This window comes from Scyliorhinus torazame, chromosome 13 (genome assembly GCF_047496885.1).
Source record: "Scyliorhinus torazame isolate Kashiwa2021f chromosome 13, sScyTor2.1, whole genome shotgun sequence".
Lineage (NCBI taxonomy): Eukaryota > Metazoa > Chordata > Chondrichthyes > Carcharhiniformes > Scyliorhinidae > Scyliorhinus > Scyliorhinus torazame.
Genome location: NC_092719.1, coordinates 87,288,061 through 87,576,418, shown reverse-complemented (window position 1 = coordinate 87,576,418; position 288,358 = coordinate 87,288,061). Strand labels below are relative to the sequence as shown.

The following is a 288,358-nucleotide window of genomic DNA, read 5'->3' as shown; positions in this document are numbered from 1 at the left end:
TGGTTCCCGCCACTCCATCACGCCGGAACCCTCCGCCCCGCTGGGTAGCGGAGAATCCTGCCCATGAGTTCGACCTCATCTACACACCTGGGCGGGATTCTCCCCTACCTGGCGGGGCGGGGGGTCCCAGCGAGATGGAGTGCAGGACACCACTAGATCCCACTATAAGTATCAGCTCCCAGAAGATCTTGGTCTCTTTCAACCCTGGAGTGACTAGAAGCAGTAGTGTATGATCAATCGATCACAGCATAGTTAGCACATGTAGTTTTGAATCAGTTAATACATTAATATTTAATTACTTGATTACTAGTGATAGTTCTGTCGAGTGTCGAACTCAAATATAATTGATCGTCACTTAATAAATTTATTTGCTTTAAGCTGAAGACTCGTGGTTCCTTCAGGATCACACCATCAGAACGTCTTGAAATACAGCAACTAGTAACGATACATATTACTGAACTAAGTAATATAACAAGTATGGCCTTGTCTGAGCATTCCCCACTGAGGCCCCGTATCTACCCAAATGGGAGTTCAATAGCGTGGTGTTTCTCAGCGCTCCGAGTGCCGGGAAGCACCAGGCTGAAAGTGCCCACTAAGCCCAATATATCCAAAATTTCTACATTGATCATATTAGTCATGCAGCAAGGAGAAGGCAGGGGTCAGAGTCTGACAGTGACTTCCTTTTACTTCATTTGGACAATGAGAATGTACTGAAAATTTCAAACCAGTCATTAAGTCATCTCCCAGGTAAGAGCCAGAGTGAACTGACAGAGTTACTGCTGTCCTATAAATATATTGGCAGCAACGACCAATGTAAAACGGGGTGAGCAATGCATGCCATTGATGTGGGGGGCACCGTTCCAATCAAATAACATGCATATAGGTTAAGTCCAGCTAATTTGTTGCAGGTACAGATGGAAATTGAGTATCTGCTCAAGATTGACCTTATTGAATTGAGTTCCAGTGATTGGAGCTCCCCTTTCATCATGGTGCCCGAAGCAGATGGAACCCAGAGGCTGTGCGTGGACTACAGGCAGGAGGAATGCTGTAGCCCAGAGGGACACGTTTCATGTTCCCTGTTTGGAAGAAGGCATCGAAAGTGTTGGACAATTGCAATTCATCACCCACATCCCCTTGCTAAAGGGTTATGGACAAGTACCTCTGACTAGGAGGGCCAACAAAATCGTCGTTTGTTTGACACCCCAGCGACTTTATTAATCCAAAGTTAAGGTGTTTCGATGAAGACCGCTCCGCAACTGTTCAAAGGCTGCCGAACAGAGCGATTTAAGATGGAGTCACTGCTCCATATACAGTAATAACTTAGTGGTGTTCAGCCAGAATAGGGAAGAGCACATACACCACAGAAAGGATCTATTTACTGTGATGATCAATTTCTTGTGATGATATAATAATTATATTATGTTATTATTATTACTGGCGTTACAACATTTCGAGATTTATGTTGCCAGCAACCCAGCAAAGGCAATCATATATACGGGACAACAAGCGTTTGAACATTTCTGGAGACATTTCATTTAGTTATTCTGATGGGGTTTGCAACCATGTAACTTGAAAATCTTTCATGTGGCTGGGAGAGAAAACCGAATTGGAGACGCTTGATTTCAAGAACAAAACAGACTTTGGGGAACAATGGTAAATTTTCTGGGGTATTTTTCTCTGTTAATGCATGATCATGAATTTTGTAATATTTAATAAGATAGAACTAATAACACAAGGGGTTGAGAAATGGAATGTCTTTCAAATTAAGGCATTTCATTTTTTTTAAACAGAATAAACAGCCCAGTTGTTGTGTAACAATTATTCAAGACTATTGATTAAAATAAAGATAAATACTCGCAAACAGATTACAAACAGACTCTTATGCAATTAAGATGCACGAATTACTGAACACGCACAGTTTATGTAGAACCTACCCCTTATTCCAAAATATATTTAAGGTACCTGAACTCCGTAAGACTTTCCTGCTTCCCCAAACAACATCCAAATTAAATAGCCAACTATAGTTACCACACAATATAGGGATGATACTCAAGTCTGGGAAATGTGCATTCCTGGTCAGCAAAGATATTTAAAACTACTGTTACAAAGGTTTTTTGTACTGCCTTGACGCTGAAAATTAGCAGCTTGTTTCATGTAAACTTGACCTCTAGGTTGTTAGCTGAAAAACCTTGGCCTTCAGACTTGGTATCTGGAAACTGGCCTGACTGCTTTCTGAGACTGCTAGACGTTAACTGCCTCTTTGGCTCCTGATTGATGCGCCAATTATACCTTTGTTCCTCTTTTACTATGCTTTCTGTGTATTCAGCTGTCTGCCCCAATTAGCTTCCTTGACTATACATTAACATATGTATACCTTTGTGACCTTCCCAATTGTCTATAAGCTATTTCTCCTCATACGTTATTCACAGCCAATTCTTATCTAAACAGCCTTCTATCTCGTTATTGGGAGAGACGCATATCAATGGGATATTTTGAATACTGTACTGCTATCTCTAGGCAGATTTCTACCTGTTGCTGGACATCTTGCATCCTATTATGTTTTGTTAAATTCAGTAACTGATGTTGCTATGCGGATTCATGACAGATGGGATACGCCAGGAAGGGATTTGAAACGAAGGGTGAGAGTTTTACAATGACAATGTAAGGGACAACATTCAGACAAATAGAAAACTGAAAATTCACTTTATGCTTCACAAATTTATACTTGGGGTTAATAGACGCGGAGAATTTTGAAATTAAATTGCACTCATTGCAAGTCTCTTGGTAGGATGCAGTGGAAATGTCATGCCTCTCACGAGGCGAGCACCGCTTCGCTGACTGATGGGTTCCAGAAAATATTGCCAGAGAGTGCTGTGGGGGAGGGGGAGGTACAAATGATGCCAATCATCCAGGCTTGGGGAACGGGGTGGACTTGGGCTCCATGTTTTAAATGGAGTTTCTCACCATCCACACCGAGCAGCCAGAAATGCAGACCAGCTTAAAAAAAGATAGATTTGTTAGGCTGCAATTTTGATTATTTTCAAAGCCAGCTTGTCAGTGTCTGCGTCAATTTCACTGATTTGCCACACTTCATCCGATATTCAGCCCACTTCATAGTTCCAATTAATTTTTGAGAAACTCACTAGAAAACCACAAAGCTGCGTGAAGGTCAGCTGCTGCAGAAACTGAGCATGCTATTGGTTGATAGAAGGTCAGCCAAACCCTGGTCATTTTAGAAACACTTGAATGCTGTGTGTGTCTGTGTGCGTCTGTGTCATTGTCTGTGTGTGTCTATCTGTCTTTGTCTGTTTGTGTTTGTCATTGTCTGTGTGAGGCTGTCTCTGTGTGTCTATGTCTCTGTGTGTGTCTGCATGTCAGTGTTTGTCTGTGTGTGTGTGTGTGTCTATCTGTCTTTGTCTGTGTGTGTCTGTTTTTCATTGTCTGTGTGTGGCTGCCTCTGTGTGTCTGTCTCTGTTTGTGTGTGTCTACCCGTCTGTCGGTTTGTGTGTGTGTCTGCCGGTCTGTATTTGCTTGTGTGTCTGTGTGTGTCTATCAGTCTTTGTCTGTTTGTGTGTGTCTGTGTTTGTCATTGTCTGTGTGTGGTTGTCTCTGTGTGCCTTTGTCTCTGTTTCTGTGTGTCTGCCCGTCTGTCTGTGTGTATGTCTGTGTGTGTATCTGTGTGTGTCTGCCTGTCTGTGTCTGTGCGTCTGTCTGTGTCTGTTTGTGTGTGCCTGTGTGTGGGAAAGGGGGATTAGAGGGAAGGTTTGGTGGGATTTTGAGGGGAGGTTAGAAAGGCGTTTGGAGAGAATATCAGGGGGTTGGTAGGAGGTTAGAGAAGGTTTGGAGAGACCGCTGAGGGGAAGTTGGAGCGGAGTTGGGGGGAAGGTTGTGGAGAGGTTGGATGAGGGTTGGGAGGGAGGTTTGCTGCAGAGTTCAGTTGTTTTGTAAATGTTGTGATTTATTTGAGGCCATTTTCCTAACACCAGTTGATTAATTCTCCTGAGAGAATCAGCATGGAACCTTCAATTTCACCCCCGCTACAGTCACTCTGCTTACTGCATGCAGATATAATGAAAGAAAGACAAATCTTAAATTTATACAGAACCTTTCATAATGTGCCAAATCGTCTGTGTCGGTGTGTGTGTGTGTCTGTGTCTGTGTGTGTATGTGTGTGTATTTGTGTGTATGTATGTGTATGTTCATGTCCATGTGTGTGTGTTTCTGTCCATGTGTATCTGTGTATGTGTGTCCATGTGCATGCGTGTCTGTGCCTGTTTGACTATGTCTATTTGTCTGTGTGAGCCTGTATCTGTTTGAGTCTGTGAGTGTGTGTGTGTCTTTGTGTGTGTGTGTCTGTGTGAGTATGTGTGTCTGTGTATCTGTTTCTGTGTGTATGTCAGGGTGTGTGTGTCTGTGTATGTATGTGTTTCTGTGTGTGTGTCGGGGTGTGTGTGTCTGTGTATGTATGTGTTTCTGTGTGTATGTGTGTGTGTGTCTGTATGTGTGTATGTCTGTGCATTTGTGCCGGTGTGTGCGTGTCTGTGTGTCTATTTGTGTGTCTATGTGTGTGTGTCTGTCTGTGTGTGCATGTGTCCATGTGTGTGTCTATGTGTGTGCCTGAGTGTGTGTATGTGTCTGTGTATGTGTGTGTGTCTGAGTGTGTGTCTGAGTGTGTGTATGTGTCTGTGTATGTTTGTGTCTGAGTGTGTGTCTGAGTGTGTGTATGTGTCTGTGTATGTGTGTGTCTGAGTGTGTGTCTGAGTGTGTGTAGGTGTCTGTGTATGTGTGTGTCTGTGTGTGTGTCTGTCTCTGTGTATGTATGTGTTTGTGTGTCGGTGTGTCTGTTTGCATGTTTGTGTGTATCTGTGTGTGGTGTGTGTGTCTGTGTGTGTGGCGTGAGCCTGGGTCCTCAACGCCATGAGGCAGCAGTGCTAACCACTGCGCTACTGTGCCGCCCCGCTCCTCACTCATCTTGATCTTTCGTGGTTTAGTGCTACATCTAGGTGTGTCCCCAGGCTGCGCATCAGAGGTGGAGGCAGCCTGCTGCTTTCCGTGTCCTGTGGCCTTTTTATGCCCTTGGTGGTCGTCCTCTGGAAGGGCTGGAGCTGGAGGGCCCCAGCTGACTTATTGGTGTCACAGACGACACCATGCCACCCTGTTCTGCCCACTGCCCTTGAGATGCACTGCTGTCAGGGGAGGGGAATTGGGAAGAACTGGAGACTGTCATCGTCTGCTGGCTGGCCCCAGGTTGGACTCCAGTGCTTCCTCCTCCCTGAGGGTGCCCTTAGGGCCCTGGGGGACTTCATGGGATGGAGGGACAGCTGGAGTGAGCTGTAGAAGCCTCTGAGTCATCTGGCTCTGCCAGTGCTGGAGGCTCCCGATTGTCTGCACCATAATGTCGACGCCCTGTGCCATGTTTTAGAGCGCCTCACAATGTCCACCTGCACCTGGGACATTTTCCGCATCGACTGGGATATGATGTTGAGGCCCAAAGCCATGGTTGTCACAAACCGAGCCATTCCTTGAGCACCACTACTCAATGTGCGGGACGTCGTGCTCCAGGTTTTCCACTGCGGGCGCCACCCTAACATTTTGGCCTGGGTGTCAGGCATTGTCGGCACCATCTCCTGCTTTGGGACTCCCCCAATCGGCCTTTCAGTTGCTGGAATTTTGCTGACATTCCCTCCTGAATGTCATACCTCTGGCCTATCACCTGCAACAACTCTGGGCGAACTTTGTTCAGAGGCTCATCATCTGACTGGGACTTAGCTGTGTCCAGGGATCCAGCAGATCTCTGACTGCTGTCTCCCTTGGATGTTGCTGTCTCTACCTGATGGGCATCAGCAGCTGTGTGGTGCTCACCAGAATGTGCCCAGGTGCCTGTCCATTAATATCGTCCACCGAGGTATGTGTCTCTGCGTTGGTGGAGGGTGGGGGTTGCAGCTGTGACGCCTCGATGGTAGCCTCCTCAGAGCTCTTGTCTTGGGTAGCAGGGGGCTATCTTCTCCTGTGTGGACAAAAAGAGGGCATTGTGAGCTGCACGCTTGATGGGTCAGGGGGATCTATAGCAGGTGGCACGTGTGGACACTGTACCTGGACATGAAGTGGATGTGCTGGAGGGTGCAAGGGGGTTCTGAGGAATAAGCTTGAAGATCGGATGTTGGTGGGGTGCGCGGTGTCAGCCAGTGGATTGGGGGAGGGGAGGCTTGAGGATTTGAGGGGTGGCAGGCGAAAGTGATGCTAGGAGAGAGATGATAATTTTCATTACCCATACTGCTTAGACACCGTTAAGCAGTCTTGTAAAACTTACCAAGAAGTCTTTAATAACATTACTGAGCTATGTACAGATTTATAGTATAGGATAAGGGAATGGAGAGGACTCCATACCATTCCGTTACATGTTGATACCTAGCTCAACACCTCTCACCTAAACTCTTAGGTCAGGTGCCTCCTTACATCAGCGGTGGGCATTACTGTACTTAATCTCAGGTTCACCCTTAATGTACTGGATCCTTCTACTGTATCTCTCCCACAAGACTTTATCCCCTGTATATAGGCTGACAGTAGTTACTTGCAGTTTAATTCAAAGCTTGTGTTGTCGTAAGGCTTTTCTACTTAACTTTAATGTTGCAACTACAACTGCTCTAACTCAAATCTATTTCATGATTAACATTACTGTGATGTCCTTGGATTTCTTAATGAGGATGGCTTCGAAGTGTGGTGTCTCACAAAGAACATCATGCTATGTTTTGAACAAAGTTAATTTATTTACATTACAAAATAGATAGATTTGTCTTGCTTACTAAGATATAAAAGATTACAGATTGACTAAAACTATGATACTAACTACAGAGCTCCTGATAACTGACTATTCACTACCTCGCCTAACAACCTACTCCCCAAATCAAGAGTATCACAGGATCCACGTGTATGCACTTGATCACCATCTAGTTTTAGTAAATTGTTAACCCTTCATTATTCTTGCAATACACATATTGTCACATCCCCCTTCCTTTGAAGTTGTTTGGATATGCATTCAAACATTTACAGTACATGATTTTTGTTGAGCCTATACATGGTTTCACAATATTAAGTCTGTCTGTTTTTTTCCTGAGATGTGTAGATCTCAATGTAATCTTGTCTTGCAGTTGTGTTTAGTTATTCACCATTGCACCTCCATGGTGTTGTTCCAATGCTGCTGTTGTTGTTATGTTTGTTACTGGAATGGTGTCTTCCTGACATACTGTTGGAGTTGCTTTGAGTAGCTCTGTATCTATGTGATGTTTGAAAATGTGGGTTTAGTCATCTTTACCTTAAGAAGTGCTCTGCGGTTTTTCCTCACGATAGAACCCTCTTGCATTCATGCTCCATCGGAATATGGAGCAGCCTGGCGTATGACATGTGCCATGCTCGACCATCCATTTGGAAGTTGTCCTCTGACAGTATCACCTTGTTCTAGCGGTGGTAGATTTTTTTGCTGGTCTATCATACTTTTGTTGTTTCCTTTTGCTTTGTCTGATTTTATTTGATTGCGTCTTTGTTTTCAGGATTTGTTTTTGTAAGACTCGGTAACGTGGTACGTATCTTCCTGTTCATCGGCAACTGTGCTGGTGAGTATCCTGTCACAAGTGGTGTCGCTCTGTAGCTTAACAAAGCTACGTTTGGGTTGCTGTTTGAATCCCAAGCTTTCTTTAGTAACTTCTTGGCCATATGCACTCCCTTCTCAGCTTTTCCATTGGACTGTGGATAAAGCAGGCTAGAGGTTATATGATTGAAGTCATACTGTTTGTAAAACTCAGTCCATTCGATGCTAACAAAACGTGGTCCATTGTCACTCATTATGATGAATGGGATGCCATGCCTAGCGAATATTTCTTTTGTAGCCTTGATGACTGTCTTTGAACTTGAGTTGGCTAGCTTGATTACCTCAGGATAATTTGAAAAATAGTCAATGACTATCAAGTATTCTTTTCCTGGAAAGAAAAACAAGTCAATGCCTACTTTCAACCATGGAGTTGTGACGATTTTGTGCATAGTCATTGCTTCCTTTTGCTGATGGGACTGGTTCTTCTGACATATTTCACATTGTTCAACTAGGTTGCTAATGTCGTTGTTGATTCAAGGCCAGTACATGGACTCACGAGCTCTCCTTTTACACTTCTCCATCCCAGATGGCCTTCATGCACCTTCCTGAGGATCATTTGTCGTAAAGTAGTCGGTATTACAATATGATTTTGCCTGAGCAAAAACCCATTGGCACTGCTTTAGGGCAGCACGGTAGCATTGTGGATGGCACAATTGCTTCTCAGCTCCAGGGTCCCAGGTTCAATTCCGGCTTGGGTCACTGTCTGTGCGGAGTCTGCACATCCTCCCCGTGTGTGCGTGGGTTTCCTCCGGGTGCTCCGGTTTCCTCCCACAGTCCAAAGATGTGCAGGGTAGGTGGATTGGCCGTGATAAATTGCCCTTAGTGTCCAAAATTGCCCTTAGTGTTGGGGGGGGTTGCTGGGTTATGGGGATGGGGTGGAGGTGTTGACCTTGGGTGGGGTGCTCTTTCCAAGAGCCGGTGCGGACTTGATGGGCTGAATGGCCTCCTTCTGCACTGTAAATTCTATGATCTATGCTTAGTTCCGTTTATATGTTTTGGTAGTTGGAACAAGTTCCTTTGGGCCACCATCCCGCAAGTATTTTAACGCCCATTGGATAATTTTGTCCTTACTTGTTTCCTCTTTGATTAATTTTGACTTGTCATCAGACACAGGTAGCTTCTCTTCAATGAAAGTTACTTGAGCTTAAATGATCTGTACAATGTCTGTCATCCCTGGATCTTCGGTTGCTCATGATAGTGCATCAGCTACAGCTATCTCCTTTTCTGGCGTGTACACTACTGGGGCTGGGGCTGTACTGGGGCTGGTTTGGCACAGTGTGCTAAATAGCTGGCTTGTAAAGCAGAACAAGGCCAGCAGCGTGGGTTCAATTCCCGTACCGGTCTCCCCGAACAGGCGCCGGAATGTGGCGACTAGGGGCTTTTCACAGTAACTTCATTGAAGTCTACTTGTGACAATAAGTGATTATTATTATTATTATTACTAACTCAAAATTGTACCTCTGAAGTTTCATGACCATTCTCTGTAGTCGTGGAGACATGTCGTTTAAATTTTTCTTTATAATTGAGACGAGAGGATGATGATCGGTGTGATGATGTGAATGTGGGGTCACCCAAACACATTCCCGTGGGTAACCCAAACACTCCTTTTCAATTTGCGGCTAGTGTTGCTTGGTTGGTGTCATCGCTCTCAAGGTATATGCCATAGCCCTTTGCTTGTCTGTTGTAACAGCACGGTGCCTATGTCATCTTTGCTGACATCTGTCGAGATCTTTGTACTGCTTTTTGGATCGAAGAAATGAAATGAAATGAAAATCACTTATTGTCACAAGTAGGCTTCAAATGAAGTTACTGTGAAAAGCCCCTAGTCGCCACATTCCGGCGCCTGTTCGGGGAGGCTGTTACGGGAATTGAACCGTGCTGCTGGCCTGCCTTGGTCTGCTTTCAAAGCCAGCGATTTAGCCCTGTGCTAAACACGACAGAACAGGTGCTGTAGTGAGTCCTCTTTTCAGATCAGAACACTTTCTGTTGTGTTCATCAGACCAATTGAACGTCACATTTTTTCGGATAAGCTGTCTTAGTGCCGTGGTGCATGATGCCAAGTTTGGTATGAATTTTCCCCCAAAATTACAACATCTAGCATCCTTAGGACTGCCTTCTTGTCTGTTGGACATGGCATTCTGGTAATGGGTGCTATCTTTTAACTGTCTGGCTGGTCTCCTGGAGCTGATAGTTGATCACCCAAGAAATTTAGTTTGGAGATGCCAAATTGGCTTTTTCCTCTTCAGTTTGAGACCAAACTTTTCAATAACCTTCATGACTTGCAGAAGTCGTGCATTACGTTCCTCTTCATTTGATGACCAAATGATAATGTCATCCATATACACTCGTACGCCTAATACCTTCGACCACCTGAAAATTTCGGAAGCCGAAATATTCCCAAAATGTATTCTATTGAAACAGTATCTCATGTATGGTGTGTTAAATGTGCAGATTTTTTTAAACTTGCATCATCTAATTTTAGTTGCCAGAAACCCCTTGACGCGTCTAGTTTGGTAAGATCTTGGCACCTGACATTTCACTCGTAATTTCCTCCATTTTAGGAATTGGGTAGTGTTGCCACTTAATATTCTGATTCAGATCCTTGGGATTGATACGGATTCTCAGCTCACTGGTGGCTTTCTTCACACAAACCATTGAACTGACCCAGTCAGTTGGTTCTTCCACTTTGGTGATTATCCCCAACCGCTGCATACGCTCAAGTTCCACTTTCAAAAGTTCCCTCAAAGGAGCTGGTACCCTGCTAGGTGGATGAATTACTGGTTTGGAATTTGCTTTTCACCGGATTTTATATTCAAATAGTCGTGTTCCCATTCCACGAAAGACGTGAGGAAATTTCTGAATAATCACCTCAATCTGGTCATTGCAATTGGATGAAATCCTGTCCGAGTTGTAAATGCGTTTCACGAGCTGCAGAATCTCACATGCCTGAGCACCAAGTAACGATGATCTATTCAGTACAACAATCTCAAATTTAATTGGAATTTTTTCTTCTTTATCTTCGATATTTAAATAGCAAGTACCCATTGTGGTTATCAAGTTGCCATTATAATCTTGCAGTTGACAATCATTCTTGGCATCACTGGTTTTATTCTTAATCTGCTATATCTGCTTGATTGATAAAGTTGGCTCTTGCTCCGGTACCTAATTTTACATTGATGTTGGTTCCATTTATCATCAAAGGAATCGTCCATTCATCTGTATTCTGAACGATGGAAATTTGTCTCAACGTTTCCGAATTGGTAATTTTTTTGATGTGCTTTTTCTATGCTGATGCGCAATCAATTACACTCAAGACGAAGTGATTCCATAACTGAAGGCGTTAATCTGCTAGAACTCTTCCCCAGCAGCTTCGATACAGAAAGTGAAGGCTGCTGGGATGGCACCGGTTCTTATACTCCGCCTCTCAGGGCGGAGCTATGTACAACAGCCAATGGTAGACTCCTGGGTCTAACCAATGGTCATCCACCTCTTAGGTACCGCAATACCTGGTATTACCACACTCATCCTTTGTTAAAAAGAGCCCGGCGGGGGTGGTGGCCAGCGTTAATAGTCGCCTTTCGCATGGTATGACCAGGTATGGAGGTACCGTGATGTCGAGGGTATTTACAAAGTGTTCATAGTGCAGCAATCAGTCGATTGGGTGGCCTGGTCGTCCTTCTGGAGCGTCTGGGCCTCGGCGGTGATTCTGATGGGGGTCCCGGCGGTTGCGACTCCGGGAGCGTGATGTCGTCCTCCCTGGCAGCTTCGTCACCCCTAGGCGGCGCTGTTGGGGCAAAAGGGGGGCAAAAGGTTGACAGGGGGACTGTATCCTGCCGGCTGTCAGGGAACGCTACATAGGCATACTGGGGGTTGGCGTGCAGCATGTGGACCCTCTCGACCAACGGGTCCGACCTGTGCGCCGTCACATGTTTCCGCAGCAGGACGGGTCCGGGTGTCGCTAGCCAGGTTGGGAGCGGGGTCCCGGAGGAGGACTTCCTGGGGAAAACAAGGAGACGTTTGTGAGGTGTCTGGTTTGTGGTAGTACAGAGCAGCGACCAGATGGAGTGAAGGGCCACTGGGAGGACTTCTTGCCATCGGGAGACTGGGAGATTCCTGGACCGAAGGGCCAGCAGGACGGTCTTCCAGACCGTTCCGTTCTCCCTTTCTACCTGCCCGTTTCCCCGGGGGTTGTAACTGGTCGTCCTGCTGGAGGCGATGCCTTTGCTGAGCAGGAATTGACGCAGTTCGGTGCCCATAAAGGAGGACCCCCTATCACTGTGAATGTATGCGGGGAAACCGAACAGTGTAAAAATACTCTGGAGGGCCTTGATGACGGTGGTCATGATCATGTCCGGGCAGGGGATGGCGAATGGGAACCGGAAGTATTCGCCAATCACGTTCAGGAAGTACGTGTTGCGGTCGGTGGAGGGGAGGGGCCCCTTGAAATCCATGCTGAGGCGTTCAAACGGACGGGAAGCCTTTATCAGATGCGCTCTCTCTGGCCGGTAGAAGTGCGGTTTGCACTCCGCGCAGATTCGGCAGTCCCTGGTGACTGTCCTGACTTCGATGGAGTAGGGCAGGTTGTGGGTCTTAATGAAATGAAAGAAACGAGTGACCCCTGGGTGGCAGAGGTCCTCGTGGAGGGCTCGGAGGCGGTCCACTTGCGCGGTGGCACAAGTGCCACGGGACAGGGCATCAGGAGGCTCGGTCAGCTTCCCGGGACGGTACAAGATCTCGTAATTGTAGGTGGAGAGTTCTATCCTCCACCGCAAGATCTTGTCATTCTTAATCTTGCCCCGCTGCGCATTATCGAACATGAAGGCCACCAACCGTTGGTCCGTGAGGAGAGTGAATCTCCTGCCGGCCAGGTAATGCCTCCAGTGTCGCACAGCTTCTACTATGGCCTGGGCCTCTTTTTCGACCGAGGCGTGGCGAATTTCGGAAGCATGGAGAGTGCGGGAGAAGAAAGCAATGGGTCTGCCCGCTTGGTAGAGGGTGGCCGCCAGAGCTACGTCGGACGCGTCGCTCTCGACCTGGAAGGGGAGGGACTCATCGATGGCGCGCATCGTGGCTTTTGCGATGTCCACTTTGATGCGGCAGAAGGCCTGGCGGGCCTCCGTCGACAGGGGGAAGGTTGTGGACTGGATCAGGGGTCGAGCCTTCTTGGCGTAATTAGGGACCCATTGTGCATAATTGCTAAAGAAGCCGAGGCAGCGCTTTAGGGCCTTGGGGCAGTGAGGGAGGGGGAACTCTATGAGGGGGCGCATGCATTCAGGGTCGGGGCCTATGACTCCATTTCGCACTACGTAGCCTAGGATGGCTAGACGGTCGGTGCTAAACACGCATTTATCCTTATTGTAGGTCAGATTAAGGATATTCGCGGTCTGGAGAAATGTTCGGAGGTTGGTGTCGTGGTCCTGCTGATCATGGCCGCAGATGGTGACGTTATCAATATACGGGATCGTTGCGCGTAAGCCGTACCGGTCAATCATTCGGTCCATCTCACGTTGGACACCGAAGGGAACCCTTAAAAAGTGATAGAGCCGCCCATCTGCTTCGAAGGCAGGGTACTGGCGGTCACCATGACGGAGGGGTAGCTGGTGGTAGGCAGACTTGAGATCCACCGTGGAGAAAACCTTGTATTGCGCAATCCTGTTTACCAGGTCGGCTATACGGGGGAGAGGGTACGCATCCAGCTGCGTAAACCTGTTGATGGTCTGACTGTAGTCGATGACCATCCTATGTTTCTCCCCGGTCTTTACCACCACTATTTGAGCCCTCCAGGGGCTGTTGCTTGCTTCGATGACCCCTTCCTTTAGTCGCCTTTGGACCTCGGACCTGATGTAGGTCCGGTCCTGGGCACTGTACCATCTGCTCCTGATGGCGATGGGTTTGCAATCCGGGGTGAGGTTCGCAAACAGGGAAGGCAGGTCGACCTTAAGGGTCGCGAGGCCGCAGACAGTAAGGGGGGGTATAGGGCCGCCAAATTTAAAGGTCAGGCTTTGTAGGTGGCACTGGAAATCCAGTCCCAGAAGGGTGGCTGCGCAGAGGTGCGGCAGCACGTACAGGTGGAAATTGCGGAATTCCCTGCCTTGGACAGTGAGGTTCGCTAGGCAGAACCCCTTTACATAGAACATAGAACATAGAACAATACAGCGCAGTACAGGCCCTTCGGCCCACGATGTTGCACCGAAACAAAAGCCATCTAACCTACACTATGCCATTATCATCCATATGTTTATCCAATAAACTTTTAAATGCCCTCAATGTTGGCGAATTCACTACTGTAGCAGGTAGGGCATTCCACGGCCTCACTACTCTTTGCGTAAAGAACCTACCTCAAACCTCTGTCCTATATCTATTACCCCTCAGTTTAAAGTTATGTCCCCTCGTGCCAGCCATATCCATCCGCGGGAGAAGGCTCTCACTGTCCACCCTATCCAACCCCCTGATCATTTTGTATGCCTCTATTAAGTCTCCTCTTAACCTTCTTCTCTCCAACGAAAACAACCTCAAGTCCATCAGCCTTTCCTCATAAGATTTTCCCTCCATACCAGGCAACATCCTGGTAAATCTCCTCTGCACCCGCTCCAAAGCCTCCACGTCCTTCCTATAATGCGGTGACCAGAACTGTACGCAATACTCCAAATGCGGCCGTACCAGAGTTCTGTACAGCTGCAACATGACCTCCCGACTCCGGAACTCAATCCCTCTACCAATAAAGGCCAACACTCCATAGGCCTTCTTCACAACCCTATCAACCTGGGTGGCAACTTTCAGGGATCTATGTACATGGACACCTCAATCCCCAGCCTCCGTATTTTTGCAATAGCCTACCGTGGGGAACATTATCAAACGCTTTGCTGAAATCCATATACACCACATCAACTGCTCTACCCTCATCTACCTGTTCAGTCACCTTCTCAAAGAACTCAATAAGGTTTGTGAGGCATGACCTACCCTTCACAAAGCCATGCTGACTATCCCTGATCATATTATTCCTATCTAGATGATTATAAATCTTGTCTCTTATAATCCCCTCCAAGACTTTACCCACTACAGACGTGAGGCTCACCGGTCTATAGTTGCCGGGGTTGTCTCTGCTCCCCTTTTTGAACAAAGGGACCACATTTGCTGTCCTCCAGTCCTCTGGCACTATTCCTGTAGCCAATGATGACATAAAAATCAAAGCCAAAGGTCCAGCAATCTCTTCCCTGGCCTCCCAGAGAATCCTAGGATAAATCCCATCAGGTCCCGGGGACTTATCTATTTTCAGCCTGTCCAGAATTGCCAACACCTCTTCCCTACGTACCTCAATGCCATCTATTCTATTAGCCTGGGGCTCAGCATTCTCCTCCACAACATTATCTTTTTCCTGAGTGAATACTGACGAAAAATATTCATTTAGTATCTCGCCTATCTCTTCAGACTCCACACACAATTTCCCATCCCTGTCCTTGACTGGTCCTACTCTTTCCCTAGTCATTCGCTTATTCCTGACATACCTATAGAAAGCTTTTGGGTTTTCCTTGATCCTTCCTGCCAAATACTTCTCATGTCCCCTCCTTGCTCGTCTTAGCTCTCTCTTTAGATCCTTCCTCGCTACCTTGTAACTATCCATCGCCCCAACCGAAACTTCACACTTCATCTTCACATAGGCCTCCTTCTTCCTCTTAACAAGAGATTCCACTTCCTTGGTAAACCATCTTCACTGCGTGTGACCCAGAGGCCAGGGAGATCCGTTGGTTTACGGGTTGGGTGACAAGAGAACAGCGCCTTACCGTGTCGGGGTGGACAAAGCTGTCCGTGCTCCCGGAGTCGATCAGGCACGGCGTCACGTGGCCGTTGATGGCGATCGTTGTGGTGGCTTTCGCTAGCGTCCGGGCCGACTCTGGTCCAGGGTAATGGAGGCCAGCTGCAGCAAGGGGGAGTTCTGGTATGGCAGTGTGTAGTCGGCTGTGCTGGGGGCTTGAGGCCCCATCCAAGATGGCGTCAGCCACGGGTCGCACATAGAATCCGGGGATGCCGAAGATGGCGGCGGCGAGGGACAAAATGGCGGAGCCCACCCATCCAGCGTGGTGGCCGGGGGGAAAAATGGCCACGGCCGTGGGTCGCACGTTGCCTAGGGATAGAAGGGCGGCGGTGGGCCTTGGACGGCCGGGACCTGAAAGAAAGGCTGCCGATAGTCGCTGGAGACCGCTGCCACGGCACGGGCCTGGCAGACCGCGACATAGTGGCCTTTCTTGCCGCACCCTTTGCAGGTGGCGGTGCGGTCCGGGCAGCACACGCGGGGATGATTCGCCTGGCCGCAGAAGAAGCAGCGTTGGCTGGCGGTGATAGCAGGCCGTCTTGCCGCGCAGGCCTGCGGGGTTAGCGGGAAAGTCTGGGGGGTTGCCGTGACGGGGTGCCACGCAGCCCAGGGGGGCGCCGTGCATCCGGGAGCAAAAGCCAGTGCGTTTTTGTACGCAACGTCCATGGACCCTGCCAGGGCCCGTGCCTCAGTGAGGCCCAGTGTGTCCATTTCAAGGAGCCTTCGGCGGATGTCGGGGGAAGTCATACCTGCCACGAAAGCATCCCAAATTAAAAGTTCCGTGTGCTCGTTCCCCGTAACTGCTGGGCAGCCACAGTTTCGGCCCAGCACTAGCAGTGCCTGATAGAAGTCTTCCAGTGTTTCTTCTGGGCTCTGCCTTCTAGTTGCCAGCAGGTGACGGGCGTAGACCTGGTTCAGAGGACGGATGTAATGTCCTTCTAGCAGCTCCATAGCTGCAGCATAGTTCGCCGCCTCTTCGATCAGAGGGTAGATCGCAGTGCTGACCCGCGAGCGTAGAAGGTGCATTTTCTGCCTTTCCGTGGGGGTGTCGGGGGCCGTGTCGATGTAGCCCTTAAAACACGCCAGCCAATGCTTGAAAATAGCAGCGGAGTTGTCTGTATGGGGGCTGAGCTGAAGGCTCTCCGGCTTGATGCGGAGATCCATCCTTTCAGAAGTTCTCGCTCATTAAATTGATGCACAATCAATTACTCTCGAGACAAGGTGAGTCATAACTAATAGGCTTTAATCAGCTAGAACTGTACCCAGCAGCTTTGATACAGAAAGTGAAGGCTGCTGGGAAGGCATTGGTTCTTATACCCCGCCTCTCAGGGCGGAGCTATGTACGTTAGCCAATGGTAGACTCCTAGGTCTAGCCAATGGTCATCCACCTCAGGTACTGCAATACCTGGTATTAACACAGCCCATACCAGTGAAACTGAGTTAAGGGACTACCGCTGGGGGATAGGTAACTGCATAGCCATTCTCAGGAACGACTCGGATACGAAGTTACCCAGGCCCACTCCCAAGTAAGGGATAATTAGGTTCAGACAGATGGCAGCCCCTGCAGCCTTTCGCCCAGCAAAAAATTTGTAGTTGTTGCCAGAGACGGATCCAGAGACAAGAAATAGAAGCCCAAAACCAACATCTTGGAGAAGGGCGCATAGGCCGGGGTACAGGAGAATGCATACCCGAGAAGCCCCACCTACCTCTGACAAGGAACAACTAAATTGTGTAATGATGGTTAAATCAAAACCCATTAAATTAACCATAAGGTTGAATGGACGTCCCACACTGATGGAAGTCGACACTGGAGCAGCCGTATCAGTGATAGGGGAAACAGTATTCAATAAAATTCGCACTGGACTCCAACCCTTATCCCTAACCAGGACCTCGGCAAAACTGAGGACATACAGGGGAACCACTGAGAGTGTTGGGTACAACACAAATACCTGTGGCTTATGGAGAGCAACTGGTTAGACTGCCTTTAATGGTAATGAAAAGTGCGGGACCAAGCTTATTGGGACGAAACTGGCTAAAAGTGATCCAGCTGGATTGGGTAAATATTTTCCAGTAGGAAAATGGTCGCCTGAGCGAACTCCTGTGCAAATACCCAGAGGTTTTCTGAGAAGGGCTAGGAACAATAAAGGGAGCAAAGGCGACATTGCATGTAGATCCAGAGACAGTCCCAAAATTCTACACGGCCCGACCAGTACCCTTCGCATTAAGGCAGAAAGTCAATACGGAAATCAAAAGATTGGATCAGGTCGCTACGAAAGCTAGTGATTCGAAACAAGCCTGTTGGACTTTAACCTGGTGTTGTAAGACTTCTTACTGTGCTCACCCCAGTCCAACGCCAATATCTCCACATCATGGCTGTAAATTATTGTTCACGTTACATTTGGTATTCTTGTGAATTGTCCTGATGAGTGCACAATGAAAAGCTTTGACAACATGAGAGTTTTTTCTCTCTAATACAACTACTCTAATAAAATTGTCCTTTTTATAGGACCATATTGGCTCTGCTTGAATATATTGGGCGGGATTCTCCACCAGTAGCGCACCCACACTCCATGGGTCTCCTGGCGGCGTGAGTTGACCACAATGGGAAATCCCATTGTCAGGTGGCTAGAACGGAGTATCCCGTGGATGGTGAGAATACGCCACCAGGGAACACATGGCTGGCGGACCGGAGAATCCCGCAGATTATGTTTTTCTAAATATGCTGCTGGTCTCTCCTTCATAATGGATTCTAGCATTTTTCCCATGACAGGTATGGGATTAACCGGCCTGTAATTTCCTATTTTCTGCCTCCCTCCTTTCTTGAAAAAGATGTTCAGCTGGATTCTCCCGTTCCTGAGACTAAGTATTGATGCCGGGGCAGGACTCATGGACTTCCACGACAGCAAAACTGTTGCCGCACCTGGACCGATTCAGTGATTGTTAAGGGGCTAGCACCAGTGCCAGGTGGAATACAATTAATCCAATGGGAAACAGTGCCGCATTTGCCGGATTCGCAATTGATACTCAGGAGGCCGACAAGCTGCAGCCATATATACACACTTTACCCCCACACACACCATCCCAGCCAACAATATGGCATTGGTTGTGTTGGAGCATGCCCATACAGCAGATGAGTCGGCTGGGGTTAGAGGGCACCTAGGGGGGTGGCCTGGGGGGACATCCATGCGACCCGTGGCCCTAAGTTCACAATGGGCAGTCAGCGGCGTGGGCAGCTACATGGCTGCCTTGCAGACTGCATCAATGGTGTTTTGTGCCCATCCACCACGGCCCCACAGCCCACCTCCTGGCCCTCCCGCCTCCCTCCACTACTCCCCCGGCCCTGGCAGAAGCCCCCCTACCGGCCAGCAGCACAACTGTCAGAAAACTGTGGCAATATTGGATACTTTCTGTCACCCTCTCTCCCTCAGCAGCCATGGCAGCTGTTTCACGATTTTTCAAAGCACAAGTGAACTTCGCCATCGGGATCTCAGACCATTGGAGGTGGAGAATCACGGAGGCCCAGGAGAATACCAGGGCGGGCCCGCTAATAATATACCAAAGGTGTTTAATGTATGTGCGTTCCAGGACTGTATTGACGCTGCTGTTGAGGTGACGGAGAAGTGCAATTTGGCATGAAATCGGCGCCCGCCACGATTTCAGCATCGGTACCCATTCTCCGCCCAATCGCGTTTTCCGAATCCGCCGTTGGCCGACAGAGAATCCCGCTCATTACATTAGCAGTTTCCCAATCTGCTGCAGCCTTTCCAGAATTTAGGAAATTTTGGAAGATTGCATCCAATGCACCCACTATATCTGCAGTCACTTAGTAAAGAATGCAGGCCATCTGCTCCAGGGAACTTGTCAGCCTTTAGCCCCAATAATTTTCCTAGTACCTTTTTCTAGTGACGGTGATTGTTTTAAGTTTTCCCCTCCCTTTTGCCTCTTGATTTCCGACTATATTTGTGATGATTGTTGTATCTTTCACTGTGAAGACAGATAAAAATACATGTTCAAAGTTTCTGCTGGTCTCACTGGTCTCACAGGGTAAGGGACTGTTTTTATAGCTACTCCCTTCCTTTTATATACACTAGTAAAAGCTCTTACTGTTTGTTTTCGTATTTCTTGCTTGCTTTCCCTCAAACTCTAATTTCTCCCGATATTATTTTTAGTCAACCTTTCGTGGCTTCCACAATTTTCCCAATCTTCGGCCTATCATTGACCTCCACAGCACCTTTTTAACCTTGTGCCAGGCTTAACTTATTTACACAGCCGTCAACGGTGTATTCTTCTCATAGTGATTTTGTTTCTCAATGGAATAAAGCTTTGTTGAGAGTTTTAAAATATATTCGCAAATATCCTCTGTTGCTTCTCTAAATTTCTACCTTTTAACCTGGGGGACTGTGATCTGGGGGTATGTCTGATCTCAGCATATTTGATCTACACCTCGGGGGGGGGGGGGGTTCAGTTTAGAGGATGTGCCTGACCTCGAGGGGGACACAACAGTATGAGAGGCTGAATGGTCCTGCTGGTCTTTTCCTAGCACTTTGATATATTTGGATGGATATTGGATCTGCATCGTGTCCAATGTGTGCACTCAGTATTGTGACACATATTGCAATTTGCTCCAATGTGAGGCTAAATCTTAAGTAACACTTTGTGATTTCTCCAAATAAAACTGAACATCATGACACAAACATACACCCTCTTTTTTTCAAGTAGAGAGTGGAATGATCGATTTCCTGGGAATAATTTCCGTACACCAGGGAAGCCTCAGATGTCTTTATTAGTCAAGGGCCCACTCAAAACAGACCTTATACCCCATCCACATTAATTAGGGGCCTAATGTCTGTTTCTGGACCCACGCCTAAATTGGTCAGCTCTGAACCAGCCTGTGTCCTACAAAGAACAAAGAACAGCACAGAAACAGGCCCTTCAGCCCTCCAAGCCTGCGCCGACCATGCTACCCGTCTAAACTAAAATCTTCTACACTTCCTGGTCCGTATCCCTCTATTCCCATCCTATTCATGTATTTGTCAAGATGCCCCTTAAATGTCACTATCGTCCCTGCTTCCACCACCTTCTCCAGCAGCGAGTTCCAGGCACCCGCTACCCTCTGTGTAAAAAACTTACCTTGTACATCTCCTCTAAACCTTGCCCCTCGCACCTTACACCTGTGCCCCCTAGTAATTGACCCCTCTACCCTGGGAAAAAGTCTCTGACTATCCACTCTGTATATGCCCCTCATACATTTGTAGACCTCTATCAGGTCGCCCCTCAACCCCCTTCGTTCCAGCTGTGGCCTAACCAGCTGCTGCCAATATATATGGGGTGGGGGGGTTATACTTGCACACCTGTGGCACAAGGAGGTGCTGAAATGCTTTTTCTGCCTCCAAACCACTTGGGGTGGGTTATCATCAACCCCCCCCCCCCGATTCCTCTCCTCTCTCCCCAGACTTAGCCCAGATATAATAGAAGATTGGATAACCTAAGAGACGGGTGTGTGAAAGGAACAGGTTTTATTTGTCGCATATGAATTTAAACACCAGATAGGGTTTTCTCTCAGTACTCATATCTATGCACAATGTAAGAGTGTCAACTTCCACAGGTTAAGCCATGTTCTCTATAAATTGAAGGACAGAGTAACTGAGATCGTGATGAATCCTTTCCAATTGAGGTAGCTGACAGGTTGTTCATCACCTTTCTCCTCTTGGAATCAACAGGAAACAAATTATACAGTCTTAATTTATAAACTGTAATGCAGGTTTATTAAGTATCATGGAGAGGCAAGAGCAAATTACATTGGAGAGATAATATTTCATTCAAGTATAACATCAGTTCCAAAATAAAAGCATATTTTCGACCCCTTCACAGTTCACTCCCGTTATCACTGGTGAGTCAATAACTGGGATGTTACAACACAGAAGCAGGTCACTCAGCCTAACCGGTCACGTATGTCTTTATTTTTCTTTATTCGTGGGATGTGGTTATTGTTGTTTTGGGCCTGCATTTATTGCCCAAACAATCTTCCAAAGGAGTTTCTTTCTAGGCTTTTTGAAAGGGCATTTCAGAGTCAACTACATTGCTGTGAGCCTGGAGCCACATGTAGGTCAGACCAGGTAAGGACGGCAGATTTCCTTCCCTAAAGAACATTAATGAACAAGATGGGTTTTTACGACAATGGTTTCATGGTGATATTTGACTTTTAATTCCAGATAGTTTTATTGGTTTCAAATTTCACTATCTGCCATAGTGGGATTGAAACCCAGATCCTTAGAGCATTACCCTGAGTCTCTGAATTCCTCGCCCTGCGATAATACCACTACGCCTCCCCTTTATTATCCACACTAGCAGTAGCCTAATTCCACATGTCTAATTCTATCTAACTTTCATGTTGGCATAGCGGGGATTATCAGCTTTACTTCACGGGAAGTAAGATGGGAAACCTGTTGTCCATCCATTGTGGAACCAGCCTTATAAATGTTCCCTGGAAATCAGTGGAATGAAAATTGGGAAAGTTCTATTATGAGTGGGCAATCCATTCCATTCAAGCCCACCAGGTGAAACTGAAACCTATCCTCCCATGCCTAACCATAAATTCATTTCCCACATAGACTCGGACTGTTTTCATTAGAATGACTGGAGGATAGCAAATGTTGTCCCCTTGTTCAAGAAGGGGAGTAGAGACAACCCCGGTAACTAGAGACCAGTGAGCCTTACTTCTGTTGTGGGCAAAGTCTTGGAAAGGTTGATAAGAGATTGGATGTATAATCATCTGCAAAGGAATAATTTGATTAGAGATAGTCAACACGGTTTTGTGAAGGGTAGGTCGTGCCTCACAAACCTTATTGAGTTCTTTGAGAAGGTGACCAAACAGGTGGATGGGGGTAAAGCAGTTGATGTGGTGTGTATGGATTTCACTAAAGGGTTTGATAAGGTTCCCCACGGTAGGCTAACGCAGAAAATACAGAGGCATGGGATTCAGGGTGGTTTAACAGTTTGGATCAGAAATTGGCTAGCTGGAAGAAGACAAAGGGTGGTGGTTGATGGGAAGTGTTCAGGCTGGAGTCCAGTTACTAGTGGTGTACCACAAGGATCTGTTTTGGGGCCACTGCTGTTTGCCATTTTTATAAATGACCTGGAGGAGGGCGTAGAAGGATGGGTGAGTAAATTTGCAGATGACACTAAAGTCGGTGGAGTTGTGGACAGTGCGGAAGGATGTTACAAGTTACAGCTGTAGTGCTGGGCTGAGAGGTGGCAAATGGAGTTTAATGCAGAAAAGTGTGAGGTGATTCATTTTGGAAGGAATAATAGGAGAACAGAGTACTGGGCTAATGGTAAGATTCTTGGCAGTGTGGATGAGCAGAGAGATCTCGGTGTCCATGTACATAGATCCCTGAAAGTTGCCACTCAGGTTGAGAGGGTTGTTAAGAAAGCATATGGTGTGTTAGCTTTTATTGGTAGAGGGATTGAGTTTCGGAGCCATGAGGTTATGTTGCAGCTGTACAAAACTCTGGTGCGGCCGCATTTGGAGTATTGCGTGCAATTCTGGTCGCCGCATTATAGGAAGGATGTGGAAGCATTGGAAAGGGTGCAGAGGAGATTCACCAGAATGTTGCCTGGTATGGAGGGGAGATCTTATGAGGAAAGGCTGAGGGACTTAAGGCTGTTTTCGTGAGAGAGAAGAAGGTTAAGAGGTGACTTAATTGAGGCATACAAGATGATCAGAGGATTGGATAGGGTGGACAGTGAGAGCCTTTTTCCTCGGATGGTGATGTCTAGCACAAGGGGACATAGCTTTAAATTGAGGGGAGATAGATATAAGACAGATGTCAGAGGTAGGTTCTTTAAGAGAGTAGTAAGGGCGTGGAATGCCCTGCCTGCAATAGTAGTGGACTCGCCAACACTAAGGGCATTCAAATGGTCATTGGATAGACATATGGACGATAAGGGAATAGTGTAGATGGGCTTTAGAGTGGTTTCACAGGTCGGTGCAACATCGAGGGCCGAAGGGCCTGTACTGCGCTGTAATGTTCTATGTTCTATGTTCTCTGACGGAGGTTGAAAGGTGATCTGATAGAGTTCGACAAGATTATGAGAGGCATGCATAGAGTGGACGGGCGGGCACTTTTTCCCACTGTGGAGGGGTCAGTCACTAGGGAGCATATGTTTAAGGTCCGTGGGGAAAGTTTAGAGGAGATGTGCGAGGCAGATTTTCTACACAGAGGGTGGTGAGTGCCTGGAACACGTTGCCAGGGGCGGTTGTGGGAGCAGATACATTAACAACATGCAAAAGGCATCACAATAAATACATGACTACGATGGGTGGAGAGGGATACGGCATGAGGAAGTGCTGAGGGTATTGGCCAAGGGTGGCATCATGGCCGGTATAAGCTTGGAGGGCCGGAGAGCCTGTTCCTGTGCTGTATAGTTCTTTGTTCTTTGTATCCCCACAAACTCACAATGGGGAATAAATCTGTTTGTTCTCTGCCCAAAATCTCTTCAGCATAATCCATGACCCCTCACTCCCAACATGTTCATAAGTGGACACAGTCTGTTCCCATCTCCTCCATCCCATCACTTAATAACTTTAAACACTTCTCATCCAATCACTTCATAATGACATGAACATTATTTGACAAATGAAACTCAACACTTGATTTTTAGATGTCTGTCTTCGGAATATACCTTTCAGGTTGGAAATTAAATTGTTAAATACAAATGGAAAACCTAATTAAGAATGTAGGAAACAACCTGAAGTAAATGAAAATCAAACAAGCCTGTGTTGACTACATTTAAAAAATACTTTGTGTTTATCTTACAAGGTCAGAGTTAGAAATACAAACACTGAACAATGGATGATCAAATTCTGGAGTACACTTGTCAAAGTACTCTGTCAATTATTCTTTTGTCTACTATGCACGTACTGTACATTCCCTTGGACGCAGAAAAATACTTTTCACTATACTTCGGTATATGTGACAATAAATATCAATATATATATATATCGCCAGGTAGAACAGGGGTTATCTCAATAAGAGCAGCTAACGGCAAACCATTCTGTGAAAGAGAGTCATAAAATTCCATTAGAGATATAGATTTTTCATATGTGTCACAGAATACATGGGTGTTCTGGAGGTAAAAATAATGAATTCATATTTCTTCTGTTTGGAACATCCCACTTGTGTCACATTGTCATGGAGATGAACTATGGGGATTAGCAGCTACCTTTGTTTAACTCACCTGAGTGTTTCTCAGAAAAGACAGTTGAAGTTTTGGTCTTGTGCAGGTGGCTCACTGAGTCAGGGGATCAAATGGAAATAAATATCAGTTAGGCCTGCACCTTAAGTGGAGAAAATACTTATCACTTACCATGCACAATGCAGGTGGGGGTTCGAGCTCAGTTTGGAAACTTGGGAAGAGAGAGAGAGAAACCTGTTGGCAGGTTCAGCTTGGAAGGCAGTTGTATGTCTGCTGGCAGCCAGAACATGGAGCATCGAGGTCATTAGGAACCAAGGGTGTTCCTAATCTGGAGTCATTAAATGGGAATGTAAAGTTCAAATCCACAAAGAATTAGAATTGTCAGATCTGCCTGGTGAAGCTAGTGGGGACGGGATTGGCAGTGGAAATCTTGCAGAGAGAAAGAGCTCTGGAATCAAAATGAATTCTGGACGGCTGTGGCATCCATTTGGGTTGGACTCAGTAAATGAACCTCCAAGATTTTTGTTCCATATAAGAGAACACAATGGGAGCAGATAAAATGTAGAACTGAATTTAAATTGTGAGCTTTTATAAATAATATTGTTAAACTGATGGGTTGGGAATCTCCGTCCCGCCGCACCTGTTTTCTGGAGTGGCGCTCATGCCGGCAGTGGGTTCCTCCATCCCGGCAACCGGCCAATGGAGTTTTCCATTGTGGGCGCTTCCACGCCGTTGTGAAATCCGCGGGTGTGAGTGCGCTGCCGGTGAAGCGGAGGATCCCGCTGACGGAGAATCCAGCCCATGGTGCTTGCTTTGTTTCATTTCTTTCTATATGTAGAAACGCTTGATTTTATTTTAAAATATGCAATCTTGTGGTGTAGTTGTTGCAGTTAATCATTGGCTATTTGCATTTCTCTGTAAACATGTAACAACTTCTTACAGAATTGTAACAACATGGACAGTAACATGGGAAAACAGATTGGTTACTTACTGCTCTCAATCCATTTTCACAGTCCCCAATTGTACAAGGGGAGATAAAAAGGCTGACTTCACGTTGATGTGGACTGCCAAACAAAAGTACATTTCAGAAGGATCGAGACAATCTGTCCAGTGCTGGGATATCAATCCAAACCAGCAACAAAGATTTCTATACAGCAAAGTCAACAGAATTGATTATCATCCAAACCCTCATTCAGAACCTGCACATCAAATGAAAACCTTGATGAATCATGATGAGATACATTCTCAGTTTTTATTTATGCCTCAGAGGTTGTTGTGTGAGCTTTGGAACATAGCATCTGTCCTGCCTACCGCACAGAGTGTGAGTTCATCTTGGAACTAATCCAGCTTCAAAAGCTCTGGTTATCCACATCTCACAAATTCCTTTCATATCATTTGGTAATCAGAGAAATAAACATTGCCCCTCAGAAACTCCACTATTTGAACAGTTATGAGTCAAAAGTTGCCGGAGATCCCATGAGCGGCAGGAGCAGATTGTCGCACGTTACTGGGTGGTAACAGGGGTGCAGAGTCACTCTTCAAACCCAAATTCGGAAGCACATGCCCAGGGCGGTTGGAGGATATCCCTGAGTCAGGCAACGTATTTCAATAAAAACAGTAAATGCTGGAAAAACCCAGCAGGTCTGGCAGCTTCTGTGACAAGAGAAACTGAGTTAACGTTTTGAGTTTGTATAACTCTCGACAAACTCAACATTTACTCTGTTCCTCTCTCCACAGACGCTGCCTGCCCTGCTGAGTTTTTTCCAGCACTTTCTGTTTTTCATTTCAGATTTCCAGAATCCTGCTTTATTATAGTGTCGTTGACTATGCAGATCCTGTGTACGATGCTGCCAGTTGAGTCATCTCTGTGTTCGCTCTGTACAGGGTTAGCTGGCAGTCCAGCGAAGGAGGGACTCAGTCCTCGTCTGGGCTGCCCAAAACCACCCTGGCTCACTGTCACTCTGGGTCATCTTCCCCCTCCCCCCCCCCCGCTGCATTCTCTTACCATTTAGATAATAAGCTTCCATTTTTGATTTATCCTGGAAAAATGTCACATTTTCCTACGCTATGCGCCATTTGCCAGGTTTTTGCCCATTCACTTTGTAGCCTCTTCATGTCCTCTTCAATTTACTTTCTACCTATATTTGCGTCATCAGCAAGTTTAGCAACTAGACCTTCAGTCTGGGGCTGGTTTAGCACCGTGGCCTAAACAGCTGGCTTGTAATGCAGAACAAGGTCAGCAGTGTGGGTTCAATTCCTGTACCGGCCTCCCCGAACAGGCGCTGGAATGTGGCGACATGGGGCTTTCCACAGTAACTTCATTGAAGCCTACTTGTGACAATAAGCGATTATTATTATTAATCCAGATCATTTATCTAAATTGTAAAAGGTTGAGACTCCAGCACTGATCCCTGTGACACACCACTTGTTACATCTTGTCCACTGGAAAAAAAACATTTCTGCCAACTCTCTGTGTTCTGTTAGCCAACCTTTCGACCATCCATGCAAATATGTTATCCCCATACCATGAGCTTTTATTTTTTAAATAACCTTTGATTTGACACCTTACAAAATGCCTTCTGGAAATCTAAGTACAGGATATCCAGTGGTTCCCCATTATCCATTAGTGTTTATTGCAAAAGGGCTGGAGTATAAAAGTAGAGAAGTGTTCTTGCAATTGAAAAGGATGTTGGTGAGACTACATCTGGAGTATTGCTTCAGTTTTGGTCTCCTTATTTGAGGAAGGATGTGTGGCATTGGAGGAGGTTCACCAGATTGATTCCGGGGATGAAAGAGTTGATGTATGAGGAGAGATTAAACAGTTTGGGTTTATACTCGCTGGAGTTTAGAAGAATAAGAGAGGATGTGATTGAGGTATATAGAATACTAAAAGGGATTGATAACGTAGACCAAATGCTCCCTCTTGTGGGGCAATCTAGAATGAGAGGTCACAGATATAGGTTGAGAGGCGATCGATTTGGAACTGAGATGAGGAGGAACTACTTCTCACAGAGGGTGGTGAATTTGTGGAACTCACTGCCCCATAGTGCGGTGGAGTCTGAGTCATTAAATGGTTTGAAGAAGGAGATAGATATATTGCTGATTTTAAAAACAGGTTAAAGGGATTTGAGAAACAGGTGGGGAGGTGGATTTCAGACCAGGAAGAGATCAGCCATGATCTGATTGAATGGCGGGGTAGGCTCAAAGGGCTAAATTGCCTACTTCTGCTCCTAATTCCTATATTCCTATGTATCTACAGCAAATGTTACTACTTCAAAGAACTCTAGAAATAGGTTTGGTTAAACACGAGAGTAAATTCTCCGCCAGCGGATATCTCCATTCCGCTGGTAGCTCACCTCCGCCCATGTGTTTCCCGATGGCGTGGGGTGGCCAAAATGGGAAATGCCATTGACTGGCGGCAGGAACGGAGAATCACACTGCAGGAAACGGCACGCCGCCAAGAAACACGCAGCTCGGGAGGCGGAGAACGCACCCCCACAACACCATGTTGACTCTGCCTGATTACCCTGCATTTATCTAAATGCCATGCTATAATGTCTTTAATATTGGCTTCTAACATTTTTACTATGACAAATGTTCAGCTAACGTGCCTGCCGTTTCCTGCCTTTGGTCTCTCTTCCTTTTTGAATAAATGAGTTACATTTGCTATTTTCCAATCTAATGGAACCTTCCCTAAATCTAGGGAATTATGGAAAATTAAGTCAACACATCAACTATGGCACTAGTCATTTATTTTAAGACCCTGGGATGAAGTCCATCAGGACCCAGGGATCTGTCAACCCGCAGCTGCAATAATTTGCTCTTGGCCACTTCCCTGGCGATTGGAATTTTCCTGAGTTTCTCCCTCCCTTCCATTTCATGAATTGCAGCCATTTCTGGAATGTTACTTGTATTCTCTGTAGTAAAGATTGATGCAAAATATATGTTCAATTAATTTGCCTTCTCCTTATTTTCCATTGTCAATTCCCCAGACTGACTTTTTATTCACCTAGTGTTCACTTTAAAGAACAATACAGCACAAAAATAGGCCCTTCAGTCCCCCAAGCCTGTACCGGTCATGATACCACCCTTGGCCAAAACCCTCACTGTGCCGTATCCCTCTATACCCATCCTAACCATGTATTTGTCAAGATGCCTTTTGAACGGCGTTAATGTATCTGCTTCCACAACCTCCCCTGGAAATGCATTTCAGGTACTCACCACCCTCTGTGTACAAACTTTGCCTCGCACATCTCTTCTAAACTTTGCCCCACAGATCTTCAATCTATGACCCCTGGTGAGTGCCTGCCCATCCACTCTATCCATGCTCTATCCGGTATAAGGTGGGTGAACTTGCGGCATGGGTTGGTACCTGGGACTTCGATGTTGTGGCCATTTCAGAGACATGGATAGAGCAGGGACAGGAATGGTTGTTGCAGGTGCCGGGGCTTAGATATTTCAGTAAACTCAGGGAAGGTGGTAAAAGAGGGGGAGGGGTGGCATTGTTAGTCAAGGACAGTATTATGGTGGCAGAAAGGACGTTTGATGAGGACCTGTCTACTGAGGTAGTATGGGCTGAGGTTAGAAACAGGAAAGGAGAGGTCACCCTCTTAGGGGTTTTCATTAGGCCTCCGAAAAGCTCCAGAGATGTAGAGGAAAGGATTGCGACTTCCGGGTGCGGCTATGCAGAGCCAGGTCGCATTTTCGGTAGCTCACGCTTGGAACGGACTTTTGGGCTCTTTTACAGGGCCCCCACAGCATTTGTTTGACATTTCCCGGTGTGGGAAGAAGACTGCAGCATTCCCCTGACAGTGTCCCCCAGGAATGTTATGTCTTTTGGCTACCAGACCTGGCAGAAACAGTAAAGGATTTGGCTGCAACAGGATAAACAGGGCCTCTTCCAGCATGCAGGCGGGGGAAGGGCAAGCTTAAAGCTGCAATCTGACTTGACTCTATCAAAGGTGAATTCTAGCAGCAGAGGGAACAACTGTGAAAAGATCTACCAAGGCCATTGAAGAAGCAGGGACGAGGCTTCCGGTGGCGGCCATGGAGGAGTAGGTCGCGCATTCGGCAGCTCCCGTCTGGAACGGACTCCCAGACCTTTTTCAGGAGTTTCCATAGACTTTTTGGGGCAGACTGGTGAAGCGAATACTGCCAAAAGGATTCCCTCTCGACTTCCGGTTGCGGCTATGCGGAGCTAAGCCACACGATTCGGCAGCTCCCGCTACCACGGACTTTCGGGCTCGTTAGAGGAGCCCCAACGGAACTTTTTTTTTTTTTTTGACGCAGCCCGTGGGGAAGGGAAGAGAGAGGTCCCCCTCCAACGTCTATGAAACGGACCAGAATTGTAACGGCCAAAGGAGCGGCACTGGAGCAACGGGAGAAGCGAGGGGAAGAAAACAAAATGGCGGCGGCCAGGGCCAAAGGGGAGCTGCAGGAGTTCATCAAGCGCTGCTTCGAGGAGCAGTGCGAGGAGATGCGCAAGGAGATGTTGGCGCCGATGCTTTCGGCAATTGAAGGACTCGGGATCACGCAGAAGGCCCACGAAGTTAAGATCCAGGAGGTACAGAAAAGAGTCAGTCAGAACGAGGACGAGCTCGTGGGCCTGGCGGTGAGAGTGGAGCAGAACGAGGCGCTATACAAGAGGTGGGCGGGAAGACTCGAAGACCTGGAGAACAGGTCGAGGAGAAGTCGGTCCTGAGATGGGACAAGAAGGAGCGGAGCAGTAAGTGGGACAATGCAGAGATCCAAATATACCCGGACTGGAGCACGGAGGTTGCAAAGCGGAGAGCCGGTTTCAACCGGGCCAAAGCGGCGTTGTACCGGAAAGGAGTGAAATTCGGAATGCTGCAGCCAGCGCGACTGTGGGTCACATACAAGGGCCAACACTATTACTTCGAAACACCTGAAGAGGCGTGGACCTTTGTACAAGCCGAAAAGTTGGACTCTAACTGAGGGTTTGTGAGGGTGGGGGGGATGTTTTGGGGTTTGATGTGTGATGGTTGTTGTATATAGGGGGTCAATCACGCGCAGGAAATGTTACATGGGCTGGGGGAGAGAGACAAGGCCGCGACAGGAGCTGCGCCAGAGGGCGCGGAGCGGGCTTTGGAAAGGCGGGAAGGGGAACGAAGGAATGCATAGGGATTGGGAGACTCCCACGCGGGGAGGTCAATGGGACGGCGGGGGAAGCCGGGGTCAGCAGGCATCAGCTGACTTACGGGAGTGACATGGGGGGAGCAAAAAAGCTAGACAGGGGTCTAGCGGGGGGGAGGGGAGGGGGGGAAGGGGGGGGCGAAAGGGATGCTGCTGCACTGTCCGAAAGGGAATGGGACACAGAAGAGGTGGTCGGGACGGGGATCCCCCCTCTGGGGGACTGGAGGGTGAGGGAGGCGTGGACAAGGGACTGGCCCAGAAAAGGAGATGGCTAGTTGGCGGGGCATGGGGGGGGGGGGTGAGAGCCCCTCCAATCCGACTGATAACGTGGAATGTGAGGGGCCTGAATGGGCCGGTGAAAAGGGCCGAGTGTTCGCGCACTTAAAGGTACTGAAGGCGGACGTGGCCATGCTCCAGGAGACACACGTGAAGGTGGCTAAGAAAGGGATGGGTAGGACAGGTATTCCACTCGGGACTGGACGTGAAGAATAGAGGGGTGGCAATATTGGTGGGAAAGCGGGTGTCATTTGAGGCCAAGACTATTGTAGCGGACAATGGAGGGCGATATGTAATGGTGAGCGGTAGGCTGCAAGGGACGTGGGTGGTGTTGGTAAACGTATACGCCCCGAACTGGGATGATGCAGGATTCATGAAGCGCATGTTGGGGCGCATTCCGGACCTGGAGATAGGAGGCCTGATAATGGGAGGGGACTTCAATACAGTGTTGGATCCAGCACTGGGGCGCTCCAAATCAAGGACTTGAAAGAGGCCGGCGGTGGCCAAGGTACTTAGGGGGTTTATGAATCAGATGGGGGGAGTGGACCCATGGCGGTTTGCAAGGCCGCAGGCCAGGGAATTTTCTTTCTTCTCCCATGTACACAAAGCCTACTCCCAGATAGATTTCTTTGTTCTGGGTAGGGCGCTCATCCCGAGGGTGGAGGGGATGGAGTATTCGGCTATAGCCGTTTCGGACCATGCCCCGCACTGGGTGGAACTAGAGCTCATAGGGAGAAGACAGAGGGTATGGAAAGGGAGAGGTTAGTGGGGAGATTTTGAGAGTGGACAGGAGATACGCAGAGGCCCCGGAGGAAAGATTACTTGGGGAAAGACGACGGCTCCAGACGGAGTTTGACCTGTTGACCACAGGGAAGGCGGAGGCACAGTGGAGGAAAGCGCAGGGGGCGACCTACGAGTATGGGGAAAAGGCTAGTCGGATTCCTAGATCAGCTGAGATTCCCGAGGGTGGAGGAGCAAGAGGTGGCTGGTTTGGGGGCACCAATTGGGTTGGAGGAGCTGAGTAAGGGTTTGGGGAGCATGCAGGCGGGGAAGGCCCCGGGACCGGATGGATTCCCGGTGGAGTTCTACAGGAAGTACGCAGACCTGTTGGCCCCGCTACTGGTGAGGACCTTTAATGAGGCAAGAGAGGAGGGGACCCTGCCCCGACAATGTCGGAAGCAACAATTTCTTTGATCCTAAAGCGGGACAAGGACCCATTGCAATGTGGATCGTACAGGCCGATCTCGCTCCTCAATGTGGATGCAAAGTTGCTGGCAAAAGTGCTGGCCACGAGGATCGGGGACTGTGTCCCGGGGGTAATCCACGAGGACCAGACGGGATTTGTAAAGGGCAGGCAACTAAACACCAATGTACGGCGGCTCTTAAACGTGTTAATGATGCCATCGGAGGAGGGAGAGGCGGAGATAGTGGCAGCTATAGACGCGGAGGAGGCCTTTGACCGAGTAGAGTGGGAGTACCTCTGGGAGGTGCTGCATAGGTTTGGGTTCGGGGTAGGGTTTATCAATTGGGTTAAGCTCCTTTACAGAGCCCCGATGGCGAGTGTAGTGACGAACCGGCAGAGGTCGGAGTACTTTCGACTGTACCGAGGGACGAGGCAGGGGTGCCCCCTGTCCCCCCTGGTGTTCGCATTGGCGATCGAACCATTGGCCATGTCATTGAGGGAGTCTAATAAATGGAGGGGTGTGATCCAAGGGGGAGAAGAGCATCGGGTGTCGCTATATGCGGATGACCTGTTGCTGTACATGGCGGATCCAATGGAGGGGGTGGTGGAGGTCATGCAGACTCTAAGGGAGTTTGGGGAGTTTTCGGGCTATAAGCTCAATGTAGGGAAGAGTGAGCTCTTTGTATTACAGGCGGGGGACCAAGAAAGAGGGATAGGAGGATTTCAAAAGATGGGACATGTTACCGCTCTCGCTGGCTGGTAGAGTTCAGTCGGTCAAAATGGTGGTCCTTCCGAGGTTTCTGTTTGTGTTTCAGTGCCTTCCCATCGTGATCACTAAGGCCTTTTTTAAGAGAGTAGGCAGGAGTATTATGGGGTTTGTGTGGGCGAATAAGACCCCGAGAGTCAGGAGAGGGTTCCTGGAATGCAGTAGGGACCGAGGAAGGTTGGCACTGCCAAACCTGGGGAGCTACTACTGGGCAGCAAATGTGGCGATGATCTGCAAGTGGGTTATGGAGGGAGAGGGGGCGGCATGGAAGAGGATGGAGATGGCGTCCTGTAAAGGAACGAGCCTGGGGGCGTTGGTGACGGCACCGCTGCCGCTCTCGCCGACAAAGTATACCACGAGCCCGGTGGTGGCGGCAACGCTAAGGATCTGGGGCCAGTGGAGACGGCACCGGGGGGCAATGGGAGCATCGGTGTGGTCCCCGATCAGGGGTAACCACCGGTTTGTCCCGGGGAAGATGGACGGGGGGTTCCAGAGCTGGCATCGGGCGGGGATTGGAAGAATGGGGGACCTGTTCATCGACGGGACGTTTGCGAGCCTAGGGGCACTGGAGGAGAAGTTCGAGTTACCCCCGGGAAATGCCTTTAGATATATGCACATGAGGGCTTGTGTGACGCGACAGGTGAGGGAATTCCCGTTGCTCCCGGCACAAGAAGTTCAAGATAGGGTGATCTCGGGTGTATGGGTCGGGGAGGGCAAGGTGTCGGAAATACACCAGGAGTTGAAAGAAGAGGAGGAAGTGCTAATAGAAGAGTTGAAGGGTAAATGGGAGGAGGAGCTGGGGGAGGAGATCGAGGAAGGTCTGTGGGCTGATGCCCTAGGTAGGGTTAATTCCTCCTCCTCGTGTGCCAGGCTCAGCCTGATACAATTTAAGGTGGTCCACAGAGTGCACTTGACGGGGGCGAGGTTGAGTAGGTTCTTTGGGGTAGAGGACAGATGTGGAAGGTGCTCAGGGAGCCCAGCGAACCATGTCCATATGTTTTGGTCATGCCCGGCACTGGAGGGGTTCTGGAGAGGAGTGGCGGGAGCAATATCTCAGGTGGTGAAAGTCCGGGTCAAGCCAAGCTGGGGGCTAGTAATATTTGGAGTAGCGGACGAACCGGGAGTGTAGGAGGCGAAAGAGGCCGGCATTCTGGCCTTTGCGTCCCTAGTAGCCCGGCGAAGGATCTTGCTAATGTGGAAGGAGGCGAAGCCCCCCAGCCTGGAGGCCTGGATAAACAATATGGCTGGGTTCATAAAGTTGGAGAGGATTAAGTTTGCCTTGAGATGGTCTGCGCAGGGGTTCTACAGGCGGTGGCAACCGTTCCTGGACTATCTCGCGGAGCGTTAGATGAAGGTCGGTCAGCAGCAGCAACCTTGGGAGGGGGGGCGGGGGGCGTCCTGGGAGGAGGGGGGAGGGGGGGGAAAGGGGGGACTGCCTGGGAGGGTGGGTGAGCAAGAGATAACATGAAGGGTTGGGTAAACTGGCACGTACGGGTGAGGGCCAGTGTACAAAGCTGTGTAAATATATCATTTTGCCATGTATATATCTTGCTCTGCGCGATTTGTCTTTTTTTTTTGTTACGAGGGGGGGCGTTATTGTTTGTAAGGGAGAAAAATTGTGTTAAAAAACTTTAATAAATATATTTTTTTTAAAAAGGAAAGGATTGCAAAGATGATTCTGGATAGGAGCGAAAGCAACAGGGTAGTTGATATGGGGGACTTTAACTTTCCAAATATTGACTGGAAACGCTATAGTTCGAGTACTTTAGATGGGTCCGTTTTTGTCCAATGTGTGCAGGAGGGTTTCCTGACACAGTATGTAGATAGGTCAACGAGAGGCGAGGCCATATTGGATTTGGTACTGGGTAATGAACCAGGACAGATGTTAGATTTGGAGGTAGGTGAGCACTTTGATTATAGTGACCACAATTCAATTATGTTTACTTTAGTGATCGAAAGGGATAGGTATATACTGCAGGGCAAGAGTTATATCTGGGGGAAAGGCAATTATGATGCGATGAGGCAAGACGTAGGATGCATCGGATGGAGAGGAAAACTGCAGGGGATGGGCACAGTGAAAATGTGGAGCTTGTTCAAGGAACAGCTACTGCGTGTCCTTGATAAGTATGTAACTGTCAGGCAGGGGGGAAGTGGTCGAGCAAGGGAACCGTGGTTTACTAAAACAGTCGAAACACTTGTTAAGAGGAAGAAGGAGGCTTATGTAAAGATGAGACATGAAGGTTCAGTTAGGGTGCTTGAGAGTTACAAGTTAGCTAGGAAGGACCTAAAGAGAGAGCTAAAAAGAGCCAGGAGGGGACATGAGAAATCTTTGGCAGGTAGGATCAAGGATAACCCTAAAGCTTTCTATAGATAAGTCAGGAATAAAAGAATGACTAGGGTAAGAGTAGGGCCAGTCAAGGACAGTAGTGGGAAGTTGTGCTTGGAGTCCGAGGAGATAGGAGAGGTGTTAAATGAATATTTTTCGTCAGTATTCACACAGGAAAAAGACAATGTTGTCGAGGAGAATATTGAGATTCAGGCTACTAGATTAGAAGGGCTTGAGGTTCATAAGGAGAAAGTGTTAGCAATTCTGGAAAGTGTGAAAATAGATAAGTCCCCTGCGCCAGATGGATTTATCCTAGGATTCTCTGGGAAGCTAGGGAGGAGATTGCTGAGCCTTTGGCTTTGATCTTTAAGTCATCTTTGTCTACAGGAATAGTGCCAGAAGACTGGAGGATAGCAAATGTTGTCCCCTTGTTCAAGAAGGGGAGTAGAGACAGCTCCGGTAACTATAGACCAGTGAGCCTTACTACTGTTGTGGGCAAAATCTTGGAAAGGTTTATAAGAGATATGGTGTATAATCATCTGGAAAGGAATAATTTGATTAGAGATAGTCAACACGGTTTTGTGAAGGGCAGATCATGCCTCACAAACCTTATTGAGTTCTTTGAGGAGGTGACCAAACAGGTGGATGAGGGTAAAGCAGTTGATGTGATGTATATGGATTTCAGTAAAGCGTTTGATAAGGTTCCCCACGGTAGGCTACTGCAGAAAATATGGAGGCATGGGATTCAGAGAGATTTAGCAGTTTGGATCAGAAATTGGCTAGCTGGAAGAAGACAAAGGGTGGTGGTTGATGGGAAGTGTTCAGACTGGAGTCCAGTTACTAGTGGTGTACCACAAGGATCTGTTTTGGGGCCACTGCTGTTTGTCATTTTTATAAATGACCTGGAGGAGGGCGTAGAAGGATGGGTGAGTAAATTTGCAGATGACACTAAAGTCGGTGGAGTTGTGGACAGTGCGGAAGGATGTTGCAAGTTACAGAGGAACATAGATAAGCTGCAGCGCTGGGCTGAGAGGTGGCAAATGGAGTTTAATGCAGAAAAGTGTGAGGTGATTCATTTTGGAAGGAATAACAGGAAGACAGAGTACTGGGCTAATGGTAAGATTCTTGGCAGTGTGGATGAGCAGAGAGATCTCGGTGTCCATGTACATAGATCCCTGAAAGTTGTCACCCAGGTTGAGAGAGTTGTTAAGAAGGCGTACGGTGTGTTAGCTTTTATTGGTAGAGGGATTGAGTCTCGGAGCCATGAGGTCATGTTGCAGCTGTACAAAACTCTGGTGCGGCCGCATTTGGAGTATTGCGTGCAATTCTGGTCGCCGCATTATAGGAAGGATGTGGAAGCATTGGAAAGGGTGCAGAGGAGATTTACCAGAATGTTGCCTGGTATGGAGGGAAGATCTTATGAGGAAAGGCTGAGGGACTTGAGGCTGTATTCGTTAGAGAGAAGAAGGTTAAGAGGTGACTTAATTGAGGCGTACAAGATGATCAGAGGATTGGACAGGGTGGACAGTGAGAGCCTTTTTCCTCGGATGGTGATGTCTAGCACGAGGGGACATAGCTTTAAATTGAGGGGAGATAGATATAAGACAGATGTCAGAGGTAGGTTCTTTACTCAGAGAGTAGTAAGGGCGTGGAATGCCCTGCCTGCAACATTAGTGAACTCGCCAACACTAAGGGCATTCAAATGGTCATTGGATAGACATATGGACGATAAGGGAATAGTGTAGATGGGCTTTAGAGTGGTTTCACAGGTTGGCGCAACATCGAAGGCCGAAGGGCCTGTACTGCGCTGTAATGTTCTATGTTCTATGCCCCTCATAATCTTGTAGACGTCTATCAGGTCACCCCTCAACCTCCATCGTTCTAATGAAAATAGTCTGAGACTATTCAGCCTCTCCACATCGCTAACATCCTCCAGATCAGGCAACATCCTGGTAAACCTCTTCTGCACCCTCTCCAAGGCCTCCACAACCTTCTGGTAGTGTGGCAACCAGAATTGCGCGCAATATTCCAAGTTCGGCCTTACCAAGGTTTTTTACAACTATAGCATGACTTGCCAGTTTTTGTACTCGATGCCCTGTCCAATGAAGGCAAGCATTCCATATGCTTTCTTGACTACCACTTGTGTCGCAACCTTCAAAGATCTGTGGACATGCACACCCAGATCTCTCTGAGTTCTATATTCCTAAGAGTTTTGGCATTTATGGTATATTTCCGCTCCATGTTAGATCTACCAAAATGCATTACCTCACATTTGTCGGGATTAAACTCCATTTGCCATTTCTCTGCCCAAGTCTCCAACCTATCTATGTCCTGCTGTATCCTCTGACAATCCTCAACACTATCTGCCACTCCACTAACCTTGGTGTCACCCGCAAACTTATTAATCAGAACAACTACATTTTCTTCCAAATAGTTTATGTATATTACAAACAACAGAGGCACTAGTACAGATCCATGTCTGTACTCGTACTAGTCACAACCTTCCATTCAGAAAAACTCTTTTACTTTGTTAATATCTGTCGAAACTTTTCCTCTCTGTTTTTAGCTTTCTATTGTACTACAATTTTTCCCTTTTTATTAAACTTTTAGCCTTTCTTCAAAATTCTTCTTTCTTGTTGGAATGCATCTATCCTGTAATTTCTGAAATATCACTTTAAATGTCTGCCACTGTGTCTCTATTGCCATATCCTTTAGCCTAATTTGCCAGTTCACTTTAGCTAGTTGTGCTTTCATGCCCTCATCATTAACCTTATTTAAGCTTAAAATACTCGTCTTGGTCACACTCCACTCTCCCTCAAACTGAATGTAATACACAATCCTATTTTAATCACCACTACTGAGAAGCACTGTTATAGAACCCCAATTTATCACCTTCACAATGAGGTCATTAATCAATCCTACCTCATTGCACAATACCAGGTTTAGTATAGCCTACCATGGTTGGTGTGGTGATATGCACATATGAAAATCTGTATATAACTACATAATTAATGAATATAATCAATGAATATAACTGTATATAATTGTACCAAAGTATAAAGCTGTCATCAATACATGGAGAACATACAACATACAGTGCAGAAGGAGGCCATTCGGCCCATCGAGTCTGCACCGACCCACTTAAGCCCTCACTTCCACCCTATCCCTGTAACCCAATAACCCCTCCTAACCTTTTTGGTCACTAAGGGCAATTTATCATGGCCAATCCACCTAACCTACACGTCTTTGGACTGTGGGAGGAAACCGGAGCTCCCAGAAGAAACCCACACAGACACGGGGAGAACATGCAGACTCCACACAGACAGTGACCCAGCGGGGAATCGAACCTGGGACCCTGGCACTGTGAAGCCACAGTACTATCCACGTGTTCTACCGTGCTGCCCAGTTATGTCGTGACAGTTATGACCTCTTGCCAGTAGGTGGAGCCAGACACACACATGGAACCAATTATACATCAGGTGACTGACGAGATGCGGCAGCAGGACAGACTACAGGACAGTCGCAGCTCGCCATAGTTCCCCAGTAACTTAGATCGAATTATCTGCACATGGGTTTATTAGTTACCTGTCCGCGTGATTGATAATGAATTGTTAGAGCTAAACACCCATGTTCTATGCGTGTCTGGCCCCCCACTCACTGTTGGATGGCCAGCAACGAGGGAGTACTGAGGGATAAATATTTGCCAGGACAACTGGGAGACCTCACTTGCTCCCATCAAAATTAGTGCAATGGAATAGTTTACACCCACTAAAATAGGCAGATGGGATCTCAGCTTATCGTCTCATATCGACCCACTCCGTTGGTCTGTGCTGCGGTGTCAAATCCTTGGAATGGAGCTAGGAGGCAATCTCGAATATCTGGTTCAGAGTTCAGAGTTCAGAATGCTGGCAACTTTTAATGGGAAGCTGAAATGTTACCAAAGTGACTGTGAACAGCAGTAATGACTAACTGGTCGGAGATAGCCATCTTTCTTTATGCCTGTGTCTGTACAAAGTTTGTTTAGATTATTTTTTTCTCATTAAAGAGCTTGACTGTTTTCACCTGATGCTTGACAAGATTTGATAGCTCTAATAAAGTCCGAGATTCTTCTTCTGTGTGACTTTGTGAAGAAACCATACCCTCAGACCGTGCGGCACTCCTCGGCACTGAACCCCCGACCGTGCGACGCTGCCTCAGCGTGGACCCTCCGACTGTGCGGCGTCAACCCTCCGCCCGTGCTATGCCGATCCTCTGACCGCGCAGGATCGACCCGTTGGCATGGACAAGTTGACTTTATGACTCTATGACCGTGTAGTGCTGACCCTCTGACCGTGCGGCGCACTCTGGGCACCTGCCCTACAACCAGGCGGTGCTCCCTCAGGACGACACTGGGGTTTTTCTTAAGTGTCTGGAGTAAAATTTGAACCGTGACCTTCTGATGAGTAATGGAAAATAACATGCAATGTCATTAGTAAATTGCTAGAACATAGAGCAGTAAACCGGTGCCCCATATCACTGTCATCATCATGTTACTCTTCCTGAAGTGGGTTCCAGCAGTGGGCAGTAATATAGAGGGCTGATTTTATTGTGACCATTGGTTATTAATGATTAACCTAAAATAAAAATGCCATTGCATCAACTCAGCATTTATAAGCAACATGTTCAGGAAGGTTAACATGGCCCACTAAGCAGAAACAGTTTTGTTTTGAAATGATTACAACTTACCATAACAAATGGAGAAACGAGCAGTGAAAGATTGCAGTGTGTAAACCTTTAGATTCAGAAGTTTCTTTCAGAATCAATAAGCAAAATAACTTTCCCAGGGCAAGATTCCCCAAACTCCAGTTGTTCCGGGGACTGAACTAAATCTCTCCGTTATTAAACAATGCCCATCTCTTCCAGAATTTGGGACAATCTCCGTATTCTGTATCAAACCCTTTTGAAAAAGACAAGTTGAGGATTTCCCTGAGGCTCCTCATGTTGTGATCTTCGTGGTTCTCCCAGGCTTCCACTTGAAGGTGCTTCCCAGTGCTGACCACACCGAGTTATAACCACCATGAGAGCCACGGGGAAACCATTGTCGATCTGCCCTTGGGACTTGTGGAGGTTCCCAGATAGAGGACGGAGGCCATCCAGCTGGAGCTCGTCAAAGACTACACATAAAAGCCAGCCCATGTCAGCTCTGGTGTGGTTAGTTCTCCCAACAAGGACTGGATTGGGGCGAGTTACTGTTGTTAGCAGATTACTGTATGTAGTTCAATAAATCTTTGTTCCACCGCGGGGTCACCAGGAAAAATGGAGGCTGGAGCACCAGGGAAGGCCGCACTGCTTACGGCTGAAGAAATAACCAAGGTGATGGCTGCGGAATTTGAAAAGCAGTTGGCGCAGATTGCGAAATGCATGGAGACGGTGAGGAAGGAGATGAGGGAGGCTTTGAGTGTGCTGGTGGAGGAGGCGGTTTCCCCGGTGAGGACGGAGGTGGCGAGCGCAGTGGCGGAGGTGCGAGAGCATGGGGAGGCGCTGAAGGAAGTGGAGGAGACGTTATTGCAGCACGGTGATCAACTTGCCTCGATGGGGAAAGAGATGCGGAAGGTGATAGATACTAACAAGGATCTGCGAGGAAAAATGGAAGACCTGGAAAATAGATCCAGGCGACAGAACTTGAGGATTGTGGGGCTGCCAGAAGGAGTTGAAGGACCGAAGCCGACTGAGTATTTTGCCGCGATGCTGGCAAAACTAATGGGGGAGGGGGAGGACCCCTCCCGATATGAACTGGATCGGGCTCATCGGTCGTGGAGGCCTGTACCAAAGGCGAGTGAGCCGCCAAGGGCAGTGACTCTGTGCTTCCGTAGGTACAGGGTGAAGGAGAAGGTCCTGAGCTGGGCCAAGCAGAAGCGGGTGGTGCAGTGGGCTGGAGCTGGTATACGTGTATACTAGGACTTTACGGTGGAGCTGGCAAGGAGGCAGGCTGCCTTCAACCGGGTGAAGAGGGCACTGTACATTAGCAAGGTGCAGTGCGGCATTGTATATCCAGCGAAGCTGAGGGTGACTTACAAGCTCAGGGACTTTTTTTTTGGAACGGCGGAAGCAGCGGAGGAGTTTGCGAAAGCAGAAGGACTGTGGCGAACTGACAAACTGAGGAATGGCCATGTGCCGATGTAACCTCATGACAGTATTTTCTTCTTTTTTGTATCACTGCGCGCGGGTGTCGAGATTAAAGTAGCCAAGGTGGTATATATTTGGACGAGGGAAGAGACGGGACTTTCACTCGAAATGAGAGTTCTTTGGGGTGTAGGTGGATAGGCGGGGTTTGTGTGCTAAAAGGGGATCTTTGGGCTTTCCTGGGGCCGGGCAAGTGGGAAAGGGACCCGGGCGGGGGCCTCCACGCTGGCCGGTGTGTGCCGGCCAGTGAACGGGAGTGAGGTGGGGGCAGGGGCTGCGGCCATTGGAGCCTGGCAGAACAGGGTCCGAGTGGTCTAGCCGGGGTGGAAAGTTGGGGGGGAAGGAACCGAGGGTAGGGGGAGGAGTTTTACAAGAGGCAGTGGACGGGAGGAGCTGGAGGCCTGGGGTGGGGGGGTGGGAGCTGTGTAAGATTAAGGGTGACTACGGGTAATCCCTGATTTATTTTTGTCATTTGTTTATGTAAACATGCGGGTTGAGGTTTGGGGGTTGGTGGGTAGATGGGATCGTTGTTGTTATTATGGGGACTGACATATCTTGCCGATTATTGTTTATTGTTGATGGATGTAAATGTGGGAGAAAATGTGAAAATGGAGGAGAATTTAAAAAAAAAAATTTTTTAAATAAAAAAATCTTTGTTCCACTACCAATGGCTTCCTCAAGCTACTAGCCTGGCGATGAGGACAAAAGGAAATCCAGGTTCACTTGCGGAACCACCTAAACACTTGGTCGATTACTATCCCGGAACGTGTGGACATAAGGGTTCAAGATGCCACTGTTTGGTAAATTGGAAGCCTTTGATGTAGGCCTGGAAGGCGGGAGCCAGTATACTGAACGCATGAGAAACTTCTTCCAGGCTAACGGTATTTCAGGGGATGGCCATCAGAAAGTAATTATCCTGCCCATCTGCAGGACCCTGACTTTTGGAATCATAAAACTTCTAACTTACCTGGCCGCACCATACACCAAATCATTTGACGAGCTGGTTGCGTTGGTAACTGAACATTCTGACCCTATATCTTGTGTGATTATACAGCAAGTTTAATACGGCATTGCGATCTCCAGGTAAATTGGTCACTGACTTCTTGGCCCGAGGCAACAAGCAGAGCATTGCGAATTCGGGCCGTCCCTCTCTGAAATGTTGAGGGGTAGGCTAGTGTGTGTCATGAACAACACAGCCACTCAGAGGAAGCTGTTGGCGGAGCCCACCTTGGATTTAAAATGTACCATCGAGCACGCAGAGAAAGGGGTGCAGGAACTGTAAAATTCCATGGGCTATGGTGTCTATAGTTTGGCCCCCCCTCCATTTAAACCTCCACTGCATCATGAGGCACTGCCGGTCAGGCCAGATCACCTCCAAAAGGGCAATCGCAGGGACAATTCTGTGGCCGGGCCAGGCTCTCGGGAGCTACAGCTAACCGGCGGGATATCGCCCCCAAGGGTGAAGTGGCGAGCCGGCCACAATACCAAATGTGTGCTCAGAGGAAACGTAATGGCCAGAGCTGCCAAGTTTGGTGCAAAGAATGCCATCCACGGCAGCTGCCGAGATCAGCGCGAACCAGAGCTTGCACGTCGGCCCCCAGGATGAGGAGGAGTGCTTGAGGCAGCTGACCTGACCTCACACCGACCTGGGCCACATTACAAGTGAATGGTCACCCTGTGATGATGGAAATGGACACTGGGGCTGCCGTCTCCAACATCAGACAGTTCAAAGACTTCAAGCAGGGATCCTGCCGCCAACACTGCGCGCCACCAAGGCAAGGTTGGCGACCTATGCCGGTGAGCCACTGAGCATCGTGGGGACCACCGTAACTCCAGTAACACACGGGCAACAGTCGGTCCATCTTCCCTGGGTTATGGTACACGGACCAGGGGCCCAATATGCTGGGGCGTGACTGGTTGAGAGTCCTCCGTTTCAGCTCGCAACAGGTTTTTCAGATGGACACATGAATCTGTATGACATAATGGGCATATTCCCCAAAGTGTTCCAGGAGGATCTGGGCAGGATAAAAGGTGCTGAGACCTGCATCAACGTGGATCCTGATGCTCAGCCCCAATATTTTAGGGTGAGTCCTGTCCCCTATGCATTATTTGCAAAAGTAGACGTGGAAGTTTGGTGCCTGAGAATCTGGGGGTCAATCACCCTGTACAGTTTATGGAATGGGCCACACCAGTGATGCCGGTCATGAAGCCTGACAAATCTTCTAATTTTGCAGAGATTTTAAGTTCACAGCAAACAGAGCTTAATGCCTGGACCGGTACCTGATGCCGAGAGTGGAAGATTTGTATGCAATGCTGGCTGGAGGGTGTTCTTTTCCGAAGCTTGATGTGAACAACATCTATTTACAGGTGGAGCTAGATCCAGCGTCCAGTAAGTTTGCAACCATCAACACACATAGCGGGTTATTAGAATAGCCGCCTCCCGTTTGATTTTCAGCATGTAATGGAGATTATCTTGCTGGGTCTGCCAAAGTGGCCTTCTATCTAAACGACATGCATATCACGGACGCCACGGAGAAGGAGATGAGAATAACCTGCAAGAAGTACTCCGGTGGTTTTCCCAAGTGGATGCCCAGCTAAAGAGGAGCATGTGTGTGTTCTGCGCTAGAGCTTACTCAGGATACAGGGTGGATAAGAATGGTCTACACCCTGTGGAAGATAAGGTTTGGGCCATAAAAGGGGTCCTGACCCCTAAGAACACCACTGAATTCTGGTCATTCCTAGGTCTGGTAAATTATTATGCAAAGTTCACAGCAAACCTAACCACTTTATTGGCTCCCCTCCACATATCGTTGAAGAAGGACCAGGAGTGGTTCTGGGGTGTCTCACAAGACAAAGCATTCGCCGGTGTAGAAGAGCATCTGTCATCCACACAGCTCCTCACTCACTACGATCCAGCTTGACTGCTAATCCTAACGTGCAATGCCTCCCAGTATGGCATTGGGGTGGTGCCGGCTCACAGATGGGACGACGGCACCTAGAGGACCCTGATGGACACTGAATGACGACATGCTCAAATCGAGAAGGAGGGTTTGGCGGTAATATTTGGAGTCAAAGCATCCACCAATATGTTTATGGGAGGCACTTCTCTATTGTGACTGGTCACAAGCCCTGCTCGGTCTTTTTAGGAAGGATAAGGGGATTCCACCCATCGCATGGGCTGGAATTCAGAGCTGGGCGCTTCTATTCACTGCATATGAATGTTCATTTCAACACTGCCTGGGTACACAGATTGCCCATGACGACACTCTCAGTTGTCTAGCATTGCCCATAGGTTCCCCATTCCCTCCAGTGGTGGATTAGGTGGTTACAACTCTTAATTTTATGGACCCCTTGCCAGTGATGGCTACTCGAGTGCGAGCATGGACACAGCGGAATCCGAGACTAGCGAAACTATGCCACATGATTTTGTGCAGCAGAATGTAGGGTACTCCTCCTGTAGCCCGACAGCCTTTTACCCAGAGGATCTCGGAGCTCAGCGTGGTCAGGAGACCCTGCTGAAGGACCTACACAGTGATCACCCGGGTGCCTCTTAAGATGAAGATGCTGGCCGTAATAATGTCTGGTGTCCCGATATTAATGGGGACATAGAGAGGGTCGTAAGCAGCTACCAGTGTGCCAGGAGCATCAGAAGCTCCCATCGGCGACCTCTCTTTATGCATGGGAATGGCCATGGGTTCGACTACATGTGGATTTCGCAGGACCTTTCATGGGGAGCATGTTCCTTGTCATTGTGGATGACCACTTGGAGTGGCTCGATGTGTACAAGATGACCTCGACAATGTCCAGAGCCACTGTAGAAAGGCTGTGGTGCTCATTCAGCACCCATGGGTTCCCTGGGCTCCTGGTAACGGACAATGGGATGCCCTTTACGAATGAGGAGTTTGCCACGCGTACAAAACGGAAAGACATCCGGCGCATCAGAACCACCCCGTACCATCCCTCATCTAACGGTCTGCCGTAAAAGGTGAGCCAGACTTTCAAAAGGGGCACAAAACAACAAACCACGGGCTCCAGGGGCATGCGACTACCGCACAATGCCCCACGTGATGATGGAGGTAGCCCCTGTAGCGTTGCTGATGGGCCAGAGGCTTTGAACCTGCTTGAGCCTCACCTTTCCAAACCTCGGCAGGAAAGTGGAGGTGTACCAGGAAGTGTAGAAGCGACACCATGACCGGAGAACGCCAGAGTGACAGTTTCACTCAGGGGATGTGGTCTATGCTGTATCTTTGGAGACGGAGTACGTTGGCTCCCGGTTGTCATACTGGAGAGAATGGGACTGTTCTCCTACAAAGTTAAAATTCAGGGGCGAGATCAGAGGAAGCATTTGGACCACCTCAAGAAGCAGGAGCCCGCATTACACGGCGCCCAAACGGTAGCATTGACGTCTGCTCCGTGCCAGGAACCATCCCACAGCCAGGGGACCCAACCATCTATATCCAAGCACCCGGTCCAGCAGGAGAAGGATGACTCCGGCTCGGAAAAGGGTACAGAAGTATCCGTGCACACGGACAATGCCGTGTCCGAGACCGAGGCCTTCGGTGGGTGGCCAGAAAAAGGCAGTCGATGAACTGATATGCACCACCTGACCCAGAGCCACTGCAAGCTGAAGCACAGCCTCAGGTGAAGCAGTGCAGAAGGCCCCCACCATTGGCAGCTGAAGGGGAACTTTCGGACTGGGGTTATAACCCCCATGAGGACCACAGGGAAACTATTGTTTATCTCCCCCGTGGGACTATTGGAGTACGGGCTTCCCAGGTGGAGCTCATTAAAGGCTACACAAGTAGGGCCTGCTGTGGTTAGTTCTCTCAGCCAGGACTGGATTGGGAGCAAATTGCTGTTGTGAGCAGAATATTGTATATAGTTCAATAAATCTTTCTTCCATGACCAATGGCTTCCTCAAGTTACTAAACAACCCTAACCAGAGTTTGAGGAGATCTACAATTCTACAATTCTGTATTCTGCAATTTGTCTACGATGATCAGCCATGATCATAATGAATAGTAGAGCAGGTTTGAAGGGCCGAATGGCCTACACCTGCTTCAATTTTCTATGTATGTTTCTATGTATGTCTGTACAACATCCCACCAACATTTCCTTGCATTTATACAGTGCCTTTACTGTTGGAATATCCCCCAAGATGCTTCACTGAGGCCTAATCAGATAAAGTAGCCAACAAATCAAGGAAATGAATGTTAGGACACGTGACAGAAGATCGGCCAAAGGGAAGGTATACAGAGCACCTCTGGGGAGGTGGAAAAGCAGAGCTGCTTCGGGAAGGATAACCAGAGCCTAGGCATTCTATAAGGCAAATGGGAAGCAGCCGGAAATGGAAAAGACTCCACTCGTATGGGTGTCCACCATTTCTCAAAGGGTTTTGTCGATTATTGCAGTGGAATGCTTGAAGAATGTCAAACCTGATAACACAAGTGAATTTGTTCTTTTACAATATTAATAAAATGGCAGATAGGTAGTTCTGAGTCTCATGCAGCATTTCTCTGGGGAGCATGGATTTTAACATTGTCTAATCCAGGATGTTGTGAATCTGTGTAGTGAACACTGGGCAGATTATTGAATCTGTAACCACCCTCTGAACATCCTGTTCTCCTATCCTGTTTTCCATATCGTTTTAATGTTATATTTATCAACCATTTGTCTATTTAACACCCCCCCCCCCCCTCCTCCCCCACCCCCGCCCTCCTGGTTAGGCAGTGCCACGGCTGAAATGAGCCAACTTGTTTGATGGTTATGAGGCTTCTCAAACTACCAAAATGGCGTCTGTGATGTGAATGCATTTCCAACAGGAGATGCACCCAATGCTATTATGGTATTATCAGGTATTGCGGTACCTAAGAGGTTGATGACCATTAGTTACACCTAGGCGTTTACCATTGGCTATTGATACGTAGCTCCGCCCTGACAGGCGGAGTATAAGAACCGGTGCCGTCCCAGCAGCCTTCACTTTCTGTACCGAATCTGCTGGGGAACAAGTTCTAGTTGATTAACGCCTTCAGTTATGAAATCACTTCATCTTGAGTGTAATTGATCGTGCATCAGCTATATTTGTAAAAGGATTTGTGGACACTTGCCTAACAGATCAGGCAATCAGTGTGTGACATTGATTTAGCAGCACCCCTGCTGTTGTCCATCGCCACACACCAGAATACAACACCGGGGTGAGGTGGCAAAACGCAGTAAGATTCTCAGATATCCTTTGACTTTGGTAGAACGGGCTGAAAACCCCACCGGTGAGAGGGACCAGAAAACTACCCCACCCCCCCCCTGCTTTAACCTCCGACAGCTAAGTAGCATGAAGGATACCAGAAACACCTCCAACACCAACGTTACTTACAGAGGTAATCAAAACGTTATTGAATTCATTCAGATTGGAAATATCTACACAGTTTGCGTGCTTCTCATTGTCTTTAGGAACAGTGTAAGAACCTTCACGAGACCCACAGGGACGACCCAATTAATCTCCCTGTGAGGCTCATGGAATATGAGTTCCTCAGTGAGGTCCAGCCTGTTGAAAATGAGTTGTATTCAGCAAAAGGCAGTGTTCTGTTGGAACTCCAGAGCTCTCCAACATATTGCCATGGGATCTTTATATTTACACAAGAGATCAGAACAGGACTTAATTTAATGCCCAGAAAGTCATTACAGTCAAGGAGGAGGCCATTCAGCTCACCAAGACCATTGAAGGTCTCTGAGGAACAATCCAGTAATTCCCAGTTCCCCACTCTATCCCTGTAAGCTAATTTTTCTCAAGTGCTCATCCATCTGAAAGGTGGTACCTCGGATGTTGCACTGGTGAAGGAATAACATTCAGTTCTGCTGTTTCAAACTTTAATAAAGGGAACGTGGTGGTGGAGACTATAATAAGTTTAAATCTTAGGCCTCAAACTTGTGCTGGCAATTTGTTTCATTTGTTTTCAGGATTTCGGGATGTTTGTTGACAAGGCCATTATTTATTGCCCATCACTAATTGTCTTTGAGAAGCTGCATTCTTGATCCAATTGGGTGGTTTGCTCATCCATATCAGAGGGCAGTTAAGAGTCAGCAACATTGCTGTGGGTCTGGAGTCACCCACAGGTAAAACCGCCGGATTTCCTTCCCTAAAGAGCATTATTGTACATGATGGGCTTTTACAAAAATCGCCAATCGTTTCATGATCATCATTACTGAAATTGGCTTTTAATTTCTGATGTATTTAATGAACTGAATTTAAATTTCCACAGTTGTCGTGGGATTTGAACTCATGTTGGAGATCATTAGTCCAGGCATCTGGGTGACTGATGCAGTAACAATCCCGTGAGGCATTTAGATAAATGGATATTACAGCTGCAAGTCGTAAACGTGAAAATAGTTTCACCTTCTTACCACCTCACGTACAAAAAGAGAGCATTGAGGAGAAAATGTGATTTCACACAGAGCTGATCTCTGTCCTTGTTTCAGAATGAAGCATTTTGATGCAGTGTTGTGCTTTACAGCGGGGATGATTCTGTGCATGAATGTTCCATAGTATTTGCAATAGCTCGCCCCACTTCCACAGCTGCTGAGGTTTGCTTTGCACTGAGCTATGTAATTTAGAAACCAATTAATGATATCAGTCACCAACCTGCTGCAGTGTTATCCTCATTATTTGTGAATGAATACCCTCACCAGGTTCGCACAGGGTCACTTGTGTGCACAGCAAGAGGAAGATTTATATTTAAAAAAGAGCAATGGGTATTGAATTTGACGAGTGCTGTGGGAGCTGCAATTTTGAGTTTTGATTGCATAAGGGAATAAAAATGTGAAATTGAATGGAAAGAAAATTTCAGCCAGCGACGAGTCCATTGAAGTGATAACAACGTTCACTGAAGAATCTAGCTATTACCAATAAAGTGATATGTGACCATCACATACTGAAATAATTTATTCTGCGGAGAATATTCATTCAAACTTCACTTTTGCAATCTTCCCCTCCCACAAAGGCATCAGGGTGTCCCAGCTTCATGTACTAGGCTCATGGCGGCATGGTAGCACAGTGGTTAGCACAGTTGCTTCACCGCTCCAGGGTCCCAGGTTCGATTCCGGCTTGGGTCACTGCCTGTGCGGAGTCTGCACGTTCTCCCCGTGTGTGCGTGGGTTTCCTCCGGGTGCTCCGGTTTCCTCCCACAGTCCAAAGATGTGTGGGTTAGGTGGATTGGCCATGCTAAATTGCCCATGGTGTCCAAAGGTTAGCTGGGGTTACTGGGTTACGAGGACAAGGTGGAGGTGGACATAAGTAGGGTACTCTTTCAAGGGCCGGTGTAGACCCAATGGGCCGAATGGCCTCCTCCTGCATTGTAAATTCTACGATTCTATCATTCTGCCTGGACTGAACACAGAACAATTTTTTTCATTGAACCTCGTGACAATAAATCAAATCAATCAATCTGATTGTTATCCAAAAAAATTTGTCACTGAGGCCAGGAAAGAGATATGGGGGTAAACATCTGTTTGACTGGTTGTCAGAATTGATTGGATTATGTTTATGGTACTAACTACATACCAGACCTGTGAACACACTGAGCACTCGCTCACAAATTTTAATCACAGTCAAAATTTGATCTCTTGAACTTCATATATATTTTACACTGCAACAAATTGAAATGGTTTGTGTCAAAGCACAACTTTTCTCTCACAGAAATACAAGTTAAAAATTCGGCCTTCCAAAACATTTAACGTTATGTGGACTTGCTGTATTTATTCAATGGGTCTATGGAAGCAAAGTGTAGGAGGGATACTATTTTTATTTTTAAGGGTTACATCACAGAAGGAGGCCAATGGACCCATTGTGTTCATGCTGCCTCTCGGTAAGAACAACTCAGCTGGTCTCACTCTCTGCTTCTGCAAATGATTTCTCCCCGTGTTTACCTGAATAGGGCTAATGGAATTTGTCTGTAGGAAGAACGTTCCCTGGGGGTTTAGATAATTGAGAAGTAGTGGTTAACCTTAGTAGATGGTCATAACCCAGTTAGTGGGATAGAGATGATGTAATTAATGGGAGGAGACAGGTCTGGGAGTTTGCAGCTGAACAGCAGCTTTTGCATAAGGCTGTCAAGGTAAGCAGTAGCCTGACACAGACACAAGAAAATTGCAGGCTATTTTCTGACAGGATCACCCTCTCTCTTCAAGCAGTCTTTCCAGGAAAAGTCTAATCAAGTGTACAGCAAATAGCCTTGTGTTTACTAACTTTATTTACAAGTGGCTTTTGACCTGTGATGGGTTTTGCTTGATTGGAGATTTAGAAGTTAATGTGTTTCCTTTTATTGTTAAGAATTGTTTTAACTATTAACTGTCAGCTATTTTCTGCAATGTCAATATAGTTTAACCCTGTGTTAATAATAAAGTTTGTTTTAATATGACATATTCTTATTGTCAGTGGAATCACTCCTGGGTGAATTATCCTTTCCTCACAGTTCTACAATTTTTTTTTAAAAAGTGTTTGCGGTTATTGTCCGGCATTCTAAAAGAAGTTTAGTTCTGATCCGGGGTCTTAACATTCCCCAAATATTGATTGGAATAATGTTATAGTAAAGGGTGAGGAGGGGAAAGAGCATCGCAAATGTGTTCAGGAGAACTTCCATGATCAGTATGTTCTTGACCCAATTAGAAGGTTGCATTGCTGGATCTGGTGCTAGGAAACGAGGTGGGTTAAGTGGACCAAGTGTCTGTGGCGGAACATTTCTGTATCATGAGGATTAGATTAGAAATGGAGAAATGCAAGGCTGAACATAAAGTGGAACATCTGAATTGGAAGAGGCCTAACTTCAATGGGATGAAAGGTTAAAATGGAACCACAGACTAACAGGAAGAAATGTACCAGAACAATGGGTGATCTTTAAAGAGAAAATGTTTGAGGCACAAGCTAGGTACATCCCAACAAGGGCAAAAGGTAGAGGACAGTGCTTTTCAGATGATGAGGGAAGTAGCTTAAATAGAGGCCATCAATTGTCACCCAGAAATCCAATTGGAAATTCAGAAGAAATTTATTCACCAGGAGAGTGGTGAGAATGTGGAACTCGCTCCCACAAAGAGCGGTTGAAATGAATAGTATGGTTACGTTTAAGGGGAAGCTTGACAAGTCGATGAGAGGGAGAAGGGAACAGAGGGTTACGGTAGTGGGTTTGGATGAGAAAAGTTGGGAGGAGGTTCAAGCAGAGCTTTAAAACCAGCATGGACTGGTTGGGCCGAAGGACCTGCTTCTATACTGTACATTCCGTGTCATCCTAGTGAAGTCAATCATTTATATAAAATCTGTTATGACAACCACGAAGGCCATGGTTGATAGATCTCCCCATTTGTGGAATATGAGTTCCCCTATAGAGCGGGCAGAGGCCAGAGTTGAAAACCTGCAGCCCAGACCCAGACCAGCATTCTCGGTGGTCCCTGGGCTGGGCTGTAAGCATTGCACATCACGGCTGCAGCTCTTTTCGTTATCCAAATAAATGAGAGTTTGTTTGAAACCTGGCCTTGGCCGAGTTTTACAAAACCGCAATGGAAAATTTGAAAAATAATAAAATCAGTACCGACTACCCTACATTGATCTAGCTACCGGAAATGACAAAGGTCTAATTGACACTGCAAAAACCTCCTCACTAACACCTGGGGATTTGTGCCAAAATTGGGAGCGTTGTCCCACAGACAAGACAAGCAACAGTCTGACGTCGGACTTGTACCACACAGGGACCATGGTCACCATTCCCGGGTATGTCCTGTTCCTCTGGCCAGTGCATCCATTTTCTCAGCAGCCATTTCCTTTCAGACCCGAGGCTGCAGGACATCGGTCCAGAGGGCCTGTCAGCTTTTAGTCCCATTGGTTTTCCGAGTACCTTTTCTCTAGCAATCATGCATCCACTCTCCCTTTTGCCTCTTGATTTTCTACTATTCTTGGGATGTCTTTTGTGTCTTCCCTGTGAAGACAGATACAAAAAACTTGTTCAAAGTTCCTTGTTTTCCATTATTAATTCCCCAGTCTCATCCTCTGCGGGATCAACTCTCACTGTAGCTATTCTTTTCCTTTCATATACTTGCAGAAGTTTTTTGCCGTCAATATTCATATCTCTTGCTAGTTTTCTTTCAAACTCCAATTTCCTCCTCTTTATTGTTTTTTTAAAAGTCATCCTTTGCTGGTTTGCAGAATGATCCTAACCCTTTGGCCTACCAGGATTCACGGAGACCCTACTCGATGCAGTGGAGGAGAGGTGGGCCACCCTGTACCCGGGGTGGGGAGGTGGTTGTCACACGCTGCTGTGCACTGAGTCCAGGCACAGGTGGGAGAGGTCATGGGTGACACCACCTGTGCCAGCCAGCAGTGTCCTCCTCAGGGCGACCAGGGTGAGTAGGCAACGCTGTGCCCCGGCACTAACCCTCGACCAAAGCCCCACCTCTCTCCCCACCCACCCTGAGGGTGACTGAGCCCTGCACCACCTGCCACCACCCATACCGGTTTCCATGGCCGGGTGCCCTAGCCACGAAGACCACCAGCTATCCATCCCTTGTGCTGCACGCATCTGACTGTTGGTAAACCTGGAGGCGATTAGAACGCCCCCTGCTGGTTGGCCCTGATGTACACATTGTGCAGGCACCCATGCCTGCCCAGGCCCCATGTCCTGCCCATGCTAGCCTTCCTCCACATCTTTCTTGTCGGATGAGGCCTCGCATTCATCCTCCTCCTCCAGCACATTGCCCCTCTGCTGAGCTATGTTGTGGAGGACGCAGCAGGCCACCATAATTCATAAATACATAAAATTTATAGTGCAGAAGGAGGCAAATCTGCACCGGCCCTTGGAAAGAGCGCCCTACTTAAGGCCACACCTCCACCCAATCCCAGTAACCCCACCTAACCGCTTTGGACATTAAGGGCAATTTAGAACGACCAATCCACCTAACCGGCACACCTTTGGATTGCTTGAGGAAATGGAGCACCCGGAGGAAACCCACGCAGACACTGGGAAAACGTGCAGACTCCGCACAGTGACCCACGCCGGGAATTGAACATACGCCCCTGGCATTGTGAAGCCACAGTGCTAACCACTGTGCTACCATGCCACCACACAATGTGGGAGACTCTCCTATCACTATACTGGAAACCCTCCAGAGCGGTCCAGTAACCTGAACCCCATCTTCAGGATGCCAAAGCACCGCTCGATCACACCCCTTCTCGCTGCATGGGCTTCATTGTAGTAGGTCTCCGCATTGGTCTGTGGCCTCCAGATAGGCGTCATCAGCCACAGCGGATATCCCCCATGGCCCAAGAGCCAATCCCTCAGCCAGGGGCGCGTCTCAAAGAGGTCACGAACCATCGGGTGTGCCAGGATGAAGGCCTCGAGCACGCTGCCCGGGTATCGAGCACAGATGTGCATGACGTACATCTCATGGTGACACACCAGCTGCACGTTCATCGAGTGGAATTACTTTCAATTTGTGAAGACCGGCCTGTCATGGACCGGTGCTCGTAGGACAACATGCATTCCGTCAATGACCCACTGGACCCGGGGCAACTCAGCAATGATGTCGAACCCTACTGCCAGGGCTTCTTGGTGGGTTCAGTCCACATTGAATTTGATATATTGTGCTAACTGGGCATATAGGGCCTCCATGACGCCCCTGCCCCCGCTTGTCCCCCTCCCCCCCCCATCCCCATACCCATCCGTTCCCCCCGGCACCTTGGGGACCTCTGGCCATGACGCACATTCCTACTGCCAGGGGTGCCGGTGATTGGCGCTACCCATGCCAGCGGTGTGCACCATGGCCCCCATCCGGCGCACTCCTGCAGGGGCTACTGTGGGCATTGCCCTTGGGTGGGCCGGATGCTGCCTCGCCGGTGGGTGGTGACCCGTTGGGGGGGTGCTGACTTGGTGGGGTGGAAGGTGAGAGATGGGTGCTGGGTTGCAGGTATGCGGGGGAGGTAGAGTGGGGTGTGGGTGCCCATGCGGCCGGTGTCACTCCACCCAGCCAGCGGTCACGATCTGCAGTCAGTGGGGTGTGCAGCAAGCGGCTGCCTTGCAAGTGCGGCAATGGCATTCTGTGCCTGAGCGCCCTGATCCTTGGAGGGCCACCCCGACCTCTTGGCTCATCCCCTAGTCACCTCCCTGTTGCCCCTGCCCACCGGGCCTGGCAGGCGCCCCCTCCCCCCGCCAGCCAGCCCCGCCAGTGACAGGGCCGACAGCCCAAGGTCATGCCTCTACATGTCTTACCTCCTCTCTCTCCCTCATCAGCCATGCTGCCTGATTTTTAAAACTACAGGTGAAACTCACCGTCGGTAATTCCCCCGGCGGAGGTGGAGCTTCGCGGAGGCCTCGGAGAATACCAGGTCAGGCCGGCTAATGATATGTGAACAGTTTTTATGTGCGGAGTAGAATGCATTTCCGTCGCTGTCGAGGCACTGGAGCATGGAATCCTGGCGTGCGCCCGGTGCTCGCCACGATTATGGTGCCATGACTGATTCTCCGCCCAATCACGTTTTGATGGAGAATCTCACCCCTTTTCTTTCAATTTGATACTGGGCAAGATTCTCTGGCCTGCCCGTGGCATTTCCCAGTGGCAGGAAGAAGCCCGCCATTGGCAGGTGGCAGGATCTTCTGGCACGCCACTGTCAATGCGATTTGCCATTGAGTCCATCCCACGTCGCCGGGAAACCCACAGCAGATTCCGCTGGTGTGGACAGGCGGAAGACAGGCCCGCCATTCCCAACTTCCTGAGACAGCCACAGACATTGTTAACTTTCTTTCTGAATGGAATATATCTTTGTTGAGGATAATAAAATATGTCCTGAAGACAGAATTTTCCCTGTCCAGTTGTGCTGCTCGAATCTGGAATACAATATACTGTCTGAGCGGATGCTGGAAGCAGATTCAATTGTGGCTTACAAAAGCGAAACACGGGGAGAAATCATTTGCAGAAGCAGAGAGTGAGACCAGCTGAGTTGTTCTTACCGAGAGGCAGCATGAACACAATGGGTCCATTGGCCTCCTTCTGTGATGTAACCCTTAAAAATAAAAATAGTATCGCTCCTACACTTTGCTTCCATAGACCCATTGAATAAATACAGCAAGTCCACATAACGTTAAATGTTTTGGAAGGCCGAATATTTAACTTGTATTTCTGTGAGAGAAAAGTTGTGCTTTGACACAAATCATTTCAATTTGTTGCAGTGTAAAATATATATGAAGTTCAAGAGATCAAATTTTGACTGTGATTAAAATTTGTGAGCGAGTGCTCAGTGTGTTCACAGGTCTGGTATGTAGTTAGTACCATAAACATAATCCAATCAATTCTGACAACCAGTCAAACAGGGCACAATGATTAGTGTCTTCAAATGTCTTTGCTCAATCTCCCATCTCTTCCTCCTGGGTACTCCATGACTGGTGGCATTGTTTTTCATCTTTACTTTCAGTGCATTACTGAGGGGTGCTTCACTGTCAAAGGTGATGTCTGTCAGGTAAAGCATTAAATTGAGGTCCTATCTTCCCTCACAGGAAAACATGAAAATAATTGATCAGAAACTGAACTTGACCAGCCATATTAATACTGTGGCTACCAGAGCAGGTCAAAGGCTGGGAATCCTACGGCGAATAACTCACTTCCTGACCCCTCAAAGCGTGTCCACCACCTACAAGGCACAAGTCAGGAGTGTAACGGAATACTCTCCACTTGCGTGGATGAGTACAGCTCCAACAACACTCAAGAAGCTCGACACCATCCAAGACAAGCAGCTCACTTGATTGCTTCCCCTCCCACAAACATTCAAACCCTCCACCACCAAAGAACAGTGGCAGTAACTCACCAAGGTTCCTCAGACAGCACCTTCCAAATCCATGACCACTACCATCTAGAAGGCCAAGAGCAGCAGATACCTGGGAACCCCACCACCTGGAGGACCAATGGACATTCACGATACACAAGGAGGTGACACAACCACAGGGGGGCATTACACCAACCCATACATAAAGGACACCACACACATGATCAGCCCTTTTGGCCAGTGGAGACAGTCAGTGAGGAGAGGCACAGGGTTGATTCAAGATTACACCCACCACGTGGAAGACAGCAGCTGGTTAGTCAGTTAGGTAGCTACAATAGGATTAGCAGTAGTGTCGAACTCAAGTTATAAAAGTGTACATAGTGTAAATAAATGAGTTGAAGTTATTTACACGTCTCGACATTCCTTGACAAATGCAACACAAGGAAGCCGCTTATGTTACAAAGGAAACATAACAAAACATGGTACCAGTAGTGAACTGCTTAAATCCAGATAGCCATACCTCAGCGTACAGTGACAACCAGCAATACCCAGGCAAGATGTACGGGCTCCCGTTTCCACAGTCGCTGCGGTGCCACGGCGATCTCCGCGAAAACTGGCAGCGATTCCGGCAAACGTTTGAATTCTACCTGGTGGCAGCCGAACTTAAAGACCATAAGACCATAAGACATAGGAGTGGAAGTAAGGCCATTCGGCCCATCGAGTCCACTCCACCATTCAATCATGGCTGATTTCAACTCCATTTACCCGCTCTCTCCATAGCCCTTAATTCCTCGAGAAATCAAGAATTTATCAACTTCTGTCTTAAAGACACTCAACGTCCCGGCCTCCACCGCCCTCTGTGGCAATGAATTCCACAGACCCACCACTCTCTGGCTGAAGACATTTCTCCTCATCTCTGTTCTAAAGTGACTCCCTTTTATTCTAAGGCTGTGCCCCCGGGTCCTAGTCTCCCCTGCTAATGGAAACAACTTCCCTACATCCACCCTATCTAAGCCATTCATTATCTTGTAAGTTTCTATTAGATCTCCCCTCAACCTCCTAAACTCCAATGAATATAATCCCAGGATCCTCAGACGTTCATCGTATGTTAGGCCTGCCATTCCTGGGATCATCTGTGTGAATCTCTGCTGGACCCGCTCCAGTGCCAGTATGTCCTTCCTGAGGTGTGGGGCCCAAAATTGCTCCCAGTATTCTAAATGGGGCCTAACTAATGCTTTATAAAGCTTCAGAAGTACATTCCTGCTCTTATATTCCAAGCCTCTTGAGATGAATGACAACATTGCATTTGCTTTCTTAATTACGGACTCAACCTGCAAGTTTACCTTTACAGAATCCTGGACTAGGACTCCCAAGTCCCTTTGCACTTCAGCATTATGAATTTTGTCACCGTTTAGAAAATAGTCCACGCCTCTATTCTTTTTTCCAAAGTGCAAGACCTCGCACTTGCCCACGTTAAATTTCATCAGCCATTTCTTGGACCACTCTCCTAAACTGTCTAAATCTTTCTGAAGCCTCCCCACCTCCTCCATACTACCTGCCCCTCCACCTATCTTCATATAATCGGCAAACTTAGCCAGAATGCCCTCAGTCCCGTTATCTAGATCGTTAATATATAAAGAGAACAGCTGTGGTCCCAACACTGAACCCTGTGGGACACCACTCATCACCGGTTGCCATTCCGAAAAAGAACCTTTTATCCCAACTCTCTGCCTTCTGCCTGACAGCCAATCATCAATCCATGTTAGTACCTGGCCGATAAGGAAAAAATAGAGTTTCTCCTCACCATCGCTGGTGCAAAAGTAGAGGAAATCTTTTAAAAGTTCAAGTTCTCCAAGGGGCAAAACAGGTACGACTTCCAGGCAGTCCTGGACAAATTTGACAAATACTGTGAGGAAAACACACTCCAATCGGCAAGGAAAGGTAGGAGAAGCGCCAGTATTCACCTCGAGGCTGAAATCCCGGACCAGAGAGCGATTTGGGTCGAGTTCGGCGGCCATCTTGCTCAAGGGACTACACTAGCGCAGTTACGCGAGAAGTGTGCAGAACCAGAAGGTTCGTTTGCGCATGCGCGAGACGCAGTGCATGCGCAATCAAGAAAACGGCCATCGGTAAAGGAACAGCGATCTGCGCATGCGCAATTGCTTCCTACGTGCTACGTCACGCGCGTCATGACGTCAGAGGCCCCAGACCGCACCAATTTAAAGGGGAAACGTCCCAAATCCAATTTAAAGGGGAAACGTCCCAAATCAAAGAAAAAAACTTTTAAAGCTGTAAAACAACCTTCCTTCACCTGGAATGACAGCACAATGCCTCAAATTGAACCAGGAAATGAACTTAACCTCCAAAGAACCCTGCAACAAGCAGTTACCTACGCACAAACCGATGATTCCGACCCCGAATACTTCGATACCGATCTTTACATTTTCTCTGGACCTCGCGAGCCCAATGACAGCTCCATGGTCCTAGACGACTACGACTCGGACGAACCTTTCGTGTGCACATTGGCGACGCCCGCATTGAATCCGACGCAGATGCGGATTCATTTTTCGGATTTGAGGATCTTCAACCCAGCAGATATGACGTCCCAACTCATCAGTGCAGGATGATGCTGCAGCCTGAAATTAAGAAACAGAAAGCGGTACAAGCCCACAGAGAGCGGCCTGCTGCCACAGAGAGCGTGGTCCACGCCCCGCTCAGGGTTCCCGACTCTACGAAAGAAGACATGCAAGACTCCACACCGCAGTCCTTGCAGGAACAAGACGTGACTCCAGTGTCACAAGACTCCGCAGCAAGCTCATGGACAGACTCCACAATGGCAGAAACGCATGACTACGATGCGCAATCCTTGCAGGAACAAGACCATGAGGGTCTAACAACCTCCTCTGACCAACTAGCGGCAGACGATGCAAGTCTGCCATGCTCACGTAAACAGCAAGAAGGCTATAACAGTCTACCACGCTCCACTGCACAGCAGGACGACCATGACGGTCTATCATGCTACAAAGAAGGGCACAGCGCTGATGACTGTTCAAGCCCAAATGAAGACAAGCCAAAGGAATCGCCTCTTCCAAGCCCAAAGAAAAAAGGATTATGCGCTGACCTTCAGGATCATTCTAGCCAAAGAGATATTAATAATGCTGCACAGTCACAGAAGGATGCTGAGGATTTGCTAAAGAAATTGCTTGTATGTCTAACTTGCAAGGAGCAGACTGAAAATTGCCATTGCTTTAGTACGGATCGAAAAAATGGACAAGACATTGATCCTCATTTAATGGAAATAACACAACCTGAATCATATCTACAGCAGGGACAACTGTCTCCCTTCAACACAAAACCGCAAAGTCCCAACTACAGAGACCAGCAGTTAGTCAGTAATGACTCTTCAACCCCTGATGGGAATATTAATCGCATTGAACCTCTGCACACTCCACTGATAAATGAGCAGAACATTGGAGCAAGAATCCTGAGGACATCGACATCGAGTAGCCAGATAAAGCACTTAAAACCCGCAGCAGTTTCAAGTGAACCAATTGTGCTTTTCAGTGATGGTGAAGATGCAGATAAGGTCGACCCGATTATCCATTGTACCACGTTAACTCCAGAGATTAAGCATTTATGTCTGGAGAGTAGAATGTGGGCAATTGAGAACAGTAAAAGAGAGACTGTGACTGTGCCAGTCCCAGCAAAATCAGAGCCAGAGACTATGAAGGCATGTACATGAGAAAAGGATGCATATGAAGTAACTGAGAATAAAATTGAAACGAACTGTTCTTTGGAAACTAGGACAATGACGAAAGAAACATTGGATCTAACATTTGATGCCCTACATATGGGAGAAATTGAGGGAAATGAACAAGGTTCTGTAATGTCTGGGGGAAGATTTAAAATTCCAAAGAAGAAAAGCCCAAATGAAGGACAGCAGCAAGATAATGACAGTCCACCCACATTGTTTGCACCACCAGATGAAAACTTTGACAATTTACCCAACCCTAGTGAACAGCAAGCAGCTACTGAGGATCTACCCACGGTATGTGCAACGAGTGACGACAGCATCCCACTTCCCATGCAAAAGGTGCAAAGTGACAGACCTCAGCTAGTGTGTACAGAGGCACTCGCCGATCACGGTGAGACAACTGGTGACTCCGGTGACACCACACTACTTCCACCCTCAATTGCTCGAACCTCTCCACAAGTCAATGCATTCCTGCATGTTGCGACTCCAGACGTGCAGCTTCAAGAAATCTCAGCTGACTCCAATGAACCTGCTAAGACTCCGGACGGGGAGCATCAACAAAAAACAGACCAGACTCCAGATGGGGAGCAACCAAACGCCGACTCTGATTCACGTAAGCCGGACTTTACTCCAGACAGGCAGTGTCGCAACCTCAGTGATGGCACGCTCAGGGTGACAGCAGATGCCACAACGACAGGAGATGGATCACGTGACAATCACACTGGGTCAACAATAACAAGCAGCAGCTACAGTCCAAGAGGAATACACCAATTTTCACCACAGCTATGTCCACACATTTGTTCCACACCGACAGTGTGGCCAATGACAGCTCATGCTGGACAAACCCAGTATTCAAGCCTGCAGCAGCCAGCAGTCTATGCAGCATATTCTCAAACAGCCCAGCACTACGGATTGCCCACTAATGGAATCAAGACCGAAGGAGGACTACCGCCAGCGCAATCTGCACTACAGACTGGATGCCTTAGTTACTGCCCAGGATTTGCTGCACCACAGCCTGGCCAGACAGCTTATTCCGATCAGATGCAAAGTTCTAGTTTCACACCATCACCAGACATTGATGCGAGCAGCAATTCTGTCTCCAAATCGACATGCTTCAACGCTTCTCAGCAGAATCACCCTTCCAGCACAGCATGTGGCCAGAACCAGTATGCACAGCCTCATCCGACTTCAACATCTGGCACATTCATGACCTCGAATGATACTGTTGATGGTACCTCTTCAACGTCAACGACCTATCAGCTACAAGATGCCATCCGACAGCACTACCACAAACATTTTTAAAAAAGAAAGAAAAAGACTCCAAAGCAGACAGCGCAGTGATTCGACCACTTCTTGGTTCCTGTTGATGGCGTTCATACCCAAGAGAGACATTTGACCATGATGATTGATGGTTTATGGACTCACATGAATGATTTGGACTTCTTGTTTAATCACCGTTCCCATGACTTGTATATACCTTACCTTCTCTACTTGTTCTTTGTTCAGTTTTTCTTAAAGTGTACAGAAAATATGAACATATAAAAAGGGGAGGATGTGGTGATGTGCATCACTGTAAATACATGTAAGCTAGACAGACACTAGAGGGAGCACCAGAAACATCACACACACACACACTCAACCAATAGATAAGTTAGATGGGAGGCCACCAATGGACATTCACAATACACAAGGAGGTGACACGACCATAGGGGGGCATTACACCAACCCATACATAAAGGACACCACACACATGATCAGCCCTTTTGGCCAGTGGAGACAGTCAGTGAGCAGAGGCACAGGGTTGATTCAAGATTACACCCACCACGTGGAAGACAGCAGCTGGTTAGTCAGTTAGGTAGCTGCAATAGGATTAGCAGTAGTGTCGAACTCAAGTTATAAAAGTGTACATAGTGTAAATAAATGAGTTGAAGTTATTTACACGTCTCGACCTTCCTTGACAAATGCAACACAAGGAAGCCGCTTATGTTACACAAGAAACATAACAAAACACAGGGCAGCACAATGGTTAGCACTGCTGCCTCACCGTGCCAGGCACCCGGGTTCAATTCTGGCCTTGGGTGACTGGCTGTGTGGAGTTTGCACTTTCTCCCAGTGTCTGCGTGGGTTTCCTCCCTCAGTCCAAAGATGTACAGCTTAGGTGGATTGGCCGTGCTAAATTGCCTCTTCGGGTCCAAAGATGTACATCTTAGGTGGATTGGCTATGCTAAATTGCCCCTTAGGGTCCAAAGATGTGCAGGATAGGTAGATGGGGATAAGGTGAGGTTGGAGACAACGTGGGGTTGGAGACTTTGGGAAGGTGCTCTTTCAGGGGACATGATACTGTCCTTAGTGAATGAGAAGTTAGAAGAATGTGACATTTCTTTCAGAACCACAATGTATTTAGCAATTCCAATGTAGTTGACAAATTGTTCTCAAATTTGTGATCAAATGTTGGACTTCTTGTTCCTTTAAATAATCCTTTGCCATTGAGACCAAGCATTAGATAACTGACATTTCGATTATAATGGCTGTGAGTTGTACAAGCACACTTGTACTGTGTAATGTCACCGAGTGTCAACGGCTGCCTACACCCATGTACAGATGGCCAATAGCTCATTGCAGTAACATCCAAGGCAATTGATCAGGTGATGTCACCACTTGTTTTACACTGGTGTAAAAGCCCTGCCTGGAGGAGTGAGTTTCAGATCATTCCATATTTCAGCACCTCCTAGAGGTACAGTCAATCAAACCTGATCACGTCTCCTCATCTTGTGAGATGGACCAACAGCATTCCTTGACAGGGTCCAACACTGGCTGTAGCTTAGCATTTGCCAAATAATTACTTTTTAAAATATTTATATACTCACCTCCAATCTTAGCCAATCAAACATTAAATTCCCCAGCTGCCATAATTCTGGAATGCCAGATGGAAATGCATTTAAATTGAGTTATTAATATCAATTTGGCAGTTCAAACATGCCTGTTGCTACACTGAAGAAAATGGATTTGTTTTTTTGGACAGGGGTATTACATTTTACTGTGAGGCTGATGATATTGTCGAAATGAAATCAGTGAGGTCTTTAACACTTCTAGAAAATTATTAGCAAGGCAGCTCTGTTTAACTAATGTTAGACAGATCGCAAATGCAAGTGGAATGAACCCAGGGAAATGAGGGGAGAAAAATATATTTTGTTATGGTGCATTGTGCTGTAGGATACACAGAGAACCAGCTCCCAAAATCAAACAAATGACCAAATCTTCGGCACTGGTGATGTTGGTGGAGGAGTAAATTCGGGGATCACCAAACAGAACTCCTCTCAAAATCTTCAAATGTGGCTGTGGGATTTCTTTTACATCCCCTTGAACAAATATAAAACCCTCAAATGGGGCTTGAAACTCAGAATCTACTGAGATTCAGCACCCTAAACTAAAAGCCCCTCTTCACACTAATCATTTGATTGGGTTTAATATTCTCTTTGCTGTAATACCCTTTGTCCCGATTGATAAAACCAACTTATTGATTAAAGCTGTCTTAACTTTCTTTTCCGCTGTGAAAGATTAGTGGAGTGCGTAAATCTTTTTGCATCTCTTACTCCCTTTAAAACATTACCATTTCGTGATTTTGCACTTTCCTTATTTTTCTTCATTTATCTCTCATTTATCTGCATTACATTTTATCTGATTTTGATCTGTCCAGTCCACTAACTTGCCTAACTTATTGATGGTGTTCTTCATGGTTAACTGCGCACTTTAATTATAATATCAGTAAACATTGGTATTGAGTCTCCTGTATCCAACTCCAGCACTTTCAAATATTTTACCAAAAGCCCCAACACTGACCCCTGGTGGACATAACTGTTTTCATCAAGTCCAAAAAAAAGCATCAATTCATGACTATTTTATTAACCCACTCCTTATTGGAACTGCTCCGGTTAATGGCAGGCCATTCAGGAATGAAATCAGGTACTCTTTCACATAAGGGGCAGTACAAATGTGGGATTCTCTTCTGCTACAAGATTATGGATTTTGGTTTGATTGAAGTTTCCAAGATTGAGATTTTTAAAATTGTTCCGTGGGGTCAGATTGTCGCTGGCTAGGGATTTCTCATCTTTAATTAGCTTTGAGACGATGGTGCCAAGCTGCTTCTTGAACAGAACCGCTGCAGTGCCTGATCTGTAGGTACACCCACAGTGCTGTTAGGGAGGGAGTTCCAGGGTTTTGACCCAGCGACAGTGAAGGAACAGCCAAGATATTTCCAAGTCAGGGTGGTGAGTGACTTGGAGGCGAGCTTTCAGGTGGTGGGTACCTGCTGCCTTTGTCCTTCTGGGTGGAAGTGGACATGTGTTAGGAAGGTGCTGTCGCAGGAGCCCAGGTGAGCTCCTTCAGTGTCCAGTTCAGCTTTTAGTCAGTGGTAATCCCCCAGGATATTGATGGTGGGGAATGCAGCGATGGTAATGCTATTGAATGGATAGGGACGAAAGTTGGATTATCTCTTGTTGGAGAAAGTTGGCACTTGTGTGACTTGAATATTACTTCCCACCTATCAGCCCAAACCTGATATTGTTGCATCTGGACATGAATTGGTTCAATATCCGAGGAAAGGGATCTCATGCTTAACCAATTTATTAGAGTTGTTTGAAGGAGTCGCATGTGCTGTGGATGAAGGGGAACTGGTGGATGTACTATACTCAGATTTCCAGAAAGCACATGAAAGATTATTGCGGAAACCAAAGCTCATGGGCGGAATTCTCCATGGTCGACACCGGAATCGGGAAACACAATTGGGCGGAGAATCATGTCCCACACCAAAATCGCAGCGGGCACCAATTTCACACCAAATCGCAATTCTCCATTGCCTTGACAGTGCCGGCAATTTGTTTAAGAATACACATACAGTAAATGCCGTTGGCATATCATTAGCGGGCCCGACCCGGTGATTCTCCAGGGCCTCCGCCATTCTCCGCCTCCACTGGGCCGAATTCCCGACGGCGAGGTTCACTTGTGCTTTTAAAAATTGGGGGAAAGGCAGCGTGGCTGCTGAGGGAGAGAGAGGGGTTACAGAAAGTGTCCAACATCGCCATCGTTTGCTGACAGTTGTGCCACTGGCCGGGTAGCATCTGCCAGGGCCAGGGGCAGTAACTGCGGGTGGCCAGGAGGTGGGCTGCGGGGTCGGGGTGAATGGACCCGGAACACCATTTCCGCAGCCATGCAGCTGCGCACGCTGCTGACTGCCCACTGTGAACTCAGAGCCACAGGTCGTATAGGTGTCTGCCGAGGTCACCCCCAACCAATCCATCAGCAGGATGGCCATCAGGATGGCCATGCTCCAGCAGAACAAGTGCTATCTTGTTGGCTGGGGTCAGTGTGTGTGGGGAGTGAAGTGTGTATATGTGGCTACAGCTTGTCAACCTCCCGAGTGTTAATCACGGATCTGGCCAATCCTGCATCGTTTCTCACTGGAATCGATTGTGTTCCACGTGGCGCCGATGTTAGCCCCTCCACAGTCGCTGAATTGGTCCAGGTTCGGTACCCGTTTTGCTGTCGTAGAAGACCACGAATCCTACCCAGGCATCAGAACTTAGTCTCAGGATCGGAGAATCCAGCCGCACCCCATCCGTGGGTTTCCCGGCAGCCGGAGTGGAGGATCCTGCTGCCAGCAATCAGCAGACTGCCAAGAAACACGCGGCTGGGGGAACGGAGAACCTCTCTCAATGTGTTTAACACTTAATTGCCGCCGAAATGGCCTGGCAAGCACTCAGTTGAATGAAAGTTAAGGACGGTCAGCAACAAACCTTACCAGCATCACCCACACCCATGGAAGAAGAAAAAGGCTCCACTATCTCCTCTTGTATCCTTTCATCCTGTGAAACACAAGGTAAAGTATTATCCCAGTCATTTCCCCATACTGGGTGCCCCATTTCTGATATTACAAGATGACTTCACTGGCTGTAAAGCATTTTGGGATGTCCTGTTCTCAAGAAAGGCTCTATATAAATGCAATTTCTTTAGTTCTTCTTCTCCTTTATTGTCTCGAGATTTGTCAAACGCCTCGTTTTAAAGGTTAATTTTAATTTCTTTATTCCTCCGAGGAATCCCAGCTTTTGCTGTGGCTCCTTTATTTCTGGAATTTGTCCAGTCCTCTTGTCACTGTTCCACATGGTTTCTCCCTCCACTGTCTTATTTGCCAATTTATCTTGTCGGTTGATTTGGTTAGTTCTATTTCACTGCATTGAAATTGACTTTTTTCTGAGCCAAGTACTTCTATCTTTGTTTGTTTTCACTCCTTTATCAATTTAAACTCAACGATCTAATGGATGCAGTATCTTGGATTTTCTCCTTTACCCTCACATTACTATTTTGGTCATGACCTCGCGCTGGATACCAGCACTATCTCTTTGTTGGAGTAAAAATATACTGATGAAGAAAGCAACCTGGATTGACAGTGGAAGCCGTTCCTCTTCAAAGACCACTTACATTATCTTTAGATAATTAAAGTCATTCATTATACTCACTTTGTTACATAGAACCTAGACAAGATGGCGCCGGAGCGTGGCGACTCTCTGCGAGCGAGCTCCCACAGATCGTATTCCTACATCTCTTATAACTGTACTAACCTTTTAAAATTTAATTCTAACACTAACACTATCTCTGACCTTTCTCTTTTCACCCGATACCTGTGCGTATGTATTTACATTGTGTATTTATGTATGTCCTATGTTTTTTTCATGTATGTAATGATCTGTCTGGACTGTGTGCAGAATACTTTTCACTGTACATCAGTACACCTGACAATAAATCAAATCAAATCCAATCCAATTTGGCCCATCTGGCCCATGTTAGTGTTTGTATTCCACATAAGTCTTTTCCATTCTAACTACCTCTTCCCACTCTGCCTGTGTATCCGGCTATTCTCACTCAGAGCTACTAGTTTTTTTAAATCTAGTTTTTTTCAATATCAACATGTGCTTTCCACCTGGACCTGGGGTTTTGACCTTCTTGGAATTGACTAGATTGTCTCAAGGCTCCTTCCTTTCTATCTTGAGTTGTTATATCCTCTCCAGTTCCTTTGCTGTTCTCATTTCCTCGTTAGTGGGAACTGAAGCACAGGACCCCGGATCCAATCAACAGCCTTAAGTCCATAGATTCCCTGCAGTGCAGAAGGAGGCCATTCGGCCTATTGAGTTTGTACTGACCCCACCTATGCCCAATCCCCAGCCCTATACCTGTAACCCCACATCTTTGAACACTGAAGGACAATTTAGCATGGCCAATCCACCTAACCTGCACATCTTTGGCCTGTGGGGGGTAACCAGATCACCCGAAGGAAACCCACGCAGATACGGGAGGCCAAAATTGAACCCCAGTCACTGGCTCTATGAGGCAGAAGTGCTAACCACTGTGCCACCATGCTGCCCACTCTCTCACTCTTCACAATATGATTCCCCGTCTGCTATTTATGTTTCTATTTACATTCTCATATCTTTTTATATTCTTTGATATCTTCATTTGCACTTTCCCTTGTGAGTTTTGGTTTAGCTGCTTTCCTAAGATATGCATCATTGTTTTTGTTATCCTCTCCTTTATTGATTTTATACTTTGTATGTGTTTTTCTTTAGATTTAATTTTATCTTTACCCTCAGTGATCTAGGCTATCTCCCGATTGCTGTCGCCACAATTTTCTCTAATCTGAATACTTATCACTTCCTCTATTTCCTTTCCACTTTCAGCTGTCTCTGATGCACTCCCAGCAGTATAACAATTCCAATCCTGTCTGTCAGTCAAGCAACGTTATCCAGCTCTTGCAGCATCCGTGAATTTTTCGCTGTCTAGGCCAGCATTTATTGCCCATCCCTAATTGCCCCTTGAGAAGATGGTGGTGAGCTGCATTCTTGAACCGCTGCAGTCCATAGAAACATGGAAAATAGGAGCAGGAGGAGGCTATTCAGCCCTCCGCGCCTGCTCCGCCATTCATTATAATCATGGCTGATCATCTAACTTAATAGCCTAACCCCGCTTTCCCCCCATATCCTTTGAACCCCTTCACCCCAAGTCCCCTTCATCCTAAGTGTTATATCTAACTGCTTCTTGAAAAGATATAGGGTAGGATTCTCTGCAGGCGGGTTTCTCCGTTCCACCGGCAGCACACCTACGCCTACAGGTTTCCCGGCGGCATGGGGTGACTACAATGGGAAAGCCCATTAACAATGGAGAATCCCACTGCCAGCAAGGGCGCACCGCCAAGGAACACATGGCTGGCAGACCAGAGAATCCTGCCCACAATATTTTGGCCTCAACTACTTCCTGTGGTAACGAATTCTTCAGGCTTTCCACTCTTCGGGTGGAAATTTCCCATCATCTCTGTCCTAAATGTTCAATCCCGTATCCTCAGATTGTGACCCCTGGTGCTGGACACACACACCATCCGAAACATCCTTCCTGCATCTGCTCCTGTCAGAATTTTATAGGTTTCTATTAGATTCCCCCCTCATTCTTCTGAACTCCAGTGAATATAACCCTAACTGAAATGAAATGAAAATGAAATGAAAATCGCTTATTGTCACAAGTAGGCTTCAAATGAAGTTACTGTGGAAAGCCCCTAGTCGCCACATTCCGGCGCCTGTTCGGGGAGGCTGGTGCTGATTCAATCTCTCCTCATACATCAGTCCTGCCATTCCTGGAATCAGTGTGGTAAACCTTCGCTGTGCTCCCTCTATAGCAACAACATCCTTCCTCAGGTAAGGAGACCAAAACTGCATACAATATTCCAGGGTGGCCTCACCAAAGCCCTGTAAAACTGCAGCAACAATCCCTGCTCCTGGACTCTAATCCTCTCGCCATGAAGGCCAGCAAACCATTTGCCTTATTTACCACCTGCTGCACCTTTATGCTTACCTTCAGTGACAGATGTACAAGGACACCCAACTCTTGGTGCACATTTCCCCTCTCCTAATTTATGCCGATTCAGATAATAATTTACGCCAATCCAGATAAAAATTTGTTTTTGCCAAAGTGAATAACGTTGCATTTCTCCAAATTATGTTGCAGCTGCTATTCATTTGTCCACTCACTCAACTTGTCCAAATCACACTGAAGGATCTCTGCATCCTCCCCACAGCTCACCCTCCCACCCAACTTGGTGTCATCTGCAAATTTGGAGATATTACATTTTGTTCCCTCAGCTAAATCATTGATATATATTGTGAATATCTGGGGTCATAGCACCGATCCCTGCGGTACCCCACTAGTCATCATAGATTATCGTGGAATTTACAGTGCAGAAGGAGGCCATTCGGCCCATCGAGTCTGCACCGGCTCTTGGAAAGAGCACCCTACCCAAGGTCAACACCTCCACCCTATCCCCATAACCCAGTAAACCCACCCAACACTAAGGGCAATTTTGGACACTAAGGGCAATTTATCATGGCCAATCCACCTAACCTGCACATCTTTGGACTGTGGGAGGAAACCGGAGCACCCGGAGGAAACCCACACGCACACGGGGAGGATGTGCAGACTCCGCACAGACAGTGACACAAGCCAGAATCGAACCTGGGACCCTGGAGATGTGAAGCAATTGTGCTAACCACCATGCTACCGTCATTGCCTGCAAATTTCAAAAAGACCTGTTAATTCCTCCTTCTCTTTGTTTCCTGTCTGCCAACCAGTTTTCTATCCATCTCAATACATTACCTTTAATCCCATGTGCTTTAATTTTACACACTAATCTCTTATGCGGGACTTTGTCAAAAGCCTTCTGAAAGTCCAAATACTCCCCCTTGTCAACTCTATTAGTTACATCCTCGAAGAATTCCAGTAAATTTGTCAAACATGATTTCCCCTTCATAAATCCATGCTGATTCTGTCCGAACCTGCCACTATTTTCTGATGCTTTGCTATAAAATCTTCTCCCCCTATGTAATCTTTTTGGACACGGAGGTGCAATTTATCATGGCCAATCCACCTAATCTGTACATTTTTGGACTGTGGGAGGAAACCGGAGTACCCGGAGGAAACCCAGCAGACACGGGGAGAAAGTGTAAACTCCACACAGGCAGTCACCTGAGGCTGGAATTTAACCCGGGTCCCTAGATCTATGAGGCAGCAGTGCTAACCACTGTGTCGCCTGTTAATTCCCTTTCTCAATTAAACCTTTGGTCCTTCTTTGCTGAATTCTAAACTGCACCCAGTCCTCAGACCCGTTGTTTTTCTTGGCCAATTAGTATGCTCCTTTCTTGGATCGAATACTATCTCTAATTTCCCTTGAAAACAATGGATTGGCCAACTTTCCCGTTTTACTTTTGTGCTAGACAGGAATAAACAATAATTGCAGTTCCCCCATGTGCTCCTTGAACGTTTCCCATTGCCTTTCCACTGTCATCCTTTTAATTAACATTCCTCAATCGATTAAAGCCAACTCACGCCTCATATCTTCATAGTTTCCTTTATTAAGATTCAACACCCTAACTCTCAGAATCAACTACTTCACTCTCCATCTTGATGAAAAAAATCATGGACACTCAGTTCTCATCCCTGGTCACCTTGAGTCATGTCTCCATAATCCTGATTATATCATACCCGTTTACGTCTATTTGCGCAATTAGTTCATCCGCTTTATTGCGAATGCTCCGCATGTTAAAGCACAAAGCCTTTAAGTTTGTCTTTTTGACATTATTTATCTCACTCCCAATATTTTTCACTATGGCCCTGTTTTAATCTGGCTCTTTGTTTCCCTGCCCATCACTTTTCTTATTCCCCTTTTGTTTTTGTCCTTGTTTCCCCCTCTTCTGACTCCTTGCATAGGTTCCCATCCTCCTGCCATTTTAGTTTAAACCCTCCTCAACCCCAAAGCAAATACTCCTCCTAGGGCATCAGTCCCAGTCCTCCCAGATGTAACCCGTCCAGTTTGTACTGGTCCCACCTCCCCCAGAACAGGTCCCAATGCCCCAGGAATCTAAAAACCCTCCCCCTCACACCATCTCTTCAGCCACGTATTCACCTGATATATCCTGTCATTTCTACTGATTAGCACCTGCCACTGGTAGTAATCCTCTTTCCAAGGGCGGGTGCAGATTCGATGGGCCAAATGGCCTCCTTTTGCACCGTAGGGATAAGTAGAATTGAGGAAGCAAGGGGGCTGCAGAAGGATTTGGACAGGCTAGGAGAGTGGGCAGTGAAGTGGCAAATGAAATACAATGTGGAAAAGTGTGAGGTTATGCACTTTGGAAGGAAGAATCTAGGCATAGACTATTTTCTAAATGGGGAAATGCTTAGGAAATCAGAAGCACAAAGGGACTTGGGAGTCCTTGTTCATGATTCTCTTAAGGTTAAGGTGCAGGTTCAGTCAGCAGTTAAGAAAGCAAATGGAATGTTAGCATTCATGTCAAGAGGGCCAGAATACAAGAGCAGGGATATACTTCTGAGGCTGTATAAAGCTCTGGTCAGACCCCATTTGGAGTATTGTGAACAGTTTTGGGCCCCGTATCTAAGGGAGGATGTGCTGGCCTTGGAAAGGATCCAGAGGAGATTCACAAGAAAGATCCCTGGAATGAAGAACTTGTCGTATGAGGAACGGTTGCGGACCCTGGGTCTGTACTCGTTGGCGTTTAGAAGGATGAGGGGGGACCTTATCGAAACTTACAGGATACTGCGAGGCCTGGATAGAGTGGACGTGGAGAGGATGTATCCACTAGTAGAAAAAACTAGAAGCAGAGGACACCATTTCAGACTAAAGGGATGATCCTTTAAAACAGAGATGAGGAGGAATTTCTTCAGCCAGAGGGTGGTGAATCTGTGGAACTCTTTGCCGCAGAAGGCTATGGAGGCCACATCACTGAGTGTCTTTAAGACAGAGATAGATAGGTTCTTGATTAATAAGGGGATCAGGGGTTATGGGGGAAAGGCAGGAGAATGGATATGAGAAAATATCAGTCATGATTGAATGGCGGAGCAGACTTGATGGGCCGAATGGCCTATATCTGCTCCTATGCCTGTTGGTCTTCTGACTACCTTTGAGATCCAACTTCTCAACTTTCTTCCTAACTCCCTATATTCTGCTTTTAGAACAAAAACATAGAACATTACAGCGCAGTACAGGCCCTTCGGCCCTCGATGTTGCGCCGACCTGTGAAACCACTCTAAAGCCCATCTACACTATTCCCTTATCGTCCATATGTCTATCCAATGAACATTTGAATGTCCTTAGTGTTGGCGAGTCCACTACTGTTGCAGGCAGGGCATTCCACGCCCTTACTACTCTCTGAGTAAAGAACCTACCTCTGACATCTTTCTTATATCTATCTCCCCTCAATTTAAAGCTATGTCCCCTCGTGCTAGACATCACCAACCGAGGAAAAAGGCTCTCACTGTCCACCCTATCCAATCCTCTGATCATCTTGTATGCCTCAATTAAGTCACCTCTTAATCTTCTTCGCTCTAACGAAAACAGCCTCAAGTCCCTCAGCCTTTCCTCATAAGATCTTCCCTCCATACCAGGCAACATTCTGGTAAATCTCCTCTGCACCCTTTCCAATGCTTCCACATCCTTCCTATAATGCGGCGACCAAAATTGCACGCAATACTCCAAATGCGGCCGCACCAGAGTGTTGTATAGCTGCAACATGACCTCATGGCTCCTAAACTCAATCCCTCTACCAATAAAAGCTAACACACCATACGCCTTCTTAACAACACTCTCAACCTGGGTGGCAACTTTCAGGGATCTATGTACATGGACACCGAGATCTCTCTGCTCATCCACACTGTCAAGAATCTTACCATTAGCCCAGTACTCAGTCTTCCTGTTATTCCTTCCAAAATGAATCACCTCACACTTTTCTGCATTAAACTCCATTTGCCACCTCTCAGCCCAGCGCTGCAGCTTATCTGTGTCCCTCTGTAACTTGTAACATCCTTCCGCACTGTCCACAACTCCACCGACTTTAGTGTCATCCGCAAATTTACTCACCCATCCTTCTACGCCCTCCTCCAGGTCATTTATAAAAATGACAGACAGCAGTGGCCCAAAACAGATCCTTGTGGTACACCACTAGTAACTGGACTCCAGTCTGAACATTTCCCATCAACCACCACCCTTTGTCTTCTTCCAGCTAGCCAATTTCTGATCCAAACTGTTAAATCACCCTGAATCCCATGCCTCTGTATTTTCTGCAGTAGCCTACCATGGGAACCTTATCAAACGCTTTACTGAAATCCATATACACCACATCAACTGCTTTACCCTCATCCATTTGTTTGGTCACCTTCTCAAAGAACTCAATAAGGTTTGTGAGGCACGACCTACCCTTCACAAAACCGTGTTGACTATCTCTAATCAAATTATTCCTTTCCAGATGATTATACATCCTATCTCTTATAAACCTTTCCAAGATTTTTCCCCCAACAGAAGTAAGGCTCACTGGTCTATAGTTACCGGGGTTATCTCTACTCCCCTTCTTGAACAAGGGGACAACATTTGCTACCCTCCAGTCTTCTGGCACTATTCCTGTCGACAAAGATGACTTAAAGATCAAGGCCAAAGGCTCAGCAATCTCCTCCCTAGCTTCCCAGAGAATCCTAGAATAAATCCCATCCGGCCCAGGGGACATATCTATTTTCACACTTTCCAGAATTGCTAACACCTCCTCCTTATGAACCTCAACCCCTTCTAGTCTAGTAGCCTGAATCCCAGTATTCTCCTCGACAACATTGTCTTTTTCCTGTGTGAATACTGATGAAAAATATTCATTTAGCACCTCTCCTATCTCCTCGGACTCCAAGCACAACTTCCCACTACTGTCCTTGACTGGCCCTACTCTTACTCTAGTCATTCTTTTATTCCTGACATATCTATAGAAAGCTTTAGGGTTATCCTTGATCTTACCTGCCAAAGACTTCTCATGTCCCCTTCTGGCTCTTCTTAGCTCTCTCTTTAGGTCCTTCCTAGCTAACTTGTAACTCTCGAATGCCCTAACTGAACCTTCATGTCTCATCTTTACATAAGTCTCCTTTTTCGTCTTGACAAGTGTTTCGACTGCTTTAGTAAACCACGGTTCCCTTACTCGACCACTTCCTCCCTGCCTGACAGGTACATACTTATCAAGGATGCGCAGTAGCTGTTCCTTGAACAAGCTCCACATTTCCATTGTGCCCATCTTCTGCAGTTTTCCTCTCCATACGATGTATCCTAATTCTTGCCTCATCGCATCATAATTGCCTTTCCCCCAGATATAACTCTTGCCCTGCGGTATATACCTATCCCTTTTCATCACTAAAGTAAACGTAATCGAATTGTGGTCACTATCACCAAAGTGCTCACCTACCTCCAAATCTAACACCTGTCCTGGTTCATTACCCAGTACCAAATCCAATATGGCCTCGCCTCTCGTTGGCCTATCTACATACTGTGTCTGGAAACCCTCCTGCATACATTGGACAAAAACGGACCCATCTAATGTACTCGAACTATAGCATTTCCAGTCAATATTTGGAAAGTTAAAGTCCCCCATAACAACTACCCTTAGGCTTTCGCTCCTATCCAGAATCACTTTTCCGGTCCTCTCCTCTACATCTCTGGAACTTTTCGGAGGCCTATAGAAAACCCCTAACAGGGTGACCTCTCCTTTCCTGTTTCTAACCTCAGCCCATACTACCTCAGTAGACAAGTCCTCATCAAACGTCCTTTCTGCCACCGTAATACTGTCCTTGACTAACAATGCCACCCCTCCCCCTCCCCCTCTTTTACCACCTTCCCTGAGCTTACTGAAATATCTAAATCCCGGCACCTGCAACAACCATTCCTGTCCCTGCTCTATCCATGTCTCCAAAATGGCCACAACATCGAAGTCCCAGGTACCAACCCATGCCGCAGGTTCACCCACCTTATTCCGGATGCTCCTGGCATTGAAGAAGACACATTTTAAACCACCTTCCTGCCTGCCGGTACACTCCTGCAACTTTGAAACCCTACTCATGACCTCACTACTCTCAACCTCCTGTATACTGGAGCTACAATTCAGGTTCCCAAGCCCCTGCTGAACTAGTTTAAAACCTCCCGAAGAGCATTAGCAAATTTCCCCCCCAGAATATTGGTACCCCTCTGGTCCAGGTGCAGACCATCCCGTTTGTAGAGGTCCCACCGACCCCAGAATGAGCCCCAATTATCCAGAAATCTGAAACACTCCCTCCTGCACCATTCCTGTAGCCATGTGTTCAACTCCTCTCTCTCCCTATTCCTCGTCTCGCTATCACGTGGCACGGGTAACAACCCAGAGATAATAACACTGTTTGTCCTAGATCTAAGTTTCCACCCTAGCTCCCTGAATTTCTGCCTTACATTCCCATCCCTTTTCCTACCTATGTCGTTGGTACCTAGGTGGACCACAACTCGGGGCTGCTCCCCCTCCCCCTTAAGGATCCCGAAAACACGATCCGAGACATCACGCACCCTGGCACCTGGGAGGCAACACACCAACCATGAGTCTCTCTCGTTCCCACAGAATCTCCTATCTATCCCCCTAACTATGGAGTCTCCAATGACTAATGCTCTACTCCTCTCCCCCCTTCCCTTCTGAGCAACAGGGACAGAGTCTGTGCCAGAGACCTGTACCCCATGGCTTAACCCTGGTAAGCCCCCCCCCCCCCCCAACAGTATCCAAAGCGGTATACTTGTTCCTCAGGGGAATGGCCACAGGGGATCCCTGTACTGACTGCTTCCTCCCAGCCCCTCTCACCATCACCCATCTATCTTTATTCTTCGGAGTAACTACATCCCTGAAGCTTCTATCTATGACCAACTCTGCCTCCCGAATGATCCGAAGTTCATCCAACTCCAGCTCCAGTTCCCTAACGCGGTTTCTGAGGAGCTGGAGATGGGTGCACTTCCCACATATGAAATCAGCAGGGACACTGACGGCGTCCCTCACCTCAAACATTCTGCAGAAGGAATATTGCACTGCCTTCCCTGTCATCCCCTCTAGATAAAAGAAAGAAAGAAAGAACTTACCTGTTAGTCACTCCCCTTCTCAGCAAGCACTCACTCAGCAACCTCTGCACCCCGCACGATAACACCTGAGGGAAAATAAATAAAAACTACTTACCAGTCACCAGCCAATCCCTTACCTGCAGGCTGTGACGTCACGGTTCAACTTTCCACTTCTACCTGCCCTCGAGCCTTCCTCTTGAGCCTTACAGCGGTTGTTTTTTTTTTGGTTAGAGGAGGGGGTAGGGAGGGAAACACTGAAGAAGTGTTTCGGGTTTAAGTGTCACTTGACAAGAGCTCCTCCACAAACCACCTCCAAGTTAGGGTGAGCACACGGACGTATGCAAATTTCCCCTGCAACGGCCAATCAGCATCTCCGCTCTACTGCCCTCTGCTGGATGCTTGTCTTCACTTGAACAGCTTGGGTCTCTTGTTCAGGTACGCCTCCAAGTTAGGGTGAGCACACGGACGTATGCAATTTTCCCCTGCAACGGCCAATCAGCAGCTCCACTGATCTTATCCCTTCTTTTACCAATCACATTAGTACTGATGTGTCCCACAATCACTGACTGTTCACCCACCCCCTCCAGAATGTCCTGCAAACTCTCTGAGAGAACTTTGACCCTAGCACCAGGGAACCAACATACCATCCTGGAGTCTCATTTGTGGCTCAGAAACAATCTATTCCCCTTACAACTGAATCCTCTTTAACTATTACATTCCCACACTTTATACTCCTTCCCACTGCAGCAGAAGCAACCATGGTACAACGAGTTTGGTTGTTGCTGCTTTCCCATGACAGGTCATTCCCCTCAACAGTATCCAAAGCGGTATATCTGTTTTGCATGGGAATGGACACAGGAGATTCCTGTACTGCCTGCCTAGCTCTCTTGCTCTCCCTGGTGGTAACGCATTTCCTTCCTGCCTGCAGAGTCTGGTGTGACCACCTCTCTCTACACGTGCTATCCATGATACTCTCCGCCTCGTGGATGTTCCACAGCTTCAGCTCCAAGACCTGGGCTTCCAGGAACTCTAGCTGGAGACACTTCCTGCACACATGCTGATCCCGGGTACTGGAAATGTTCCCGGCTTCCCACATGGAGCAAAAGGAACAAACCGAGGCTTTGAGCTCTCCAGCCATGACTTACCCCTTTAAATTAAACCTTTGGAAGGTGCTTGATATTAGATTAAATCCAATTCTCTATGGCCGTCCTTTCCTTGTCCTTGTTACTACCAATTAAAGCCCTTACAGTTTATAAACCACAAATTTTCAAGTACAAGGAATAAAAGTTGTAAAGACTGACCAACCTTACCCACTGTAGCGCACAAAGACTCCGAGAGACGAATAGAGTGAAGCCGATGAGGCTTTATTAAGCGTGACTGTTCCCCCGCAGTTCAGTAGTAGACTGGCCTGCGGGGGAGGACTCCTGGTTCTTATACTCCACCTTCAGGGCGGAGCCAGAGGTCAACGGCCAACCAGGACCCGGGATCTGTCAGCCAATGACATCACGGCTTCACAGTCCCACATGACCCCTAATGCATACTACCACATTCACCCCTTGTTAAAAATGAACCCGGCGGGGTGATGCTTCGCATGGTGGTAAGGGTTTACAAGGCTGGTCCTGGGAGGAAAACTTTCGCATGTTATTACGGTATGTACAAGGTTTTTTTTGTTTCGAACTATTTACAGTAATCATCAGGAGAAAAAGACAAAATGTTCTCGTTAAAAGTCCACATATTGTAGTGTTAGATCGACGCCACGAGTCGGTCGGGCGGTCTGGTCGTCCGTGTCGATCACCTCGGCCCTGGTGGTGGTGGTGGTGCTTGTTCCGGTGTTGTCGTCTCCGGGAGCCTTACGGTTTCAGCTTGGGCTTCACTCCTGGTCGGGCCTGGGAGGAGGACCGATCCTCCTGGGAAGGGGGCGGTCGCGGGGTGCGGCAGTGGCAGGGAGGGGGTGATTGGTGTCGGGGGGGTGTGTGTGTTGCCGGCGGGCGCCAGATCTCGCAGGGAGACCGTGTCCTGTCGGCCGTCGGGGTACTCCACGTAAGCGTACTGCGGGTTCGCGTGAAGGAGGTGAACCCTTTCGACCAACGGGTCCGACTTGTGCGCCCGCACATGTTTTCGGAGCAAGATTGGTCCTGGGGCTGCCAGCCAGGTCGGCAGCGACGTTCCAGAGGAGGACTTCCTGGGGAAGACAAGGAGGCGCCCATGAGGCGTTTGGTTAGTGCTAGTACACAGTAGTGACCGGATGGAGTGGAGGGCGTCCGGGAGGACCTCCTGCCACCGTGAAACTGGGAGGTCCCTGGACCGTAGGGCCAGTAGGACGGTCTTCCAGACCGTGCCGTTCTCCCTCTCTACTTGCCCGTTCCCCCGGGGGTTGTAGCTGGTCGTCCTGCTCGAGGCTATACCGTTGCTGAGCAGGAACTGGCGCAGCTCGTCACTCATGAAGAAGGACCCCCTGTCGCTGTGGACGTATGCGGGGCAACCGAACAGTGTGAATATGGTGTTCAGGGCTTTAATGACTGTGGCCGCGGTCATGTCAGGGCAGGGGATGGCGAATGGGAAGCGGGAGTACTCGTCCACCACATTAAGGAAGTATGTGTTGCGGTCGGTGGAGGGGAGGGGTCCTTTGAAATCCAGACTAAGGCGTTCAAAGGGGCGGGAAGCCTTAATCAGGTGCGCACCATCCGGCCTGAAAAAATGCGGTTTGCACTCTGCGCAGATGTGGCAGTTCCTTGTGACTGTACGGACCTCCTCCAAAGAGTATGGGAGGTTGCGGGACTTAATAAAGTGGTAGAACCGAGTGACCCCCGGGTGGCAGAGGTCCTCGTGGAGGGTTTGGAGGCGGTTAATTTGTGCGTTGGCACATGTGCCGCGGGATAGGGCATCGGACGGCTCGTTCAGCTTTCCGGGACGATACAAGATCTCGTAGTTGAAGGTGGAGAGCTCGATCCTCCACCTTAAGATCTTGTCGTTTTTGATTTTGCCCCGCTGTGCATTATCCAACATGAAGGCTACCGACCGTTGGTCCGTGAGGAGAGTGAATCTCCTGCCGGCCAGGTAATGCCTCCAATGTCGCACCGCTTCCACTATGGCTTGGGCTTCCTTTTCCACTGAGGAGTGGCGGATTTCTGAAGCGTGGAGGGTTCGGGAGAAAAAGGCCACGGGTCTGCCCGCTTGGTTAAGGGTGGCCGCTAGAGCTACGTCGGAGGCGTCGCTCTCGACCTGGACGGGGAGGGACTCGTCGATGGCGCGCATCGTGGCCTTTGCGATATCCGCTTTGATGCGGCTGAAGGCCTGGCAAGCCTCTGTCGACAGAGGGAAGGTCGTGGTCTGTATTAGGCGGCGGGCCTTGTCTGCATACTGGGGGACCCACTGGGCGTAGTATGAAAAGAACCCCAGGCAGCGTTTTAGGGCTTTTGAGCAGTGCGGGAGGGGAAATTCCATGAGGGGGCGGGGTCGGGGCCTATTATCCCATTGCGCACTACGCAGCCCAGGATGGCTAGCCGGTTGGTGCTAAAAACGCACTTGTCCTCGTTGTACGTGAGGTTCAAGGCTTTAGCGGTCTGGAGGAATTTTTGGAGGTTGGCGTCGTGGTCCTGCTGATCGTGGCCGCAGATGGTTACATTGTCGAGATACAGGAACGTGGCCCGCAACCCGTGTTGATCAACCATTCGGTCCATCTCTCGTTGGAAGACCGAGACCCCGTTTGTGACGCCAAATGGGACCCTTAGGAAGTGGTATAATCGCCCGTCTGCCTCGAAGGCTGTGTACTTGCGGTCACTTGGGCGGATGGGGAGCTGATGGTAGGCGGACTTGAGGTCCACGGTGGAGAAGACTTTATATTGGGCAATCCGATTGACCATGTCGGATATGCGGGGGAGAGGGTACGCGTCTAGTTGTGTGTACCTGTTGATGGTCTGGCTATAGTCTATGACCATCCTTTGCTTCTCCCCTGTCTTTACTACTACCACCTGTGCTCTCTCGGGACTATTGCTGGCCTGGATTATGCCTTCCTTCAGTAGCCGCTGGACTTCGGACCGAATGAAGGTCCGGTCCCGGGCGCTATACCGTCTGCTCCTAGTGGCGACGGGTTTGCAATCCGGGGTGAGGTTTGCAAACAAGGATGGGGGTTGAACCTTGAGGGTTGCGAGGCCGCAGATAGTGAGTGGGGGTATTGGGCCGCCGAATTTGAAGGTTAGGCTCTGTAGATTGCACTGGAAGTCTAATCCCAGTAATGTGGGGGCGCAGAGTTGGGGAAGGACGTAGAGCCTGTAGTTTTTGAACTCCCTCCCTTGCACCGTTAGGGTAACTATGCAGAAACCTTTGATCTGTACGGAGTGGGATCCTGCAGCTAGGGAAATCTTTTGTGCGCTGGGACGGATGGTCAAAGAACAGCGTCTTACCGTGTCGGGGTGGATAAAGCTCTCCGTGCTCCCGGAGTCGACCAGGCATGGTGTCTCGTGCCCGTTTATCAGCACCGTTGTCGTCGTCGTCTGGAGCGTCCGGGGCCGTGCTTGGTCCAGCGTCATTGAAGCCAGACGTGGTCGTAATGGTTGAGCGTCTTCTTCGAACCCCGTGGAGCCATCGACACTGGGGTCCGTTGTTGCCGTCCAAGATGGCGTCGGGGGTGAACAAGATGGCTGCCCCCATGCATCGCACATGGCTGGGGGGTCACAAGATGGCGGCGGAGGTGGACAAAATGGCCGCCCCCATGCGTCGCACAGGTCTGGGGTGGTCCAAGATGGCGGCGCCCCTCCTCCCCTCGTGGTGGCCGGGACCCAAAATGGCGGCGCCTGCGGGTCGCACATGGGGCGCTGGGGGGGGTTGGGGAGCGTTAGGAACACGCAGGACTCCCTCTTCTCTGGGGACAGCGGTGGCCGGGACCCAAAGTGGTAGCGCCGGCGGGTCATACATGGGGCGCGGGGTGGGGGGTTGGGGAGCGTTAGAGACGCGCAGAACTCCCTCTTCTCCGGGGAGAGCGGTGGTCGGGACCCAAAGTGGTTGCGCCTGCGGGTCGTACATGGGGCGCTGGGGGGGTTGGGGAGCGTAAAAGGCGTGCAGGGCTCCCTGTTCTCCTGGGACAGCGGCGACCTCCCGGGACCGGCACACAGCCGCGAAATGGCCCTTTTTCCTGCAGCTCTTACAGATCGCTGCGCGGGCCGGGCAGCGCTGCCGGGGGTGTTTCGCCTAGCCGCAGAAATAGCAGCGGGCTCCCCCGGTGCGACTTGGCGTTTGAACCGAGCAAGCCTGTGGGGTGTCCGGGGGTGGGTGGGTTTGTCGCGACGGGTGGGTACGGAGCCCAATGGGCTGCCGCGCGGTTGGGGCCGTAGGCGCGGGCGTTTCGCACGGCCACGTCCAGGGAGGCTGCTAGGGCCCGTGCCTCTGAGAGTCCTAGCGACTCTTTTTCTAAAAGTCTTTGGCGGATTTGGGAGGAGTTCATACCTGCCACAAAAGCATCGCGCATTAACATGTCCGTGTGTTCATTTGCGTTCACCGGCGGGCAGCTGCAGGCCCGTCCCAAAATTAGTAGCGCGGCGTAGAATTCATCTATCGATTCTCCGGGACTTTGCCGTCTCGTTGCGAGTTGATAGCGAGCGTAGATCTGGTTTACTGGGCGAACATAGAGACTTTTTAGTGCTGCGAACGCCGTCTGGAAATCCTCTGCGTCTTCGATGAGAGAGAAAATCTCCGTGCTTAACCTCGAGTGCAGGAGGGGGCCGTTCTGAGGTAGGCCTTGAAACAAGTCTGCCAGTGCTTGAAAGCTGCTGCTGCGTTCACTGCGTGGGGGCTGATCCTCAGGCATTCCGGGATGATCCTGAGCTCCATCGTCCTTTAGTCACGCTTAATAAATTGTAGCGCACAAAGACTCCGAGAGACGAATAGAGTGAAGTCGATGAGGCTTTATTAGGCGTGACTGTTCCCCCGCAGTTCAGTAGTAGACTGGCCTGCGGGCAGGACTCCTGGTTCTTATACTCCGCCTTCAGGGCGGAGCTAGAGGTCAACGGCCAACCAGGACCCGGGATCTGTCAGCCAATGACATCACGGCTTCACAGTCCCACATGACCCCTAATGCATACTACCAGACCCACTACTTACCAATCAGCTCTCTCCCTTGTAGCCTCAGCTGCAGCAGGGCAAGAACACTCACTGAAGACTTAAAAGTTACAAAGCAAGGAGAAAAAAGAAAGAGCACCTCTTCCTGCTCTGCCCCGAATCCCCACTCTGCTTCACATCCCCAAGTTTAAGGCTCACTCTGCCTGTGGCCTCATTCCGGATGTGGCCTCTCCCACTGCTCGTGCGCTAAGCTCACTGTGAGAGCGCTTTGAAGCCCTTTTCTTAAATAGAACCGAGATGGTATGAGATTATTCAGATGACTCACACACCAGTTAAGCTTCAAAAGTAATCAACACCTCGTGATTCCTAATCAGGCTTCAGGTGATGGGCAGATAACTGCCACCCAGCTATCTGGGCGGGGCTGTTCCTTATTAACCTTTTAACTGGACTACTAACTTGTAAAAAAGAAAAGATAGAATGACTTATCAATTCAATTCCCACTGTGTTCCCATGTGTTTGCTGCTCTTTCCCTTCATCGTGGGTTTGGAAGCTGCTGCCTAAGGTGGCTTGGTGAGTTCCTGCAGTCAATCAGATGTTACACACGTTTTCCACTGTGTGTCAGCGGTAGAGGGTTTGATTGTTTGTGGAAGGGATGGCAATCAGGCGGTGTGCTTTCTCCTGGATGGTGTTGAGCTTCTTGAGTGTTGTTGGAGCGACACCCATCCAGGCAAGTGAGGAGTATTCCATTATACTCCTGACCTGGTCCTTAGAGATAGTGAACAGGCTTTGGGGAGTCAGGAGGTGAGTTACTTGCTGCAGGATTCCTAGCCTCTTGACAACTTTCATCATAGAATTCATAAAATTCATAGAGTGCAGAAAGAGGCAATTTGGCTCATTGAGTCTGCACTGACCCTTTGAAAGAGCCATGATGTGGAGATGCCGGCGTTGGACTGGGGTGAGCACAGTAAAAAGTCTTACAACACCAGGTTAAAGTCCAACAGGGTTGTTTCAAACACTAGCTTTCGGAGCACTGCTCCTTTCACCTGAGGAAGGAGCAGTGCTCCAAAAGCTAGTGTTTGAAACAAACCTGTTGGACTTTAACCTGGTGTTGTAAGACTACTTACTGTCCTTTGAAAGAGTACCTTGCAATTCCACAGATAATAATGTGTCTGCATGCAGCAAGACCTGGACAATATCCAGGCTTAGGGTAACAAGTAACAAGTAACATTCATGCCATACAAGTGTCAGGCAATGACCATATCCAACAAGAGAGAATCTAACCACCTTGACATTCAATGGCATTAACATAGTTGAATCCCTGCCGAGGGACACTCCCTGTGCTATTCCTGTAACCCCACTGAACCTGCACATCCCTGAACACTAAGAACCAATTTTAGCATGGCAAATACACCAAATCTGCACATCTTTGGACTATGAGAGGAAACTGGAGCACCCAGAGGATACCCACGCAGACATAAGGAGAACGTGCAAACTCCACACAGTCACTCAGGGCCAGAATTGAACCCAGGACTCTGGCGCTGTGAGGCAGCAGTACTAACCACTGTGCCACTTGTAGCCACAGTATTTATATGGCTTGTCCAGTTCAGTTTCTGGTCAATGGCAACCCCCAGGAAGTTGAAAGTGGGGAATTCGGCCATTGAATGTCAAGATGGTTAGATTTCTCATGTTGGAGATGGTCATTGCCTGACATGTGTGTGGCATGAATCTGACTTGCTACTTGTTAGACCAAGCTTGGATATTGTCCAGGTCTTGCCGCATGCAGGCACATTATTATCTGTGGAGTTGCAAGTGCTACAGAACATTGTACAATCATCAGTTATACCCCCAGTTCTGGATTTCCGATGGAGTGAACACTCTGTGGAATTGCTGCAGTGATATCCTGCTGCAGAAATGATTGTCATTCAACAATTCTAACTATCTTTCATTGTGCTGGGTATAATTTGAGCTGCTGGAGATCTCCCCGGCCTGCCCACCAAACCCAACACCTGATTCCCGCTGACTTCAATCTTTCTGGGACTCATGGGCAGTCACTCTCACATCACCTTTTGAATTCAGCTGTCTTGTCCATAGTTGGAGCAAGACTGTAATGAGACTATTGGTCATTAAGTGCCTCCTGATTGTACTGCCCATTAGCCCATTGATCCCAGCCTTGGTCATGGGCAGGGACTAGCACTGTTGCCTCACAGCGCCAGGGACCGGGGTCGATTCATGCCTTGGGTGACTGTTTAAGTGGAGTTTGCACATTCACCCCGTGTGTGCATGGGTTTCCTCCGGTTGCTCCGGTTTCCTCTCACCATCCAACGATGTGCAGATTAGGTGGATTGGCCATGTTAAATTGCCCCTTGCTGTCCAAAGATGTGCAGGTTAGGTGGGGTTACGAGGTTAGAGCGGGGGAATGGACCTAGGTAGGGGGTTCTTTCAGAGAATCGGTGCTGACTCGATGGGCCGAATGGCCTCCTTCTGCACTATAGGGATTCTATGTGAACTTCATCCTTTATGCACAGGCAGCTACTCCTCCTCTTCAACTAGTCCCAGTATTTCAAGAATCTAACCTCTTCCTGTACCAAATCACCAGCATTTAAGTCTCTTATCTACACTGACCGATACATCACTCTGTGAGTAACCCTAAGATACAATTTCACTGGCCTGCATCCTCGTGAACTCAGTTACTATCATCCTCATAGTTTACTGCATGTACAAATAATGTATCATTAAAAAACTTTGAAATGATACCCTGTATATTCAAATCCAGGTCACTAATATATATATATTTATATATAAATAAAATTGAGGGAGATATTCAAAATATTCATACCTTTGTGGATATTCATTACATTTACTTTCTATTGCTAATTTAATATATGAATGGAAAATGGATTATGTCTGAGAATATCTACATCAGAGAGTTGGCAAATGTGTTGGTTATGACACCCGAGAGATTAAGTGCGGAGAGCTGAAATAGGACATGATTTCCTCTGAAACTCATGAGTGGAACTGAAGGAGATTTGTGAAAGAAGCAATACTCTCTACCAGAAGATGAATGAAGATTTTAGCAGGAGATGGTGAGAACAGTTGCAACATAGAAAATAGAAGCAGGTGGAGGCCATTCAGCCCTTCTAGCCTGCTCCGTCATTCATTATGATCATGGCTGATCATCAAGTCTTCCCGCCTTCCCTCCCATATCCCTTTAGTTCCTCAGCCATTTATTTGTTCTCTGTTGTGAATTCCCTCATTTCTGACTGTAAGGGGCCTAGGGGATTTTCACAGTAACTTCATTACAGTGTTAATGTAAGCCTAGTTGTGACAATAAAGATTATTATTACATTTGTTTTATATATCTTTTTCTCTTTAAATAACTATGGAAACATTTATAGTCAGTTTTTGTGTTCCCACTAGCTTACTTTCATATTGTATTTTTCCCATCTTAATCAATCCTTTTATTCGCCTTTGCTAACTTTTAAACTGTTCCCAATACTCAGGCCTATTGCTTTTTCTTGCTAATTTGTATGCCTCTTACTTGAATCGAATACTATCTCTAATTTCCCTTGTAAGCCATGGTTTGGCCACAGTTTCCTTTCGACTGCTGGTCTGATTAGCAAGTTTGTGGATGATACGAAGATTGCAGGAGTAGTGGATAGTGATGAAGATTGTCAGAGAATACAGCAGGCTGCATAATTGGGAGGAAAAATGGCAGATGGAATTTAACCCGGACAAATGCGAGGTCATGCATTTTGGTAGATCCAATTCAGGTGGGAGCTACAAAATAAATGGCAGAACCATCAGGAGCATAGAGACACAGAGAGAGATCTGGGTGTTCAGGTCCACAGATCCTTAAAAGTGGCAGCACAGGTGGAAATGGTGGTAAAGAAAGCATATGGCATGCTTGCCTTCATAGGATAGGGTATCGAGTATAAAAGCTCTTAAATTATGTTACAGTTATATAGAGAGTTGGTTAGGCCACATTTGGAATACTGTGTCCAATTCTGGTCACCGCACTACCAGAAGGACGTGGCGGCTTTGGAGAGAGTACAGAAAAGGTTTACCAGGATGTTGTCTGGTATGGAGGGTATTAGCTATGAGGAGAGATTGAATAAACTGGGATTGTTCGCCCTGGAAAGACGGAGGCTGAGGGGCGACCTGATAGAGTTTAATAAAATTATGAGGGGTATAGACAGGGTGAACAGTTAGAGGCTTTTTCCCAAGGCGGAAATGACAATTACAAGAAGGCACAAGTTCAAGGTGATAGGATATAGGTTCAGTGGAGATGTGCGTGGAAGATATTTTACACAGATACTGGTGGTGACCTGGAATGCATTGCCAAGTGAGGTGGGTTGAGGCAGATATTTTGGCGACCTTTAAGACTTATCTGGATAGACCCATGAACAGATGGGGTATAGAAGGGTATAGGCGTTTGGTCTAGATAGGACACGTGATCGGCACAGGCTTAGAGGGAAAAAGGGCCTGTTCCTGTGTTCTTTGTTTGACTCTTGCGGCAAATAGGAATAAACAACTTTTGCAGTTCACCCATTCGTTCTTTGAATGCCTGCCAATGCCTATCCACTGTCTATCCTTTCCCGTCTGTCATAGCCAACCCATGCCTCATACCATCATAGTTACCTTTATTGAGGTTCAGGACCTGGTCTCAGAATCAACTTCCTCACTATCCACCATGATAAAGAATTCTATCACATTATGGTCACTCATATTATAGGGGCTGGTTTAGCACAGAGCTAAATCGCTGGCTTTAAAAGCAGACCAAGGCAGGCCAGCAGCATGGTTCAATTCCCGTACCAGCCTCCCTGAACAGGTGCTGGAATGTAGCGACTAGGGGCTTTTCACAGTAACTTCATTTGAAGCCTACTTGTGATAATAAGCGATTTTAATTCATTTCATTTTCATTCATCCCCAAGGGTTCTTTCACAACTAGATTACCAACTAATTCTTTCTCATTGCACATCACCCAGTCCCAGGTGGTTTGTTCTCTTGTTGGCTCCTCAACATATTGGTCCAGAAAACCATCCCGTCTGCACTCCAGAAATTCCTCCTGTATTGTACTGTGACTGAATTGACTCCCCAGTCTATATGCAAATTCAAGTCACCCGTAATCACAGATGTTCTTTTATGACATGCATCTCTGATTTCCTGTCCAATGCTATTCCCAACATTACCGAGAAGAGTCATACGGACTCTTTGTCATAAGAACAAAGAAACGTACAGCACAGAAACAGGCCCTTCGGCCCTCCAAGCCTGCACTGACCATGGTGCCCATCTAACCTAAAACCTTCTATACTTCTGAGGTCCATATCCCACTATTCCCATTCTATACATGTATTTGTCAAGGTGCCTCTTAAACGTCACTATCTTCCCTGCTTCCATCACCTCCTCCGGCCCTGAGTTCTAGGCACCCTTTGTGTAAAAAACGTCCCTCGCACATCTCCTCTAAACTTTGCCCCTCAGACCTTAAACCTATGTCCCCTAGTAATTGACTCTTCTACCTTGTGAAAAATGCTTCTGACTATCCACTCTATCGATGCCCCTCATAATTTTGTAGACTTCAATCAGGTCCCCCCTCAACCTCCGTCGTTCCAGTGAGAACAAACCGAGTTTATCCAACTTCTCCTCATAGCTAATGCCTTCCATACCAGACAACAAACCTCTTTTGTTACCTCTCCAAAGCCTCCACATCCTTCTAGTACGGTGGTGAAAACTAATAAAAAGCTTCACATTGAAAGTGGGAGGACTTTCTCCAACCGTTTCTTACTTCAAGTTCGCCTGAGAGCCAACCTCCTCGAAATTCGCCTTGTAGCGTATTGAGAATCGTCTGCTTACAAGACCATCACTTCAGCTAAAAATATCAACTCATCTATGAGACTACAGGCCTGTCACAAAAGAGAGACTTGTACTGTTTTTCCTTTCTTCACTGGTATCTAATCTTTGTGTGATTGATATCATGGTAGTGTCCGGCGAGTTGAGGTGTAACATTTTTCAAACTCCAGGGAAAGCGTATGATGATAAATAATCTTTTTTTTAAACTCAGAAAAAAGCATGCTGCTAGAGTTATTTAAATTGGGATGATCATTCTGAGGGTAAGATAATACACACACCTGAAATACAAAATTCATTGATCAAGGGCAATAAGAAAGCTGTTGGGATACCGGATTAGACCCCAAGGTTTTTTATCTTTGTAAAATTGTGAGGAAAGGATACTTCACCCCAGGAGTGATTACTCTGACCAATAGGGATCCGCTATGTTGAAACAAACTTTAATTTAAACACAGAACTAAACATCAAAGAAATAGCTTTACAATTTTCAATTAAACAGTTCTTGAACACAAGGAAAATCTTAAACTTACTATCTACATAAGAACATAAGAACTAAGAGCAGGAGTAGGCCACCTGGCCCCTCGAGCCTGCTCCGCCATTCAATGAGATCATGGCTGATCTTTTGTGGACTCAGCTCCACTTTCCGGCCCGAACATCATAACGCTTAATCCCTTTATTCTTCAAAAAACGATCTATCTTTATCTTAAAAACATTTATTGAAGGAGCCTCTACTGCTTCACTGGGCAAGGAATTCCATAGATTCACAACCCTTTGGGTGAAGAAGTTCCTCCTAAACTCAGTCCTAAATCTACTTCCCCTTATTTTGAGGCTATGCCCCCTAGTTCTGCTTTCACCCACCAGTGGAAACAACCTGCCCGCATCTATCCTATCTATTCCCTTCATAATTTTATATGTTTCTATAAGATCCCTCCTCATTCTTCTAAATTCCAACGAGTACAGTCCCAGTCTATTCAACCTCTCCTTGTAATCCAACCCCTTCAGCTCTGGGATTAACCTAGTGAATCTCCTCTGCACACCCTCCAGCGCCAGTACGTCTTTTCTCAGGTAAGGAGACCAAAACTGAATACAATACTCCAGCTGTGGTCTCACTAACACCTTATACAATTGCAGCATAACCTCCCTAGTCTTGCAATCCCGCTAGCAATGAAGGACAAAATTGCATTTGCCTTCTTAATCACCTGTTGCACCTGTAAACCAACTTTTTGTGACTCATGCACTAGTACACCCAGGTCTCTCTGCACAGCAGCATGTTTTAATATTTTATCATTTAAATATTAATCCCTTTTGCTGTTATTCCTACCAAAATGGATAACCTCACATTTGTCAACATTGTATTCCATCTGCCAGACCCTAGCCCATTCACTTAACCTATCCAAATCCCTCTACAGACTTCCAGTATCTTCTGCACTATTTGCTTTACCACTCATCTTAGTGTCGTCTGCAAACTTGGACACATTGCCCTTGGTCCCCAACTCCAAATCATCTGTGTAAATTGTGAACAATTGTGGGCCCAACACTGATCCCTGAGGGACACCACTAGCTACTGATTGCCAACCAGAGAAACACCCATTAATCCCCACTCTTTGCTTTCTATTAATTAACCAATCCTCTATCCATGCTACTACTTTACCCTTAATGCCATGCATCTTTAGCTTATACAGCAACCTTTTGTGTGGCACCTTGTCAAAGGCTCTCTGGAAATCCAGATATACCACATCCATTGGCTCCCTGTTAACTACCGCACAGGTAATGTCCTCAAAAAATTCCACTAAATTGGTTAGGCACGACCTGCCCTTTATGAACCCATGCTGCGTCTGCCCAATGGGACAATTTCCATCCAGATGCCTCACTATTTCTTCCTTGATGATAGATTCCAGCATCTTCCCTACTACCGAAGTTAAGCTAACTGGCCTATAATTACCCGCTTTCTGCCTACCTCCTTTTTTAAACAGTGGTGTCACGTTTGCTAATTTCCAATCCGCCGGGACCACCCCAGAGTCTAGTGAATTTTGGTAAATTATCACTAGTGTATTTGCAATTTCCCTAGCCATCTCTTTTAGCACTCTGGGATGCATTCCATCAGGGCCAGGAGACTTGTCTACCTTAGTCCCGTTAGCTTGCCCATCACTACCTCCTTAGTGATAACAATCCTCTCAAGGTCCTCACCTGTCATTGCCTCATTTCCATCAGTCACTGGCAAGTTATATGTGTCTTCCACTATGAAGACCGATCCAAAAAACCTGTTCAGTTCCTCAGCCATTTCCTCATCTCCCATTATTAAATCTCCCTTCTCATCCTTTAAAGGACCAATATTTACCGTAGCCACTCTTTTCTTGTTTTATATATTTGTAGAAACTTTTACTGTCTGTTTTTATATTCTGAGCAAGTTTACTCTCATAATCTATCTTACTCTTCTTTATAGCATTTTTAGTAGCTTTCTATTGCCCCCTAAAGATTTCCCAGTCCTCTAGTCTCCCACTAATCTTTGCTACTTTGTATGCTTTTTCCTTTAATTTGATACTCTCCCTTATTTCCTTAGATATCCATGGTCGATTTTCCCTCTTTCTACCGTTCTTCCTTTTTGTTGGTATAAACCTTTGCTGAGCATTGTGAAAAATCGCTTGGAAGGTTCTCCACTGTTCCTCAACTGTTTCACCATAAAGTCTTTGCTCCCAGTCTACCTTAGCTAGCTTTTCTCTCATCACATTGTAATTCCCTTTGTTTAAGCACAAAACACTAGTGTTTGATTTTACCTTCTCACCCTCCATCTGTATTTTAAATTCCACCATATTGGGATCGCTCCTTCCGAGAGGATCCCTAATTATGAGATCATTCATCAATCCTGTCTCATTACACAGGACCAGATCTAGAACCGCTTGTTCCCTCGTAGATCCCATTACATACTGTTCTAGGAGACTATCGCGGATACATTCTATAAACTCCTCCTCAAGGCTGCCTTGACTGACCTGGTTAAACCAATCGACATGTAGATTAAAATCCCCCATGATAACTGCTGTACCATTTCTACATGCATCCATTATTTCTTTGTTTATTGCCTGCCCCACCATAATGTTACTATTTGGTGGCCTATAGACTACTCCTATCAGTGATTTGTTTCGCCTTACTAGTCCTAATTTCCACCCAAATCGATTCAACCTTATCCTCCATAGCACCGATGTCATCCCTTACCCTTGCCCAGATATCATCCTTAAATAAGAGAGCTACACCACCTCCCTTACCATCCACTCTGTCCTTCCATATAGTTTGATACCCTTGGATATTTAACTCCCAGTCGTGACCATCCTTTAACCATGTTTCAGTAATGGCCATTAAATTGTAGTCATTCATGATAATTTGCACCATCAACTCATTTACCTTATTCCGAATACTACGAGCATTCAGGTAAAGTACACTCATGTTGGCTTTTATACCTCTGTTTTGAATCTTAACACCTTGATCAGTAACCTCTCCTAAGTTATTTTTCCTCTTAATGTTTCTCCTAATTTTCCTTGTCGTTGAACCCATCTGCTACATACATCTGCTACTAACTCCAATTAAGCAACTCAGTACAGTACAATTCAAATGCCACTTATAAATAAAGTTAGCAAACAGATTACTTACCTAGACCTTTGGAGAGAATTCTTTTCAAGAGCAGAATCAGCACACATCTGCTCAAACTAGCAGCATTTGGCAAAACTGCTGTTCAACTTAAAATCCTTCTGCCTTGTCGGACTGAAATTCCATGGTGTGGTAATCGGTATTAAAGGTATTACAGTACCCTGTAATGCTGTAAGACCATTGGTGTAGGAGGTACTGTTTCCATTGGTTAAGCCTGCCTGCTGGTTCCGCCCAGTAAGGCGGAGTATAAGAGCCCGTGTCTCCCCAGCAGCTGCCTTCTGTATGCTGCTGGGGGAAACATTGTGTAATAAAGCCTTCAATTGTCTTGAATCTCGCTTCTGGAGTTATTGATCGAGCATCAATTTATCACACTAGATTTTAAAGAATGGAGCTCCGAATCAAACCGGAGTGTCTGCAACTCAGCCCCCACGTGGCAAACTCAGCGGCAACCTTCAAGCACTGGCTGACGTGTTTCAATGGATATCTCAGGACGGCCACAATTACACCCACGGAAGACCAGAAAATGCAAGTTCTGCACTCGAGCGTGAGCCCAGGGATCTACACTCTCATCAAGGACGTGGACGATTTTGAGGCTGCAATGAATCTGCTGAAAGGACACTATATTCGCCCTGTAAACCAGGTCTACGCCCGACATCTACTAGCGACGAGGCGACAAATCCCTGGGGAATTGCTGGAGGAGTTCTACCGTGCGCTCCTGGTGTTGGGGAGGAACTGTAACTGCCCGCAAGTTTTGGCCAGCGACCACACAGAACTTTTGATCCGGGACGCATTTGTTGCAGGTATGCTGTCCTCCCAAATCCACCAGTGATTGCTGGAGAAAGAGACACTAGGCCTCAAGGAGGCACAGGCCCTTGCTAGCTCCCTGGATGTGGCCTCCCGAAACGCCCGCGCTTACGTCCCTGACTGCGCGGCAGCCCCTTGGGCAGCGTGGAACCCCCCTGCGACCGACTCCGATGCATCCCCCATCACCCCACAAGCTTGTGCTGCGAGACTGCCAGGCAATACCCGGGGGGCCCCGCTGCTATTTTTGCGGGCAAGCCAAGCACCCCCGACAGCGCTGTCCGGTCCACTCATCCCTCTGCAAAGGATGCGGCAAAAAGGGCCACTTCGTGGCGGTATGCCAGGCCCAGGTGGTCGCTGCAGTCTCCGGAGGCAAATCGGGACCGCCACCACAACCCTCTCCATGGGCCACGTGCGGCCAGTGGGCGTCGCCATCTTCCTCCTTCAGGGTCATGTGTGGCCTCCGGGCGCCGCCAACTTGTCTCTCGGACACCACGTGTGATGGATGGGCGCCGCCATCTTGTGCACCCCCAGCCATGAGCGACCTGTGGGTGCCGCCATCTTGGCTGGACTCTCAGGATCCCGACTCGGATGACCACACACCGCCCAAGGAGAACATCCAACTTCTGCCACGGCTAGCCTCGGTGCCCCTGTCCCAGTGTCGGCCCAGAACACTCTCGACTGCAACGACGACCGTGCTCATTAATGGGCATGAAACATCCTGTCTGATCGACTTTGGGAGCACGGAGAGCTTCATACACCCCAACACGGTAAGGAGCTGTTCTCTCCCCGTTCACCCCGTTAACCAAAAAATCTCCCTGGCCTCCGGGTCTCATTCAGTGGCGATCAGCATAGCGAACCTCACGGTCCAGGGAAGGGAGTTTAAAAATTACCGCCTCTACGTCCTTCCCCACCTTTGTGCTGCCACACTCCTAGGGTTAGATTTTCAATGCAACCTCCAAAGCATAACCTTTAAATTCGGCGACCCTATACCACCCCTCACTGTCTGCGGCCTCGCGACCCTCAAGGTCGATCCGCCTTCCCTGTTTGCGAACTTCACCCCGGATTGCAAACCCATCGCCACCAGGAGTAGATGGTACAGTGCCCAGGACCGGATCTTTAATAGGTCGGAGGTCCAACGGCTACTGAGGGAAGGGGTCATTGAAGCTAGCAACAGTCCCTGGAGAGCTCAAGTAGTGGTGGTAAAAACTGGGAAATGAAATGAACGAAATGAAATGAAAATCGCTTATTGTCACGAGTAGGCTTCAATGAAGTTACTGTGAAACGCCCCTAGTCGTCACATTCCGGTGCCTGTTCGGGGAGGCTGGTACGTAATAGGATGGTCATCGACTACAGTCAGACCATCAACAGGTTTACGCAGTTGGACGCCCTCTCCCCTGCATATCCGATCTGGTCAACAGGATCGTACAATACAAGGTCTATTCTAGGGTGGATCTAAAGTCCGCCTATCACCAGCTCCCCATCCGCGCTAGCGACTGCAAATACACTGCTTTCAAAGCAGATGGGCGGCTCTATCACTTCCTAAGTGTTCCCTTCGGTGTCACTAATGGAGTCTCGGTCTTCCAACGAGAGATGGACCGAATGCTTGACCGGTACGGTTTGCAGGCCACGCTTCCGTACTTCGATAATGTCACCATCTGCGGCCACGACCAGCAGGACCACGACACAAACCTCCGAAAATTCCTCCATACCGCAAAAATCCTTCATCTCACATATAACAAGCATAAATGCATGTCCAGCACCGTCTAGCCATCCTCGGCTACGTAGTGCATGATGGAGTTAGAGGCCCAGACCCTGAATGCATGCACCCCCTCATGGAGTTCCCCCTCCCTCACTGCTCCAAGGCCCTGAAACGCTGCCTGGAATTTTTCTCTTATTATGCCCAGTGGGTCCCCAACTATGCGGACAAGGCCCGCCCACTAATTCAATCCTCAGTCTTCCCCCTGTTGGCAGAGGCCCGCCAGGCTTTCAGCCGCATCAAAGCGGACATTGCAAAGGCCACGATGCGCACCATCGATGAGTCCCTCCACTTCCTGGTCGAGAGCGACGCGTCCGACGTAGCTCTGGCGGCAACCCTAAACCAAGTGGGCAGACCCGTAGCCTTCTTCTCTCATACCCTCCACATTTCAGAAATACGCCATTCCTCAGTTGAAAAGGAGGGCCAGGCCATAGTGGAAGCTGTGCAGCATTGGAGGCATTACCTGGCCGGCAGTAGATTCATTCTCCTCACTGACCAACTGTCGGTGGCCTTCATGTTCGATATTGCACAGCGGGGCAAGATAAAGAACGACAAGATCTTACGGTGGAGGATCGAAATCTCCACCTACAACTATGAGATCTTATATCGTCCCGGGAAGCTAAACGAGCCTCCTGATGCCCTGCCCCGTGGCCTATGTGCCAACGCAAAAATGGACTGCCTCCGAGCCCTCTAAGAGGACATCTGCCACCCGGGGGTCACTCGATTCTTCCATTTCATTAAAATCCGCAACCTGCCCTACTCCATCGAGGAGGTCAGGACAGCCACCAGGAACTGCCAAATCAGCGCGGAGTGCAAGCCGCACTTCTACAGGCCAGAGAAAGCGCACCTGATAAAGGCTTCCCGTCCCTTTGAACACCTCAGTATGGACTTCAAAGGGCACTTCCCCTCCACCTACCGCAACACGTACTTCCTGAACGTGATTGACGAGTACTCCCGGTTCCCATTTGCTATCCCCTGCCCCAACATGACTGCAGCCACCGTCATTAAAGCCCTCCACAGTATCTTTACGCTGTTCGGTTTCCCCGCCTACATACACAGCGATAAGGGGTCCTCCTTTATGAGCGACGAACTGCGTCAGCAAGGGCATCGCCTCGAGCAGGACGACCAGTTACAACCCCCGGGGAAACAGACAGGTAGAGAGGGAGAACGGAACGGTCTGGAAGACCGTCCTACTGGCCCTACGGTCCAGGAATCTCCCAGTCTCCCGCTGGCAGGAGGTGCTCCCTGATGCCGTCCACTCCATCCGGTCACTGCTGTGTACCACGACCAACCAAACACCTCACGAACGTCTCCTTGTCTTCCCTAGGAAGTCCTCCTCCAGGACCTCGCTCCCAACCTGGCTGGCAGCTCCTGGACCCATCCTGCTCCGCAAACACGTGCCGCCGCACAAGTCGGACCCATTGGTCGAGAGGGTCCATCTTTTCCACGGTAACCCTCAGTACGCCTACGTGGCGTACCCCGACGGCTGACAGGATACGGTCTCCCTACGGGACCTGGCGCCCGCTGGATTCCCACACACACCCCCACCACCAATACCACCCTCCCTCCCACCGGCACACCCCACAGCCGCCCCCTTCCCAGATGGATCAGTCCTCCCACCGGTCCCGTCTCGGGGTGATGAAGCTGCCGAAGAAGCCGAAGCCATGCTCCCGGAGCCACAGACGCCCGAGACGGCGCCTGCATCACCGCCGAAGCTACGACGATCGTAGAGGACGACCAGGGCCCCTGATCAACTAATTGCTTCATTCTGAACTGTAAACAAATTTTGTAAATAGTTGCGATGTAACGAGGCAAAACCACTGTACTGATATATACCGGGTACCTTCATAACCGTAACCTCTACCACTGTGTAATGCGAGGCCAGTAAGTCTTACTCCAGCGATCGCTACCAGATAGGTGTTCCAGACTATCGACCCGTACCAGCCTTTTTGAATCCCACAGGCCAGACCCAATTCGATATACCATTCGTTTCCCTGACCTGGTGGGCCATCACCAAAGTTAAGTATTGGCCTTTAGTGGTAGGTAATAGTCTAGCAGTAGGATTATTGTATAAGTATTTACGCTGTATATAATAAATGATCGTTGATTTAACATTTACTAATCGGTGTGCTGTGTTATTAATCATTACTTGAGCTTGAACCACGTGGCGGTATCAGAAAGATACCTGGCGACTCGTGAGCAAAGGTGACAGAATTACAGCTAATAAAACTAAGGCTAATAAGAGCAACATTTTGGCGACTCCGCCGGGACCCGATCGAGAAGTGGAAACCCACTCCGGGAGAACCCAAGAAATTTTGAAATAGAATCCAATTGGAAACAAAAAAACCACAAGTGTTCAAGCGGTTCTGATTAATAATTCATAATTCGGAAGTGTGTGTATGCATGCGAAACTAACAGGGCGAGAAGGTAAAACTGATAGATTTTTGTTGCGTCAAAACTGTCGTAAGTCTGTATTTGCGGAAATTAGCACAAGCCGTACCCGCATCTACGACACCACCTTAGCCCCCTGTTCCAAATTTAACCGAAGCAAGCAGATAGGAGAGATGGCCATGCAGGCAATGCAACGCCTCATGAACCCCGAGGAATTTGCGGTCGCAGCGACCAGCAGCAGTAGAGTGGGACAGTTCCCCACTTAGAACATAGAACATAGAACGATACAGCGCAGTACAGGCCCTTCGGCCCACGATGTTGCACCGAAACAAAAGCCATCTAACCTACACTATGCCATTATCATCCATATGCTTGTCCAATAAACTTTTAAATGCCCTCAATGTTGCCGAGTTCACTACTGTTGCAGGTAGGGCATTCCACGGCCTCACCACTCTTTGCGTAATGAACCTACCTCTGACCTCTGTCCTATATCTATTACCCCTCAGTTTAAAGCTATGTCCCCTCGTGCCAGCCATTTCCATCCGCGGGAGAAGGCTCTCACTGTCCACCCTATCTAACCCCCTGATCATTTTGTATGCCTCTATTAAGTCTCCTCTTAACCTTCTTCTCTCCAACGAAAACAACCTCAAGTCCATCAGCCTTTCAACAAAGAACAAAGAACAAAGAAATGTACAGCACAGGAACAGGCCCTTCGGCCCTCCAAGCCCGTGCCGACCATGCTGCCCGACTAAACTACAATCTTCTACACTTCCTGGGTCCGTATCCTTCTATTCCCATCCTATTCATATATTTGTCAAGATGCCCCTTAAATGTCCCTATCGTCCCTGCTTCCACTACCTCCTCCGGTAGCGAGTTCCAGGCACCCACTACCCTCTGCGTAAAAAACTTGCCTCGTACATCTACTCTAAACCTTGCCCCTCTCACCTTAAACCTATGCCCCCTAGTAATTGACCCCTCTACCCTGGGGAAAAGCCTCTGACTATCCACTCTGTCTATGCCCCTCATAATTTTGTCTACCTCTATCAGGTCTCCCCTCAACCTCCTTCGTTCCAGTGAGAACAAACCGAGTTTATTCAACCACTCCTCATAGCTAATGCCCTCCATACCAGGCAACATTCTGGTAAATCTCTTCTGCACCCTCTGTAAAGCCTCCACATCCTTCTGGTAGTGTGGCGACCAGAATTGAACACTATACTCCAAGTGTGGCCTAACTAAGGTTCTATACAGCTGCAACATGACTTGCCAATTCTTATACTCAATGCCCCGGCCAATGAAGGCAAGCATGCCGTATGCCTTCTTGACTACCTTCTCCACCTGTGTTGCCCCTTTCAATGACCTGTGGACCTGTACTCCTAGATCTCTTTGACTTTCAATACTCTTGAGGGTTCTACCATTCACTGTATATTCCCTACCTGCATTAGACCTTCCAAAATGCATTACCTCACATTTGTCCGGATTAAACTCCATCTGCCATCTCTCCGCCCAAGCCTCCAGACAATCTAAATCCTGCTGTATCCTCCGACAGTCCTCATCGCTATCCGCAATTCCACCAACCTTTGTGTCGTCTGCAAACTTACTAATCAGACCAGTTACATTTTCCTCCAAATCATTTATATATACTACAAAGAGCAAAGGTCCCAGCACTGATCCCTGTGGAACACCACTGGTCACAGCCCTCCAATTAGAAAAGCATCCCTCCATTGCTACTCTCTGCCTTCTATGGCCTAACCAGTTCTGTATCCACCTTGCCAGCTCACCCCTGATCCCGTGTGACTTCACCTTTTGTACTAGTCTACCATGAGGGACCTTGTCAAAGGCCTTACTGAAGTCCATATAGACGACATCTACTGCCCTACCTGCATCAATCATCTTAGTGACCTCCTCGAAAAACTCTATCAAGTTAGTGAGACACGACCTCCCCTTCACAAAACCGTGCTGCCTCTCACTAATACGTCCATTTGCTTCCAAATGGGAGTAGATCCTGTCTCGAAGAATTCTCTCCAGTAATTTCCCTACCATTGAAGTAAGGCTCACCGGCCTGTAGTTCCCGGGATTATCCTTGCTACCCTTCTTAAACAGAGGAACAACATTGGCTATTCTCCAGTCCTCCGGGACATCCCCTGAAGACAGCGAGGATCCAAAGATTTCTGTCAAGGCCTCAGCAATTTCCTCTCCAGCCTCCTTCAGTATTCTGGGGTAGATCCCATCAGGCCCAGGGGACTTATCTACCTTAATATTTTTTAAGACACCCAACACCTCGTCTTTTTGGATCACAATGTGACCAATGCTAGGAATGCGAGCATTAGCAGAGATGGGGTAACCCCATCAGCCTCTGATCTCCGGGTAAGCGTTCTCCAAGGCGGCCTTCAGGACCCGCGACAACGCAGAATCGCCGAGCAGAAACTTATAGCCAAGTTCCGCACACATGAGTGCGGCCTCAACCGGGACCTGGGATTCATGTCGCATTACATTCATCCCCCACCATCTGGCCTGCAAAATCCTACCAACTGTCCTGGCTTGATATAATTCACACCTCTTTAACCTGGGGTTACCCCATCTCTGGATCTGTAAAGATTTAATCACCTGCTAATGCTCGCATTCCTAGCATTGTTTGGCATCTTTGAATTTGTCTATATATGTGTTTCTGGAACAGACCTCTGCTTTCACCTGAGGAAGGAGCAGCGCTCCGAAAGCTCGTGACATCGAAACAAACCTGTTGGACTTTAACCTGGTGTTGTAAGACTTCGTACTGTAATCTATTCTAATAGCCTGGGTCTCAGCATTCTCCTTCACAACATTATCTTTTTCCTGAGTGAATACTGACGAAAAATATTCATTTAGTATCTCGCCTATCTCTTCAGACTCCACACACAACTTCCCATCCCTGTCCTTGACTGGTCCTACTCTTACCCTCGTCATTCGCTTATTCCTGACATACCTATAGAAAGCTTTTGGGTTTTCCTTGATCCTACCTGCCAAATACTTCTCATGTCCCCTCCTTGCTCGTCTTAGCTCTCTCCTCGCTACCTTGTAACTATCCATCGCCCCAACTGAAACTTCACACCTCATCTTCACATAGGCCTCCTTCTTCCTCTTAACAAGAGATTCCACTTCTTTGGTAAACCACGGTTCCCTCGCTCTACGCCTTCCTCCCTGCCTGACCGGTACATACTTATCAAGAACACGGAGTAGCTGGTCCTGGAACAAGCTCCACTTATCCAGTGTGCCCAACACTTGCAGCCTACTTCTCCAACCTATCCCCCCCAAGTCACGTCTAATGGTATCATAATTGCCCTTCCCCCAGCTATAAATCTTGCCCTGCGGTGTATACTTATCCCTTTCCATCATTAACGTAAACGTCACCGAATTGTGGTCACTGTCCCCAAAGTGCTCTCCTACCTCCAAATCCAACACCTGGCCTGGTTCATTACCCAAAACCAAATCCAACGTGGCCTCGCCTCTTGTTGGCCTGTCAACATATTGTGTCAGGAAACCCTCCTGCACACACTGTACAAAAAACGACCCATCTAATGTACTCGAACTATATCTTTTCCAGTCAATATTTGGAAAGTTAAAGTCTCCCATAATAACTACCCTGTTACTTTCGCTCTTATCCAGGATCATCCTCGCCATCCTTTCCGCTACATCCCTAGAACTATTTGGAGGCCTATAGAAAACTCCCAACAGCGTGACCTCTCCTTTCCTGTTTCTAACCTCAGCCCATACTACCTCGGAAGATGAGTCCCCATCTAGCATCCTCTCCGCCACCGTAATACTGCTCTTGACGAGCAGCGCCACACCTCCCCCTCTTCTGCCTCCTTCTCTGAGCTTACTAAAACACCTAAACCCCGGAACCTGCAACATCCATTCCTGTCCCTGCTCTATCCATGTCTCCGAAATGGCCACAACATCGAAGTCCCAGGTACCAACCCATGCTTGGTACCCATCCTTGGGAAGAGGAAATTCAGAAATACCTCAAGGGCAAAGGATGGCCCATGTGGAATGATTTCTGTAATAATGACGACTCAGGTCCCGGAAGTATAGGGCATACTTGGTGGGAGAACATGAGTGAGATCCATAAAAAGAACTTAACAAAAGCTCGCAAGCCGATGGCAATTGTGTCCTGTCTGGCACAATTGCGAGGGACAGAGGAGGTCGTCAGGACGCTCCGCAAAGAAGTACAGGGCATACATCGCATGAGTAAAGTCGATGTATGCGAGGTGGAGAAAGAGAATCTGGAATTAAGGCGAAAAATAGCAGCAAAGGACGAAGAGGTGGCTGACGCCAAACGGGGTCACCAGTCTTGTCTGCCGCATTTGAGTAGTTTCCAGTCCCAGTACGAAAAGGCTTATCAGGACACGCAGCATGCAGTCCTGGTAAAGAAAGAGACAGAGAAGCAGGTGGAGACGCTACAGAAGCAATGTAGTGATCTCAAGGCAGCCTTGAGAGCGATCCACGCTACAACCATGGAACAAAGGCAGAGCACCATAGACCATGCAATGTGCCGGAAGCAAATTGCAGACCTGCAATCACTGCTTTCTGTCCAAAAGGGAATTCAAGAAACCTTTGGGGAAAGTTTAGACCGGAAGATGGCCCTGATTGGGAAGAATTACAGGAAACAGCACAGAGATATGTTCAGGGAACATGTGCGCAGGGAAAGCCCCAAAGGAGGAAAGCACCCCCACCCCCCACACAGCAGGTAGTTCAGGCTCCGATGAACCCTGTAACAACCCACCGCACAGCCACATCGGACGAGGCGGAATTCCTATATTCCACCCCCCTCACAGTGACCCAATTACGGGACGCGTGTGCAAAAATCACACCGTTCCTCCCCGCTTCAGACCCACACCAATTCTTTGCCACCGTCAAACATCAGGCAACCATGTATGGCCTGGATGAGAGAAAGCATGTAAAGCTCATGGTTCTAAGTTTAGATCCATCGGTAGCAGCAGCCCTTCCCGACCCACAGAACGTAGGAGGAGGCACCCTTGCAGAAGTGCATACCACGATCCTAGATGCGATCGGGTATAACCGGGGCGACCCTGTAGATGGCCTCAATAAGTGTAGGCAGAAGAAGTCTGAGCACCCCACAGCGTTCGCAGGACGCCTGTGGATTCACTTTGAAGCCGTGTTTGGAGATGTAGACCGTGCCCATTTGTCCCCAGACAATATGGCCAAATGGACCCGCACCCTTATCTCCCATGCCACCGAGGCAGTACAGAATGCCTGTAGTAGTTATGATCCCTCGGAGGAGGCTCATAACGAGAAGTGGGTGGTTAAAAGATTGTCCCGCGTTTGGGAGCAGTCTGTTCACAATCGACCCGCCGCTAAAACCACCGAGGAAAAGCAAGCCGCCGCAGACATGCAGGCAGTAAAACCCACACCTCACAACCCCGCCTGGGTAAATGAGGGAAAGAACAGCCCTCCAACAAAACCGCAAGAATGTTACAACTGCGGACAGTTGGGACATTGTGCCAAAGAGTGCAATGCCCCCAAAAAGCAACCAAGAGCCCAACAGACAGGCACTCTGAGTAAGAAAAGGGCAGAGCCCATCCATAGCGTTAGCGCCCGTTCGGATCAGACGGACTTGACCGGAATGGACTGACGGTGTACAGGTTCCCCCAGTTGGGTCTGCGATACCCTTTGGGATAGGTCAGGACGACCAGTAGTTGCAGCAAAAATTTGGGGACAACCGATCGAGTTTCTTTGGGACACAGGAGGGTCCCGCACCATCATAAATTCCTCCACCCTTTGTCAGGACACGTGGCCCACTACAGCCACTATCACCCTCAGCGGCTTCACAGGCCACTCACAGCAGGGACACATCACAACCCCTGTACCCATCCAAATAGGAACCATTACCACAAAACACCCCAAAGGTTTAGTAGACCTGCCCCACACAGCAGAACACATTCTGGGAATCGACTTTATGAATTCCCACCACCTATCCTTCGATCCAGTCAACCAGTGTGTCTGGAAGATGGCAAAATCCGCAAGAGCCCCCGCAATGCTCAACATAGGGGACTATATGAACAAAATTAGCGCAGTAGGCGGGTTTTGGTTCAACCCCACCACACTCAGCACGGACCGACAGGTTAGGGCAGTCCTGCAAAAAAACAGGGCAGCATTCGCGACCCACAAGCACAACTGTGGACGGATGACTGGCTCCGTACAAGTAACAGGACCGGACCCTAGACCCCCAAAACAGTACGGATTTCCCCAAGAAGCAGAGGGAGAAATCCTAAAAGTTATAGAGAGCTTATTAGAGCAGGGCATACTAAGACCGGTAGCCTCTACTAATAATGCCCCGATTTGGCCAGTGAGAAAGCCCGATGGATCATGACGCTTGACCATTGATTATCGGGAACTCAATAAAGTCACCCCCGTAGCAGCCCCCACCGTAGCAACAAGTCCCGAGACCATGCTCAAGCAGGGACTCAAATCCCGATATATCACGGTTTTGGACGTCAGGAATGGATTCTGGTCCATTCCATTGGCAAAGGCGTGCCAGTACAAATTTGCCTTCACTGTCAGAGCGTAGCAGTAAACGTGGACATGCCTGCCACAAGGCTTCCACCACTCCCCCTCCATTTTCCACCGACAGCTGGCAAATGGACTAACAAATTTTTCTCGCCCCGAATGTCTGGTACAGTATGTAGACGACCTACTACTGCAGAAAGACACAAAGGAAGAGCACATTGAGCTTCTGTCCGAACTCCTGGAATTATTACATTCCATTGGCTGTAAAGTAAACCCCAAAAAGGCCCAGATTTTGGAAGAAAAAGTGGTATATTTGGGTACAATTATCACACCCGGCAAACGCGAGATCGAGCATAAAAGAATTGACTCGATCGCTAAATTGTCCCTTCCCCAGAACGTTTCAGCCCTCCGGTCGTTTTTAAGACTGGTTGGCTACTTCCGAAACCACATTGACGGTTTCGCCAGCAAGGCAGCACCCCTCTCAGACCTCCTCAAGAAGGGAGCCCCCTGGGAGTGGCTTCCGCAGCATACGGATGCTGTGGAATCATTAAAACAGGCGCTCATAGCCGCCCCCGCATTACAAGTTCCAGACCCGCTTTCCCCTTACGGCATAGAGGTAGCGACCACAGACCGCACCTTTTCAGCCGTGCTCCTGCAGGAACGGCATGACCAGTTAAGACCCGTGGCTTATGCATCTCGAATTTTAGATGCTGTGGAGCAGGGATTTTCAGCCTGTGAGAGGCACCTGCTCGCAGTTTTCTGGGCAGTCCAGTACTTTTCCTATATTACCAGACTGAACCGCATCACCATTCTGACCGAGCACACCCCCGCCCAACTTTTACTGGATGGACGACTTAAGGATGGTACCGTCAGCCAAATACGCGCTGCTAGGTGGACCCTTCTCTTGCAAGGATGGGACATCACAGTCAAACGGACAAAGGCTCACACGTACTTAGCGGACAATTTACAGTACCCCGGAACACCCCATGAGTGTGAGATCATCTCTCCCCACCACAACACAGGCCCCTTTATAGCTAAAACACCCCCCAGAAAATTAGCAAACCCATCTCAGAGCCCTCCTCACCCGGACACGTGGGACCCCATTAAGATTTATGTGGATGGATCTTCCACAGTCTTAAGATGGGCAACGCATAACAGGTTGCGGGATTTATGTTGAGGACGCGCAGGGACGCGCCCTCGAGGAGATAGCATTAAAACTCCCCGGACACTTAGGCGCGCAGGCAGCAGAGCTTACGGCCATCGCTTACATTGTAGAGCACCCAGATTCCTTCCCCAGGCCCAGCAGACATATACTCAGACAGCCTATATATCTGCAACAGCCTTACAGAATTTCTGCCCCTGTGGGAAACAAGAGGATTTGTTTCCGCGGATGGGAAACCCCTCCCCTCAGCCCCATTACTCCGCCATATTCTACAAAAAGCCCAGAACAGGACTTTTGGCATCATAAAAGTCCGCAGCCACCATCATTCTTCCCCCCTTGGAAATGTAAAAGCCGACGCACTGGCTAAGGCAGGATCCAGGCATGGGTACTTTTGGGACCACCCCGAAAGTGCGCCAGTGAGTGCAGTTCAGGTCACGCAGACTAGGATCGATCTTTACAAGATGGGGACTCCCCCGCAGTATTGAATCGGACCAAGGTTCTCACTTTACGGGACGGGTCATGCAGAACATCCTCACGATATTTGGCATAACCTAAAAATTCCACATTGCGTACCACCCACAGTCGAGTGGTATCGTAGAGCGCATGAATCGGACCCTAAAAACCACCCTCAGAAAAATGGTCCAGCAGAACAACACCACTTGGGACTCAGTCCTCCCTTTTGCGCTGATGTTTTTGCGTAAAAATGTTTCCACCTCCACAGGTTACACCCCACACACTCTCATGACCGGATGCCCCATGAAAGGGACAGAATACTTGTTAGGTTTAGACCTGACCAGCCCTGAAGTTACGGCCCTAACCCAGAGAAAGCCGTGGAGCAATTAGTTGCTAATGTAAAAACGGCTCAGTGAGCAGCCGCAGTTAAATTGGGCACCAAAAAGAAACAGAGCAAGGCCTGTTTTGATAAGGCAGTGCATGCAACGGAGTATGATATAGGACAGCAAGTGATGTTGTCTGTATATAACCCCAGCACATTCCTGTCTCCGAAATACTCCCTCCACCCCGTCAGTGACCCCCTCCCTCCACCCCGTCAGTGACCCCCTCCCTCCACCCCGTCAATGACACCCCTCCCTCCAGCCCGTCAGTGACCCCCCTCCCTCCACCCCGTCAGTGCTCCCCTCCCACCACCCCGTCAGTGACCCCCCTCCCTCCACCCCGTCAGTGCCCCCCTCCCACCACACCGTCAGAGGCCCCCCTCCCTCCACCCCGTCAGTGACCCCCTTTCTCCACCCCATCAGTGACCCCCTCCCTCCACCCCGTCAGTGACCCGCTCCCTCCACCCCGTCAGTGACCCCTCTCCCACACCCCGTCAGTGACCCCCCTCCCTCCACCCCGTCAGTGACCCCCCTCTCCCCCACCCCGTCAGTGACCCCCCTCCCTCCACCCCGTCCGTGTCCCCCTCCCTCCACCCCGTCAGTGACCCCCATCCCACCACACCGTCAGTGGCCCCCCTCCCTCCACCCCGTCAGTGTCCCCCCTCCCTCCACCCCGTCAGTGACACCCTCCCTCCACCCCGTCAGTGACCCCCCTCCCTCCACCCCGTCAGTGTCCCCCACCCTCCACCTCGTCAGTGTCCCCCCCTCCCTCCACCCCGTCAGTGACACCCTCCCTCCACCCCATCAGTGACCCCTCCCTCCACCCCGTCAGTGACCCCCTCCCTCCACCCCGTCTGTGACCCCCATCCCTCCAACCCGTCAGTGACCCCCTTCCCTCCACCCCGTCAGTGACCGCCTTCCCTCCACCCTGTCAGTGACCCCCTTCCTCCACCCCGTCAGTGACGCCCTCCCTCCACCCCATCAGTGACCCCCTCCCCCACCCCGTCAGTGACCCACGCCCTCCACCCCGTCAGTGACCCACTCCCTCCACCTTGCAGTGACCCCCTCCCTCCACCCCGTCAGTGACCCCCTCCCTCCACCCCATCAGTGACCCCCCTCCACCCCATCAGTGACCCCCCTCCCTCCAGCTCGCACTGAGCCCCCTCCCTCCACCTCGCAGTGACCCCCTCCCTCCACCCCGTCAGTGAGCCCCCTCCCTCCACGCCGTCAGTGACCCCACTCCCTCCACCCCGTCAGTGACCCCCACCCTCCACCTCACACTGAGCCCCGTCCCTCCACCCCGTCAGTGACCCCCCCCTCCCTCCACCTCGCAGTGACCCCCTCCCTCCACCCTGTCAGGACTGCGGCGGTCACAGCGGAAAGTCAAAGCCATCGCCAGACTTGATATATAATTCAACCCGTCCACTTCACCCCCGCCGAACTCCTTTTTTTTAAAACAGGGGGTGAATGTGGTATTGTATTATACCTGCTGTATGTAACATGCCTGGGCTTGCCCCTGCTGGCTCCGCCTGTGGCTCCTCCCCTCGGGTGTAAAAGTGGCCTACCTCCGGCCCTGCCTTCAGTCTGGGGCCGGCTGCCAGCTGGTATCTTTAAGCTAATTAAAGCCACAGTTTCACTCTCAACTTGTCCTCTGTCGTTATTGCTGGTACATCAGGAAGGGGGGGACTTGAAGGGGGGATTTAAATGGGGGTTGGATTTGAAGGGGGCGGATTTGAATGGGGGGAATTTGAAGGGGGTGGATTTGAATGGGGGGATATGATGAGGGATTTGATGGGGGGGATTTGAAGGGGGTGGATTTGAATGGGGGGATATGATAGAGGGATTTGATGGGGGGGATTTGAAGGGGGGAATTTGAAGGAGGTGGGGTTGATTGGGAAGGATTTGAAAGGGGCATTTGAATGGGGGGATTTGAAGTGGAGATTTGAAGGGCAGGATTTAAAAGGGGGGTTTGAATGAGAGGGATTTTATGGGGGAGGGTTTGAATGGGGGGAGAGTTTGAATGAGGGTTGGATTTGAAGGGGAGATTTGAATGGGGGGATTTGAAGGGGGTGTGTTTAAATGGGGGAATTGAAGAGGGGATTTGAAGGGGGGATTTGAAGGGGAGGATTTGAAGGGGGGATTTGAAGGGGGAGGGTTTGAATGGGAGGGATTTGATGTGGAGGGTTTGAATGGGGATTTGATTTGAAGGGGGTTTTGAATGGGAGGTTTTGAAGGGGAGGATTTGAAGGTGGGATTTGAAGGGGGTGGGTTTGAATGGGGAGGATTTGATGTGGAGGGTTTGAATGGGGATTTGATTTGAATGGGGGTTTGATTTGAAGGGGGGAATTTGACGGGGGTGGGTTTGAATGGGAGGGATTTGAATGGGGGTTTTGAAAGGGGGTTGGATTTGAAGAGGGGGATTTGAAGGAGGGGATTCGATGGGGGGGGGATTCGATGGAGGAGATTCGAAGGGGGGGTTCGAAGAGGGGTTGGACTTGAAGGAGGGGGTTATCAAAGGTGGCGGCGGGGGGGGGGGGGGGGGGGGGGGGGGGAATGTTTGTGGTGCTTCCTCTGACTGTGAGCTGGCTCCTCCCAGGATCAGCAGCTCCCAATGTTCCAGCTGCATTGCATCTGCTCCCTCCATAAACACTCCCAGATTATGAAATATGATTTAAAATGACCATAAATGGATCAATATTATAAAAAGAAATGGGGACGTGTGCTCGAAGGTCGATCTTGATTTGAATAGAATGGATTTCTGTTGAAGTTTCTCCCAGTGTTTTTCACACTTGATGTTGCCGCACAGAAATGAGATCACTTCATTCACCGGCAGCATCTGATTTGGAGAGAGACAAGCGGCAGATTAAAGGTGAAATGAATAAGTGTCAAAAAACAAAGCCCCACCTCCCCATTCCCCTGAATAGCCCCCAAAACAAAAAGAATCAATAGAGCAGCACAGAACCCTCAGAAAGATCAAATACACACAAACACTCGATTAAATATTTATCATGTCTAATAATCTCAACATCAGTGTATTGGGGTTCCAATGAAATAGAATTTAGATTCTTACTCTCCAATTTCTAATGTATAGAATGATCTGACTCCTCAATCAGCAGGGCTACAGAACAATCTCATTAATGAATTTACAACCATCACTGTGATCTCAGCTTTGTCATCACCTTTGGTGTTTTAACTTTGACTTACAGGGTGGGCAATGTCCCTGTCCCTAAAACAAAAACTCCGGGTTCAAAAACCCTCCCCCATGATTTCATAGTGTGGCCAAACAGGATCAACGCACAAATCCTTCCAACACACACACTGTGCTGGGAAGGATGTCCAATCCATGGAAAACGAACACGTTGCCACAGTAACATGGACTCTCCAGCAAGCAGACGACAGCAAGGCAAAACTGGTGCAATATCGTCAAGCTTACAGCAATCATAGAATTTACAGTGCAGAAGGAGGCCATTCGGCCCATCGAGTCTGCACCGGCTCTTGGAAAGAGCACCCTACCCAAGGTCAACACATCCACCCTATCCCCATAACCCAGTAACCCCACCCAACACTAAGGGCAATTTTGGACACTAAGGGCAATTTATCCACCTAACCTGCACATCTTTGGACTGTGGGAGGAAACCGGAGCACCCGGAGGAAACCCACGCAGACACACGGGGAGGATGTGCAGACTCCGCACAGACAGTGACCCAAGCCGGAATCGAACCGGTGAAGCAATTGTGCTATCCACAAGGCTACTGTGCTGCCCCACGGTAAAAATGGCTTGCCCCACCGTGCAAGCCATTTTTAATCAATTCAGAACTCTATCATTACCCTGACTCAGACAGCCCTGAAACAAGAACTGACTCTACCTCCACGGACACAGCCAGACCTGCTCGCTTTCTCCAGTATTTCCTATTTTTATTTATCATCACCCCATGTACTGCTCTCCTCCCCCACATACACACCAGCCTCACACACTCATATTTGGACTTCCGCATATCCACAAATCCATTGTGCCCAAAGTGTTTGGAGACAGATTGGAGGATGGAGTGAGGATACGTCACTGTCTCGAAATACAGCACACAGGGAAGGAGGGAGGGAGGACAAAGGGCGAGGAAGGAGGAGAAAATGGGGAGGAGAGTAGAGTGAAAGAGATTGGAGGAGGGAGGAGGGAAGGAGGGGGAAAGAAGGAGGGGGAATGGAGGAGAGGGAAGGGGAATGGAGGAGGGCGGGAGATGGAATAAAGGAGGGAGGGATGGAGAAGAGTGGGGAAATGGAGAAGGCAGTGAGGGGAAAGGAGGAGGAAGAGGAGGAGGAAGGATGGTGGAATGGAGGATGGAGGAAGAGGATTTGAAGAGGAAGGAGGAAGAATGGAGGAGGGAGGAGGGGAAGTTCAGGAAAGCCCCAAAAAGAGATGTCTAACTGGGAACAGACATCAGGTTCAGTGTGTGGAAACGTGCTGTTGCCCAGAGAGCCATGAGATCAGAGACCGTCAGTGTGATTCTTTGGACCCCCAGCCATATGTTTTTTTCACCGTACACCATTTGCTGGCTGCAGGATTCTACCTTCCCACCGCTTGTCAGTGAAATTTCCCATTGTAACCACCCCACACTGCCGGGAAGCCAGCGGGCGCGCTGCCAGGAAACCAGCGGGCGCACTGCCGGGAAACCAGCGGGCGCACTGCCGGGAAACCAGCGGGCGCGCTGCCGGGAAGCCAGCGGGCGCGCTGCCAGGAAACCAGCGGGCGCACTGCCGGGAAGCCAGCGGGCGCGCTGCCAGGAAACCAGCGGGCGCACTGCCGGGAAACCAGCGGGCGCGCTGCCAGGAAACCAGCGGGCGCACTGCCGGGAAACCAGCGAGTGCACTGCCGGGAAGCCAGCGGGCGTGCTGCCAGGAAACCAGCGGGCGCACTGCCGGGAAACCAGCGAGTGCACTGCCGGGAAGCCAGCGGGCGTGCTGCCAGGAAACCAGCGGGCGCGCTGCCGGGAAGCCAGCGGGTGTGCTGCCGGGAAACCAGCGGGTGCACTGCCAGGAAACCAGCGGGTGCACTGCCAGGAAACCAGCGGGCGCGCTGCCGGGAAGCCAGCGGGCGCGCTGCCGGGAAACCAGCGGGCGCGCTGCCGGGAAACCAGCGGGCGCGCTGCCGGGAAACCAGCGGGCACACTGCCGGGAAACCAGCGGGCGCGCTGCCGGGAAACCAGTGGGCGCGCTGCCGGGAAACCAGTGGGCGCGCTGCCGGGAAGCCAGCGGGCGCGCTGCCGGGAAACCAGCGGGCGCGCTGCCGGGAAACCAGCGGGTGTGCTGCCGGGAAACCAGCAGGCGCGTTGCCGGGAAACCAGCGGGCGTGCTGCCGGGAAACCAGCGGGCGCACTGCCGGGAAACCAGCGGGTGTGCTGCCGGGAAACCAGCAGGCGCGTTGCCGGGAAACCAGCGGCGCACTGCCGGGAACCAGTGGGCGCACTGCTGGGAAACCAGCGGGCGAACGTGCACCGCCGGGAAACCAGCGGGCGCACTGCCGGGAACCAGCGGGCGAGCGTGCACTGCCGGGAAACCAGCGGGCGCACTGCCGGGAAACCAGCGGGCGCACTGCCGGGAACCAGCGGGCACGGGCACGCTGCCGGGAACTAGTGGGCACGGGCGCGCTGCCAGGAACCAGCGGGCGCAGGTGCGGCGCCGGGAAAACAGCGGGCGTGGGTGTGCTGCCGGGAAACCAGCGGCCGCACTGCCGGGAAGCCAACGGGCGCACTGCTGGGAAACCAGCGGGTGCACTGCCGGGAAACCAGCCGGTGTGCTGCCGGGAAACCAGCGGCGGCACTGCTGGGATACCAGCAGCCGCACTGCCAGGAAGCCAGCGGCCGCCCTGCCGGGAAGCCAATGGGCGCACTGGCGGGAAACCAGCGGGCGTGCTGCCGGGAAACCAGCGGCGGCACTGCCGGGAAGCCAACGGGTGTGCTGCCGGGAAACCAGCGGCCGTACTGCCGGGAAACCAGCGGGTGTGCTGCCGGGAAACCAGCGGCCGTACTGCCGGGAAACCAGCGGGTGTGCTGCCGGGAAACCAGCGGCGGCACTGCTGGGATACCAGCAGCCGCACTGCCAGGAAGCCAGCGGCTGCCCTGCCGGGAAGCCAGCGGCCGCACTGGCGGGAAACCAGCGGGCGTGCTGCCGGGAAACCAGCGGCGGCACTGCCGGGAAGCCAACGGGTGTGCGGCCGGGAAACCAGCGGCCGTACTGCCGGGAAGCCAGCGGCCGCACTGCCGGGAAACCAGCGGGCGTGCTGCTGGGAAACCAGCGGGCGCACTGCCGGGGAAACCAGCGGGCGTGCTGCCGGGAAACCAGCGGCGGCACTGCTGGGATACCAGCAGCCGCACTGCCGGGAAACCAGCGGCCGCACTGCCAGGAAACCAGCGGCGGCACTGCCGGGAAACCAGCGGCCGCACTGCCTGGAAGCCAGCAGCTGCACTGCCAGGAAGCCAGCGGCCGCACTGCCGGGAAACCAGCGGCGGCACTGCTGGGAAACCAGCAGCCGCACTGCCAGGAAGCCAGCGGCCGCACTGCCAGGAAACCAGCGGCCGCCCTGCCGGGAAACCAGCGGCGGCACTGCTGGGAAACCAGCAGCCGCACTGCCAGGAAGCCAGCAGCCGCACTGCTGGGATACCAGCAGCCGCCCTGCCGGAAACCAGCGGCCGCACTGCCAGGAAACCAGCGGCCGCACTGCCAGGAAACCAGCGGCCGCACTGCCAGGAAGCCAGCAGCCGCACTGCCAGGAAGCCAGCAGCCGCACTGCTGGGATACCAGCAGCCGCCCTGCCGGAAACCAGCGGCCGCACTGCCAGGAAGCCAGCAGCCGCACTGCCAGGAAGCCAGCAGCCGCACTGCTGGGATACCAGCAGCCGCACTGCCGGGAAACCAGCAGCCGCACTGCCGGGAAACCAGCGGCCGCACTGCTGGGAAACCAGCAGCCGCACTGCCGGAAACCAGCGGCCGCACTGCCTGGAAGCCAGCAGCCGCACTGCCTGGAAGCCAGCAGCCGCACTGCCGGGAAACCAGCGGCCGCACTGCCAGGAAGCCAGCAGCCGCACTGCTGGGATACCAGCAGCCGCACTGCCGGAAACCAGCAGCCGCACTGCCTGGAAGCCAGCAGCCGCACTGCCGGGAAACCAGCGGCCGCACTGCCGGGAAGCCAGCACCGCACTGCCGGGAAACCAGCGGCCGCACTGCCAGGAAGCCAGCAGCCGCACTGCCTGGAAGCCAGCTGCCGCACTGCCAGGAAGCCAGCTGCCGCACTGCTGGGAAACCAGCGGCCGCACTGCCAGGAAGCCAGCGGCCGCACTGCCAGGAAGCCAGCTGCCGCACTGCCAGGAAGCCAGCTGCCGCACTGCTGGGAAACCAGCGGCCGCACTGCCAGGAAACCAGCGGCCGCACTGCCAGGAAGCCAGCTGCCGCACTGCCAGGAAGCCAGCTGCCGCACTGCCAGGAAACCAGCGGCCGCACTGCCAGGAAACCAGCGGCCGCACTGCCGGCAGGAAAAGTGGACCACCACAACCAGAGATTTTCTGTCCATCTGTTTGGGATAGTGAATTGATGCACGTTCAATTACACAAAGATGAGAGTTGAATGCAATTGAGGCTTTATTACACTAAGATGTGTGGCCTCCTACAGCAGCTGGCGAAATGGCTGCTGTACGAGGAGCACACATATTTATACTCTGCCTACTGGGCGGAACCAGCAGGCAGGGAACTACCCCCATACTTGTAGTACAGGGCCTTACCACAAATCACCTAATATATATATCAGTGGTGACTACCACATTCACCCCCTGTTAAAATTGAGTCCGGCGAGGGTGGTGGAGAACTATATACAAGTAGATGTTTTAAAGCACAGAAAAAAAATTGAGTCCAGCGGGAGTGGAGGAGAGTTAAACAGAAGGATGATGTTTTTTTTTATATAAGAGTCCCGATCAAGTTACAGGTTCAGTCGGTCCGGACCCTTGATCTGCCGTTGGGAGCGCCGCAGTGATGACGGCGATTCCGGTGTCAGTCTGGTCTTCGGTGACTCCGGGAGCGTGCTGAAATTCTCTTCATCCTCAGGCATGGGCAGGGGGAGGGCGGATTGTCCTGGGGTGGGGGTTGCGTCTGGGTGCGCCGGGGGGAGGGGAGGGTGCCGCCGGGCCAGAGGGGTGTGTGTGTGTGATGCCAGGTCCCTGAGGGAGACGGTATCTTGGCGGCCGTCGGGGTACGCTACGTAGGCGTACTGTGGGTTGCCGTGGAGTAGCTGTACCCTCTCAACCAACGGGTCCGCCTTGTGAAGTCGTACGTGCTTACAGAGGAGTACGGGTTCTGGAGCTGCGGGCCAAGTCGGGAGCGACACCCCGGAGGTGGACTTCCTGGGGAAGGCAAAGAGACGTTCATGGGGTGTGTCATTAGTCGCCGTGCATAGGAGCGGCCGAATGGAGCGCAGTGCTTCGGGGGGGACCTCCTGCCAGCGGGAGGCCGGGAGATTTCTGGACCGTAGGGCCAGCTGGACGACCCTCCAGACCATCCCATTCTCCCTCTCCACCTGCCTATTTCCCCGGGGGTTATAGCTGGTTGTCCTGCTCGAGGCGATACCCTTGTTGAGCAGGAACTGACGCAACTCATCGCTCATGAATGAGGATCCCCTGTCGCTGTGGACATAGGGGGGAAGCCGAACAGAGCGAAGATGGTGTTGAGGGCTTTGATGACGGTGGCAGACGTCATGTCGTGGCATAGGATGGCGAAGGGGAATCTGGAATATTCATCGACCACACTGAGGAAGTACGTGTTACGGTCGGTGGAGGGGAGGGGCCCTTTGAAGTCCACGCTGAGGCGTTCAAAGGGGCGGGAGGCCTTCAACAGGCGCGCACGGCCTGGCTGGTAGAAGTGCGGTTTGCACTCCACGCAGACCTGGCAGTCTCTGGTGATTGCCCTGTCTTCCTCGACGGAGTAGGGCAGATTGCGGGCCTTGATGAAGTGGTACAAACGTGTGACGGTCCACCTGTGCGCTGGCACATGTACTTCGGGATAGGGCATCGGGGGGCTCGTTGAGCTTACCGGGGCGATACAAAATCTCGTACTTGTAGGTGGAGAGCTCGATCCTCCACCTCAAGATTTTATTGTTCTTGATCTTGCCCCGCTGTGTGTTGTTAAACATGAAGGCTACCGACCGTTGGTCAGTGAGGAGAGTGAATCTTCTGCCGGCCAGGTCATGCCTCCAATACCGCACAGCTTCAACGATGGCTTGGGCCTCTTTTTCGACGGAGGAATGCCGAATTTCGGAGGCATGAAGGGTTTGTGAAAAGAATGCCACGGGCCTGCCTGCCTGGTTGAGGGTGGCGGCCAGAGCGACGTTTGATGCGTCGCTCTCGACTTGAAATGGTAACGTCTCATCGACTGCGTGCATCGCGGCCTTGGCGATGTCAGCCTTAATACGGTTGAAGGCCTGGTGAGCCTCGGTCGTTCGGGGAAAAAGAGTGGATTGAATGAATGGGCGGGCCTTGTCCGCATAATTTGGGGCCCACTGGGCATAGTAAGAAAAGAACCCCAGGCAATGTTTGAGGGCCTTGGGGCAGTGGGGGAGGGGGAGTTCCATGAGGGGGCGCATGGGGTCAGGATCGGGCCCCAGAACTCCGTTCTGGACCACATAGCCGAGGATGGCTAAGCGGTTTGTGCTGAACACACATTTCTCCTTGTTGTAGGTTAGGTTGAAGAGAGTGGCGGTGTGGAGAAATTTGGCACGGTTGGCGTCATGGTCCTGCTGATCGTGGCCGCAGATGGTGACGTTGTCCAGGTACGGGAAAGTGGCCCGCAGCCCGTACCGGTCAACCATTCGATCCATTTCCCGTTCGAAAACCGAGACCCCGTTGGTGACGCCAAAGGGAACCCTAAGAAAGTGGTAAAGGCGGCCATCTGCCTCGAAGGCAGTGTATGGGCGGTCCGCCTTACGGATGGGGAGCTGGTGGTAGGCGGATTTTACGTCGACAGTTGAGAAGACTGTGCAATCTGATTGACCATATCAGATATGCGTGGGAGGGGGTACGAGTCGAGCTGCGTGTACCGATTGATGGTCTGGCTGTAGTCCACAACCATTCTGTGTTTCTCCACAGTTTTCACAACTACCACTTGGGCTCTCCAGGGGCTGTTGCTGGCCTCGATGATGCCTTCTCGAAGCACTCGCTGGACCTCGGACCTGATGAAGGTCCTGTTCTGGGTGCTGTACCGTCTGCTCCTGGTGGCGACGGGTTTTCAATCTGGGGTTAAGTTTGCAAATAGGGAAGATGGGTCGACTTTAGGGTCGTGAGGCCGCACACAGTAAGGGGTGGTAGGGGCCCGCCAAATTTCAGGGTTAGGCTCTGGAGGTTGCACTGGAAGTCCAGGCCAAGTAGCAGGGCAGAGCAGAGGTTTGAGAGGACCTAGAGGCGGAAGCCACTGAACTTCACCCCTGGACAGTGAGAGTGGCTATGCAGTACCCCCAGATTGCCACGGAGTGGGACCCGGAGGCTAGGGAGATTCTCTGGTTGGTGGGGTGTACCGCGAGGGAGCAGCACCTTACCGTATCGGGATGGATGAAGCTCTCAGTGCTCCTGGAGTCCAGCAGGGAGGAGATTTCATGCCCATCGATTTTCACGTTGGTAGAGGCCGTTGCTAGGTTCCGTGGGCAGGACTGGTCAATCGTGACCGAGGCGAGACGCGGCTGGTCATCGATGGTGGCAGATGATGGGGTGCCCAGAGGCATGGGTCCTGGTACGATGGCGGCGCCCACGGACCGCACATGTCGTGGGGGAAACAAGATGGCGGCGCCTGATGATCCTGGGGAGGGCAAGATGGCGGTGCCATTGGGCCGCACGTGGTGGGGGTCGAACAAGATGGCGGCGCCCACGGGCCGTACGTAGGGGGGTCGGAACAGTAGCGGCACGGGCCTGGCACACCGAAACGAAGTGTCCCTTCTTGCCGCAGGCCTTGCAAAGGGCGCTCTGAGCCGGGCAGCGTTGTCAGGGGTGTTTTGGCTGCCCACAGAAGTAACATTTGGGGCCCCCGGTGTTGGTTGGCTGCCGCGCGGCACAGGCGTGGGGTTGGCTGAATGGGGTCCCCGATGTGGCGGCCGTCTGCGGAGTCCATGATACGTAGGAGGGGTGGGCCGCGCAGCCGAGCCCTAGCTTTTTGGTTGCCGCGAGGTCGAGCGTGGCCCCTTCTAAGAGGCGCTGGCGGATGTAATCCGACCCTATCCCCATAACAAAAGTGTCTCTCATGAGCAAGTTTGAGTGTTCTGTGGCCATGACGGCCTGACAGTCACAGTCTCTGACTAGGGGAATTAGAGCACGCCAGAAATCTTCCACTGACTCACCAGGAAGTTGACTACGAATGGCGAGGATGTGTCTGGCATAGAGCATGTTAGTCCGCTGAGCGTAGTTTTCCTTCAGTAGCGCCATGACATCTTCGTAGTTCGGCGCGTCCTGGATAAGTGGAAAGATATTGGAGCTCAGCCGCGTGTAGAGGATCTGAATCTTCTGAGCTTCCAGAATTGGGTCTGGCGCAGACCCGATGTATGCTTCGAAACAGGCTAGCCAATGTTCAAAGTCCTTTTTGGCGTTGCCTGATTGCGGATCCAGCTGCAGGCGATCCGACTTGATGCGGAGGTCCGTCTTCTGAAAACTTAGTGTAATGAATTGATGCACGATCAATTACACAAAGACGAGAGTTGGATGCAGTCGAGGTTTTATTACACGAAGATGTGTGGCCTCCTACAGCAGCTGGCGAAATGGCTGCTGTACGAGGAGCACACATATTTATACTCCGCCTACTGGGCGGAGCCAGCAGGCAGGGAACTACCCCCGTACCTGTAGTACAGGGCCTTACCGTAAAGCACCTAATATATACATCAGTGGTGACTAGCACATGAATAAAATTCAAAGCACTAATGTATCAATTACTTAAAATTTAAAAACCCTATTCACTTAAATAGTCTGCTTGATCAGGCTGGTTGAGAGCAGGGAGTGTTCTGACAACAGTTTACCCCAGAACCTCCCTCGATTGGTGCGGACTGAGTGGTCACGTTGCGACTTGACGACCTGAGCACAAAAGGGGTCAGACGGGTGGAGAGTACGGGAATTCTCCTCGGGAACATGGGAATGAAGGAGATGCTCAGCTGGTAAATAAACTAATGTTTGTTATAAATCCTTCTCTTCAGTGTTTTGGGAACACAGCACATTTACAATTGGAGAAGGTGAAGTCCAATTCAACCTTTGGGATTGGGAATTAGCCTTTTGAAACTGAAACTGTCCAGTTTTGTTTTTCCTTCCTTGTTCTCGGACATTAAGGCCCCGCATTTCCAGTTGTTCCGCCGGTGGGGTCGTCCAGTTCCGCTCATGACAACATCCCCCACCCCCCTGTGTGTCCTCTGGTAGCAGAGGATATGAACAGGTGGAACTGGAGGACCCCACCCTGGCCACTAGCAGCCCTCCAGCAACACAACCCCCACCGTGGGGGGAAGCAGGGGGTAGCAAATCCCACCCTTAGACTGTAGGTGAAGAGGTGAATGTGCTCTAGTATTGGCATAAATGCATGCAAAGAAATTGAACATTTCCAGTGAAGAGGGAGAGTGATGGAGGGTGAAATCGAAGGTAGTTTGAACAGTATTTATTTCAGTCATTGCCTTAATTGCAATTTACAGCTCGTAGTTTTTAGTTGACTCTCGACAGGGGTCGAGCTGAGTGAGATGCTAATTTAGTCTCTGTGTGATCGTGCTCTCGCCTCTCCAAAGACCGAAATGTAATCTCGGCCGACACTGTTGGAGGCACTATCTTTCCCAAGTGAAATCCCAGACCTACAGATTACTGGGCACTATTTGAAGAGTAAGGGAGTCTTCAATATTGGCAAGGAATATTTTGATTCCTCACAGATGTTGCATTTGACACAAGAAATATGAATGCAAGCTTTCAAGTGCATAAACTCATAAATCTGAGTGTTTCAATAACTTTATGCAAACCATTGAAACAGAATATGAAGATTTAGAAGAAAGATGGCCACAATATATTTCTTATGATAACAAAATCACTACACATACTGCAAGGACAGTATAGATCTCGCTAGGACATGACAACAGTGCCCTCTGCTGAGAATCTGTGGGGAAGCATCTACTCACCATCAGTAGAAAGTTCTGAACTTTCCACAATAAAAGCAGAAAGTGCTGGAAATACTCAGCAACCCTGGCAGCATCTGTGGAGAGAGAAACATTTGGAGTCCAATGTGATTCCTCTCCAATTTTCTATTATTTCTTCAACTTGGTATTTACAGGAAAAGTCTTTTCAACAAATAAATTAATCCTCCCCTCCCTGCTATATAAAGCACAAAAGGTGTCGCTGGCTCAACTGAATGATTTCTACTCTGAGGTTCCATTAGACAGCATGGTTTCATTCCACATCATGGTCCTTCTTCCACTCCAGTTAAGGTTTCAATCTAAATCCAAATTTTACTGTCAGCTAAAATAAGCAATGCCTGACTAACAAAGTTACACAGACTAAATTGAATACCGAGCACCTCCAAGTAGTACCAAGTCAGATGCAGTAATGATGAAACAATAAACGAAAGATGAATCAACATCTTTCCGCGAGGATGTTGAACTTCTTTTGGAGCACACATGCAGGACTTTGCCGAATGGTAAATAAGCCCCGTGTTTGTCCATTAATCATTGAATAGTACTTCACCAAAGTTGAACAGAAAGGGTCAGTAGGACTCAGGATATCCAACTTCTTTGAAGTTGGATTATATCAAAGCATTTGTTGACATCTGAAGACAATGATACTTTCAAAAACATGCTAATTACTCCATGTAGCTTCCCTGTGGAGAGCAATGAGAGAAATTGCCTCACAGACAATGTCCCAAACACCACATTCGCCATTCCTGGGTATGCCCTGTGTGGTGTGCTTTGTTTAAGAAAGTGATCAGGAAGGGATCACTGGAGTCGAACGCGGAGTCGCTGGGTATGGGTCTAGGATAGTAGGGAGGCGTGCTGTGGCTGTCGTCAGAGTCACAGTCGCTGTCTCTGCTGCTGCAGTCTGTGGGCGTTCCGGGGCGGAGTGTAGCGTTTGTGGGTGGAGTCGGGGGCGAGTCCGTGTCTGGGCTGGACATGGAGGGGGTTGGTGTGGTCACGTTGGCTGTGGGCGGGGTTTGGTCTGCTGCGTCAAGCATGACGTGGTGGGCGTGGTTTGACTGTGCCTTTCGCTGGTTTCTGTGAAACCACGCAGTCTTACCATTTTGGTATTTGATTTTGTATACCGATGGGCTTACTTTATCCGTAATGGAGTACGGACCCGAGTATTTCGGAGACAGAAATGTGCTGGGGTTATACACAGACAACATCACTTGTTGTCCTATATCATACTCCGTTGCATGTACTGCCTTATCAAAACAGGCCTTGCTCGGTTTCTTTTTAATGCCCAATTTAACAGCGGCTGCTAACTGAGCCGTTTTTACATTTACAAGTAATTGTTCAACGGCTTTCTCGTGGGTGACGGCCGTAACTTCAGGGCTGGTCAGGTCTAAACCCAACAAGTACTCTGTCCCTTTCATGGGGCGTCCGGTCATGAGGGTGTGTGGGGTGTAACCTGTAGAGGTGGAAACAGTGTTACGCAAAAACATCAGCGCAAACGGGAGGACAGAATCCCAAGTGGTGTTGTTCTGCTGGACCATTTTTCAGAGGGTGGTTTTTAGGGTCCGATTCATGCGCTCCACTATACCACTCGACTGTGGGTGGTACGCAATGTGAAATTTTTGGGTTATGCCAAATATCGTGAGGACGTTCTGCATGGCCCCTCCCGTAAAGTGAGAACCTTGGTCCAATTCAATACTGCGGAGGAGTCCCCATCTTGTAAAGATGTGGTGGGTTAGGATTTTGGCTGTGGTTTTCGCGGTGTTGGTGCGGGCTGGAAATGCTTCCACCCACTTTGTGAAAGTGTCTATGACCACAAGTACATATTTATAGCCATTCCTGCAAGGGGGTAATGGACCTATAAAATCGATCTGGAGGTTAGTCCAGGGGCCGTTAACGGGTCGGGTGTGGCTGAGGTGTGCCTTTTTGGCATATCTATCTGGGTTGTTCTGTGCGCAGATGAGGCAATTCTCAATGTAATGGGATACATCCTCTTTGAGATTTGGCCACCAACAAAGCTGTTTGAGGTGGGCTGCGGTGGGATCGATTCCCTGGTGTCCATGACCATCATGGAATAAACAGATTATTTGGTTCCTCTCCTGCTCAGGAACTACATAAAGGGTGTCCTTTAGCACCACACCGTCATGTGTGGTTATTGTATTTCTGTACCTCTTGTATGAGGATGGAAACTTCCCTTTCACGATTTCAGTGAGACCGCTATCCTGCTTCTGGGCCTCTACTAGATCTTCGATCCTAGTCTGCGTGACCTGAACTGCACTCACTGGCGCACTCACTGGGGCGCTCTCGGGGGGCTTCCAAAAATACCCATGCCTGGATCCTGCTTTTGCCAGCGCGTCGGCTTTTACATTTCCAGGGGGGGAGGAACGATGGTGGCTGCGGACTTTTATAATGTCAAAGGTCCTGTTCTTGGCTTTTTCCAGAATATGGCGGAGTAATGGGGCTGAGGGGAGGGGTTTCTCATCCGCAGAAACAAATCCTCTTGTTTCCCAGAGGGGTAGAAATTCGGTGAGGCTGTTGCAAACGTATAGACTGTCTGAATATATGTCTGCTTGGCTGGGGAAGGAATCTGGGTGCTCTATAAGGTAAGCGATGGCCGCAAGCTCTGCTGCCTGCGCGCCTAAGTGTCCGGGTAATTTTAATGCGATTTCCTCGAGGGCGCATCCCTGCGCGTCCTCCACATAAATCCCACAACCTGTTAAGCGTTGCCCATCCAGGACTGTGGAAGATCCATCCACATAAATCCTAATGGGATCACACGTGGCCGGGTGAGGGGGGCTTTGAGATGGAGTGGCTAGTTTTCTGGGGGGTGTTTTCGCGATAAAGGGGCCTGTATTATGATGGGGTGAGATGATTTCGCACTCATGGGGGGTTCCGGGGTACTGTAGATTGTCCGCTAAGTAGGTGTGTGTTTTGGTCCGTTTGACTGTGATGTCCCATCCTCGTAAGAGAAGGGTCCACCTAGCAGCGCGGATTTGGCTGACGGTACCGTCTTTAAGTCGTCCGTCTAGTAAAAGTTGGGTGGGGGTGTGCTCGGTCAAAATGGTGATGGGGTTCAGTCCGGTAATGTATGAAAAGTACTGGACTGCCCAGAAAACTGCGAGCAGATGCCTCTCACAGGCTGAAAATCCCTGCTCCACAGCATCTAAAATTCGGGATGCATAAGCCACGGGTCTTAGCTGGTCATGCCGTTCCTGCAGGAGCACGGCTGAAAGGGTGCGGTCTGTGGTCGCTACCTCTATTGCGTAAGGGGAAAGCTGGTTGGGAACTTGTAGTGCGGGGGCGGCTATGAGCGCCTGTTTTAATGATTCCACAGCATCCGTATGCTGCGGAAGCCACTCCCAGGGGGCTCCCTTCTTGAGGAGGTCTGAGAGGGGCGCTGCCTTGCTGGCGAAACCGTCAATGTGGTTTCGGCAATAGCCAACCAGTCCTAAAAACGACCGGAGGGCTGAGACGTTTTGGGGAAGGGGCAATTTAGCGATCGAGTCAATTCTTTTGTGCTCGATCTCGCGTTTGCCGTGAGTGATGATAGTACCCAAATATATCACCTTTTCTTCCAATATCTGGGCCTTTTTGGGGTTGACGTTACAGCCAATGGAATGTAGTAATTCCAGGAGTTCGGACAGAAGCTCTTCCAATGTGCTCTTCCTTTGTGTCTGTCTGCAGTAGTAGATCGTCTACATACTGTACCAGACATTCGGGGCGAGAAAATTTCGCTAGTCCATTTGCCAGCTGTCGGTGGAAAATGGAGGGGGAGTTCTGGAAGCCTTGTGGCAGGCATGTCCACGTGTACTGCTGCGCTCTGACAGTGAAGGCAAATTTGTACTGGCACGCCTTTGCCAATGGAATGCACCAGAATCCATTACTGACGTCCAAAACCGTGAATTATCGGGCATTGAGTCCGTTTGAGCATGGTCTCGGGACTTGTTGCAACGGTGGGGGCTGCTACGGGGGTGACTTTATTGAGTTCCCGATAATCAATGGTCAAGCACCATGATCCGTCAGGCTTCCTTACTGGCCAAATCGGGGCATTATTAGTTGAGGCTACCGATCTTAGGACGCCCTGCTCTAATAAACTTTCTATAACCTTTAGGATTTCTCCCTCTGCTTCTAGGGGGAATCTGTACTGCTTTTGGGGTCTAGGGTCCGGCCCTGTTATTTGTACGGAACCGGTCATCCGTCCACAGTCGTGTTTGTGGGTCGCGAATGCGGCCCTGTTTTTTTGCAGGACTGCCCTAACCTGTCGGTCCGTGCTGAGTGTGGTGGGGTTGAACCAAAACTCGCGTACTGCGCTAATTTTGTTCATATAGTCCCCTATATTGAGCGTTGCGGGGGCTCTAGCGGATTTCGCCATCTTCCAGACACACTGGTTGACTGGATCGAAAGTGAGGTGATGAGAATTCATGAAGTCGATCCCCAAAATGTGCTCTGCTGTTGGGGGCAGGTCGACTAACACTACGGGGTGTTTTGTATTAATGATTCCGATTTGGATGGGTACAGGGGTTGTGATGTGTCCCTGCTGTGAGTGGCCTGTGAAGCCGCTGAGGGTGATAGTGGCTGTGGTGGGCCACGTGTCCTTACCAAAGGTGGAGGAATTTAAGGTTGTGCGGGACCCTCCTGTGTCCCAGAGAAGCTTGATCGACTGTCCCCTAACCTTTGCTGCGACTACCGGTCGTCCTGACCTATCCCAAAGGGTATCGCAGACCCAACTGGGGGAACCTGTACACCGTCAGTCCATTCTGGTCAAGTCTGTTGATTCGGACTGGGCGCCAACGCTATGTATGGGCTCTGCCTTTTTCTTATTGAGAGTGCCTGTCTGTTGGGCTCTCTGTGGTTTTTTAGGGGCCTTGCATTCTTTGGCAAAATGACCCAATTGTCCGCAATTGTAGCATTCTTGCGGTTTTGCTGGGGGGCTGCTCTTTCCCTCGTTTACCCAGGCGGGGTTGTGAAGAGTGGTTCTTACTGCCTGCACGTCTGCGGCGGCTTGTTTTTCCTCGGGGGTTCTAGCTGCGGGTTTACTGTAGGCCGCTTGTTCCCAAACGCGGGACAATCTTTTGACCACCCGCTTCTCATTATGAGCCTCTTCCGAGGGGTCATAATTACTACAGGCATTCTGTCCTGCTTCCGTGGCATGGGAGATAAGGGTGCGGGTCCATTTGGTCATATTGTCTGGGGACAAATGGGCACGGTCTACGTTTCCGAAAACGGCTTCAAAGTGAATCCACAAGCGTCCTGCGAACGCTGTGGGGTGTTCAGACATTTTCTGTCTGCACTTATATAGGCCATCTACGGGGTCGCCCCGGTTATACCCGATCGCATCCAGGATTGCGGTATGCATTTCTGCAAGGGTGCCTCCTCCTACATTCTGTGGGTCAGGATGGGCTGCTGCGACCGATGGGTCTAAGCTGAGGACCGTGAGCTTTACATGCTCTTTCTCATCCAGGCCGTACAAGGTCGCCTGGTGTTTGACGGTGGTGAAGAAATGGTGTGGGTCTGAAGCGGGGAGGAACGGTGTGATTTTAGCACACGCGTCCCATAATTGGGTCACTGTGAGGGGGGTGGCATATAAGATTTCCGCCTCGTCTGCTGTGGCGGTGCGGTGGGTTGTTACAGGGTTCATGGGAGCCTGAACTACCTGCTGTGTGGGGGGTGGGGGTGCTTTCCTCCTTTGGGGCTTTCCCTGCGCACATGTTCCCTGAACATATCTCTGCGCTGTCTCTTGCAGTTCTTCCCAATCAGGGCCGTCTTCCTGTTCTAAACTTTCCCCAAAGGTATCTTGGAATCCCTTTTGGACAGAAAGCATTGATTGCAGGTCCACAATTTGCTTTCGGCACTTCGCATGGTCTAGGGTACTCTGCCTTTGCTCCATGGTTGCAGCGTGGAGCGCTCTCAAGGCTGCCTTGAGATCACTACATTGCTTCTGTAGCGTCTCCACCTGCTTCTCTGTCTCTTTCTTAACGAGGACTGCACGCTGCGTGTCCTGATAAGCCTTCTCATATTGGGATTGAAAACTGCTTAAATGCGCCAGACAAAACTGGTGACCCCGTTTGGCATCAGCCACCTCTTCGTCCTTGGCTTCTAACTGCCTTTTCAATTCCAGGTTCTCTTTTTTCATCTCGCATACATCGATTTTACTCATTCGATGTATGCCTTCTATTTCTTTTCGGAGCGTCCTGACGACCTCCTCTGTGCCTCGCAATTGTGCTATGCAGGACACGATTGCCATCGGCCTGCGCGCTTTTGCTGAGCTTTTCTTATGAATTTCACTCATGTTCTCCCACCAAGTATGCCCTATACTTCCGGGACCAGAGTCGTCATTATTACAGAAACCGCTCCACATGGGCCATCCTTTGCCCTGTAGAAATTTCCGAATTTCTGCTTCCCAAAGGGGACACTGTCCCACTTTAATGCTGCTGATCGGTGCGACTGCAAATTCTTCGAGGTTCATGAGGCGTTGCATTGCCTGCATGGCCATCTCTCTTATCTGCTTGCTACGTTCAAATTTGGAACAGGGGGCTAAGGTGGTGTCGTAGATGCGGGAAGGGCTGCGCTAATTTCCGAAAATACAGACTTCCGACAGTTTTGACGCAACAAAAATCTATCAGTTTTACCTTATAACCCTGTTAGTTATGCATGCATACACACACTTCCGAATTGTGAATTGTTAACCAGAACCGCTTGAACACGTGTGTTTTTTTTATTTTTGTTTCCGATTGGATTCTATTCAAATTCCTGGGGTTCTCCCGGAGTGGTTTTCCTCTTCTATGTCGGGTCCCATCTGGGTCGCCAATTATGTTGCTCTTTTTAGCCTTAGTTTATTCGCTCTGATTATGTCACCTTTGCTCACGAGTCGCCAGGTATCTTTCTGATACCGCCACGTGGTTCAAGCCGAGTTATGATTAATATGTCAGCACACCGCTTAGTAAGATTGAAATCAACGGTCATTTATTATGTACAGAAATCAATACTTACACAATAATCCTACTATCTACATCAAAACCTACCACTACTGGCCAATACTTAACTTTAGGAGATGGCCCACCAGGTCAGGGAAACAAAAGGTTTGTTGAATTGGATCTGGCCCACGGGATTCAAAAGGCTGATACGGGTCGATGGCTAGGAATCTCTATCGGGTAGCGATCGCTGGAGTCAAACTTACAGTTTCTGATCGAAGAAGGGAGAGAGAGCGAGATCTGAACTTGGCCCCTCACTTTATAGGGCCCAGTAGCTTCCCGCCTCTCGGGGCGGCCCTTGACCCTGAGTCCCAAGTGATTGGACTTGTTCCCAATCACTGGGTTCGATATGCTCCAATAATGGGGCGATTCCTCGATCGGGGGGTAGTCGTTCACCTGTTTTTCTTTCGGCCACTGCAGGCGCCGACAGGTCTGGCCTTGCATTCAATTGCTAATATGTTGCAATTGTTCCCGGGGATAGCCGATTAAACTGCAGATGTCTGTGTTGATGTGCTGCTAATAGTCTTGGGTATCGATCTGGGCCGACTTCCCCAGATCCGAATACGCTATTCTGTCTGCAGCTGTCCGTTTGTGTCCTGTTGGCTGCTTTTCCCATCAGCCTTTTTGGTTATCCATTTTAAATCAGGTTTTGGCCAAATTAATAGGGAATCGGCCATTTTAGGTGGCTACACCCCCCCCCCCTGCCATACTGGTTTAAACCCTCTCGTGTGACACTAGCAAACCTCGCGGCCAGGATATTGATGCCTCTCCAGTTTAGATGCAACCCGGCCTTCTTATATAGGTCACACCTGCCCCGGAAGAGCTCCCAGTGGTCCAGATAGTGGTAGAAACTCACCAAGACTCCTTTGTCAGCGAAATGCATTGATCTTTACCATCTAGAAGGACAAGAGCAGCAGATGCCTGGGAACACAACCACCTGGGGTTTCCCCTTCAAGCCACTCACTGTTCTGACTTGGAAATATATCGGCTGTTCCTTCACTGTCGCTGGGTTAAAATCCTGGAACTCCCTCCCTAACAGCACAGTGGATGTACCTACACTGCATGGACTGCAGCTGTTCAAGAACACAGCTCACCACCACCTTCTCAAGAGCAACTAGGGATCGGCAATAAATGCTGGCCTGGCCAATGATTCCCACACCCTGTGAATGATCTTTTTTTAAACTGAGCATACAAGAATATGTAGAATTTAACACTTCCCCCTTAACTGCTCAAAAGAAAATGATGCACGGAGATTTACTCCAAAATCCAATTCAACAGTCTGTTTGTGGCCTTCAACTTATTTCATTTCAATAAGAAACGGTATCTTGGAAATAAATGTACTTACCTTTATCTAGAAAATTGAAGCTCAGTACAATACCAAAATGATAGTTCCTTTCACTGGCAAACAATTCGATAAATACAGGATGCTGGGCGCGGGCAGCATGGTTTCAGTAGTAATAGGGAGATAAATAATTAATTCTGGCAAATAATCACAATGTCTCTCAGAAACTCACACTGTTCCTGTCTCGGAATCAGCAAATTGTGTATACAATGATTGATACACTTATAAACTGTAGCTATTTGAATTCTTCCCGTCTTGCCTCAGCTAAATGTTTTGAATGTATAATAGCCCAGGAATTTGCTACAACAGGGCACTCACAGTCAGGGCTGATTGGAATAGTTTATTTAACCCTCATCTCCATTCTTGTTATACCTGGCAGTGTGAAATGGTAACGGTGAGATCTTTCCATCAAGTGCAGTACTTATTCTGTGACTTTGACACAGAGTTAAAACATCACAGATACCCATAGCTATCACACATTGCTTCTGTTGTCACATTGATATTTTAAAATTCAGTTTAATGGGGGTGCGATCCCCCATAATTTTTGGTGCAATGTAGCATTCAGTTCAAATTATATCTTTCAGTGTCCACTGAAAAGTTACTTCCTGTGGTAGACTGGCCCCTTTAAGATGAGATCTTTTGTGGGCCGCATGACCCGCGCGGGGCCTATTGTGTGGGAGCATGCGAAGGGCCTGTTCTGTGCTGTATTTTCTATGTTCTATGTTCTATGTTCAAGCTCCTGACTTCTCTTTCGCTCTACAACTGGGACAGACAAGCCATCCAAAAATTCTGTTATGGGCAACCTATCCGCCTTATAGATTATCACCACCCCACCCCCAGGACTGCCCTCAGAACATCCCGCAACATGGAAGGCAATATAGTCTCACTTCTATTAAAGTCAATGTACTTCCCAATGGTGGAGGATATCCTCTCACAGAAACCCTTGTCCACCAGCAACATCATATCCAGCCTCCACCAGGGGTGGGGGGTGGTGAGCCAGGCCTGGCCCCAACACCAAGTTCACAAAATGTGGAGCATGAACCCAAATAACTTGTCGAATACCCCGCCCCCACCACCACAGGGAGGGGAGACTTACCCACTACAAAAAAGTCAATTCAAGACTAGACCTGATGCACCCGGGAGAAAAAAAAAAGGCTAGTAGTGCCTTTGCGGCCCTCGAAGGATTCAAAGACTTTGGTCTTGATCTGTCCATCCAAAGATGCGTGCGGACCCCTGCATTACGCACCTCCCTCCCCCCCCCCCCCGGCCCCCCCCGCCCCCCCGACCCCAGAATCAGTTGGTGCAAGTCCAGATCAGGAATGGAAGCCATCTTGATGAAAGCTGTATCATTTCAGTTTGGTGCATACAAATTAACTAGAACCACCGGAGTGCCCACCAACAAACCCACTAGCAAAAGCGTACTCTGTTGCTAATTGTGTTTCTCTTTATTTGGCTCTGAATATGGCGGCCAATATGGTCGCCTTCCTTAGTTCTAATTACGTTCTGCTCTAGTCGCCAGGTATCTTTCGATACCGCCACAAGGTTCAAACCGAATACTGATCAAAGACTCGATACACCAGTTAGTTAGTTAATTCAAAGACAAATGTTTATTTATTTACACACACAGTTAAATATAATCGTGCACAAATACTACAGACTAAACTATCACTACTGCTAAAGCCTATACTTAGCTTCGGGCGCCCACTCAGTCATATGAACAATGGCCGTTGTTCGGTTCTGAGGCTGCTGGGGTGGAACAGGTACGGGATAACAGCTAAGGTCGTCTGTCTGGTAGCGTGCGTTGACCTTGGACTTACTTGTTCTGGTGCAGCTTTGGGGCAGGCCACTCCTCGGTGAGAGCCGGAGCCAAGAGAACAATTCTCTCTTGGGGGATCCTTCTTATATCCAAAAGGGGCTTTGTGAGCTTTTGGGTGGGCCTTGAACTTGGCCCCAATTAATTGGGCTGTTTCTCAATCGTTCCTATCGATTTCCTCCAATAAAGGGGTGGGCTGGCCGTTGGACTGCTTTGTCCTGGTCTCCTCTGGCGCCGGGGTGTCTGCCTTGGTATCGTTTACTTAAATGTTACTCTTTTGTCCCCGGAGATGGCTCATTAGTATAGTAATGGCTTTGCAGTTTCGATCTGGTCTGGGAGCTGCGGCTCCAATTAACAGACAAACCCTGTACTTGCTTGCTTTCTCAATATTGTCTATTTTCCCTGCAATCTTTGCAAAGTGTCCATTTTGTAATCGGGAAGTGGCCATCCCAGATGGCTACACTCCCTCCTTGAGATCCTCAATGCGAAGCGTGAAGGATCACATTACTGCGTCGTCTTCGTTCTCTGACCAAGCGGGACACCCATAAGCATTTCACAGGCTCTACGCTGCCCTATCCTATGAAACACAATTTTTACCTAAAATCATTTTACGTACATACATCAGTATAAACCTCTACAGCTATAACATTCAGGCATGCATTACAAAATAAAAAACTGGAACCTCTAACTATCCTCAATAAACTATCCTCACGCAAACAATCAACAATAATTCTACAACATTTTAAATGTACAAATAGCAGCAATACAAGTTTCTCTGGCTTGGCAGTCAAGCACAGAGGTTTACATTTCTTTATTGAACAAAACACACAAAGAAAAACGGATGCACTTTAATTCACTCGAGGGGTTGGGGGGTTTGGTGAAGTCTGAAGATAGGGGACCTAAACGTGTATACCGGGCTGTGAGAGCGGTAGGCTCTCCTTCGCGATTTTCTGAGTCTAAGTGTCTGCACGACATTGCAGAGTATCGCCGTACTAAGAGTGATTCTACTATGTACGATAGTGAATACCAGGTTATGAATTTGTCACACCAGGTCGGGGTGTCGGTAACTGTCTCGCGGTTAACTATCTCAGGATACAGTGTATGGTAGGGGTGGGAATCATTCACGCCCTGTGTGGTAGGGGTCAGGGGGGTAGCGTCCGCGCGCAACTGAAGGGATCCCGCTAAGATCCAGGTGAACATGAAGGTTGTCTTCATCTTTCCGTCTTTCTGTCTTCTTCTTTCTCTTCCTCTGGGGTTCCTGAGGTTCCGGTGTTCTATGGACACGAGCATAATATGTTATTATCTTGCTTAAGACCTCGTATGCCTGTCTGTCTGTCCTTTGTTGCCAATTACCCATTATGATTGGTCACCATCTGTGACTCCCTCATTTCTTTCTTTTTAAACCAAATATTTGGGACAAGACATCCGAGAAAAATACTGACATAGTGCGAGCTGTCTCGCAGCCTGTGCGATCTACCATCCTCGTGTTTGAGGATGTAAATAGCATACGGAAGCAACCTAAGGGTCGCCAAAATCAAACAAAAGAATTTTGAACGTAACGAGCCAAAATGGGGTGCGTATGGGCCGCGGCGGAATGAAATGGGTGGAATCCCCAGGTAGGACTGTGATCAGTGCCGTATGTGCTCTACCCAAGCGTAGCTGACCAGAGGGGGGTCCTCAGGCAGGGTGGGGACCAGTGCTGTTTCTCCACCGCCTGAGCGACCGGCAAGAACGAGTAAGAATGTGGTCGTCGTGGGGCTGCCTCTCGTGATCGAATCAGGAGAGTAGCTATGAGTGGTGTCTGTCGACAAACTAGTTCCTCTGAACGATTGTCTGTGGACAAACATGTTCCATTAACAGCCATTGGGCGTCAAAAGGGTGGTGGCATGGGGCCATAAAAACTTTCAAATTCACAAACAACAAACATGTACATTAAACGAACAAACATACAACAAACATGGTGAAGGTTCCATCAGAAAGGACACCGTATCTCTCCATCGGTTCCTTTTTTTCCATCATGTGGACACCTCAGTAGCGAACAGGGTCGCAAAGGGATTCGTTTGGTGGGAGTCAGATTCTATGTCATCATCTTCTCCTGGCTGTCATACTCGTGACTGGAGTAGTTTGGCTAAAGCTGCTTGGGGCGAATTGGGGTCCATCTCATCATTCCGGATGGGCCTGAACGAATTGTCTCGGTGCCAGAATTGTGTGTCGAGGTTGGAGTTACGAGGTTTTAATCCGTAATCGTCGGGCGCTGGGTCTGGGTCAGGGGCTTTGATGTACGTAATTTCGAAGGGGTCACTGGAATCATGCTTGGATTCGCTGGGAGTGGGGCCTGGTGCAGGGGTATAATCATAACGTGGTGTGCTGTGGCTGTCATCATTGCTATCGCTGTCGCTGCTGGTTGAAGGAAGGGAGAGGCGGAGTCGTGCCTCTGGGGGTGGAGTTGAAGATGTGTTTGAGGACGGGCTGGACTGGCTGGGGGAGGGTAGGAATACGTCATCTGTGGGCGGGGCGTGCTCGTCTGCTGCTGCGAGCGAGATGTGGTGTGAATGGTTGTTCTGCGAGCCATAAGCCTTGAGCTGTTTTATGTGAAACCAGGCAGACTTGCCATTGGGATATGTGACCCTGGAAACAGAGGGGCTTACTTTGTCTGAAATGGAGTACGGTCCGGAAAATCTGGGGGCAAGAAATGAACTGGGGTTGTATAGGGAAAGCATCACTTGCTGCCCTACTACAAACTCAGTGGCGTGTACCTTTTTGTCAAAACAAGGTTTGCTTTGTTTCCTCCTGGTCCCACGTCTCACAGCTGCTGCGAGTTGGGCTGCCTTTATGTTCCCAATTAACTGCTGTACAGCATTTTCATGCGTGAGGGCAGTGACTGCGGGGCTGGCCAAATTCATTCCTAATAAATACTCTGTCCCTTTCATGGGGTGTCCGGTCATGAGGGTGTGGGGGGTATATCCTGTGGCCGTGGATACCGTGTTTCGTAAGAACATGAAAGCAAATGGGATAACTGAATCCCAGGTGCTGTTGTTCTGTTGTACCATTTTCCTAAGAGTGGCTTTTAGAGTTCTGTTCATCCTCTCTACAATGCCGCTTGACTGGGGGTGGTAGGCTATGTGAAACTTTTGCCTAATTCCGAAAATTGTGAGGACATTTTTCATTACTCGTCCTGTAAAATGGGAGCCTTGATCGTACTCTATACTGCGTGGGAGGCCCCATCTTGTAAAGATGTGCTGTGTTAGTATTTTAGCTGCTGTTTTGGCCGTATTCGTTCTCGATGGAAAAGCTTCCACCCATTTTGTGAAGGTGTCGATGACCACCAACACATACTTATAACTATTTCTTCAGGGGGGTAGGGGTCCTATGTAATCTATCTGCAAATTCGTCCAGGGGCCATTAATGGGGCGGGTGTGACTAAGCTGAGCCTTTCTTGCATATCTATCCGGATTGTTCTGGGAACAGATCAAGCAATTTTCAATGTAGTGAGTAACATCGGCTTTTAAATCAGGCCACCAGCAGAGAGGTCAGAGGTGGGTTAGGGTGGGTTCAATGCCTTGGTGTCCATGATTGTCATGGAATTGACAAATAATCTGGTTCCTGTCCTGGCTGGGAACGACATAAATGCCTTCTTTCAAAATCACACCGTCATGTGTGGTAATTGCGTTCTTAAACTTATCGTACGGGGCTGGGAAGGTTCCCTTTAAAACTTCCCGGAGTTTTTCATCTTCCTTCAGGGCCTTTGCTAGATCCTGAATTTTGGTCTGGGAGACCAAACCGTGTGTACTGGGGTGCTCTTGGGGGGGGTTTCCAAAAGTAACCATGCCTGGAACCTGCCTTCGCTGGGGCGTCTGCTTTAACGTTACCGGGGGTGGGTGGGTGGGGGGGGGGGGGGGGGAAGAACGGTGATGACTGCGAACCTTAATTCTGCCACATTTCCTATTTTTAGCTGTCTCTAGGATATGACGGAGTAATGGGGCTGAGGGTAGGGGGTTTCCATCTGCAGAAACAAATCCTCCAGTTTCCCACAGGGGTAGGAATTCCGTTAAACTATTACAGACATATAAGTTGTCCGAATAGATGTCTGCTGGGGTCGGAAACGAGTCAGGGTTGAGGTGTTCGGTGCTCTGGATCCATGGAACACATACAGGCCACCAACACTTAAAATAGTGCAACACTATTTTATTAAGTTAGAAACTGTTGAACATACTTTCACTGTGGGTTAACACGATGTTAGATTAAACTAAAGACCTATGCCTGTCCCAACCAGTCTACGCACTCAGCACATGGTGAGGACCTGTGCTGTAAGCTCTGTCCTTGTAGGAGGCTGCATCCCGAATGAGCGGGAACTCAGATGTCCCCTGTCTTTATAGTGAGTGTGCTCTGACTGGTGATTGGCTGCGGTATTGTGTGTGTTGATTGGTCTTGCTGTGTGTCCATCAGTGTGTGTGTGTATCTGCAGCATGATATACTGGTGTATATTATGACATCCCCCCTTTTATAAAAGAATGTATGTGTGTGGCAATAAATAATGTATGGTGAGAATGTTCCTAACTACGTGTGGGGTGCGAAGACATATTTACAGCACTACGTACATAAGAACCAAGCTATTTACATGGGCAGGTGCCTGGTGTAGAGATGCAGTATGCAACAAGAATAACGAGATTAACACTATGTACAAACCAGAGAAACGATCAAACAAAGCAACAAAATAATTTAGAGAGTCTATAAGTCCGCAAAGTTCAGAAATTATGTTTCTGAGGTGGGCGACGAATTCTGGTTGACCGCCTCAAGGGTGGGTCGAGAGCCGCCGGTTCAGGAACAGGCTGGACTGCGTCAGAGTCAGGGGGAGGCAGAGTGACAGGGAGCTCTGCATAGTCCATGGCAGGGTCAGCAGGAGGGCGAGGCGACAGTGGAGGATCACGTGGCGAGCGTGGAACGAGACGAAGGGCGTGTCGATTGCGGCGCAGAATACAGCCATCCGGTAGACGAACCAGGAACGAGCGGGGGGCCACCTGCCGAAGGACAACAGCGGTCGCAGACCAGCCCCCATCCGGAAGATGGATGTGGACGTTGTCGTCTGGAGCAGGGAGATCAGCTGCACGGGAGTCATGAGACGCCTTGTGCTGTGCACGAGACAGCTGCATCCGGCGAAGGACCGGAACGTGGTCGAGGTCTGGGACATGGATGGACGGCACCGTCGTCCTCAGGGTACGACCCATGAGTAACTGGGCTGGCGACAGACCAGTGGACAGCTGGGCGGAGGGATAGGCCAGCAAGGCAAGGTGGAAATCGGACCCAGCATCAGCAGCCTTGCATAGGAGCCATTTGACTATATGCACTCCCTTCTCCGCTTTGCCGTTGGATTGGGGATACAGGGGACTGGATGTCACATGGGCAAAATTGTACCGCCTGGCAAAGTTGGACCATTCCTGGCTGGCGAAGCAGGGGCCATTGTCCGACATAACCGTGAGCGGGATGCCATGTCGAGCAAATGTTTCTTTACCTGCACGAATGACAGCAGGCGAGGTGATGTCGTGCAACCGTATCATCTCCGGGTAATTCGAAAAGTAGTCGACGATGAGGACATAGTCTCTACCCAGCGCGTGGAACAGGTCGATGCTCACCTTGGTCCATGGTGATGTGACCAACTCATGGGGTTGCAGGGTCTCACGTGGTTGGGCCGGCTGGAAGCGCTGACAAGTGGGGCAGTTGAGCACTGTATTGGCTATGTCCTCATTAATGCCGGGCCAGTACACTGCCTCTCGGGCCCGTCGGCGGCACTTTTCCACGCCAAGGTGGCCCTCGTGTAGTTGTTCCAGGACAAGTTGGCGCATACTATGCGGGATGACAATGCGGTCCAGTTTTAGAAAAACCCCGTCTACTACCGCCAGATCATCTCTGATATTATAGAACTGAGAGCATTGGCGCTTGAGCCACCCGTCCGTTAGGTGGCGCATGACACGCTGTAGCAAGGAGTCAGCCGCCATCTCGCGGCGAATTTGGACGAGGCATTCATCTATGGCAGGTAGATTGGAGGCCGCGAATGCCACATGGGTGTCAACCTGGCAGACAAATCCCGCTGGGTCACATGGAGTGTTGACTGCCCTGGAGAGAGCGTCAGCAATGATGAGGTCTTTGCCTGGGGTGTATATCAGCTGGAAGTCATATCGCCGGAGCTTGAGAAGAATACGCTGGAGGCGAGGGGTCATCTCGTTCAAGTCTTTCTGTATTATATTGACCAGTGGGCGATGGTCGGTCTCGACGGTGAATTGAGGAAGTCCGTAGACATAATCGTGAAACTTAACCACACCAGTCAGAAGTCCCAGGCACTCCATTTCTATCTGCGTAGTAGCGCTGCTCCGTGGGGGTCATCGCACGTGACGCATATGCAACGGGGGCCCATGATGAGGCCTCAACACGTTGATGGAGCACTGCCCCATTGCCGGATTGACTGGCATCGATCAAAATTTTGGACTCCTTTGCTGGATCAAAGAAAGCTAAGACCGGGGCCGTGGTCAGTTTTGTTTTGAGTTCTCTCCATTCGCGCTCGTGGGCAGGGAGCCATTGGAAGTCTGTCGTCTTCCTGACCAGGTTCCTGAGAGGCGTGGTACGAGAGGCGAGGTTCGGGATAAATTTCCCTAAAAAATTGACCATGCCCAGAAATCGGAGGACCGCCTTCTTGTCCTCTGGTGTTTTCATAGCTGTGATGGCAGCTACCTTGTCCGCATCCGGCTGCACACACAATTGGGAGATGTGGTCCCTGAAGAACTTGAGTTCCGTCTGACCAAAAGAGCATTTGGCCCTGTTGAGGCGGAGGCCATGCTCATGTATACGTCTGAATATGCGCTGGAGGCGACTAACATGCTCCTGCGGGGTGGTGGACCAAATGATTATGTCATCGACATAGACGCGAACACCTTCAATGCCTTCCATCAATTGTTCCATAATCCTATGGAACACTTCTGATGTAGATATGATCCCGAATGGCATCCTGTTGTAACAATATCTGCCAAAGGAGGTATTAAATGTGCAAAGTTTCCTGCTGGATTTATCGAGCTGGATTTGCCAGAATCCTTTTGAGGTGTTGAGTTTGGTAAAGAGCTTGGCGCGAGCCATCTCACATGTAAGCTCTTCGCGCTTGGGAATTGGATAATGCTCCCGCATGATATTGCGATTTAGATCCTTGGGATCAATGCAAATTCTCAATTCGCCGGAAGGCTTTTTTACACATACCATGGAACTGACCCAGTCGGTCGGTTTCCTGACTTTGGAAATCACTCCTTGGTTCTGGAAGTCCTGCAGCTGCTGCTTGAGGCAGTCCTTAAGGGGTGCTGGGACCCTGCGAGGTGCGTGCACCACAGGCGTGGCATTCGGTTTTAATAAAATCTTGTAGGCATACGGGAGCGTGCCTATGCCCTCGAATACGTCGTGGTACTGGTTGATAATGGCGTCGAGCTGCGCCCTGAAGTGGGTGTCCTGAAAGGCAGATGCGTCAGCAGGAGAGAGAGAGTGAACTCTCTGAACTAGGTTCAACAGCTTGCATGCCTGCGTGCCAAGCAGGAAGGCTTTCGAGGAGCCCACAATTTCAAAGGGAAGGATGGCTTTGCGTCACTTCGAGCTGACATGAGCCGCTGGCAGCAATGGCATTGCCGTTGTAATCTAATAGCTGGCAGGCTGATGGGAGGATGGCTGGTTTGACACGAAGGCTTTGGAGGTCAGACCGCGCTATGAGATTGACGGAGGCACCAGTGTCCAGGCGGAATCGTATTTGGGACCGGTTGACCGTAAGGGTGGCACATCACTTATCGTCTGGATCGATGCTGTATACCGATAGAGGCTGGATTCTTTGCTTCGGGGACACCGTTTTTTGTAACAGTACCGATTCGAAAAGGTGTCTTCGGGTCCTCGGTGTCAATATCGGGTAATAGGTCCGCATTGGACTCGGTGGCCGTGGGTGCTGATCTGCATAAAGCAGCATAGTGTCCATGTTTGCCACATCTCAGGGCATTGCCGCTTTAAGTGGGCAGAGCCACAGTTGCCGCACGTTGTAGCGTCAGTATCTTCGCTGCGCCACCGCGCATGCACGGTGCGGCCGTACGTGATGCGCGCGTGCCCAGTACGTTTGTCGACATCGCCGTCCCCTCGTTCGGTGCGCACAAGCGCAGGAGTCCGTGACAAGCGCGCAAAATGGCCGTCCTCATCCAGGCTGAGGCCCTGGAATTGCTTGATTGCTTGGACCCGCTCTGCCTCATGGGGACCTTGCCGCGCCGTTTCAGCCACTTGGATGTGGGAATACCGACTAGTGGCGTGTTCGTGAAGCACGCAGGTCTCGATGGCAATCGTTAGGGTGAGCTGCTTTACCTTGAGGAGCTGCTGGCGTAGGGGGTCCGACTGAACACCGAAAACGATCTGGTCGCCTATCATGGAGTCAGAGGTGGTCCCGTAATTACAGGACTGCGCAAGGATGCGGAGGTGGGCGAGGAAGGACTGGAAAGGTTCATCCTTACCCTGTAAACGTGTTGGAATACATAGCGCTCAAAACTTTCATTCACCTCGATGTTGCAGTGAGTGTCAAACTTGAGGAGGACCGTCTTGAATTTTGATTCATCTTCATCATCAGCAAAGATGAAAGAATTGAAAATGTGGATGGCATGTTCCCCGGCCGTGGATAGGAAGAGAGCGATCTCCCTGGTGTCTGAGGCATCTTCCCGGTCTGTGGCTTCAAGGTAGAGCTGGAAGCGTTGTTTGAATATCTTCCAGTTGGCCCCGAGGTTACCGGTGATGCGGAGCGGCGGCGGCGGACAGACGCTGTTCATTTTGCAGGATGGCTGTATGCTGGTGGAAGGCAGATCACTTACAGGTAGGTCTAAGAAGTTCTAATATCCCACAACTCCTGGTATCATGATGTGTTGGGTGCTCTGGATCCGTGGAACACAGACAGGCCACCAACACTTAAAATAGTGCAACACTATTTTATTAAGTTAGAAACCGTTGAACATACTTTCACTGTGGGTTAACACGATGTTAGATTAAACTAAAGACCTATGCCTGTCTGAACCAGTCTATGCACTCAGCGCATGGTGTGGACCTGTGCTGTAAGCTGTAAGCTCTGTCCTTCGAGGAGGCTGCATCCCGAATCCGCGGGAACTCTGGATGCCCCCTGTCTTTATAGTGCGTGTGCTCTAACTGGTGATTGGCTGCGGTGTTGTGTGTGTTGATTGGTCTTGCTGTGTGTCCATCAGTGTGTGTGTATCTGCACCATGATATACTGGTGTATCTCATGACAAGGGTGGTCTACAATGTAAGCTATGGCTGCCAGTTATGCTGCCTGTGAGCCTAGATGTCCTGGCGACTTTAGTGAAATCAGATCCAGGGCGCATCCCTGCGCGTCCTCTGCATAAATGCTGCAACCGGTAATTCTCTTTCCGTTCAAAACTGTGGAGGAGTTATGTGGATAGCATATCCACATAAATTTTCAGGGGTGCGCACGTGTCTGTGGGCTGGGGTCTCTGGGGTGCATTACCTGCTTTTCTGGGAGCTGACTTAGGAAAAAATGGGTCCGTGTTGTTTTTGTGGTGATGATCTCACACTCATGTGGGGTACCTGCATATTGCAAATTATCGGCTCGGAAAGTGTGGGTCTTGGTTCTTTCAACTGCAATGTCCCGTCCCTGTAAAAGAAAGGTCCAACGGGCTGCGCGGATTTGGCACACTGTACCATCTTTAAGTCGACCGTCTAATAATAGCTGTGTTGGGGCGCGTTCAGTGAGAATGGTGATGGGGTTGAGTCCTGTAATGTAGGCGAAGTACTGTACTGCCCAAAAAACTGCGAGCAGGTGCCTTTCACAGGCAGAAAATCCTTGCTCGACAGGATCTAACACGCGCGAGGCGAATGCCACGGGGTGTAATTGGTCATGGCATTCCTGGAGGGGTACGGCCGAAAGGGTTCGGTCGGTGCTTGCAACTTCGATTGCATACGGGGAAAGTGGATCTGGGACCTGTAATGCAGGGGCTGTGCTGAGGGCTCTTTTTAAAGCATCCACGGCATCTGTATGCCGTGGAAACCATTCCCAAGGTGCCTGCTTCTTGAGAAGTTCGGAAAGGGGCGCTTCTTTAGTGGCAAAACCGTCAATATGGTTTCGGCAGTAGCCAACCAGGCCTAAAAATGACGGAAGGGCTGAGACATTGTGGGGAAGGGGCAATTTGACGATTGAGTCAATTCTCTTTTGCTCGATCTTGCGTTTACCATGTGTGATTACTGTACCCAAGTAGATCACCTTTTCCTGCAAAATCTGGGCCTTCTTGGTGTTGACTTTACATCCAAATTCTTTTAGAAGTGCTAGGAGTTTGGCGAGAAGTGAAATGTGCTCTCCCTTTGTGTCTGTCTGTAGTAGCAAGTCATCCACATACTGGACCAGACAATCGGGTCAGGAAAATTTTGCTCGTCCATTTGCCAGCTGTCGGTGGAAAATGGAGCGGAGGTTGTGGAAGCCTTGTGGAAGGCACGTGCACGTATATTGTTGTTCCTGGAATGTAAAGGCGAATTTGTACTGGCACGCTTTATCCAATGGAATGGACCAAAAGCTGTTGCTAATGTCCAAAACCAAAAATTTTTTTGACTGGAGTCCCTGTTTGAGCATGGTCTCGGGACTCGTGGCTACGGTGGGGGCTGCTACTGCGGTTACTTTGTTCAGTTCCCGGTAATTAATGGTCAGTCGCCATGATCCATCGGGTTTCCTGACGGGCTAAATTGGTGCGTTATTTGTGGAGGCTACTGATCGGAGTACGCCTTGATCAATCAGACTCTCTATTACTGTGGAGATTTCTCCCTCTGCCTCTTGGGGAAAACCGTACTGTTTTTGGGGTCTGGGGTCGGGACCTGTAATATTTACCAAGCCAGCTATTTTGCCATAGTCGTGCTTGTGCTGTGCAAATGCTGCTTTGTGTTGCTGCAGGACTTCCCTAACCTGTCTGTCCTGACTAATGGCTTGAGGGTCGAACCAAAAGTCTCCTACTGAGCTAATCCTGTTTTCATAGTCTCCACTTATGAGCGTGGCGGGGGCTAGTGCTGCCTTTGCCATTTTCCATCCACATTTATTAACTGGATCAAAAGAGGGGTTGTGGGAGCTCATAAAATCGATTCCGAGGATGTGTTCAGCTGTCTGGGGTAGATCGACCAAAACTACAGTGTGTTTTGTTGTAATGTTCCCTATTTGTATCGCTACAGGGGCTGTGATGTGTCCCTTTTGTAAATGACCTGTAAAGCCGCTGAGTGTGATGGTGTCTGTTGTGGGCCACGTGTCTCGCTGGAACATCGTGGAGGAATTGAGTGTGGTGCGGGACGCTCCTGTGTCCCAAAGAAATTCTACGGGGTGTCCCCGGACTTTGCCTGCTACGACCGGTCTACCGGACTTGTCCCAAAGGGTGTTGCAGACCCAAGTTGGGGAGCCCGAACACCGTCAGTCGGTGCCGTTCATGCCTATGTTCTCTGAATGGGCGCTGACGCTATGGATTGGCTTTGCCCCATTCTTATTTAGGTTGCCTGTCTGTTGGTTTCTCTGCTGCTTCTGGGGGGCTTGACACTCTCGTGCAAAGTGTTCTAATTGTCCACAGTTGTAACATTCCTGGGATTTAGGCTGCGGTGGGCTGTTCCTGCCCTCATTTACCCATGCGGGGTTCTGGTGCGCTTTAACTGGATTCATGTCTGCCTGCTCTTCCTCGGGTTTTGCAAATGCGGTTTTGCCTTGGACAGATTGTTCCCAAGCGCGGGACAAACTTTTCAAAACCCATTTCTCGTTGTCGACCTCGTCTGCCTTTGTTCCGTCGTGGAAGTGTGGAGCGCTCGTAGGGCTGCTTTTAAATAATTGCACTGTTCTGCAATTTCTCTACCTGTTGCTCGGTTTCTTGTCTTACCAAGACCGCACGTTGCGTGTCCTGGTAGGCCTTATCATATTGCGTCTGAAAACTACTCAAATGGGCGAGACAAGACTGGTGTCACCTCTTGGCATCATCCACCTCTCTGTCCCTTGCTGCTAACTGTTCTCTCAAATCTTTATTCTCCTTCTCAAACTCGCTCACATCTCCCTCACTATTTCTGTCTCAATCCTCAATCTCTCTACGGAGCGTCCTAACGACCTCCTCTGTGCCTCGCAATTGTGCCAAGCAGGACACGATTGTCATTGGCATGCGAGCTTTCCCTAAGCTCTTCTTGTGGATCTCTGACAAGTTCTCCCACGAAATATGTCCTATATTCCTGGGACCTGTTTCGTCATTCGTGCAGAATTCGCTCCAAAGGGGCCTTTCCCTTTGAGGTTCTTTCTGATTTTGTCTTCCCATACGGGACACTGTCCTACTCTACTGGTCGCTGCAACCTCAAATTCTTGGGCGTTCACAAGGCGTTCCATTGCCTTCATTGCCATTTTCTCTCTCTGGGTTCTCTACTGAATTTGGAACAGGGGGTGATAAAGTGGAGATGTAAACACGGGTACGGCTTATGCTATTTTCCGGCCTACAAAACTCCCGACAGATTTATGCAACAAAATCTCTCGGGTTTACCTTATATCCCTGTTAGTAAGCATGCATTATCACACAGTATTGTTCTTACACTTGGTTTTTCTGTTTCCAATTGGATTCAAATTTGGGTTCTCTTGGAGTGACTAGGCCACTTCTAAGTCGAGTCCCGTCAGGAGTTGCCAGTAAATGTTGCTAATTTGTGTTTCTCTTCATTTGGCTCTGAATATGGCGGTCAATATGGTCGCCTTCCTCAATTCTAGAGTCGCCAGGTATCTTTCGATACCGCCACAAGGTTCAAACTGAATACTGATCAAAGACTTGACACACCAGTTAGTTAGTTCACAGTCAAATGCTTATTTATTTACACACACAGTTAAATATACTCATGCACAAATACTACAGACTAAACTATCATTACTGCTAAAGCCTACACTTAGCTTTGGGCGCCCACTCAGTCAGAGGAACAATGGCCGTTGTTCGGTTCTGAGGCTGCTGGGGTGGAACTGGTATGGGATAACAGCTAAGGTAGTCTGTCTGGTAGCGTGCGTTGACCTTGGACTTACTTGTTCTGGTGCAGCTTTTGGGCAGGTCTCTCCTCGGTGAGAGCCAGAGACAAGAAAACAATTCTCTTGGAGGGTCCTTCTTATACCAAAAGGGGCTTCGCGCGCTTTTGGGCGGGGCCTTGAACATGGCCCCAATTAATTGGGCCGTTTCTCAATCGTTCCTATCGATTTCCTCCAATAAAGGGGTGGGTGCCCCGATGGCTGGGCGTGTCCTAGGTGGCCTGCTTTGTTCTGGTCTCCTCTGGCGCCGGGGTGTCTCTCTTAGCATCGTTTACTTAAATGTTACTCTTTTGTCCCCGGAGATGGCCCATTAGTCTGCTAATGGTTTTGCAGTTTTGGTCTTGTCTGGGAGCTGTGGCTCCAATCAACAGACAAACCCTGAACCTGCTTGTTTTCTCAGTATTGTCCATTTTCCTTGCAATCTTTGCAGTGTCCATTTTGTAACTGGGAAATGGCCATCCCAGATAGCTACAGTTCATGGAATAAACATTGTTTTGTGTTAAAAACCACGTGTCCATAATTGTAATACTACATCTGGGAAACACGCCATGTGCTTCAAAAGCTAACAATCCATTAAAGGGGGTGGTTGGTTGAACTCGATGATACATTTTGGGGTTCTGAAAACACCTCTCCCATAACAATTGGGGGCTCGAGGGGGATAAAAGTCTAATTGGATTGGCTTTTGTGAACTTAAAGACTGAAGGATTGTGGCTTTTCCGGTGTGGTATTTTAGTTTAAGTGTGGAGAGTGTTGTGAACAATGGCTCTTTCGGAGGCTCAGAAGTTTTTGGGGGTGGACACGGTGACACGTGATACCTTACGGACAGAGAGTAAAAACAGACTGTTAGGTTTGGCAAAAGCATTGCAGTTAACACTGCCTAGCAAAATACGAAAAGATGAGGTACTTAACGCGGTATCTGTGCATTTACGTTTGCCTGTGATACATTCTGACTCATTAGATATGGCAAATCTCCAGTTGCAGATTAAGCAATTTGAACATGAAAAAGAATTAAAGCAACTTGAACATGAAAAAAAATTAAAGCGGCTTGAATGTGCAATGAAAGAAAGAGATACAGATTGAGAGGAAAAATAAAAGGAGAGAGAAGAAAGAAACAGAGAGGAAAGGTAAAAAGAGAGAGCTTGAACTTCGGAAAATGGCTCTGAAACATGAAAATCAGTTAAAATTGGCAGGCGCAAAGGGACACGTATAGTTAGAGGAGATGGATGAGGATAATGAGACAGAGCATCATAGTTGAAGACATTTAAATATGTCCAAACATTGCCAAGGTTTGACGAGAAGGAGGTAGACACCTTTTTCATTTCATTTGAGAAGGTAGCCAAACAAATGTAATGGCCACAGGACATGTGGGTATTACTGATTCAAACAAAGCTGGTAGTTAGGGCTAGTGAAGTATTTGCATCACTATCTGGAACGTATGAGGTGGTGAAGAAATCCATCTTAGGTGCACATGAGCTAGTGCCTGAAGCTTACAGACAAAGGTTTAGAAATTTAAGGAAAGAATTTGGTCAAACATACATGGAGTTTGAAAGGCTCCAACAGAGTAATTTTGATAGGTGGATAAGGGCTTTGAAAATAGACCAAACGTATGAAGCTCTCAGAGAAATTATACTTTTCGAGGAGTTTAAAAATTCAATTCCTGATGTAATGAGAACTCATGTGGAAGAACAGAGGGTTAAAACTGTGAGATTAGCAGCAGAAATGGAAGATGATTATGAATTAGTTCATAAATCAAAGATTGGTTTCCGACATCAGTTTCAGCCAGTGAGGGATAGAAACTGGGGACATGAGAAATACTCAAGTGGTAAAGGTAAAGGTGATCTGATGGGAGACAATAAAGAGAGTGTACCTCAGATTTTTTTTTTTTTTTTTTTTTAAACCCAGGAGGGTGGAAAAGAGATGAAAAGTTTCAAATGTTTTTACTAATAAACTAGGCCATGTAAAGTCACACTGTTGGTGGTTGAAGAAAAGCACTGGAAAGGCTGATGTGGTAAAACAGGATAAAACAGTGGGATTTGTTAGAGTGGTAAAGGAAAGCCCAAGGGAAGCGAAGGAGATGCAAACGATTGTACAGCCTGTTCAAGAAGTAATTGTTAAGAAGGTGCCAGATGTCTTTAAAGAATTTACTTGTGTGGGTAAAGTTTACTCATGTATATCAGGAGGAGCAGGTAAAGTAGTCACAATTTTAACAGATACAGGGGCTAGTCAATCTTTAATGGTAAGAGATGAGGAATTATGTAGTTTGGGACGAATGTTGCCAGAAAAGATGGTGATATGTGGAATCCAGGGTGAGAGGACTAGCATTCCATTATATAAGGTAAGGTTGGAAAGTCCAGTGAAGAGTGGTGAAGTGGTAGTAGGAGTAATAGAGAAACTATCTTGTCCAGGCATACAGTTTAACTTGGGTAATGATATAGCTGGATCGCAGGTGGGAGTGATGACTACTGTCGTTGATAAGCCAGTGGAAAATCAGACAACTGAAGGGTTGAAGGACGAATATCCTGGGATTTTTCCGGATTGTGTAGTAACAAGGTCGCAAATTCACAGGTTAAGACAAGAGGAGAAATCAAAGAGCGAAGATGAAGTTGAAGTGCAATTATCAGAAACGATTTTTGATCAGATGGTTCAAAAAGAACAAGAACAGGTGAAGGATGAGGCAGATATTTTTAGTTCAGGAAAATTGGCGGAGTTACAACAGAAAGATATAGAAATAAAACGGATATATCAGAAAGCATATACGGAAGAGGAATCTGAGAGTATACCAGAGTGTTATTACCGTAAAAATGATGTTTCGATGAGAAAATGGAGACCTGTACATATGCTAGCGGATGAAAAGTGGGCAGAAGTTCATCAAGTGGTATTGCCGGTAGGGTATAGAAAGGAGGTGTTGCGAGTTGCACATGAGGTACCAGTGAGAGGTCATTTGGGAATAAGGAAAACTCAAGCTAAAATCCAGAAACACTTTTATTGGCCTGGACTACATAAATATGTAGTTAAATATTGTCAATCATGTCACACATGAAGTGATAGGGAAACCTCAAGCAATGATAAAACCGGCACCCTTAATACCCATTCCAGCATTTGAGGAGCCTTTTACGATCGTCCTAATTGATTGTGTAGGACCGCTTCCTAAAACAAAAAGTGGGAATCAATATATTTTGAATATAATGGATGTGTATACTAGGTTTCCAGAGGCTATTCCAGTACGTAATATTACAGCTAAAAAGATTGTGGAGGAGTTACTTAAATTCTTTACTAGATATGGACTACAACAGAAATTCAATCGGATCAAGGATCAAATTTTACTTCAATGTTATTCAAAGAAGTTATGGATAGCTTAGGAATAAAACAATTTAAATCAACTGCGTACCATCCAGAATGCAGGGAGCGTTAGTAAGGTGGCATCAGACATTAAAGACAATGTTGAGGGCGTATTGCCAAGATTATCCAGAGGATTGGGATAAAGGAATCCCATTCCTATTGTTTGCAATTAGGGATGCACCTAATGAGTCTACCAAATTTAGTCCTTTTGAACTAATTTTTGGTCATGAGGTAAGAGGACCACTTAAATTGATTAAGGAAAAATTGGTGGGTAAGAAATCGGAAATTACACTATCGGATTACGTGTCAAATTTTAGGGAAATGAAAATTGAAATGAAATTAAGTGAGATGAACTATGTGGTAAAAACACCAGATAGAAGGAAGACTCACCAAGTGTGTCATGTGAATATGCTTAAAAGGTGCTTTGAAAGGGAAGGAGAGAAAAAGGTTTTAATGATTCTAACTCAAAGTGACGAACCAAATCCAGATGACTGAATTTGACATACCTCAAATTAAATTTGAAAATGAGGATGTTCTTAAAAATTGGGAAGAATTGTTAAGTTACCTTCCAGAAGAAAAACGAACTGACCTGAAAGAGTTATTGATATCACATGGGCAAGTTTGTAGAGATAAATTGGGAAGTACTCAAATGGCTATACATGATGTAGATGTGGGAAATGCTGTTCCTATCAAACAACATCCATATAGACTTAACCCTTTAAAATTGGCACAGGTTAACAAAGAGATTGAGAGTATGCTTAAAAATGGCATAATTGAAGTGGGTTGCAGCCAATGGAGCTCAACTATAGTGATGGTACCTAAACCAGACGGTACCCAATGGTTGTGTGTGGACTATAGAAAGGTGAATGCAATTACAAGAACGGACTCTTATCCAATCCCACGTTTGGAGGATTGCATTGAGAAAGTGGGACAATCCGCTTTTATTTCCAAATTGGATTTACTGAAAGGTTACTGGCAAGTACCTTTATCTGAAAGGGCAAAGGAAATTTCAGCTTTTGTGAGAGTACCTTTAAGAAATGGATGTTTAAGCACTGTACCTTTAATGAATGGAGCTGATCATATTACTGAAGTGATGTCAGAGGTTGGGGGGAGCTGAGCTCACTTCTGCTTTTGGTTTCAGTTTGAGAGAGCAACTTGGGTGTGTGCGTGTGTGTCCAATGAGCTGCAAGAAGAAAACACAGAACTGGTCTGTTGATGTCTGCAAATCCAAAGACTAGAAGCATATTGAATGTAACCTCATGTCTGTTGTTAAAGGGGAAGTCTTTTGGATGTTTGAAGAAACATTTTGAGGGAGTATTTAGTGTTGCAGTATTTTCGGGGTTATCTTTGAAGTAAGGGGTGTTAAGGGATCCAATGTGTATTTAAAAGGTTAAGTTGAGTTAATGGAATAAACATTGTTTTGTTTAAAAACCACGTGTCCATAATTGTAATATCACATCTGGGAAACACGCAGTGTGCTTTAAAAGCTAACAATCCATTAAAGGGGGAGGTTGGTTGAACTCCATGATACATTTTGGGGTTCTGAAAACACCTCTCCCATAACAATTCAAAAACTGGCGAAAAAGGCCAGAATCAAAGTACTCTGGAGGGAGCCTCCGTCAAGTAACTGCTCTCTACACGCCACCACCAAGTCAGAAATGTTTTTCTGGCTCAGCTAGCCTTTCAGGCAGTGAGTTCCAGACTCCTACCACTCAGGGTGAAAATGTTTCTCCTCAACTCCCCTTAGCGTTCTATCTCTCACCTTAAATCCCCTGATTCCCCCCCCCCCCCGCTAATGGAAAAAGTGCCTTCCTATCATCCCTATCTATGCCCCTCATTATTTTATCAAGTCCCCTCTAAACCTTTGTTGCTCAAAGGAAAACAGACCAAGCCTATCCAATGTGTCCTCATAGCTCAGACTCTCCAGCTCAGGCAGCATTCTGGTAAATAATCTCTGCGCCTTCTCCAGTGCAAACACATTCTTCCTTATAATGTAGTGACCAGAACTGCATGCAGTACTCGATCTGTGGCCTAATTAGTGTTTCATACAGTTCCAACGTGACCTCTCTGCTCTTGGTTCAATGCCTCGGCTAATAAAGGCAGATATCCCATTATGCCTTCTTAGCCACCTTATTTACTTGCCCTGCTACCTTCAGGAACTGTGGATATGCATTATAAGGTCCCTCTAACCATCTGTACATTCCAGGGTTCTACCATTCACTGTGTAATCCTTTACCTTGTTAGCCCCCCCCTCCCCCCGCAGTGCATTATCTCACACTTTTCAGGGTTGAATTTCATTTGTCACTGCTCTGCCCACATGACCAGTCCATTGAGATCCTCCTGCAGTCTATGGCTACCCTCCTCACTGTTTATCATCCTACCAATTTTTGGGTCATCCACAAACTTCTTGATCATACCCCCTACGTTTAAGTCACATCATTAATGTACACCACAATTAGCAAGGCCCCAGCACCTTTGAAACCCGAGACCTTTGAAACCCGAGTGGAAATGGGCTTCCAGTCACAGAAACATCCCACAACCATTACCTCTTGCTTCCTGCCCCACAGCCAATTTTGGATCCAATGTGCCACTTTGCCTTGGATTCCATGGGCCCTCGCTTTCTTGACCAGTTTGCCACGAGGGATCTTATCAAAATCTTTGCTAAAGTCCATCCAGACCACATAAAATCCATTGGCATCACCACATTCATGGTTACATATCAAAATAATTGATTAAATTTGTCAAATACGACCTTCCCTTGCTTGTTAACGAGGGCAAAAATAATCACATGGCTTTAACTGAAGAATAGCAGGGCAGTTCTTTCGCGAATCCTGGCCAATATTTATTCCTCAACCAAAATGGTAGCATTGTGGATAGCACAATTGCTTCACAGCTCCAGAGTCCCAGGTTCGATTCCCGGCTTGGGTCACGGTCTGTGCGGAGTCTGCACATCCTCCCAGTGTGTGCGTGGGTTTCCGCCGGGTGCTCCGGTTTCCTCCCACAGTCCAAAGATGTGCGGGTTAGGTGGATTGCCCATGATAAATTGCCCTCAAGTGTCCAAAATTGCCCTTAGTGGGGTTACTGGGTTATGGGGATAGGGTGGAGCTGTTGACCTTGGGTAGGGTGCTCTTTCCAAGAGCCGGTGCAGACTCGATGGGCCGAATGGCCTCCTTCTGCAGTGTAAATTCTATGATCTATGTTCTAAAACCAATGGTCTGGTTCTTTATTTGAAGTTTACTGACAAGAATTAGGAGGAATTGATCATACAGCCCTCAAACTTTCTTTGCCATTTGATATGATCATGATTGATTGTGGCCTCAACTCCACTTTCCTGACTGGCTGCTATAACCCTCGACTCCCTCGTCAATCAAGAATCTACCTAACAGCCTTGGAAACATTCAATGGCTCTGCCTGCACTCTCTCTGAAGAAGAGGCTTCCAAACTATCAACCCTCAGAGAAAAATATTATCCTTATCTCAGTGTGATGAATGCAGGGATTTCAGATGTATTGTATTATAGGTATTTGGTGCAATCAGAGTTAAAACCTGGGTTATTGTGTGCATGACAGCTGCAGTCATGTTTTAAAGGAAATCCTAGTTTGAAAGGTTGGGAGCCAGGGGTGCGATTAAAGCATTGTAAAAAGCTTCGGCTATTGGAACTTTGTTTTGATTAAGGGGATTCCCTGTGGAGTTAATTAGATTTCAGCTTTGTAAGGTGATGCTGTTACTGGATTGAGCTAAGGTATCAGGCATTTTGTAAGAAAAGATCAGTGCAGTTCTGGATAAAGCTGTGACCACAAGTCTGGTTTTGCTTTCTGCAGTTCAGTTAAAAGAGATTAACAAAATTTAAAGCAGTGCAGACTTGTCTGAGAGCAATGGGGAAGACGAAACAAGCTGAGAAACAGCTTCTGAAGACATACAGCCAGACTTTCTGCATGAGTCTGACAGGAGTCAGATCTGGGGCGTCATTCTCCGACCCCCCGCCGGGTCGGAGAATGGCCGTTGGCCGCTGTGAATCCCGCCCCCGCCGAAGTCTCCGCTCCCGGAGATTGGGCGGGGGCGGGAATCCGGCCGCGCCGGTTGGCGGGACCCCCCGCTGGATTCTCCGGCCCGGATGGGCCGAAGTCCCGCCCAGGAATTGCCTGTCCCGCCGACGCAAATCAAACCTGGTATTTACCGACGGGACCAAGCGGCGTGGGCGGGCTCCGGGGTCCTGGGGGGGGCGATCTGACCCCGGGGGTGCCCCCACGGTGGCCTGGCCCGCGATCGGGGCCCACCGATTCACGGGCGGGCCTGTGCCGTGGGGGCACTCTTTCCCTTCCGCCTCCGCTACGGCCTCCACCATGGCGGAGGCGGAAGAGACTCTCCCCACTGCGCATGCGCGGGAAACTGACAGCGGCCGCTGACGCTCCCGCGCATGCGCTGGGAAACTGACAGCGGCCGCTGACGCTCCCGCGCATGCGCCGCATTTCCGCGCCAGCTGGCGGGGCAACAAACGCCATTTCCGCCAGCTGGCGGGGCGGAAATCCCTCCGGCGTCGGCCTCGCCCCTCAATGTTGGGGCTAGGCCGCCAAAGATGCGGAGACTTCCGCACCTTTGGGCCGGCGCGATGCCCGTCTGATTGGCGCCGGCTTTGGCGCCAGTCGGCGGGCATCCCGCCGTTGGGGGAGAATTTCGCCCCTGGTCTTTAAAGCGGTGTCAAGAGATCTCTCTTTCTCAAAGAACATCCCCGAGTGTCAGTGGTTTTAAAAAATGGATTAAGAGCTGAAATGTTTTTTCCCTTGTGGGAATAAAGATAGCAGTTAAGGGTATCGTATTCACTGTATTGTGTAGTAATTGGGTAAATGTAAGTAATTTTCTGGTGTGATATTGAAAATTTAACTACTGTGTTAGTAATAAAGTTTGTTTTAATATACCATACCCCTATTTCTTCCTGCAATTACTCCTGGAGCGAGGTACCCTTTCCTCACAGTCTTACAAAATTAAAAATATTAGGTTTTCTGTCCAGTATCCTAGCCACTGTTGGGGTCTGGTCTTGTAATATCGGTCGTAAACGGGTGACCCCTAATTCTTAAACTATGCCCCTAGCTCTAGACAAGTGGAACTTTCTCAGCATCTGGAGTAAAATGCAGAAAGGTTTCTGAAGCTCTACAAAGAATTTTGATTCTTGCTTCATTAGTTTTAACTTCTGCCAATGTCACGTTGAGAACTGAACTCATTCTGAGCTGCCAGGATACAAATCACCATAAATTAAAAATACGGCAACTCATTTCAGAGGACACAACTAATGTCCAAATTTTCCATCTCCTTAAAAATATTAACCTGTCCAATTCTAAGAATTTTAAGCACCTTTAGACATGTTTAAACACACGTTTTTAAAAAAGGGAGTGCAATAGCTTTAATTAGCCTTTATCAAACCATCCAAAAAGTAATAAACTCAATTTCCCTCTGCAATTACCTACAATGCAGTAAATCATATCAAAAGCATAATATATTCACCGTGTGGCAGCTTTCAACTCTTCCAAGATGCATACGACTATTAAATCCAAGTTTTCTTTCGTCAAAATCTCTTAACGATCGATCATTGTGGGATGATTATCCTTGATGGAAAATCTTTAACAGCACTCGAGTATTTAAAAATACACAAAAAGCCTCTCGATATATTTATTACATAACATGTTTAATATAGTATATTTTCCATCAAAAATATACTGCAATATAGTCGTTAATTCAAAAACCAAATCCAGACAGGAATTATTTTATAAAATAGAAGTGCTACAACAGTGTGTAAGGTTTCATATAAACATTTACTTAATTCTGGACAACTGTTGACTATCAGGTCAAGCAAGGACAGTGTACCGGAATCACTGGATTACTATTGACTGATCAACCGTAGTCCAGAAACCCACTAGATCTAAAAAAAAAAAAAAGGCACTTGATCATTCCCTCAGCAATGATGCAGTATTTTTAAATTTAGTTTCACTTCTCCAGAATCCTGAAAATACTGCTTGTAACAGAAACAGATACAAAAAATACTGCTGTTATCTTGTTTTTTTAAAATACTTGAAAGACTCAAAGATACCTCTGACAAGCAGTCACAATTTAAGGATCTGAACAGTTATTGTTCTTGCATGACAAAAACATAAAATCATAAAAGTAGGATCCAGAGTCGACAACACTCCACTTAACCGCCCTTTTCCTGGACTGATAAGTTTAATATGTTAATTTAGTTTGAGAAATCCGAGTACAGCAGGATTTGGGTAAATGCATATCTAATCTAATCTTTATTCTGATTCACATACTGAATTTCAATGGTGTCCCTTATTCAGCTGCATTGTGTAGTAGTCTTGATGAAAGCACGTTCCTTGGGAGATGAGCTAGAAAGCCACTCGAATTCAGCTGTTTCGCTTCTGAAAATTCAGCTCATTACAGACCTCCAATGCATTTATTCCAACCATTTTTAGTAGAATGGCAATCGTTCTTCTTTAGAACAAAGGCTGACTGACATGAGGAACTTTCCTGTTTTTGAAAATAATTGTTTTGAAACAGGTCGAAATCAGTGTCCGCCATCTGAGCCTTCCTTGATGCAAATTAAGTTATTGCTTTGTCTCATCAACATGGAACACTCTTGCTACAGTGAGTGTTCAGAAGTGTATCGTTAAAATGTAGCGCGCAGCCTTTTATTCTCTTCTCGTAATCTCTCATTTTCTGCCACCAAAGCTTCATTAACAGAATACTTTTCAAGTAAACCATGGATTTCATTCTGAAAGGAGAGTGCAATATTTCTTGAGTCAATTGACGAGTTTACATCAGAAAACCTCTGTTTGAAAAAAAGGGAATTAAATACCGGCTAAGATAAACTATGTGGGTATAGAGTGAAGAATAGTGTAAACAACAAAGATTCCTTTGAAAATGAAAGGATGCCATTTTCCTTCGTGCCATTCCTTTCAGTTTGCAGGCTTCTTCCTATTTCCTCTATGTTCTCCTAATATTATGTGATTGCTCCCTTCTTCATTTCTTGCCAGTCTCATTTGCCCTAAAGTTCATTTAGAGAAGGCTGAACTTCACACTCCACAAGTGGATGAAGGCAATGCTTGGGGACCGATCCATCATGCAATTTTTGTCGCCAATACATAGCCAGTAGCAGACCAAGGCTTCCTTTATCAATCCCAAATTTAGAAAAATACTCCCTATTGCACCAATCATTATTTCTCTCCACTTCCTAAGGCATTAATTCCTTTATAGTGTGTAGTTACACAGTGACTGAGATACTCTAGTGCATTACCAACTAGGTGGTTAACTGACCATAGGGTGGGCGTCAAAGCCACATGCAATCCTGCATTCATCAGGCACGCAGGGGGGTTAGTCATCACAACCTGGAACCGTGCTTGATCTTTTCCCTTACTTAACCCAAAGATACTGAGGGCAATTGTACGATGACCTCTCCAAAACTACAGCACAACTCTTTGGTAAAAGGATTATTCTGAACATTAGTTTTGAAGAGAAGATGGTTTACGTCTTATTTATTTGTTTTGATTTTACTCTCTTTGGCTTTCCGGCTGCGAGACTGCAATTTCAGTCTTCTTTAGGTAAAGTGAAATGCAACATGGGTCATATTTTGCTCAACTTTAAACACTTACGCAAATTACATTTTTCAGAATCACACAATACTGCAGTGCAGAAGAGGCCCTTTGGCCCATCGAGTCTGCACCGACGCTTGAAAGGCCCTGACCTGCCCACCTAACCCCACTTGCCAGCACTTGGCCCATACCCTTGAATGTTATGACGTGCCAAGTACTCATCCAGGTACTTTTTAAAGGATATGATGCAACCCACCTCTACCACCCTCCCAAGCAATGCGTTCCAGCTTTAATTCGGAAAAAGACAATTTGTGGGTTTCAGATAGATTCAATTTATTAAAATAGTGTAAATAGCACGGAGCAAAAAATAAATCTGATTAATGTGGGATGCAAACATTCTTTAGGAAAACCTTCCTCTCATTGCACAGGAGAGATAAAATAATTGAGATCCGATGATGGAGAAGGATTGCTGACAGCAAGGATTGGATGGAAAAAATAAGAGTGTGATGGTCCCTTGCGGAAATTCAAAATAAAAACTAATTATACTTCTTTGGCACTTAACACGGTCATTCCACATATTTACTTGTAACGCCAAATTTAATCTTACGAAACTAAAATAGTCTAGACTCATTAATTGAATTCAGCACATTAAATAGAGAAAATGTTGCAAATATTCAGCAGCTCATCTGCGCAAAAAGAAACCACGTTTTAGATCACTGACTTTCCAACAGAACTGGAAGTTGTTAAGAGATGTAACAGGTTTTAATCAAATATCAATACTGAAAAGGAGAAAAGAACAAAAGGAAAACAGGAGGACAGTGGACATGACAAAAGGATGGATGGTCCAGAAGCTGCTTTCAGTGACGTTGAATTGCCAAGGAGTCGAAGAGTGATATTTTAGAAACTGGAGTGTTGCCCTGCAGCACTGTGGATTAAGAATTTCTGCAAGAGGCTCAAAGCTTTTGGGCCACACACAATTAGAATTCAAAAATTTAAACAGGTTGTTATTCAAATATTAAGACAGACTAGACATTAAAAAAAAAATGCATAACGCAAATATTAAGAAAGGCATGGGTCAAAATTAACCAAGCTAATGTAGTCAAGAAGGCATACTGCATCATGCTTGCCTTCATTGGTCGGGGCATTGAGTATAAAAATTGGCAAGTCATGCTGTAGCTGTAAAAAAACTTTGTCAGGCCACATTTGGAATACTGCATACAATTCTGGTTGGTACACTACCAGAGGATGTGGATGCTTTGGAAAGGGTACAGAAGAGGTTTACCAGGATGTTATTAGCTTTGAGGAGAGGCTGGATAAACTCTTGATTGTTTTCACTGGAACGAAGGAGGTTGAGGGGCGACTTGATAGACGTTTACCAAATTATGAGTGGTATGGACAGAGTGGATAGTCAGATGCTTTTTCCCAGGTGGAAAATTCAATTACATGGGGACATAGGTTTAAGGTGCAAGTGGAAAAGTTCAGAGGAGATGTGCAAGGCAAGTTTTTTTTTTAAAAAGAGGGTGGGTGAGTGCCTGGAACGTGTTGCCAGGGGAGGTGGTGGAAGCAGATACAATAGCAGCATTTAGGAGGGATCTTGACAAATACATGAATAGGAAGGGAATAGAGGGGTACAGTCCCCAGTGTGTAGAAGATTTTAGTTTAGACAGGCATCATGATCGGCGCAGGCTTGGAGGGCCGAAGGGCCTGTTCCTGTGCCGAACTGTTCTTTGTTGTTAATCTGGACCATTTCAGAAGCTGATCTTCACCAAGGTTCTACACACAGGTATGCTGAAATCACCTGCATTCTTCAGTAGTTTCGTGCAGCTCTGGAAATATTTTTTCATTTTTTTTACTAATAGGCCAATTCTCAGCAATCACGGAGGTGAAGTTCAGTTACTAATTTAATTATCCCCAACTACATCTTGTTCTACTGGTGAACATGCTATACCACTAGAAATAAAGAACACAACAGTTCAATTATTGTCAAGTACCTGTTGGATTTGGAATTGCTTGATCATCTCCAGCTGCAAGTTTACAATGTCTCGATGCCACGCATCTCTGGGTTAAATAAAGAAACATTTTAGGATTTCAGTCACAATTTGACAGGAGTGAGAAAAGAGTTTAAAACAGTTCTGGACCAAAACAGGGAAAGGTGAAAAATAATGAAAAATAACTAAAATTACCAGCTTCTTTATCACTTTTCTTATTAAAACACAGAATGTCAACAATGAAAAGAGCTACTTCTGGTATCAACATTGAAAAACAGAAGAAAATAGCCTGGTTTTCTAAAAATAATCTTTTGCAAGTTTATTTAGTCTCAACATTCCTTACTTGTAATCCTCCAAAGTTTCTTGTATAATGGTCCTGACTAACTGAATTTGAACAGATGTTAATTGTTGCCCAATGCCATCATTTCCAAAAGTCTCCACAATTTTGTCAGACACCTTCGGAACTCCTGCTGATGTAGGCATCATCACCGTGGCACCTGCAAAATGAGTGCACACACAAACTTTTGTAACATTCTTTACAAGTGGCAGAAATTGCACTTTTTATTGATACATTAAAACTCTGATGTACGGAATATAGTTCTGTCCAACTTGTGGATATTTTCTAAAACAAAATGCATTAAAGGTTTTGGTCCTCACTTCATCAAACTTAAAATATTTCTCAATTAGCAAAATACTGCGGATGCTGGAATCTGAAACAAGAACAGAGGATTTTCAGAAAACACAGCCGGTCTGCAAATATCCTTCAGGAGAGAAACAAAGTTAACATTTATGGTCTTTTGGCTTTGTGTCAGAACTGAAAGGAGGGAGAATGTAGAAACAGCAGCAATAAGTAGCAACTGTAAGCATAACAGACAGATGGTCTGGTGAGAGAGGGGGAGGGAGATGTTTCGCATTGAGGCAATGCATGAATGGGACATTAAAAGAAAGGGGTTGGGTTAAGATGGAAGACAAAGGTCTAAATCTAAAGTTGCCGAACTCAATGTTGACTTCCGAGGGCTGCAATGTGCCCAACCGGAACTCATGCACCTTGTTCTCATTTCTGGGCCTGCTGCAGTGCTACAGTGAAGTCCTAATGTTTTCGGTCTCTCTCCTGATAGATGCTGCCAGACCTGATGAGTTTCTCCAGCGTCCTTTGTTCCTGATTTATATTTTTCAGTTTGGGTAACTTTCCAAACTATTGGTTGAATTTGGGTTATTTGATGAATTAACAGACAGGGTTAATGAGGGTGGTGCACTTGACATGTTGATAGATATTCAAACAGCATTTGAAAGAATAGCACATAGATTGGTTAGCAAAATTAAAGCCCATGCAATTGGAGGAGTGGCAGCATGGACACATTAGATAAGGGACTGAAAGCAGAGGCTGGCTTTCCAGGCTGCAGGTGTCCTTCACGGATATGTATAAAGACCATTTGCATCTTTTTGTTATATATTAATGATCTGGTTTTGGAGATATAAAGCATTGTTTAGTTCTAAGTTTGCAGATCACACAAGACTCAAATGCAGTAAATGGTGAGGAGGAAAGTAACAGATTTCAGGACACGGATATTGGTGAAATGGGCAGACACATCTATTAAGTGCGACATGATACATTTTGGAAGAATAAGGAAAGGCAGTATAAATCAAATGGTACAATTTTAAAGCAGGAACAGAAGACACCTGGGGGTATATCTTTACATAGTTCTGTAGGTGTCAGGACAAACCAAGAAGGCCGTGAAGAAATATGGGATCCTTGGTTTTAGAAATAGAGGCTTATGTTCAAAAACAAGGAAGTTATGTTGTACTTCTGTAAAGCATTGGTTAGGCCGCAGCTGGAGGAGTGTTCAATTCTGGGTGCCACACTGAATGCCTTACAGGGAGCGGGCGGGGGGCAGATTTACAATGAAACACACTCGCACGGAGGCCTCCCAAATACAGGCTCTCTGTATTTCATATTTCTCACAGCCAATCAGGTACAGACATGCATTGCAAACTTGCTGACAACCAAAAAGTCAATCACCAGTGCCAGCCAAGCACAGATGAGAGGGCGAGATTTATCGAATCCGCTGCAGCACTCAGTTCTGTGGAGGCGCAGTGGAGACATTCAGCTCTTCGGAATTACCATGCGGCCAAGCATCTGTGCATAGAGTACGGAATCGGGGAAGACCTTCCCGTGGTGCCTGATGTTTTGCATTGAGGCAATGCATGTATGGGAAATGTTTGCGCCCAGCATTTGAGACCTCCAATCTGCGAAAGAGAGCAGGATCAGCTGTCACATGGGCGGGGCTGGAATTGGCGGCGCCGCACCTGTGAATCCCAGCCCCAGGTGGTGGGAACCAGGATTGCAGTAATTAACCTCCTCCATTCCCTCTCCTCCACCACCCCCCCCCCCCTTTGTTCATACCCATGCACCCTCCTTCACAGGGGATGATGGCTTCATTGTTAATCCACCTCTAGATTAGGGACTTGGGTTCAATTCCAGCCTCAGGTGTATGTATGGAGTTTGCACTTTCTCCCAGAGTCTAATGGGTTTCTTCCGGGTGCTCCAGTTTCCTCCCTAACCTAAAGATGTGCAGGTTAGGTGGATTGGCCATGATAAATTGCCCATTTGTGTCCAGGGATGTGTAGATTAGGTTATAGGAATAGGGCAGGCAATGGGTTTGGGTGGAATACTCTTTCAGAGGGTCGGTGCAGACTCGATGGGCCGAATGGCCTCCTTCTGCACTGTAGGGATTCTAGGATATGATTCTACATAATCTTAATGTTATTTTCATTTTTTTAAAAATAATGACTATGCCAATAGTCAGGGTCACTGTGAATCAAACGTGCAGAAAGTTAATAAAGCCAACTTGTAAATTAACCTCCCCTTGAAAGTGAGTATTGTTTTTGCAGGGAGGTCACACAAAGATTGAGGGCACCACATTTTTGCTGACAATGTGATATTTTCTGTAGTTGGACAGGAATTCTATTGTCACATGTTGAACACACAAAAAAATGGAAACTGAGCTACACCAGATGCTGTGAAAGCTGTGCCTTGACACCCGCAACTTCATCGAATATTGAGCTGACGGAATGGTTCCAGGGAGTGCAGGTCTCGAGCAGCTGTCTGAGGCTGACAAGGACAGTTATGGAGAGAGCTGTGGCCTTGCTGTGCCAATAGAAACTGCAGGGAAGAAGCTAAACTTCTGTCTGAAGAGGAATTCAACAGTAAAGATAATTAGATTACGACCAATTGAAAAGGGTAACCTCAGACTGGAGATGATTTGTGGCTTGGAGAGGTGTAGGGGCAAGAGAGGGAAGGAAATTAGGGCAGAAAATGAAAGTACAACTGAGCATGATGCATTTTATGGACATGCTCAGCATTTGGCTTTGCATGAGAGCAGCTCCGTCAGAAAACGTGACAACCTGTATGTGAAGCACGAGCTTCTATTTGCACTTTTATTTCTTACTCATTGGTTTGTCCTATTTGAATTTTGTGGGACTAATGGATTCAAGTTTTATTTGGAACTTGCAGCTACCCTGCCCTTTATGCTGTTTGTGCTCTTATTGGGTGAGAGGCTGAGTGAGTGGGGCATGCAAGGCTTGGCCTCATGTTGTTGAGCATAGCGGAGGAACACTGGAGCGCACTGGAAGTTCCACTCCTGGCCGCTTCCTTAAGTGTGGCCCTGCCCTCCTGCAGCAGCTTAGATACTCACTGCAGTTAAAACATTACACACGTTTGCACTTGGGAAGTCTGCCTTGCCTTGTGTTCAGTAATTGGAATGCTCTGCAATTTACAGACACAATTTACAGATGTTTTTGGGCAGTTAGACAGAGCCCAGTTAAAGCAGCAGAACCAGGATAAGTGCATCCGAGCACTAGTCTCATATGCCACTGAAGGGAGTTGGAAGGCATGCAAGAATTTTGACCCAACTGACAGCATGCATAATGAGGCATGGGTGACCCGGAGGATGATCTGCGCCTGGGAGTTGGTACAGGAGCTAGGCAAGCCCAAACCCATGAAGGCGGAAAAAGGAATCCCATTCGAACAAACTTGAACACTGGCCCCTGGCGGGCCCGATGTGGCGGGACGGGGGACGGGGGCTTTAGAATTCAGATTGGGAGACGTGGGGTGTATTACCGAGCAATTTTGGTCAACCTCCACCCCGAAGCAGAACATACCCTGGGTTCAGATTTCATGGGGAAATGTAATCTCTCCTTTGACGCGGTGAACTGCTGTACAAGAATGATGGCACCAACAGAAGTAGTCACGGGAAGCTCTGCAGATAGAATTTCCACTATCGGGAAGCTATGGATAAAACCCACAGACGTGATGGATGACGTGGGGGCACAAGGAATCATTGAGAAGCACACCTAAGCATTCGCAAGCCATAAACATGACTGTGGCCGGATGACAGGGGAAGTCATTATAGAAGGTCCCTATCCAAAACCCCAAAGGCAGTAAGTATGGCTTCCCCAAGCAAGCAGAAGGGGAGGTGTCAAAGTCATCAACAATTTATTACAGCAGAGTTCCACCAATAATTCCCTATTTGGCCAGTAAGGAAACCAGACGGGTCATGGAGACTGATGATCGATTAGCGGGAACTGAACAGAACTGCCCTATCACAGCCCCCACGGTAGCGACTTGCCCCAAAGTCATGATGAGGCAGGTCCCACGGGCCAAGTATTTCACGGTGCTGGAGATCAGGAACAGCTCCTAGTCGATTCCCCTTGGCCGTCAGTATAAGTTTGCATTCAGCTTTCAGGGGCAGCAAGATACTTGGACATGCCTGCCACTGGGCTTTCATAACTCACCCTCCATATTCTACCAGAGACTCACAAAGGGTCTGTAAGGGTTTCAAAAACCGAATGTTTGGTGCAGTACGCGGACAATGTCTTCCTACCAAAACCGGGGGGGTGGGGGGAAAACTGTTGAAGGAATTCCTGAACCACCTCACTATGCCATGCCTAAAAAACAATCCCAAGAAAGCCCAGGTTATGAGACTGCAGGACTCATATGTGAGGACAGTCGTGGCCGAGGGGAAGTATGAAATAGAAAGGAAGCGTTCCCATCAGAGGACGCGAGCTCGTTGCATTCCTTTCTCGGTCTGGTTGGTTCCCCATACGACCACAACGACAGTGGTCATACGGGAAGCCATACTTACTGACTTTGGGGTTTTGGGTCGGGGTCGTCTGTAACGACTTCCCCGGTCATCCGGCCACAGGCTCAGAGGATTGGATCCACAGCTCGATCAAGTTCATCGGCACAGAACAAAGATCAAAGAAAAATTACAGCACAGGAACTGGCCCTCGGCCCTCCAACGTCGCCTATTTTCTAAGGATCTGTATCCTTCTGCTCCCTGCCCATTCATGTATCGGAGGAAGGGAGCAGAGGGATAACAGGTGATTTGAGAATCTTGGGCAGATAAAATTTGGGACCATTTGGGACAACAACTGTTTTATTGTGCTTGTGAATAAATTTGGGTTGGATTGTGAACTTGCGTTTGCCCTTTGTTCATCGCACAAATAAGAGCACCCGGGTAAAACATTTTACTAATGAACTGCTCGAAGTGCTTGACAATTGATAAGACATCAAATCTGTAAACAGTATTTAAAATTAACCTGGAAATCTTTGACGTGGTTAGGGATTGGGAGAGAATAAAACCTTGCAACTAGTAAAAACGAGTAAGACCCTACGCACACATTCTCTGCAGTGTTATCATTTTCTGGTTGAGGATTTTTTATTCAAGGTGTTTTATAGTCTCATATGACTTCAATGTTGCTGTATGGAATTTCATGTAATGATGAACATTTTACCTACATCTTGCCGGGTTTATTAAATCAGAAAATACTTAGCATCTAAGGTGAGAGAAACAGTTAACAGGCGGTCTTTAATAGAGGTGACAGGGGTCTTCTCTGCCAGCTGGAGATCCAGCGAGACCCCTGCCTTGCCTCTTTTAAGGAGGCCTGACTTTCATGTTTGCTCGTCGCGCCTCACAATATCCAGCATTCAGACAAAAGATAAGCTTAGATTTCAACAAGGCAATTATTCAAACAGGAATGTTTTTACTAGTGAAGAAGCACTGACCAATTTGTGCATTTTCTTGGTTTTGGCCTTAGGAGGAGGTCTGAAAACGATGAGCACAGGGCTCCACCAAATGTAAATCCGTCACTGGCGCAGAGATTTATTAGAATGGTACCACGGAGAGACGAGAGAATCTGGGAAAAACTAGAGGTCTCCACACAGTGAATTATTATATCAATTGCACCACCTGAAAGGGTCTTGGAACTAGATTCAACAGTAATTCTCAAAATGGAATTATATAGATACTTGAAAGGAAGAGATCTATGCAGAAAGTAGTATAGGGGAATTAGACTAACTGGATAGTTCTACCAAACTGAATAGACTGAATAGCCTTTTTAATGCTGTATCATTCGATTATGAATACTTCTATTTTGGGTTTCCTGTTTCTGAATTATCAGCCTGTTTCTCATAGCTGCTTCTGGTAAATCTCACCAAGAGTTTTATATTACCTATCATGTAGGCTGCAAAGTCTAACTGTACTAATTAAACACTGGGATTCTTCGAGGCTACTGAGGAGACAGCTGCTGCTGAACTCAAACAGATACTAATGAAGAGACTGTAGAATTCTGGCTCCTGCTTTTATTACATGTTCCAGCACTAGCTGTTTGAAATGAAATACAAGTCAAGCAAAACAGAGTGAGAAACGAATTGTGGACTGACACTCTGGTCTAATTGACAGTCAGCCCTTTGTTAAGCTTTCTGCTCACTCAGAAGAAGCTACTTTCTTTCTAGTGAAAGCTGCCATGTCTGATTGGCAAATTAAATTCTTTCAAGTTAGAAAACTAGTGCCCTTCTTGATTCTGGGCATTTCACATCTAAAACTGGGGGGGGGGGTGGGAGATCCCTAGTTGCATTTCTTAATACAGAGTAATGCAATCAATGGCATTTTGTTATTGCAATAACTTTAAATTTCCCTACACACAGGAACACATTCAATAAGGTTAGTTTATCTGTGCACAATCCTTGCCTATGCGTCTTGCAGGATAGCCCAGCGATCTGGTTTTATACCCACAACAATGTCTTTGGCTTGGTCTCACAACATGCCTCCTCTTGTTCGCATTTCAATTTCTCCATCCTCCCCAAAATATGACAGGGAATTTGTATTTGCTTGAACCTTCCTTCAGCTGTTCCATCAATGACCTTCCCTCCATCATAAGTTCAGAAGTGGGAATGTTCGCTCAAGATTGCACAATGTTTCCGTGTGGAGTTTGTACATTCTCCCCGTGTCTGCGTGGGGCTCACCCGCACAACCCAAAATTGTGCAGGGTAGGTGGAATGGCTACGCTAAATTGCCCCTTAATTGGAAACAAAATAATTGGGTACCCTTAATTATTATTTTTTTTTTTTAAAAAAGGAAGATTGTACAATGTTCAGCACCATTCGCGATTCTTCAGATAATGAAGCTGTCCATATCCAAATACAGCAAGATCTGGACAATATCCAGGCTTTGGCTAACGTGTACCAAGTTACATTTGTGCCACACAAGTGCCAGGCAATGACCATCTCCAACAAGAGAGAATCTAATCATCGCCCCATGACATTCAATGGCATTACCATCACTTAATCCCCCACTAACACCACCGTGGGGGTGATCATTAACCAGAAACTGAACTGGACTAGTCATATAAATACTCTGGCAGGTCAGAGGCTGAGAATCCTACAGTGAGTAATTGATCTCCTGGCTCCCCAAAGTCTGTCCACCACATACAAAGCATACATCAAAAGTGCAACGGAATATTCTCCCTCGCCTGGGTGAGTGCAGCCCCAACAACACTAACGAATCTCAACACCAACCAGCACAAAGTAGCCCACTTCACTTTTCACCACCTTCAACAGCGGCAGCCGTGTGTACCATCTATAAGATGTACTGCAGGAACTCAGCAAGATTCCTTAGGCAGCACCTTGCAATCCCACAATTGCTACCATCTAGAAGGACAAAGGCAGCAGATGAATGGGAACATCATCACCTGGAAGTTTCCCTCCAAGCCACACACCATCCTGTCTTGGAACTATATCGCTGTTCCTTCACTGTTGCTGGGCCAAAATATAAGAATCCCCTTCCTGACAGCACTCTAGGTGTTCCTACAACATTTGGACAGCGGATTTTCAAGAAGGCAGCTTACCTTCTCAAGGGCAATTAGGGATGGGAAATGGATACTGCATGGACAGTGACACCTACATCCCATGAGAAAATATAAGTAAAAACTTCAGAATCGAAGAACTCTGCTGCATGTCTCCAGTGTACAAATTTCCTTGTACCTGCAACTGTTTTTGTCAAGGGGCAACATAAAAATGAGGAAGAGGGAGGGACTGAGGAGAGAAGGAATGAGCTCCAGACATGACAAGGCTGGGCCAAGTAAGGAGTTAATTGCTGAAGATATTCTGGTTATGATCAGTGTGTAACTTTAGGACCAACCAACCAACATCAATCCCAATGATCCGGAGAGCAGAGGAGACGCTCTCGAGGCGAGTTAACCAGACAAAGGCAGCAAATGGGGTGAGAAACCAGTCACACAGCCTATTATTGGATTGTTCCAGTGCTGAATCTTTCAGATTCAAAGTGAGCTGCAGGAAATATCAGCATGTATTTAGGTGACTATAACACACTCACTGACCTCAGATAAGGTTGAAGTAAGGGTTGAAATTTGCACAGGCAGAAAGGGAGTTTTGAAAGGGTAAGTCGATGAGAAGGAAATGGCTTAACCAGGGACCTCTCCTGCCTAAAGGAATCCCCTCGACAGACTCCCCACTCCCTCCCCTCCCCAGAAAAGAGGCTGGGGAGCATTCCAGATAGCGGCGTTGGGAAACAGAAGACGGTAATATTTTCCTTGCAGTTTCAGGTGTCCATTCCGTGAAGGTGGAGCAGCTGTGCCTGCCTCTGGTTCCCAGATTCATTGTGTACAATTCATTCATGTCTTTCAAGTAGTGGTTTGTGATTGACAGCTCGTAAAAACTATCTAGCACTTTGATCCATTCATATCCCTTCACCCTTCAGTGACCTAAGTGGTGAAACCCCACGTTGTGTAAACATAGCACTTGCTTCTCTTTGATGTGGGTAACAAAATCACACGCTTGAGTGATTGGAATGCACTTAGTGCAACTTGCATATCTTTCATGTTGGCAATGTTTGGGGGGGGGGGGGGCGGCACAGCTGCTCGCCTTCAGGAATGGACAGTTGGAGCTGCAAGGTAAGTATAATGCTTCCCACAGCCCCTGTCTGGACTGCTCTCTAGCTTCCAGACAGGGGTCTCTTATGTGGTGGTGGGGGGGGGGGGGGGAGGGGTACTTTAGGCAGAGGGTCTCTGGGGAGAATTCCCCCTATTACAGGGGACCCTGAAAGGGTCAGGGGGGGGGGGGGAGAGGGGGAGGAGGAGGGGCAGGACACCCCCATACTTGCGGGTGGGGCACCCAGGCATTCTGAGGATGGGGGCTGTTGTGCGGGGGCAGGGCCAGGGTTGATCTGCTGTACGGGGATGGGGGGGGGGGGGGGGGGGAAACGGCCTTGGATGGTCTCTACAATCGTGGCCTGGCACGGTGGGCCAAGGGGGCAGTGGTTGCGATTGCAGAGACCACAAGTAAACCTTGCCCACTTGATTCCCAGCTGCAGGGACCAGAGAATCACGGAAGGGCAGGGAATAGGGCACCCGGCCACTAAAATAGATCTAAATGGATCATTGCTCCTTTGCATTTATTTCCCTGCTCCAGCTGCCATGTGGTGTGGAATTTGTTCATGCTGCCAGTGAGGGGTCGGAGCATAGCATTTGGGCTGCCGCCAGGCGCCGACCCTGATTTTGCCCCACATCTGATTCTCCATCTTGTCGGGGAATGCATTCTGGGCGTCCCTGGGATGGAGAATCCTGCCTGATGTCTTTGAATTTCAAAACAATGTGAAACACATGTTGAAGGAGAGACTTTGGTTGAGCTTCAGGTTGAGCATTTCCCATATCTTGGCAGCCCCTCTTTTAAAAGGTCACTATTGATTAGGAGATCCAACATCAGATCAGCTGCTCCAGCTCAGCTTAAATTTTCACTTAAATGCTAGCATGGCCAATCCGCCTAAACCTGTACATCTTTGGACTGAGAGAGGAAACCAGAGTATTCGGAAGAAACCCATGCAAACATAGTTTCTTGGGAATGTCACTTGAAGAAATGTTGGTCTGCTCAAGTGGCTGCAGTGATGTCAGAGTGTGGGTGGAGCTGAGCTCTGGCTCTGCTTTTTAGTTTCGCTTTGAGGAAAAGCTTGGGTGTGTCTGTGTTTTTTGTTTTTGTGTTGGAGCTGAAGCCAGCCAAAGAAGGTATAATTTTGATCTCTCGGCCATCGAAAGACTATCTCTAGATCGTTTGGTGAATTCAGAGTGATAACTGCTCTCTGTAGAGAATTTAAACCTGAAGTGCTTCTGTTAAAAGGTTTTTTGTCTTATGGATGTCAAAAGGAAAATTTAAAGATTAATTAGGGTGCTATATTCTTTGGGGGTTGTATTTGAATTGATGGTTGCTAAGATGTTCACTGCATGTTTTAAAAAGGTTAACTTGAGTTCATAAAATAAACATTGTTTTGCTTTAAAAATTACCTTTAAATTTCAGCTGCACCACACCTGTAGAGTGGGCCGTGTGCTCCTTATACCACAATTGAGTAAACATCGTGGGTCAGGTGAACTCCATGATACACTTTGGAGTTCTCTAAACCCTGGCCCATAACAAATTGGGGGCTCAATGGGGATAAAAGTCTATCTATTGGATTGGCTTAGTGAACTTATAGACAGTGAGAGGTGAGCATACTGTGGTTGCTTTTCAGGTGTGGTATTTCGGTTTAAGTAGGGAGTGTGTTGTGGACAATGGCTCTTTCAGAGGCTCTGAAGCTTTTGGAGGTGGAGAGGATCACACGCAATACCTTATAGACAGAGACTAAAAACAGGCTTTTAGAGTCGGCAAAAAAATTGCAGTTAACATTAGTGTCAAAATGCGAAAAGATGAGGTAATTATGGCGGTGGCTAAGCATTTAAAATTGCCTGAAATACAGTTTGACGCATTGGAAATAGCAGAAAATTCAGTTACAAATTAAACAAGTGGAACATGAGAAAGAATTAAAGCAGCTTGAATACGAAAGAGAGCGAGAGAAAGGAAAAGAGATAGAGAGGAAAAAGAAAAAGAGAGAGAAGAAAGGAAAACAGAAAGAATAGCCCTAGCAGAACAAAAAGGAGAAAGGGAGCTACAGATCAGGGAAAAAAGTAATGAGAGACAGTTTGAACTTCAGAAAATGGCCATCAAACATGACAGTCAGTTAAAATTGGCGACGTAAGGGAAACGTACAGTTGGAGGACAATGATGAGGATAGTGAGAAAGAGCGTCATAGTCGAAGGCTTGGTGGGGATCTATTTAAATATGTCCACACAGTGCCAAGGTTTGATGAGAAGGAGGTAGAAGCCTTTTTCATTTGAGAAGGTAGCTAAACAAATGAAATGGCCACAGGACATGTGGGTATTACTGATTCAAACAAAGCTAGTAGGTAGGGCTAGTGAAGTGTTTGCATCACTATCGGAGGAGGTATCTTGAGACATATGAGGTGAAAAAATCCATCTTGGGTGCATATGAACTAGTGCTTGAAGCCTACAGACATAGGTTTAGACATTTAAGGAAAGAATTTTGTCAAACATACATGGAGTTTGACAGGATCAAACAGAGTAATTTTGATAGGTGGAAAAGGGCTTTGAAAATAGAGCAAACGTACGAAGCTCTCAGAGAAATTATACTTTTGGAGGAGTTTAAAAATTCAATTCCTGATGCAGTGAGAACCCGTGTGGAAGAGCAGAGGGTTAAAACTGCGAGGTAAACAGCAGAAATGGCAGATGATTATGAATTAGTTCATAAATCAAAGCTTGGTTTCCGACATCAGTTTCAGCCTGTGACGGATAGAAACTGGGGACATGAGAAATACTCAAGTGGTAAAGGTGATCTGATGGGAGATAATAAGGAGAGTGTAACTCAGATTAAAAAGGAAATCCAGGAAGGTGGAAGAGACATGAAAAGTGTAGAATGTTTTCACTGTAATGAACTAGGCCATGTAAAGTCACAGTGTTGGTGATGGAAGAAAAGCACTGGGAAGACTGATGTGGTAAAACAGGATAAGACAGTAGGGTTTGTTAATGTGATAAAGGAAAGAAGTGAAGCGAAGGAAGTGCAAAAGATTGTACAGCCTGATCAAGAGGTGATTGATAAGAAGGTGCCAGATCTCTTTAAAGAATTTACTTGTGTGGGTAAAGTTTACTCATGTGCATCAGGAGGAGCAGGTAAAGCAGTCACAATTTTAAGAGATAGGGCAGCTAGTCAATCTTTAATGGTAAGAGATGAGGAGTTATGTAGTTTGGGTGGAATATTGCCAGAAAAGGTGGTACTATGTGGAATTCAGGGTAAGAGCAGTGTTCCATTATATAAGGCAAGGTTGGAAAGTCCAGTGAAGAGTGGTGAAGTGGTAGTAGGAGTAAAAGAGAAACTATCTCGTCCAGGCATACAGTTTATCTTGGGTAATGATATAGCTGGGTCGCAGGTGGGAGTGGGAGTGATGCCTACTGTGCTTGATAAGCCAGTGGAAAATCAGACAACTGAATTGTTGAAGGACGAGTATCCGGAGATTTTTCCGGATTGTGTAATAACAAGGTCGCAAAGTCACAGGTTAAGACAAGAGGAGAAATCAAAGAGTGAAGATGACGTTGAAGTGCAATTATCAGAAATGATTTTTGATCAGATGGTTGAAAAAGAACAGGTGGAGGATGAGGCGGATAGTTTTAGTTCAGGAAAATTGGCGGCGTTACAACAGAAAGATTTGAAATAAACCAGATGCATCAGAAAGCAGACATGGAAGAGGAATCTGAGAGTGTATACCAGAGTGTTAAAACCATAAAAGTGATGTCTTGATGAGAATATGGAGACTTTTCCATATGCAGGCAGATGAAAAATGGGCAGAAGCTCATCAAGTAGTATTGCCAGTAGGGTATAGAAAGGAGGTGTTGTGAGTAGCACATGAGGTACCAGTGGGAGGTCATTTGGGAGGAAGGAAAAACTCAAACTAAAATCCAAAAACATTTTTATTAGCCTGGACTACATAAAGATGTAGTTAAATTTTGTCGATCATTTGTGGTGGGGAAGGCTTTGCTGGCTGGAGTCAAGGGGTCGAAATACTCTACAATTGCAGTGTCAGATCACACTCCACATTGGGTGGATATGGTGCTAGAGAAGGGGGCAGCGCAGAGACCGGGGTGGAAACTGGATGTGGGGCTTTTGGGAAACCAAGTATTCTGTGAGAAAATTGAAAAGGTAATTAAGGAATATGTAGGTTTCAATTGTACGGGTGAGGTGTCGAAGGCAGTCGTCTGGGAGGCTCTAAAGGCGGTGGTGAGAGGTGAGGTAATTTTGTTTAAGGCCAGGGTGGATAAGGAGGAGAGGTTGGAGCGGCAGAGGGTAATAGATGAGATGTTGGAGGTAGATAGGAGGTATGCAGAGGATGGGGACCCGGCGAAGCTGGAAAAGAGGAAGGAACTACAGGCGAGCTTCGCCCGACTGTCCACCAGGAAGGCGGTGCGCCAACTGAGACGAGCAAGGGGTGCAGTTTATGAACATGGAGATAAGGCGTATGTTAGCAGGTCAGCCCCGGAGGGAGGCAGCGGCAAGGGAAATTCTTCAGGTGAAGGATAGGGCAGGGATGTTGGTGGTGGCCCCAGTGCTGATTAACAAGGTTTTTGAGGAGTTTTATGAGAGGTTGTACAAGTCAGAGCCACTCGGAGGAGACCATGAGATGCAGGAATTTCTCGATGGGTTGGAGTACCCGAGGCTAGGGGAGGGGGACAGGGCTACATTAGAAGGAGCGATAGTGGAGCAGGAGATAAAGGATGCGATTGGGAGGATGCAGTCGGGGAAGGTGGCAGGGCCGGATGGGCTTCCAGTGGAATATTATAAAAAATTTAAGGATAGGTTGGCACCCCTGATGGTGGGGATGTTTGAGGAGGCGATAGGGAAGGGGGTGTTGCCGCAAACCTTGGGGCAGGCATCGATTTCCCTGTTACTAAAAAAAGATAAGGATCCGACCGAGTGTGGGTCGTATCGGCCCATATCACTTCTGAATGTGGACGTAAAAGTGTTGGCGAAGGTACTGGCGGGTAGGCTGGAGGAGTGCCTCCCGAAGGTAATAGGGGAGGATCAGACGGGGTTCGTGAAAGGGAGGCAGCTGTTTTCGAACGTTAGGAGGGTTTTGAACTTTGTTATGGCACCGGCGGAAAGAAAGGAAACAGAGGTAGTTGTGGCATTGGACGCCGAGAAGGCGTTTGATCGGGTAGAATGGGGGTACCTGATGGCAGTGCTGGAGCGGTTTGGGATTGATCAAAGGTTTGTGAACTGGGTAAAGCTATTATATAAGGAACCGAAGGCGAGTGTCCGCACAAATAATATCAGTTCGAGATATTTCTCTCTCCACCGTGGGATGAGACAGGGATGTCCTATGTCCCCCCTGCTGTTTGCACTTGCGATTGAGCCGTCGGCCATCGCATTGAGAAGTTTGGGATCATGGAAAGGAATAGTGCGGGGGGGGGGGGGAATAGAGCATAGGGTGTCCTTATATGCCGACGACTTGCTGCTGTATGTGTCGGAGCCGAGCGCGTCGATAGGAGGAATATTGGAGCTACTGCGGGTATTTGGGTCTTTCTCGGGGTACAAGTTGAACCTGGACAAAAGTGAGTACTTTGTGTTGTCTCGGCCGGGGGTGGGGGCAGGGGTGGGGGGGGCTGCCATTCCGTAGAGCAGGGACTCATTTTAGGTATCTGGGGGTGCAGGTTGCCCGGGAGTGGGGGAGGCTTCGCAGGTACAACATCACTAGTTTGGTGGGGAGAGTGAAAGCTGATCTGGCAAGGTGGGACGGCCTTCCTCTGTCACTGGCAGGTCGGGTACAGGCGGTTAAAATGAATGTGTTGCCGCGATTCCTGTTTATTTTTCAATGCCTACCGAATTTCCTGCCAAAGTCTTTTTTCAGGGAGATTGAGGGAAGGATTACCTCATTCATATGGGGAGGGGCAGCACGGTAGCCTTGTGGATAGCACAATTGCTTCACAGCTCCAGGGTCCCAGGTTCGATTCTGGCTTGGGTCACTGTCTGTGCGGAGTCTGCACATCCTCCCCGTGTGTGTGTGGGTTTCCTCCGGGTCCTCCGGTTTCCTCCCACAGTCCAAAGATGTGCGGGTTAGGTGGATTGGCCATGATAAATTGCCCTTAGTGTCCAAAATTGCCCTTAGTGTTGGGTGGGGTTACTGGGTTATGGGGATAGGGTGGCGGTGTTGACCTTGGGTAGGGTGCTCTTTCCAAGAGCCGGTGCAGACTCGATGGGCCGAATGGCCTCCTTCTGCTCTGTAAATTCTATATATATATATATATTAAAAAAAAAAGAAGGTGGCCAGAGTGAGAAAGGTGCTGCTACAGAGGGGAAGGCAGGCAGGGGGTTTGGGTCTCCCGAACTTGTTGTACTACTACTGGGCGGCGAATGCGGAGAAAGTTCGGAGCTGGGTCAGAGGGGTGGATTCTCAGTGGGTCAGAATGGAGGAGAGTTTGTGCAGGGTTTCGGGGCTGAAGGCACTTGCAACAGCGCCGCTCCCGATACCTCCGGGGAAATATTCAGGGAATCCGGTAATAATAGCTTCATTGAAAATCTGGAGGCAGTTTCGCCAACACGTCGGGTTGATTTAGGGCCAAGGGAAATGCCGATTCGGGGGAACCACAGATTTGAGCCAGGGAGGTGGGATGGAAGTTTTTGGAAATGGGAAGAGAAGGGGATTAAGACGCTAAAAGATTTGTTTCTTTGGGGTCGGTTTGCAGGATTGAGGGAGCTGGAAGCGAAGTAAGGGCTGGAGCAGGGAGAAGGGTTTAGGTACATGCAGGTTCGGGATTTTGCCAGGAAGGAGATACACAGCTTCCCAGAGGAACCGGCCTCCACATTGCTGGAGGAGGTGTTGACGACAAGGGGACTGGAGAAGGGGGCAGTGTCAGCGGTGTACGGAGCTATTCTGGAAGAGGATAAGGCACCACTGGAAGGGATCAAAGCAAAATGGGAGGAAGAGTTGGGAGAGGTTATAGAGGAGGGGGTCTGGTGTGAGGTGCTCTGGAGAGTGAATGCCTCCACCTCATGTGAGAGGTTGGGGCTGATACAGCTGAAGGTGGTATATAGAGCGCACCTCACGAGGGCGAGAATGAGCCGATTTTTTGAAGGAGTAGAGGATGTGTGTGAGCCTTGCGGGGGGGGGGGGGGGGGGGGGGGGGGGGGGGGGGGAGGGCCCGCGAATCACGTTCATATGTTTTGGTCCTGTCCAAAGCTAGGGACTACTGGAAGGAGGTGTTTAGGTAATTTCCAAGGTGGTGCGTGTGAAACTGGACCCGGGTCCCCAGGAGGCCATGTTCGGGGTGTCGGACCAGCCAGGGTTGGAAACGGGAGAGGAGGCAGATATCATAGCCTTCGCCTCGTTGATCGCCCGAAGGCGGATCCTGCTGGGATAGAGAGCAGCCTCTCCACCCAGTGCCCTGGCGTGGCGGAGGGACCTGTTGGGATACTTGACCCGTGAGAAGGTTAAGTTCGAACTGAGGGGAAGCTCGGAGGGGTTCTACAAGTCATGGGCACTATTTATTATGCACTTTCAAGAACTGGATAACATCGAACATTAGTTGGGGGGGGGGGGGGGGTGCTGTGTAGATTAAGGGTGACTATGGGAAATCCCTGATTCCTTTTTGTCATTTGTTTATGTAAATATGTGGGCTGAGGTTTGGGGGTTGGTGGGCGGATGGGATGGTTGTTATTATGGGGATTGACATATCTTCCTGACTATTGTTTATTGTTGATGGGTATAAATGTGGGAGAAAATGTGAAAAAGGAGAAAAAAAAATTTGGGAAATCTCAAGCAGTGATAAAACCAACGTCCTTAATAACCATTCCAGTATTTGAGGAACCTTTTACAAGGGTCTTAATTGATTACGTAGGACCGCTTCCTAAAACGAAAAGTGGGAATCAATATCTTTTGACTATAGTGGATGTGTCAACTAGGTTTCCAGAGGCCATTCCAGTATGTAATATTAGAACTAAAAAGATGGTGGAGGATTACTTAAATTCTTTACTAGATATGGACTACCCACAGAAATGCAATCGGATCAAGGATCAAATTTTATCTCAAGGTTATTCAAAGAAGTTATGGATAGCTTAGGAATAAAACAATTTAAATCAATTGTGTCCCGTCCAGAATTGCAGGGAGCATTAGAAAGGTGGATCAGACATTAAAGAAAATGTTGAGGGCTTATTGCCAAGATTATCCAGAGGATTGGGATAAAGGAATTCCATTCGTACTGTTTGCAATTAGGGATGCACCTAATGAGTCAACCAAATTCAGTCCTTTTGAACTAATATTTGGTCATGAGGTAAGAGGACCGCTTAAATTGATTAAGGAAAAATTGGTGAGTGAGAAATCAGAACATAAATTATTGGATTACGTGTCAAATTTTAGGGAATGATTAAATAGAGCAGGGGAATTGGCTAGACAACATTTAAAAGTTGCACAACATGTGATGAAACGGTTAGCGGACAAGAAATCCAAAGTTCGTAGTTTTGCCTGTGGAGATAAATTTTTAGTATTGTTACCAGTGATAGGTGAACCTTTAAAAACAAGGTTTTGTGGACCATATCAGATTGAAAGGAAATTGAGTGAGGTGAATTATGTGGAAGAACGCCTGATAGAAGGTAAACCTATGTTTACATAAGAAGGTATGGTGATAAACCTAGCCAAATGTGAATTTGGAAAAGCCCAAGTCACTTTCCTTGGCCATACAATCGGACAGGGTCGAATGGTCCCACTGGATGTGAAAACATAAGTTATCGGGGAGTTTCCAATTCCCTCGACACAATGGGAAATAATGCTTAAAAGGTACTTTGAAAGGGAAGGAGAAAAAGGAGGTTTTAATGATTCTAACTCAAACTGACGAACCAAATCCAGATAACTGAGAATTTGACATACCTCAAATTAAATTGGAAAACGAGGAAAGTTCTTAAAAATTGGGGTAAATTGTTGAGTTACCTTCCAGAGGAAAAACGGACTGACCGGAAAGAGTTATTGATATCACATGGGCAAGTTTGTGGCGATAAATTGGGAAGTACTAAAATGGTTATACATGATGCAGATGTGGGAAATGCGGTTCCAATCAAACATCATCCATATAGACTTAACCCTTTAAAATTGGCACAGATTCGCTAAGAGATTGAAAGTATGCTTAAAAATGGCATAATTGAAGTAGGTTGCAGCCAATGGAGCTCACCCATAGTGATGGTACCAAAACCGGACGGTACCCAACGGTTGTGTGTGGACTATTGAAAGGTGAATGCAGTTACAAGAACAGACTCTTATCCTATCCCACGTTTGGAGGATTGCATTGAGAAAGTGGGACAATCAGCTTGTACTTCCAAATTGGATTTACTCAAAGGTTACTGGCAAGTACCTTTATCCGACAGGGTGAAGGAGATTTCAGCTTTTGTGACTCCAGATGGTATATACCAATTCAAAGTTATGCCATTTGGCATGAAAAACACCCCAGCCACATTTCAACAGTTAACTAACAAAGTTTGTTTCAGGATTACTCAATTTTGCGGTATACATCGACGATCTGGTAATTTTAGCCAGGCATGGACAGAACATTTGATGCATTTGATGGAGTTATTCGATCGACTTCAGGAGACGGGTATGGTGATAAACCTAGCCAAATGTGAATTTGGAAAAGCCCAAGTCACTTTCCTTGGCCATACAATCGGACAGGGTCGAATGGTCTCATGGGATGTGAAAACATAAGTTATTGGGGAGTTTCCAATTCCCTCGCCACAACGGGAAATAGTGCGATTTCAGGGTATGAGTGGATTTTACTGGAAAGTTGTACCGAATATTAGCAGCCCGCTCCACTGACGGACTTGCTGAAGAAGCGTAACAAATTCCACTGGACAACGGAGTGTCTACAGGCATTTGACTGCCTGAAGGCTATGTTAGCCACTGCTCCTGTGTTAGTCATCCCAAATTACGCAAAACCATTCAAAGTGGCTGTTGATGCGAGTGATGTGGGCATAGGTGCGGTGCTTCTACAAGACGACAACGAAGGGCTAGAGCAGCCTATTGGTTATTTTTCCAAAAAAATTGAATTCTCACCAGAAGAAGTATTCCACGCTTGAGAAGGAGACTTTGAGCTTGGTGCTGGCTTTGCAACATTTTCAAATTGATGTGACCAGCAATCCGTCTGACACAATTATCTATACTGATCATAATCCACTGACGTTTTTGGCGCGATTCCGGAATAACAATGCCAGACTGTTTCGATGGAGTTTGTTGTTACAGCCATTTCATTTAAAAATAATACATGTGGCAGGACGAGAAAACATGATAGCCAATGCTTCGTCAAGAACGTGATGACGAGTTACAGGACGAAGAACTGAAATGGACTGTTATTATGCCTGTTTTCGTGTGTTGTTTTTTTAAACAAAAAAGTCTTATCTGCTGTCTGCATTTCTTAAAGGAAAGTGAAAAGGTGAAAAATAAAACCATCTTGAAGTTGGTGGTTTATTTAATTTTTCTTGGGGAGAGGTGTCATGGGAATGTCACTTTAAGAAATGTTTGTCTGCTCAAGTGGCTACAGTGATGTCAGAGTGTGGGTGGAGTGGAGCTCTGGCTCTGCTTTTCAGTTTTGCTGTGAGGAAAAGCTTGGGTGTGTCTGTGTTTGTTGGTTATGTTTTACTGTTGGAGCTGAAGCCAGCCAAAGGTGGTGTAATTTCGATCTCTCTGCCATCTAAAGCCTGTCTCTAGATCATTTGGTGAATTCAGAGTGATAACTGCTCTCATTGGAGAATTTAAACCTGATGTGCTTCAGTTAAAAGGTTTTTTGTCTTATGGATGTTAAAAGGAAAGTTTAAGGATTAATTAAGAGTGTTGTATTCTTTGGGGGTTGTATTTGAATTGATGGTTGCCAAGATGTTCACTGTATGTTTTAAAAAGGTTAACTGAGTTCATAGAATAAACATTGTTTTGCTTAAAAAATTATTTTTGAATTTCTGCTGCACCACACCTGTAGACTGGGCCGTGTGCTCCCCATACCACAATCTAGTAAAAGTCGTGGGTCAGGTGAACTCCATGATACACTTTGGGGTTCTCTAAACCCTGGCCCATAACAATAGGGAGAACGTGCAGACTTCACACAGTCACCCAAGGCCGGAATTGAACCAGCGTCACTGGTGTTGTGAGGCAGCAGTGCTAACCATTGTGCTGTAAGTTAGACGGTTGTCAGAAAAATGGTGGGTTCGGGAGCGGGATATGCTGATCAAAAATTGTGCTGATCAGGTCATGCAGCCCTACGATAGACCAGGGCAGAACAACACTAAATCAAATCTTGTGCTGCCAAACGAGAATATAAGCCAATTTTAACAGACTGGTGTTAAAGTGAAACCATCAAACAGCGGTGAAAATCCACACAGCAGCACGAGTGGTTAAGTTGCAAATTTGGTCCATTATGATTTGGATTAAGGCAAGATTTTTGAAACACAAGTTCTATCAAGATATATGAGGAGGGAACCACATAAAACTCACCATTTTCATGCAGGTCACACTTAAGAATGAAATAAGATCTTACGTAAAGTACACTGAAATCTTCTCATTAAACTAAAATAGTTCTGTTTTTTTAAAATTGGTTTAAAAAAATCAATATAGCTATATTTCAATCTCCTTAGTATTCCTCCATGCTCTGTGACTGTTGAATTCCTAGAATATATCGCACAGGCACCGGTCATTCGATTCGTCCAGTAATGTCTTTCGGAATAGGTTACAAATGAAAATCAGTGACTGCTCACCAGATGTAGTGGTCCCGTGCTCCAGGCATCCCTGAGGAAACTGAATTTCTCTTCCTTTTCTTTCACATACATCAGGTGTTTTCACCATGGAAGATGTTAGAGGTGTCCCCAAGGTCCCACACTCAGCAACAGAAGAGTTTAACTTTGTAAACATATTGAAACCATTAACAAATTAATATCTTAAAAGAGAAACATTTAATGCCTTAGAGGACTGAAGCAAGATTTCAAAAATAGAAACAGAAAGATGTTTCATTATATTCATCATATGCATTACTAGCATTCATGGCATGGTTTATTTTTCTTTGTGCAAGATACATGGTCGGCTGTATAGAGTTTCTAAACAAAATTATACACAACAGGTCTGGTTGTGTTATGGGCTAAAGATTTGTATTCATTTCAGTCCGAACAGCTTTTTAAAAAACTTTTGCTTTAAAGTTTATCTATTAGGATTTTCAAATTTTACAAAGAAATTGCAACAGCATACAAATAAGAGCAGACAGATTGCTATAGGTGTACAACAGATACAACACAAAACAACAATCATTACATAATTGGGATCAAATAAGACAGGATGATTCAGACACAAAAGCCTCAACATGTTCCTTCCACAGATAAATAACCCACCTGCACCCAGACAGGATACAGGCTTCATCACCGACATCTCACCCATAGTTCCAACATGGCAGAAGGAGAAAACAATACACCAAAGGGTATACAGGGAATCGATTAACTCTTACAGCGCGGATTAAACTCTTCTCCAGATCCAGAGCAGAACAGGCAACCATCCTAGATCATCGAGATAGCAAAATGACAAAAACAAGGACAGAGAGGACTGGGCACAACCAAACCTCAATACTCAGTCTAAGGTCGCCCATAGCAGAAGTAAAAATAATAATAATCACTTTATGTTACAAGTAGGTTTCAATGAAGTTACTGTGAAAAGCCCGTAGTCGTCACATTCCAGCACCTGTTCAGGGAGGCCAGTACAGGAATTGAGCCCACGCTGTTGGCATTGTTCTGCATTACAAGCCAGCTGTTTAGCCCACTGTGCTAAACCAGCCCCTGGCAAGAACAAAGGCAAGGACAAGAGCCAAACGTAAGAATCCAAACTTCCACAATCACCTCTCCCATTCCAAAGGACAACACAGATCACTGGACCAACAGCACCAGTACCGTCCTCAATAAGACAATATGGTATCTCAAGGCCAAGAATATAAAGTGGTCCCAATCGTGAAAGTGGGGAAACCCACTCCAGAACAGGAGGGTCGTCAGAGCAACCCCCAAACCAGGGTGCGCCCTGAGAGGGAGGGCCGACCTCCATCCTTTCCAGAACCACGAGACCCCCTCCCACCATAATAATAATCTTTATCAGTGTCACAAGTAGACTTACATTAACACTGCAATGAAGTTACTGCGAAAAGCCCCTAGTCGCCACATTCCGGTGCCTGTTCGGGTACACGGAGGGAGAATTCAGAACGTCCAATTCACCTAACAAGGACGTCTTTTCGGGACCAGAGCACCCGGAGGAAACCCCTGCAGTCACGGGGAGAATGTGCAGACTCCACACAGACAGTGATGACCCAAGCCGGGAATCGAACCTGGGTCCCTGGCGCTGTGAAGCAATAGTGCTAACCACTGTGCTACCGTGCCGCCCAATCCAGACGACTCAAAAGGAGGATTAGGTAACACAAAGGCAAACATAGATCTGAAACAGAACGTCCATGACACCAAGGCATCCAATAGCACATGGCCATCCTTCAGAGGCACCAAAACAAAGATAAGTAGAAGCAACACCTCCAAAACCTCTCAAAGTCAGAGGAAGAGTGAACTGTCAGGGCTAACCCCTGGGACCCACAAACCACTCCCGAAGATATAACTACTAGACAAGAACCAGCCAATCAACCGCCATGTGGGCCCTATTCAACCCCCCGGATGAATAAGGATAATTACTGGACATAGCCTTCGGACCCTTCACCTCTCCAGATGTGGGCCTGCCACTTGGAGGAAGTGTTGAGGGTGGCAAGGGCGCAGAATGTACTCTGTTTGGGGACTTCAAAGTCCATCATCAAGAGTGACTCAATAGTGCCACCATAGCCTGAGCTGGCTCAGTCCTAAAAGGTATAGCTGCTACACTGGGACTGCGCAGGTGAGGGAACCAAGAGAGAAAAAACATACTTGATCTCATCCTCACTAATCTGCCTGCCACAGATGCATCTGTCCGTACAGTATCGGTAGGAGTGACCAGTGCACAGTCCATATGGAGACGAAGTTCCATCTTCACATTGAGGACACCCTCAATGTTGTGTGGCACGACCACCATGCAAAATGGGACAGATTCAGAACAGATCGAGCAACTCAAAACTAATTCTACGCAATCTGTAGCCTCATGGCATGGAATATCCCCCCTCCATCATTACTTTCAAGCCAAGGGATCAACTCTGGTTTAAGTAGTGCAGGAGAGCATGCCAGCAGCAGCAGTCATACTTAAAAATGAGATGTTAAGTGGTGAAGCTACAACACAGGGCTACTTGCATGCCAAGCAGCACAAGCAGCAAGTGATAGACGGAACAAAGCGATCCTGTCAAATCCAGCCGTGAATGTGGTGGACAATTAAACAACTCACTTTTTTTCAAAATTTAGAGTACTCAATTCATTTTTTCCAATTAAGGAGCAATTTAGCATGGCCAATCCACCTAGCCTGCAGATCTTTGGGGTTGTGGAGGCGAAATACACGCAAACATGGGGAGAATGTGCAACTCCACACGGACAGTGACCCAGAGCCAGGATTGAACCTGGGACCTCGGCGCCGTGAGGCAGCAGTGCTAAACACTGCACCACTGGGCTCCCCTTTAAACAACTAACTTGAGGAGGCTCCACAAATACCCCCATCCTCAACAATGGAGGAGCCCAGCACAACTGCGCTCCTCCATTGATAAGGCTGAAGCATTCGCAACAACCTTCAGCCAGAAATGCCAAGTGGATGATCCATCATGGCCTCCTCCAGAGGTCTCCAGCATCACAGATGCAAGTCTTCAGCCACACTCCGCATGATATCAAGAAATGGCTGAAGGCGCCGGATATCGCAAAAGGTTTTGGGCCCTGACAATATTCTGGCAACAGTCCTGCAGACCTCTACTCCAGAACCTAGGGTTCTAGGTAGGGTGCTCTTTCAGAGGGTCGATGCAGAGTCAATGGGCCAAATAGCCTCCTTCTGCATTGCAGTGATTCTTTGAATTCTATTACCATTGCTGAATTCCCCACGATCAACATCCCAGGGGTTAACATTGACCAGAAACTGAACTGGACTAACTATATAAATACTGTGACAACCAAAGCATGTCAAAATTAAGCAATCCTCCAGTAAATAACTCACTTCCTGACTCCCCAAAGCGTGGCCACCATTTACAAGGCACAAGTCAGGAGCGTAATGGAATAGACTCCACTTGCCTGGATGAGTGCAGCTCCAACAACACTCAAGAAGCTCAACACCATCCAGGACAAAAAAGCCCGACGAACAGTGGCAGCCATGTGTACCATCTACAAGGTACACTGCAGTAACTCACCAAGGTTCTTTAGGCAGCACCTTCCAAACCCACGACCACTACCATCTAGAAGCACCAGGGCTGCAGATGCCGGAGAACACCAGCACCTGGGTGTTCCCCTCCAGGTCGCTCACCATTGTGACTTGGAACCATATCGCCATTCCTTCACTGTCGCTGGGTCAAATTCCAGCAATTCAGGGGTCACGTGATGAGAGCGTGGGAGCAGCTGCATTTTCGTAAGTTCTGCTCATCTTTTAATCAGTCTTTTCATCCTAGTGCACATTTCATATTTGCTTTTTCTTGGGTTACATGGCTTGTACTCTGCCCAAGGAAATGTTGACGTGTGTTTGTGAGAAAGAGCAGAGATGAAATGTTAAACACCTCATTTGTTTGTGGCAGCTGGAGTGGGCTGGGCTGAGGCCCTTCAGCAGTTGCTGCCGACCAAGCTTTCACCTTGGCAGTGCGGTGTGCATCATATGATGACTTGAATCTGCCTGCCCTGCAGGTTGAAGCATTGCAGGGTACTTTTATGGAGGCGATGGAGATGCCCAAGGAGTTTCTTGTACTCCAGAGAGGATGTTCCCTGGTGGGAGCACACCTTGGTGTTGTCGCAATCCTGCTACATTAGTTGTCATCCATCCTCAAGGGTTCAGGAGAGGTAGGGAGACCAACAAGATATACCCTGGGGCCCGGCCCCGGCTGAGAGGTGGTAGAGGAGTTCTCAAGTGAGTTCGAAATTTGGCTGCCATGTTTCTCGTGCATGTTCTCAGACTTTTCTGTCCTGCCCAATGGAAGAAGTTGGAAGAGTGAGTAAGCCAGGTGGGAGGGGTCTTTGATTATGCTGCCCGCTTCCCCTAGGCAGCGGGAGGTGTAGATGGAGTCAAAATGAAAAAAAAAAACCTGAAATGAAAAATGGATGGGATGCAAGTTTGTGTGATGGACTGGGCTGTGTTCACGACTCTCTGAAGTTTCTTGCAGTCCTGGGCTGAGCAGTTGCCATAACAGGCTGTGATGCAGCCAGATAGGACGCTTCCTATGGTGCATCTTTAAAAGTTGGTAAGAGTTAATGTGGACATGCTGAATTCCTTAGTTTCCTGAGGAAGTATAGGCGCTGTTGTGCTCTCTTGGTGTAACGTCGACGTGGGTGGACCAGGCCAGATTTTTGGAAATGTACACCCCTAGGAATTTGAAGCTGCTAACCATCTCCACCTCGGCCCAGTTGATGTCGACAGGCAGGTATTCAGTACTTTGCTTCCTGAAGTCAATGACCAGCTCTTTAGTTTTGCTGGCATTGAGGTAAAGATTTTTGTCACTACACCACTTCACAAGGTTCTCTCTCTTCCACCTGTATCTCGTCTGGTATCCTGAACATTACTCATTGTTGAGCATGTTGTTGTTTTCTTGATGCGGTCTTCTTTCCCCCAGGGGACTGTGAAATATTGGTGTGATGGTCAGTACTGTTGGTTATCATTGTTTAGCAAATGGAATTTGTGCACAGTTTCAGTCCTTTACGCTTTATAGCATCTTATCATTCACGGTTGGGGGAAAGGGGTGTTCTTTGCTATCACCCCCATCTCGTTTAAAGGAAGGTGAGTGGAGCCGGAGTGGGGTGAAAGATTGAGGTTGGCAGGGTTAGTGTGCCCTCGCTGTGATCGACATCCCCCCAGTTAGAGCTAATCCGTTTTGAGTTCTTCTTTTAGATTTTAAGTTAAGATTGCCTGTTCTTAGAATAGGTTGAAGTGGGATCGGTCCTCCTCGTCGGTGTGTCTCGGGAGGCTGCCCGAGAAGTTGGGAGTATGTATTGCATATGGATTCTCTGTTCGGTATTATTTTGTAACTTTTTTGCATCAATTGCTAAAATATAAAATATAAACTTATAAAACAAAATCCAGAAATTCCCTCACTAACAGCACAGTAGGTGCATCTAGACCTCAGGGACTGCAGCAATTCAAGAAGGCAGCTCACCACCACCTTCTGAAGGGCTTCTAGGGATGTGCAATAATGCTGGCCCAGCCAGCGACACCCACATTCTGTAAATGAATAGAACAAAAATGTAAACTTAGTCATTTGGGAAGGAAAAATTAACTAGCAGAATATTTTTTAAATGACTGAGAATGGGAAATGCCTTCCAAGCCTGTGCCGGTCATACCAACCTTGGCCAAAACCCTCAGCACATTCTTGTGCCATATCCCTCTATACCCATCCTCTCCATGTATAAAGAACAAAGAACTATAGAGGTGGATCTGGCTGCCACAGTACAAATATCACAGATAGTTAACATGCAGGTCTAGCCAACAAACGGCAGGTTAATCTTTATTACAAAGAGTAACATAGTCTTACTAAATTGTATAGGGCTTTAGGAGACTCCAACTGGAGTACTGGATACAGTTTTGGTCCCCTCACCGAGGAAAGGATCTACTTTCTTGAGAGGGGGTGCAACAAAGATTCACTCGACTGATCCTCGAGTGAAGAGATGGTCTTATGAAAAGAGATTTAGTAGACTTGGCCTTTATTCCTGAGATTTCAGAAGAACAAGAGATGATCTTTTGAAATTTATAAAATTCCTGGGGATCTGACAGGGTAGATACTGGAAAGATGTTATCCTGGATAGGGAGTGTGGAACAAGGGAGTCATAATTCCTGAATAAAGGACTGAAATGAATGAAGAAAAGAGATCCCACTCAAAGGCTGTGAAAGTTTGGTATTCTCTATCCCAGGGGACCGTGGATTCTAGAACATCATAGAATCATAGAATTTACAGTGCAGAAGGAGGCCATTCGGCCCATCGAGTCTGCACCGGCTCTTGGAAAGAGCACCCGACCCAAGGTCAACACATCCACCCTATCCCCATAACCCAGTAACCCCACCCAACACTAAGGGCAATTTTGGACACTAAGGGCAATTTATCCACCTAACCTGCACATCTTTGAACTGTGGAAGGAAACCGGAGCACCCGGAGGAAACCCACGCACACACGGGGAGGATGTGCAGACTCTGCACAGTCAGTGGCCCAAGCCGGAATCGAACCTGGGACCCTGGAGCTGTGAAGCAATTGTGCTATCCACAATGCTACCGTGCTGCCCTTAGGGACATAATTAGGGACATAATAATAATCTTTTATTGTCTATTGAACTGTGGGAGGAAACCGGAGCACCCGGAGGAAACCCACGCACACACGGGGAGGATGTGCAGACTCCGCACAGACAGTTGATCAATTATTTTTCCATTGAATAGCAGAATACTCAACGTAGGAATTTACATTTTCAAAATTGATGCAAAGTTACAAAATAATACCATACAGCTCAAAGGCTAAATGGTTATTGCCAGTTCTTATTATGTTATGTAGATATTAGGTCCTGTAGATGTGTCAGATTTTTGTGCTATTACTTTTCTCAATAAGTTTTTCTTGTTTCCATTAACTTGAGTTCCAGAATTTGATTCATTATTAATTTCCCTGGAATGCCAGAAATATTATCCTCGGTGATATCAAGAGTCCCTATAAGTGAATTTCTGCATTTTACATTGCAAATAGAGATTATTAAAGTTGACTATTTTTAGACCAGCTTCCATTATAACTTTTAGACCATTTTTCAATGATCTCAATGCTTCCAATCAAAAAAATGTTGTCTTAGAATCGTAGAATCCCCACATTGCAGAGGGAAGTCCTTTGGCCCATCGGGTCTGCACTGACCCTTTAAAAGACCACCCTACCTAGGCCCAATCCCTCGCCCTATTCCTGAACCTCTGCCCTCAGGGGCAATTTAGCATGGCCAATCCACCTAACCTGCACACCTTTGGACTGTGGGAGGAAACCAGAGCACCCGGAGAAACCCCACACAGACACGGGGAGAACGTGCAAACTCCACACAGTCACCCGAGGTCAGAATCCAACCGAGGTTCCTGGCGCTGTGAGACAGCAGTGCTTACCACTGTGCCGCCCATCTTCATTCAAAACTTCCAGAAAAATATATTTTGAGGAAGTCAAGAGAAATCTGGATGACTTGGTGACTTCAACATGGTCACAAAGTGCACAACTGGGTACGGTAGTGCAGCAGCTATATTACTGGACGAGCAGAGATATAGAATAATAGCACAGAGTTAAACTCCCACTGTGGCAGCTTGAGAATTTTGATTCAGAAGAACTCAACACAAAGGTTGTTGCGGGGAAAAGAAAATAGCCGGTTGACAAATATCCTATAGGGAAGGAAATCTGCCGTGTTCACTCAGTCTGCCCTATACTTGACTTTAGTCCCACATCAACAAAATTGACTCTTAACTGCTCTCGAATAATTACTTGCAAGACTCTTTGTTCCAACACTGCCATCTACCAAGAATATCTCATCTTAAATAGCATCTTCAAAGGTGTGGAACTCCCTCAACACTGCAAAGAAGTTGAAGCACCAGTGTAGGAGGGAGCTTTAAATCCACGAGAGTGCTGCTACTGAAGTTTGCTGACATTTAACTTAATATGCCTTTTTAAGTGAAGTGTCATGGTTGTTCTGTTGGCCTCTAGCGATGTTCCAAATAAAACTAGATTTCACACATTTTCTTCAAATTTATCCAGCGTTTATTTTCGGACCCAATTCTTCCACTCCGATTGTTTCCTTTTTTAATGCTGAACTGAGACCGCAAATTAAAATAGGTTTATAAATTGGAAATAAACCCTTATTTAATGGCTTTTAATAATGAAATATTTCTACTGTTAAAAGTCTTTGAGAAACGAAGCTCCATTTACTAGTTATTTAGGAACAGTTTAGAAAACATGGATGACATGTACAGTATCCACATGACGTGTTACCATTTCCCTCTGTCATCGGCTAGTGATTCCAGCTGTAGTAATGGATGCCGAGGGCCTTCATGTCACTCTTGCAAGCATCTTTGCAGTGGAACTCTCGGTGTTGTACTGGTCTTGTGGCTCCGGTTACCACAAAACATAGAAAGTCCATCTTCCATCCTGAGAATGTGCCTGATCCACTGAAGCTGCCGATGTTTGATGACCACTAACAAACTTGAGCGCGTGGTCTTCTAGAGTGCGGCCACATTTATGTTTTTGTCCTGCCAGCATATACCCATAAAGCACCACGGACAAGAAGATGGAAAACTGTTGCTAGCTGCAAGCTATCCATCTTTCACAACCATTCAGCAAGGTGCTGGGAACACAGGCCATAGAAAACAATCAGCTTTAGATCTTAAAGTCAGCTTTACAGAATTGTCATAACATAAAAGACCTTTCACCTATCATGTCTATGCCGGCTCTCTGCAAAAGCAAGTTACGGAGTGCCACTCTCCCGCCTTCTCCCCATAGTCCTGCACATTCTTAATTTTAAGATAACAATCACTTCCCTCTTGAATGTCTCAATTGAACATGCTTCCACCACATTCCCAGACAGCACATTCCAGATCCCAACCACTGTTCCTTTTGTCAAGTATTACATCCATGTCCTCTTGTTCTCGATCCTTTAGCCAATGGGAACAGTTTCTACCCATCTACTCTATCCAGACTCCTCATAATTTTGAATACCATTTATCAAATCCCCTCTCAACCTGCTCAGCTTTAAGGAAAATAATCCTAATTTTGCCAATCCATCCTCATAACCAAGTTCTTTATCCCTGGAACCATTCTTGTGAATCTTTTCTGCAATCTCTCCAATGCCTTCACATCTTTCCTGGAGTACGATGCCTACAACTGAACATAATGCTCAAACCAATATTCGATGCAAGTTTAACATTCCTTCCCTGCTTAGTCTTTTCCCTATTAATAAAGCACAGGATGCCACATCCTTTATTAACTCCTTTTTCAACCTTCCCCGCCACTTTCAATGATTTATTCACATGATGTTATTATGGCATTTCAAAATTTCCAACTTTGATTTCCACAAACAAAGATTGAGACAATTTTAAAATTCCACTATTTCCTGCATAGCCTGAGCAACACCTACCTGATCCAGCCTTGTAGTTTCCAATTGACCATTGTGCTCAATCATTTTGGACTTCCTCATTCCTACGACATCATTATCCTGTTGAGGATTTGGAATATGTACATCATTGTAGATTGAGCATTCTTGTGTTAACATGCTACCAAATGTCACATTTACCAAAATCAACGCCCGGGAGCGGCAAAGAAAAACTATTCTCTACAACAAAAAAATCAGTTACTGGCCTATCTTTTCAAAGGAAAGAAAATGGTCATAGCAAGCCTGGTACGTGCAAAGTACAGTATGCTCAAATCCAATTTACAGGAAACTACTGGAAAATGCACCTTGAAGGAAGACAATGTCACATTACATCATCAATACTAAAAAGTAGGACCTCAAAGGTTGTAATCTCAGGATTGCTACCAGCGAAACGAGCTAGTCAGAGTAGGAATGACAGGATAGATAGGATGAATGCGTGGCTCGAGAGATGGTGCAAGAGGGAGGGATTCAAATTCCTGGGGCATTGGAACCGGTTCTGGGGAGGTGGAACCAGTACAAACCGGACGGTCTGCACCTGGGCAGGACTGGAAACGATGTCCTAGGTGTGTTTGCTAGAGCTGTTGGGGAGAGTTTAAATTAATGTGGCAGGGGGATGGGAACTGATGCAGGAAGTTGGAAGGTAGTAAAACAGGGACAGAAACAAAAGGCAGTAAGGGGGAAAGTGTAAGGCAGAGAAGCCATAGTCAAAAATCAAAAAGGGCGACAGTACAAGGTACAGTGACTGAGGGGGGCTCAGTGAATAGGACCAGGAATACTAAAAGGAATGACGGGAAGTAAAAACATTAATGGTAAGCAACGCGGCAGGTTGTTACATGAAGATATGGGTTCAACGACAAGGAAAATTAGGAGAAAAGTTAAGCGGATATATTACTTAGAGAGGTTACTGATCGAGGTGTTAAGATTCAGAACAGAGGTAAAAAAGGTAAGTGTACTTTACCTGAATGCTCGTAGTATTCGGAATAAGGTAAATGGGTTGATGGCGCAAATCATCGTGAATGACTATGATTTAGTGGCCATTACTGAAACATGGTTAAAGGATGGTCACGACTGGGAGTTAAATATCCGAGGGTATCAAACTATTCGGAAGGACAGAGTGGATGGTAAGGGAGGTAGTGTAGCTCTGTTATTTAAGGATAACATCCGGGCAATAGTAAGGGATGACATCGGTGCTATGGAGGATAAGGCTGAAACCATTTGGGTGGAAATCAGGAATAGTAAGGCGAAAAAGTCACTGATAGGAGTAGTCTATAGGCCACCAAAAATAATATTATGGTGGGGCAGGCAATAAACAAAGAAATAACTGATGCATGTAGAAATGGTACAGCAGTTATCATGGGGGATTTTAATCTACATGTCGATTGGTTTAACCAGGTCGGTCAAGGCAGCCTTGAGGAGTTTATAGAATGTATCCGCGATAGTTTCCTAGAACAGTATGGAATGGAACCTACGAGGAACAAGCGGTCCTAGATCTGGTCCTGTGTAATGAGACAGGACTGATTCAGGATCTCATAGTTAGGGATCCTCTCGGAAGGAGCGATCACAATATGGTGAAATTTAAAATACAGATGGAGGGTGAGAAGGTAAAATCAAACACTAATGTTTTGCGCTTAAACAAAGGAGATTACAATGGGATGGGAGAAGAACTAGCTACGGTAGACTGGGAGCAAAGACTTTATGGTGAAACAGTTGAGGAACAGTGGAGAACCTTCCAAGCGATTTTTCAGTGCTCAGCAAAGGTTTATACCAACAAAAAGGAAGGACGGTAGAAAGAGGGAAAATCGACCGTGGATATCTAAGGAAATAAAGGAGAGTATCAAATTGAAGGAAAAAGCATACAAAGTAGCAAAGATTAGTGGGAGACTAGAGGACTGGGAAATCTTTAGGGGGCAACAGAAAGCTACTAAAAAAGCTATAAAGAAGAGTAAGATAGATTATGAGAGTAAACTTGCTCAGAATATAAAAACAGATAGTAAACGTTTCTACAAATATATAAAACAAAAAAAGAGTGGCTAAGGTAAATATTGGTCCTTTAAAGGATGAGAAGGGAGATTTAATAATGGGATTGAGGAAATGGCTGAGGAACTGAACAGGTTTTTTGGGTCGGTCTTCACAGTGGATGACACAAATAACATGCCAGTGACTGATGGAAATGAGGCTATGACAGGTGAGGACCTGAGAGGATTGTTATCACTAAGGAGGTAGTGATGGGCAAGCTAATGGGGCTAAAGGTAGACAAGTCTCCTGGCCCTGATGGAATGCATCCCAGAGTGCTAAAAGAGATGGCTAGGGAAATTGCAAATGCACTAGTGATAATTTACCAAAATTCACTGGACTCTGGGGTGGTCCCGGCGGATTGGAAATTAGCAAACGTGACACCACTGTTTAAAAAAGGAGGTAGGCAGAAAGCAGGTAATTATAGGCCAGTGAGCATAACTTCGGTAGTAGGGAAGATGCTGGAATTTTGCATCAAGGAAGAAATAGCGAGGCATCTGGATGGAAATTGTCCCGTTGGGCAGAGGCAGCATGGGTTCATAAAGGGCAGGTCGTGCCTAACTAATTTGGTGGAATATTTTGAGGACGTTACCAGTGCGGTAGATAACGGGGAGCCAATGGATGTGGTATATCTGGATTTCCAGAAAGCCTTTGACAAGGTGCCACACAAAAGGTTGCTGCATAAGCTAAAGTTGCATGGCATTAAGGGTAAAGTAGTAGCATGGATAGAGGATTGGTTAATTAATAGAAAGCAAAGAGTGGGGATTAATGGGTGTTTCTCTGGTTGGCAATCAGTAGCTAGTGGTGTCCCTCAGGGATCAGTGTTGGGCCCACAATTGACATAGATGATTTGGAGTTGGGGACCAAGGGCAATGTGTCCAAGTTTGCAGACAACACTAAGATGAGTGGTAAAGCAAAAAGTGCAGAGGATACTGGAAGTCTGCAGCGGGATTTGAATAGGCTAAGTGAATGGGCTAGGGTCTGGCAGATGGAGTACAATGTTGACAAATGTGAGGTTATCCATTTTGGTAGGAATAACAGCAAAAGGGATTATTATTTCAATGATAAAATATTAAAACATGCTGCTGTGCAGAGAGACCTGGGTGTGCTAGTGCATGAGTCGCAAAAAGTTGGTTTACAGGTGCAACAGGTGATTAAGGCGGCAAATGGAATTTTGTCCTTCATTGCTAGAGGGATGGAGTTTTAGACTAGGGAGGTTATGCTGCAATCGTATAAGGTGTTAGTGAGGCCACACCTGGAGTAGTGTGTTCAGTTTTGGTCTCCTTACTTGAGAAAGGACGTACTGGCACTGGAGGGTGTGCAGAGAAGATTCACTAGGTTAATCCCAGCGCTGAAGGGGTTGGATTACGAGGAGAGGCTGAGTAGACTGGGACTGTACTCGTTGGAATTCAGAAGGAAGGATGAGGGGGGGGGTCTTATAGAAACATATAAAATTATGAAGGGAATAGATAGGATAGATGCGGGCAGGTTGTTTCCTCTGGCGGGTGAAAGCAGAACTAGGGGGCATAGCCTCAAAATAAGGGGAAGTAGATTTAGGACTGAGTTTAGGAGAAACTTCTTCACCCAAAGGGTTGTGAATCTATGGAATTCCTTGCCCAGTGAAGCAGTAGAGGCTCCTTCATTAAATGTTTTTAAGATAAAGATAGATAGATTTTTGAAGAATAAAGGGATTAAGGGTTATGGTGTTCGGGCCGGAAAGTGGAGCTGAGTCCACAAAAGATCAGCCACGATCTCATTGAATGGTGGAGCAGGCTCGAGGGGCCAGATGGCCTACTCCTGCTCCTAGTTCTTATGTTCTCATGTTCTAATACTCTCCGTGCCAGAACATGTAGATTCAAGACATCAATTCTCCATATGCAAGATTTTATTGCAACCATATCATTTACACATTGAGGCAGATACTCCCAAAAGAATAATGAAAACACTGCAGATAAATCAGGGTCTGTCACTCATTGTGTAAAGTGGAAATTCAGAAAGGTGACTGGAAAGGCTTGTGAGCTGAACTGGTATTTTACAACCAAGATACGGTGGAAGAAAATGTAAAAGGGCCTTGTACAAGAGGGGTCTGCCATCAGAATTTTTTGTTGTTGTAGCAAACAAATAGAGAACTGATCAGGTTATGTCATTATCCTTATAATTTCCACTGCAGTACTCGTGTGCTTCGCAGAGCTGATCAGATTTTCCATCTGTCAAAATCAGTTGAACTTTCGGAATAGATGAATAACTATTATTTACACGGTCACCAAACTGGTCATCCTTATACAGACATTTAGCTATAAATTGTTTAGGAATCCCCGCCCCCTTTAATGGGAGAGCTCGTATTCAGCGAGGCTCACGGAGAGTTTAATCATTGCCACTTCTTAAGTCCCATGCGTATGTCACCTACTTACAAAGTTTTCCTCCTCATAAACACTTCTCTTTCTGCAGTTCCACAGTACCGATAACTCAACGAGACAGTATTTGCCTTGACAATGAGCGTTGTCAGATTAATTTACCATAGGGACCATCACAGCCAAACCGTGCACACTTCCAATGGGGATATTTGGATAGTCCTCAGGAGCAGGGTGTTTACAATTTTTGCTTCTTAAGCCCAGAGGTTCTGCCATTAACTAGTGTTCCTCATTGGGATTAGCCAACTCAGCGTAGGCCAAGGATCAAGTCAGATATTCACTGTGTAAACTGGCAAGCTATTTTAATTCAGGAACACAAGTAAGTTATTCAGTCATTCAAGTCTAATCAGTATCTCAATTCCATTTACCCATCTTTGCTCCTTACCCATGGATATCCTTACGAGGCAAAAATCTATTAATCTCAGGTATAGCGATATCAATTATCTCAGCATCCAGTTTTTTTTTTGGGGGGGTGGGGTGGGGGAAGTGTTTCAGATTTCTATTACCTTTGTTGTGGAAAAAGTGCTTTCATATTTCAGTCCTAGATTGTTCAGTTAATGTTCAGGTCATGCCTTCTTGTTTTGGATTCCACCCACCCGACTCCAAGAGGAAATAGCTTCTCTTTATCTACCACCAACTACACTTCAGCGACGGATGTACCAAGTGACTACTCCAGTGCCTAACTTCATGGTCTATTTGGACAACGTGGTAGTTTACAGTGACACACAGAAGGAGCATGTAGAACAGTTTGAGGGGTTATTTAAACAACTGCAGTTGGCCGATTTAGTTATTTGGCCAAAAGCCAGTTTGTCAAAGCTGGGGCACGTAGTGGGACATGGATGAGTGGTGCCCAGAACAGCCAAGGTCAGGATGTTACTAGATTTCCCCATTCCCAAAACAAAACGGGAGATTATGAGGTTCCTAGGCATGTACCTGACGTCAGTACCATTGCGGTGCCTTTGACAAATATATTGCGGAAACAAGCAAAAAAGGTATGTTTATCTACCAACAGTATTGAATTCCTTAAACAGTATAAATACCCCAATTGGATCACTGCTTAATCTTTTAAACACAAGGCACAAGACAGATTTGTGACTTGTCCTCATAAAAGCAAACAGAAATGGGTGTTGGTGATATAGATTTAGTACCTGACCAACTGGCTCTTTTGAATCTTGTCTCGCACTCTGCAGTTTATTAAATATGGCAATCATGTCTCGTTGTGAAGCCTGTTCTTTAATGGGAGATGGTGATCCAAAACCCTGTAAGGAGTTCGAGCTCAACTCTTCCTGTGTACTGGCACCAACCGGATTACTTCTTGTGGAAAATATGGTGTTCAACTGTGGCAAAAAGCCCGAACCTACAAAGGAAAAATATACTTGAGCCTTTTGCTCCAATAACACTCAAGAAGCTCAACACCATCCAGCACAAAGCAGCTCAATTCACTGGCACTCCATCTACCAACTTAAACATTCACTCCCTCCACCATAGGAAACATAGCGGCTACAGCAAGTTGCAATGTAACAACTCGCCAAGCCTTCTTCGATGCATCTTCCAAACCTGTGACTGCTACCAGGACAAGGGCAGCAGACACATGGGAATGCCACCAACTGCAGGCTCTACTACAAGCCACTTGCCATCCTGACTTGGAAATCTACCACCGTTCCTTCACTGTAACAATCCTGGAGCTCTCTCTCAAACAGCACTGTGGGTGTACCTACACCACATGGACTGCAGTGATTCACTGCAGAGGCTCACCACCAGCTTAAGGTGCAATTGGGGATGGGCAACAAATGCTGGCCATGCCCGCAACACCCACGTCCCATAGAAGATGGTGGTGTAGTGGCAATGCCACCAGTGCAGCAATCCAGAGGCCCAAATAAAAATACAAAAGTTGTATCTCTAGTTTCTCACTTAGCTGCTCTCTACTGATCCATTGGGCAGCACAATGGCAGTGTTTAGCACTGCTGCCTCACAGCGCCAGGGACCCGAGTTCAATTCCAGCCTCGGGTGACTGTCTATATGGAGTTTGCACTTTCTCCTCTTGTCTGCCTGGGTTTACTCCAGGTGCTCCGGTTTCCTCCCACAGTCCAAAGATGTACAGGCTAGGTAGATTGGCCATGATAAATTATCTCTTAGTGTGCACGGTTGTGCAGTTTAGGTGGGGTTACAGGGTTGCAAGGATAGGGCGCGGTGAGGATGCTCTTTTAAAGCGTCGGTACCGATTTGATGGGCCGATTGGCCTCCTTCTGCATTGTGAGGATTCTATGATCAGAAAACATCCAAATGTGAAGCTGCACTTAATCAATTCTATGATACATGACAGTAAAATTGACAGAGCACAAAACTCCTTTGGCACTGATTTTCTATTAAAATGACACCAGGATTTTTCTCTAACAGGTACCCGAAAAGACTGAACTTGCTTTATTGAACAAAAAAATGTCACAAGGTGCCACAACTGAAATCTTGGAGAAATGGACGAGTGATGGAACAAGGATTTCTGACTTCAGTTGCAGTTCTGAGACTGCAGATCATCAATTCATGACAGTCAAGGGCAGCACGGTAGCACAAGTGGATAGCACTGTGGCTTCACAGCGGCAGGGTCCCAGGTTCGAGTCCCCACTGGGTCACTGTCTGTGCGGTGTCTGCACGTTCTCCCCGTGTCTGCATGGGTTTCCTCCGGGTGATCTGGTTTCCTCCCATAGTCCAAAGACGTGCAGGTTAGGTGGATTGGCCATGATAAATTGCCCTTAGTGACCAAAAAGGTGAGGATGGGTTATTGGGTTACGGGGATAGGGTGGAAGTGAGGGCTTAAGTGAGTCAGTGCAGACTCGATGGGCCGAATGACCTCCTTCTGCACTGTATGTTCTATACTATGTTCAAACCTCACATGAACAGAGGTATAAATTGTTTTCTTTGGCCGACATGTGGCACAGTGGTTGGGACCCGGGTTCGAAATCCCCCCCACCCAGGTCATTGTCAGTGTGGAGTTTGCACATTCTCCCCATGTCTGCGTTGGTTTCACCCCCACAACCCAAAGATGTGCAGGGTAGGTGGATTGGCCACGCTAAATTGCCCCTTAATTGGAAAAAAAATTATTGGATACTCTAAATTTATTTCAAAAAAGCAAATTATTCTCTTTGTACAGTGGTGACTGATGTGACAGGATTGAGATTCCCAACCGGCGATGTGTCACCAATATGGACTTTTCACTTGCCTGCCTGGAGGTCTAATTTGATGTGTCACGTTACAGTTTCGGCTACTACCAATGAAATCAACATATCCCATCCATCATGCCAATTTTTTAGCAGCTTTGACATGGGATTGCAATTGGTAGGAATTAGCTTCATCTGGCACAGCTGCAGGCAGCTGCAGCTTTGGTCCCCTTAGTCCCAACTACATTCACATCCAAGCCCCAGTCCATTCGTGGATTTCTAGACCCAAGTTAACTAAATTAATTGCTGTTCAAGGAAGCTTATCTTACCATTTCCTTTTGCAATGCTGTCTTCACCAGTCTTTGTTTCTGCGACATCTATAAACGCAAACCATAAACCATCATGCTGTGTCTTTCATGAACTGTTTTCACAATTCAGTAAATACCCATGAACGCTAATTTAAACCAACTTACCATCTCTGATTGGTGAGAACACGTCCCCGAAGCTGTTTCGACCCACACTATCAAGGTTTTTAAAGTTGCCACTGTTGTCTGCTCTTTTTGCATTTTCTGTGTCTTTGGATGGAATGACATCCAAACTGGTGCTGTGTGATAAACCTAAAAATTAATCATAGGTAGAAAAGTAAGTTTTTTGTAATTGGTGAGTGAAAATTCTGTTTTGGCCCAAATTGTTGAAAGATACCATCCATCTTTCCAAAGAACACTGCTATTATAATCTCTAAACTAGATTCCTTAAGCACTTATGTTACAAAAACAGGAGACGAGGGCATCCAGTCCAACAGTATTTTGATTACTTCCTCCTACCTTGCCTTCCACAATATCTATCAGTTCTTTTCTCTGAAAAAATTAATCTACTTCTCTCCTGAACTTTTTAATGCAGTTCACTGCCATTAACGGAAACATTTAATTTATTGCTCAACGGGCAGCACGGTAGCACAAGTGGATAGCACTGTGGCTTCACAGCGCCAGGGTCTCAGTTCGATTCCCCGCTGGGTCACTGTCTGTGCGGAGTCTGCACGTTCTCCCAGTGTCTGCGTGGGTTTCCTCCGGGTGCTCCGGTTTCCTCCCACAGTCCAACGACGTGCAAGTTAGGTGGACTGGCCATGATAAATTGCCCTTAGTGACAAAAAATGTTAGGAGGGGTTATTGGGTTACGGGGAGAGGGTGGAAGTGAGGGCTTAAGTGGGTCGGTGCAGACTCGATGGGCCGAATGGCCTCCTTCTGCACTGCATGTTCGCTGTTCTAACTCGCTTGCTTTGACTAAATATACCAATACACGGAGCTTCAAGTGCCAAGATTTTAAATCATTCTGGCTAAGGTTAAGTATACTGTCAACCAAGGTTAAGTATTTAGTGATCGTGGGATATTGGTAACACTGGCAATCACTCTTCATTAGTCATCCCAGGTTGTCCTGATGGCATTAAGTCAGTCAATTAAAGAACAGGTTATAATCTCTGGATTACTACCCGAGCCACGTGCAAATTTGCAGAGGGATGAGTAAATTAGAAAAGTAAACACGTGGCTAAAGGAGTGGACCAGAAAGGGGGGTTCCTTTTCATGGGGCACTGGCATCAGTATTGGGGCAGGAGGGGTCTGCTCTAGCAGAAGGATAAATAGGGTGGTCACAAGGACTTTAAACTAGCAGATGGGGGGCGGGGAGGTAAAGCTACAAGAAGTATAATGATTAACAGGGGCCAACACAGCAGCAAGTGAGGAGAAGGTAGAGGTTATTAGGATGAATAGACAGGACCAGTCTAACGACTAAGGAGTGGAAAGGAAACGTAAAAAGTCAAAATGTAAGGTGACTGACTGTGGGAGTGAAAGTTGGGGATGAGGCCGAGTCTCAGGGATTAATAAAGGAGGTCAGAATGTGTGAAAAGCGTGGTGGATATGAAAATCCTGCAAAGGAAAGGCATATCAGGAGGACATATTTAAAAACCTTGTACCTAAATGCACGCAGTATTCAGAATAAGATCAAACGAGCTGACAGCACGAATAGAGGCAAAAGGTTATGATTTGGTGGGGTTACTGAAACATGGTTGCAGGAGGACTGGGACTGGGAGTTGAATGTCCAAGGGTACTTAGTATTCTGAAAGGATTGACAGGATGGAACAGGAACTGGAGTTGCTTTATTGGTTAAAGACAGCATCAAGGCTGCATAAAGAAATGATATTGGCCGTAAGCGACAAAATGTTGAATCGTCTGGGTGAAAATAAAAAAGGGGAGAAACTCCTTGGTAGGAGTAATTTACAGGTCCCTGGTCAAATACTTCCAAAATGGAGCCTAGTATAAACCAAGAAATAACGAGGGCTTGTGAGACGGGCAGAATGGTAATCATGGATGATTTTAATATGCATATTGACTGGATTAATCAAACTGGCGTCATAGTAGCCTCGAGGGAGAATTCATAGAGTGTGTGAGGGATTGTTTCTTCGAGCAATATGTTGTGGAGACAACTAGGGAGCAGGCTTTTTTAGATTTAGTATTATGTAACGAAGAAGGCTTGATAAATAATCTTGTCATTAAGGATCCTCTCGGAAGGAGTGATCACAGCATGCTAGAATTTCAAATTCAGATTGAACGAGGTGACAGAATTGGGCAGAGGTAATTATGCAGGCCTGAGGAAAGAGCTGGCAAAGGAAGACTGGGCATAAATAATTGAGGGTAGGACAACTGAGGAACATTGGCAGAAGCTCAGGGAGATATTAAACACCTCTCAATTAAAGCATATTCCTGAGAGGAAGAAGAATTGTAAAAGGGAGAAAAACATCCCGTGGCTAAACAAGAAAGTCAAGGAAAGGATAAAGGTGAAAACTAAGGCAAATCATATTGCAAAGGCTAATGGTAAGCTGGAGGATTGGAAGAACTTTAAGGTTCAGCAAAAAGGATATTAAAAATAAAATCAAAAGAGCCAAGAAGAACTACGAAAGCAAAAAACATAAACATTGATACCAAAAGCTTCTCTAAGTATATAAAGAGGAAGAGAATAGCTAAAGTAAATGTTGGTGCTTTAGAGGATGATTCTGGTGAGGTAACAATTAGGAACACAAAGATAGCGGAGGCACTGAACCAATATTTTGCCTCTGTCTTCACGGTAGAAGATAATAAAGATTTTCTAAAAATTTCAGTTAATGCAGAGGAACCTGGTGCAATAATCATCACAAAGGATACGGTATTGAATAAACTGATGGGATTAAGGGCAGGTAAGTCTCTGGGACCGGATGGCCTGCACTCTAGGTATTAAGGGCAGGTTTAGCACAGTGGGCTAAACAGCTGGCTTGTAATGCAGAACAAGGCCAGCAGCGCGGGTCCAATTCCCGTACCGGCCTCCCCGAATAGGTGTCGGAATGTGGCGACTAGGGGCTTTTCACAGTAACTTCATTGAAGCCTACTTGTGACAATAAGCGATTATAATAATAATAATAAATTATTATTATTATTATTATTATTATTATTATTATTATTATTATTATTATTATTAAGGAAGGTATTTAAGAATTTCCTGGATTCTAGAAGAATCCCAGTAGATTGAAAACACACTAATGTGATGCTCCTATTCAAAAAGGAAGAGGTGCAAAAGTAGGACGCTATAGACCGGCTAGCTTGAACTCTATGATGGGATGTTGCTGAAATTAATCATTAAGCATTCCCGGTCAGGGAAGGCAGTTTTGTGGGCAGCACGGTAGCACAAGTGGATAGCACTGTGGCTTCACAGCGCCAGGGTCCGAGGTTCAATTCCCCGCTGGGTCACTGTCTGTGCGGAGTCTGCACATTCTCGCAGTGTCTGCGTGGGTTTCCTCCGGGTGCTCCGGTTTCCTCCCACAGTCCAAAGATGTGCAGGTTAGGTGGATTGGCCATGCTAAATTGCCCCTTAATTGGAAAAATATATATATATAATTGGGTACTCTAAATTTATAAAACAAAATGAAGGGGAAGTCATTTTTGACAAACTTGCTTGTGTTCTTGGAGGACCTAACCAGCAAGATAGATAATGGGGAACCTATGGATATAATATATCTAGACTTTCAGAAGGCGTTTGATAAGGTGCTGCATAAAAGGCTGATCCAGAAAGTGAGATCGCAGGGGATTGACGATACGGGTACTAGATTGGATTGAGGATTGGCTGACTGAGTAGAGGGTTGGGATAAATGGGTCCTTCTCTGGCTGGCGAACTGTAACCTGCGGTGTGCCGCAGGGGTCAGTCCTTGGACTATTTACAATTTATATAAATGATCTACAAGCAGGAACAGAGAGTAACATAGCAAAATTTGTGGATGATACTAAAATAGGTGGGAAAGCAGGCAGTGAAGAGGATATAACAATTTTACAGACAGACAGAGATAGATAGAGTTTAATGTAGATAAGTGTGAGGTTATCCATTTTGGCCGAAAAAATAGAAAGACAAATTATCAAAATGGAAAGCAGATTTGAAATGTGCCTGGGCAGAGATTTCTGGGCGCCTTTGTTCATGAATCGTAGAAAGTTGGTATGCACGTACAGCATGTAATTAAAAAGGCAAATGGAATGTTAAGTGGTTATTGTAAAAGGACTGGAATATAAGAGTGTTGTTGCAATTGTATAGAGTGTTGGTGAGGCCACATCTGGAGTGCTGTGTCCAGTTCTGGTCTCGTTATTGGAGGAAGGATCTGGTGGCATTGGAGGCAGTTCAGAGGGGGTTCACCAGATTGATTCCAGGGATAAAAGGGTTGAGGTACGAGGAGAGATTAAACAGTTTGGGCTTATACTCTCTGGAGTTTAGAAAGATGAGAGGGGATCTAATCGAGGTACAAAATACTAAATGGGATTGATAAAGTAAACATAGAACAAATGTTTCCCCTTGTGGGACAATCTAGAACAAGAGGTCACGGATATAGGTTGAGAGGCAGTAGAACATGCTGCCCCAGAATGCGGTGGAATCTGAGTCATTAAATGGTTTCAAGGAATTAGGTATATTTCTGATAAAAAATGCATTAAAGGGATATAGGCAACAGGTGGATTTGAGACCAGGAAGAGATCAGCCATGATCTGATTGAATGGCGGAGCAGGCTCAAAATGCTGAATTGCCTACTTCTGCTCCTAATTCCTATAGCATTGGGCTGGAATCATGTACATGACAGAGTGGGACAGAGGTGGCAACTTACCAAACCCCTGTGTCAAGAACACCAGCCCAGAAAACCCAAGAATTTGTATTATTTTTTCTGTTGGTAGTACTGTCATATTTTTGAACTGCTGGGGTATTTGAGTGGTAATTAAACCAAGGGACAAAGTCATGGTGTGGCTTGAAAATGCAGGTTTGATATGTTAACAAGCCTAGCAATGCTTCAAACAGATGCTTACCTAAGGTAATTTAACAAGGATGGTTACAGAACAGGAATAGGTTTCAATGGGCTGCTGTGATTCAAAGGAGAAGGTATGCAAGGGGGTGAAAGGAAGACGTATTAGGCATGGTATGGATAAACAAGGCTAACATGCTCCTCTGGTGGCAATAAGAATTCTTTTTAACCTCATTGTACGTTCTTGTCCATTTAATCAAATTGAAATAATTCTACCTTTTACCTTTTACATCTAGATTAGCTTCAGTTCCTTTTTGTTCTAGAATAGCAGGAGGTACTTTGACAGCTGGTGCAGATGTCATCAATGCAGTAAGCTCCTGGATTTCCTTTGTACTGCCACTACCTGAGGCATTGTTCACCTTAGCTGAAGGCCTCTTAGTAGCCGCAGTGGACAATGAGGATGACCCCCTGCTTGCAAAGCTTTTACCTCCATTTGACTAGAAGAGGGAAAAGACGCATTTAAAAAGTGCAACAAAGCTGCCACTGACAATCGAAAGGCTGAAAATGTTATTTCGAAGCGATCTGTGTAGCACCCATTAAAGTGTACTGAACCAATAAGACCCAATACAATTGGCAAAGAACTGGTGATTTCAATAATGATAAAGCTACATTAAACTTCAGTGCAACCTTCTTGATTCTTTCAAAGTGGTTTATCCTCCAAATACAAATGAACAGGTTGAATAATCCGGGGGGGGGGGGGGGGGGGGAAATCAGATATGGACCTTGAAATTCCTCGAGTTGCATTTACTCCCGCAGAGGGGGTCGAGAGTATCCTCCCATTTAGGCATTTGTTAGGGTGGGTGGTCTTTGAACAGATTTTCCATCTATACCCATATTGTGAGTAGAGCAGTGTTGTGCTTTTGAGTGGCCCATGCAGCTGAAACCCTTTCAGGCCCAATAGGTCTCAACATTTCACCAGCCTAAGGTAATCAGTGCCAGAGTGGAGTGCAGAGTGTAATTACATTGTGCCAGAACTATCTTCCACAACTCATTGGCCCAGGCTGGGCCAACTATTTTGCATGAGGAGTTGGTTGGGAGGAGGAGGAGGAGGAGGAGGAGGAGGAGGAGGAGGAGGAGGAGGAGGAGGAGGAGGAGGAGGAGGAGGAGGAGGAGGAGGGGGGGGGGGGGAGAAGAGAAGACGGAAATTGGCACATTTCAAAATTTTGCTCACAAAGGGGCCAATAAGCACATTTCAGAAAGATAAAGATCAGCACAATATTAAACATGGATTTCAAAAATTACGAGGTATGAAACAAACACGCCCTCCCCCCACTCCCCCTCCCTTACCCACATTCGCCACTCACACTCCCCCCCCTCTCGCCCACACTCGCCCTCCCCTCGCCCACTCTCCCTCCCCCCTCTCGCCCTCCCCCCTCTCGCCCCACGCTCGCCCTCCCCCCACTCCCCTCCCCCCACCCTTACCCACATTCTCCCACTCACACTCCCCCGCACTCGCCCTCCCCCCCTCGCCCTCCCCCGCACTCGCCCTCCCCCCCTCGCCCCTCCCCGCACTCGCCCTCCCCCCCTCGCCCTCCCCCGCACTCGCCCTCCCCCCCTCGCCCTCCCCCGCACTCGCCCTCCCCCCCTCGCCCTCCCCCGCACTCGCCCTCCCCCCTCGCCCTCCCCCGCACTCGCCCTCCCCCCCTCGCCCTCCCCCGCACTCGCCCTCCCCCCCTCGCCCTCCCCGCACTCGCCCTCCCCCCCTCGCCCCTCCCCCGCACTCGCCCTCCCCCCCTCGCCCTCCCCCGCACTCGCCCACCCCCCCTCGCCCTCCCCCGCACTCGCCCTCCCCCCCTCGCCCTCCCCGCACTCGCCCTCCCCCCCTCGCCCTCCCCCGCACTCTCCCTCCCCCCTCGCCCTCCCCCGCACTCTCCCTCCCCCCCTCGCCCTCCCCCGCACTCTCCCTCCCCCCCTCGCCCTCCCCCGCACTCTCCCTCCCCCCTCGCCCTCCCCCGCACTCTCCCTCCCCCCCTCGCCCTCCCCCCGCACTCTCCCTCCCCCCCTCGCCCTCCCCCGCACTCTCCCTCCCCCCCTCGCCCTCCCCCGCACTCTCCCTCCCCCCCTCGCCCTCCCCCGCACTCTCCCTCCCCCCCTCGCCTCCCCCGCACTCTCCCTCCCCCCCTCGCCCTCCCCCGCACTCTCCCTCCCCCCCTCGCCCTCCCCCGCACTCTCCTCCCCCCTCGCCCTCCCCCGCACTCTCCCTCCCCCCCTCGCCCTCCCCCGCACTCTCCCCTCCCCCCCCTCGCCTCCCCCGCACTCTCCCTCCCCCCCTCGCCCTCCCCCGCACTCTCCCTCCCCCCCTCGCCCCTCCCCGCACTCTCCCTCCCCCCCTCGCCCTCCCCCGCACTCTCCCTCCCCCCCTCGCCCTCCCCGCACTCTCCCTCCCCCCTCGCCCTCCCCCGCACTCTCCCCTCCCCCCCTCGCCCTCCCCCGCACTCTCCCTCCCCCCCTCGCCCTCCCCGCACTCTCCCTCCCCCTCGCCCTCCCCGCACTCTCCCTCCCCCCCTCGCCCTCCCCCGCACTCTCCCTCCCCCCCTCGCCCTCCCCCGCACTCTCCCTCCCCCCCTCGCCCTCCCCCGCACTCTCCCTCCCCCCTCGCCCTCCCCCGCACTCTCCTCCCCCCCTCGCCCTCCCCCGCACTCTCCCTCCCCCCTCGCCCTCCCCGCCCTCTCCCTCCCCCTCGCCCTCCCCGCACTCTCCCTCCCCCCCCCTCGCCCTCCCCCGCACTCTCCCTCCCCCCCTCGCCCTCCCCCGCACTCTCCCTCCCCCCCTCGCCCCTCCCCCCCGCACTCTCCTCCCCCCCTCGCCCTCCCCCGCACTCTCCCTCCCCCCTCGCCCTCCCCCGCACTCTCCCTCCCCCCCCTCGCCCTCCCCCGCACTCTCCCTCCCCCCCTCGCCCTCCCCCGCACTCTCCCTCCCCCCCTCGCCCTCCCCCGCACTCTCCCTCCCCCCCCTCGCCCTCCCCCGCACTCTCCCTCCCCCCTCGCCCTCCCCCGCACTCTCCCTCCCCCCCTCGCCCTCCCCCGCACTCTCCCTCCCCCCCTCGCCCTCCCCCGCACTCTCCCTCCCCCCCTCGCCCTCCCCCGCACTCTCCCTCCCCCCCTCGCCCTCCCCCGCACTCTCCCTCCCCCCCTCGCCCTCCCCCGCACTCTCCCTCCCCCCCCTCGCCCTCCCCCGCACTCTCTCCCTCCCCCCCTCGCCCTCCCCCGCACTCTCCCTCCCCCCCTCGCCCTCCCCCGCACTCTCCTCCCCCCCCTCGCCCTCCCCGCACTCTCCCTCCCCCCCTCGCCCTCCCCCGCACTCTCCCTCCCCCCCTCGCCCTCCCCCGCACTCTCCCTCCCCCCTCGCCCTCCCCCGCACTCTCCCTCCCCCCCTCGCCCTCCCCCCGCACTCTCCCTCCCCCCCTCGCCCTCCCCCGCACTCTCCCTCCCCCCTCGCCTCCCCGCACTCTCCCTCCCCCCCCTCGCCCTCCCCCGCACTCTCCCTCCCCCCCTCGCCCTCCCCCGCACTCTCCCTCCCCCCCTCGCCCTCCCCCGCACTCTCCCTCCCCCCCCTCGCCCTCCCCCGCACTCTCCCTCCCCCCCTCGCCCTCCCCCGCACTCTCCCCTCCCCCCCTCGCCCCTCCCCCGCACTCTCCCTCCCCCCCTCGCCCTCCCCCGCACTCTCCCTCCCCCCCTCGCCCCTCCCCCGCACTCTCCCTCCCCCCCTCGCCCTCCCCCGCACTCTCCCTCCCCCCCTCGCCCTCCCCCGCACTCTCCCTCCCCCCCTCGCCCTCCCCCGCACTCTCCCTCCCCCCCTCGCCTCCCCCGCACTCTCCCTCCCCCCCTCGCCCTCCCCCGCACTCTCCCCTCCCCCCCTCGCCCTCCCCCGCACTCTCCCTCCCCCCCTCGCCCTCCCCCGCACTCTCCCTCCCCCCCTCGCCCTCCCCCGCACTCTCCCTCCCCCCTCGCCCTCCCCCCGCACTCTCCTCCCCCCCTCGCCCTCCCCCGCACTCTCCCTCCCCCCTCGCCCTCCCCGCACTCTCCCCCCCCCTCGCCCTCCCCCGCACTCTCCCTCCCCCCCTCGCCCTCCCCCGCACTCCCTCCCCTCCCTCCCCCCTCGCCCTCCCCCGCACTCTCCCTCCCCCCCTCGCCCCTCCCCCGCACTCTCCCTCCCCCCCTCGCCCTCCCCCGCCACTCTCCCTCCCCCCCTCGCCCTCCCCCGCACTCTCCCTCCCCCCCTCGCCCTCCCCCGCACTCTCCCTCCCCCCCTCGCCCTCCCCCGCACTCTCCCTCCCCCCCTCGCCCTCCCCGCACTCCCTCCCCCCCTCGCCCTCCCCCGCACTCTCCCTCCCCCCTCGCCCTCCCCCGCACTCTCCCTCCCCCCCTCGCCCTCCCCGCACTCCCCTCCCCCCCTCGCCCTCCCCCGCACTCTCCTCCCCCCTCGCCCTCCCCGCACTCTCCCTCCCCCCCTCGCCCTCCCCCGCACTCTCCCTCCCCCCTCGCCCTCCCCCGCACTCTCCCTCCCCCCCTCGCCCTCCCCCGCACTCTCCCTCCCCCCCTCGCCCTCCCCCGCACTCTCCCTCCCCCCTCGCCCTCCCCCGCACTCTCCCTCCCCCCCTCGCCCCTCCCCCGCACTCTCCCTCCCCCCCTCGCCCTCCCCCGCACTCTCCCTCCCCCCCTCGCCCTCCCCCGCACTCTCCCTCCCCCCTCGCCCTCCCCCGCACTCTCCCTCCCCCCCTCGCCCTCCCCCGCACTCTCCCTCCCCCCCTCGCCCACCCCCCGCACTCTCCCTCCCCCCCTCGCCCTCCCCCGCACTCTCCCTCCCCCCCTCGCCCTCCCCCGCACTCTCCCTCCCCCCCTCGCCCTCCCCCGCACTCTCCCTCCCCCCCTCGCCCTCCCCCCGCACTCTCCCTCCCCCCCTCGCCCTCCCCCGCACTCTCCCTCCCCCCCTCGCCCTCCCCCGCACTCTCCCTCCCCCCCTCGCCCTCCCCGCACTCTCCCTCCCCCCCTCGCCCTCCCCCGCACTCTCCCTCCCCCCCTCGCCCTCCCCCGCACTCCTCCCTCCCCCCCTCGCCTCCCCCGCACTCTCCCTCCCCCCCTCGCCCTCCCCCGCACTCTCCCTCCCCCCTCGCCCTCCCCGCACTCTCCTCCCCCCTCGCCTCCCCGCCACTCCCTCCCCCCTCGCCCTCCCCCGCACTCTCCCTCCCCCCCTCGCCCTCCCCCGCACTCTCCCTCCCCCCCTCGCCCTCCCCCGCACTCTCCTCCCCCCCTCGCCTCCCCCGCACTCTCCCTCCCCCCCTCGCCCTCCCCCGCACTCTCCCTCCCCCCCTCGCCCTCCCCCGCACTCTCCCTCCCCCCCTCGCCCTCCCGCACTCTCCCCCCCCCTCGCCCTCCCCCGCACTCTCCCTCCCCCCCTCGCCCTCCCCCGCACTCTCCCTCCCCCCCTCGCCCTCCCCCGCACTCTCCCTCCCCCCCTCGCCCTCCCCGCACTCTCCCTCCCCCCCTCGCCCTCCCCCGCACTCTCCCTCCCCCCCTCGCCCTCCCCCGCACTCTCCCTCCCCCCTCGCCCTCCCCGCACTCTCCCTCCCCCCCTCGCCCTCCCCCGCACTCTCCCTCCCCCCTCGCCCTCCCCCGCACTCTCCCTCCCCCCCTCGCCCTCCCCCGCACTCTCCCTCCCCCCCTCGCCCTCCCCCGCACTCTCCCTCCCCCCCTCGCCCTCCCCCGCACTCTCCCTCCCCCCCTCGCCCTCCCCCGCACTCTCCCTCCCCCCCTCGCCCTCCCCCGCACTCTCCCTCCCCCCCTCGCCCTCCCCCGCACTCTCCCTCCCCCCCTCGCCCTCCCCCGCACTCTCCCTCCCCCCTCGCCCTCCCCGCACTCTCCCTCCCCCCTCGCCCTCCCCCGCACTCTCCCTCCCCCCCTCGCCCCTCCCCCGCACTCTCCTCCCCCTCGCCCTCCCCGCACTCTCCCTCCCCCCTCGCCTCCCCCGCACTCTCCCTCCCCCCCTCGCCCTCCCCCGCACTCTCCCTCCCCCCCTCGCCCTCCCCCGCACTCTCCCTCCCCCCCTCGCCCTCCCCCGCACTCTCCTCCCCCCCTCGCCCTCCCCCGCACTCTCCTTCCCCCCTCGCCCTCCCCGCCTCTCCCTCCCCCCTCGCCCTCCCCCGCACTCTCCCTCCCCCCCTCGCCCTCCCCGCACTCTCCCTCCCCCCCTCGCCCTCCCCCGCACTCTCCCTCCCCCCTCGCCCTCCCCCGCACTCTCCCTCCCCCCCTCGCCCTCCCCGCACTCTCCCTCCCCCCCTCGCCCTCCCCCGCACTCTCCCTCCCCCCCTCGCCCTCCCCCGCACTCTCCCTCCCCCCCTCGCCCTCCCCCGCACTCTCCCTCCCCCCTCGCCCTCCCCCGCACTCTCTCCCCCCCTCGCCTCCCCCGCACTCTCCCTCCCCCCTCGCCCTCCCCCGCACTCTCCCTCCCCCCCTCGCCCTCCCCCGCACTCTCCCTCCCCCCCTCGCCCTCCCCCGCACTCTCCCTCCCCCCCTCGCCCTCCCCCGCACTCTCCCTCCCCCCCTCGCCCTCCCCCGCACTCCCCTCCCCCCTCGCCCCCCCGCACTCTCCCTCCCCCCTCGCCCTCCCCCGCACTCTCCCTCCCCCCCTCGCCCTCCCCCGCACTCTCCCTCCCCCCCTCGCCCTCCCCCGCACTCTCCCTCCCCCCCTCGCCCTCCCCGCACTCTCCCTCCCCCCTCGCCCTCCCCCGCACTCTCCCTCCCCCCCTCGCCCTCCCCCGCCACTCTCCCTCCCCCCTCGCCCTCCCCCGCACTCTCCCTCCCCCCCTCGCCCTCCCCCGCACTCTCCCTCCCCCCTCGCCCTCCCCGCACTCTCCCTCCCCCCCTCGCCCTCCCCCGCACTCTCCCTCCCCCCCTCGCCCTCCCCGCACTCTCTCCCCCCTCGCCTCCCCCGCACTCTCCCTCCCCCTCCCGCACTCTCCCTCCCCCCTCGCCCTCCCCCGCACTCTCCCTCCCCCCCTCGCCCTCCCCGCACTCGCCCTCCCCCCCTCGCCCTCCCCCGCACTCGCCCTCCCCCCCTCGCCCTCCCCGCACTCGCCCTCCCCCCCTCGCCCTCCCCCGCACTCGCCCTCCCCCCTCTCGCCCGCACTCGCCCTCCCCCCTCTCGCCCGCACTCGCCCTCCCCCTCTCGCCGACTCGCCCTCCCCCTCTCGCCCGCACTCGCCCTCCCCTCCGCACTCCTCCCTCCGCCCGCACTCGCCCTCCCCCTCTCGCCCGCACTCGCCCTCCCCCTCTCGCCCGCACTCGCCCTCCCCCTCTCGCCCGCACTCGCCCTCCCCCTCTCGCCGCACTCGCCCTCCCCACTCGCCCGCACTCGCCCTCCCCACTCGCCCTCGCCCCTCCCCGCACTCGCCCTCCCCCTCTCGCCCGCACTCGCCCTCCCCCTCTCGCCCTCCCCCTCTCGCCCCGCACTCGCCCTCCCCCTCTCGCCCGCACTCGCCCTCCCCCTCTCGCCCGCACTCGCCCTCCCCCTCTCGCCCGCACTCGCCCTCCCCCTCTCGCCCCGCACTCGCCCTCCCCCTCTCGCCCGCACTCGCCCTCCCCCTCTCGCCCGCACTCGCCCTCCCCCTTCTCGCCCGCACTCGCCCTCCCCCTCTCGCCCGCCCCCCTCTCGCCCTCCCCCTCTCGCCCGCCCCCTCTCGCCCGCCCCCTCTCGCCCGCCCCCTCTCGCCCGCACTCGCCCTCCCCCTCTCGCCCGCACTCGCCCTCCCCCCTCTCGCCCTCCCCCTCTCGCCCTCCCCCTCTCGCCCTCCCCCTCTCGCCCTCCCCCTCTCGCCCTCCCCTCTCGCCCGCACTCGCCCTCCCCCTCTCGCCCGCACTCGCCCTCCCCCTCTCGCCCGCACTCGCCCTCCCCCTCTCGCCCGCACTCGCCCTCCCCCTCTCGCCCTCCCCCTCTCGCCCTCCCCCTCTCGCCTCCCCCTCTCGCCCTCCCCCTCTCGCCCTCCCCCTCTCGCCGCCCCCTCTCGCCGCACTCGCCCTCCCCCTCTCGCCCGCACTCGCCCTCCCCTCTCGCCCGCACTCGCCCTCCCCTCTCGCCCTCCCCCTCTCGCCCCGCACTCGCCCTCCCCCTCTCGCCCGCACTCGCCCTCCCCCTCTCGCCCGCACTCGCCCTCCCCCTCTCGCCCGCACTCGCCTCCCCCCTCTCGCCCGCACTCGCCCTCCCCCTCTCGCCCGCACTCGCCCCTCCCCCTCTCGCCCGCACTCGCCCTCCCCCTCTCGCCCGCACTCGCCCTCCCCCTCTCGCCCGCACTCGCCCTCCCCCTCTCGCCCGCACTCGCCCTCCCCCTCTCGCCCGCACTCGCCCTCCCCCTCTCGCCCGCACTCGCCCTCCCCCTCTCGCCCGCACTCGCCCTCCCCCTCTCGCCCGCACTCGCCCTCCCCCTCTCGCCCGCACTCGCCCTCCCCCCTCGCCCGCCCTCGCCCTCCCCTCTCGCCCGCACTCGCCCTCCCCCTCTCGCCCGCACTCGCCCTCCCCCTCTCGCCCGCACTCGCCCTCCCCCTCTCGCCCGCACTCGCCCTCCCCCTCTCGCCCGCACTCGCCCTCCCCCTCTCGCCCGCACTCGCCCTCCCCCTCTCCGCCCGCACTCGCCCTCCCCCTCTCGCCCGCACTCGCCCTCCCCCCTCTCGCCCGCACTCGCCCTCCCCCTCTCGCCCGCACTCGCCCTCCCCCTCTCGCCCGCAACTCGCCCTCCCCTCTCGCCCGCACTCGCCTCCCCCTCTCGCCCGCACTCGCCCTCCCCCTCTCGCCCGCACTCGCCCTCCCCCTCTCGCCCGCACTCGCCCTCCCCCTCTCGCCCGCACTCGCCCTCCCCCTCTCGCCCGCACTCGCCCTCCCCCTCTCGCCCGCACTCGCCCTCCCCCTCTCGCCCGCACTCGCCCTCCCCCTCTCGCCCGCACTCGCCCTCCCCCTCTCGCCCTCCCCCTCTCGCCCGCACTCGCCCTCCCCCTCTCGCCCTCCCCCCTCTCGCCCGCACTCGCCCTCCCCCTCTCGCCCGCACTCGCCCCTCCCCCTCTCGCCCGCACTCGCCCCTCCCCCTCTCGCCCGCACTCGCCCCCTCCCCCCTCACGCACTCGCCCCTCTCCCCTCACCCTCACACTCCCCTCCTCTCTCTCACCCCCCCCTCCTCACCCCCCCCCTCTCTCACACCACACCCTCCCCCTCTCTCTCTCACACCCCCCCCCCTCTCTCCTCTCACACCCCCCCCCTCTCTCTCTCTCACCCCCCCCCCACTCTCTCTCTCTCACCCCCCCCCCTCTCTCTCTCACACCCCCCCCCCTCTCTCTCTCACACCCCCCCCCTCTCTCTCTCTCACACCCCCCCCCACTCACTCTCTCACACCCCCCCCCTCTCTCTCTCACTCACCCCCCCCCTCTCTCACTCACCCCCCCCCTCTCTCTCACCCCCCCCTCTCTCTCACCCCCCCTCTCTCACACCCCCCCACTCTCTCTCACCCCCCCCTCTCTCTCACCCCCCCCTCTCTCTCTCACCCCCCCCTCTCTCTCTCACCCCCCCCTCTCTCTCTCACCCCCCCCCCTCTCTCAACCCCCCCCCTCTCTCTCTCACCCCCCCCTCTCTCTCTCACCCCCCCCTCTCTCTCACCCCCCCCTCTCTCTCACACCCCCCCCTCTCTCTCACACCCCCCCCCTCTCTCTCTCACCCCCCCCCCTCTCTCTCTCACACCCCCCCCTCTCCTCTCACCCCCCCCCCTCTCTCTCTCACCCCCCCCCTCACTCTCTCACCCCCCCCCTCTCTCTCACACCCCCCCCCTCTCCTCTCACACCCCCCCCCTCTCTCTCTCACACCCCCCCCCTCTCTCTCACCCCCCCCCTCTCTCTCTCACCCCCCTCTCTCACCCCCCTCTCTCACTCACCCCCCCTCACTCTCTCACCCCCCCTCTCTCTCTCACCCCCCCTCTCCTCTCACCCCCCCACTCTCACCCCCCCCTCTCTCTCTCACCCCCCCCTCTCTCTCTCACCCCCCCTTCTCTCTCTCACCCCCCTTCTCTCTCACCCCCCCTCTCTCTCTCACCCCCCTCTCTCTCTCACCCCCCCCTCTCTCTCTCACCCCCCCCTCTCTCTCTCACCCCCCCTCTCTCTCTCACCCCCCTCTCTCTCTCACCCCCCCTCTCTCTCTCACCCCCCCTCTCTCTCTCACCCCCCCTCTCTCTCTCCCCCCCCTCTCTCTCACCCCCCCTCTCTCTCTCACCCCCCCCCTCTCTCTCTCACCCCCCCTCTCTCTCTCACCCCCCCTCTCTCTCTCACCCCCCCTCTCTCTCTCACCCCCCCTCTCTCTCTCACCCCCCCTCTCTCTCTCACCCCCCCTCTCTCTCACCCCCCCTCTCTCTCTCACCCCCCCTCTCTCTCTCACCCCCCCTCTCTCTCTCACCCCCCCTCTCTCTCTCACCCCCCCTCTCTCTCTCACCCCCCCTCTCTCTCTCACCCCCCCTCTCTCTCACCCCCCCCTCTCTCTCACCCCCCCTCTCTCTCTCACCCCCCTCTCTCTCTCACCCCCCCTCTCTCTCTCACCCCCCCTCTCTCTCTCACCCCCCCTCTCTCTCTCACCCCCCCCTCTCTCTCTCACCCCCCCTCTCTCTCTCACCCCCCCTCTCTCACCCCCCCTCTCTCTCTCACCCCCCCTCTCTCTCTCACCCCCCCTCTCTCTCTCACCCCCCCTCTCTCTCACCCCCCCCTCTCTCTCTCACCCCCCCTCTCTCTCACACACCCCCCTCTCACCTCACATCCCCCCCCCTCTCACACACCCCCCCCACACACCCCTCCCCCTCACCCCTCCCCCTCTCAGCCACACTCGCACTCCCCCTCCCCCTCACACTTGCCCTCTCACCCACACTCTCACTCCCCCTCACACTTGCCCTCTCACCCACACTCGCCCACTCACCCTCCTCCTTCTCACCCACTCAGCCTTCCCCCCACCTCTCGCCCACTCACCCTCCCTCCCCCCTCGCCCACACTTGCCCTCCCCCTCTCACCCACACTTGCCCGCCCCCTCTCGCCCACACCCTCACCCACTCGTTGCCACCCCCTCACCCTCCTCCCCACCTCTCACCCACACTTGCCCTCCCCCCTCTTCTCGCCCTCCACCCCTCTTCTCACCCTCCCCCCTCTCGCCCACACTCACCCTCCCCCCTCTCGCCCACACTCACCCTCCCCCCTCTCGCCCACACTCACCCTCCACCCCCCCCCCCCCTCCCACCCACACCCGTTACTCACCCAAACACCAGTAATACCCTGCTTCAGCTGTCTCATGTTCTGCTCCAGCATACTCGTGCCCCATACAGGTGCCTGGCACCTCTGCTCTATTGCCTTTGTACACCCGCTTCCTGGGCCTTGCTCCCTGCCCTCAGCTCCCCGACCCTCGAATCCCCAGGGCCCAAACTCACCGGCATTGGTTTTTGCCGCTCCTCCAATCACAGGTTGGGTCTTTCCCACATTTGCTGCTGATAAGCTTACTAGTGAAAGGAATGACCGATGACTGCAGGAGCAGCTCATGCAGATTCTTCTATTCAAACCTGCCTCTTGGATCAGCATTTTGAAAACATGCTCCGGGGCCACATAGAGGGGCTTTGTGGGCTGCACAGCCCTTGAGCCACACGTTGGACAGGCTTGCATTAGAGCCTCTGGAGGACCACACTCGGCCTTACAGCAGATGATCTGCTCAATTCTCTGCAGCTGCTGTAAGGGCATCTTTGTACCATAGCCACCTTCACAGCTAATCAAATGACACCATCCTGAATGTTTGTGATGTGGACAAAGGAGGGGTGGGGTACTACTTTGTCTCAGCAATTCCTGATTCTGATCCCTTTCAGGACCAACACTAAATTGTCCTTTCAGCAGAACTCAATTTAAAATATGAAGTCTGTGTGAACAATACTTTCTTTATTCACGCAATTTCCATCTACAAATAAATAATTGGTGAGTGAGTACTTGGAGGGTGAGTACTTACTTTAAAAACTCTTGCCTTTACAGGAGCAGCCTTTTGGATTTCGGCGGCAGCGGTGCGCAGGGGCCTTCTTGGAGGTGAGTAGTGAATTTAAAAACTCTTACCTTTACAGGAGCAGCCTTTTGGATTTCGGCGGCAGCGGTGCGCAGGGGCCTTCTGGGAGGTGAGTACTTACTTTAAAAAGCCTTGCCTTTACAGGAGCAGCCCTTTGGATTTCGGCGGCAGCGGTGCGCAGGGGCCCTCTGGGAGGTGAGTACTTACTTTAAAAAGCCTTACCTGGTCCCGTGTCTGTTCATCTTTTCTGTTTTATTTGTTTTTATATAAGGCGGGAACCGGAAGTTCGACCCGCGGACCTCTGGGAAGTCGGTCCCCCGTCCCCGTCCCCGTCCCCGTCCCCCAACCAATAAATTCTGGTGGAGAGGAAACCCGAGACACTACACGTGTAGTGTCTCCCACCCGCCCTCCTCCTCTAACCTAATAATAAGACCCATTGGTGTAAGGTAAGTGCCATATTATATTATTATTATATTATTAGCATTGTGCAGGTCAAGGTTCGGAGGTGGAGGAGCAGTCTCTGTCAGCGAGAGAACCTGAGAACATCTAAGACACTCAGAAGGTAAGAAGGTAAGTAAGTGATTTTTATTTATTTTTACTTTTATACCTTTTTTCAAATTGTGTGTGTCGTGGGGGAACTGAAGTGACATCACAGAAAAGCTGTGGCCAGAGTGGCTGGTTGGGATTCTACCCTAAATTTTAAAAAAATTTGAGTATTTGGTAACTAATTAAACATAATAACTTAATTATAATTTAGGAGGATATCTAAGCCAGAGATCGGAGAATATTATAGTTAGCTATCGCATTTCTATTAGAAATCTAGTGCTAGGAAACAGATAGTTGACAGTAACTTTGAAATTTTAAAAAAAGTATTTAAAAAAAAAGACAAATTTTAATTTTAATTTTAATTAATTGACGCAATGTCAGTTAGAGGGGTGCTGTGCTCTGACTGTGAGATGTGGCAGGTCCGGGAGGCTTCCAGCGTCCCGGATGGCTTCATCTGCAGAAAGTGCACCCAACTGGAGCTCCTCACAGACCGCATGGTTCGGTTGGAGCAGCAATTGGATGCACTTAGGAGCATGCAGGTGGCGGAAAGCGTCATAGATCGCAGTTATGTAAATGTGGTCACACCCAAGGTGCAGGCAGAGAAATGGGTGACCACCAGAAAGGGCAGGCAGTCAGTGCAGGAATCCCCTGTGGTTGTCCCCCTCTCGAACAGATATACCCCTTTGGAGACTGTCGGGGGGGGATAGCCTATCAGGGGAAAACAGCAGCAGCCAGAGCAGTGGCACCACGGCTGGCTCTGATGTTCAGAAGGGAGGGTCAAAGCGCAGAAGAGTAATAGTAATAGGGGACTCTATAGTCAGGGGCACAGATAGGCGCTTCTGTGGACGTGAAAGAGACTCCAGGATGGTATGTTGCCTCCCTGGTGCCAGGGTCCAGGATGTCTCCGAACGGGTAGAGGGAATCCTGAAGGGGGAGGGCAAACAGGCAGAGGTCGTTGTACATATTGGTACTAACGACAGAGGCAGGAAGGGGCATGAGGTCCTGCAGCAGGAGTTCAGGGAGCTAGGCAGAAAGTTAAAAGACAGGACCTCGAGGGTTGTAATCTCGGGATTACTCCCTGTGCCACGTGCCAGTGAGGCTAGAAATAGGAAGATAGAGCAGATAAACACGTGGCTAAACAGCTGGTGTAGGAGGGAGGGTTTCCATTATCTGGACCACTGGGAGCTCTTCCGGGGCAGGTGTGACCTGTATAAGAAGGACGGGTTGCATCTAAACCGGAGAGGCATAAATATCCTGGCCGCGAGGTTTGCTAGTGTCACACGGGAGGGTTTAAACTAGTATGGCAGGGGGGTGGGTACGGGAGCAATAGGTCAGAAGGTGAGAGCATTGAGGGAGAACTAGGGAATAGGGACAGTGTGGCTCTGAGGCAGAGCACACGGGGATAAGTTGCTGAACACAGCGGGTCTGGTGGCCTGAAGTGCATATGTTTTAATGCAAGGAGCATTACGGGTAAGGCAGATGAACTTAGAGCTTGGATTACTACTTGGAACTATGATGTTATTGCCATTACAGAGACCTGGTTGAGGGAAGGGCAGGATTGGCAGCTAAACGTTCCAGGATTTAGATGTTTCAGGCGGGATAGAGGGGGATGTAAAAGGGGAGGCGGAGTTGCGCTACTTGTTCGGGAGAATATCACAGCTATACTGCGAGAGGACACCTCAGAGGGCAGTGAGGCTATATGGGTAGAGATCAGGAATAAGAAGGGTGCAGTCACAATGTTGGGGGTATACTACAGGCCTCCCAACAGCCAGCGGGAGATAGAGGAGCAGATAGGTAGACAGATTTTGGAAAAGAGTAAAAACAACAGGGTTGTGGTGATGGGAGACTTCAACTTCCCCAATATTGACTGGGACTCACTTAGTGCCAGGGGCTTAGACGGGGCGGAGTTTGTAAGGAGCATCCAGGAGGGCTTCTTAAAACAATATGTAAACAGTCCAACTAGGGAAGGGGCGGTACTGGACCTGGTATTGGGGAATGAGCCCGGCCAGGTGGTAGATGTTTCAGTAGGGGAGCATTTCGGTAACAGTGACCACAATTCAGTAAGTTTTAAAGTACTGGTGGACAAGGATAAGAGTGGTCCGAGGATGAATGTGCTAAATTGGAGGAAGGCTAATTATAACAATATTAGGCGGGAACGGAAGAACATAGATTGGGGGCGGATGTTTGAGGGCAAATCAACATCTGACATGTGGGAGGCTTTCAAGTGTCAGTTGAAACGAATACAGGACCGGCATGTTCCTGTGAGGAAGAAAGATAAATACGGCAATTTTCGGGAACCTTGGATGACGAGTGATATTGTAGGCCTCGTCAAAAAGAAAAAGGAGGCATTTGTCAGGGCTAAAAGGCTGGGAACAGACGAAGCCTGTGTGGAATATAAGGAAAGTAGGAAGGAACTTAAGCAAGGAGTCAGGAGGGCTAGAAGGGGTCACGAAAAGTCATTGGCAAATAGGGTTAAGGAAAATCCCAAGGCTTTTTACACGTACATAAAAAGCAAGAGGGTAGCCAGGGAAAGGGTTGGCCCACTGAAGGATAGGCAAGGGAATCTATGTGTGGAGCCAGAGGAAATGGGCGAGGTACTAAATGAATACTTTGCATCAGTATTCACCAAAGAGAAGAAATTGGTAGATGTTGAGTCTGGAGAAGGGGGTGTAGATAGCCTGGGTCACATTGTGATCCAAAAAGACGAGGTGTTGGGTGTCTTAAAAAATATTAAGTTAGATAAGTCCCCAGGGCCTGATGGGATCTACCCCAGAATACTGAAGGAGGCTGGAGAGGAAATTGCTGAGGCCTTGACAGAAATCTTTGGATCCTCGCTGTCTTCAGGGGATGTCCCGGAGGACTGGAGAATAGCCAATGTTGTTCCTCTGTTTAAGAAGGGTAGCAAGGATAATCCCGGGAACTACAGGCCGGTGAGCCTTACTTCAGTGGTAGGGAAATTACTGGAGAGAATTCTTCGAGACAGGATCTACTCCTATTTGGAAGCAAATGGACGTATTAGAGAGAGGCAGCACGGTTTTGTGAAGGGGAGGTCGTGTCTCACTAACTTGATAGAGTTTTTCGAGGAGGTCACTAAGATGATTGATGCAGGTAGGGTAGTAGATGTTGTCTATATGGACTTCAGTAAGGCCTTTGACAAGGTCCCTCATGGTAGACTAGTACAAAAGGTGAAGTCACACGGGATCAGGGGTGAGCTGGCAAGGTGGATACAGAACTGGCTAGGCCATAGAAGGCAGAGAGTAGCAATGGAGGGATGCTTTTCTAATTGGAGGGCTGTGACCAGTGGTGTTCCACAGGGATCAGTGTTGGGACCTTTGCTCTTTGTAGTATATATAAATGATTTGGAGGAAAATGTAACTGGTCTGATTAGTAAGTTTGCAGACGACACAAAGGTTGGTGGAATTGCGGATAGCGATGAGGACTGTCGGAGGATACAGCAGGATTTAGATTGTTTGGAGACTTGGGCGGAGAGATGGCAGATGGATTTTAATCCGGACAAATGTGAGGTAATGCATTTTGGAAGGTCTAATGCAGGTAGGGAATACACAGTGAATGGTAGAACCCTCAAGAGTATTGAAAGTCAGAGAGATCTTGGTGTACAGGTCCACAGGTCACTGAAAGGGGCAACACAGGTGGAGAAGGTAGTCAAGAAGGCATACGGCATGCTTGCCTTCATTGGCCGGGGCATTGAGTAGAAGAATTGGCAAGTCATGTTGCAGCTGTATAGAACCTTAGTTAGGCCACACTTGGAGTATAGTGTTCAATTCTGGTCGCCACACTACCAGAAGGATGTGGAGGCTTTAGAGAGGGTGCAGAAGAGATTTACCAGAATGTTGCCTGGTATGGAGGGCATTAGCTATGAGGAGCGATTGAATAAACTCGGTTTGTTCTCACTGGAACGAAGGAGGTTGAGGGGCGACCTGATAGAGGTAAACAAAATTATGAGGGGCATAGACAGAGTGGATAGTCAGAGGCTTTTCCCCAGGGTAGAGGGGTCAATTACTAGGGAGCATAGGTTTAAGGTGAGAGGGGCAAGGTTTAGAGTAGATGTACGAGGCAAGTTTTTTACGCAGAGGGTAGTGGGTGCCTGGAACTCGCTACCGGAGGAGGTAGTGGAAGCAGGGACGATAGGGACATTTAAGGGGCATCTTGACAAATATATGAATAGGATGGGAATAGAAGGATATGGACCCAGGAAGTGTAGAAGATTGTAGTTTAGTCGGGCAGCATGGTCGGCACGGGCTTGGAGGGCCGAAGGGCCTGTTCCTGTGCTGTACATTTCTTTGTTCTTGTTCTTTGTTAATACTAAATGGTACAGCGAACGCAAAATGGGAAACCTGGTGCAGGGCTAAGACAAGATTAAAGCAGCAGGGTCGGAGAATCGCCAGCGGCTGGCGTGAATCCCGCCCCCGCCGGTTGCCGAATTCTCCACCACCGCATATTCGGTGGGGGCGGGAATCGCGCAGCACCGGTTGGCGGGCCCCCCCCGCGATTCTCCGGCCCGGATGGGCCGAAGTCCCGCCGGCGTAGATTAAACCACCTACCTTACCGGCGGGACAAGGCGGCGCGGGCCAGCTCCGGGGTCCTGGGGGGCGCGCAGGGCGATCTGGCCCCGGGGGGTGCCCCCACGGTGGCCTGGCCCGCGATCGGGGCCCACCGATCCGCGGGCGGGCCTGTGCCGTGGGGGCACTCTTTCCCTTCCGCCTTCGCCACGGTCTCCACCATGGCGGAGGCGGAAGAGACTCCCTCCACAGCGCATGCGCAGGAATGCCATCAGCGGCCGCTAACGCTCCCGCGCATGCGCCGCCCGGAGATGTCATTTCCGCGCCAGCTGGCGGGGCACCAAAGGCCTTTTCCATCAGCTGGCGGGGCGGAAATTTGTCCGGCGCCGGCCTAGCCCCTTAAGGTTGGGGCTCGGCCCCCAAAGATGCGGAGCATTCCGCACCTTTGGGGCGGCGCGATGCCCGACTGATTTGCACCGTTTTGGGTGCCAGTCGGCAGACATCGGGCCGTTTCCGGAGAATTTCGCCCCATATATCTGCCAGATCAAAACTAATCAGGTTTCTCCACATCTTGCACACGAAGATCCCAATCTTCTAGAACAAAAGGAGTCCATGCTGTGTTTCTTTGAACGTGCTCTCCAACTTAATCCCACATTCCAACTTTTACTCCTTAACCAGCAAATTAGACATCTTCAAATAGCAACCTGACATGCACTCGAAAGTTCTGATGGAATTCGATTCCAACCTTTCAAGTTGTGTTTCTACATTGCAACTCTGAGGGAATGGTCTTCTCAACTCCCCATTTTTATCAGTTATTTTAAATCTAAGGCAGCACGGTAGCATAGTGGTTAGCACTGTGGTTTCACAGCGCCAGGGTCCCAGGTTTGATTCCCCGCTGGGTCACTGTCTGTGCGGAGCCGGCACGTTCTCCCCGTGTCGGCGTGGGTTTCCTCCGGGTGCTCCCGTTTCCTCCCACAGTCCAAAGACGTGCAAGTTAGGTGGATTGGCCAAGAGAACTTGCCCTTAGTGACCAAAAAGGTTAGGAGGGGTTATTGGGTTACGGGGATAGGGTGGAGGTGAGGGCTTAAGTGGGTCGGTGCAGACTCGATGGGCCGAATGGCCTCCTTCTGCGCTGTATGTTCTATGTCTACTCACTTGCCAAAGGAAACAGTTTTAATCGTTTTGACTACGTACATTTGTTCTCCCCTGACCATCTCTGCTCCAAGTAGAACAATTCCAGCTTCTCCGAGCTCGGTACACGGCTGGAATCCCTCATGCCTGGTACCCCTCCTGTGTACTTTCCCCGCGATCTCAACGCCCTTCCCGAGGTGGGGAACTTAGAATTGTACACAATGCTTCAGCTGAGGTTCAACAAGGCGATTTGTAAACCTGAAAATTACTTTCTTGTTTTTGTATTGAATGCCACTATTCATAAAGCCAAATGTCCCATTGCTTTGCTAACTGCCTGATCAGTTTGCCCTGCTGCCAGCTTCAATGATTTGTGAATAGACACACCCAGACACACTGCCTTTGCACCCCTTCAGAATTGTATTTTTCGGTTGTATAAATTGTTCCCCCAAAGTGCACCACTTCTTACATGCAAATACCAAGTTGAATTTGCCATATTTCTGCCCACTTCACTGGTTGATGGGTCTTCCTGAAGCCTATTACAGTACTACCGTCAGTATTTACAGATTGTTAACGTTTTGTATTGTTCAAAATGCTGAGCCTCTATCAATGTAAACAGAATGTGGGAGGCAAGAATTAGAAGGTACCGGGTAAGACTTTGGTGCTGTTATTTGGTCATGTTTCAATCCTTCCAATCAGGTTCCCACCCATGCTGCATCACCGAAACTGCTTTGAAATTCACAAATGACATTCTCTGGAATTGTGACTGTGAATTATCCCTCCTAATTCATCTTGCTCCTTTGGCCATGGTTCTCTAACACCTCTTCAACATTTCCCAGTTAGGTGGGTCTGCTATTCATTTCAACACAGACATCCAGTTTCCTCTACTGCCTCCAATTTGTCACACCGCTTCTCCACCATCAGAGAAAATCTCTTGCAATTAAACATTGGAAAGACTGAAGCCGCTGCCTTCAGTCCGTCCCTCCACGAACTCCGTTCCATAGCCACTGGCTCCATTTCACTTCCTAGCCACTGACTGGGAGTAAACTGGACCATTTGGAAACTTGCAATCGTATTTCACCTTGGTCCGGGCTTTCAACCCTCTTCAATCACAAAGACTGTATTCTATCTCAGCCATATTGCCAATTTTCCCCACCTATCTCAGCTCACCTGCTGCTGAAACACGCCAGGCTTTATTATTCTAATGCTTTATTGGCTAGCCTACCAACCTTGCATCTTTTGTAAAGTTTAACGTATCCAAACCTCTGCCTGTGCCCGAATTTGCACCATGTCCTGTTCACCCATTATCCATATGCTGCTGACCTCCACTGGCTTTTGGTGCAGCAATGCCTCGATTTTGAGATTCTCAGGTTTGTTATCAGCTTCCTCATCTGCCTTATCTTTGGAATTTTCTTCAGACCCACAGCCATTGGAGATCGCAAAGCTTTTCCAATTCAAGCCCGACTTCCATCGCTTCACCATTAGCGACCATGTCTTCAGCTGCCTGGCCCTAAGCTTTGGCATTTTTCACTAAACCTCTCTGCACCTCCACCTCCCTCACTCTCCTCAAGTCATATCTCAAAACATACCTCTTTGCCCAAGTAATGTTGACCTGCCACTAATATGTGTGGTTCATTGGCAAATTTTGTCTGACGATTCGTTTGAAGTGTCTATGTTGAAGGCACTATATAAAAGCAAGTTGCTGTTAAATATTTACAGGTATTTGCAGAGGTGAACTCCGATGTTAGATTATAAGAAAACAATGGATTGGATCTAATCTCACCAATGATTTATCCTGGGACACTTTATACAGCACCTTTCAGGACTAAAGGACATCCTAAAAAGTATTTGACAGAAAATCAAGTACTTTTTGCACAATACTCATTGCTGAAAATATAGGAAACACAACAGCAAAGCCGCACACAGCCAGGGCCCACAAACAGCAATATGATAATAACTCTGTTTTAGTGATGTTGATTGAGGGATAATGTTGGCCAGGACACAGAGGATGACTCCCCTGCTCTTTTTCAAAAGAGCGTCCGTCACGGGATCTTTAATGCCCCAAGAGTGCAGATGGAGCCTGAGTTTAACCTTTCAACCAAAAGATCGCATCACATTATCCACACTTCTTGAATGAAACAACTTGTATAGCAACCTTTGAGGATATGAAATGCCCAAGGCACTTCACAAAAGCAGACAGCTGTCACACAAGGAGATATTAGGTCAAATTACAGAGATGGAAATAGGCAGTGATAGAGATGGCACAAAATAGAAGGTCAGAAGTTTAACTCCAGGACATAAGAATTAGGAGCAGGAGTAGGCCATCTGGCCCCTCGAGCCTGCTCCGCCATTCAATGAGATCATGGCTGATCTTTTGTGGACTCAGCTCCACTTTCCAGCCCGAACACCATCACCCTTAATCCCTTTATTCTTCAAAAAACTATCTGTCTTTATCTTAAAAACATTTAATGAAGGAGCCTCTACTGCTTCACTGGGCAAGGAATTCCATAGAGTCACAACCCTTTGGGTGAAGAAGTTCCTCCTAAACTCAGTCCTAAATCTACTTCCCCTTATTTCGAGGCTATGCCCCCTAGTTCTGCTTTCACCCGCCAGTGGAAACAACCTGCGCGCATCTATCCTATCGATTCCCTTCATAATCTTATATGTTTCTACAAGATCCCCCTCATCCTTCTATATTCCAACGAGTACTGTCCCAGTCTACTCAATCTCTCCTCGTAATCCAACCCCTTCAGCTCTGGGATTAACCTAGTGAATCTCCTCTGCACACCCTCCAGTGCCAGTACATCCTTTCTCAAGTAAGGAGACCAAAACTGAACACAATACTCCAGGTGTGGCCTCACTAACATCTTATACAATTGCAGCATAACCTCCCTAGTCTTAAACTCCACCCCTCTAGCAATGAAGGACAAAATTCCATTCGTTTTCTTAATCACCTGTTGCACCTGTAAACCAACTTTTTGCAACTCATGCACTAGCACACCCAGGTCCCTCTGCACAGCAGCAGGTTTTAATATTTTATCATTGTAATAATAATCCCTTTTGCTGTTATTCCTACCAAAATGGATAACCTCACATTTGTCAACATTGTATTCCATCGGCCAGACCCTAGCCCATTCACTTAACATATCCAAATCCCTTTACACTTCCGGTATCCTCTGCACTATTTGCTTTACCATTCATCTTAGTGTCGTCTGCAAACTTGGACACATTGCCCTTGGTCCCCAACTCCAAATCATCTCTGTAAATTGTGAACAATTGTGGGCCTAACACTGATCCCTGAGGGACACCACTAGCTACTGATTGCCAACCAGAGAAACACCCATTAATCCCCACTCTTTGCTTTCTATTACTTAACCAATCCTCTATCCATGCTACTACTTTACCCTTAATGCCATGCATCTTTATCTTATGCAGCAACCTTTTGTGTGGCACCTTGTCAAAGGATTTCTGGAAATCCAGATATCCCACATCCATTGGCTCCCCGTTATCAACCGCACTGGTAATGTCCTCAAAAAATTCCACTATATTAGTTAGGCACGACCTGCCCTTTATGAACCCATGCTGCGTCTGCCCAATGGGACAATTTCCATCCAGATGCCTCGCTATTTCTTTCTTGATGATAGATTCCAGCATCTTCCCTACTACCGAAGTTAAGCTAACTGGCCTATAATTACCCGCTTTCTGCCTACCTCCTTTTTTAAACAGTGGTGTCACGTTTGCTAATTTCCAATCCGCCAGGACCACCCCAGAGTCTCGTGAATTTTGGTAAATTATCACTAGTACTAGGGACTAATGTGATACTAGTTGGGAACAGACTGCCTCTTGTTTTTATTAAATGTAACAAACATGCACTCTGTGGTGATAATTAAGCGTTTTGCACTTCAATATTCTTGGATTTAAAAATAAAGCGACATTACACACGTTGTGAATTCAGTAAGATCATAGCCAACCTACCTTGAATTGCGTAGAACCATTCTGAAACTTTAAGCAGCGTATAGATTTCTTGTGGGCATTGACAATTTTTAGTGGTGAAGTTGTCACTCGTAAATCATAGACATAAATTTTGCCCCTGATGGATCCTACAGCCAATGTTGCTCCATCAGTCATAAAGTCTATCGCGGTCAAAGGAGCTTCAACAGAAATAGTTCTCAATAGCCTGAGTAAAAATTAAATTGGATCATTTGTATCTTTTGTTATAAAACCATAAATGTCTTCATAAAATGTTTGTTAAAAAAAATTAAATTGGACAAGATGATGAAAGTTTTAGCTTAAATTCTTCGCTTAAAAATGTTTTATCATTGCATTTTAAATGTTGCATGTCTGTGCACAAGTTGTGGTCTATAAATATGAAATGTAATTCAAATAAATTATATCTGAGAGGATGGGGATCTAGCAACAGAAATGAAACAATTTCAAAATTAAACAACCAGAAATAAAAATACAGGTGATGAGCCAAATTGATGAAAATACGTTTTCTGAAAGCAGTTCAGCCATCATCTCAATCGCTACGAAGAGGAGTGCTGTCGAGACAAGATTTGTGAGCAATTTAAAATGACAATATCTTGAAAAAAACAACTGAACTAAGCACTGGTATTTCTCCACTCCAACGGTCTTAAAACAATATTTTCTGGAGTCCAATTGGGGAGGAAAGGTTTTTTTTTTTATAATTGTTATTTTAACCTTTTTCAAACTATTGAAAAGCATCTATGGATCAATAATTTTCATATTTGTAATTTGCAAGCCCGTACTAACCTAATTTTGCACAAGTATAACCCTGCAATAGCTTATTTTAAATCTAGCCTACCTTCACACAAGTTCTAGATAGACCTAAAAACACGAGACTTGCACAAAAAAAGAGAATGGATGTTCTGAACTGTACCAACATCTAATCTGCATACAACTGCTTTAAGTGATTGGCTTATTTTAAAAGTGTTTGGCCACAGATCCAAGATTTTATTAAATTCAGTCAAGGGATGCAAGTTTCACTGGCTAGTCCAGCATTTGCTGATCATCCCCAATGGCCCTTGAATGTTCTGGTGAGTTGCCTTCTTGAATCACTGAAGTCTTTGTGATGTAGGTTATAAAGGAGGGAGTTCCAGGATTCTGACCCAGCGACAGTGAAGGAATGGTGATATATTTCCAAGTCAGGATGGTGACTTGGAAGGGAACCTTCAGGTGATGGTGTTCCCAAGTATCTGTTGCCCTTACCCTTCGAGATGGTAGCAGCCATGGTGCTGTCTAAAGAGCTTTTTTGAGTTCCTGCAATGCATCTTGCAGATAGTACACAGGGCTGCTTCTGTGTGTCGGTGATGGAGTGAATGCTTGTGGAAGGGAAGGGGTGTCAATCCTGCATGGCTCAAGCTCCATGAGCGTTGATGAAGCCACCCTCATTCAGGCAAATGGAGAGTATTCCATCACACTCCTGACTTGTAGATGGTGGGCAGGCTTAGGGAAGTCAGGGAGTTACTCACAGCATAATTCCTCTGCTCTTGTAGCAAAGAGTATTTATATGGTTAATCCACTTGAGTTTCTGATCAATGGTAACCTCCAGAATGTTCATAGTGATGGTATTCCATCGAGTGTCAAGGGGTGATGATAGATTCTCTCATTGGAGATGGTCACTGACTGGTACGTGCGTGATGCGAATGTTACTGTGAAAGGTTGTTTCCCCGATCATCTGCTCCTTCTTCTTAGCCAGTCCCTCGGAGTTGAAGATGATTTGCTTCCACACTAAAAAGGAGTTCTCAGGTGACTTGAGGAGTCCAATGCACGACCTACAGTCTATGTCACAGGTGGGGCAGACGGTGGTTGGTGGAGTGGGTAGGCAGGTTGCCACCTATTCCTTTCGCTGTTGATGCTTGGCTTCAGCTTGCTTTTGATGATGAAACTCCAGGTGTTCAGCTCCTTCCAGGATGCCTTTGCTTCTCTTCAGCCGATCTTGGGCCAGGAGTTCTCAGGTGTATTTTCTCATGGAGGCTTCGAGGCTGCCCATGGAACATTCCCTCTGTCCTCCTGGGGCTCGCTCGTCTTGTCAAAGCTCTGAGTAGAGTGCTTGTTTTGAGTCTCGTGTCGGGAATGTGTCCCATCCTGGGGAGTTAATTGAGTGTGGTCAATGCTTTAATGTTGGCCTGAGCGAGAACGCTGATGTTGGTGTGCTTATCCTATAAGACCATAAGACATAGGAGAGGAAGTAAGGCCATTCGGCCCATCGAGTCCACTCCGCCATTCAATCATGGCTGATTTCAACTCCATTTACCCGCTCTCTCCATAGCCCTTAATTCTTCGAGAAATCAAGAATTTATCAACTTCTGTCTTAAAGACACTCAACGTCCCGGCCTCCACCGCCCTCTGTGGCAATGAATTCCACAGATCCACCACTCTCTGGCTGAAGAAATTTCTCCTCATCTCTGTTCTAAAGTGACTCCCTTTTATTCTAAGGCTGTGCCCCCGGGTCCTAGTCTCCCCTGCTAATGGAAACAACTTCCCTACATCCACCCTATCTAAGCCATTCATTATCTTGTAAGTTTCTATTAGATCTCCCCTCAACCTCCTAAACTCCAATGAATATAATCCCAGGATCCTCAGATGTTCATCGTATGTTAGGCCTACCATTCCTGGGATCATCCGTGTGAATCTCCGCTGGACCCGCTCCAGTGCCAGTATGTCCTTCCTGAGGTGTGGGGCCCAAAATTGCTCACAGTATTCTAAATGGGGCCTAACTAATGCTTTACAAAGCTTCAGAAGTACATCCCTGCTTTTATATTCCAAGCCTCTTGAGATGAATGACAACATTGCATTTGCGTTCTTAATTACGGACTCAACCTGCAAGTTTACCTTTAGAGAATCCTGGACTAGGACTCCCAAGTCCCTTTGCACTTCAGCATTATGAATTTTGTCACCGTTTAGAAAATAGTCCATGCCTCTATTCTTTTTTCCAAAGTGCAAGACCTCGCACTTGCCCACGTTGAATTTCATCAGCCATTTCGTGGACCACTCTCCTAAACGGTCTAAATCTTTCTGCAGCCTCCCCACCTCCTCAATATACCTGCCCCTCCCCCTATCTTTGTATCATCGGCAAACTTAGCCAGAATGCCCCCAGTCCCGTCATCTAGATCGTTAATATATAAAGAGAACAGCTGTGGCCCCAACACTGAACCCTGCGGGACACCACTCGTCACCGGTTGCCATTCCGAAAAAGAACCTTTTATCCCAACTCTCTGCCTTCTGCCTGACAGCCAATCGTCAATCCATGTTAGTACCTTGCCTCGAATACCATGGGCCCTTATTTTACTCAGCAGTCTCCCGTGAGGCACCTTATCAAAGGCCTTTTGGAAGTCAAGATAGATAACATCCATTGGCTCTCCTTGGTCTAACCTATTTGTTATCTCTTCAAAGAACTCTAACAGGTTTGTCAGGCACGACCTCCCCTTACTAAATCCATGCTGACTTGTCCTAATCTGACCCTGCACTTCCAAGAATTTAGAAATCTCATCCTTAACAATGGATTCTAGAATCTTGCCAACAACCGAGGTGAGGCTAATTGGCCTATAATTTTCCATCTTTTTCCTTGTTCCCTTCTTGAACAGGGGGGTTACAACAGCGATTTTCCAATCCTCTGGGACTTTCCCTGACTCCAGTGACTTTTGAAAGATCATAACTAACGCCTCCACTATTTCTTCAGCTATCTCCTTTAGAACTCTAGGATGTAGTCCATCTGGGCCCGGAGATTTATCAATTTTAAGACCTCTTAGTTTCTCTAGCACTTTCTCCTTTGTGATGGCTACCATATTCAACTCTGCCCCCTGACTCTCCGGAATTGGTGGGATATTACTCATGTCTTCTACTGTGAAGACTGACGCAAAGTACTTATTTAGTTCCTCAGCTATTTCCTCGTCTCCCATCACAAAATTACCAGCGTCATTTTGGAGCGGCCCAATGTCAACTTTTGCCTCCCGTTTGTTTTTAATGTATTTAAAGAAACTTTTATTATCATTCCTAATGTTACTGGCTAGCCTACCTTCATATTTGATCCTCTCTTTCCTTATTTCTCTCTTTGTTATCCTCTGTTTGTTTTTGTAGCCTTCCCAATCTTCTGACATCCCACTACTCTTTGCCACATTATAGGCTTTCTCTTTTGCTTTGATGCATTCCCTAACTTCCTTTGTCAGCCATGGCTGCCTAATCCCCCCTCTGATAACCTTTCTTTTCTTTGGGATGAACCTCTGCACTGTGTCCTCAATTACTCCCAGAAACTCCTGCCATTGCTGTTCTACTGTCTTTCCCACTAGGCTCTGCTCCCAGTCGATTTTCGTCAGTTCCTCCCTCATGCCCCTGTAGTTACCTTTATTTAACTGTAACACCTTTTACATCTGATTCTACCTTCTTTCTTTCAAATTGGAGATTGAATTCTACCATATTATGATCACTGTCTCCTAAGTGCTCCCTTACTTTAAGATCTTTAATCAAGTCTGGCTCATTACATAACACGAAGTCCAGAATGGCCTGTTCCCTCGTGGGCTCCATCACAAGCTGTTCCAAAAAGCCCTCCTGTAAACATTCAATGAATTCCCTTTCCTTGGGTCCACTGGCAGCATTATTTACCCAGTCCACCTGCATATTGAAGTCCCCCATGATCACTGTGACCTTGCCTTTCTGACATGTACTTTCTATTTAGTGGTGCATTTTGTGCCCCCGGTCCTGACCACTGTTAGGGAGGCCTGTACATAACTCCCATTATGGTTTTTTTGCCTTTGTGGTTCCTCAACTCTACCCACACAGACTCCACACCATCTGACCCTATGTCATTTAGTGCTATTGATTTAATTTCATTCCCAATTAACAAGGCAACCCCGCCCCCTCTGCCCACCTCCCTGTCTTTTCGATAGGTTGTGAATCCCTGGATGTTTAAATGCCAGTCCTGAACCCCCTGCAACCATGTCTCTGTGATGCCTACCACATCATACCTGCCAGTCACAATCTGGGCCACAAGCTCATCTACCTTGTTCCGTACACTGCGCGCATTTAAATATAGCACCTTTAATTCTCTATTGACCGTCCCTTTTTGTTTTCTTAGTGTGGTGGACCTTGGTTTACTGAGCCTTTCCATACATTGTCATATTTTGTGGGATGGGGACTATCGTAACCTCTCCTGAGTTTTGTCTTTTCGTGCTTTTTTGTATTCCTAAGCAGCTACGCTTCCCACTGATTACTTCACCTCTTGGTTCCCTGACTTTCCCTTCCCCCCCAATCTTTAGTTTAAAGTCCTATTGACCATCCTTTTTATCCTTCATTATCCTGTCAATGGATTTGTAGGATCTTGTGGAGGCAACTCTGGTGGTACTTCTCCAGGGTTTTGAGGTGTCTGCTGTATATAGTCCATATCTCTGAGACAATAGTAGGGTGGTTATCACTACTGCTGTTTTAAAAAATATATATTTTATTTCAAACACGAGTTCCGTTCACAAACAGTAATTTTGCAACAGGTTACAGTTGAAAAAAAATTCTCCCTGTTTTTGCCTCCCTCCCCAAAATAGCCCCTTATTTCCCTCTCCAATCCCTAAACCTTTTGCTGATTAAAATTTTTTAAACCAGGATAGCAAGCATTTCCGTCTCAGGAATAACTTTTCTTCCGATCCCAAGTGCATGTTTTAATTTTCTCTAATTTCAAAAATTCAACCAGATTTCCCCGCCATGCCGAAACCCCCGGTGGTGACAAAATACAAATTTCTTTACCTGTCAGTCTGGCCTCAATAAAAGTCGAGATGGATTTGCAGGTACAGCATTAGTTATTTTATTTGGCTTGCAAGCCTGATTCATTTCACAGAGGCATAGGACACATCTAGTCTCCTACACCACGGAAAAGCGAATGAACAAAGAGACAAAGGGATTTCGGCAAATAAATTCAAATGGTATCAAGTTTCACATACACGATTCCCATAGGTCATCCTATACCCCTCCTGACCTGGTCATACATTCTGATTGGCTCACTTCTCATCCCTTCCTCTGGCCCCCTTATTACCCAGCATCCTTTTCTCCTCCTTTGGTGGACACACCTCCTCCTTGCTTTGCCATGCGGTCTGAAATCCTTTGTCTGTGAACTCACCAGAATGAGACTGGCCTATCTCTACATTACAGTAACTAATATCTCTAAAGTAACTATTTTATATCACATTCGTCAGTGGCACCATAGATCTCCAACTTAATAGCATTCATCATCTTGCAATTAGTGAGGCAAAGGCTACTATATCAGCTCCCCCTTCCATCCAACAGCTCTGGCAATTCTGAAACCCCAAAGATTGCTACCAAAGGGCACAGTGCCGGATTGACCCCCCCCCCCACTATCTTCAATATTGTGTCAAATACTGCAGCACAGAATTGGGCTTTGGTTTCAGCACTCCCACTACTGCTCTGTAGACCATGAGCTTGGTACCAGGTCTGAGGTCCTGGTCTTCAAACACTCTTTTCCTCAGGTGACCGAAGGCCGAGCAAGGAAGATTCAGAAGAGAGCTGGTGCGATATCACAGCTTCTTTGACGCAAGTTCGAACAAGAATTGGGTCTGTGGTAGATTCCCTGGTCAGGAACACGGCTTGCATGTCATTGTGGAGCAGGCAAAGGATGGTAACAACTTTTGGGGGCAGCTGAAACAGAGGAGGAAAGCTCCATAATCCCTCATAGTTGACAGTGTCAAAGGCCTTTGTCAGGTCAAAGGCAGCCATGTACAAGGGTTGGTGCTGTTCACTGCATTCCTCTTGTAGTTGCCATGTGATACAGATCATGTCCATTGTGCCCCTTAGTGGATAGAATCCTCATTGAGACCCTAGGTACAGGCAGGAGGCGATTAAGGAGGACTCCTACAATGCCCTTTCCTGTGGCCGGCATCAAGGAAATCCCCTGTAGTTACTGCAGTCAGACTTAACACCTTTCTTGAAGATGGTCACAATTACGGCATCTCTGAGATCTCCCAGAGGATTCTCCTTCCAGATGAGATTAGGTCATGTATTTGCACCAAGAGTGCTTCTCAGCCATGTTTTAGGGCTTTTGGTAGGGATCCCATCTGCTCCTTGCTGTTGCCTTGTTGTTCGAGTTGTTGGATGGCCCTTTTTTTGTTGCCCTGCAGATCATGAAGTTCGTATTTTAAAATTATTTTTACTCCAATAATATATACAAATAATAAAAGAAAGACTTGCATTTAACAATGCTTTGCATGACCCCCACCAGACGTCTCAAAGCAGTTTGCACCAAAGAAGCCCAATCTGCTCTTTCAGACTATGTGGGAGCAAAAAAAACATCTGGCTCGAAAACAAAGATGCCTCCAATATCCATCTGTACAAGTGGACACCTTGAAAGAATCCTGAGAAATCTCACTTGTCTCTATCACCAGTAAAATCTTCATCAGAATCTTTCTAAAACATCGTGACCAGAATTTGATTTCAGAAAGTCGGTGCGCTGTCAGACAAGGTCAAGGAGCCACTAATACGCGGTGGGATTTTCCGGTCTCCCAGCCGCCTGTTTCTCACCGTTGGCTGGTTTGATTGATTGATTTGATTTATTGTCACATGTACCAAAGTACAGTGAAAAGTATTATTCTGCGGCCGAGGGAACGTACACAGTACGTACATAGTAGACAAAAGAATAATCAACAGAGAACATTGATAAATGGTACATCGACAAAGTGATTGGTTACAGTGCAGAACAAGGGGCCAAACAAAGCAAATACATGAGCAAGAGCAGCATAGGGTGGCGTGAATAGTGTTCTTACAGGAACAGATCAGTCTGAGGGGGAGTCGTTGAGGAGTCTTGTAGCTGTTGGGAAGAAGCTGTTCCTACGTCTGGATGTGCGAGTCTTCAGACTTCTGTACCTTCTGCCTGATGAAAGGGTCTCTGATAATGCTGTCTGTCTTCCTGAGGCAGCGGGAGGTGTATACATAATAAATGTGGGGGTGGCAAGCTTGTGCGATGCGTTGGGCTGAGTTCACCACACTCTGCCACAAGTTTCTTGCGATCTTGGACTGAGCAGTTGCCATACCAAGCTGTAATGCAGCCAGGTAAGATGCTCTCTATTGCACATCTGTAGAAGTTTGAAAGAGTCGATGCAGTAATGCAAAATTTTTTTAGCTTCCATAGGAAGTAGAGTTGTTGGGCTTTCTTGACTGTTGCATCAACGTGAGCGGACCAGGACAGACTGTTGGTGATGGTGACCCCCAGGGAACTGAAAGCTATCGACCATCTCCACTTCGGAGCCATTGATGCAGACGGGAGTGTGAGTCGTGCTACGTTTCCTGAAGTCGATGATCAGTTCCTTGGTCTTTCCAACATTTAGAGAGGTTGTTTTCGGTATACCATGCAACCAAGTGATTTATCTCCCCCGTGTAGTCTGATTCGTCGTTGTTTGTGGTCGGATTCTCTCCTCCAGCTACAGTCAATGGAAATTCCCATCAAAGCCACACCACCGGGAAACCAGCAGGACGGGGTGGACCACTGGCGGGACCAGAGAATCCCATCTGCATGAACGGACAGAGTATTCCTGCCATGGTCTTAACAGTGAGATAGATTCAAGAAAACTATCAGGAACAGAATATGGACCGCCACACCAGGTTTGTTGATCTGACCAATGCCTTTGGCAAAACATTGGAAGGTTGTCATGCTTGCATGTGTCCATGGATGATGGCGAGTCTTCTGACCTATTCGCGGTTACTAACGGAGTTAAACGGTCTACATGCTTGCACTAACTCTCGTCAACGTTTTTCTCTCTAACGTTCTCTCGATGCCTTCATGCTGATATGAAAATAAGGTACCAAATAGACAGGAAGCTGTTCAATTTGAGATGAATCCGGGCAAAGGTCTGGGTCTTAAAGGGCATACTTCGTGATTTCCTGTTTGCAAATGATTGTGCACAAAGCTACCAGCCCAGGTCTGGACATGCAATGTAGCATGGATTTGGTTTTCTAATGCATGTTACTACATCATCATGAAGGAAACTGAAGTAATGTACCAGCATGCTCCAGGAAAGCTTCATCAAAGTTTCAGTCCCTCACCAGAACCGATCAGCAGTGGCAGGTTCACTTATCTCAGCAGAACCCTTTCCAAAATATTCATGAGGCACTTGCAGGAACCGTCAAAGCAAGAGTTTGGCGGCCTTTGAACCCCTGGGACTGAAGTGTAGTAAATCTCCTTACCAAACTGCAAGTCTACAGAGTAACAGTTCTACCGAACTCTGCTCTACACATGCGTGACTTGGACTGTGTCCCAATGTCATAGCAAGAAGCTCAACTACTTTCACTTGAGCTGCCTTTGGATCAGATGACAAGCCAAGATACCGAACACCAAGGTGCTCACGCGAGCTGGCATGACGAACATGCATCCACATTGAGACAGCTGAGTTGGGCTGGTCATGTAGGCAGAATGCCCGACAATCACTTACCAGAGGTGAATCCTTTATGAAGAGCTTGAGCTTTGGGTACGCTCTCATGGCGGTCAAAGGAAGTCCTGCAAGGGCACTCCGAAGGCTTCATTTCGGAGTTTTCATCTCAACCTTTTGAGTCTGGGAGAAGTTCTCCGAGAATTTGCTGGGCCTGGGATGCGACCAAATAAATGGTGCAGCCTCCTTTGAAAGCGAGCTTATATCAGAGCAGAGAGAAAACATGGAGAGGTAATCCCAAGCCAGCAACTCGTCCAAAACTCAATCGTCTGGGGTATCCTGTCCTAATTGTGACAGAAACTTCAGGGTGCAGATTGGCTTGAGCGCTACATATCTACCAGACCCTACCAAACACCCCAGATGGCGTCCGTCAACTTGAAGGGAAACAAGAGGAAACCCAATGAATTACTTCTTGAAGATTATGATCAGGTAATTCATTGGCTGTAATGATGATTAAGGGTTAAATAATGGCCAGTACAGTAGGAAAGAGCTCACTGCAGTTCTTCGGTTTTGTGCCGTCCAATCTTTTCCATCCACATGAGCGATTGGATGGTGCTGTCAATTCTATGACATGCAGTGCACCCTCAGTACTGCACTGGAGTGTGAGCATTAGATTTTGTGCTCACATCTAGAGTGAGGCCTGAACCCAGAACCTTGCGACTCAGAGGATTCCAAGGCAGGTTTACTACCAACTGAATCATAGCTGACATAGCTGAAGAGTAAGGAACTGATTTATTATTAGACCCTTTGTGCACTTAATGATGACCTAATTTTGAAAAGGCGTGATGCTGTGTGCAGTTAGACCTATGACGGCATTGTAATTTCACGATAAGAATAGAATCACTGTCTACAAGAGTTTGTTAAACATCTCAATTTTCTTCCCACTCTGTCTTGAGGACAGTGACCATGTTGAGGTGCAGATACTGCTGGATGACGGTCTCACTCCGAGTTCCTGCCTATCATCCATTAGCAATTGGGAAAAATGGTCAAATGCGTTGTGCCATCATGTAAGAATTGGTAACTTTACTTGAAAGGCTGGTCTGTTCTTTCATATTTGCATTGCTGGCAAGGTCAGCTTTTGTTGCCTTTGAACGGAGTGGCTTGCGAGATCATTTCAGAGGACAGTTAAGCATCAACCATATTGGACTTCCGGTGGCAACTATGAAGGAGTAAGTCGCACATTCGGTGGCTCCCGCTCGGGTCGGACTTTTGGACCTTTTCCCCTGATTTTTTACAGGACTTGATTTGGAAAATTGATGGTAGAGATAATTGTTGATTGGATTCCCACACCGGTGCATGGAGAGGTGGACTAGAAGTGCTCGCAAAGGAAGAAACAGACGAACTGAGAAGACTTGGGCTGAAGCTGCAGCGGGAGACAGCATGGTGGATGACCAGAGTCCTGGCTTGTTGACCCAGTGGTCCATGGAGCAGCTGATGCAATTTATTCAGGACTTCACCAAGCAGAAGCAGGAATGCTTGGAACCGATTAAAGAATCAATTGCGCGGCTGGAGCTCAGATTGGGTGCCCAAGATCGGGTGAGCCAGAAAGTAGAGAAGTCGCTGGCTGAGCAGGAGTAACATCAAATTGCGGTGGAGCTGGAGGTGGGGATGCTGAGAGACCAGCAAAAAAGGCTCCTGGTGAAGGTGGAAGACCTAGAGAATAGGTCCCGCCGGCAGAATTGTCGGTCTCCCGGAGGGGTCCGAAGAGGCGGATGCTGAGGCATACATAGCGGGCATGTTTGAGAAGCTGCTGGAGATGGGACATTCTCCCGACCCTAGGAGGTGGACAGGGCTCACAGAGCGCTCGCGAGGAAGCCGCGAGTGGGGGAATCCCCCCGGGGGCAATGGTGGTGAAATTCCACAGGTACTTGGACAAGGAGCGTATTTAACAGTGGGCCAGGCAGACACGGAGCTGTAAATGGCAGAACAGTATCCTGCGGATCTATCAGGACCTGAGTGCAGAGGTGGCCAGGAGAAGAGCAGGGTTCAATCAGATAAAGTCGACCCTTTTTAAGAAAAAGGGTGGTTTGGACTGCTGTATCCAGCCCATCTCTGGGTCACGTATGAGGAGCAACATTTTTATTTTGAGTCGCCTGAGGAAGCGATGGACTTGGCGAAAAGGAAAGGACTGGTGGCGGACTGAGGACTTTGCTACAACGTTCATGTTTTAAAAAAGTTTCTTGTTTGTTGGACGTTATTTGTAATGCCTTCTGTATTGATTTGGGGCCAGTTGCAGAGTGAGTTAAAGTTTACATTTGCACTGATGGGGGATGGAGGTGTGTTTGTTAGATACTGGATCTTCTGTTTGATCTTTTCTTTGTTTATCGATTTTTTTCTAGGGCAATTGGCTTGGGACTGTTTTTTTGTTTGAATATCTTTGTATGAGCTGGGTGGGGGGGGGGAACAATAGGTGGGAGAATGTCTGGCGCCGGGGCAGGGGCCACCAGGCAGGCTAGCTCACGGAAGCACAGTGGGGCGTGAATATATGTTAGGCTTATCGAAGGGGTTGATTTACATTGTGCTGTTACCGGGGGGGAATGTTCTGATGAGGGAAGGACTTCTGCTGAGGGACAGAAGGAGTGGGGGGTGGGCCCCCCAACTAGGCTGATCACCTGGAATGTACGAGGGCTAAATGGGCTGGCTGAGAGGGCACGCGTGTTCGCGCATCTGAGAGGACTGAAGGCGGACGTGGTAATGCTACAGGAGACGCACATTAGAGTAGCAGATCAGATTAAGGAAGGGATGGGTCGAATAGGTTTTTCACTCGGGGCTGGACTCAAAGACGAGAGGGGTCGCGATCCTGATTAATAAGCGAGTGGCGTTTGAGGCGGGGAGAATAGTTACGGATGTGGAAGGCCGGTACATTATGATCAGTGGGAAGTTTGAGGGGGTTCAGGTGGTACTAGTAAATGTGTTTGCGCCAAATTGGAATGATGTGGAGTTTATAAAAGGATGCTGGGGAGGGTGAAGGAGTTCTCCTTCTACTCACACGTGCATAAAAAGTGTACTCCCGGATTGATTTCTTTATTTTGAGCAGGGCCTTATTGGCTGGGGTGGTGGACACTGGGTACTCGGCGATCACAATCTCAGACCATGCTCCACACTGGGTTGACCTACAGGTTAGCAAGGACTGTAGCCAGCGCCTGCACTGGAGACTGGACATGGGTCTTTTAGCTGATGAAGAGGTGTGCGGGCGGTTGAGGAAATGTATTCAGAACTACCTGGAAGTCAACGACACGGGGGAAGTTTCGGCCGAGGTGGTCTGGGAGGCATTGAAGGCGGTGATTAGAGGGGAGCTGATCTCGATACGGGCCCACAGGGAGAAGGCAGGCAGGGCAGAGACGGACCGACTGGTAAAGGAGATATTACACGTCAACACGGGGTATGCGGAGACCCCAGAGGCAGGGCTTTTAAGGGAATGGTGGAGGCTACAGGCGGAGTTTGGCTTGTTAACTACAGGGAGTAAAGTATGGGGACGGGAACCTGGTTGGAGACTCAGCAGGGCTGAAAAAGGTGTTTAAGGAGTTTTACAGTAGGCTGCATGGGTCGGAACCTTCAGCTGGGCCGGAGATGCTGAGGCACTTCTTAGGGGAGCTGAATTTCCTGAAGGTGGACGGGGGGCTGGTAGAAGGGCCGGGGGCCCCGATCGGGTTGGAAGAGATAGCGGAGGGTCTGAAGGCCATGCAATCGGGTAAAGCCCCGTGGCCGGACGGGTACCCAGTGGAGTTCTATAAAATGTTCTCTGGGATATTGGGGCCGCTGTTGATGAGGACATTCAATGGGGCAAGGAGGTTGCTTCCTCCGACAATGTCACTGGCCATGATTTCATTGATCCTGGAGCGGGACAAGGACCCAGAGCTGTGTAGGTCCTACAGGCCGACATCCCTATTGAATGTGGAAGCCAAACTGCTGGCCAAAATCTTGTCTTCTAGGATTGAGCATTGCGTTCCGGACATTATTGGGGAGGACCAGACGGGGTTTGTTAAGGGAAGGCAGTTGGTGGCCAATGTAAGAAGGTTGCCCATTGGATTTCGGCGGCAGCGGTGCGCAGGGGCCTTCTTGGAGGTGAGTAGTGAGTTTAAAAACCTTACCTTTACAGGAGCAGCCCATTGGATTTCGGCGGCAGCGGTGCGCAGGGGCCTTCTTGGAGGTGAGTAGTGAGTTTAAAAACCTTACCTTTACAGGAGCAGCCCATTGGATTTCGGCGGCAGCGGTGCGCAGGGGCCTTCTGGGAGGTGAGTAGTTAGTTTAAAAGCTCTTACCTTTACAGGAGCAGCCCATTGGATTTCGGCGGCAGCGGTGCGCAGGGGCCTTCTTGGAGGTGAGTAGTGAGTTTAAAAACCTTACCTTTACAGGAGCAGCCCTTTGGATTTCGGCGGCAGCGGTGCGCAGGGGCCTTCTTGGAGGTGAGTAGTGAGTTTAAAAACCTTACCTTTACAGGAGCAGCCCTTTGGATTTCGGCGGCAGCGGTGCGCAGGGGCCTTCTGGGAGGTGAGTAGTTAGTTTAAAAGCTCTTACCTTTACAGGAGCAGCCCATTGGATTTCGGCGGCAGCGGTGCGCAGGGGCCTTCTTGGAGGTGAGTAGTGAGTTTAAAAACCTTACCTTTACAGGAGCAGCCCTTTGGATTTCGGCGGCAGCGGTGCGCAGGGGCCTTCTGGGAGGTGAGTAGTTAGTTTAAAAGCTCTTACCTTTACAGGAGCAGCCCATTGGATTTCGGCGGCAGCGGTGCGCAGGGGCCTTCTTGGAGGTGAGTAGTGAGTTTAAAAACCTTACCTTTACAGGAGCAGCCCTTTGGATTTCGGCGGCAGCGGTGCGCAGGGGCCTTCTGGGAGGTGAGTAGTTAGTTTAAAAGCTCTTACCTTTACAGGAGCAGCCCATTGGATTTCGGCGGCAGCGGTGCGCAGGGGCCTTCTTGGAGGTGAGTAGTGAGTTTAAAAACCTTACCTTTACAGGAGCAGCCCATTGGATTTCGGCGGCAGCGGTGCGCAGGGGCCTTCTGGGAGGTGAGTAGTTAGTTTAAAAGCTCTTACCTTTACAGGAGCAGCCCATTGGATTTCGGCGGCAGCGGTGCGCAGGGGCCTTCTTGGAGGTGAGTAGTGAGTTTAAAAACCTTACCTTTACAGGAGCAGCCCTTTGGATTTCGGCGGCAGCGGTGCGCAGGGGCCTTCTTGGAGGTGAGTAGTGAGTTTAAAAACCTTACCTTTACAGGAGCAGCCCTTTGGATTTCGGCGGCAGCGGTGCGCAGGGGCCTTCTGGGAGGTGAGTAGTTAGTTTAAAAGCTCTTACCTTTACAGGAGCAGCCCATTGGATTTCGGCGGCAGCGGTGCGCAGGGGCCTTCTTGGAGGTGAGTAGTGAGTTTAAAAACCTTACCTTTACAGGAGCAGCCCATTGGATTTCGGCGGCAGCGGTGCGCAGGGGCCTTCTGGGAGGTGAGTAGTTAGTTTAAAAGCTCTTACCTTTACAGGAGCAGCCCATTGGATTTCGGCGGCAGCGGTGCGCAGGGGCCTTCTTGGAGGTGAGTAGTGAGTTTAAAAACCTTACCTTTACAGGAGCAGCCCTTTGGATTTCGGCGGCAGCGGTGCGCAGGGGCCTTCTGGGAGGTGAGTAGTTAGTTTAAAAGCTCTTACCTTTACAGGAGCAGCCCATTGGATTTCGGCGGCAGCGGTGCGCAGGGGCCTTCTTGGAGGTGAGTAGTGAGTTTAAAAACCTTACCTTTACAGGAGCAGCCCATTGGATTTCGGCGGCAGCGGTGCGCAGGGGCCTTCTGGGAGGTGAGTAGTTAGTTTAAAAGCTCTTACCTTTACAGGAGCAGCCCATTGGATTTCGGCGGCAGCGGTGCGCAGGGGCCTTCTTGGAGGTGAGTAGTGAGTTTAAAAACCTTACCTTTACAGGAGCAGCCCTTTGGATTTCGGCGGGAACCGGAAGTTCGACCTCTGGCAAGTCTCCCCCCCCCCAATAAATTCTGGTGGAGAGGAAACCCGAGACACTACACGTGTAGTGTCTCCCACCCACCCTCCTCCTCTAACCTAATAATAAGACCCATTGGTGTAAGGTAAGTGCCATATTATATTATATATTATTAGCATTGTGCAGGCCAAGGATTGGAGGTGGAGGAGCAGTCTCTGTCAGCGAGAGAACCTGAGAACATCTCAGAAGGTAAGCAAGTGATTTTTACTTTTATACCTTTTTTCAAATTGTGTGTGTCGGGGGGGACAGAAAAGCTGTGACCTGAGTGGCTGGTTGGGATTCTAACCTAAATTTTTTTTGACTATTTGGGAACTAATTAAACATAATAACTTAATTATAATTTAGAGGATATCTAAGCCAGAGATCGGAGGATATTATAGTTAGCTATCGCATTTCTATTAGAAATCTAGTGCTAGGAAACAGATAGTTGACAGTAACTTTGTAATTTAAAAAAAAAAAAAGTATTTATTAAAAAAAAAAAAGACAAATTTTAATTTTAATTAATTGACGCAATGTCAGTTAGAGGGGTGCTGTGCTCTGACTGTGAGATGTGGCAGGTCCGGGAGGCTTCCAGCGTCCTGGATGGCTTCATCTGCAGAAAGTGCACCCAACTGCAGCTCCTCACAGACCGCATGGTTCGGTTGGAGCAGAAATTGGATGCACTTAGGAGCATGCAGGTGGCGGAAAGCGTCATAGATCGCAGTTATGTAAGTGTGGTCACACCCAAGGTGCAGGCAGAGAAATGGGTGACCACCAGAAAGGGCAGGCAGTCAGTGCAGGAATCCCCTGTGGTTGTCCCCCTCTCGAACAGATATACCCCTTTGGATACTGTCGGGGGGGATAGCCTATCAGGGGAAAACAGCAGCAGCCAGAGCAGTGGCACCACGGCTGGCTCTGATGTTCAGAAGGGAGGGTCAAAGCGCAGAAGAGTAATAGTTATAGGGGACTCTATAGTCAGGGGAACAGATAGGCGCTTCTGTGGACGTGAAAGAGACTCCAGGATGGTATGTTGCCTCCCTGGTGCCAGGGTCCAGGATGTCTCCGAACGGGTAGAGGGAATCCTGAAGGGGGAGGGCAAACAGGTAGAGGTCGTTGTACATATTGGTACTAACGACATAGGCAGGAAGAGGCATGAGGTCCTGCAGCAGGAGTTCAGGGAGCTAGGCAGAAAGTTAAAAGACAGGACCTCGAGGGTTGTAATCTCGGGATTACTCCCTGTGCCACGTGCCAGTGAGGCTAGAAATAGGAAGATAGAGCAGACAAACACGTGGCTAAACAGCTGGTGTAGGAGGGAGGGTTTCGGTTATCTGAACCACTGGGAGCTCTTCCGGGGCAGGTGTGACCTGTATAAGATGGACGGGTTGCATCTAAACCGGAGAGGCATAAATATCCTGGCCGCGAGATTTGCTAGTGTCACACGGGAGGGTTTAAACTAGTATGGCAGGGGGGTGGGCACGGGAGCAATAGGTCAGAAGGTGAGAGCGTTGAGGGAGAACTAGGGAATATGGACAATGTGGCTCTGAGGCAGAGCAGACGGGGAGAAGTTGCTGAACACAGCGGGTCTGGTGGCCTGAAGTGCATATGTTTTAATGCAAGGAGCATTACGGGTAAGGCAGATGAACTTAGAGCTTGGATTACTACTTGGAACTATGATGTTGTTGCCATTACAGAGACCTGGTTGAGGGAAGGGCAGGATTGGCAGCTAAACGTTCCAGGATTTAGATGTTTCAGGCGGGATAGAGGGGGATGTAAAAGGGGAGGCGGAGTTGCGCTACTTGTTCAGGAGAGTATCACAGCTATACAGCGAGAGGACACCTCAGAGGGCAGTGAGGCTATATGGGTAGAGATCAGGAATAAGAAGGGTGCGGTCACAATGTTGGGGGTATACTACAGGCCTCCCAACAGCCAGCGGGAGATAGAGGAGCAGATAGGTAGACAGATTTTGGAAAAGAGTAAAAACAACAGGGTTGTGGTGATGGGAGACTTCAACTTCCCCAATATTGACTGGGACTCACTTAGTGCCAGGGGCTTAGAAGGGGCAGAGTTTGTAAGGAGCATCCAGGAGGGCTTCTTAAAACAATATGTAAACAGTCCAACTAGGGAAGAGGCGGTACTGGACCTGGTATTGGGGAATGAGCCCGGCCAGGTGGTAGATGTTTCAGTAGGGGAGCATTTCGGTAACAGTGACCACAATTCAGTAAGTTTTAAAGTACTGGTGGACAAGGATAGGAGTGGTCCGAGGATGAATGTGCTAAATTGGGGGAAGGCTAATTATAACAATATTAGGCGGGAACTGAAGAGCATAGATTGGGGGCGGATGTTTGAGGGCAAATCAACATCTGACATGTGGGAGGCTTTCAAGTGTCAGTTGATAGGAATACAGGACAGGCATGTTCCTGTGAGGAAGAAAGACAAATACGGCAATTTTCGGGAACCTTGGATGACGAATGATATTGTAGGCCTCGTCAAAAAGAAAAAGGAGGCATTTGTCAGGGCTAAAAGGCTGGGAACAGACGAAGCCTGTGTGGCATATAAGGAAAGTAGGAAGGAACTTAAGCAGGGAGTCAGGAGGGCTAGAAGGGGTCATGAAAAGTCATTGGCAAATAGGGTTAAGGAAAATCCCAAGGCTTTTTACACTTACATAAAAAGCAAGAGGGTAGCCAGGGAAAGGGTTGGCCCACTGAAGGATAGGCAAGGGAATCTATGTGTGGAGCCAGAGGAAATGGGCGAGGTACTAAATGAATACTTTGCATCAGTATTCACCAAAGAGAAGGAATTGGTAGATGTTGAGTCTGGAGAAGGGGGTGTAGATAGCCTGGGTCACATTGTGATCCAAAAAGACGAGGTGTTGGGTGTCTTAAAAAATATTAAGGTAGATAAGTCCCCAGGGCCGGATGGGATCTACCCCAGAATACTGAAGGAGGCTGGAGAGGAAATTGCTGAGGCCTTGACAGAAATCTTTGGATCCTCGCTGTCTTCAGGGGATGTCCCGGAGGACTGGAGAATAGCCAATGTTGTTCCTCTGTTTAAGAAGGGTGGCAGGGATAATCCCGGGAACTACAGGCCGGTGAGCCTTACTTCAGTGGTAGGGAAATTACTGGAGAGAATTCTTCGAGACAGGATCTACTCCCATTTGGAAGCAAATGGACGTATTAGTGAGAGGCAGCACGGTTTTGTGAAGGGGAGGTCGTGTCTCACTAACTTGATAGAGTTTTTCGAGGAGGTCACTAAGATGATTGATGCAGGTAGGGCAGTAGATGTTGTCTATATGGACTTCAGTAAGGCCTTTGACAAGGTCCCTCATGGTAGACTAGTACAAAAGGTGAAGTCACACGGGATCAGGGGTGAACTGGCAAGGTGGATACAGAACTGGCTAGGCCATAGAAGGCAGAGGGTAGCAATGGAGGGATGCTTTTCTAATTGGAGGGCTGTGACCAGTGGTGTTCCACAGGGATCAGTGCTGGGACCTTTGCTCTTTGTAGTATATATAAATGATTTGGAGGAAAATGTAACTGGTCTGATTAGTAAGTTTGCAGACGACACAAAGGTTGGTGGAATTGCGGATAGCGATGAGGACTGTCTGAGGATACAGCAGGATTTAGATTGTCTGGAGACTTGGGCGGAGAGATGGCAGATGGAGTTTAACCTGGACAAATGTGAGGTAATGCATTTTGGAAAGGCTAATGCAGGTAGGGAATATACAGTGAATGGTAGAACCCTCAAGAGTATTGAAAGTCAAAGAGATCTAGGAGTACAGGTCCACAGATCACTGAAAGGGGCTACACAGGTGGAGAAGGTAGTCAAGAAGGCATACGGCATGCTTGCCTTCATTGGCCGGGGCATTGAGTATAAGAATTGGCAAGTCATGTTGCAGCTGTATAGAACCTTAGTTAGGCCACACTTGGAGTATAGTGTTCAATTCTGGTCGCCACACTACCAGAAGGATGTGGAGGCTTTAGAGAGGGTGCAGAAGAGATTTACCAGAATGTTGCCTGGTATGGAGGGCATAAGCTATGAGGAGCGATTGAATAAACTCGGTTTGTTCTCACTGGAACGAAGGAGGTTGAGGGGCGACCTGATAGAGGTCTACAAAATTATGAGGGGCATAGACAGAGTGGATAGTCAGAGGCTTTTCCCCAGGGTAGAGGGGTCAATTACTAGGGGGCATAGGTTTAAGGTGAGAGGGGCAAAGTTTAGAGTAGATGTACGAGGCAAGTTTTTTACGCAGAGGGTAGTGGGTGCCTGGAACTCACTACCGGAGGAGGTAGTGGAGGCAGGGACGATAGGGACATTTAAGGGGCATCTTGACAAATATATGAATAGGATGGGAATAGAAGGATACGGACCCAGGAAGTGTAGAAGATTGTAGTTTAGTCGGGCAGTATGGTCGGCACGGGCTTGGAGGGCCGAAGGGCCTGTTCCTGTGCTGTACATTTCTTTGTTCTTTGTTGTTAAATGTGATCATGATGCCCCCAGAAGGTAGGGAGGTGGAGGTAGTGATCGCAATAGACGCAGAGAAGGCATTTGATCGAATAAAATGGGAATATCTGTGGGAGGTATTGGGACGGTTCGGATTTGGGCGGGGCTTTATTGACTGGGTCAGTTTGTATCAAGCTCCTGTGGCGAGCATACGGACGAATAGGACAACATCGGACTATTTTAGGCTGCATCAGGGGACGAGACAGGGATGCCCCCTCTCCCCACTGTACCAGAACAAGTAAGTCCAAGGTCAACGCACGCTACCAGACAGACGACCTCAGCTGTTATCCCGTACCAGTTCCACCCCAGCAGCCTCAGAACCGAATAACGGCCATTGTTCCTCTGACTGAGTGGGTGCCCGAAGCTAAGTGTAGGCTTTAGCAGTAATGATAGTTTAGTCTGTAGTATTTGTGCATGAGTATATTTAACTGTGTGTGTAAATAAATAAGCATTTGACTTTGAACTAACTAACTGGTGTATCGAGTCTTTGATCAGTATTCGGTTTTGAACCTTGTGGCGGTATCGAGAGATACCTGGTGACTCTAGAGCAAAACGGAATTAGGATTAAGGAAGGCGACCATATTGGCCGCCATCTTCAGAGCCAAGTAAAGAGAAACACAATTAGCAACAATAGACAGCTGAACAAGTGTGTTACGTAGGTTAAACATAACTTCTTGGATTTTCTACCCCATGCCATATTTATAAAGCCCAGGATCCCTTTTATTTTATTAGCAGGGCAGCACGATGGCCCAGTGAAAAAGCCTAGCTTCTCCAATCTACCCTGGAACCATGTTCAGAAAACTTTACTACCCCCATTCTCAAACCTCACTCTAAAACCCACACTCCTGAAGCGTGGTGCTCCAAATTGGACACAATGGTTCACCATAACTGCCCAAGTCCGCCTTGGTTTAGAAAGCCCAGAATTCCATATGCCTTGCAAAATAACATTCCCAACTTACCTGCCACCACAACAACAGATATTTATATAGCACCTTTACCATAATTGATGCTTCACCACAAGATACTGCACAGGAGCATTCTAAAACAAGTAAAACACTGAACCACAAAATGAAGTATTATGTCAGATGACTAAAAGCTTGGTCAAAGAGGAAGGTTTTTTAAAAACTGTCTGAAGAGGAAAGCAAGATAAAGAGGGAATTCCAGAGTCTGGGGCCCATATGGGCCAGAGCTGGAATACACAAGAGGCCAAAATCAGAGGAGTAGATATTGGAGGGTATTGACGTTGGAAGAAAATACAGAGATAAAGAGGGGTGAGGTCTTGAAGGAGTTTGAAATACAGCTTGACTAGATCAGTGAGCACTGAGACAATCAGGAAATGGGATTTGGTGCAAGTTAAGACACGGGATTTCCTCAAGTTTACAGAGGAAAGGGCAGCACGGTGGCACAGTGGTTAGCATTGCTGCCTACGGTGCGGAGGACCTGGGCTCGAATCCCGGCCCTGGGTCACTGTCCGTGTGGAGTTTGCAAATTCTCCCCGTGTCTGCGTGGGTTTCACCCCCACAACCCAAAGATGTGCAGATAGGTGGGTTGGCCACACTAAATTGCCCCTTAATTGGAGAAAATAATTGGGTACTCAAAATTTAAAAACATTTTTTACAGAGGAAACCAAACATGCAGGAGACCAGCCAGGATAGCACTGGATTTATCTAGTCTATAGGAAGCAAAAACATGGGTGAGGGTTTGATTAGAAGATAAGCTGAGACAGGGGTGAGGATGGGCAATTTTACAAAGGTGGAAATAGGTGATAGTTCATCTAATGATCAAATCTGGCACCAAGGTTGTGAACAAACTGACTCAACCTCAGACTGTTGCTAAGAGGCGGGATGGAGTTGGTAGCTAGGGAATGGAGTGTGAAGCAGGGAATTGAGTTTGAAGCAGGGAATGGAGCTTGAAGCAGGGAATGGAGCTTGAAGCAAGGGAATGGAGCTTGAAGCAAGGGAATGGAGCTTGAAGCAAGGGAATGGAGCTTGAAGCAAGGGAATGGAGTTGGTAGCTAGGGAATGGAGTTTGAAGCAGGGAATGGAGTTGGTAGCTAGGAAATGGAGTTGGTAGCTGGGGAATGGAGTTTGAAGCAGGGAATGGAGTTGGTAGCTAGGGAATGGAGTTGGTAGCTAGGGAATGGAGTTTGAAGCAGGGACCGAAAACATTGGATTCAGTCTTTCCAATCTTTACGTGGAGGAAATTCTGCTCACCCAGTACTGGATGTCGGATAAACAGTCGGATAGTTTAGCAATAGCGGAGCTGTCGAGAGAGGCGGTGATGAGGTAGAGTTGGGTGTCATCAGCGGACATGTGAAAACTAAAACTGTGTCTTCAGGTGGATGCCTCTGAGGGTAGAGGATTGATTTCTGGGGGACACCCGGAATAACTGTCAGACAGGAAGAGAAGCCATTGCAACTGACTCAGTGGCTACCAGCCGGACAGTGGTGGCGAAGGATGGTGTTGTCAACCGTATCACAGGATATCTTCAACAATTTGTACACATATTCCCAGGTGTCTCTGAACTAGCACTCCCTTTGTTTTATAAGGCCTCTCTTCCTTCTTCCTATCAAAATGTATCACTTCACACTTGTCTTCACCAAATTTAACCTGCCACACATTTACTTATTCCACCAGCCTTGTCCGTGTCCTCAAAGTCTATTACTATCCTCCCCACAGTTCACCATACATACAAATTTTGCTTCATCTGCAAATTTTGAGTTGGTGCCCTTACACCCGAGTCCAAATTATTAACAAATTTCAAGAAAAGCTATGGTCCTCACGCTGACAATACACAATGAAGAGATGTTGCCACACATCCCAAAGCATACTCACATCTTGCTGGATGAGTCATAGCAGTTGATCTTTTTATCCAAACCAACTGTGGCAAACAATAAATCATTCACTGGTGAGAAGCACAGTCCAGATGCTGGAGCCTTGTGAGCATTTTCAAAGGTATGGTAAGGTTGTTGCGTATTAACATCCCAAAGGGTTACAGTTCCACTGTCATGGACACTTCCCAATAAAGCTTTCTTAAAGATGGAATATTTTAGATTTTGCACTGGCTGGAAAAAGGAAAAATAAAATCAAGCAGGACCACTTGAAATGTGGAGCCACGGAAGGAGGTCGAAAGAGAGAATTTTCTCCAGCAAAATATACTTTGCTTCAGATCTCCAACGTTTGACTTATCAATTAATCATTTTATTCGGACAAAGAATCGTGCTTAAAGTTCTGAGAAAAGGTTGTTGACCCGAAACATTAACTCTGTATCGCTTTCCACAGATGCTGCCTGACTGCTGATTATCTCTGGCATTCCCTGCTTGTGAAGAAAACATTTCATGTTAAATACATTGTCATGCCAATTTAAGTTTCAGTTCGACGTGATACGTGAAGCAGCGTGTAACCAGTCACTAATTGTGGCACTGAGGCAAAAGAAAGCGCGATTAAGTTCAGGTTTTTTGAAGTGATTTGCATCGGTACATTCTGGTTCCACATAGAGCAAATCCAACTTGCTGACCAGATGTTGCCGTATCAATATTTTAAAACATTTTGTTGGGAGCAATAAGATGGTGAAACTGGTGCTCATTAACTGAAGTAAAACCAATAACTTGAACTTCATATTAAAGTGAGGGTTTCAGCAGATGAGCTGAGACAGGAGCGAGGAGGCTGGGCGATGTTACAAAGGTGGAAGTAGGCTGCTTTGGTGATGTTGCTAGTAGGAGGTAGGAAGCTCATCTTGTGATCAACAGCTATTGAGTTGGATGATCAGCCATGACCGCGATGAATGGCAGAGCAGGCTCAAAGGGCCAAAAGGCCTCCTCCTGCTCCTATCTTTTATGTACCTATGTGACACCAAAGTTTTGAAAAGACTGACAACCTCGGACTGTTGCCAAGGAGCGGGATGGAGTTGGTGGCTAGGGAATGCAGTTTGAGGCAGAGACTGGATTCAGTCTTTCCAATCTTTACTTGGATGAAAGATTCTGCTCATCCAGTACTGGATGTTGGATAAGCAGTCTGACAGTTTAGCAATAGCGGAAGCGTCGAGAGAGACCTTGGTGAGGTAGAGCTGGGTATCATCAGTGTACATGTGAAAACGAACGACGTGTCTTCAGGACTTTTTTCTTTAAATAGTTTATTTCTTTGCAGGATAGGGAGAGGAGGACAAATTAGGTGAATACATATCTGAACTTAGTTAATTCAGAATAGTTTGATTTTTGGACTGAGCTGAATTTTAACACAAACATGATTTTCTTTCTCTCAGAGTTCAGTAGTTATCTGAAAAAAAAAATAGCAATCCGATTTCCCCTGGATATCAGTATCTATTAATTATTACAACACAATACAGATAAGTAACCAGGAACTCCCACCCCCATCCATTCTTGCGCTGCACCTCAACTGCAAACCTTCAAACACATTCAGCAACAAGATAAAAGTCAACAATCTTTATTTTTTAAGTTTTACAATTGTAATGCAAACACCAAGTATTATTCTATGTTTGATCAGTTTTGATCATAAACTGCTCATATAAAACCAGGCAAATTAAGTTACCTCTATTATTAATGCAAAAAAAGTGTACAACCTCATATCATGTAGACTGGGAAAGTGAGATCCTACATAGGTACAACTGCAGAGAAAACAATGCTGAACAGACAACTGATGCACTTATTTGAAGTCCAGCTTGGTACCTTGGCTAAAGTTTTAAAAGAGACACCAATGAGCAAGTGTAACACAACACAATTTTACACATTAAACCGCTTTCAAATCAAAAGAGCTACCCATTTAACCCCATTCTCTGCCCTTTCTCCAGAACCCTGCAATGTTTGTCCCCTCAAGTATGAATCCAATTTCCTGCGAATGTTACTACGATTCCATGTATCCAGTAATTTATGTCAATAAAACCTCAAATCAAGATTATCTTCCTGAACCAAACAGCCAACTCATTTTCCTTATAAACAGACAGTTTTACAACATTTAAACATCACAAAGCACTCGCTAAAAAAAACTACGTACCTGTGTTTTACCGTGACCAAATGGAGCACTGGAAATATTAGTTGTGATACTGTGAACAATGATATCACCGCTGCGTGAACCTGATGCTATATAGTAGTCATTCCAATTGAAACATACACTATTGACCTCTTCCCTGTGATCCTGTAATGCACATTGTTGATTAGTAGAAAGCCATTAAAACGAAAGCTGTTTTTATATCTGAAAACTGTAGAAAATATATATTCAGCACAAAAACATCAAAGAAGGTGACACTGACATAGTACTAAGAATAGTATATTAATTTGTTAAAACTTTCACGAAAAATTAGAACACACAAAAGTAATGCCGTTTGGAAGATGCTTTAAAACATTCAAACACCAAAACGCTTACCCTGAACAGAAAGCTAAATATTCCAAAGCTCAGGAAAAATAGCTGGGATAATACACACTCTGATCGGTTTCGTCTCTTCTCAAATCCCGTGGAGTCAACCACTCTGATAAGCAGTCAGAACACTTACTTTTGTGGGATCTGACTCACACTATCTATTTCTACAACAGAACGACCTAGGATTCTAACATTCTCACAACCGAAGCTAGATATTTGTGCCTATCACATTGCGATTCTTTATGAATGCACTTGGTGAGGGTATAAATTATTTGCACTTTTGGTGCCCGTTTGACGGGGGTAGAAGTCTAATCAGAAGTTCCTCGGAGAGTGCCATCTTTTGTGCGGCCGCTCAGCTCATGGTTGCCTCCGGATAAAAATTATTTATCTGGTTTATTTTACAGGGAGCGAACATACAGAGCAACTGTTAAGATCATCCTCAATTATTTTGTATAATAACAAAGACATCAATGCCCTGACGGAAGGTTGTGGTACAGCAGCAACATCACTAGACTAGTAATCCAGAGGCCCAGATTAATGCTCAGGGGACTTTGGGTTCAGATCCCACCACGGCAACTGGTGGGATTTAAATTCAATTAATATATCTGGAATTGAAAGCTGGCCGCAGTAACGATGGCCCTGAAGCCATCATCAATTGTTGTAAAAATCCATCTGGTTCACTAATGTCCTTTAGGGAAGGAAATCTGCCATCCTTACCTGGTCTGGCCTACATTTGACTCCAGACCCACAGCAATGTGACCGACTCTGAAATGACCTAGCTAGCCACGCAGTTTAAGGGCTACTGGGGGTGGACAACAAATGCTGACTCACATCCAATGAAATAATAAAGAAAAAAAATCTTGACTGATTTAAGTAAACAGAGCTGTTGGTATCGGAATTAAAGCTTTCATATTAAAACAGCAAATTCTTCTATCCAAACAGCCAGAGAAAAAAGGAAAAAGAATGAAAGATGGTACAATATACTTTCCAAAAATATAATTCAACATTAGTTTTCAATACCATTGATGCATACTCGGGGATTCGCATCAAAATATTTCTTACAACTATCAGAATGCAAAACTCAATGCATTTCTCTTGTTTTCTGTAGGTGAAACTTAAAATACGTTAAAAAAAAACAAGTCAAAATGTCCAATTTATAATTCTTCTTAAATTATACAAGATTTTTGGGCACTGCTGGCAAGATTAGAATTTAGTTACGAGTCAACCACTTATTGGGAGATACAGTACCCATGTGGAACTAGAGAGATAGTGCGAATATTGGATATCCATCCCCTCATGCCTATTCCACCATAGATTATAGCTGATCTGATCTTGACCTTCAACTTCACTTTCCCATAACCATTAGATTCCCTTAACGATCAAAAATCTGTCCCACTCAGCCTCCAATATATTTAATGCCCCAGTTTCCACTTTTCTGGAATAGAGAATTCCAAAGATTTATAATCCTCTCAGAGAAGAAATTACTTCTCACCTCCATCTTAAGGGGTGACTCCTTATTTTGAAACTACGCACCCAAATTCTAGTCAGGGATCATAAGCATGAAATTGTGACATTTTTGTCATGGTACAGCAAACGGAAACATCCACTAACTCTTAACCATTGTTGAACAGAATACCGTAAGTGTCCTATGAGATCTCTTCGACTTTATATCCCAGATGTTGACCGTGTTATCAAGGCCTCCACTCACAATACACTTGGAAGTGGAATTCAGACTTAGACATGTCTGTTTTTTCTGTGGAAGAGACAAAATGTAATTATCAAAAACAGATTCACATACATTAAATGGAAGACATTTTAATTAAATTAATGACGCCTGGCTGCAAAAGAATTTCTCAAAACTTTATTCGCCAACCTGGAGTTAGTTTTGTAGTTTTAAACAACAAATTACCTACCCCTTCAGCAAGATCTTTTATAGGAACTGGAGTAGATCTGCAGGATGACAGCACTATCTTGTCACCACTGCTGGATGAGCTCACCAAACACTGATGTAGAGGAATGAAGGTAAAATGATTTCAGAAGTGACATTATTGTGCCTCATTACAAGAGCAAAATTACTAAGTGAAGAACAAAATGCTTTGTAAATGAAGTTATGACTTGGCCATTCAGTGGCATTCAAGTACTGAAGGTTTTTAAAATCCTTGAAGTTTTACAAGGGCTTTATTAAAGTTGAAACCGGAGTTTAAAAAAGTTATCAAATTCTGCTGATTCTTATTTTATCCACTAGAAAGTCTCTGGACTATTTCAAACAGGTTTAAGGATGACTTCTCTAAACTTAGGAAGAGTTTAAGCGCATTTCAGAATGATGTCGGGGAATTAGTGGGTAATCACAGAAGCATTAGCCATTAATAAGACCAAACCGGTGGCACAAGCAGCTGTAATGTGAAAAGGTGTAAAAGAGAAGAATGGAGGCAGGAAGGGACTAGCAGAAACTTTGGCATTGGAAAGGAAATACAAAAATCAGAAAGAAACCTGAAATACAAACACAAGGAGGTTTGCAAGAACGTTCCAGGGCTATGAGAGGAAGAGATAGAGTGAACAGCATAAAATTGTTTCGCTTGGTGGAGAATTCTAGAACCAGGGGACAGAGATTCAAGATAAATGGCAGAAGGTGTAGAGGGAACATGAGGAATAACCTTTTTATGCAAGGTAGTGGGTGTGTGGAATTCGCTGCCCGAGGTGGTGGTGGAGGCAGAGGTGGTAAACTCTTTTAAAAAGTACCTGGATCTTAAGTGCTCTAAGCTATAGGGCTATGGACTGGGTGCAGGAAGGTGGGATTAGAAAGGGCACCTGGGTGTCCTCTGGCTGACATGGACAAGATGGGCCGAATGGCCTCCTTCTATGCTGTAACTTTTCTATGATTCTATGACAACGGGAAACCTGGGAATTGAACATGAAAAATTAATTCCGCCCTGCTAACTTAAGGATGCTGTTTGCAAACCTGTTTCTCTAATTATAGTTTGCTAATTTGGGGTCCTATAATCATTATATAAAACCATTTTTCAAACATTATGAGCCTCTTGATGACAGACATAAACAACAAAATTCATCATTGTCTCCAATGCCTTCAGCCAACTAAGAAAAAGGGTACTTGAGGACCAGGATCTTAAACCAAACACCAAGGTTGGCGGGCAGCAGTGATCCCTGCATTCTCATGTGCTTCAGAAACTTGGACAACTCACAGCAGATCTCAAATCATTAGAGAAGTACCACCAACGGTGCCTTCACAAGATCCTCCAAATTCAGTGGCAAGAGAGATAGCACCCTCTTTCCAAGCCAACATGCCCAGCGCCAAGGTGCTTATCACTCAAAACCAGCTCTGCTGGGTGGGACATTTAATTCTGTTGTGAACCAGAGTCTCGCAGTAGCTGCTCCACCGAAGCCTTGGCCACAGCAGGAAACTCCCAGGAGGGAGTGGAAATGTTTCAGAGATGCCCCCAAAACATCCCTGAAGAGATCCTGGCTTGTGACCAACCAAAACGGAGAACGTTAACTTAGGAAGGCACCAAACACATTGACTTAGTTGGGAACATGCAGAGGTGAAGTTGCGGCATTGGAGAGTGAACGCACAAACCTCCAACAACTCTTCTACCCAGGCCTTCAATCACCAGCTGCCCCTTAGGTGGCAGAGTCTGCAGACCATGCACTGGACTAATCAGCCATCTGAGAACCCATCGAACTGGAGTGGCAGCAGGTCTGCCTCGATTCCCAGGGACTGCCTTCATCGAGAAAATCAATAGCCACAACTTTCCAATGGCAACTGATTAATCGTGCATTTGATTAACTTACATAAATGCAATAGTTACTGACAGCAATGAGCTCCAAAGGATATTATCAACAGTCCAGCAAACAGACGTTACTTCGCAGGGTTTCTTGTGAGGGTTAAACTGTTCCACCACTGTCATTGTAACCGAATCCCAGATTTTAATGTCATCCCCGCACGAGGCTAATTTGATGCTATCCTGCATGGTATATCCTGCAAAGTATAAAGATGAGAGATAGGAGAGCCACCAGATTAAGAACACAGCAGTTTCTCAAATGTTGAATAAATACTGGGTCTGAATATAGATTAATGGGAAGGCAAAAGCAACATACAGAATTTAAACATGCACAATTTATACTATTTAGCGTTTGAAATTTGCTTGCATTTCACCACTAACAGCATTCAAATACGTAACAGTTTGCATTGATATTACCCGTTACAAAAGCAATCAGTGTATACAGCGACGGTCATCCAGAAATAGCTGCAGAACTGTTTACCACACAAACTGAAAGCTGCTTTTACAGTACATAGAACATGCAGTGCAGAAGGAGGCACGGACTTGGAGGGCCGAAGGGCCTGTTCCTGTGCTGTACTTTTCTTTATTCTTTGAGGCCATTCGGCCCATCGAGTCTGCACCGACCCACTTATGCCCTCACTTCCACCCTATCCCCGTAACCCAATAACCCCTCCTAACCTTTTTGGTCACTAAGGGCAATTTATCATGGCCAATCCACCTAACCTGTAAGTCTTTGGACTGTGGGAGGAAACCGGAGCATCCGGAGGAGCACACGCAGACACGTGCAGCCTCCGCATAGATAGTGACCCAGCGGGGAATCGAACCTGGGGCCCTGGCGCTGCGAAGCCACAGTGCTATTCACTTGATCTACTGTGCTGCCCAATCTCTCCCTTTATTGGGCAACCTCTTATTTTTAAAACAGTGGCCCCGGTTCTCAATTCTCTAACATAAAATATCCTCTCCACATCCAACCTATCAAGTCCCTTCAGAATCTTGTACATATTAATCAAGTCACCCCTCACTCTTCGAAACTCCAGTGAATACCAGCCTAGCCTGTCCAGTCTTTCCTCCTAAAGCAATCTACATATTCCAAGGCATTAAGAAAGACAAACCATCCTTTGTGCAATTGTACTAAATGGGGCAAACACAGAGCCAGAGTTTATGAAGGATGACGGAAAGTTATGAGAAAAAGAAAGTTGGATTTTAAGGTCGATCGTCATGGTACCTCATGTAGACTGGGACAGGAGGTGAAGTCACATGGGATCAGAGGAGAGCTGGCAAGTTGGATACAGAACTGGCTTGGGCACAGAAGACAGGGGGTAGCAGCAGAAGGGTGCTTTTCTGAATGGAAGGCTGTGACTAGCGGCGTTCCACAGGGATCAGTTTTGGGACCTTTCGTAGTGTATATGAACGATTTGGAGGAAAATGTAGCTAGTCTGGTTAAGTTCGCAGACGACACAAAAATTGATGGCGTTGCTGATAGTGAGCAAGATATAAACTGGTTGGAGTCTTGGGCGGAGAAATGGCAGATGGAGTTTAATCCGGACAAGTGTGAGGTAATGCTCTTTGGAAGGTTCAATGCATGTAGGAATTACACAGTAAATGGTCGAACTCTTGAGTATTGACAGGCAGAGAGATCTGGGCGTACATTTCCACAGATCACTGAAAGTGGCAACGCCTGTGGATAAGGTGGTCAAGAAGGCATACGGATGCTAGCCTTCATCGGTCAGGGCATTGAATATAAAAATTGGCAAATCATGTTGCAGCTGTACAGGACCTTAGTTAGGCCTCAGTTGGAATATTGTGTGTAATTCTGGTCGCCACACTACCAGAAGGATGTGGATACTTTGGAGAGGATACAGAATCGGTTTACTAGGATGCTGCCTGGTATGGAGGGCATTAACTATGAGGAAAGGTTAGATAAACTCGATCTGATCTTGTCATAATATACACCAGTATATCATGGTGCAGACACACACACTGATGGACACACAGCAAGACCAATCAACACACACACCGCAGCCAATCACCAGTTAGTGCACACTCACTATAAAGACAGGGGGCATCAGAGTTCCTGCTCATTCGGGATGCAGCTTCTCAGAAGGACAGAGCTTACAACACAGATCTTCACCATGTGCTGAGTGCATAGACTGGTTAGGACAGGCATAGGTCTCTAGTTTAATCTAACATCGTGTTAACCCACAGTGAAAGTATGTTCAACAGTTTCTAACTTAATAAAATAGTGTTGTACTATTTTAAATGTTGGTGGCCTGTATGTGTTCCACGCATCCAGAGCACCCAACATAACATGATACCAGGAGTTGAGGGATGTTAGAACTTCTTAGACCTACCTGCAAGTGATCTGCCTTCCACCAGCATACAGACATCCTGCAAAATGGACAGCGCCGCATCACCGGTAACCTAGGGGCCAACTGGAAGATATTCAAACAACGCTTCCAGCTCTACCTTGAAGCCACAGACCGGGAAGCTGCCTCAGACACTAGGAAGATCGCTCTCTTCCTATCCACGGCCGGGGAACATGCCATCCACATTTTCAATTCTTTCACCTTTGCTGATGGTGAAGATAAATCAAAATTCAAGACGGCCCTCCTCAAGTTTGACAGTCACTGCAACATCGAGGTGAATGAAAGTTTTGAGCGCTATGTATTCCGACAGCATTTGCAGGGTAAGGATGAACCTTTCCAGTCCTTTCTCACCCACCTCCGCATCCTTGCGCAGTCCTGCAATTACGGGCCCACCTCCGACTCCATGATACGCGACCAGATTGTTTTTGATGTTCAGTTGAACCCCCTATGCCAGCAGCTCCTCAAGGTAAAGCAGCTCACCCTAACGATTGCCATCGAGACCTGCGTGCTACACGAACACGCCACTAGTCGGTATTCCCACATCCAAGCAGCTGAAACGGCGCGGCAAGGTTCCCACGAGGCAGAATGGGTCCAAGCAATCGAGCAACTCCAAGGCCTCAGCCTGGATGACAGCGGCCATTTTGCACGCTTTTCGCAGACTCCCGCGCAGGTGCGCACCGAACGAGGGAACGGCGACGTCAACGAACATACTGCGCAGGCGCGCACCACGTACGACCGCACCGCGCATACGTGGTGGCGCAGCGAACGTACTGACAGTACAATGTGCGGCAACTGTGGCTCCGCCCACTTAAAACGGCAATGCTCTGCCAGATCCCGACGATGCCTGAGATGAGGCAACCTTGGCCACTATGCTGCTTTATGCAGATCAGCTCAGCCTGTCAACTCTTGTCGCTCCAGCCAGCCTCGCAGGATTGTCCGGGCCATTCAACCAACGGTCACAGAGTCCGATTCGGACCTGCTACCCGATATTGAAACTGAGGACCCGAAGGTGCCTTTTCGATTCGGTATCGTTACAAAAAACAGGGTGTCCCCGAAGCAAAGAATCCAGCCTTTATCGGTATACAGCATCGATCCAGACGATGAGTGGTGTGTCACCCTTACGGTCAACCGGTCCCAAATACGATTTTGCCTGGACACTGGTGCCTCTGCCAATCTCAATCTGACCTCCAAAGTCTTTGTGTCAAACCAGCCATCCTCCCATCAGCCTGCCAGCTATTAGATTATAATGGCAATGCCATTGCTGCCAGCGGCTCATGCCAACTTGAAGTGACGCACAGGTCACGCAAAGCCACCCTTCCTGTTGAAATAGTGTGCTCCTTGAAAGCCTCCCTGCTTGGCGCACAGGCATGCAAGCTGTTGAACATGTTCAGAGAGTTCACTCTCGGTCTCCTGCTGACGCATCTGCCTTTCAGGACACAGACTTCAGGACGCAGCTCGACGTCATTATCAACCAGTACCACGACGTCTTCGAGGGCATGGCGTACACCTACAAGATTTTATTAAAACCGAATGCCATGCCTGTGGTGCATGCACCTCGCAGGGTCCCAGCACCCCTTAAGGACCGCCTCAAGCAGCAGCTGCAGGACCTCCAGAACCAAGGAGTGATTTCCAAAGTCACGGAACCGACCGACTGGGTCAGCTCCATGGTATGTGTAAAAAAGCCTTCCGGCGAATTGAGAATTTGCATTGATCCCAAGGATCTAAATCGCAATATTATGAGGGAGCACTATCCAATTCCCAAGCGCGAAGAGCTCACATGTGAGATGGCTCGTGCCAAGCTCTTTACCAAACTCGACACCTCAAAAGAATTCTGGCAAATCCAGCTCGATAAATCCAGCAGGAAACTGCACATTTAACACCCCCTTTGACAGATATTGTTACAACAGGATGCTGTTTGGGATCATCCCTGCATCAGAAGTGTTCCATAGGATTATGGAACAAATGATGGAAGGTGTTCAAGGTGTTCGCGTCTATGTCGATGACATAATCATTTGGTCCACCACCCCGCAGGAGCATGTTAGTCGCCTCCAGCGTGTATTCAGACGTATACATGAGCATGGCCTCTGCCTCAACAGGGCCAAATGCTCTTTTGGTCAGACGGAACTCAAGTTCCTCGGGGACCACATCTCCCAATTGTGTATGCAGCCGGATGCGGACAAGGTAGCCATCACAGCTATGAAAACACCAGAGGACAAGAAGGCGGTCCTCCGATTTCTGGGCATGGTCAATTTTTTAGGGAAATTCATCCCTAACCTCGCCTCTCATACCACGGCTCTCAGGAACCTGGTCAGGAAGACGACAGACTTCCAGTGACTCCCTGCCCACGAGCACGAATGGAGAGAACTCAAAACAAAACTGACCACGGCCCCGGTCATAGCTTTCTTTGATCCAGCAAAGACGACCAAAATTTCGACCGATGCCAGTCAATCCGGCATTGGGGCAGTGCTCCTTCAACGTGATGAGGCCTCATCATGGGCCCCCGTTGCATATGCGTCACGTGCGATGACCCCCACGGAGCAGCGCGCAGATAGAAAAGGAGTGCCTGGGCCTTCTGACTGGTGTGGTTAAGTTTCACGATTATGTCTACGGACTTCCTCAATTCACCATCGAGACCGACCATCACCCGCTGGTCAATATAATACAGAAAGACTTGAACGACATAACGCCTCGCCTCCAGCGTATTCTTCTCAAGCTCCGGCGATCCGACTTCCAGCTGGTATACACCCCAGGCAAAGACCTCATCATTGCTGACGCTCTTCCAGGGCAGTCAACACTTCATGTGACCCAGCGGGATTTGTCTGCCAGCTGGACGCCCATGTGGCATTCGCGGCCTCCAATCTATCTGCCACGGATGAACTACTCGTCCAAATTCGCCGCATGACAGCGGCTAATCTCTTGCTACAGCATGTCATGCTCCACCTAATGGACGGGTGGCTCAAGGGCCAATGCCCTCAATTCTATAATGTCAGAGATGATCTGGCGGTAGTAGACGGGGTTCTTCTAAAACTGGACCGCATTGTCATCCCGCATAGCATGCGCCAGCTTGTCCAGGAACAACTACACGAGGGACACCTTGGCGTGGAAAAGTGCCACCGACAGGCCCGAGATGCAGTGTACTGGCCCGGCATTAATGAGGACATAGCCAACACAGTGCTCAACTGCCCCACTTGTCAGCGCTTCCAGCCGGCCCAACCACGTGAGACCCTGCAGCCCCATGAGTTGGTCACGTCACCATGGACCAAGGTGGGCATCGACCTGTTCCATGCACAGGGTAGAGACTATGTTCTGATCGTGGACTACTTTTAGAACTACCCGGAGGTGATACGGTTGCACGACCTCACCTCGTCTGCAGTCATTCGTGCAGGTAAAGAAACCTTTGCTCGACACGGCATCCCGCTCACGGTTATGTCGGACAATGGCCCCTGCATTGCCAGCCAAGAATGGTCCAACTTTGCCAGCCGGTACAATTTTGCCCATGTGACGTCCAGTCTCCTGTAGCCCCAATCCAACGACAAAGCGGAGAAGGGAGTACATATCGTCAAACGGCTCCTATGCAAGGCTGCCGATGCTGGGTCCGATTTCTACCTTGCCTTGCTGGCCTATCGCTCTGCCCCACTGTCCACTGGCCTGTCGCCAGCCCAGTTACTCATGGGTCGCACCCTGAGGACGACTGTGCCGTCCATTCATGTCCCAGACCTCGACCACGTTCCGGTCCTTCGCCGGATGCCGCTGTCTCGTGCACAGCACAAGGCGGCTCATGACTCCTGTGCAGCTGATCTCCCTGCTCTGGCACCAGATGACAACGTCCGCGTCCATCTTCTGGATGGTGGCTGGTCTGCAACCGCTGTTGTCCTTCGGCAGGTGGCCCCCCACTCGTTCCTGGTTCGTCTACCGGATGGCTCTATTCTGCGCCGCAATCGACGCGTCCTTAGTCTCATTCCACGCTCGCCTCGTGATCCTCCAGTGTCGCCGCGCCCTCCTGCTGACCCTACCACGGACTATGCAGAGCTCCCTGTCACTCTGCCTCCCCGCAACTTTGACGCAGTCCAGCCCGCACCTGAACCGGCGGCTCTCAAACCATCCTTGAGGCGGTCAACCAGAATTCGTCGCCCACCTCAGAGACTAAATTTATTAACTTTTCGAACTTATGGACTCTCTGAATTGTTTCATTGCTTTGTTTGATCGTTTCCCTGGTTTGTATATAGTGTTGAACTCGTTATTCTTGTTGCATACAGTTTATCTGCACCAGGCACCTTCCCATGTAAATAGCTTAGTTCTCATGTACGTAGTCCTGTGAATATGTCTTGGCACCCCACACGTAGTTAGGAACATTCTCACCACACATTATTTATTGCCACACACATACATATCTTTATAAAAGGGGGGGGGGAATGTCATAATATACACCAGTATATCATGGTGTAGACACACACACTGATGGACACACAGCAAGACCAATCAACACACACAACACCGCAGCCAATCACCAGTTAGAGCACACTCACTATAAAGACAGGGGGCATCAGAGTTCCCGCTCATTCGGGATGCAGCCTCCTACAAGGACAGAGCTTACAACTTACAGCACAGGTCCTCACCATGTGCTGAGTGCGTAGACTGGTTAGGACAGGCATAGGTCTTTAGTTTAATCTAACATCGTGTTAACCCACAGTGAAAGTATGTTCAACAGTTTCTAACTTAATAAAATAGTGTTGCACTATTTTAAGTGTTGGTGGCCTGTCTGTGTTCCACGGATCCAGAGCACCCAACACAACAGATCTCACTGGAACGACGGAGGTTGAGAGGCGACCTGATAGAAGTCTACAAGATTATGACTGGCATTGACAGAGTGGATAATTTCCTAGGGTAGGAGAGTCAAGTACTAGGGGACATAGGTTTAAATGCATGGGGAAAAGTGTAGAACAGATGTGCGCGGCAAGTTTTTTTACATAGTGGGTAGTGAATATATGGAATGCACTGCCTGGGGAGGGGGTGGGAGCAGGTACGATAGCGGCATTTAAAGGGCATCTAGACAAATATATGAATAGGGTGGGAATGGAAGGATCCGGACTCCGTAAGTGCAGACGGTTTTAGTTTCGGCAGGTACCATGGTCGGCACAGGCTTGGAGGGCTGAAGGGCCTGTTCCTGTGCTGTATTGTTCTTGGTTTGCCTAATACCTTGATTCCAAACTGGAAGAACCTAATTTGACCAAAAATCAAATACTTGGGGCCAAAAAGGAGACCTTCAAAACCGCAATTATGTATTACACAGAGGCTTACTTGCAGTGTAAAAAAAGACTTGTTCAATAAGAGGGTAAACCATTTATATTTTTAATAAAGTTACATTTATAGCAGTTTCTCCCCCCCAGGTTTGATCATTTTAACAAAGTATTAACAAGAATAAAAGAGCATCAGTAGAAGGAAATAGACTTGCACCTTTCACAACCTCAACAAGATCCAAAGAGTCTCATAGCCAATGAATTGTAGCCACTGTTGTAATGCAGGAAACACTGCACAGCAAGCTCCCACAAACAGCAAAGTGAAACTACCAGATGGTATTTTTCTGATATATTTCTGTTCATTTACGTTCTCATGCCCTATCCACCCTGGGCCTATCTGCATTGCCGCAGTGAAGCCTGGCGTAAGGTGGAGGAACAGCACCTCACCCTCTGGTTGGCCCTCGGGACTCAAACGCTGAGTTCGACAGCTTTAAATTGTGGCCTTTCTCTTCCATCTTAAACCACCTTTCAAAAAAATATTCCATATATGTATTGCCTCAATACAACCAACCGCTCTCCCCATCACACTCGGCTTTTGTTTTTAAAGTTGCTTCTTTTTGTTGCAGTTTCTACAGCTCTAACACCTTTGGTTCTCATGATGTGGAGATGCCGGCGTTGGACTGGGGTGAGCACAGTACGAAGTCTTACAACACCAGGTTAAAGTCCAACAGGTTTGATTCGATGTCACTAGCTTTCGGAGCGCTGCTCCTTCCTCAGGTGAATGAAGAGGTCTGTTCCAGAAACACATATATAGACAAATTCAAAGATGCCAAACAATGCTAGGAATGCGAGCATTAGCAGGTGATTAAATCTTTACAGATCCAGAGATGGGGTAACCCCAGGTTAAAGAGGTGTGAATTGTACCAAGCCAGGACAGTTGGTAGGATTTCACAGGCCAGATGGTGGGGGATGAATGTAATGCGACATGAATTCCAGGTCCCGGTTGAGGCCGCACTCGTGTGTGCGGAACTTGGCTATAAGTTTCTGCTCGGCGATTCTGCGTTGTCGCGGGTCCTGAAGGCCGCCTTGGAGAACGCTTACCCGGAGATCAGAGGCTGAATGCCCTTGACTGCTGAAGTGTTCCCCGACTGGAAGGGAACATTCCTGCCTGGTGATTGTTGCGCGACGTCTGTTCATTCGTTGTCGCAGCGTCTGCATGGTCTCGCCAATGTACCACGCTTCAGGACATCCTTTCCTGCAGCGTATGAGGTAGACAACGTTGGCCGAGTCGCACAAGTATGTACCGCATACCTGGTGGGTGGTGTTCTCACGTGTAATAGTGGTATCCATGTCGATGATCTGGCACGTCTTGCAGAGATTGCCATGACAGGGTTGTGTGGTGTCGTGGTCACTGTTCTGAAGACTGGGTAGTTTGCTGCAAACAATGGTTCGTTTGAGGTTGTGCGGTTGTTTGAAGGCAAGTAGTGGGGGTGTGGGGATGACCTTGGCAAGATGTTCATCGTCATCAATGACGTGTTGAAGGCTGTGAAGAAGATGACGTAGTTTCTCCGCTCCGGGGAAGTACTGGACGACGAAGGGTATTCTGTCGGTTGTGTCCCATGTTTGTCTTCTGAGGAGGTCGGTGCGGTTTTTCGCTGTGGTGCGTTGGAACTGTCGATCGATGAGTCGAGTGCCATATCCCGTTCGTACGAGGGCATCTTTCAACGTCTGTAGATGTCTGTTACGCTCCTCCTCGTCTGAGCAGATCCTGTGTATACGGAGCGCTTGTCCATAGGGGATGGCTTCTTTAATGTGTTTAGGGTGGAAGCTGGAGAAGTGGAGCATCATGAGGTTATCCGTAGGTTTGCGGTAAAGCGAAGTGCTGAGGTGACCGTCCTTGATGGAGACGAGTGTGTCCAAGAATGCAACTGATTTTGGAGAGTATCCACCTCTTTCAATTTACACCCATTCAAATAATAATCTGCCTCCCTATTTTAGCTACCAAAGCAGATAACTTCATATTTCTCCACATTATACCGAATCTACCATTTAGGGCCTGTTCCTGTGCTGTAATTGTCTTTGTTCTTTGCGACAGGTTTAGATAAAGGATCTGGATCGGCGCAGGCTGGGAGGGCCGAAGGGCCTGTTCCTGTGCTGTAATTTTCTTTGTTTATATGCCCACTTACTGAGCCTGTCCAAATTTCACTGCAGCATCTCTGCATCCTCCTCACAGCTCATCCCCCCCCCCGCCCCCACCCCACCCAATTTTGTATCATCTGCAAATTTTGAGATAATACATTTTGTTCCCTCATCAAAATCATTAATATATAATGTGAACAGTTGGGGTCCCAGCACAGACCCCTGCGGTACCTGACTAGTCACTGTGCTGCCATTCAGAAAAAGACCCATTTATTCCAACTTTTTGCTTCCTGTCTGCTAACTCTCCATCTCAAAACATGACCCGCAATCCCATCGCTTAAACTTTATATCTGCTCTGTGAGACCTTGTTGAAAGCCTACTGAAAGTCTAAATAAACCACATCTATTGATTCTCCCTGGTCAACACTACTAATTAGATCTTCAAAGAATACTAGTAGATTTGTCAAGCACACCCATTCGTAAATCCATGCTGAGTTTGTCTGATTATACCACTGCTTTCCAAATGCTGTGCTGTGAAATCCTTGATAATGGAACTCTAGCAACTTTCCTACTACCGATGTTAGGCTCACTGGTCTATAGTTCCTTGTTTTCTCTCTACCTCCCTTTTTGAATATTAGCTACCCTCCAATTTGTAGGAACTATTCCAGAGTCCAAAGAATTTTGGAAAGTGACGACAAATGGATCTACTATTTCTGGACCCACTTCCTTAAGTATTCTGGGATGAAAATTATCAGGCCCTGGAGATTTATCTGCCTTCAATCCCATTAATTTCTCCAAAACAATTTCTTTACTCATACTAATTTTCTTCAGCACCTCACTGAAACGTGTGCTTTTCAGAGCTTTGAGTACATTATTCAGGTGTTCCTTTGTGAAAACAGAAGCTAGTAATGAAATTAGTTTCTCAGCCATTTCTTTATTTCTCGTTATGAATTCCCCCGTTTCTGACTGCAAAGGGCCTACATTCGTTTTTATCAATCTTTTTCTCTTTACTTGCCTTTTACAGTCAGTTTTTAGGTTCCCTGCTAGCTTACTTCCATATTGCATTTTCCATTTCTTAATCAATCCCTTGAATCATAGAATTTACAGTGCAGGAGGCCATTCGGCCCATTGAGTCTGCACCGGCCCGCGGAAAGAACACCCTACTAAAGCCCACATCTCCACCCTAACCCCACTTAAACTTTTTGGACACCAAGGGCAATTTAGCATAGCCAATCAACCTAACCTGCACATCTTTGGACTGTGGGAGGAACCGGAGCACGCGGAGGAAATCCATGCAGTCACGGGAAGAACGTGCAGACTCACCACAGGCAGTGAGCCAGGCCGGGAATCGAACCTGGGTCCGTAGAGCTGTGAAGCAACAGTACTATCAACTGTGCTTGGTCTGCCTTTGCTGAATTTTAAACTGTGCCCTATCCTCCGGCCTATTGATTTTTCTTGCTAACTTGTATGCCTCTTCCTTGAATTTAATACTGTCTCTAATTTCCCTTGTAAGCCATGGTTTGGCCATGGTTCCCTTTCAATGCTATCATGCAAGTCATTAGTGCAGGATGAATAATTGAAGCCCTAACACGGTAGCACAAGTGGATAGCACTGTGGCTTCACAGCGCCACGATCCCAGGTTTGATTCCCCGCTGGGTCACTGTCTGTGAGGAGTCTGCACGTTCTCCCCGTGTCTGCGTGGGTTTCCACCGGGTGCTCCGGTTTCCTCCCACAGTCCCAAGACGTGCAGGTTAGGTGGATTGGCAAGGCTAAATTGCCCTTAGTGTCCAAAAAGGTGAGATGGGTTATTGCGTTACGGGGATAGGGTGGAAGTGAGGCTTATGTGGGTCGGTGCAGACTCGACGGGCCGAATGGCCTCCTTCTGCACTGTATGTTCTATGTTCTAACACAGATCTCTGTGGTCCACCACGAGTCACCTCCTGCCAATTAGAGTAATTAATGGTAGCAGTGGTTAGCACAGTTGCTTCACAACTCCAGGATCCCAGGTTCGATTCCTTGGCTTGGGTCACTGTCTGTGCGGAGTCTGCACCTTCTCCCCGTATCTGCGTGGGTTTCCTCCCACAGCCCAAAGATGTGCAGGTTAGGTGGATCGGCCATGCTAAATTGCCCTTCGGTTAGGTGGGGTTATTGGTTTATGGGGATCGGGTGGAGGTCTGGGCTTAAGTGGGGTGCTCTTTCCAAGAGCCGGTGCAGACCTGATGGGCCGAATAGCCTCCTTCTGCACTGTAAATTCTATGATTCTATTCCCTGTTGCCTGCCACTTAACCAATTTCTTAACCGTGTCAATAATTTGCCCTCAACTCCGTGTGCTTCCACCTTAGTTAACAGTCTCTTGTTTGGGACTTTATCAAATGTCACAAAAAGTCATTGGCCAGCAGGATTAAGAAACATCCCAAGGCTTTTTTATACATACATAAAGAGCAAGAGGTTGGCCAGGGAGAGGGTTGGCCCACTCAAGGACAGGGAAGGGAATCTATGTGTGTAGCCTAAGGAAATAGGCAAGGTATTAAATGAGTACTTTCCTCTTCACTAAAGATGAGAACTTGGTGGATGGTGAGTCTGGGGGAGGGTGTGTAGATAGTTTGGGTCATGTTGAGATCAAAAAAGAGGTAGTATTGGAGGTCGTGGAAAACATTAAAGTAGATAAGTCCCCAGGACCTGTCCTCCAGAATACGAGAGGCAAGGGAGGAAATTGATGAAGCTTTGAGAGAAATCTTTGTAGTCTCTCTGGCTACAGGGGAGGTCCCAGTGGATTGGAGAATAGCTAATGCTGTTCCTTTGTTTAAGGTAGCAAGAAAAATCCAGGTAATTATAGAACGGTGAACCTTACGTCAGTGGTAGTGAAATTATTGGAGCGGTTTCTTCAAGACAGGATTTACTCCCACTTGGAAATGAGTGGACGTATTAGCGAGAGGCAATATGGTTTTGTGAAGGGGCGGTCATGTCTCATTAACTTGATTGAGTTTTTTGAAGAATTGACAAGATGATTGATGACGGTAGGGCAGTGGATATTGTCTATATGGACTTCAGTAAGGCCTTTGACAAGGTCCCTCATGGCAGACTGGTACAGAAGGTGAAGTCGCACGGGATCAGAGGTGAGCTGGCAAGTTGGATACAGAACTGGCTCGGTCATAGAAGACAGAGGGTGGCAGTGAAGAGAGGGCTGTGACTAATGTGTTCCACAGGGATTAATGCAGGGAGCTTTGCTGTTTGTAACATATATATATATATATAAAAATGATTTGGAGGAAAATGAAACTGATTTGATTAGTAAGTTTGCGGACGACATAAAGGTTGGTGGAATTGCGGATAGCGATAAGGATCGTCAGAGGATACAGCAGGATATAGATTGGTTAGAGACTTGGGCGGAGAGATGGCAGATGGAGTTTAATCCAGACAAATGTGAGGTAATGCATTTTGGAAGATCTAATACAGATGGGAAATATACTGTAAATGGCAGAACCCTGAAGCGTATTGATAGGCAGAGGGATCTGGGCATACAAGTACACAGTTCACTGAAAGTGGCAACGAAGATGGAGCAGGTAGTCAAGAAGGCATGCGCCATGCTTGCCTTCATTGTCCGGGGGAATGAGTACAAAAATTGGCAAGTCATGTTGCAGCTGTAGAGAACCTTAGTTAGGCCACACTTGGAGTATAGTGTTCAATTCTGGTTGCCACACTACCAGAAGGATGTGGAGGCTTTGGAGAGGGTATAGAAAAGATTTACCAGGATGTTGCCTGGTATGGAGGGCATTAGCTTTGAGGAGAGGTTGGAGAAACTTGGTTTGTTCTCACTGGAACGATGGAGGTGGAGGGGCAACCTGATAGAAGTCTACAAAACTATGAGGAGCATGTTATCATAGAATTTACAGTGCAGGAGGCCATTCGGCCCATCGAGTCTGCACCAGCTCTTGGAAAGAGCACCCTACCCAAAGTCAACACCTCCACCCTATCCCCATAACCCAGTAACCCCACCCAACACTAAGGGCAATTTTGGACACTAAGGGCAATTTATCATGGCCAATCCACCTAACCTGCACATCTTTGGACTGTGGGAGGAAACCGGAGGACCCGGAGGAAACCCACACACACACAGGGAGGATGTGCAGACTCCGCACAGACAGTGACCCAAGCCGGAATCGAACCTGGGATCTGGAGCTGTGAAGCAATTGTGCTATCCACAATGCTACCGTGCTGCATGGACAGAGTGGATCGTCAGAAGCTTTTTCCTGGGGTGGAAGAGTCAATTACTAGGCGCCATAGGTTTAAGGTGCGAGGGGCAAGGTTTAAAGGAGATGTATGAGGCAGAATTTTTTACAAAGAAGGTGGTGGAAGCCTGAAACTCACTGCCAGGGGAGATAGTGGAAGCAGATATGATAGTGATTTTTAAGGGGCTTCTTGACAAATATATGAATAGGATGAGAATAGAGGGAAATGGCCCCCGGAAGGGTAGTGGGGTTTAGTTCAGACAGGCAGCATGGCAGGTGCAGGCTTGGAGGGCTAAAGGGCCTGTTCCTGTGCTGTAATTTTCTTTGTTCACTTTGTTCTTTGTCTTCTGGAAGTCCATATAAATGACATCCAGATATTCCCTGGTAACCTTAGTCACCACTTCAAAAAATTCAAAAAAGCAACTCCTTTCTTTCACGAATCCATGCTGGTTCTCATGATTGACCAACATTTTTCAAGGTGTTCAGTTACCCCATCCCTGATTATAGACTCCAGCAATTTCCCCATCACAGACGTTAGGCTAACTGGTCAGTAATTCCCTGGTTTCCCCCTTCTTAAAAAGATGGAGCGACATGTGCAATTTGCCAATCCAGAGGGACTACTCCTGAATCTAGGGAACTCTGGAAGTCAGGATATCTACAATACTCCCTTACTTCCTTTCACACCTTTGGATGGAAACCGTCAGGTCCTTGGGATTTGTCACTCTTTAGGTTCCATTAATTTCTTAATTAGTGATGCTGTACTAATGTTAATTGTATTAAGTCCCTGTTCTCTATCGACTATTCATTTTTACAGGACTTCCGGCCAGTTATCCTACAGTAAACACTGAGGGAACGTAATTGTTCAACATGTTGGCCATTTCTCCATTATTACTGACAATATCTCCATTTTCAGCTTTTAGTGGGCCTACATCATTCTTCACCCTTCACTTTCCCTTTATATATCTGGAACATTTCTTCTTATTGTTTTTGATGCACCGTTCAACTTTCCTCTCATAATCCCTTTTAGTAGCTCTTCTTAGCTGCTGTGACCCTTTGCTGGTCCTTGTATCTATCCCATTCGTCCGGATCTGTGCTATGTCTTGCATTTTTGTAAGCCCTTTCTTTTAATTTTATGCTATCCTTAAGCTCTTTAGTTGTCCACGGCTTTCTTTTTGTGAATGTAATCATAGAATTTACAGTGCAGAAGGAGGCCATTCGGCCCATCAAGTCTGCACCGGCTCTTGGAAAGAGCACCCTACCCAAGGTCAACACCTCCACCCTATCCCCATAACCCAGTAACCCCACCCAACAATAAGGGCAATTTTGGACACTAAGGGCAAATTTATCATGGCCAATCCACCTAACCTGCACATCTTTGGACTGTGGGAGGAAACCGGAGCACCCGGAGGAAACCCACGCACACATGGGGAGGATGTGCAGACTCCGCACAGACAGTGACCCAAGCCGGAATCGAACCTGGGACCCTGGAGCGGTGAAGCAATTGTGCTATCCACAATGCTACCGTGCTGCCCACAAAAGCGGAACACTTTTCTCTCAGGGGTGTATACTTGCTCTGTATCTCGTTAAATGTTTTTTAAAATATTCTCCACTGACCTTCAGTCGTTTGACCCATTAACAGATCTTACCAGTTTATCGTAGACAGTCTCTGCATCATCCTATTAAAGTCCACCGTACCCAATTCTAAAATTCTGGTGTCTGAAATGTGCTTTCACTTTCAAATGCTACACTGAATTCAATCATGTTGTGATCACTATTTGATAAATGTTCGTGCACAGTTAGGCTACTAATAAAATAGGGCTCATTACTCATAATATTTCCTGTCCTCATAACAGGTTGTACAGAAGGTCTCTTTGGGATGCCATGCATGGAAATCTTAAAGGGAGCACGCAATGCAACAAAAGGCCTACACAAAGGGAGGGAAATTTGATGGAACAAAGTCAAACCTCATCTACTTCAATGCCAGGAGTATACGAAACAAGGTAGGGGAACTGGCAGCATGGGTTGGTACCTGGGACTTCGATGTTGTGGCCAATTCGGAAACATGGATAGAGCAGGGACAGGAATGGATGTTGCAGGTTCCGGGGTTTAGGTGTTTTAGTAAGCTCAGAGAAGGAGGCAAAAGAGGGGGAGGTGCGGCGCTGCTAGTCAAGAGCAGTATTACGGTGGCGGAGAGGATGCTAGATGGGGACTCTTCTTCCGAGGTAGTGTGGGCTGAAGTTAGAAACAGGAAAGGAGAGGTCACCCTGTTGGGAGTTTTTTATAGGCCTCCTAATAGTTCTAGGGATGTAGAGGAAAGGATGGCGAAGATGATTCTGGATAAGAGCGAAAGTAACAGGGTAGTTATTATGGGAGACTTTAACTTTCCAAATATTGACTGGAAAAGATATAGTTTGAGTACAATAGATGGGTCGTTTTTTGTACAGTGTGTGCAGGAGGGTTTCCTGAAACAATATGTTGACAGGCCAACAAGAGGCGAGGCCACGTTGGATTTGGTTTGGGGTAATGAACCAGGCCAGGTGTTGGATTTGGAGGTAGGAGAGCACTTTGGGGACAGTGACCACAATTCGGTGACGTTTACGTTAGTGATGGAAAGGGATAAGTATACACCGCAGGGCAAGAGTTATAGCTGGGGGAAGGGCAATTATGATGCCATTAGACGTGACTTAGGGGGGGATAAGGTGGAGAAGTAGGCTGCAAGTGTTGGGCACACTGGATAAGTGGGGCTTGTTCAAGGATCAGCTACTGCGTGTTCTTGATAAGTATGTACCGGTCAGGCAGGGAGGAAGCCGTCGAGCGAGGGAACCGTGGTTTACCAAGGAAGTGGAATCTCTTGTTAAGAGGAAGAAGGAGGCCTATGTGAAGATGAGGTGTGAAGTTTCAGTTGGGGCGATGGATAGTTACAAGGTAGCGAGGAAGGATCTAAAGAGAGAGCTAAGACGAGCAAGGAAGGGACATGAGAAGTATTTGGCAGGAAGGATCAAGGAAAACCCTAAAGCTTTCTATAGGTATGTCAGGAATAAGCAAATGACTAGGGAAAGAGTAGGACCAGTCAAGGACAGGGATGGGAAATTGTGTGTGGAGTCTGAAGAGATAGACGAGATACTAAATGAATATTTTTCGTCAGTATTCACTCAGGAAAAAGATAATGTTGTGGAGGAGAATGCTGAGCCCCAGGCTAATAGAATAGATGGCATAGAGGTACGTAGGGAAGGTGTTGGCAATTCTGGACAGGCTTAAAATAGATAAGTCCCCGGGACCCGATGGGATTTATCCTAGGATTCTTTGGGAGGCCAGGGAAGAGATTGCTGGACCTTTGGCTTTGATTTTTATGTCATCATTGGCTACAGGAATAGTGCCAGAGGACTGGAGGACAGCAAATGTGGTCCCTTTGTTCAAAAAGGGGAGCAAAGACAACCCCGGCAACTATAGACCGGTGAGCCTCACGTCTGTAGTGGGTAAAGTCTTGGAGGGGATTATAAGAGACAAGATTTATAATCATCTGGATAGGAATAATATGATCAGGGATAGTCAGCATGGCTTTGTGAAGGGTAGGTCATGCCTCACAAACCTTATTGAGTTCTTTGAGAAGGTGACTGAACAGGTAGATGAGGGTAGAGCAGTTGATGTGGTGTATATGGATTTCAGCAAAGCGTTTGATAAGGTTCCCCACGGTAGGCTATTGCAGAAAATACGGAGGCTGGGGATTGAGGGTGATTTAGAGATGTGGATCAGAAATTGGCTAGCTGAAAGAAGACAGAGGGTGGTGGTTGATGGGAAATGTTCAGAATGGAGTACAGTCACAAGTGGAGTACCACAAGGATCTGTTCTGGGGCCGTTGCTGTTTGTCATTTTTATCAATGACCTAGAGGAAGGCGCAGAAGGGTGGGTGAGTAAATTTGTAGACGATACTAAAGTCGGTGGTGTTGTCGATAGTGTGGCAGGATGTAGCAGGTCACAGAGGGATATAGATAAGCTGCAGAGCTGGGCTGAGAGGTGGCAAATGGAGTTTAATGTAGAGAAGTGTGAGGTGATTCACTTTGGAAGGAATAACAGGAATGCGGAATATTTGGCTAATGGTAAAGTTCTTGAAAGTGTGGATGAGCAGAGGGATCTAGGTGTCCATGTACATAGATCCCTGAAAGTTGCCACCCAGGTTGATAGGGTTGTGAAGAAGGCCTATGGAGTGTTGGCCTTTATTGGTAGAGGGATTGAGTTCCGGAGTCGGGAGGTCATGTTGCAGCTGTACAGAACTCTGGTACGGCCGCATTTGGAGTATTGCGTACAGTTCTGGTCACCGCATTATAGGAAGGACGTGGAGGCTTTGGAGCGGGTGCAGAGGAGATTTACCAGGATGTTGCCTGGTATGGAGGGAAAATCTTATGAGGAAAGGCTGATGGACTTGAGGTTGTTTTCGTTGGAGAGAAGAAGGTTAAGAGGAGACTTAATAGAGGCATACAAAATGATCAGGGAGTTGGATAGGGTGGACAGTGAGAGCCTTCTCCCGCGGATGGAAATGGCTAGCATGAGGGGACATAGCTTTAAACTGAGGGGTAATAGATATAGGACAGAGGTCAGAGGTAGGTTCTTTACGCAAAGAGTAGTGAGGCCGTGGAATGCCCTAACTGCTACAGTAGTGAACTCGCCAACATTGAGGGCATTTAAAAGTTTATTGGATAAACATATGGATGATAATGGCATAGTGTAGGTTAGATGGCTTTTGTTTCGGTGCAACATCGTGGGCCGAAGGGCCTGTACTGCCCTGTATTGTTCTATGTTCTATGTACTTGTGCTTACAAGCAGAAACTCAATAGAAATAGCAACACATGTCAATAAAGTCATAAAAATCGTAATGGAATTCATTTCAACTAATGAAAGGGGAATAGAGTTAGTATTGCAGGTATGGAGTTTATCATGGAAGCTAAAGTCTTTAGTTTTTGCACTTTAAATGCAAGAAATTGTGGTTCATCTCAATCAAGATTTTGGAACAGCTGACAGCTTAGACAGTCCAACGCTGGAGCTGGGGGTCATCAGCAGATGTAAAAGCTGGCTCATGTCTATGGATGATGCTGCCCATAGAATGAACACCACAGAAACAGGCCATTCAACCTATAAAGGTCTTTGCTCTACAGAACTCTCCCCTCTTAATTTAATCTCCTCAGCATTTCCTTGCTCCCTCATGTTTTCAATCCAACATCCAGCTGAATGTCACTCCAAGTATATCGAGGTTGCCACTTTCATCAGAGTATAGATGTTCTGTCTTAATTCCCTATATTGGATTTATGAATGACTTTCCTGCATTTATGGCCCTAGTTTTGGCAATTTCAGGTTAAGTGTGAGACAAAGTTAAGACCGGAAGGGATTTTCACCATCCAACTCACATCACCCAACTCCTATCAATGGCTTAAGCATTTGCTGTCGACACCGCCATTAAGGTTTTTTCACACTCCAAACTAATTACTCAAATGCTCTTGTAACCAATGACCCTCTACGAATTCATCCAAAACCTCTGCCATTCAAATCGTATTTTACACCAAATCACACAAGCCCAACATATCATTGGCAGCTGCATGTCACTTCGGCTCCATTCATTTCCCAACCTTCCCCCTAATTGCACCATCTGCTCCTCCAGCTCTCTGGCCCCTCCAGTCTTGTGGTCAACAAAATCTCTCCTTCACACCTGTGATATATAAACTCTTGCTAGAAAGAAACTAACAAACTCAACACGTGAGCTACTGAAGCTGAGATGGTTAGACTGTGAGGGCGAAGCTTCAACTGAGGAATACAAACAGGCAGATACAATTAAAGTGACCAGTTGGTTAAAATACCAAGGGTTATAACTTAATTGATCTTAGTGTCTCTTGACAATATTTCAGCTTTCCAAATTTATATTAACTTTCAAAAAAGGTAATACCGTTCTCAAAATCTTGCAGTAACAATGATTTGTGATCAGAAGCAAAACTATAATTATAGCCCAATCGGTGATGACACTCATATCAGAGTCAGAATCATGGGGATTTAAATCCCACTCCAGAAATTTGCACCTTACTCCAGGCAGACACTCAAATGGAGTACTGCTCTGTTGCTTTAATAATACATTAAGCACATACTGTCTGCTCTCAAAGTAAACTTACACACAACCAAACGGTAGCACGGTGGTTAGCACTGCTGCATAACAGCACCAGAGACCCGGGTTCGATTCCCACTTGGGTTACTGTCTGTGCGGAGACTGCTAGTTCTGGGTGAATTGGACATTCGGAATTCTCCTCCAGTGTACCCGAACAAGCATCGGAGTGTGGCGACTAGGGGATTTTCACAGTAACTTTGTTGCAGTGTTAATGTAAGCCTGCTTATGACACTAATAAAGATTATTTAGAGTAGGGATATTCTCCCTGGCATCCTGAATCAACAGCACTAAAACAGACCATTTGGTCATTATCATGTTGTTTGGCAGCCATAATTCACTTGGCAACACCCAGAATCTCAAATTTCTGGGTTCCAGGGCAAGAGCACAAAAATCAAGGCTGACAGCTCCAGTGTAGTTTTGTGGGAGTGCTGCACAGTCAGAGGTGACATCGTTCAGATGGCACCTTAAACAGAGACTCCATTTGGCTTTGTGAATGTAAAGATCTCATGACATTGTTTTAAAGAAAAACAGGGGAATTACATCTCAGCATTTATCTCCCCATCAACATCACAAAGACATTATCTAGTCATTACCACATTGCTGTCAGTGGGAGCTTGCTGTGTACAAATTGGTTGCCAGGTTTCCACATTACAACACATTGACTAAAGCATTTTGGGACCTCCTGTGGCTCTTAAAAGTCAGAAATGTCTTTCGAACGAAACAACTGATCCTCATTCAAGAGTTAAATATGTTTAAAAACAGACCCTGATCTCGGAGACAGCCGTAGTTGGGGAAAGTTGCAGCTCCTGTCCACCAACCGCTGGAGAATGCAGCAGCTGATCTATTACCACAGGTCAGTTACAGGACACTCTTACCCCCCAGGATGATAGGCCAGGGCTCCGGGACCACCGGCTGAGGCGAGTGGGAGACACAGGCCCTGCTGTAGCCGGGAGATCTGAGTCACATTCGGTGGCCCAGACGAGGCCTCAGCACGGATACTCGGAGGCTCCTGTTTGAGCCAGACTCTATCTTCCTCCGGGCCGGACACTTCGCGCCAACAGCCTCCGTCTCGGTGACGCGCGCGAACCTCCGACAAGCCCCGCCCCTTGCCCAAGAATGCGCGCATGCGCTTCCCACAAAGTGCCGCCCCTTTCACGGGGATGCGCGCATGCGCTTCCTAAAGCCCCGCCCTTTCCGGGGATAAGCATATGCACCTCCAACAAGCCCCGCCCCTTTCCGGGGAGTGGGCGCGCATATGCAACAATCTCCACCCCACCCCCCCCCGGCGCAGGGATGTGCGCGCATCTCCGGCGAGCCCCCGCCACTTTCCCCGGGATGCGCGCGCATCTCAGCAAGCCCCGCCCCTTATCCTCAGTGTCGGTCGGGGAGGAACTGCGCAGGGAACGGGAGAATTGGTGAATATATGGAGCAGGAAAAAGGCCATTTGGAAATTAGTGCTGTTCCGAGCTCTCAGCTGGGGATGAATCTTGAGACACTCCCACAGCGACCCTTTGTAGCACTGTCAATATGACGCGAAGCAGGATGAGGTAATGTCAATTGAAGGCTTTATTAAGCAGAACTTTATCCCCAGCAACGTGGTTACAGAATGCAACTGCTGAGGGAAATGGAGGGAAAAACTGGGTCCTTATACCGGCATTTCTGGGTGGAGTCCAGTAGGTGGCAGATCCTATCAGGACCTGGCATCCCTCCACCAATAGCCTGTTGACACGTGGTGTACAGTATTACCCCTAATACATACCACCACATTCACCCCTTGTTGAAAAAAAACCCGGCGGGATGGTGGTTCGCATGGTGGTAGGGGTTTACAGAGTCGGTACTGTGCCGTAACTTTGAACAAAACACAAAATTATCGCTTCAACTGGGCCAACGGGCCAAACAGGGTCTGCATGATGCCATAACTATAACAAGACACAATAACTGAAAACTGGGAAAACGGGCCAAACAGGGTCGGCATGATGCCATAACTATAACAAGACACAATAACTGAAAACGTTGAGAGTTAAAGTGATTCGATGAGCCGGATGGGCGCCCTGGTCGTCCTTTCCGATCGTCTCGGGCGTGGTGGTGATGGCGCTGGCTCGAGTCCCGTCGACTCTGGGAGCGTAGCGCTGTCCCCTGTGTCCTTACTCCTGGGCGGGTCTGGGAGGAGAACCGAACCCCCCGGGAAGGGGGTGGCTGCGGGATGAACCGGCGGGAATGAGGAGGTGGTGATTGGCGTTGGGGGGGGGGGTGGGTAGCTCCGGCGGGCGCCAGATCTCGTAGGGAGACCGTGCCCTGTCGCCCATCGGGGTACTCCACAAAGGCGTATTGCGGGTTGGCGTGAAGGAGATGCACCCGTTCCACCAACAGATCTGACTTGTGCGCCCGCACATGTTTCCGGAGCAGAATGGCTCTCGGAGCTGCTAGCAAGGTCGGAAGTGGCGTTCCAGAGGAGGACTTCCTAGGAAAGAGGAGGAGGCGCTCGTGAGGCGTTTGATTCGTGATGGTGCACAGCAGGGACCGGATAGAGTGAAGGGCATCCGGGAGGACTTCCTGCCAGCGGGAAATTGGAAGGCTCCTAGACCGGAGGGCCAGCAGGACGGCCTTCCAGACCGTTCCATTCTCCCTTTCTACCTGCCCGTTCCCCCGGGGGTTGTAACTGGTCGCCCTGCTCGAGGCTATGCCCCTGCTGAGCAGGAATTGATGCAGTTCGTCCCTCATAAAGGAGGATTCCCTGTCGTTATGGATATAGTCGGGGAAACCGAACAGTGTAAAAATGGTACCGAGGGCTTTAATGACCGTGGATGCGGTCATGTCGGGGCAGGGGATGGCGAAAGGGAAACGGGAATATTCGTCAACGACATTCAGGAAGTACGCGTTGCGATCGGTGGAGGGGAGGGGGCCTTTGAAATCCAAACTGAGGCGTTCAAAGGGTCGAGAGGCCTTAACCAGGTGCGCTCTGTCTGGCCTGAAAAAGTGCGGTTTGCACTCAGCGCAGATCTGGCAGTTTCTGGTGACTGTTCGGACGTCCTCGACGGAGTAAGGGATGTTGCGGGCCTTAAGGAAGTGTTAGAAACGAGTGACCCCCGGGTGGCAGAGGTCCTCGTGGAGGGCTTGTAGACGGTCCACTTGTACATTGGCACATGTGTCGCGAGATAGGGCATCGGATGGCTCGTTCAGCTTTCCGGGACGATACAAGATCTCATAATTGAAGGTGGAGAGTTCGATCCTCCACCGCAAGATCTTGTCGTTCTTGATCTTGCCCCACTGTGCATTATCGAACATGAAGGCAACCGACCGTTGGTCAGTGAGGAGAGTGAATCTCCTACCGGCCAGGTAATGCTTCCAGTGTCGCACAGCTTCCACTATTGCTTGTGCCTCCTTTTCCACTGAGGAGTGGCGGATTTCTGAAGCGTGGAGGGTTCGGGAGAAGAAGGCCACGGGTCTGCCCGCTTGGTTGAGGGTGGCCGCCAGAGCTACATCCGATGCATCGTTCTCGACCTGGAAGGGGAGGGACTCGTCGATGGCGCGCATCGTGGCCTTTGCGATATCCGTTTTGATGCGGCTAAAGGCCTGGCATGCCTCTGTCGTCAGGGGAAAAGTAGTGGACTGGATTAGTGCACGGGCCTTGTCTGCGTACTAGGGGATCCACTGGGCGTAATAAGAAAAGAAGCCCAGGCAACGTTTCAGGGCTTTGGCACAGTGGGGGAGAGGGAACTCCATGAGGGGGCGCATGCGTTCAGGGTCGGGGCCTATCACTCCATTACGCACTACGTAGCCCAGGATGGCTAGACGATCGGTGCGGAACACGCATTTTTCTTTGTTGTAAGTGAGGTTCAGGGCGTGAGCGGTCTGGAGGAATTTTTGGAGATTGGCGTCGTGGTACTGCTGGTCGTGGCCGCAGATGGTGACGTTGTCGAGATACGGGAACGTGGCCCGTAAACCGTGCTGGTCAACCATTCGGTCCATCTCTCGTTGGAAGACCGAGACTCCGTTCGTGACGCCGAATGGAACCCTTAAAAAGTGGTATAACCGCCCGTCTGCTTCAAAGGCAGTATAGTTGCGGTCACCGGGACGGATGGGGAGCTGGTGGTAGACGGACTTGAGGTCCACGGTGGAAAAGACCTTGCACTGTGCAATTCGATTGACCATGTCGGATATGCGGGGGAGAGGGTATGCATAGAACATAGAACGATACAGCGCAGTACAGGCCCTTCGGCCCACGATGTTGCACCGAAACAAAAGCCATCTAACCTACACTATGCCATTATCATCCATATGCTTATCCAATAAACTTTTAAATGCCCTCAATGTTGGCGAGTTCACTACTGTTGCAGGTAGGGCATTCCACGGCCTCACCACTCTTTGCGTAAAGAACCTACCTCTGACCTCTGTCCTATATCTATTACCCCTCAGTTTAAAGCTATGTCCCCTCCTGCTAGCCATTTCCATCCGCGGGAGAAGGCTCTCACTGTCCACCCTATCTAACCCCCTGATCATTTTGTATGCCTCTATTAAGTCTCCTTTTAACCTTCTCTCTAACGAAAACAACCTCAAGTCCATCAGCCTTTCCTCATAAGATTTTCCCTCCATACCAGGCAACATCCTGGTAAATCTCCTCTGCACCCGCTCCAAAGCTTCCACGTCCTTCCTATAATGCGGTGACCAGAACTGTACGCACTACTCCAAATGCGGCCGTACCAGAGTTTTGTACAGCTGCAACATGACCTCATGACTCCGGAACTCAATCCCTCTACCAATAAAGGCCAACACTCCATAGGCCTTCTTCACAACCCTATCAACCTGGGTGGCAACTTTCAGGGATCTATGCACATGGACACCTAGATCCCTCTGCTCATCCACACTTCCAAGAACTTTACCATTAGCCAAATATTCCGCATTCCTGTTATTCCTTCCAAAGTTAATCACCTCACACTTCTCTACATTAAACTCCATTTACCACCTCTCAGCCCAGCTCTGCAGCTTATCTATGTCCCTCTGTAACCTGCTACATCCTTCCGCACTGTCAACAACACCACCGACTTTAGTGTCGTCTGCAAATTTAGTCACCCACCCTTCTGCGCCTTCCTCTAGGTCGTTGATAAAAATGACAAAGAGCAACGGCCCCAGAACAGATCCTTGTGGTACGCCACTTGCAACTGAACTCCATTCTGAATATTTCCCATCAACCACCACCCTCTGTCTTCTTTCAGCTAGCCAAAGTTCTGATCCACATCTCTAAATCACCCTCAATCCCCAGCCTCCGTATTTTCTGCAATAGCCTACCGTGGGGAACCTTATCAAACGCTTTACTGAAATCCATATACACCACATCAACTGCTCTACCCTCGTCTACCTGTTCAGTCACCTTCTCAAAGAACTCGATAATGTTTGTGAGGCATGACCTACCCTTCACAAAGCCATGCTGACTATCCCTGATCATATTATTCCTATCTAGATGATTATAAATCTTGTCTCTTGTAATCCCCTCCAAGACTTTACCCACAACAGACGTAAGGCTCACCGGTCTATAGTTGCCGGGGTTGTCTCTACTCCCCTTTTTGAACAAAGGGACCACATTTGCTATCCTCCAGTCCTCTGGCACTATTCCTGTAGCCAATGATGACATAAAAATCAAAGCCAAAGGCCCAGCAATCTCTTCCCTGGCTTCCCAGAGAATCCTAGGATAAATCCCATCAGGCCCCCGGGACTTATCTATTTTCAGCCTGTCCAGGATTGCCAACACCTCTTCCCGACGTACCTCAATGCCATCTATTCTAATAGCCTGGGTCTCAGCATTCTCCTCCACAACATTATCTTTTTCCTGAGTGAATACTGACGAAAAATATTCATTTAGTATCTCGCCTATCTCTTCAGACTCCACACACAACTTCCCATCCCTGTCCTTGACTGGCCCTACTCTTACCCTAGTCATTCTTTTATTCCTGACATACCTATAGAAAGCTTTTGGGTTTTCCTTGATCCTACCTGCCAAATACTTCTCATGTCCCCTCCTTGCTTGTCTTAGCTCTCTCTTTAGATCCTTCCTCGCTACCTTGTAACTATCAATCGCCCCAACTGAAACTTCACACCTCATCTTCACATAGGCCTCCTTCTTCCTCTTAACAAGAGATTCCACTTCTTTGGTAAACCACGGTTCCCTCGCTCGACACCTTCCTCCCTGCCTGACCGGTAGGTACTTATCAAGAACACGCAGTAGCTGTTCCTTGAACAAGTTCCACTTATCCAGTGTGCCCAATACTTGCAGCCTACTTCTCCAACCTATCCCCCCCAAGTCATGTCTAATGGCATCATAATTGCCCTTCCCCCATCTATAACTCTTGCCCTGCGGTGTATACTTATCCCTTTCCATCACTAACGTAAACGTCACCGAATTGTGGTCACTGTCCCCAAAGTGCTCTCCTACCTCCAAATCCAACACCTGGCCTGGTTCATTACCCCAAACCAAATCCAACGTGGCCTCGCCTCTTGTTGGCCTGTCAACATATTGTGTCAGGAAACCCTCCTGCACACATTGTACAAAAAACGACCCATCTATTGCACTCGAACTATATCTTTTCCAGTCAATATTTGGAAAGTTAAAGTCTCCCATAATAACTACCCTGTTACTTTCGCTCTTATCCAGAATCATCTTCGCCATCCTTTCCTCTACATCCCTAGAACTATTTGGAGGCCGATAGAAAACTCCCAACAGGTCCAATACGATTTATTGAACTACTGTAACTTGCTGTGGGTTGACACTCGACTACTCTAAGTGTGCTAACTATAACTAACCAGATCAGACTAGCTCTGAGCCACGTGTAGATGGTGCTAACTGATATATACACCCTGACTGTCACTACAGTTGTCACCAGCGGAAAGAGGCGGAGTGTTGATGCCTCATGTGTTTATAGTGGGAATCCCCCCTCCAGTGTTCTGTCTGGTGATTGGTTGTGTTCTGTCCTGTGTGTTGATTGGCTGTACTGGGTGTCTGTCACTGCCTGTCTGTATCTCATTATGTGCATGAGTGCATATCATAACATCCTCCTTTTTAAAAAAATGTCGGGTGCTTAGAGCATATACGATAGTATATACAGATATAACTATTTACAGTAAATGGCGAGTGAATGAATATGTACATGGAAGGTGTCTCGCATGCAGATACCGAACAATATGTACAAGATAAGTGTCTATAAAAAGTCCAATCTTTGGGCTGGCGTTGGATCCTTGTCGACCACCTGAGAGGTGGAGGTGGGGACGACGGTGCCTTGACAGACGGGATTGCAGCCAGATTGGTGGCCTCGTGGAGCGAGGTGTCCGGAGGAGGCATAACAACAGCTGGAAAGGTGAGATTCGGTGCTGGGCAGGCAAGTTTGCGTAGAGCCCTTCTGTTGCGCCTGACAATGGAGCCATCAGCCATACGAACCACAAACGACCTGGGAGCAGCCTGTCAAACAACAACAGCTGGGGCTGACCAGCCGCCATCAGGTAACTTGATGCAAAACGGCATCTTCTGGAGATAGCACAGGCAAATCAGTAGCATGAGCATCGTATGTCAGCTTTTGCCAGTTCCTGAGTTGCTGCACCTTTTGCAGCACTGGGATGTGATCCAGGTCTGGTAAGTGAATGGCCAGAACAGTCGTCCGCACGTTCCTATTCATAAGGAGCTGTGCTGGAGACATACCGGTGGACAGAGGGGTTGCCCTGTATGCCAGCAGCGCAAGATTGAAGTCAGAAGCCGAGTCTGCAGCCTTGCAGAGCAGTTGCTTCACAATATGGACCCCTTTATCGACCTTCCCGTTAGATTGCGGGTAGTGCGGGCTTGAGGTAATGTGTTTGAATTGGTACAGCTTGGCGAAATTGGACCACTCTTGGCTGTGGAAGCAGGGACCATTGTCACTCATGATAGTGAGCGGAATACCATGCCTGGCAAATGTCTCCTTGCAGGCCTTGATGTCTGTCCTTGATGTGAGGTCGGACAGCTTCACAACTTCCGGGTAACTTGAGAAGTCGTCTGTGAAGAGCACATAGTCACGCCCATTGGCGTGGAAAAGGTCGATTCCCACCTTAGACCATGGAGACGTCACAATCTCGTGTTGCTGGAGTGTTTCTTTGGCCTGAGCAGGCTGGAAACGCTGGCAGGTCGCACAATTCAGGATCATGTTGGATATGTCCTGGTTGATTCCAGGCCAATAGACAGCCTGCCGGGCCCTGCGCCTACATTTCTCGACACCGAGGTGTCCCTCGTGGATTTGTTTGAGCATTAAGCTCTGGAGGCTGCGAGGAATAACAATACGATCTAGCTTGAGGAGGGTCCCTCGACGACTGTCAGGTCATCCTTGACATTAAAGAACTGGGGGCATTGCCCTTTCTGGCAACCATTTGCAAGGTGATGCATTACCCACTGCAGAAGAGGGCCCTTGGCAGTCTCTTCTCGAATGTTGACCACTCTTTCATCTGAGGCCGGGAGGTTGCTGGCCCACAGTTGCACCTGTGCCTTAATTTGACAGATGAAGTCTACCTGTTCACAGGGCGAGGTGATGGAGCGCGACAAGGCATCCGCAATTATTAGCTCCTTGCCCGGTGTGTATACTAACTCAAAATCGTACCTGCGGAGTCGAAGGAGAATGCATTGAAGCCTGGACGTCATGTCATTCAAGTCCTTATGAATAATATGGACCAAGGGTCTGTGGTCCGTGTCTCTACTGTGAAGGTTGGTAGACGTAGTCATGGAACTTTACAATGCTGGTTAGGAGGCCCAGGCACTCTTTTTATCTGAGCATACCTCTATTCAGTGGGAGTCATGGCCCTTGACGCATAGGCCACTGGAGCCCAGGACGAGGAGTCATCCTTCAGATGGAGCACCGCACCGATGCCTTCCTGGCTGGCGTCCGTGGAAATTTTTGTCTCCCTCTCCGGGTCAAAAAATGCTAGTACCGGAGCAGTGGTGAGCTTTACCTTTAACTCGAGCCACTCTGCTTGATGTGTTGGTAGCCACTGGAACGCAGTGGACTTCTTCACCAGATGCCTGAGAGCCGTGGTGTGTGATGCGAGGTTGGGAATGAACTTTTCCAAGAAGTTAACCATACCGAGGAAGCGTAGTACCACCTTTTTGTCTTCCGGGGTCTTCATGGTGTTGATGGCCTTGACTTTGTCCGAATCTGGTTGCACACCCTGCTGAGATATTTGATCGCCCAAAAACCTGATGGATGACATGCCAAAGGAGCACTTGGCCTTGTTCAACTTGAGGCCGTTTGCATGGATACGTCGAAAGACTTGTTTGAGACGAGACATGTGTTCCTCGGGGGTCGTGGACCATATGATTACATCATCTACGTAGACACACACACCCTCAATGCCCTCCATCATCTGTTCCATGATCCTGTGAATGTTTCAGCCTCTGAAATCTATGCCGAACGGCGTGCGGTTATAACAGTACCTTCCGAAAGGTGTATTAAACGTGCAGAGCTTCCTGCTGGACTCATCCAGTTGTATCTGCCAGAAACCACGCGATGCCTCTAGCTTTGTGAAGAATTTGGCATGTGCCATCTCACTGGTTAGTTCCTCCCGCTTCAGGATCGGGTAGTGTTCCCGCATTATGTTCTGGTTAAGATCTTTGGGATCTATACATATGCGCAACTCTACTGAGAGCTTCTTCACACAGACCATCGAGCTGACCCAGTCAGTCGGTTCCGTCACTTTAGAGATTATACCCTGGTCTTGGAGCTCCTGCAGCTGCGCATTTACACGTTCTTTCAGAGGAGCAGGCACCCGGCGTGGTGCATGGATCACAGGTGTGGCATCAGGCCTGAGTAAGATTTTGTAGCGGTATGGCAGCGTACCCATTCCACTAAACACATCCGGGTATTGTGTCAGGATTTCATCAATGTCAGCCTGAAGATCCACATTGGCAGAGGACATGGCATGGACTCGCTGCACGAGATTGAGTAGCTTGCATGAATGGGCACCAAGCAGGGAAGCCTTGTCAGGCTTGACGATTTCAAATCGCAGTGTGGCATTGATGGCCTTGTTGGAGACATGCAGATGACAAGATCCTAATGCAGTTATGGCATTGCCATTATAGTCAAGAAGCTGGCAGGCCGGCGGAAGAATTTTGGGTTGCCTTTTGATGCTTGAGATATGAGATTGGATGAAGCACCAGTGTCCAGCTTGAACTGGATGCTGCATTGGTTAACGTGTACGACAGCACGCCATTCGTCCGCAGAATCCACGGTGAGGATAGATAGACGTCTAGCTGAATTTGAGGAGGCCTTGTCACATGTAGTGATGATGCCCACATGATATGGGGACTCTGGATCCGTAGTGCTACCAGGATCAGAATCCAGTAGCCCTTGCTGCACACATTGAACGCGTTTGCGTTGGAAATGGGATCGCTGGCCCACGACCGGTAGTGCAGACCTGCACAAGGCTGCATAATGTCCAGGCTTCCCACAATTTAAACATTGCCTGCCTCTTGCAGGGCTTTGCCACTTTAAGTGGGCAGTGCCGCAGTTCGGGCACGTCATGACGTTGACATTGTTTCGCTCTGTGCATCGTCGCACATCCGTAGTGCGGTCAGCCGCCGTTCACACCTGTGCAATTTGGTCTTCGGCCGCTTTGTTCTCCCGTTCGTGGGACCCCGGGAAAAGAACACAAAATGGCTGCCTTCATCGATACTGAGGTGCCGGAACCGGGCGGTGGCCTGTACACACTCTGCCTCGTGGGAGGCAAGTTTGTCCTGTTCTGCCGATTTATGACGGGAGTACCGACTTCTCGCCTGTTCATGCACTTTACATGTCTCGATTGCGACTGGCAGGGTCATGTTTTTTATTTTTAGGAGCTGCCCCCGCAGGGCGTCGGAGTGGACCCCAAACACGACCTGATCCCTCATGATGGAATCAGCGGTGTCACCATAGTTGCAGGACTGCGCTAATATACGGAGATGAGTTAGAAAAGATTGGAAAGGTTCATCCTTACCCTGAAGGCGTTGCTGGAAGACATAGCGCTCAAAGCTCTCGTTCGTTTCGACTTCACAGTGATTGTCGAATTTGGCTAAAATGGTCTTTAATTTGGTCTTGTCCTCGCCGTCGGCAAAAGTGAGCGAGTTGAAAATTTGGATGGCTTGGTTCCCCGCAGTCGATAGAAGCAGCGCGATTCTTCTGGCATCAGACACATCCTCGAGGCCCGAGGCCTCAATGTAGGGACTGAACTTCTGCTTGAAGACCCGCCAGTTGGCGCCGAGATTGCCGGAGATCCGTAGCTGTGGAGGGGCCTGGATCTTCTCCATGCCACTGGAAGGCACTTGCTGGTCGTCACTGAATCACTCGAGGTAAATTACTTAGATGAATAGACTACTGGTACCATGTCGTGTTATTCACCCTGGGGTAACACAGACTGCAACTGGGTGCAGTTGTACTGGAAAGCAGACACAAAACTTAGACGTTGGTTCAGTACGATTTATTGAACTACTGTAACAGTGCACACAGCTGCTGTGGGTTGACACTCTACTACTCTAACATGGACTGTAACTGGATGCAGTTGTACTGAAAAGCAGATACCAAACTGAGACGTTGGTCCAATACGATTTATTGAACTACTGTAACGTGCTGTGGGTTGACACTCGACTACTCTAAGTGTGCTAACTATAACTAACCAGATCAGACTAGCTCTGAGCCACGTGTAGAAGGTGCTAACTCATATATACACCCTGACTGTCACTACAGTTGTCACCAGCGGAAAGAGGCGGAGTGTTGATGCCTCATGTGTTTTATAGTGGGAATCCCCTCTCCAGTGTTCTGTCTGGTGATTGGTTGTGTTCTGTTCTGTGTGTTGATTGGCTGTACTGGGTGTCTGTCACTGCCTGTCTGTATCTCACTATGTGCATGAGTGCATATCATGACAGTGGTGAGCTGACTTCTTGAACCTTTGCAGTCCATGTGGTGTAGGTACACCCACAGGGCTGTTAGGGAGTTCCTGGAATTTGATCCAAAGACGGTAAAGGAAAGGCTAAATATTTCCCAACTCTGGATGGTGAGTGACTTGGAGGGGAACCTCCACGTGGCGTTGTTCCCATATGTCTGCTGCCCTTGACCTTCTAGAATGTAGCAGTCGTGGGTTTGGAAGGTGCAGCCTGAGGAGCCTTGGTAGCATATCCATTCTATGAGCCCTTTACAGTAAAGCTCCCCCTAACTATACTGTACTTTTTAACAACCATATGGAAGTAGGTTTTTAACTATTTACATCATGTTTCTATAATTGCCTTTTAACTACCACAGATTCTCCCCAACACTTACTCCTATCCCACGTCACTGTTTCAAGGGATTCAGTCTCCTTGTGTTCTTGACCCTTAGGGAAGACATCTTGGAGATACGCATTCTTTCTTCGTTGCTTTCGAGGACATAGTTATCAGCATGACAGGACTGCAATTTTACAGCATTGGCGGAAAGCTTAAACTGCAGGACTACTGAACTGAAAGGATGATAGACTTTTGTCAATGAAAGACTTACCTAAGAGAGTAGACTGAAGGACCATCAGCATTTGCACTCTCTTGAATTACGAGATAAGAAATTGGAACTGTGAGGAATCTTCTCTCAAAGCCCACCAGGGGAGAAAATCCGAGAAGACGAACAATCTTTTAAAATGTTTTTCAAAAGGGTTTTTCATATTATACAGAGCAGAGATGAGCGTGAACAAACACCGGAAAAATACATATACATTAATTGTCATCCATTATGTCCATCTTTCGTTATTTACATCGATTACAGTTACTTGTTTTTCATTTTCCAGTAGGCGATTAATTTTAGTAGGATCCTCTGCTTCCCTCTCCCCCATTTCTTACTGACCGCCGTCCCCTTCTTGTGACCCTTTACCTCCTCGGTTCTTTTACCCTGTTCCTGTTGGGGTGGTGTGATGCCGTGTATCTGGTTATGTGTTGGGCATGGTTGGGCTCCATGCCTCTTTATTCCCCACCCCCCCTTTCATTTGTGTCCGTTGTTTTACTGCGCCTTCCCCCTCCCTCCCTCTGGCTTATTGGCTGTTGGCTACAAAGAGGTCTTGGAATAACTGGGTGAATGGTTCTCATGTTTTGTAGGAGCCCTCTTTCGACCCCCGGATGGCGAATATAATTTCCTTCATTTGGAGAAATTCCAATATGTTGGGCAGCCAGTCTGCAGCTTTAGGTGGTGCTGCTGATTGCCAGCTGAGCTGGATTCTCAGGCGGGCAATTAGGGAGGCAAGGGCGTCGGCCCTGCTCCCCATGAAGGGATCTGGCTGTTCTGATACCCCAAAGACTAATGCCTCGGAGAAGGCTGTCTAGAACCCGACAAGTCTGGGGCAAGACTAGAACATGTGGATGTGGTTGGCCGGGCCTCCTTGGTACCGTTTGCATTTGTCTTCCACCTTTAGGAAGAACCTGCTCATTCGGTTAAGTGAGTTCTGTGTACCACTTCCAGCTGCATTAGGCTTAGTCATGTGGAGGTGAAGCTGGCCCTGTGCAGTGCTTTGCTCCAGAGTCCCAACCCTATTTCAAACCCTAGATCTTCCTTCCACTTTTCCCTTGTTTCGTCTAATAGTATGTGTTCCCTTTCCAGTAGTCGCCCATACAGGTCACCGCAATTCCCCTTCCCAAAGGTGTCCGCGTCCAGTAGGTCCTCCAACAGTGATTGTTGCGGTGGTCGTGGGTATGTCCTTGTTTCCCTACGTAAGAAGCTTTTGACCTGCATATATCTTAGCGTGTTTTCCTCTGTCAGCTGGAATTCTCTGTTAGTTCTTCCAGTGTTGGCAGTCTGTTGTCTGTGTAGAAGTACCGAACTGTCAATGACCCCTATCCTATCTCCGCCTTTTGAAGGCGGCGTCCACTATGGTGGACGCAAACCTGTGGTTGTTGCAGATGGGGGCCTTGATGGTTAATCCGAAGTGGTGTCGTAGTTGGTTCCACGACCGGAGTGTGGCTATCACCATTGGCCCGTTGAGTGTTTGGTTGGTTGGGATGAGACCACTGCCGTGGCCAGGGCCTGGAGGGCGGTCCCCATGCAGTACCTCCATTCCCACTCATTCGGCTTCCGGCTCCTTGATCCTTTCCGCAGTTGTTGCCCAGTGGTAATACTGCCAATTTGAGAGGGATAGGTCCCCCATGCTTCTCGTTCTCTGCAAATCTATTTTGGGGATCCTAGGATCCCCCCCTCCCCTACTCACAAACGCCATGATCTGTTTTTCTAATGAATTGAAGAAAACCTTGGGGACGTAGATCAGAATGGATCTAAACAGGAAAAGGAACCTGAGTGGTGCGTTCATCTTCCAGGGAGAGTGGGAGTATGTCCCACTTCTGCAGGTCCACGGTGGCCTGGCCCGCGATCTGCGGGCGGGCTTGTGCCGTGGGGCACTCTTTCCCTCCGCGCCGGCCGCTGTAAAGCTCTGCCATGGCCGGCACGGAGAAGAAACCCACTGCGCACGCACAGGAATCACGGCAGCGGTTCTCGGAAAACGCTGGTGCTCCTGCGTATGCGCCAACTCGCAACGGTCGGCGGAGGTCCTTTGGTGCCAGTTGGCACGGTGCCAATCACTCCAGCGCAGGCCTAGCCCCTGAAGGTGCGGAGGATTCCGCACCTTCCGGGCGGCCCGACGCTGGAGTGGTTCACGCCAGATACCGGAGAATCCCGCCCCTTATCTATGAACGTGAGATAAGGCGAATCTTAGGCAAGAGTTGATGCTCTCCATGACTTCTCCCAGTTCTATGGTGCTTCCAGCTCCCATTTCCTACCTTCCCGCAAGACTGGCATGTCCAGTCCATCAAGGAACTATTTCATCCTCGGGGCGCTTGGAGGTGTACAGCCCCCAGTAGAATGCCTCGTTGACCTACTTCGGCTATGCTACTAGTTTGCCTCTATCATCCGTAACCTATGCGCTATTTCCCTCGTGGTTGCATGCTTTCTCAGCTGGCGAGCTGGTTGTGTCTTGTGTTCGTACAGGGTCCCCCTGGCTGAGTTGGTGCACTGTTTTCCTCATGGAGAGCAGGTCAAAGATCTTGTAGCTTTTTCCTCTCCACCAAGAGCTCTACGGTCGGGGCCTCGGAGTATTGCCAATCCACCTCCAATATGGGTTGACTAGCTGTTGCCGAGCCACCTCTCTTTACTCTGGGTGCTTTGTAGGCAATAATTTCACCCCGGATCACAGCCTTCAGTGCCTCCCAGAACGTGGAAAGCGAGACCTTCCCATTTTGGTTATTAGTAATATACTCATCGATGGCCTGTGATATTTTCTCGCAGAAGGTCTTATCGGCCAGGAGGGACATGTCCAACCTCTATGGGGCATTGGGCACATCCTGTCTCCAAGCTCACATCCACGTAATGTGGGGCGTGGTTAAGACCATAAAACATAGAAGCAGAATTAGGCCACTCGGCCCATCGAGTCTGCTTCGCCATTCAATCATGGCTAATACTTTTCTAATCCCCCATTCTCCTGCCTTCTCCCTATAACCCCTGGTCCCCTTATTAATGAAGAACCTATCTATCTCTGTCTTCCTCCTCATCTCTGTTTTCAAGGTCTTATGGTCTTACAACGCGGTTGGAGATTACAATCGCAGAGTATTCCGTTCTTACTCGCCGTGGAAGCATCGATTTCCCCACTACAAAAAAGTCAATCCGTGTTTATACAATGTGTACCTGGGAGAACTGGGTGGGTGAACTGCCATGGATCCACTGCCCCCTCTGCTCCATGAATATGCCGAGTTCTTTCGCCATTTTAGAGGTCTTCCCTGTTTTTGGGGTTTGGCCTGTTTGTCTGTTGGTCCTGTACATAATAAAGTCCCTCCCCATGATAAGAAGGTGCATGTCAACGTTGGGGATTTCCACCATGGTTGGGAGTGTACAGGTTCACCAGGACACCGCAGACCATGACATACCGCCCCCCCTGGGTCAGTAACCATCCTCATTACAGTAAACACTGTCCTCTTATTTGACATGATGTGGAGATGCCGGCGTTGGACTGGGGTGAGCACAGTACGAAGTCTTACAACACCAGGTTAAAGTCCAACAGGTTTGTTTCGATGTCACTAGCTTTCGGAGCACTGCTCCTTCCTCAGGTGAATGAAGAGGTATGTTCCAGAAACACATATATAGACAAATTCAAAGATGCCAAACAATGCTTGGAATGCGAGCATTAGCAGGTGATTAAATCTTTACAGATCCAGAGATGGGGTAACCCCATGTTAAAGAGGTGTGAATTGCATCAAGCCAGGACAGTTGGTAGGATTTTGCAGGCCAGATGGTGGGGGTGAATGTAATGCGACATGAATCCCAGGTCCCGGTTGAGGCCGCACTCATGTGTGCGGAACTTGGCTATAAGTTTCTGCTCGGCGATTCTGCGTTGTCGCGCGTCCTGAAGGCCGCCTTGGAGAACGCTTACCCGGAGATCAGAGGCTGAATGCCCTTGACTGCTGAAGTGTTCTCCGACTGGAAGGGAACATTCTTGCCTGGCGATTGTTGCGCGATGTCCGTTCATTCGTTGTCGCAGCATCTGCATGGTCTCGCCAATGTACCACGCTTCGGGACATCCTTTCCTGCAGCGTATGAGGTAGACAACGTTGGCCGAGTCGCACGTACCTGGTGGGTGGTGTTCTCACGTGTAATAGTGGTATCCATGTCGATGATCTGGCACGTCTTGCAGAGATTGCCATGACAGGGTTGTGTGGTGTCGTGGTCACCGTTCTGAAGACTGGGTAGTTTGCTGCAAACAATGGTTCGTTTGAGGTTGCGCGGTTGTTTGAAGGCAAGTAGTGGGGGTGTGGGGATGACCTTGGCAAGATGTTCATCGTCATCAATGACGTGTTGAAGGCTGTGAAGAAGATGACGTAGTTTCTCCGCTCCGGGGAAGTACTGGACGACGAAGGGTATTCTGTCGGTTGTGTCCCATGTTTGTCTTCTGAGGAGGTTGGTGCGGTTTTTCGCTGTGGCGCGTTGGAACTGTCGATCAATGAGTCGAGTGCCATATCTCGTTCGTACGAGGGCATCTTTCAACGTCTGTAGATGTCTGTTACGCTCCTCCTCGTCTGAGCAGATCCTGTGTATACGGAGTGCTTGTCCATAGGGGATGGCTTCTTTAATGTGTTTGGGGTGGAAGCTGGAGAAGTGGAGCATCATGAGGTTATCATGATGACAGCAGAGACACAGTGCAATGCGGGAAGATGGGCGCCCGCCGCGCCATGCCGAGGTTCCAGGACCAGGATATCGAGGCCCTCCTCAACGCCGTGGAGCAGAGGAGGGATGCCCTGTACCCCGGACATGGCCATAGGGTCGCAACCAACACCAGCCGGCGCCTGTGGACAGAGGTGGGAGGCATAACCCCCAGGACAGGCAGGGTAGAAGTCAACTATTTCCTAATACACCTGATAGGTAAAAGAGAGCTATTTAGGATAAATATTAAGCCCCAGTTTTACACATTTTAAATTAAGGATTTCAACACTCTCATAACCTCAGGTCATCTCAAAACATACAGCTTACAAAACAGCATAACGCAGCGTAATTCACTTTACTAAGTTCCATTATTCTAGCAAGACAGTACAACGTAAGAACAACAGACACACAAATGAACCTGATGCATGCAAAAGCAGTAGAGATTAAATCAAACACTTTAACTGAACTAATGAATATATTTTTCAAGACAGTGTCCAAGGACAGGACAGGCTCCATAGCAACAGCATAGCAACGACAAGTAACATGAAGGCTCTATTGTTATAACAGCTAAGTCAGCAAAAGACCAGTTCAAGCTGGTCTCGAGAACAGCACAATATCTCATTCCTGACCATACACAAGTATCTCGACACGAAACAATTAAAACTAATGTTGCAAATTCAAGATTGACAGCTAACCGTCAAATCAAACTCATTTGATTCTAACCCAAACCAATTAGGATGACTTCGAGGTGTAGATAGATGGCTAAAGACTGATATGATTTTGTATAACCGTGAGGTCCGTACGGCCATCCCCCTGTCTTCATATTTCATTTTCAGACATTGACTTCTAAAGTTATTGCTGTTTGCCTAAGCAAGAAAATCATTTCTGTGATTCTTTGAAAGTTTTCAATTGTCTACGAATTGCCTTTTAAATGACTTTCAATTGTAATCAATAGAAGACAAATAAAACAATTCTTATTTGCACCTGAGAAGTTTTAACTTAAATTTCTACTGAGTTCTAGTAATCGCAAAGTGCTACTAAAACCGCATGGTAGATCTATCAGGCAGCCAGTGCCACAAGAAGGTCAGTGACCTAGTCAGGGCAGCCAGGGTGAGTAACCCCCCACTGTGCCCATGGCACCAAACCCTCAACCCCCACACATGTGGCACTGTCCCCTCCCCCTGCATGATGGGCGGTGCAGCCCTAGCTGATACCCATATTGCTGCACCCACCCTTGCAAGCTGCATTGATAGGATGGCCTGTGAACCTATGCCAACATACATCCAACCGATGGGCTGCAAGTATATGTCCGCCTAACAATGATCTTTTGCCCCACCCCCCCCACCCCAGGAGAAGTGCGCCTACAACAACCGGGAGCGTGCCAGGACTGGAGGGGGTCCATCTGAATTGCGCCCCCTCACCGTTCATGAACAGAGGGCCCTGGACCTTGCAGGCGGACCCGAAGGTTGCGGATGCAGACATCGGGGGTGCACCACCAAGTGAGACCCCCCACCTGCTCCCCCCTCCTCCCATCCCCCCTTCCGCCCTCCTCCCATCCCCCCTCCTCCCACCACCCCCTCAGCCCCATCTGCGTATCTAACCATGCATGCTTTATTGTGTATTGCAGGACCATATGGCGATCCACCCATCCTTGCGGATGCAGATCGCCCCCAGGCTGTGTCAGGGTGACCACGTGCCAGGGACCAACCCGGGCCATCTGCTGGAGGCTGCCCCCAGCCAGTGCCGGGGCGACCTCAAGCCATGGATCGACCTGGGCTATCGGGCATATGCCGCCCCCATCCAGTGCCAGTGAGGCCACGACGTAGGGACTCATCAGTGAGGGGGAGGGCAGCCACATCAACAGCCCCCCGTCCCAGTTGACTCAAGACACCATGACACAGGGGACCCTGGGACAAGTGGAGGGGGTGACGGCCGGCTTGCAGCACCTGCAGACGCAAGTGGAGGAGTCCAACGGTGCAGGAGCAGGGAGTGGTGCCGGTCGTGTGTGCCACCCAAGCTGAAACCGAATGGGTGGCGTCCGCAATGGGTGCGACGGTGTTGGACATGGGTCGCAGTATGCAAGGCCTGGGGCTTTCCGTGCAG

General features: G+C 48.5%; 1 protein-coding gene across 2 annotated transcripts; it reads right to left on the bottom strand.

The window, feature by feature from the left end:
* Positions 1-150,388: 150,388 nt before the first annotated feature.
* Positions 150,389-270,195, bottom strand: nedd1 (NEDD1 gamma-tubulin ring complex targeting factor). Of its 2 annotated transcripts, none has more exons than XM_072471940.1 (16): positions 269,852-270,195; positions 249,026-249,169; positions 247,089-247,183; positions 246,812-246,928; positions 244,813-244,953; positions 242,638-242,867; positions 219,892-220,093; positions 197,898-198,111; positions 192,795-192,938; positions 192,651-192,698; positions 190,318-190,526; positions 184,731-184,808; positions 175,251-175,392; positions 154,641-154,794; positions 154,301-154,367; positions 150,389-151,492 (listed from the first exon to the last, which is right to left on the bottom strand). In XM_072471940.1, the coding sequence occupies exons 2-16, from the start codon at positions 249,159-249,161 to the stop codon at positions 151,388-151,390; spliced, it is 2,082 nt and encodes a 693-aa protein (XP_072328041.1). In that variant the 5' UTR covers positions 249,162-249,169; positions 269,852-270,195; the 3' UTR covers positions 150,389-151,387. The 2 variants fall into 2 exon arrangements, with proteins under 2 accessions (XP_072328041.1, XP_072328040.1); XM_072471939.1 differs by having other exon boundaries at positions 269,963-270,195.
* Between the last annotated feature and the right edge of the window lie 18,163 nt (positions 270,196-288,358).

Bases quoted from the DNA above. Each gene is read 5' to 3' on its own strand.
- nedd1 (XM_072471940.1), bottom strand. From the start codon at position 249,161: ATGCAGGATAGCATCAAATTAGCCTCGTGCGGGGATGACATTAAAATC. The intron at 175,393-184,730 runs GTAGGTGTTGCT...ATGTTTACAAAG, and splicing joins AAACTACAAGGCTGGATCAG to TTAAACTCTTCTGTTGCTGA. The intron at 151,493-154,300 runs GTACTTGACAAT...CTCTCCTTTCAG, and splicing joins AGCAATTCCAAATCCAACAG to AATGAAATCCATGGTTTACT.